The 288,358-nt window shown below is 44.8% G+C and overlaps 10 protein-coding genes, 1 long non-coding RNA gene, 4 other non-coding genes and 1 pseudogene across 18 annotated transcripts; 12 read left to right on the plus strand and 4 right to left on the minus strand.

Moving 5' to 3' along the window:
* Nucleotides 1-3,124: 3,124 nt before the first annotated feature.
* LOC144697720 (uncharacterized) lies at nt 3,125-18,510 on the plus strand. Its single transcript, XM_078569729.1, is given in 4 exon segments — nt 3,125-3,207; nt 3,293-3,459; nt 4,547-5,578; nt 14,523-18,510. Coding segments are annotated over 4 exon segments (2,511 nt in total). The 3' UTR covers nt 15,752-18,510.
* LOC144698139 (uncharacterized) lies at nt 7,676-220,365 on the plus strand. The gene is made up of 2 exons (XR_013580458.1): nt 7,676-8,122; nt 219,915-220,365. It is a non-coding gene; the product is annotated as an uncharacterized LOC144698139 (long non-coding RNA).
* On the minus strand, nt 27,813-33,974 carry LOC144697721 (uncharacterized; annotated as a pseudogene). Its single transcript, XR_013580426.1, has 2 exons — nt 33,919-33,974; nt 27,813-32,044 (listed from the first exon to the last, which is right to left on the minus strand). The product of XR_013580426.1 is annotated as an uncharacterized LOC144697721 (transcript).
* Nucleotides 40,630-68,907, plus strand: LOC144697722 (uncharacterized). The gene is given in 5 exon segments (XM_078569730.1): nt 40,630-41,464; nt 55,393-55,401; nt 55,484-55,945; nt 64,998-65,284; nt 67,673-68,907. Coding segments are annotated over 5 exon segments (1,869 nt in total). The 5' UTR covers nt 40,630-40,709; the 3' UTR covers nt 68,029-68,907.
* LOC144698607 (U1 spliceosomal RNA) lies at nt 60,285-60,449 on the plus strand. Its single transcript, XR_013580549.1, has one exon. It is a non-coding gene; the product is annotated as a U1 spliceosomal RNA (small nuclear RNA).
* Nucleotides 79,027-81,688, minus strand: LOC144698129 (uncharacterized). The gene is made up of 2 exons (XM_078570073.1): nt 81,634-81,688; nt 79,027-80,240 (listed from the first exon to the last, which is right to left on the minus strand). Exon 2 carries the CDS (start codon nt 79,870-79,872, stop codon nt 79,294-79,296), a length of 579 nt encoding a protein of 192 aa, XP_078426199.1. The 5' UTR covers nt 79,873-80,240; nt 81,634-81,688; the 3' UTR covers nt 79,027-79,293.
* Nucleotides 100,319-103,794, plus strand: LOC144697723 (uncharacterized). The gene is made up of 3 exons (XM_078569732.1): nt 100,319-100,510; nt 102,955-103,041; nt 103,162-103,794. Exons 1-3 carry the CDS (start codon nt 100,319-100,321, stop codon nt 103,639-103,641), a joined length of 759 nt encoding a protein of 252 aa, XP_078425858.1. The 3' UTR covers nt 103,642-103,794.
* On the plus strand, nt 109,326-112,493 carry LOC144698136 (uncharacterized). The gene is made up of 2 exons (XM_078570081.1): nt 109,326-109,413; nt 109,961-112,493. Exon 2 carries the CDS (start codon nt 110,416-110,418, stop codon nt 110,794-110,796), a length of 381 nt encoding a protein of 126 aa, XP_078426207.1. The 5' UTR covers nt 109,326-109,413; nt 109,961-110,415; the 3' UTR covers nt 110,797-112,493.
* Nucleotides 114,491-154,081, minus strand: LOC144698141 (uncharacterized). The gene is given in 3 exon segments (XM_078570084.1): nt 114,491-115,839; nt 129,901-130,164; nt 152,925-154,081. Coding segments are annotated over 3 exon segments (1,965 nt in total). The 5' UTR covers nt 154,023-154,081; the 3' UTR covers nt 114,491-115,236.
* On the plus strand, nt 131,418-137,570 carry LOC144698358 (uncharacterized). Its single transcript, XM_078570313.1, has 2 exons — nt 131,418-131,495; nt 135,663-137,570. The coding sequence occupies exons 1-2, from the start codon at nt 131,418-131,420 to the stop codon at nt 136,431-136,433; spliced, it is 849 nt and encodes a 282-aa protein (XP_078426439.1). The 3' UTR covers nt 136,434-137,570.
* LOC144698132 (uncharacterized) lies at nt 166,628-171,756 on the minus strand. 2 transcript variants are annotated; one of them, XM_078570075.1, is made up of 2 exons: nt 171,562-171,756; nt 166,628-167,587 (listed from the first exon to the last, which is right to left on the minus strand). In XM_078570075.1, the coding sequence occupies exon 2, from the start codon at nt 167,244-167,246 to the stop codon at nt 166,740-166,742; it is 507 nt and encodes a 168-aa protein (XP_078426201.1). In that variant the 5' UTR covers nt 167,247-167,587; nt 171,562-171,756; the 3' UTR covers nt 166,628-166,739. The 2 variants fall into 2 exon arrangements, with proteins under 2 accessions (XP_078426201.1, XP_078426202.1); XM_078570076.1 differs by lacking the exon at nt 171,562-171,756 and adding an exon at nt 168,811-168,910.
* Nucleotides 183,703-185,465, plus strand: LOC144698097 (uncharacterized). Its single transcript, XM_078570018.1, has one exon. It carries the CDS (start codon nt 184,264-184,266, stop codon nt 185,425-185,427), a length of 1,164 nt encoding a protein of 387 aa, XP_078426144.1. The 5' UTR covers nt 183,703-184,263; the 3' UTR covers nt 185,428-185,465.
* On the plus strand, nt 196,793-213,897 carry LOC144698119 (uncharacterized). Of its 2 annotated transcripts, XM_078570052.1 has the most exons (4): nt 196,793-197,152; nt 197,915-197,979; nt 205,803-205,902; nt 212,621-213,897. In XM_078570052.1, exon 4 carries the CDS (start codon nt 212,719-212,721, stop codon nt 213,445-213,447), a length of 729 nt encoding a protein of 242 aa, XP_078426178.1. In that variant the 5' UTR covers nt 196,793-197,152; nt 197,915-197,979; nt 205,803-205,902; nt 212,621-212,718; the 3' UTR covers nt 213,448-213,897. The 2 variants fall into 2 exon arrangements, with proteins under 2 accessions (XP_078426178.1, XP_078426179.1); XM_078570053.1 differs by lacking the exon at nt 196,793-197,152 and having other exon boundaries at nt 197,840-197,979; nt 212,621-213,891.
* A 14,945-nt stretch (nt 220,366-235,310) lies between the features above and the next one.
* Nucleotides 235,311-235,383, plus strand: trnav-aac (transfer RNA valine (anticodon AAC)). The gene has a single exon. It is a non-coding gene; the product is annotated as a tRNA-Val (tRNA).
* Nucleotides 235,384-238,520: 3,137 nt separating this feature from the next.
* Nucleotides 238,521-238,593, plus strand: trnav-cac (transfer RNA valine (anticodon CAC)). The gene has a single exon. It is a non-coding gene; the product is annotated as a tRNA-Val (tRNA).
* A 3,935-nt stretch (nt 238,594-242,528) lies between these two features.
* Nucleotides 242,529-242,601, plus strand: trnav-uac (transfer RNA valine (anticodon UAC)). The gene has a single exon. It is a non-coding gene; the product is annotated as a tRNA-Val (tRNA).
* The last annotated feature ends 45,757 nt before the right edge of the window (nt 242,602-288,358 follow it).

The raw sequence follows: 288,358 nt of genomic DNA on the forward strand, positions 1-288,358 counted from the left end.
ATGGATCTCATATCGAATTTACGAACGTGTTATTTTTTCTGATCATTATATCCGAGTTGTTTTATACAATCTTATTACTTTTGCTCCACAACTCTTCAATCGAGGGTATTATATGACAGAGGAAAATGTTTGTTAGAGTTTAACAGCCTGGATTCCAATGGTTTGGCTGAGAGGTTATGACTCTTGTTACAGGAAGACAACTGTTGGTTTCCACCTGGTGAAACAGTTTTGAGAATGATTTGTTCATTCTATTTCATCCCTCTTTGTTCCAGCTGAGAAGCTTTCTGGCACATAAATCGCGTCCATGTGGAAGACAGGAGGGAAACCAGCAGATCTGCACTGCGCCTCAGTTTCCACATCTTCCTGGGTTGTTTTTCCTGATACTCTATGCTGAAGACCAATTAGTTAAATGAGTGATTCTGTACCAGCTCTGTCATTTCCTCTGGTTCAATTACGGCATCGCTTGCGCCTGTCTCTATGAGCACCCTTTACTATGAGACATCTTAGAGGTGGTGGGTAACGATGTAAATCTGCATTAAAAACCCACTGAATTCTGTTGCTGCTCGGACAAACCGCTAAAATGTGTGCCGAGTCAATAAAAAAACATCTATTTCTACTCAAGAATAAAAATAGCTGGAAAAACTCAGCAGGCCTGACAGCATCTGCGGAGAGGAATTCAGTTAACGTTTCGAGTTCGTATGACTCTTCATCAGAGCTATTTTGACTGAGGTTGTCATGAAATTTCAGCGCTTCTGATTTTGCTGTATTAATTTTAAGGCCCAGGTAAGAGCAAAAGCACCATACCTGTAGCATGAGACATTCAGGTAACATTCAACACCAACCCTGACATACGCAAATTTTCTCCTCAAAATTCTCTCAAAATTAGCAAGCTTGGATAATGTTTCCACGCGATTTCGAACCGGGGACTTTTCGAATGTGTGGCGAACGTGACAACCACTAGACTTCAGAAACTGCCGTGCTTTTAATGAGCCTGGCGGGAATGTTAAACTGCACTCTAACACAGCAGCAGTCTGGGTGTTTGTTTCAGAGAAATGGAATTCAGCTGCTATTATCAGGAATGCTGCAGCGAGACTGATATAACAATGTATTCATAATATGGCCTATCACCATGTATCCATATAATGGCATAAGAGGCCCTTCCACCATCCGACCTCTGTCCCCTTTTTGAACGAGCAAACTAATTAATCACAATTTGCTTCTCTCTCTTAAAAATACAGTTTTTTTCTCCCTTTCATTAAATTGCTCAATTCCCTTTTGAAAAAGCAATTTCTGCAGAATCCATGCCTAGTTTGCCTTAATTCACAAGGTTCACATGACGATTTGGACTTGGGTTCCTAATGTACTTTACCATATGAATATGATGTAATTGTGCACTTGATCTCATATCGAATTTACGAAAGTGTTTTTTTTTCTGATCAAACATCTCATTATATCCGAGTTGGTTTATACAATCTTATTACTTTTGCTCCACAACCCTTCAATCTAGGGTGAAATATTATAGAGGAAAATGTTTGTTAAGGAGATCAACAGAGCCCTGCCAAGGTCACGTGCTTCAGTTGTTCGTTTACTTCATTGAGTTTGATATAATTTTGTTCCTGCACCGGAATCTTACAGAGGATAAATATTTGTTTAGGAAACAGGGCAGTGCTGAGCTACCAGAATGTTTGGAGGTTTCCAATGGTTAGACTGAGACGTCATGACTCTTGTTACAGGAAGGGAACTGTTGGTTTCCACCTGGTGCCTTAATTTGTTTGAATTTCAAAATGCAGAAGGCTCGGTCCAGCAAATGTCTCAGGCAGCAATCCTTTCTGCTCAATTATTAGGAACGCCCTTCTCCTCCTCAGAAGACGAAATTCAACAAACTTTTTTCAGCAATTTTTTACCTCATTCAACATTCAGTATTAATATATTTCTATTTGATATTAATGCCCTCGGTTGACTTGAGACTCTCTGAAATATACAACATCGAATTGCAAACGTGACTGGCAAACAAAAGAATGCCAGACACCAGGTAATGCACTTGATATGGGTCTGATTTGAAATTTAGCACAACAGTCAGCATTTCAACAAAATCAAAGAATTTTACAAGGAGCAGCTTTGAGAATGATGCGTTAATTATAATTGATCCCTCTTTGCCTGTCTTTGGGAGCACACATTGCTTTGAGACATCTTTGACACGGTGAGTCACTGTGTTTATCTGCATCGAAAGACCCATTCATTTCTGTTGTTAACTGAACGAACTGCTCACATGTGGGACGATGGAAATACGAACTTGTATTTCCACTCAAGTGTGTCATGAAATCTCAGCACGTCTGATTTTGCTGCATTCATTTTATGACCTCGGTGAGAACAAATGCAAGATGCCTGCAAATGGGAGACTCAAGTAAGCGTCAATGGTGCAAATCACCCTCACTATTGAATGAGTAAGTTTTAATAAAGTTTTTAATGCATTAAAGCTGTTGTATAAATGCAAGCTATTGTTGTCTACTTTGAGGAGCGATTTCATTACCAGTCTCAGTTGAAAAACCAGGGGCGCTGTGGCACCAGGGAGAGGATTTGTACTGGCTGAGAGTGAAAAGGGATTCACTCAGTCATCCCATTTACTGACACAGCAGCACAGTCACTCTAGAGAGAGACCATCCAGGTAATTCACGATTACGGGAGCGTTTACTCAGTTTTCCCGCCAACTTTGAAAGTTCAAAGCATTTGATGCATGTTCAGCACTTTCACACAGTAGTGAGGCTGTTTAAATGTTGTGTGCGTGGGCGGTGATTCACCTGTTCTTCCCACCCGCTGTGATGCTAATGAGTTCACATGCGACTGTAGTGGTTGGAATTCTGTTTTTGCTGCTGTTTTGGGGATTCTCGATTCGCCATTAATTCCAATTCTCTTTTTTTCTGGTGGGTAATGGAGGGTCCATGCAGTTGGCTTTCGGTATAATTTGTTTCTTAACTTTAGTATTGGACCCTCCGACCCAGCTTCCACTCCGCAACAGGAAAGCAAATCAGGATATCCTAATTTGGACTTTCAATGGGGGAAGGGGTTACCCAGCATTCCCCGCGGTAGAGAATGTCCCCTATACACACAACAGGAGTAAGCGCGCATGCGTAGTGTCGAACAGTGTTTGAGCATGCGCGGAGTGAGCACTGGCGAAGGAGAGAAGCTTCTTTCTCTGATCCGCAATCGGTGAGGGAGGGATGAAGGGTCTGAGGGAGCGAACGATCCGGTGGGTGGACGGGAGATCTTCGTAAACATGTTGTGTAAGCTGCAGGTTCCCGAATGAGAAGCTACTGGAGCAGAGCAGAGCGACAGCTGAGGGGCTCCTGCTGCTGCAGAGCGGGGTGAACGGAGGAGGAATTTCCAAAGCTTGTGGTCTTGGTAACGGAAAGATCGGCACCAATGGTGGGGTGATTAATATGGGGAATGTTCAAGAGGCCGGTGAGAGATGAACACATGTTTCAAAGGGTTATGTGGGTGGAGGAGATTACAGAGATAGAGATGATCGCAGCCAGAGAGGAAATCCATTGAGTGGAGGGTTGTGTGGGTGGAGGAGATTACAGAGATAGAGAAGATCGCAGCCAGAGAGGAAATCCACTGAGTGGAGGGTTGTGTGGGTGGAGGAGATTACAGAGATAGGAATGATCGCAGCCAGAGAGGAAAACAAGGATGAGAATTTTAAAATTTTGCTGCTTCTTAACCGGGAACCTTTGTAGGTCAGTGAACACAGGAGCAGCAGAGTTTTGGATGACCTCAAGATTACAGGGAGGCTGAATGTGGGAGATTGGCTGGGATTGTGTTAGGATAGTTAAGTCTAGAGGTAACAAAGGAATGGATGATGGTTACAGCAGGGGCTGAGCTGAGACGAGGGTGGATTGGCGATGTTACTGGGGTGGAAATTGGCGGTCTTGGTGATGATGTGGATATATGTTTGGAAGCTCATCTTCCGGTGAAATATTTTTCCATGGTTGTGAACAGCCTGGTTCAGCCTCAGACAGTTACCAGGGAGAGGGATGGAGTCGGTGGCTGGCAGTGGAGTTTGTAGTGGGGACTGAAGAGAACGGCTTCTGTTTTCCCAATATTTAAATAGAGGAAATTTCTGCTCATCCAGGACTGGATGTCAAACAAGTCAGGACGTTGTGTGACTTGGAGGGGAATTTGGAGGTGATGCTACCCTAGTCCTAGGTGGTGGAAGTTGAGGGTTTTGGGGATTCCTTCACAGTTCTGGTCAAGCTGTAGATATATAAAACATATAAAATCTCTCTCTACCCTCTGTTTTTTTTTCTCTCTCTCTCTTCATTCAGCTCAATTTCACAACCTGCCTTTGTGTTTTTCTGTGTTCTCTCCACCCCCTTTTTCTGTTTTAAATCAGCTTCACAGGATATTAGAAGGGGAGGATCTGCAGTCAGAAAACAGCATCTGAAGGAGTTGCCCAATACATCGTAACCTGAATAGCATAGCATCTTGAACATGGAAGGAAAAAGCACTGTTCAGTGTAGAGAAACCGTGGAAATGTGGGGACTGTGAGGAGAGATTCAGTTACCATGTGAGCTGGAAACTCATCGGTGCAGTCATACTGGGGAGCGACCGTTCGCCTGCTCCATGTGTGGGAAGGGATTCTCTCGATTATCCCAGCTGATTACACACCAATGAGTTCACACTGGGGAGAAACCATTCACCTGCTTCGAGTGTGGGAAGGGATTCACTCAGTCATCCAACCTGCTCAGACACCGGCGAGTTCACACTGGGGAGAGACCTTTTAAGTGCCCAGATTGTGGGAAGTGCTATAAAAGTTCATGGGAACTGCTGCTCCATCAACGTGTTCACACTGACGAGAGACCGTTCAGGTGCTCTCACTGTGGGACTGGGTTCAAGCGATCATCTCAACTCACAGTACACCAGCGAATTCACACTGGGGAGATGCCATTCACCTGCCCCATGTGTGGGAAGGGATTCTCTCGATCATCCCAGCTGATTGCACACCAACGAGTTCACACTGGGGTGAAACCATTCACCTGCTCCGAGTGTGGGGAGGGATTCACTCAGTCATCCCACCTGCTGAGACACCAGCGAATTCACACTGCTGAGAGACCTTTTAAATGTTCAGACTGCGGGAAGTGCGATAGAAGTTCTGGGGAACTGATGTCCCATCAACGTGTTCACACTGAGGAGAGGCCATTCAGGTGCTCTCAGTGTGGAACTGGGTTCAAGGCATCATTTCAACTCACTGCACACCAACGAGTTCACACTGGGGAGAAACTGTTCACCTGCTCCGAGTGCGGGAAGGGATTTAATTGGTTAGCCAACCTGCTGAGACACCAGCGAGTTCACACTAGGGAGAAACCTTTCAAATGCTCAGACTGTGGGAAGTGCTATAAAAGCTCCGGGGGACTGATATCCCATAAACGTTTTCACATTGATGAAATCCAGTTCAGGTGCTCTTACTGTGGCACTGGGTTCAAGCGATCATCTCAACTCACTGTACACCAGCGAGTTCACACCAGGAGATGCCATTCACCTGCTACTTGTGTGGGAAGGGATTCGCTCAGTTATCCCACATGTTGAGACACGAGAGAGTTCACACTGGGGCGAGGCCGTTCACCTGCTCCGAGTGTGGGAGGAGATTCACTCAGTCATTCACTCTGCTGAGTCACCAGCGAGTTTACAAGTCACGACAGTGATTGTATTTTTCTGCCAATCACATCCAGGACTGAACCATGTTCATTGGGGTCTGTTTCTGCTGATGTTAATAAACTCCAGCCCAGTTGTAGGTGCTAATATTCTGGATATAATTAAAATAAATCAGCTTTGTGTTTAACTCACAGTGTGCGGAGTCTTTTTAATATCTATAACACAAGTTAATTCCTTTGAAGTGCTTTCCCTCTCCCGTTTCCATACTCACCGAGGGTCCTTAGACAGCACCTTCCAAACCCACGACCACTACCATCTAGAAGGACAAGGGCAGCAGACACCATTGACCAATCCATCCTCCTCCAATGCCCCTCCACTGGTGTCCAGCTGGGTGAGATTGCACGCTCCTGATTTGTTTCTTACCGGCTTGTAGCCAGAGAATCACCTGCAGTAGCTGTGATCATTTGAGTTACATTGTTACAAACTCACTCACTCGATAGGTGATCAGGTATTATTGCCCTTTGATATACAAATGTTCCATTATCACGTTCACAGTGACTGTAATTTACAGACCAAGCCTTCTTACCACACCAGCCCTCCTGGATAGATCAACAGAGAAATGCGAGGACACTATAGTCCACCAGCCAAGATCATAGTGGTAAAAACATTTGACAATTCCCATTAAAATATAAAGCACAGCAGAACAACTGTGCATTGGCCTGTTACAAACTTATTGAAACAGATTCATTGCCACCTCCTCCCTTTCCACGTTCCAGGTCCCCAAGCACACTTTCCCGGTGACACAGTGATCTATTTGTACTTCTTACAATTTACAATGTGGTCTCCTCTATGCTGTGGAGATTAAATCCAGATTGGGTGACTGCTTCATGTAAAATCACCATTCTCTTTGCAAGTGTGATCCTGAGCTTCTTCTCATTTACTATTTTAATTCTCAGCCTCACTTCAAGTCTGACCTCTTAGCCCTCGGCCTCCTGTACTGCCGCATGAAGCCCAACCGAAGCTCAAGGAACAGCTACTCGTCTCGTCAGACTCAACGGTAATTTCAATAATTTCATATCATAATCATCACTCCCATTTTTAGGGCAGCAGATGCTGGTAATGGCTCTGCTGTTACCATTTATCCCTCCTCTGAACCTGTCTTATATGTTTACTTGTCCCATTAGTTTCTTTAATTGTCTCATTGTCACCCAATGTTGCCTTGCACCATTGTCCCCTTTATCATTTACTCTCTCCAGCCTTCCATCCTGTCACAAGACCGTTTGTTGTTTCCTTCTGTCTGCCCATTTTCTCTGACTCTGGACTTGTTTATAAACTGTTAAATCTGGGAAATTTTCCAATTTGGATAAAAGTTCAACGACCTGAAACATTCACTGTGAATGATGCTGTTTGACCTGCTGAGTGTTTCCAACATTTTCTGTTTTGAGGTCGGATTTGCAGCATCTGCAGTATCTTGTTTTTGGGGTCAGAGTGGATCAGTTTTCTCTCACTTATCGTTACCTGTATAAAGGTGAAGAAGGAGCTTTTAAAGAATGAGACAAGAGGAACTGTCACCCTGTTCGACATGAAACTAAACTCACTGCTAATTCCTCATCAGTAGCAATTTTAAACACAAAGTTTCCAGCCGGGATTGAAGAGGGGACTTTCTCATGTAAAGTAAACATGATAATTACTGCACTGGGGAAATGAGTGTGAATCCCCCCCGGACAGAGGGGAACTGACCATCCATCTCTAGCTCTAATTCCCAAACAGAAAATGCTGCCAAGAATCAGCAAGTCAGGCTGAGTCTGTGGCCGCTCTCAGCGTCTGAAACCGTCACAATGCCCGGGTGATTGACGGCAGCTCCGGACCAATAGGAAGAGGGAGCGGGACTGGAGGACCGAGCGGGTGCGGCTGGTGCTCCAACCAATCGGAGTGAATGAAGGGGCGGGGCCGGGCAGTGACTGGAGCATGCGCAGTGCGGGTAATGGCGATGAGGAGACGGGTCCACAATGGGTAAAGTGGGGGACGGCGGGGCGGAGGGAGCGATGGATCCGGCGGGTGGACGGAGAGGCTCCGGAAACATGTTGTGTAAACCGCAAACCCCGGAAATAAACTGACCGGTCACCCTCCCCCGTTTACACCGAGCGGGGCCGCAGCTCCCAGATCAATGAAGAGCCGGTTTGTATCAGGCTGGGCATTGGTTCCAGAGGTTGGTCCCTGGTCTCCAGTGTCGGTTCTTCATCATTGAATAGTTACAATGCGGACGGAGGCCATTCAGCCCGTCCTGTCTGTGCTGGCTCTCTGCAAGCGCAAATCAGCTAGTCCCACTCCTCTGCCCTTTCACTAACAAGACCAGCAGCAGATATTACCCATCCCCAGTTACCTGTGGAGAAGATGATGTTTGACCTTTTTGAACCGCTGCAGTCCATGTGGTGAAGGTGCTCCTACAATGATGTGAGGTAAGGAGTTACAGGTTATTCACCCAACAATGATGAAGGAACGGTGATATATGTTCAAATCAACAACAACAATGTGTATTTATATCATGCCTTTCATGTAATAGACCTTTCCAGGGTATTTCACAGGAATGTTATAGAGCAACACTAGACACAGTCATGTAAGGAGATATGAGAGCAGATGGCCAAAGGTTTGGTCAAAGAGGTAGGTTTTAAGGAGAATCTTAAAGGCAGAAGGAACAATAGAGAGGGGGAGAGGTTTAGGGAGGAAATTCAACAGTTTATGGCCTTGGCAGCTCAGAGCGTGGACACCAAGGATGGAGGAATTAAAATTGGGAATGCTCAGGAAGACGGAATGAGAGGAGTGCAGAGAGCTTGGAGGGTTGTGAGGCTGGAGGAGATTACAGAGATAGTGGGGGTGAGACCATGGAGAGATTTGAAAACAAGGATGAGAAATTTAAAATTTTGGTGGTGCTTACCTGGAGCCTTTGTTGGTCAGTGAGCACAGGGGTGATGGGTAATCAAGATTCAGTGTGAGTCAGCACATGGGCAGCAGACTTTTGGATCACCTCAAGATTAGAGGGAAGTTGAATGTGGGAGGCTGGCTGGGAGTGCATTAGGAGAGAATATAAGAAATAGGAGTGGAATAGGCCATTCAGCCCTTAAAGCCTGCTCCGTCATTCAATAAGATTTTCTATTTCAACAACATTTTCTAACAACATTTTCCTGCACTTATCCCCATGTACTTTGATGTTTTTAATATGAGAAATCCAGCAAACATACAAATTAGGAGTAGAAGTAGGCCACTCGGCCCCTTGAGCCTGCTCCGCTATTCAATATGATCATGGCTGATCTGATTGTAACCTCAACACCACATTCCTGCCTACTCCCAATAACTTTTCACCCTCTTGCTTATCAAGAATCTATCTACCTCTGCCTTAAAGATATTCAAAGACTCTGCTGCCACTACTTTTTGAATCAATCTCAAAAATATCGATTTCAGTCTTGAACATGTTCAATGACTGAGCCTCCGCAGCCCTCTGAGGCAGAGAAGTCCAAAGATTCGCCACCCTCTGAGAGAAGAAACTCCTCCTCATCTCAGTCCCAAATGGCCGGCCCCCTATTCTGAGACTGTGGCCCTTAGTTCTAGAACCTCCAGCCAGAGTTAAGTCCAGAGATAACAAAGGAATAGATGACGGTTTCAGCAGCAGATGAGCTGAGCCTTGGCTGGAGTCGGGCAATGAGGTCTTAGTGATGATGTGGATATGTGTTTGGAAGTTCATCTTGGGGTGAAATATTTCACTATGGTTGTGAACAGTCTGGTTCAGCGTCAGATAGTTGTTGGGGAGAGGGATGGAGTTGGTGGCCAGGGAATGGAGTTTGTATGAGGGACTGATGACAATGGCTTTCATCTTTCCAATATTTAAATGAAGGAAATTTCTGCTCATCCAGTACTGGATGTCAGATGTCAGAATATGTATGGCTTGGAGCGGAACCTGGAGGTGATGGTGTTCACATACACCTGCTACCCTGGTCCTTCGAGGTTGAGGACTTGGGAGATTTTGTCAAATTGTGGTTTAAGTTGTAGGTCTATAAAATGCCTTCCCATTGCCCTCTGTCTCTCGCACAGCCCTCTCTCTCTCTCCCACTTGTCTCATGCCCTCTCTCTGTCTCTCCCACTTCTCTCTCTTTTTCTCTCTCTCCATCTCTCTTGTCAAAATAGAATTCTCTACCCCAGAGGGTTGTGGATGCTCCATCCTTGAATATATTTAACGCTGAGATGCGGAGATTTTTGGTCTCTCAGGCAGTCGAGAGATATGGGGAGCAGGCAGGAAAGTGGAGCGAATACCAAGATCAGCCACGATCGTGTTGAATCGTGGAGCAGGCTCAACAGGCCGTATTTCTTGTGTTCTTATAGAAGCCAGAGTCTTGTGTAGTCCAGATTGGGTGTCAGGTTCCCTTCCCTGAAGGACATTAGTGAACCAGTTGGGTTTTTTTTGACAATCCAGCAGTTTTCATGGTCACTTTTTCCTAGTGTCAGCCCCACAAAATGCCAGGAAAAACTCAGCAGGTCTGACAGCATCTGTGGAGAGGAATACAGTTAACGTTTCAAGTCCGAATGACTCTTCATCAGAACTAAGGAAAAATACAAAAGAGGTGAAATATAAGCTGGTTTAAGGGGGGGGGGGGGGGTGGGACAGGTAGAGCTGGATAGAGGGCCCTTGATAGGTGGAGATTGCCAAAAGATGTCATAGACAAAAGGACAAAGAGGTGTTGACGGTGGTGATGTTAGCTAAGAAATGTGCTAATGGTGACATGAAGGGTAGAAAGCAGGACGAGCAAGGTACAGATAGCCCTAGTGGGGGTGGGATGGGGGGGCGGGGAAAGATCAAAATAGGCTAAAAGGTAGAGATAAAACAATGGATGGAAATACGTTTAAAAATAATGGAAATAGGTGGGAAAAGAAAAATATATATAAATTATTTGAAAAGGGGGGATCGGAAAGGGGGTGGGGATGGAGGAGAGAGTTCATGATCTAAAGTTGTTGAACTCAATATTCAGTCCGGAAGGCTGTAAAATCTCTAGTCGGAAGATGAGGCGCTGTTCCTCCAGTTTGTGTTGAGCTTCACTGGAACATTACAGCAGGCCAAGGACGGACATGTGGGCTTGACAGCAGCGTGGTGTGTTGAAATGGCAAGTGACAGGGAGGTCTGGGTAATGCTTGCGGACAGACTGAAGATGTTCCGCAAAGCGGTCACCCAGTCTGCATTTGGTCTCCCCAGTGTAGAGGAAACCACATTGGGAGCAGCAAATGCAGTAGACTAAATGGAGGGAAGTGCAAGTGAAATGCTGCTTCTCTTGAAAGGAGTGTTTAGGCTCTTGGACGGTGAGGAGGAGGGAAGTAAAGGGGCAGGTGTTGCACCTTCTGTGGTTACATGGGAAGGTGCCTTGGGAGGGGGTTGAGGTGTAGCGGGTGATGGAGGAGTGGACCAGGGTGTCCCAGGGGGACCGATCCCTGCGGAATGCTGCCAGGGGGGGTGAAAGGAAGATGTGTTTGGTGGTGGCATCATGCTGGAGTTGGCGGAAATGGCGGAGGATGATCCTTTGAATGTGGAGGCTGTTGGGGTGATAAATGAGGAGAAGAGGGACCCTATCATGGTTCTGGGAGGGAGAGGAAGGTGGGAGGGCGGATGCGCAGGAGATGGGCCGGACACGGTTGAGGACCCTGTCAACCACCGTGGGTGGAAATCCTCGGTTAAGGAAGAAGGACGACATGTCAGAGGAACTGTTTTTGAAAGTAGCATCATCAGAACAGATGCGACGGAGGTGAAGGAACTGCGAGAATGGGATGGAGTCCTTACAGGAAGCGGGGTGTGAGGAGCTGTCATCAAGGTAGCTGTGGGAGTCGGTAGGCTTGTAATGGATATTGGTGGACAGTCTATCACCAGAAATTGAGACAGAGAAGTCAAGGAAGGGAAGGGAAGTGTCAGAGATGAACCATGTGAAAATGATGGAGGGGTGGAAATTGGAAGCAAAATTAATAAATTTTTCCAGGTCCAGACGAGAGCATGAAGCAACACTGAAGCAGTCATCGATGTGCCGGAGAAAGAGTTGTGGGAGGGGGCCGGAGTAGGACTGGAACAAGGAATGTTCCACACACCCCATAAAGAGACAGGCATAACTGGGGCCCATGCGGGTACCCATAGCCACACCTTTTATTTGGAGGAAGCAAGAGGAGTTTAAGGAGAAATTGTTCAGTGAGAGAACAAGTTCAGCCAGACGGAGGAGAGTAGTGGTGGATGGGGATTGTTCAGGCCTCTGTTCGAGGAAGAAGCAGAGAGCCCTCAGACCATCCTGGTGGGGGATGGAGGTGTAGAGGGATTGGATGTCCATGGTGAAGAGGAGGCGGTTGTGGCCAGGGAACTGGAAATGGTTGATATGATGTAGGGTGTCAGAGGAATTGCGTAGGTGGGAAGAGACTGGACGGGGGAGAGAGAATGGGGTCAAGATAGCAAGAAATGAGTTCCGTGGGCTAGGAACAGGCTGACATGATCAGTCTGCCGGGACAGTCCTGTTTGTGGATTTTGGGTAGGAGGTAGAAGCGGGCCATCCGAGGTTGGGAGACTATGAGGTTGGAAGCTGTGGAGGGAAGATTTCCAGAGGAGATGAGGTCAGTGACAGTCCTAGAAACAATGGCTTGATGTTCAGTGGTGGGGTCATGGTCCAGGGGGAGGAAGGAGGAAGTGTCTACGAGTTGACGCTCAGCCTCTGCGAGGTAGAGCTCAGTGTGCCAGACAACAACAGCACCACCCTTGTCAGCAGGTTTGATGACAATGTCAGGGTTGGACATGAGAGAACGGAGTGCAGCAAGTTCAGAGAGAGACAGGTTAGAGTGGGTGAGAGGAGCAGAGAAATTGAGACGACTGATGTCACGCCAACAGTTCTCAATGAAAAGATCAAGAGAAGGTAAGAATCCAGAGGGAGGGGTCCAGGTGGAGGGAGAATATTGGTGGCGGGTAAAAAGATCTGTTGAATGGGGAGAGGACTCCTGCCCAAAGAAGTGAGCACAGAGACGAAGGCGGCGGAAGAAGAGTTCAGCATCGTGCCGAGCCCGAAATTCATTGAGATGAGGGCATAAGGGTATGAAACTGAGTCCTTTTCTGAGCACTGAACGTTCAGCATCAGAGAGGGGAAGGTCAGGGGGTATGGTGAATACACGGCCGGGGCTGGGATTGGAAGACAGGATGGGGACAGAGGGACGGGCAGGGGTGGAGGGTCCTGGATGGGCGTTGGAGCTTGCATTCCTTTGCACCTGAAAGAAAGAGACAAAGATTCTTGTTGAGGCGTCAGATGAAACAAGGAATAAAATGAAACTGGGGGCAAGGGCAGCTTAGAAATAGGGTGCGTCGGTGCTGCTGGAGGGAGAAGTCGAGTGTGTACATATGGCAATGCATGGCACTGAGTGTGGATCTCAGGATGCGACAAGAACAGCAGTCCAAGGTGCGTTGTATGTCCCAGAGATACCTGTAATCCTGGGTGGGTTCGAAAAATGAGGGATGGAACTTCAGTTGAAATCCACGTGGGGTAAGTCGGAGATGGAGACAGTCACTGAGGAAGGAAATATGGCTGTGAAAGCGAGTTTTAGTAAACTCCTTGTCAAACACCAGGAGAGAAATGGAAAGCGATGAAGATGAACAAGGCAAAAGAGAGAGGCAGAAATCCTGTTGGAGAGAAGAGCAATACTTCTTCAAGGTAGGCATTCCTTGAAGAGAAGTGGCAGTCAAATAAACACTAAGATTATAGCAAAAAACTACGGATGCTGGAGATCCAAAACAAAAACAAACATACCTGGAAAAACTCATCAGGTCTGACAGCATCTGCGGAGAGGAACACAGTTAACGTTTCGAGTCCGAATGACTCTTCATCAGAACTAAGGAAAAATACAAAAGAGGTGAAATATTAGCTGGTTTAAGGGGGGTGGGACAGGTAGAGCTGGATAGAGGGCCATTGATAGGTGGAGATTGCCAAGAGATGTCATAGACAAAAAGTCAAAGAGGTGTTGACGGTGGTGATATTAGCTAAGAAATGTGCTAATGGTGACATTAAGGGTAGAAAGCAGGGCGAGAAAGGTACAGATAGCCCTAGTGGGGGTGAGGTGGGAGGAAGGGATACAGCCTTCCGGACTCAATATTGAGTTCAACAACTTTAGATCATGAACTCTCTCCTCCATCCCCACCCCTTTTCCGATCCCCCTTTTTCCAATAATTATATATATTTTTCTTTTCCCATCTATTTCCATTATTTTTAAATGTATTTCCATCCATTGTTTTATCTCTACCTTTTAACCTATTTCAATCCTTTCCCCCCACCCCACCCCCACTAGGGCCATCTGTACCTTGCTCGTCCTGCTTTCTACCCTTAATGTCACCATTAGCACATTTCTTAGCTAATATCAGCACCGTCAACACCTCTTTATCCTTTTGTCTATGACATCTTTTGGCAATCTCCACCTATCGCTGGCCCTCCATCCAGCTCTACCTGTCCCACCTCCCCTTAAACCAGCTTATATTTCACCTCTTTTCTATTTTTCCTTTGTTCTGATGAAGAATCATTCGGACTCGAAATGTTAACTGTGTTCCTCTCCGCAGATGCTGTCAGACCTGCTGAGTTTTTCCAGGTATTTTTGCTTTTGTTTTGGATTTCCAGCATCCGCAGTTTTTTGCTTTTACCACAAAATAACAGATTCATTCAGCTCAATTTCACAACCTGCCTTCGTGTTTTTGTGGGTTCTCTTTCACTCCCTTTTCTCTGTTTTAAATCAATTTCACAGGGTGTTAGAAGGGGAGTATTTACAGTCGGAAAACTGAAACATAACATTAAATCTGGATCTGATGGAGTTGTCCGATTTATTGTAACCTGAATATCATCAGATTTTGAACATGGAAGGAAAAAGCACCGTTCACAGTGGGGAGAAACCGTGGAAAGGTGGAGACTGTGAGGAGGGATTCAAATCCTCGTCTGAACTGGAAACTCATCGGCCCAGTCACACTGGGGAGAAGCTATTCATCTGCTCTGAGTGTGGGAAGGGATTCATTCGGTCATCCAACCTGCTGCAACACCAGCGAGTTCACAGAGGAGAGAGGGCATTTACATGCTCCAAATGTGGGAAAGGATTCACTCAGTCATCAACCCTGCTGGCACACCAACGAGTTCACACTGGGGAGAGACCATTCACTTGCTGTGTGTGTGGGAAGGGATTCACCATCTCATCCACGCTAATGACACACCAGCGTTTTCACACTGGGGAGAGGCCGTTCACTTGCTCAGAGTGTGGGAAGGGATTCACTCAGTCATCTGACTTGCTGGCACACCAGCGAGTTCACACTGATGAGAGACCTTTTAAATGCCCAGACTGTGGGAAGTGCTATAAAAGTTCCCGGGACCTGATGCTCCATCAACGTGTTCACACTGATGACAGACCATTCAGGTGCTCTCACTGTGGCACTGGGTTCAAGCAATCATCTCAACTCACGGAACATCAGTGAGTTCACACTAGGGAGAGGCCGTTCATCTGCTGTGTGTGTGGGAGTGGGTTCACTCGGTCATCTAACCTGCTGACACACCAGCGAGTTCACACTGGGGAGAGACCTTTCACCTGCTCTGAGTGTGGGAAGGGTTTCACTCAATTATCCACCCTGCTGAATCACCAGCAAGTTCACACCAACAAGAGACCTTTTAAATGCCCAGACTGCAGTAAATGCTATAAAAGTTCCAGGGAACTGATGTCCCATCAACGTATTCACACTGATGAGAGACCATTTAAATGTCCAGCCTGCGGTAACTGCTTTAAAAGTTCCGGGGTTCTGATGCGCCATCAACGTGTTCACACTGATGAGAGACCGTTCAAGTGCTCTCACTGCGGAACTGGGTTCAAGATGTCATCTGACCTCAGTGTACACCAGCGTATTCACAGCAGGGAGCGGCCATTCACCTGTCCGGACTGTGGGAAGGGATTCACTCAGTCATCCACCCTGCTGACACATCAGCGAGTTCACACTGGGGAGAGGCCATTTACCTGCCCGAAGTGTGGGAAGGGATTTACACAGTCATCCAACCTGATGAGACACCAGCGAATTCACAGGTAAATACAGTGATTGGATTTTGTCATTAATCATATCCAGGACTGAATCATGTTCATTGAGGTCTGTTTCTGCTGATGTTAATTAACCCCAGGCCAGTTAAAAGGGCTAACATTCTGAATAGAAGTCAAATAAATCAGCTTTGTGTTAAATACAGTGTTTAATCCTTTTAATATCTCTAACACAAGTCAATTCCTTTTGAAGTGCTCTCCCTCTCCCCGTCTCCTCCATCCTCACCTCCAACAACAAGTGTGAGGAGCTCATGGAGCTTCTTTGTCTGTAAGATTGAGACAATCCGATCAGCTGCCTCTGCTGCATCCCTCCCTACCACTAGCCCACCGGGCCAAACCATCTCCAAAGTTCCCCCTTGGCTCAGCCCTGAACTCACATCTTTCTCCAGTTTCTCTCCTATCTCCCGTCATACCCTGTCAGAGTCCCTCAATCCTATTCCCACTAAACTGCTGACCATCTAACTCTCCCAGGTTAGCTGATATTGCTCATGGTTCTCTCTCTCTTCTGGTTTTGCCCCTCTCACCTTTAAATAAACCAATCTTACCCTTCCTGAAAAAAAAACCCTTGACACCACGGTTTTGGCAAACCACCATCCCATCTCCAACCCTCCTTTCCTCTCCAAAGTCCTTGAACTTGGTGTCCCCCAAGGATCTATCCTTGGCCTCTCCTATTTCTCATCCACATGCTGCCATTAGGTGACATCATCCAAAAGCAACATATTAGTTTTCACATGTACACTGACTACTCCCAGGTCTACCTCACCACCATCCCTCTCCATTCATCCACTGTTACTAAATTATCAAACTTCTTATCCGACATCCAGTACTGGATGAGCAGAAATTTCCTCCAATTAAAAATTGGGAAGACCAAAGCCATTGTCTTCAGTCACCACTACAAATTCTGTTCCCTAACTACCGAGTCCATCCCTCTCCCTGGGAACTGTCTGAGGTTGAACCACACTGTTCATAATCTTGGTGTCAGATTTGACCCCAAGATGAGCTTCTAATCACATATCCACACCATCACTATACCAGATATTTCAATCTCCATAACGTCGCCTGTCTCCATTCCACCCCAGCTCATCTGCTGCTGAAACCCTCATCCATGCCCGTGTTACCTTTAGACTTGACAATTCCAATACATTCCTGACCAGCCTCTCACATTCACCCCACCCCCACGTGGAAACGTGAGATCACCCTAAACTCTGCTGCCCGTGTGCTTTCTCACACCAAGTTACATTCACCCATCACCCCTGAGATCGCTGACCTATGTCGGCTCCAGGTCAAGTAATGCCTCAATTTGAAAATTCAGCTCCTTGTTTTCGAATTCCTCCATGGCCTCGTCTCTCCCTATCTCTCTAACCTGTAGTTTCACAACCCTCTGAAATATCTGCGCTTCTCATTCTGGTCTCTTTAGCATCCCTGATTTTAATTACTCCACCATTGATGGCAGGGCTGAGGCATGCAACTCTGAAATTCCCTCCCTAAACTCTCCATCTCTCTCCTGATTAAAAATCTTGTTAAAATCTGCCTCTCCAGTCAAGGTTTTCTCTATTTACCCTAATATCACTGTCAGGAAGAGATAATAATGTCCAAAATGTTATTGGAATTTATTGTAAAATAGAGTCCGTGTCTGTTGTGTGTGTGAGAGAGACTTAATTGAATTAGAGGCAGCTAGTCTGGGTGCTTTAATGTAAGAAGAGAAGTTAGGTTTGAAATGTTAATTAGGTAAACATGGGGAAGTTTTAGAATGTGAAGTGTAAAGGGGGAAATTTGCATTTTTAAATAAATCAGACTAGATTGATTTTAAAGGAGGAGAGAAATGTGTCACCTAGCCAGGTGAAGTTAAGGAACAGTGTGTTTATTTTTCCCAAAGATTACTGGTAAAACTTTATGCTATGAGAGACTTTTATTATCAGAAAAATAAAGTGCAAAGACATAGTGAAACAATGGGAATTTGCATTCAAAGGGGAAAATATGTACAAAGGAGCAAAGGCTGTGTCTAAGGGTAGACATTTTTAAGATCTAACAAGGGTGAAACACCTTCAGCCTGTATATACCAAATTGCTGCCTCTAGGGACTGAAGTTAAGAGAACTCACTTTGAATTCAACTGTTCAGGGTATTGTTTACTTTGCCTGAGCCTTTTAAAATCTGTGTGTCTTACGGAAGTGTAACTGGGAGTTAAATTAATTAGGGGGTTTAGAAGTTATAGTGATAATTTGTAGACATATGTGTGTGCTTAAAAATCATTTTTCTTGTTAATAAATGTTTAATTTAGTTTTATAAAAACCTCTTAAGACTCGGTGGTCCTGTTATCACTGAATTCAAAGCCTGCATCTCGAAACATACAAATTGTAAATTAGTTGTGACAGTTGTTTCAAGTTTCCCTCTGGGATTTGAACAGCTCAGCATTTACCACATGCTATGTCATATCATCACCCTATGTGACTCAATGTCCAATTTTTACTTTATGAAACTCCTCTGAAGTGCCTTGGGATGTTTTATTATAATAATCGTGTTATATAAATACAAGTTATTACTGTTTCATAACAGCCAGTTTGTACACAGCAAGGTTCCACAAACAGCAATCAGAAGAGTGACCGATTAATCCAGTTTTTTTTGGTGGTGTTAGTTAAAACACGAATGTTGGTCCCACTGCACCAGGAGAACTCCCCTGTGGACAGTATGTGGAGGATAAAGATCTTGTGTTCATTTCAAATCTTTCACACCCTCAGAACATCCCAAAGTGACTCACAGTCAATGATACATTTTGGAAGGAAGAATGAGAGGCAGTATAAACTAAATGGTACAATTTTAAACTGAGTGCAGGAACGGAATGACCTGGGAGTGGATGGACACAAATCTTTGAAGGTAACAGGAAAAGTTGATCAAATTGTTTAAGAAAAGCTAATGGGGGCCCTCCATGTATTAATGGAGACATGAAGTACAAAAGCAAGGAAGTCACAATGAAACTTTATAAATCACTTTTTAATCCTCAGCTCAAATATTGTGCTCAGTTCTGAGCACCACACTTCAGGAAAGATGTCAAGGCCTTGGACAGAGTACATGGAAAATTGACCAAAATAGTATCAGGGATGAGGGGTTTCCGTTATGTGGAGAGACTGGAGAAGCTGGGATTGTTCTCTTTAGAGCAGAGAAGATTAAGGAGTGATTTAACAGAGGTGTGGACATTTTTGAGGAGTTTTTATCTACATAGAGAGAAATTGTTTCCATTGATAGGATGGTTGGTAACCACAGAAAACAGATTTAAAATAATTGGCAAAAAATCCAGGGTGAAGATGAGGAGAGATTATTTTACTCAGTGAGTTCTGATGATTTGGAACACATTAATATAAAAGCAAAATACTGTGGGTGCTGGAAATCTGAAACAAAAACAAAAATTGCTGGAAAAACTCTGATGAAGATTCATACAGACTCAAAACGCTAACTCTGTCTTTCTCTCCACAGATGCTGTCAGACCTGCTGAGTTTTTCCAGCAATTTTTGTTTTTGATCTGGAACACATTGTCTGAATGACTGGTGGAAGCAGATCCAATAGTAACTTTCAAAAGTGATTTGGATTTTTACTTCATAAGGAAAGATTTTCAAGGCTCGGAAGAAAGATCAGGGGAGTGGGACAGAATGGCAACATTTTCAGAAAGACAGTACAGACACAATGGGCTGAATGGCCACCTTCTGAGCTCTATGGTTCAATCGTATGGTATTTATTATGAATCATTATCCTGTTATAGAATCATAGGATCTCATCAGAGTACAGCACAGAAGCTCACCGAATCTGCACTGGCTCTTTCAACGAGCAATCCAGTTTATCCCACCTCCCCCCCAATCTTTCCCAATATCAGTGAAGGAGGTTTCAGCCGAACATCTGGCCTGTTAAGACACAAGCACAGTCAACTAGGGAGAAACCGTGTTAATGTGGGGACAGTGGGAAGGGATTCAATTTGAGTTGGAAAGTCATCAGGGCATGCACACCAGGGAGAGGTCGTCGCCTGCTCCATGTGTGGGAAGGGATTCACTCGGTCATCCAGCCTCCAAACACATCAATGAGTTCATACTGGAGGGAGAGAGGGTTTAAATGCTTAAGACTGTGACAAGAACTTTCAAAGCCAGTTCCCATTTTATAGTCCCAGTGAAAGTCAGGGCTTCCCAAACTGTGGGTCGTAACCCCAGTGGGTTGTGAGACAGGATTTTGGGCTCGCTAGCTCCGAGGTAGCAATGGCTGCCGTGGAGCTCCAACTGTTTCCTGACAGCTGCGAGGCCCCTTTAAATCCTCACGGTTTTTTTGTTGGTGGGCGTGGCCTAATGGCCTCCTCTCTCAGGCGCAATTGCTGCTGCAAATAAAGTTTGTGAAAAGGTTGTGCACATTGTACAGGTGTTCGTTTTTTCTGGAAAGCCGACTTCTTCAATAACCAGGATCATAATGTATTAATAATCAGGATAATAGTAAATTAATAAACAGGATTGTAATGCATTACTGTTCAGGATCATATTGCATCAATAACCAGGACACTGTTACAATAATGATCAGAATCCTATTGCATTAATAATGAGGATCCTATTACATCAATGTTCAGGTTCCTATTACATTAATGATCAGAGTCCAATTACTTTAAGATTCAGGATCCCAACTCATTAATAATCAGGATATTATTACATTAATAGTCTGGTGCCTATTGCATCAACAATCAGGATCTTATTGTATAAATAATCAGCATCCTATTACATTAATCAGGGTCGAATTACATTAATAATGAGGATCAAATTACATAATTCCAGTTGTATTAATGTGACAGATAAAGTTCAATGCAGAGAAATGTGAGGTGATTGGTTTTGGCAGGAAAGATATGGAGAGGCAGTATAAAATAAAGGGAGAGCCACTAACGGTGGTGCAGGACAGAGGGACCTCAGTGTATACGTACATAGGTCATTGAAGATGGCAGGGCATGTTGAGAGAGCAGTTAATAAAGCATATAGTATATTAGGCTTTATTAATAGAGGCATTGAGTACAAGAGTGAAGAGGTCATGTTGAACTTGTCTAAGACACTAGTTAGGGCTCATCTGGAGCACTACGTCCAGTTCTGGGCACCGTACTTGAGGAAGGATGGGAAGGCATTGGAGAGAGTGATTCCTGGGATGAAGAACTGTAGCTGTGAGGATAGAGTGGAGAGATTGGGACTGTTTTTCTTGGAGAAAAGAAAGCTGAGAGGAGACTTGATAGAGGTATTCAAGATCCTGAGGGGTATGGACAGGATAAATAATGAAACTGTTCCCACTCAGGAGAACATCAAGAACTAGAGGGCACAGATTCAAAATAATTGGCAAAAGATGATATGAGGAAATTATTTTTCACCCAGAAGGTAGTTGGAGTCTGGAACAAACTTCCTGAAAGGGTGGAGGATGCAGGTCTGATCGAGGTATTCAAAAGGAAATTGGATTGCTGCCTGAAAAGAGAGAATGTGCAAGGTTAGGGGGATGAGTGGGACTGTGTGAAATGCTGTTTCAGAGAGCCAGTGCAGACTCAATGGGCCGAATAGCCTCCTTCTGCACTGTAAAGATACTGTGAAACCGTGTTTAATGATCAGCTGCCTATTGCTTCAATAATCAGCAAATTATTGCAATTATCAGGATACTAATACATTAATAATCAGAATTATTTTAATTGATAATCAGAGTCCAATGGCATCAACTATCAGAATCCTGTCACATTTAAGTTATTTGCCAATTGTGTCAATAATCAGCATCCTATAAATAAATGAATAATCAGGACGCTATTACATTAATAATGAGTTCAAATACATTAATAATCCCCCCCAAACTCGCGCAACAGCTGAAGCACCCACCTCCCCACTACCCCTGTCACAATTCTCATCCCCTCAAATTTTCACTCTGGAGTCACACGAAGTCTGAGGAATTAAAATGTGGTCACACTGGGAAAAAGTTTGGGATGCACTGATTTAAACAACCCCTTTCTGGACTTTAAATGTACTTATCTCATGACTCATCTCATCATTCAATGTCACATCTCCCTGTTCTATCTCCCTGATAGAAGTTATTATTATTCGTGGTGATCAGCTGTCGTTGTGGGCTGTTGTTTTCAGCGTAGGCGTCTGTTTCACTCCATTCTTCACCCTGAAACTGTTGGAAGTGGTGCCATCAAACTGTACAGTCACTGCATGTTGTCATGAAAGGAGCAGGTCAGACTGAGCAGCTTTGGGGGACAGTCAATTTTCTCCAAAATCTTGGAGAGTCCTGCCCTGCTGACGGTGTTGAATGCTTTACTAAGATCTATAATAGTCAGGTGAAGAGGTATATCCTGTTCACTACACTTCTCTTATAGCTGGCTTATGGAGAAGATCATGTTCACTGTAGATCTGCCAGCACAGGAACCGCACTGTGCTTCTGGATACACTCAGTCTGCAAGTAGATGGAGTCTTTAAGCATGACTCCAGCGAAGGCCTTCCCAGTGACGCTAAGGAATGAGATGTCCCTGTAGTTGTTGCAATCTCCTCTGTCACCTTTGTTTTTCTATAGTGTGATGATTTTTATATCACACGTATCCTGTGGATCCTGATTAATCCTTGCCAACAATCAGCACTTTCTAATTGGAGATGTTAATCAGTGGACCCTTTCAGACACTGAATTTTAGATTTTGCAAAGGCCGATTTAGGATTGAAGTAAAAGTTCATAATTTTATTGTAAATGAGTTCTTGTTGAGAATTCTTGAATTAAGGGGAAAGATCAGAGATGGTGTTATTAAAAAAGGATACTGCAGTCCCAAAAATCAGTGCCATCTCCAGGATATTAAACTCCAGCCAGTTATAGGGCTGTTAAATCAGCGGAAACAAACCTAATATTGTCAGACTATCAGTCCTGGATGTGATTAACAGCAGCAAAAACAGGAGAATCCAACTTCTGGAATCACTTATGAACTCACTGGTGTGGTAGCAGATACCATGACTGAATGAATCCCTTCCCAAATACAGAGCAGGTGAATGGCTTCTCCCCAGTGTGAGTGCGTTCATGTAAATGCAGGCTGCCAGACTGAGCGAATCCCTTCCCACACACGGAGCAGGTGAATGGCTTCTTCCCAGTGTGATTGCGTTGGTGAGCAGTGAGGGTGGATGATTGCCTGAAACCCTTTCCACATGAAGTGCAGCTGAATAGCTTCTTCTCAGTATGAATCTGATGGTGTGTCAGCAGGGTGGATGACTGAGTGAATCCCTTCCCACACTCAGAGCAGGTTAACGGCCTCTCCCCAGTGTTAATTCACTGATGTGCCTGAACCTCTTTCTACAGGAAATACAGTTGAAAGGCTTCTCCTCAGTGTGAATTCACCGGTGTGATCACAGAATGGATGAATGAGTGAATTCTTTTTCACATGCAGAGGTGATCGGCCTCTCCCCATTTTGAACTCGCTGGTGTGAGGTGAGGGTGGATGACTGCCTGAACCCTTTTCCACATTTGTGTAGGCGAACAATGTCTCTTAAGTGTGTATTCGCTGGTGTAACATGAGGCAGGATGACTTCATAAATCCCTTCCCAAACACAGAACAGGTGGACGGCTTCCCCCCAGTATGACTGCGCCGATGGTTTTCCAGCAGGCATGGATAATCGAATCCTTTACCGCAGCCCCCACGTTTCCATGGTTTCTCCATTGTGTCTGTGTCCATGTGTCTCTCCAGGTTGGATAACCTGTTGAAGCCTCGTCCACACAGGGAACACGTGTATGTTTTCTCCCTATTGTGAACAATGCAATGTATTTTCATGCTGTGTAACCGGTTAAAGCTCTTTCCGCAGTCAGTTCACTGGAACACTCTCACCCAGGTGTGTGTGTCTTGGTGCTTTTCCAGTCACCCTGATGCTTGAAATCTTTTCCCACAGACAGAACGGACAAACATTTCTCTTTCCACATTCAAAGTCCAATGGTATTCAGGTCCTGATGCATCAAGTGAGTCAACCAGAAAGTGATGTGACATTTGGCTTGAGTTTCACATCTCCAAATCCTTCCTTTTAATATTCTGCAAAAGGAGTTTACAAAATTCATCACTGTCAGTCCAGGATAGAAATTCAGAACAGATTATTCTAGTTTCTATGCAACATTTTTTCCTCTCTTTTCCACTCCCAAAGCTGTAAATCCCCGTAAATCCAGTATTCACTTGTGAACTTGTTGGTGTGTCAGCAGGTGGGATGTACGAGTGAATTTCTTCCCACACTCAGTGCAGGTGAACGGCCTCTCCCTGGTGTGAATTCGCTGGTGTTTCATGAGGTGGGATGTCTGAGTGAATCCCTTACCACACACAGTGCAGGTGAACGGCCTCTCCCCAGTGTGAATTCGCTGGTGTACAATGAGTTGGGACGATTGCCTGAACCCAGTCCCACAGTGAGAGCACCTGAACGGTCTCTCCTGAGTGTGAACACGTTGATGTCGCATCAATTCCCCAGAGCTTTTATAGCACTTCCTGCAGTCTGGGCATTTAAAAGGTCTCTCCTTCGTGTGAACACGTTGATGGGACATCAGTTCCCTGGAACTTTTAAAGCACTTTCCACAGTCTGGACATTTAAAAGGTCTCTCCTCACTGTGAACACTTTGATGGGAAATCAGTTCCCAGGAACTTTTAAAGCACTTCCTGCAGTCTGGGCATTTAAAAGGTCTTTCCTCACTGTGAACCCTCTGGTGTGTTACCAGGATGGATAACTGAGTGAATCCCTTTCCACATTCAGAGCAGGCGAATGGCCTCTCCCCAGTGTGAGCTCGATGGTGTCTCAGCAGAATTGATGACTGAGTGAATCCCTTCCCACACATCGAGCGGGTGAACGGTCTCTCCCCGGTGTGACTGTGTCGATGAGTTTTCAGCTTTGACAGGTTATAGAATTCCTTCCCACAGTCCCCACATTTCCAAGGTGTCTGTCCAGTGTGACTGCATTTATGGTTTGTGAGCCCAGATGATCTGCTGAAGCCTATTCCACACACAGAGCACGTGTACGGTTTGTCCCCACTGTGAACGGTGCTTTTTCCTTCCATGTTCAGAATCTGATGATATTCAGGTTACAATAAATTGGGCGACTCCGTCAGATCCTGATGTGGTGTTTGGGCTGAGTTTCCCAAATTCAGATCCTCCGCTTCTAATACCCTGTGAAATTGATTTCAAACAGAAAAAAAGGATTCTGAAAGTAAGGCAGGTTGTGAAACTGAACTGAATGAATCTGATAATTGGTGGGTCCTGAGACTAGGAAAAAATGAAAGCTGCCAGATGGTCGCTGATGTCCTTCATTGAAGGGAACTTGCTACCCAGCCTGGACCTACACAAGACACTGCCCTCTATGGGAGGAGAGAGATACATGGAAGAGGCAGGAGCAAAGGAGAGGGATGTTATATATCGACAACTCGGGCAGAACTTTGACAGAATTTCCCAAACCCTGAACCTCCATCAGCTAAAGGACCAGGGTGGCAGGTGTAAGCGAACACCATTGCCTCCAAATTTCTCTCCAAGTCTCACACGGTCCTGACTTGTTTGACATCTAGTTCTGGGTGAACAGAAATTTCCTCCAGTTAAATGTTGGGAAGATGAAAACCATTGTCTTCAATCCCTGCTACGAACTCCACTCTCTGACCACTGACTCCATCCCTCTCCTCAGCAACTATCTGAGGCTGAACCACACAGTTTACAATCTCCGTGTCGTGATTCACTCCAAACAGAGCTTCTGACCACATACCTGCATAAACACCAAGACCACTTTCATCTCAGTAACATCACCTGACTCTGTCCTTGTCTCAGCTCATCTACTTCTGAAACACTCATCCATTCCTTTATTGCTTCTGGGCTTAACTATTCTAAGGCACTCTTAGCCAGCCTCCCACATTTCGCTTCCTTGTAACCTTGAGGTCATGTAAATCACTGCTGCCTGTATCCTTTCTCGCACCAAGTATTGTTCACCCATCATCCCTGGGCTCACTAACCTACAAAGGTTTCTGTTTAAGCACAAAAATTTGAAAATTCACATCCTTGTTTTCAGATCCCTACACCAGAAGGACTGTGTTGGTTCAAAAAGGTAGCTCACCCCCACCTTCTAAGGGCAATTAGGGATGGGAAATAAATGCTGGCCTAGCCAGTGATGCCCACATCCCATGAATGAATTAAAAAAAAAACTGGGGGGTGGTGGGCAACAGTTGGAACCTGATTTGGCAGAAATAACAGTAAATTACCAAACATGGTTAAAATAAACCCACTATTAGAGACAGAGGAAGTTAGACAATGACAGAGAGGTGATCAGGGAGGGCAGAGGTGAAGCAGAGCAATAGATAGACATGGATTCAGATCCACAGTAAAGGACCCACACCAGTCCCAGAGCCATGGGACCACAGCACAGCACTAAAAGCTCTAAAGTGAATGTTTAATAATACTCACTTCTGAACCTGTTGAAGCCTGAAGCTGAAAAGATATCAGAAGCACTGGAGTCAAAGAAAAATCTCACAATCTTCATATCTTCTAACTCCCCATAAAAGGAGATTACAAAAGTCAAAAGTGTCAGTTGAGGTTAGAAATTCAGAAAGACAAACATTTCACTTGGTTTGAGTTTGCTGTGTGTAAACCCTCCCCTTTTAACCCCCTGTAAAAGGAGTTTCCAAAATCCATCCCTGTCAGTCCAGGATAAAAATTCACAATGTCTCTCCTTCTGCTCTTGGCCCAGGATTACTTAAGCAGGGACATATTTGCAATGAAAGCAGTTCAGAGAAGATTCATTTGGCTGATTCCTGGGGAAAGGTTGAGCAAGTTGGGTCTATACTTATAGGAGTTTAAAAGAATGAGAGGTGATCTCATTGAAACATGTAAGATTCTGAGGGTGCTTGTCATGGTAGAGGCTGAGAGGATGTTTCCCCTCATGGAGGGATCTAGAACTAGGGAACACAGTTGAAAAACAAGGCATCTCCCATGTAAAACTGAGATGAAGAGAAATTTATTCTCTTCACAAGGACGTGAATTTTCAAATTTTGGTGCTTAAACGGTAATCTTAAGAATTTTATGTCTTTGGAATTCTCTTCCCCAGTGAGCAGTGCAGACTGGGTCATTGGATATATTCAAGGCTGTGTCAAAGAGAGTTTTGAGCTACAAGGAAATCAAGTGTTATGGGGGTAGAGGGAGGGGGACGGTGGCAGGAATGTGGAGTTAAGGCCACAATCAGATCAGCCATGATCTTATTGAATGGAGAAGGCTTGATGGGCCAAATGCTTACTGCTTATTCTGCTGCTTTTGTTCTCTTGTTCTTCAGTCGATCGTGCAAGCTCCCTGCAACACCTTGCCGCTCTAAAGTTGACGGCCATTAACCCAAGCCTGTCACCAACTCCTGTGTGCAGAATGAGAATGAAATCAATGAGTCAATGATTTTCTGTCCTGGTCACCGGGACCCTGAAGACGACTCTGTTGCGTCACTAAGGTAATCGCGCATGCGCAATCCTACCCGCAGAACCAATATGGCAACGATTAACCTGGGCCTGTTCCCGGTAATAAGCCCCGGTGCTGCATACACGAGACTTGCAGCATCTTATTCGGGATTTGGAGCCGACATCAGCTATTTATGAAGCCTCCTCTCCCTCCTCATTGCCCCATCCAATTCCCGACTCCCTTCCTCTATCCCGCTGACTCTCACCCGTTGCAAGAAGCGTCTCCAGCACTGGCAGGGTTCTCATCAAACTGATACTGCGCATGTTCCAGATACTGCGGCTGCGCAATGGACCCCTCTAGTGGGAATGGGCCACGTTCGCGACCGCAGGGAATGTTGGGTAGGGGCAGCACCATTGCTTCCTCAAATAGGAACTAGAAAAAAATACGACCAAATTGGGATAGATTAAAAGAAAGCACACACAAATCTTAGCTCTTCCATGCTCAATTTTTCGAATTGATTTAATCTGCTGCTCTCCCCTGGAAATACACAGAAACTTTAAGGATTTTCCCACTGTTTTCCCTCTCCCATTTCCTGAAGGTGCTGCTGATTCTGCTGAGTTCAATCCCACAGTCACTGGTTCCCCTCTCTCTCTATCCCTGATGCTGAAAATTCACAATCATTGGCACTGGTACGACAAACTCCAGTTAAAACTGATTTTAAAAACTGTCAGGACTCTGATGTGACTGAGGTCAAAGAGGCTGTACACTACAGGGAAGAACTCCCCTCATCCCTCACAGCAAGTAAGGACTCACTCGTCCTACATGATGAGGTTTTTTATCACAAGGATAGCTTTAATTTGACTTGGGCCACACCTCGATGCCTGCAAAAAGAATTATTTTTGTTTCGGGATCAAATTGGGGGAGTGTTTTTACCTCACCCTTAAAGCCTATGTTTTGTATGTCTTGTATATGTGTGTGTGCGCTTGTGTATAGGGGTTAAGAAGGGGTTGAGTTTAAGTTATAGAGTTAAAAGTTAGCAGTTAATTTTTCTTCCTATTGCCACTGGTTACAGATAATTTGTTTAATAAACAGTTATTTTCTTGTTAACTTTACAAACTTGGTGCCTATTCTGTTAATCTAAATTAAATTACAGTTAGGTAAAATTGGGGCAATTTGGTGGTCTAATCAAACTTCTCACATTTGTCTCAGCTCAGGGACCAGTGGGGCTTGCTATTACAGTGCACTATCCCAGTGAGTCATGACAATACCAGGTTGATCTTTTCTATTGAACTTTACCCAGAGCGAGTCATTCCAATTCCCATTTGGTGTTGTTATTTTTCTCTTTTATTCTAAGTGCAGCCATCCCATTAATTACCATTCTATCTCATTCAGGAGTAGTTGAGGAATGTTACCGTCCAATTTGACATTCACATAATATGATGTTTTTACATCAGACACAGAAGCATTTGCAATCAGGTTGGTGATAACTCCCATATCTCCCGTTCTCAAGCACTTTGTCTTGAAAGATACAAATGGGAATTAGCCAAATCTTTAAAAGGCAAAGTCTTTAGTTCAAATTGTCACGATGCTGTCAGTGGAAAGGGGTAACTTCTCTGATTGTTTGCAAACGGGTGGAGAAAACAGTCACAAATGCACACAATTGTGTCAACTTTACGTAACTTCATTTTCAGATCAAAGATGAATCAAACACATTTTGAACTTTGCTTTCCCAATTCATTTGCTTTTTTATTCAGCTTTGTTTCTGTTTTTATTCTGCTCTTTCTTCAGGCACCTATTCAAATGACTGTAATGAAACTAAAGAAAAATAAAACTAAAAAAGTTAGCTTTCACAGAAAAGAAGATTCAACCTTCTTAGATCTGTTATGATCCTACACACCAGACACCGAAGTTGTTGGCAAGATCCAGTTAGGGTGAAATAATGTTTTGTTTAAAATGGACAAGGTTTGAGATTCAAGACAATTGTCAGAGAATAAATCCATAAGATTCCATGGGTTTTGAACAAACAAAAATAAACTTTCATGAACAACATATTTTGTACTCCAACATTCAGAGTTAATATGAGGTACATGTGAATTAACAGGCAAACTGTGGTCGAACACACCACCCTACACAATAAATGGCAAATATGACCAAAACAGAGTCCACCAATTTCTCAATATCCATCCAGACGTCAGTAAACACTCCAAGTCAACCAATCTCATTGAAATTCTGTCTTTCTCACAAGGGGCTGCTGTCTTTGCCTTCAAAGATCTCATCATGGAATTCTCTCCACAAGTCACTCCAACTTGGACAGCATCAATGACGACCTCTCACGGTTTCAATCTCGTCTCCCGAGATTCTGTTCCTTTGGATTCCAGAGTCCTCACTCAAGCACCAACTCACAAGCACTTCAGCTCTTTGGCTGTGACGAGAGAACACTACTGCTCCAAAATGGTAGCTTTGCCCCAAAGGCCAGCAGCAAAGAATCACCAAACTTCTACTGTCTTCTTGGATATTCAGCGCTTCTTCTGAGCACTCTTCATTAAAGTCTCCTAACTTCAGCCCTTTTCCTACTTGGGGCCTCTTTCTCTGCTCTTCTCTTTTTATCTTAACAGGGACTTCTCCCTCTCCCCTGCCAGGGACACTTGTCATCAATGGTGCTCCACTCCCAGTCACATGACATGGGTTTTCACACCTTTTTCCTTTATGCATAAGTACACTGGGCCAGTCCTTGGCCCAAAGAACTCAAAATGCCAAACTGTGCATGTGCAGCCCACTCCCAGCCTGCACATGTGTGGACACTCCGAGGTCTGTTGGGACTTGGAGTTCTTGGCCCCAGCTTCCAACTCCAAAGTAAGTCTGATTTTCATAATGGACCCAAAAGAGATAAAGAGGATGGAGCTTCCCACAGCTTCTGAGATAGGTTCATAAGCTCAAGACTGAAGCTTTTCTTCAGGGAATCAAACCTTCCAGTGCTGTTTACAATTGTACAAATACATTGTAATTCATAGTTAAAAGGTTTACTTTCACTCAGTAGTTAAAATGTTTCATTTTTCTCAGCACAGAAGCTGGCAGCATTTTAGATTAAATACCAATCATACACTTCTCTTGTAGCTGGCGTATGGAGAAGATCATGTCCCCTGTAGATCTGCCAGCACAGAAACTGCACTGTGGCTCTGGACACTCAGTTTGCGAGTATGTGAAGTCTTTTAAGCATGACCCTAATGAAGGCCTTTGCAGTAACACTGGGAAGTGAGATGTCCCTGTCGTTGTTACAATCTACTCTGTCACTTTTGTTTTTGATTATTTTGATGGTTTTTGCATCACGCATCTCCTGTGGAACAGATCCCACCTCCCAACAGAGAAGGGCATGAGGTTGTGGCAGTAGATGGGACTTTCCGTGCTTGAGCAGCACAGCTGGAATTCCATCCTTGCCGGGTGCCTTTCTGCTTGCTGAGCAATCAATGGACTTTGAGCTGAATTGATGAGGGTTCCTCATCAAACTCAACCATGACAGGAAGCTGCAGGAGAGCATGAAACAGAGACCAGGAGATGTCCGTCTCATGGGAGTACAGCAGTGGGACATCTGTTTACTTCTGTCGGAGAGTACTTCACCATCTGCAAACTTCAAGGAGGCAACATTGGTGATGTTTGGACCAAGCGCCCTCTTAATCCCATCATACATAGCATGGAGACTTCTGTTATCAGCGACAGTTTTGATTGCCTGAAGTTGGCTGATCTAGTGTTTATTTGAACATCATCTCTCTGTCTTCTCCAGAATGTTAAACTCCAACCAGTTGTAGGGATCGTTAACAATAGCAGAAATAAACCAAATATTGTCAGACTATCAGTCCTGGATGTGATTAACAGCAGCAATAACAGCAGAATCCAACCCTTGCAGTCACTTATAAATTTGCTGCTGTCTCAGCAGATATCATTACTGAGTGAATCCCTTCCCACACACTGAGTAGGTGATTGGTCTCTTTCAGTGTGAACTTGTTGGTGTGCACTGAACATGGATGACTTCCTGCACCTCTTTCCGCAGGAAATACAGCTGAATGGCTTCTCCTCAATGTGACCTCGCTGGTGTCTCAGCAGGTTGGATGACTGGTTGAATCCCTTCCCACAGTCAGAGCAGGTAAACGGTCTCTCCTCAGTGTGAACTCGCTGGTGTGCCCTGAGATTAGATGGAGACTTGAGCCTCTTTCCACAGGAATTGCAGCTGAATGGTCTCTCCTCAGAGTGGATTCTCTGGTGTAATTTGAGGCTGGCTGACTGAGTGAATCCCTTCCCACACACAGAGCAGGTGAATGGCCTCTCCCTTGTGTGAACTCTCTGGTGTGCAATGAGGGTGGAAGAATGCCTGAAACTCTTTCCACAGGAAGTGCAGCTGAATGGCCTCTCCTCGGTGTGAATTCGCTGGTGTGACATGAGGCAGGTTGTCTGAGTAAATCCCTTCCCACATACAGGGCAGATGAATGGTCTCCTCAGTGTGAATTTGCTGGTGTGTCAGCAGGTGGGACGAGCGAGTGAATCCCTTCCCGCACTCGGAGCAGGTGAATGGCCTCTCCCCAGTGTGAATTCGCTGATGTGTCAGCAGGTTGAATGCCTGAGTAAATCCCTTCCCACAAACAGAGCAGGTGAATGGTCTCTCCTCAGTGTGAATTCGCTGGTGTGTCAGCAGGTTGAATGACTGAGTGAATCCCTTCCCACACACGGAACAGGTGAAGGGTCTCTCTTCAGTGTGAACTCGCTGGTGTCTCAGCAGATTAGATGACTGGTTGAATCCCTTCCCACACACAGAGCAAGTGAATGGCTTCTCCCCAGTGTGAATGCGTTGTTGAGTTTCCACCTGGGATGGCGATCTGAATCCCTTCCCACAACCCCTGCATTTCCAAGGTTTCTCCAAGGTGCGGGTGTTCTTGTGTCCCTCCAGTTTCGATGATCAGTTGGAGCCTCATCCACAGACAGAACATGTGTACAGTTTCTCCCAGCTGTGAATGGTGTGATGTCTTTTCAGGCTGTGTAACTGGTGAAAGCTATTTCCAGTCAGTGCACTGCAACAATCTCACTCCAATATGTGTGTATCTTGGTGCTTTTCCAGTCACACTGATGTTTGAAGCGTTCTCCCACAGAGAGAACAAGTATTTCTCCTTCCACATTCAAAGGATGATGATTTTCAGACCCTGATGAATTGAGTGACTCTGTCAGATGTTGATGTTATGTTTGGTTTAAGTTTCTCACCTGTAAATCCTCCCCTTCTGATTACCCTGTAAAATGTATTTTCAGAAGTTATCACTGTAGGTACAGCATAGAAATTCAGAACAGACTATTCTAATTTCGATAGAACATTTCTTCCTATTTGTCTCAAAGGTGTATATCCCCGTCCCACACATGCTCCCCAACGTGTGGAGATCCAAACCCTTCACACCACTTCCACCCTCCACTCCCAGTTTTATCCCTTTCTACTCCTGCCCGAGTTTAGTTCTTCAGCTCCTGTGTGCAGAGTGAGACTAAAATGAATGAATCAATCATTTTCTCTCCTGATCACTGGGACCCTGAAGGCCCGCCCACTCTGTTACGACACTAATATGGCCGCGCTTGCGCTCTGCACCCCGCTGAAACAAGATGGCGGCCGTTGACTTCTGGGAAAAGCCCTGAAGCTGCAAACGCGGGACCTACAGGTTCTAATTCGGGGCTTGCGGCCTTCACCGGGTGTTAATGAACCCTCTCCGCCCTCCCGCCGGTTCCCCGCCGCCGCCTCTTCCCGGCTGCCGAGTGACAATACCCAGCGTTCGCTGCAATAAATGGAGAAATTGTTGGAAATACCCAGCAGTTCCAGCAACATCTATACAGAGAGAGAGAGTTAATGTTTCAGGTCTCTGACCTTCCGTCAGTCTGTAATAAACCCCTCCCTCCAGCCGCTTTCGTTCAGCCTCTGGGAGCCGCACTCGCTTCACTGAGGCTGCGCACGACCCCGCTCAGCCTGGAGCCGCACCGCGCATGCTCAGCGCAATCAGGCGGACTGTGGACGGGGGGGCTTCCCGCGCTTGCGCGCTGCGGCCCTTCTGGTGGAGATGGGCCATATCCACGCATGTGGTGTATTGTAGGTAGGACCATCAGCCATTAATTGAAACAACAGAAGAATATTAATGTGTCAGAATCATTGAAAAATAGCATCGGAGAAAACAGTGAACATTATCTACACCCATTCCCATCAGTCTCTCCAAATTAATATGTTAATACAAATAATTAATTTGATAATTATAAAAGGTGTTTGCCTTCAAGTTTATCTAATTGTGTTCCCGCTAATTCATGGCCACAGTTTATTTCTTCCTCCCAGCCCCTGAACTTCCCCTGAAAGTGAAATATTGGTGAGTGGTGAACGATTGTCCTGGGAACCAACAGGAAATGGAATTCAGAGGCTGGAGGATCAATGGAGAAGCAGCTTCTGCGTAAAATTACAGGGCTTGACAGCTGGAACCTGAGTTGACAAGTTAAATGGGTCTGTGTGAATACCGATAAACAAATTATCTTTTAAAAATTTATTCCAGATTTCTTTCATTAAAAAACAGCTTAACTGTTGTTGGTATTTTGTTTTTCTGGTATCAGACTCTTCATCACCAGTTGGATCAGGTGTTTAAAGGTAATTCCTTTAAAGGTGATTCACCTTTCCATATTGCTGTTAATTAAAGATTTGCGGATTCATTTGTCCCTCATTATGCATCCATATGTGATATTTAGAGGGATAATTTCTCACCTTTCTACATGTTTAATCGTTAAATAAGCATCCTTTCCATAATTAGTGATCCACATTCCGTATTGGGGAGATGCATGATGTTTTCAGCCTTTAAAATTCTTGTCCGTTTGTTTAATTCTCTCCATGACCACACCCCTCCCTATCTCTGTGACCTCCTGGAGACTCCAACTCTCTTAATAAGCAACAACTAGATCCAGTGTCGGAAGGATTGGTGAATAGTCAGCTCAGGTTTAAGTTAACATTGAAAAGAGCACGAGTGGATATGAGACATTATTCTAGACACGATCTGGAATACACTGCCTGAAATGATGGCGGAAATAAATTCAATAGTAACTTTCATAAAGTGATAAATTCTTGAACTGGAAAAAATTGCACATCAGCAGACAAAAGGCAGACAAGTGGAGCCAGAATGGGTATGATGAGCTGAATGACCTCTGCCTGAATCGTATCATTTTCTGATTTTCTGAACTCATTGTTCCTCTAGTTCTGGTTTCTTACTCATAAAAAACCTACTCACTGATTCTCAGTTTCAGTTCCACCAGGGCCACAGTGCTCCAGATCTTATTACAGCCCTTGGTACAAACATGGACAAAAGAGCTGAATTCCAGAGGTGAGGTGAGGGTGACTGCCTCTAACATTATAGCATCATTTGACTGAGTGAGGCATCAAGAACCACAGTAAAATTGAACTCAGTTGGAATCAGTGTGGAAAACTCTGCTTGGAAATATATATAGCACAAAGAAAGATGATTATGGTTGTTGGAGGCCAATCATCTCAGTCCCAGAACACTTCTGCAGGAGTTCCTCAGGGTGGTGTCCTAGGTCCAACCATCTTCAGCTGCTTCATCATAACCTTTCTCTTGTCAGAGTTCATTCCTTCACTGTCACTGCACTTACACCACATAGATTGCAGCAGTTCCAGAACTGGATCACGATCACCTTCCAAGGGCAATTAGAGATGGGCAGCAAATATTGTCCTTGCCAGTGATGCCCACATCCCATGCACAAATTATAAAAAAGAATTAAGCTATAATTGTCTGTTCTGAATTTCTATCCTGCACTGACTTTTGTAAACACCTTTTAGAGGATATTTGAAAAGTAGGATTTCCCCATCAAGGCTGGAAATTCAACACAGTCAAAGTAGGGTGAGGCCGTGCACTGGCTCCATGTGTGGGAAGGGATTCCCTAATTCATCATCCCTGCTGATGCACCAATGCATTCACACAAGGGAGAGTCCATTTGTCTGTTCCCCATATCGGGAGGGATTTAATTGACTATCCAGACTTTTGAAAGATTGAATTATTTTATTCTGACAGTTGGCTTTGTTTCTGCTGATGTTAATGAACCATATAAGTGGGCCGCTCTTTAATATTGCAGATTGTTGTACATTTTTGTCTTTCCCATCTGAGTGTTTAGCCTCATCTGGTTGGAACTCAGAAAGGACAATATGGGGGAGGATCATATGGCAGGAACAGAACTTCAGCCTGGTCTCAGTCCTTCAGGGTCACACCGAGAGGGACAAACAGCTCTTTGATCTTTCTCATCTCACTTCACTGACAGCAAAACCCAAAGGCGGGTGAATCCTGAGGTGTGTAAGAAATGTGTCCCAGACATTTCTGTACAGTCTAAAGATGGCGAAGGTCAGGCTGTGAGGAGTCCAAGGCCACATAGAAAAATGGATGGAAAAATACAAACTCCCTGTAAATCTAACCCTCTTTTTTCATATAACCATCGTGTTTCAAAGCTCCATGGCACTGAGTAGAAGGCTGTTTTACAACTGTGGTTGAACAACCTGAATCAGGCAGTCTGGAAACGTGCCGTTAAATCAGAGATTGATGTAAAACTGTGCCCTGTTCCTGACTGAAACTGAAATGACAGGATTAAGTCACCAGTTTAAAAATGACTGTGGTGATTATTCTGTGAAGTTTTTCAGGTGCTGTCCTGAGTCCACTACTTTAAGCCAATGTTACCAACAGCTTGTATTGCCATAGCAACTTTAAGTTAAATGTAGTTAAAAATAAATAGTTTAAAGTCTGTTTCAAAATAACACATGGAGGAGTTCACAGGTTCTGTTTAGCTGTTGGGACAATTACAAAATAGTCATTTACCTCTAATTGAAAGGGACTTGCAGCAGTTTCAAGAAATGTCTTATTTTAATGATGTTTACATGTTAGATACGAGGATTTTGTTGCAATTTTCTTCAGCATTAGCTGAATTTGATAATCAATTAACTAATAAATATATCACTTAATCACTTCCTCGTGGCATTGTTCAGTCTACTATTGAATTAAATATTTAATGAACTGTGCTACAAAGTTTTGTTTCTTGGGAATTCTTATCTGCGATTTACTGTAATTCTGCTCCCAAATTTTTAAATTGGAGTTCCAACCAGGTCCATCCTTTTATCAGTCTGAGTAGCTACTCTTAACATCTTCTGTCTGTTTTCTGTTTTGTAACCAACTTGCTCCACAACATTAAGTACAAAGTATTTTTCCTTAGTTCTGATGAAGAGTCATTCGGACTTGAAACATTGACTGTGTTCCTCTCCGCAGATGCTGTCAGACCTGCTGAGTTTTTCCAGGTATTTTTGTTTTTGGTTTGGATTTCCAGCATTTGCAGTTCTTTGCTTTTATTAAGTACAATATACAAGATGACCAAAATCAGGCCATGTGAAGTGAAGGGCCAGGGAGCAGAATGGATGGAAAGATGGCAACAAAACCGAAATCAGAGGGTTAGATTTACAGGGAGTTTGTAGCCATCTTTCCATCCATTCTACTCTATGGCCTGACCTTCAACCAGACCATCAATATAAGGGGAATTAGCACCATCTCTAATACCAGGAGGAAAGTAGAATCTGTAATTATCCAGGAATGTTAACTGTATTTTTCACTATCTCCCGGGGGAGGGAGGGGGTGGTTGGGGGTGGGGGGGGGTGTGCTAATCACCCAGGGTGACAGCTCATTGTTAACGCTTTGTCATTGATTCTGTCCCAAATGTTGTTCACCGTAGATTTAAAGTTCAGAGAAAGGGGTGGGACTGGATGGCCAAAACTGCTTGCAGTCCCTGCAGGGTAATGCTTAGTTAAATTTCTAGAACATTGTGGCCCATAACCCAATATCCATCAGGTTGATTGGTGTCAGGCAAAATGTTGTCCGCCTGATCAGATTGGTAGTGTCCCACTGTATGCCTGTGAGTGTGTGCATGTGAGTGCTGTGTAAAACCTGATATCGATACAACCAGTCCCCATTTATTTTGTAATAACATGAAGTGTCTGCTGCTTTCCAGACCCCTTCCTTTCTCCTCAATATTATCCTCATATAGTTCACAAATTCCTGTGTATATCATCCTCCAACATGTCTATGGTCTCCATCGAGAGTTCCATCTGTCTTATCAACAGATAACAATGGGATTGGTGCTCATATGATTAGTTCTGACATACTGTCAGTCTGATTTTAAGGCTTTCTGGATTAATACATTGATCCAGATCTTCCCATTTAACACTAATCCATATTCACATTTGAGTTCCAGGTTTTTTTTTACATGACTCTCTAATGTAGAAAATATTTAACCCCTTACAACCCGATTCAGCACACTCCCTCCACACATACTACATAAGATTTCCTTTGATATAATTGTTCCTTTATAGTCTGTGTTCAGAATGATGACAGTATTAACCTTCTCTCGAAGCTTTTTTTTTGCAAAAATATACTTTATTCACACAATATCTTCAACAACATTTCAAACCATTTCAAATTCTTCAAAATCACCATCACAAAAATACAATCTGGTTCAACTTTTACAACGTGTATCACGAAATGCAGCAATACAATAAATGAATATTACAATCATTTGCAGACATTCATTTTGAGCTGTACAGCCTGAGGGGATTTAAACAGTTCCCAGCCCCTTGGTGCACTGTGGCAGAAAGCGACCCTTCCCCATTGCGCCTTTGCGGCGGCTGCCCCAAGCTTTAGTGCGTCCCTCAGCACTTAGTCCTGGACTTTGGAATGTGCCAGTCTGCAACACTCGGTCGGGGACAACTCTTTGCGCTGGAAGACCAACAAGTTTCTGGCAGACTAAAGAGCGTCTTTCACCGAGTTGATGATCCTCCAGCTGCAGCTGATGCTTGTCTCGGTGTGTGTCCCTGGGATCAGCCCGTAGAGCACAGAGTCCTGTGTCACAGAACTGCTTGGGCTGAACCTCAACAGAAACCACTGCATCTCTCTCCAGACCTTCTTTGCAAAGGCACAATCCACCAGGAGGTGAACAATGGTCTCCTCCCCACCACAGCCACCTCGAGGGCAACGTGCCGAGGGGGTGAGACTCCTGGCGTGTAGGAAGGATCTGATGGGGAGGGCCTTTCTCACCACCAGCCAAGCTACGTCTTGGTGCTTGTTGGAAAGTTCTGGTGATGAGGCATTCTGTCAAATGACTTTGACAGTCTGCTCGGGGAACCATCCCACCGGATCCACCCTCTCCTTTTCCCACAGGGCCTCTAAGACATTACGTGCCGACCACTGTCTGATGGACTTGTGGTCAAAGGTGTTTCTCTGCATAAATTTTCCCACGAGGGACAGGTGGTACGGCACAGTCCAACTACTTGGAGCGTTCCGCGGCAGCGTGGCCAGACCCATCCTTCGCAACACCGGGGACAGGTAGAGCCTCAGCATGTAGTGACACTTGGTGTTTGCATACTGAGGGTCTACGCACCGCTTGATGCAGCCACACACAAAAGTGGCCATCAGTATGAGGGCGATGTTGGGCACGTTTTTTTCCCCCTTTATCTAGAGACTTGTACATCGTGTCCCTGCGGACACAATCCATTTTCGACCTCCAGATAAAGCGGAAAATGGCTCAGGTGATCGCCACCACGCAGGAGCGTGGAATGGGCCAGACCTGCGCCACGTACAGCAACAGCGAGAGTGCCTCACACCTGATGACCAGGTTCTTACCCGCAATGGAGAGGGAGCGTCGCTCCCACATGCCAAGTTTCCTTTTCACCATAGACACTCGCTCCTTCCAGTTTCTAACACATTCCCTGGTCCCTCCGAACCATATCCCCAGCACCTTCAGGCCGTCAGCCCTGACAGTGAAGGGGACAAAGGACCGGTCAGCCCAGTTCCCAAAGAACATGGTCTCGCTCTTCCCACGATTTACCTTGGCTCCCGAGGCCAGTTCGAACTGGTCACAGATGTGGATCAGTCTGCGCACCGACAGCGGATCCGAGCAGAAGACGGTGACATCGTCCATGTACAGGGAGGCTTTGATCTGAGTGCCTCCACTGCCTGGGATCATCACTCCTCTTATGTCCAGATCCTCCCTTCTCTCTAACCTGTCCTAATTCTTCTGCCGGTTCATTTATTGAAACCAGGGGCTCTCCTTGTTCCAATGGTGACATTCCCTGTCTGCCCAGTTATTCCTTGAAGTCAGACTTGAATTGCTTGTGCATTGCTTCATCATGTTCCCACATTTCACTAAGAACTGTTGAAATATTTGCTCCACACCCACAGGGTTTTATCTGTTTAAAGCCAAAAACAGAAAGGTCCAGTTTTCTCCTGGAGTTTGAGACAAATCAGTTTTCAAAATGATGCAGAGTTTCAGCCAATGAGGGAGATCCGGGCTCAGCCCCGCCTCTCGTTCATTCCGATTGATTGGAGGACCAGCCGATCACGCTCGGGCCTCCAGTTCCTATTGATGCAAAACAGCTGTGAATCAACCAGGCATCTTGAGCTGGAGCATGCGCAGTGCCAATGGACACCAGCACGCAAGCGCAGTGTCGGGAAGTCTGGAGCATGCGCAATGCGATTGATGGCCTTGCGGGGAGAGGCGCCTGATTGTCCCGGAGAAGCGGGGTCAGAGCGAGGCGGTGGGTGGGAGGATTTGGAAACACTTTGTGGATCCGCAAACCCTGAGGAATCATTGTCAGCTCCTGGTTTGCAGCTGCGGGGCTTCTCCCTCCCGGGAACAGGCCCAGGTTAACGGCCGCCATCCTGGCTCAGCGAGTGGAGGATGGTTCACATCAGAGGATGGGGGAGGGGGGACAAGAAATAAGAGGTTACACTTTGGGCTCAGATCAATCAGGATCTGATCTGTGGGAAGGAAGGAAACCCTGGGAGGTGGGCGGGGAGGATTCAGAAACACCCGCTGGAGGCCCCAAACCCCCAATAAGACTCATTGATTTTATTGTCAGTCTGCAGACAGGAGCTGGAGAACTGAACCCAGGCAGAGGAGAGGGAGGGAGAAAACTGGGAGTGGAGGAAAGAAATGGTGAGATGGGTTTGGATTTCAGCCCAGGGGGGAGGGAGAGGGTGTGGGACGGGGATTTACAGCTTTGGGGGAACAAGAGAGGAAAATATGTTCCATTGAAAGTAGAATTGTCTTTTCTGAATTTCTATCCTGGACTGACAGTGATGACTTTTGCAAACTCCTTTTACAGGTTAGATGAGGGTTTGCAGATGGGAAACTTGAACCAATCATCACGTCAAGATCTGACAGAGTCACTCAATTCATTTGAACCTGAGCATCATCGGCCTTCGAATGTGGAATGATAAATATTTGTCTCTTCAGTCGGGGAGGGGGAAGATTTCAAACATTTGTGTGACTAGAAAAGCAGCAAGACACACACACCCAAGTGAGAGCGTTCCAGTGCACTGACTGTGGAAAGATCTTTAACCGGTTACGCAGCCTGAGAAAGCATCACATTGTAGTGGGGAGAAACCATAAACGTGTTCTTTGTGTGGATGAGACTTCAACTGATCATCCAGCCTCGAGAAACACAAGGACACCGGCACAATGGGGAAACCGTGGAAATGTGGGGACTGTGGGAAGGGATTCAAATGCCCATCCACGCTAGAAACTCATCGACGCAGTCACACAGGGGAGAGACCATTCACCTGCTCTGTGTGTGGGAAGGGATTCACAGAATTATCCAGTCTCCAGTCACACCAACTCATTCACACTCAGGAGAAGCCATTCAGCTGCACTTTCTGTGGAAAGAGCTTCAGGCAGTCAGGCACTCTCATTACACACCGGCGAGTTCACACAAGGGAAAGGCCGTTCACCTGCTCTGTGTGTGGGAAGGGATTCACTAAGTCATCCAACCTGCTGACACACCAGCGAATTCACAGTGGGGAGAGGCCATTCACCTGCACTGTGTGTAGGGAGGGATTCACTCGGTCATCCCACCTGCTGATGCACCAGCGAGTTCACACTGGGGAGAGACCGTTCATCTGCTCCGTGTGTGGAAAAGGATTTACTGATTCATCCTGCCTCCTGTCACACCAACGAACTCACACTGAGGAGAGACCGTTCAGCTGCACTTACTGTGGAAAGAGGTTCAGGAGTTCATCACACCTCATTGCACACCGACGAGTTCACACTGGGGAGAGGCCGTACACCTGCTCCGAGTGTGGGAAGGGATTCACTAAGTCATCAAACCTACTGACACACCAGCGAATTCACACTGGGGAGAGGCCGTTCACCTGCTCCGAGTGTGGGAAGGGATTCATTAATTCATCCAACCTTTTGGCACACCAGCGAGTTCACAAGTGACTGCAGGGACTGGATTATTCAGTTAATCACATCCAGGACTGAACCATTCTGACAGTTCAGCTTTGGTTCTGCTGATGTTAATACTCCCGGTAACTGGGCTTGAGTTTAATATTTGTAACTGTAACTAATTGTGTTCTAGGGGCTGCAATTTTTAAGAACTGCTGTCTGTGACCTTCCCTGTAGTTCAGGAACTTGCATCAGTAGTTAGTTCAGAACAATATTATGAACTTTTTCTTCAATCCTAAATTGATCTTTGGTACGAACTCTACAAATCAGTGACTGAAAGGTTTCACTGATTAACATCTCCAATTAGAAAGTGCTGATTAATCCTTGCTGACAATTCTTACTGACATACATATTACACACAGTGACAACTCCATTATCCACCAGAAAGAAGGGGAATGGGAATTGGTGCAGAATCGAGAGTCCCCAAATATTACTCCTCCCATCTGGTAGAAATCCCTCGAGTGGGAATGCAGACAAGTCCAATCCATGTAACGGGCTGTAGGAAATCACCATCTATTAACCATAAGAAATCTTAAGTAAGTTGTTGAATATTGTAGAAATAACTCTCTTTCTTATGAAGAAAGACTCCATAGCAGCTTGGTGCTGACAAGCATGGATAGGGCTGTTGTCTGAGGACATGTCTCTAGCACAGGCCCTGAAGCAAGACATTTCTAACCCTGATACCACTGGATCCCATGACCCAGATGTAAAGCAGCTGTCTGTGGTTTTTTTAAATTCAATTCATTCATAGGATGGAGACGTCACTGGCTCAGCCAGCATTTATTGCCCTTGTTCAGAGGGCATTTTAAGAATCAACCACATCACTGTGGGTCTGGGGTCACATGTAGGCCAGACCAGATAAGGACAGCAGATTTCCTTCCCTAAAGAACATTAGTGAACTAGATGAGTTTTTTATGACAATGACTTCATGGGCATCAGTTTTTTTTTAATGAATTCAAATTTCACCATCTGCCATGGTGGGATTCAAACCCAGGTCCCCAGAGCATTAATCTGGCTCTCTGGAATACCAGTCCAGTGACAATACCACTACTCCACCGCCTCCCCAATGACTGTGTAAAGGTTAACACAGGCTCTTGAGAGGAAAAAAAAATCTCTTTGACTAGGAAGAAAATTCCATACTGATCCATATTGGCTCCAGTACAACACCCACACTTTGGCTCACACCAGCAAACTGTTGAGAAGAGTCCACTGCCATCAGCTACAGAGCCCAGCACTTACTCTGCATCATCCATCTGTTTGTTCTCCGGGACAGTAAACTGTTCTCACTCCTTCAGCTTCAAGGGTCTCTTTCTGAAAGGGCTCCAGCCATGAGTCTGTAGCATGTGGGGTGTTTATGACACTATGGCAATGACCTGGAACAAGTTGTTTCAACATTCCCATGGGTCCACGAACAGACCCGTGATAACTCCACAAGCACCGATGAAGAGGAAGACCCTTGCCTGGCCAGAAATCTGGACCATCCAGGAACTTCATGCCAGGAAGGGATGACCCAGTGCATCATCCTAATTGTAACCAACTGGTCCACTATGCCCGTCACTGTCACGATAGGTGCAGTGTGGAGACTGACAGTAACTGTGAGTCCTGCTTTCCCCCTCCCCCTGCACAGGAGAGTCCTGATCCTGTTGATCAGTGGCTGGAAAGAATGGAGGCAGTGATAGAGATTAGGTGAATTAGTAACAGAGTTTTGCTGGCTGTCATAGTGTATCAGGTACCCCAGGCACATATCTCCAGACTCCCAGTGACTTTAGCAGGGCTCCCACAGAGTTGTTTCCCCTCTCTGACATGATAGTGGGAGATCGGTATTCTGCATTATCCGTATTGATAATGAAGGCCATCAATAATCCACGATCTTCCCCCCGACCCCATGAAAGGTGTGCCCCAAGTTTTATCAGGCTTTGCAGAGGAGCACGAACCCGTCACCTCTGGTGATCCTGAGGTCCAGGCAGTTCTCGAATCTGTGCCAGGTGCATTCACATGGTTGTGGAGACATGACCAAACTGGAAGATATTAGCAGACTGAAACATCCTCCCATGAAGAAGTGTCCTTACCCTGCTGAGAGTATACCATACATTCGAAACACCGTCCAGTCATTGTTAATGCAGGGCATTGCTCGCAAATCTCAAAGATTCAAAAATTCTTTCAAGAAAGAACTAAAAAATTTGGAACCATTTGGCATTTAAGCAAAAATGCCACCAACTTAGGTGCTGAGAGAAGTGAAACGTTATAATTACTCAGTGAAAGTAAATCTTTAAGTACGAATTACAATGCACTTGTACAATTGTAACAGGCATTGAAAGGTTTGCTTCATGGAAGAAACACTTTAGGTTTCAAGTTATGTTTCAGAGTTGAAACATAACCAGTGGGAAGCTCCACCTCCTTTAACTCTTGTTGGTCTAAGAAGGTTGAATCTTTTGTTTAACAGTAAAAGCTAACTTTTTAAATTTTATTTTTCCTCAGTTCTAACACAGTCATTTGGAAAAATACTTGAAGAGAGAATCAAACAAAATAATAAAATTTGGGCAAAGATAAAAAAATTTAAACAAATGATTAGAAAAATAAGTTTAAAATGGTAGTTTCATTCATCGTTGATCTGAAGAAGTTATGTAACGTTTCCACAATTGTGCACATTTGAGAATGTTTGCTCTGTGCTTTTGCAAACATGCAGAAAAGTTAACCCTTTCCAATGACGTGATGTTTTGAACTAAAAATTTGGCTTTATCCCATGTGTTATCTTTAAAGACAAAGTACTTGAGAATGGGAGTTATCTCCAAACTGATTGCAAGTACCTAGACTTCTTTCTCTGATCCAATTACACCATATTATGAGAATATTAAATTGGATGGCAAAGTTCCTCCATGGCTCATGAATGAGATAGAATGGTAATTAATGCGATGCCCCACATAGAATAAAAGATAGAGTAAGTTATACCACCAAATGGGAATTGGAATAACCCCCTCTCCCTACCTTGGGTACACTTCAATAGAATAGATCAATCTGGTAGCCATGTACATTCTAGTGAAACTCAGAGAAGTTTCGATGGGATGAGTAAATTGATAGCTTTCTTTGTTTGTATCCTTGCCTCTGAACTCTTAAGAAAACTGCATTTGATAGTCTGGCCACTACCCAAGGCATCAGAACCATAAGCAAAGATCTTCAGTCAGATGCCCTGTTTGATCTTTCAATAAGATCACATGAAAGTTCAAGAGTGGTTTGTATCAGAAGGAGCATATGTGGCATGATACTAGCATACCGATGTGAGTGTGCAGGTGTGATTTGTAACGTTTGAAAAAATTCCGAGGAGACTGCGACCTCCAGCCTTGGAGATCAGCATCCCCCTGATCCAGGACCAGTAAACCATTCCGAGGAGACTGTCACCTCCAGCCCCGGAGATCAGCATCCCCCTGATCCAGGACCAGTAAACTGTTCCGAGGAGACTGCGACCTCCAGCCACGGAGATCAGCATCCCCCTGATCCGAGACCAGTAAACCATTCCGAGGAGACTGCCACCTCCAGCCACGGAGATCAGCATCCCCCTGATCCAGGACCAGTAAACCATTCCAAGGAGACTGTCACCTCCAGCCATGGAGATCAGCATCCCCCTGATCCAGGACCAGTAAACCATTCCGAGGAGACTGCGACCTCCAGCCACGGAGATCAGCATCCCCCTGATCCGAGACCAGTAAACCATTCCGAGGAGACTGTCACCTCCAGCCATGGAGATCAGGTTCCCCCCCTGCATATCCCCATCCATTTGTTCACACCGGGACCAGTAAACCATTCTCACCTGTTACGGGTTGTATGTTCTTTCTGCCTATTTAACTGATGTATCATATCTAAATTGTTGCTTCTTAATAAAATGCTTTAAGATCACCTAGTACTTCGACCCACTTTTTGGGTAATCTGTGACTCCCACAGTAAAATCTTACACTCGTCCATGAGAGTAACCGAAGGTATGAGGACTGAAATAACCTGGCTAATGATGAGGTGTTAGTTGTGGCTCAGTGATTGTATTCTTATATCTGAGTCAGGGGGTTGTGGGTTCAAATCCACATCCAGAAACATGAGCATAAAATCCAGGTTGATATTTTGATGCAGTACTGAGGGAGCACTGCACTGTCAGAGGTCCCATCTTCCAGATGAGACATTCATCTATGGCCCCATCTGCCCTCTCAGTTGGTGTAAAAATTCCAATAGTGTTATTCCAAAGAGCAGGGGAGTTCTCCCTGTTGTACTGCTTCATATTTATCCCTCAACAAACATCATTGAACAGATTACCTGGTCAAAGTCACATTTCTATTAGTGGAAAATGGCTGTGCATAAATTGGCGACTGCACTTTCTCCATTACAGCAGTGACTACGCTTCAAAAGAACTTAATTGGCTGTAAAGCACTTTGGGACATCCTGATGTTGTGAAAGGTGCTATTTCAATACAAGTTTCCATTAACAAAGGAGAAAAGGCCCAAAAATGAAACAGACGGTAACAGGATATCAGTCAGTCTCCTCTTAGAGAAATCAAGGACTCGAACACTGTGTTTGACACAAAGCTGATTTATTTAACCTATATCCAGAATATTAAACTCGAACCTAGTTACAGAGATTATTAACATCAACTGAAACAAACTCCAGCTGTCAGAATGAACATGGTAACAGCATAACACATAATAACAGCAGAATACAACTCCTGCAGTCACTTATGAACTTGCTGGTGTCTCAGCAGGTACGATGAACAAGTGAATCCCTTCCCACAGATGGAGCAGGTGAACGGTCTCCCCCTGGTGTGACTGTGTCGATGAATTTCCAGCACGGACGGGGATCTGAAGCCCTTCCCACAGTTGCCACATTTCCACGGTTTCTCAATGGTGCCAGTGTCCTCGTGTCTCTCCAGGCTGAATGATCAATGGAAGCCTCGTCCACACACAGAACACGTGCACGTTTTCTCCCCGCTGTGAATGGTGTGATTTTTTTTTCAGGCAGTGTAGCTGGTTAAAGCTCTTTCCACGGTCCGTGCACTTGGACACTCTCACTCGGATGTGTGTGTGTCTCGGTACTTTTCCATTCACGCTGATGGTTGAAATCTTTTCCGAAAGACAGAACAGACAAACATTTCTCCTTCCACATTCAATGGCCAATGATATTCAGGTCCTGTTGAACCGAGTGACTGTCAGATCTTGACATGATGTTTGATTTGATATTTTCCTCTGCAAATCCTCCCATTCTAATATCCTGTAAAAGGAGTTTACAAAAGTCATCACTGTCAGTGCAGGATAGAAATTCAGAACAGATTATTCTAGTTTATATGGAACATTTTTTCCTCTTCCTTGTTTCCTCCTAGCATGTTGCCCAATCAAACTAAAAGAAACCAAAATCAGCAACAAAGTCCCAACAAAAGCAAAGGGAACTTTCCCAGCTAAACCAGAATGTTGTTTCCAGTGTCTGAGACACTCTGTACCCTGAAGTGCCCACCAGTTGTGGAATGTACCAAGTATACCAGTGGACACTGTTCCCTCTCCAGGGCCACCTGGGCACAGACAAGACCATGGAAAATAGGTTGGTGGCCAGAGTGATTCCCCCCACCACCCTCCCCATGGGACTCACCCATCCTGGATCTACAAATGACTGTTTTAACCAGGTCCAGGACATCACGCTCAGTACAAGCATGAGATACTCGATATTAGAGAGTGTAAGGTCATACTTTGTGAAACTGGCCACAAAACTCTGTTAAGATGGCTGCAACTTAACATGTGACTACGGACATTAAACTGTGAACAGCGTTCGATTCCGTGGCCAATATTTAGTTAAACATGGAGCTGAATAAGGGAACTTCATAGGCACCTGTGAAGTTTAAACATCTCACTGTGCAAGGATGAACAAGCATGTGGGGAATATGAAGTCTCTATACTGTCGGTCTCAGGGTGCCATATCTAATAAAGGATGATATTTGAGCTCAAGGATGGGCAGAGATAAGAGTGAATGACCATTATCAACTTCTTTTGTTTCATGGTGGTCTGGACCCCAGAAGTGTTAACCCTGCAGTCTTGTGACTGGAATTGACTGTCAGTGACTGCAGTATAATACAACCTCAACAAAGCAAATCTGTGTCTGAAAGACATCTGAAGCACCAGGAAACATCTGAAACAACTGAACCATCATAGCTGAAAGTCTACCAATGCAGCCAAAGTACTGTACTTGTTCCAGCTTCCAAGCCTACCTGAGAACCAATCTCCTGGCTGTTCATTGACAAAAGGATGCACAGTTTGATGAGAATTATTTGCTTCTAAAAGACCTTCACTCCAACTAAAGGAACAGCTCAGCCAAGAAGACAACAGGCCCGTACTGATATAAAGACTGAGTTATAAATTCCATTTTTATAATTACGGCTTTAACTTCATCTGTATCTAACTTCTGTGTGTGAGATACTGTGGGTGAGAAGAGTGTTTGAGATGTTGCATTTAAACATCCAGGGCAAGAGTGTGACAATAAATAACCTGTTTTACTTTTAAAAATCACCAGAAAGCCTACTGCTGGAATTTATTTTAAATTAAGAAAAAATCACTCAGAAGGTAAGGAAATAACACACAAACATCCTGATTATGGACTGGAAGGGACCACCTAAATTCTGTCTGTAACAATGAGAAGATCCTCTGACTTACCCACCCGCACCCCTCCACACTGGGCAGTCAAAGATTAGGAGCCTGGGGCTGAAGTGTAACCAAAAGTTGTGTAACTCATTCCAGTAACAATACGGGGACTGCAGCCTCTCACACTATATACGTGCCCCTTTAAACACAACAGCACTAGGACCCGGTTGGGAACACAAATCCTGAAACCCCGCCCACTTTGTTACATCACCAATATGGCCGCACATTCACCCGCCCCCTTGAATCAAGATGGCAGCCGTTAACCTGGGCTTGTTCTCTGGAAATAGACTAAAAGCTGCAAACGCGGGAGCTGCAGGTCCGTATTCTAGATTTGAGGGCTTCACCAGGCGTTTAAAAACCTTCCCTGTCCACCCACCGACTCCACCGCTGCCTCTGCATTTCCCTTTTCTTACCGGCTGCAGATGAGACAAAGAAGCATCTCGCCCAATCGCCATCCCTCGTGTTGGGCATGCACCCGACACTGCGCCTGCGCACTACTCTCTTGAGGCGTGGATAGGGAACATTCACTACCGCTCGGAATGCTGGGTATAGAACCCGCCATCAAAAATCAAATAAGCGAATAGTCATTTTTCGCTGTGATGTCGAGATTGGGGCAGGGTATCGCAATGAATAACATTCGGATCAAATCCTACTGCATTTCTGTCTCTGGCCACCGCATCTTTCCATCTGGTCTTAGACCTTCCCCTTCTTCCTGACAGTCCCATGTCCATTACTCACCTCACCACATTTCCTCTCTCTCTCCACAAATGATGACCAGACCATTTCAATCTCTTCTCAGCTACTTCCTTTGATGTTTCCACAATCTTCACTGACCCCCTGATGTACTGGTTCCTGATTGTATCCTTTCTTGTCACTCCACACATCCATCTCAGTATCTCTATCACATTAGTATCCAGGCATTGTTCTTCTCTTCTTGAGATTGCCCAAGTTTCTGCTCTGTATAACAAGGCCGGTCTCACAACTGCCCTGTAGATTCTTCTTTTTCAATTTCAGTGACAATTTTCTATCAAATCACACTGCACTGCACTTCTTCCAATTACTCCAACCAGAGCTAATCCATTTCCTAGTTTCCATACTTCCATCTCCTGCCATCACTGACCCCAGGTACTTGAAGCTATTCACATTCTCCAAGCCTTTGCCTCTAATCTTACACCATCACTCTGATTCTCTTCCCTGGACTCGAACTGACAGTCCATAGATAAAAGCAAAATACTTCGGATGTTGGAAATCTGAAACAAAAACAGAAAATGCTGGAAAAACACAGCAAGTCTAGCAGCATCTGTGGAGAGAGAATCAGAGTTAATGTTTCAAATCCGAATGACCCTTCTTCAGAGCTTTTCTGACAGACCATAGATTGGGTCTTTGGTTCACTAATGTCCTTTAGGAAAGAAAATCTGCTGTCCTTACCCAGTTTGGCCTACATGTGACTCCAGTCCCACAGCAATGTGGTTGACTCTTAACTGCCCTCTGCAATGACCGAGCAAGTCAGTCAGTTCAAAGGCAATTAGAGATGGGCAACAAATGCTGGTCTTGTCAGCGACTCCCACATCCCATGAAAGAATAAAAACAAAACTAATCTTTATACCTGTGTCTTCCAGTGCATTTCTCCAGTTTCCCAGATATTGATACAAACATATGAATTAGGGGCAGGAGTAGGCCACTTAGCCCATCGAGCCTGCTCCGCCATTCAATAAGATTATGGCTGATCTGAATGTAACCTTACCTCCACATTCCCACCTACAACTCCCCGCCCCCCAAGATAACCTGTCACCCACTTGTTAATCAAGAATATATCTAACTCTACCTTAAACATATTCAAAGACTCTGCTTCCACTGCATTTAGAGGAAGAGAGTTCCAAAGATTCACTACCCTCTAAGAGAAAAAAATTCTCCTCATCTCTGACTTAAATGAGCGACCCCTTCTTTTTAGACAGTGGCCCCTAGTTTTGATTCTCTCATAGGAGAAAACATGCTTCCACATCCATCGTGTCAACACCCCTCAGGATCCTGTATGTTTCAATCAAGTCACCTCTTACTCTTTTAAACTCCAGCGGATACAAGGTCACTCTGTCCAATCTTTCCTTATAAGATGACCTGCCCATTCCTGGTATTAGTCCAGTAAACCTCCTCTGTCCTGCTTCCATTTACATCTTTCCTTAAAAAGGAGACCAATACTACACACAGTACTCAAGACGTAGTATCACCAGTGCCCTGTATAATTGGACAATAACCTCCCTACTTTTGTATTCAATTCCCCACGCAATAAACAATAACATTCTATTAGCTTTCTTAATTGCTTGCTGTACCTGCTTATTAACCTTTTGAGATTCATGCACTGGGACACCCAGATCTCTCTGCATCTCAGAGCTCTGCAATCTCTCATCATTTAGATAATATGCTGTTTTACTCTTCCTGCCAAAAGGGACAATTTCACATTTTCCCACATTATATTGCCAGATCGTTTCCCACTCACTTAACCTAACTAAATCCCTTTGTAACCTCCTTATGTCCTCTTCACAACTTATTTTCCTACGTACTCAGTCATGTTCTCATCATCCTCACCACATTGCTCAATGTCATCTGCAAATATAATTGACCATGGCATTTCCTGTTATTCTTGCTCAGTTAGAACATCCGCGGCCATCAGGAAGAGGAAGGGGTTCAGTGTCCATCCTTGATGCAATTCAACTTTGACATTGAAACTCTCTCTCCCTCCATACTGCTTCTTACTCTTGGCTTGGCACTCCTTGGACATGTCCTGTAATAGTCGTACATGCTCCTCAGGGACTCCATGAATTCTAACACATCTCAAGACTTCCTCCCTGGGCACCCGGTCATAAGTCTTCTGTAGATCAATGAATACAGTCCTCATGTTGCATTGACCTTCCAGATATTTTTCCATCCCTTGTCTTAAAACAAAAATAGCATTGGGATATGTTTCTACTGATGTTAAGAAGCTCTAGCCCAGTTATATATGTTAATATTCTGGATAAAAGTCAAATAAATCAACTTGATGTTAACAGAGTGATGAGTCATTTAAATATCCCTAATACAAGTTTGTTCCTTTTGAAATGTTCTCTCTCTCCCCTGTTTTCTCCATCCTCACCTCTGACAACAGAAGAGCTTATGGACTTCTTTGTCTCTAAGATTGGGACATTCTGATCAGCTGCCTCTGCTGCTTCCCTCCACTCCATTAGTTCACTGGGCTAAACTTCCTCCAAAGATCTGACCAGCCCCAGCCCTGAACTCACATCTTTCTTTAGTTTCTCTCTTATATCCTCTTATCTTCTCACAAGCTCATCTTGTTCATGAGACCCAGCTTCATCTCTATTTACCCTATCCCCACTGGACTGCTGTCCACCCAGGAGAGTTTTGGAGGAGCGTAAGCTTATGCAGGGTGGAAGTTGGGAGACCAGCCAGGAGGGCAGTGGAATAGTCGAGTCTGGAGGTAACAATGATGTGGATGAGTAGCAAATGGGTTGGCGTGGGATGGAGACAACAGATATAGAGTTGGAAGGAGGCCATCTTCATGATGGAGAGGATATGTCATCGGTAGCTCATCCCTCAGCTCAGAGTCAGATCGGAAACTAAGGTTGCAATGGATCTGGTCCAGCCTCAGAATGTGGCAGGGAGAGGGATGGAGTTGGTAGTGAGGGTAACTGAACTTAGGATGGTGGGTTTTTATAGGCCTGAGTATTAATCCACCTCATGGGCCGCAGCTGTACAGACCTGAGCATTAACCAACCTCTGCCACGTATGATTCCATTACAGTAACAGGCCTTTCAGCCCAACCTCGATCTATAAAAAAAATGCCTGTTCACCAATTGGGCTTTCAATGACACTGTTACAATCCATAATTCTCCACGTGGCCGAATATGTTCCATCAGTGACTGCAGAGCCCAGTGTGATTACTCAGCACTGGGTTGTACTCTGAGCATGTGCAGTACAAGTGATGGATGTGGAACATGATGATCAGGATTTGATAGGAGATGACATTGAATTACAGAGAACATCGAGTCTGGAAACAGACTATTTGAAGCAACTCATTTGTTTTCATGGTTATCTTCAAAGTATCTCACTCCATTCCATCTCCCTCACTTCAGCCTTTCAGCTTTTCTTTCTAATCTCCTTTCTCTCGTGTACTCATCTAGTTTCCTTTGAAAGCAACTAAGTTACTTCACCTCAACTGCTTCCTCTGGTAGTAAATTTCACATTCTAACTACTCTCTGACTAAAGACATTTCTCCTTATTTTCCTGTTGGTCTTATTAGGAACTATCTTGAAGATATGGTCCTGGTTTTTGATTCCCCCCCCACCCTCCCCCATGGAAACATTGGCTCCACTTCTACCCCGTACAACCCATTCATGTTTAAAGAATCCTCTGGCAGGTCACATCTAAGCCTTCACTTTTCTAAAGAACAAAGCCCTATCCTTTTAATTTTCCCAATAACTGTAACCGCTCAGTGAGGATATCATCCTTAAAAATCCTTTGTGCACAAGCTCCAATGCTTATTTGACTTTTTAATTGTATGGAGACCAGAAATACCTACATGGTCCTAACCAATTTGAACAATATTTAATTATTTCTTAATTTGGTACCCCTGGAAATAAATCCAGGCCTTTTGTGAACATTTTTATTTGATTTGCTGACTTGCAATAACGTTTTTCATTATTCATCTCTTTCTAGAGATTGCATTTCTCTTCTTCACCATTCAGTTTTTTATTCTCTAAGGTCTAGGCAATGTTTGTATTTTTGCTCCCACGGTATATCATTGCTTATTGCACGAATATATGGGCAATGAGCAGGAGTCGGCCATTCATCCCCTCGTTGTTGAAGTTCATTTGCCACTTAACGACCAGTCTGCAGGTGTTCTAATGTCTTCTTGTGTTATGTTACATTCTTCCTCAGTGTTAGAAATGCTGTTTGGCATCAGCTGCCAATATTTTCATTGTTCCCAAGTCCCGGTCCGTAGTGTAAATGATGAATAACGGTGTTGGATCATCACTTTGAACCTTCTTCCAATCTGAAATTGCGGGTGGATGTGGTGGTGATTGCATAGATTACATCAGGGAGGAGGGTCCAGACATTCGGGTTTCCACATAATAAAGTGTTTATTTTATGTATTGTGCCTCTCGAACTGACCTTAATTGGGATGCCGAAACATTACATTCTCTGCCCGCATTCAAGCTATCAATGGCGGCTTATTTACCCAGAACAGCCCGCGCTCCAGAAGGTCCCCTATCAATGACTATAGGAGTCCAGTGCGCAGGTGCATTGTGGGTGTGCGCTCTGAGCATGCTCAGTGTCAGTCATGGTGACAGAGTGAGGAGGAGCGGACGGTTTGGGAGGTGGGAGGAGATTGTGGGCACAGGGTAGGAATGGAAACTGCGGCTGGACTGGGAACTGGATCAACTTCTGGGGTAGGCCTGAGACCCCGAATAAGAGGCCCGAAACCCCGCGTTTACCCCGCGGTGACAGGCCCGAGGACAGCGGGCTCACTGGCCGCCATCTTGCGAGTCGGGGCGGGGCGGATCCGGGAGGCGGGGCTTCCTCCCCAGTGACAGACCCGGGTTATTAAAACAAAAATTGCAGGAAAAACTCGGCAGGTCTGACATCATCTGGGAAGAGAAAGACAGAGTTGACATTTCGAGTCCGTATGACTCTTCTTCAGAATTGAAGAGAAGTAGAAATGTGGTGAAATATATATGTTAAAGGGCGGGGCGGTGGGGGGGTGGGGGGTGCGGCGTGGGACTGGTGAAGCTGGATAGGAGGCCAGTGATAGGTGAAGGCAAAGGAGAATCCGATTACCCGGGCAACAGGCCGCCGCCATCTTGGGAGAGGAAGGCGGGGCTTGTTCAATGAGGGGGCTCTTGGGCGGCCATCTTGGTGAGGTAAGAGGCAGTGGGCGGGGACTCAGGGACCCATTGGCCTGTGCAGCATTGTAAGATGGAATTCACTTCCCCAGAACAAAAACAGAATTACCTGGAAAAACTCAGCAGGTCTGGCAGCATCGGCGGAGAAGAAAAGAGTTGACGTTTCGAGTCCTCATGACCCTTCAACAGAACTCGAAACGTCAACTCTTTTCTTCTCCGCCGAGGCTGCCAGATCTGCTGAGTTTTTCCAGGTAATTCTGTTTTTGTTTTGGATTTCCAGCATCCGCAGTAGTTTTTTGTTTTTATTTCACTTCCCCAGAGATCAGTGAAGGCTGGGTCATTGCACATTTTCAAGGCTGAGTTAGCTGCATTAATTTTTGATCCACAAGGCAGTCATGGGTTATGGGTGCGAGGAGAAATGTGGCGTGAAGGCCAGAATCAAATCAGCCATGATCTCACTGAGCAGGCTTGATGGGCCGAATGGCCTCTGCTGCTGTTATTTCTCACAATCTTATGAAGGTGGGCTGCTTCAGCGAGCGGAGTGCATGTTTGGCCATCTTGTTGGGGAACAGAGAATTGGTGGAACTTCAGCATCCCAGTCATCAGGAGATAAGAGGGGAACGTATGTGAAACAGGGTGTTAAACCTTCGGGGAACCAAGAGAGAAAAAAATGCTTCATAGAAACTAGAATTTTTCACTCTGAATTTCTGGTCTTTCCTGACAGCGCTAACTTTTGTAAACTCCTTTTACAGCATATCAGAAAGGGAGGATTTGAAAATGGAAAGCTCAAACCAAACATCACAGCAAGATCTGACAGAGCCACTTGTTTCATCAGGACCTGAATATTATCCGCCTTTGAGTGTAGCAGGAGAAATGTTTGTCTGTTTACCCGTGGGAAAAGATTTCAAGCATCAGTGTGACTGGAAAAGCACCAAGACACACACACCCATGTAAGCATGTTCCAGTGAATTGACTGTGGAAAGAGTCTTAACCAGTTAAACAACCTGTAAAACATTACCCCATTCACAGTGGAGAGAAACCACACACATATTCTGTATGTGGATGAGGCTTCAACTGATCATCCAATCTGGAGAGACACAAAGGCACCCACACTATGGAGAAACCATGGAAATGTGGGGACTGTGGGGAGGGTTTCAGTTACCCTTCTGAACTGGAAATTCATCGACGCGCTCACACTGGGGAGAGACCATTTACCTGCTCCAATTGTGGGAAGGGATTCACTCAGTCGTCCAGCCTGCTGACACACCAGTATGTTCACACTGATCAGAGACCTTTTGAATGTTCTGACTGTCAGAAGAAATTTAAAAGCAAAAAATATCTTCTCAGACACCAACACATTCACAGTGGGGAGAAGTCATTCACCTGCTCCATGTGGGAAGGGATTCACTGCTACATCTAACCTGCAGAAACACCAGCGAGTCCTCACGAATGAAAGACCTTTTAAATGCCCAGACTGTGGGAAGTGCTTTAAAAGTTCTGGGGAAGTGATATGCCATCAACGTGTTCACACAGACGAGAGACCGTTCAGATGCTCTCACTGTGGGACTGGGTTCAGGCGATCATCTGAACTCACTGTACACCAGCGAGTTCACACTGGGGAGAGGCCGTTCACCTGCTCTGCATGTGGGAAGGGATTTACTCAGTCATACAACCTGCTGAAACACCAGCGTATTCACTCTGCTATGAAACCCTTTAAATGTTCTGACTGTGAGGAGAGCTTCAAAAGCAGCAATGATCTGCTGAGACACCAGCAAATTCACACTGTGGAGAGACCGTTCACCTGCTCCGAGTGTGGAAATGGATTCACTGACTTAAAACGTCTACTGAGACACCGGAGAATTCACGAGTGTCTGCAGGAGTTGGATTCTGCTGTTTTTGCTACTGTTAGCCACATCCAGTATTAATCACTGTATTAACCTCTGTATTAATCCTGAGGTGTGTAAGAAATGTGTCCCAGCCACTCTCTTCCATAGTTCAGAGCTCCAGGCATGGAACAGAAGGCTCCTTTATAACTGTATTTGGAGTCAAGAAGAGCAAGTGTGAATGCTGGAAAGTGTAAGATTTTAGTCCAGAAGTCACAGATTACCCAAAAAGGGAGCTGTTGAAGTCATTGGTGATTTTTCAGCATTTTATTAAGAGGCAACATTTAGATACGATACATCAGTTAAATATTCAGAAAAGATACACAACCTGTAACAGCTGAGAATGGTTTACCAATCCTGATCTCTGTGGCTGGAGGTGACAGTCTCCTCGGAATGGTTTACTGGTCCCGGATCAGGGAGATGCTGATCTCCATGGCTGGAGGTGACAGTCTCCTCTGGATGGTTTACTGGTCCTGGATTGGATGATCGGACAGATGAAGCTGATCTCTGCAGCTTGATGTGGCAGCCTCTTCTGTTCTCATTCTTCTGGATCTAGTCCAAGTGTTTGGTGTTAATCTGAAGCCAGATCGTTATGGATCAGTTTGAAAAAACCTTTACTGTCCAAAATGATGTTCCCTCTCGAGCCTGTTTAAACTTCACTCAGACAGTTGGTTTACATGTGGGTCATCAGATCCAACCTGATCAGGGTTAGAGATCTCTTGTTTCAGGGACATTGATAGAGAGATGTCCTTGGTAGAGATAACAGGCCTGTCCTGTGTTTGTCACCCAGTCAGCTGCTGTGGAAGCTTTCTTCGTAACAGAGAGTACGAGAGCTGTTTCTGTTAATATTCAATGAATTTCTTAACATCTCATGAAGATTATTAGATGGTGATATTTTACCAAACAAACTGTTAAATCAGAGATTGGTGTGAAACTGCGACCTGTTCCTGACTGAAAGTGATGTTTCCAGTCTGAAAATTTCCAAGCGTTTGTGTAACATTCTGGAGTCTCCCAATGTAAGGCAGTGACAACAACAACTTGGATTTACCCTTGAACAGATTAAAATGTCCCGAGACCCTTCACAGAGAATCAAAAGCTGGGTCGAAAAGGTACGAAGGAGACAGGTTTAGTGAGGGAATTCAAGCCCCGAGGACCTCAGCAGGGTGAAAGCGCCTCTGCCGATAGTGGAGTGATGTAGGTGTGGGGAGCTGAAGGGGTCAGAATTTTATTTTTGTTCTTTCATGGGATGTGGGGGGTCACTGGAAAGGCCAGTATTTGTTGCCCATTCCTTGTTGCCCTCGAACTGATGGGTTGCTCAGCACAAGAGTCAACTACATTGTTGTGGGAGTTTGGAGTCACATGTAGGCCAGACCAGGTAAGGATGGTAGATTTCCTTCCCTAAAGGGCATCAGTGAACCAGATGGATTTTTACAACTATCGATTACTGAGACTAGCTTTCAATTCCAGATTCATTAATTGAATTTAAACTCCATCAACTGCTGTGATGGGATTTGAACCCATGCCCCCAGAGGATTAGCCTGAATCTCGGGATTACTGATGCAGTGATATTAGCACCACACCACACCACTGCCCTCAGCCCCTTGATTTCAGGAGCACACAAAATGAAGTTGAACACAGTTAAATGTGAGGTAGTAGATTTTGGTCAGAAGAATGAGGAGGTCATTTATTACTTGGAAGGTGTGAGCCTGGGTGGAAAAAAGGAACTAAGAGATCTCTGAGTATAATTGTATCATTCAGAGCAAGGCCATAAAATGAGCAAATCGAGCACTAGGTTTTATTTCTTGAGGAATGGAATTGGAATGTGGGGAAGTTCTGCTAAAGCTGCCTGGAACCCTGGTCAGACCACACTGAGAGTAATGAGTACAGCTCTGGTCACCATTTTATAAAACAAATAGAGAGACCCTGGAGAGGGAGCAGAGAATATTTACAAGGATGATACCAGAAATACATATGAGGAAAGGATTGACAGACTGAGTCCCTTCCCCCTGAAAAATAGCAGGCTGAAGGGTGACCTAATAGAGGTCTTTAAAATTGTGAAAGATTTCGATAGAGAGGAAACAGAGAGAACGTTTTCTCTCGTGGGAAAGAGAATAACCAGAGGTCTTCAATAGAAGATGGTGTAAAATTATTAACACTGAACTCTGTTAAAACCCCTTTTGTGTTATAGTGAGGAAGGAAAATGGAGAAATAGGGCATAATATAAATTAATTCCACGGGAGAAAGATTCTGGGAAATAATGACAATCTTTAAAACACTTACTGCAGCTAAAAACTAAAGTTCTTGAAGATTGGTTGTGTGAGCCAAAGGCAGGAATGTAGGGGCCTCTCTGAGATAAATGGCAACAGGATGTAGCAGCCTGCAGGTACGAGGAAATAGAACCATGGTGAATACACGGAACATTACATGATTAACCAAGGCTAACATTCCTGACATGAACTGTGAATACGAAAATTTAGGTGATTAACTAAGGCTAACATTGCTGACATGAACTATACCTGATTGGTTAAGAGAAACATTCTCAGGGCATGATCACCACAGGGATGAATATTGATTGGGATGGGGCAGAGGTTAATTGGATAAGAGGCAACAAGAAAGAGATCCTCCTGAGCAAGGCCATGTGGAGGAGAAGAAGCCGAGACCAGCAGCCAAGAGAAGGAGAAACAGAGAAGAAACAGATTTGACACAGGTAGAATAACCCACATTAAACTGTAAATCATTGCCAGAGCTTGTTGCTGTAGTTTACATGAAACTTGATAAACTTGTCCTGACTTTGTCTCCATAAAGTTGTTTCACAATTGAAACTTTGTTACTATGTCTGTTTCTGTTGATAAATGAGGAATTAAAACCTCCCAAAAGTACAGATTGAGTTACTGTTTATATTAAAATAGACTGTATCGGTATTTATGTTAAAGTAGAATGTATCTCTGATTACATTACTGAAAACACTGTCTCAGATTCCTGCACTAAGCCAATGCCTCTATTTATAACATACTAGGATCTACCTCAGTTATTACTGCATTGCACCATATCTCTCCTTATATTACAATCGGCTATATTCAAGATATTACTGCACTAGACCCTATCTGATTATTACCAAACTCGACCATGTCTCTCTTTATATTACACGTTACTCTGCCTCAGTTCACAGAATTGTTACGGTGCAGAAGGAGGCCATTTGGCCCATCGTGTCTGCACCGGCTCTCTGAGCATTGTAACTTGGTGCCACTCTCCTGCCTTTTCCCTGTAACCCTGCACATTGTTTCTATATAAATAATCATCTATTGCCCTCATGAATGCCTCAGTTGAACCTGCCTCCACCACACCTCCAGGCAGTGCATTCCCAACTCGAACCAGTCGCTGTGTGAGAAAGTTTTTTTTCACATCACATTTACTTAGACCATAAGACATAGGAGCAGAAATTAGACCATTCGGCCCATCGAGTCTGCTCCGCCATTCAATCATGGCTGATAAGTTTCTCAACCCCATTCTCCCGCCTTCTCCCCGTAACTTCTTTTGCAAATCACTTTAAATCTGTGCCCTCTCGTTCCCTCGATGAGTTTCTCCCTGTTTACTCTATCGAACCCCCACGTGATTTTGAACACCTCAGTCAAATCTCCTCTTCACCTTCTCCTCTCCAGAAGAACAGTCCCAACCTCTCCAAACTATCTTCATAACTCAAAACAAAAAACAGAATTACCTGGAAAAACTCAGCAGGTCTGGCAGCATCAGCGGAGAAGGACAAAGTTGACGTTTCGAGTCCTCATGACCCTTCAACAGAACTAAGTAAAAATAGGAGAGGGGTGAAATATAAGCTGGTTTAAGTTGTGGGGGGGAGGGGGAGAGAGAAGTGGTTGGGGGGGGGAGGTGGTTGTAGGGACAAGCAAGCAGCGATAGGAGCAGATAATCAAAAGATGTCACAGACAAAAGAACAAAGAGGTGTTGAAGGTGGTGATATTATCTGAAAGAATCTGCTAATTATGACTGGATGGCAGGACACGCAAGGTACAGCGTGGCGCCCAGAACTATATACAATATTCCAACTGAGGCCTAACGAGTGTCTTATATTGAGGGAACAGCGCCACTAATTGGCGAATACCTGTATTGCAGCCAGTGGCCCAGGAAGGCGGTTTGTCTCCTTTTAAGGCATTATGCAAATATAAATGGAGGACAGTATATCAGCTACCTTTTCTCCATCTAGAGGGATAGTTAAGCATGTTCTACAATACATGAGAAAAACTGAGCTGTTTAATGGAAAAATATGAACAGGGTGACGTTATGATTTTTAAAAATTAGTGTATGTGACTATGAGAGGTAGTGCTTGATGCCGGCTGGCAGCGTGTGAGAGTTTAGGGCATACTTACCTGGCAGGGGAGCAAACAATGATCATGCAGGTTGTTCTCCCAGGACGAGGCTATCCCATTGCACTTCGGGTGTGCTGATGCCTGCGATGTCCCCAAATGCGGGATACTCGACTGCAAAATTTGTGGTAGTGGGGGACTGCGTTCGCGCTCTCCCCTGGTTTTTAATTCAAAAAATAGACTTCAACTTATTTGTTTAATGAGGTTCTTTGTTATATCTTATCCAATGTAAACAATTTGGGCCACAAAATACTCTTTCGAAATCTAGACTCTTTTGTTTTCCCTCCCGCAACTATCCAACCCCCATTCTTTTCCCCCCTGCGATTATCAACAGGCGATTATTCCATCTCCGCATCATTTTATCGCTGCCATTTCTTTTGCGGCCGCCAAATTCCACGCGCCATTTTTAACCCCGTATTTGCCCACTCCAATATTCTCTCTCAAACCCCCATATAATACCCAACCCACCATCAAAACAGTCCCTGCACTCCTTCCAGCACCACCCTCCACCTCCCAACCCACCCCGTATCTCTCTGGACTTCGTTATAATATCATCATTCATATACATTCACCATTTAAAACATGCAACTGCGAACCCTCACTATTTCAAACATGTGCAAGTACCCTGTCCCCATGTACATTCTAATTACCCCCCTCCGAAATCAACAGCAGCCTCCCACCCCCTCTGTATAATCTCCCCCTTCAACAGTTCCCTCTGTGATTTCTACCTTCTCAAACTCCTGCCCCCTTCTCCCCATGTGTAAAGTCTTTCCCTGCCCCTTCTGCAGCTCACTTCCCCTGCTGTGTGTTTATCTCATAAACAGGCTTTCCATTCACTTGCCATTATTTCTTCAAGACTTCAGTAGCGCAAAGCGAAGAAATAAACGGAGAAAGAAAGCTGGAGAGAGACAGAAAGAAATCTAAACCCAAAACCTCCGTAAAATGAATAGAAAATGACCAACAGGATGATCACACAGCCTAAAACACATGCATCATCCCTGAATTATAACAAGACTTTAGACAGCTTCACATTAGGACTTCTCACTTTCTCTTGTGGGGCTCCAGTTCCTCACACACCGGAGGCTAACATGTATGTTTTAGATTGCAAGGCCGGGCTACTTTAACCCCAGGGCTATCTTTTTGAAACTCCAGGCCCACAGCCTAACAGGAACTGGTTAACCGGAGCCACCGAAAACCAGGCAATTAAATCTCAGGGTAAGAAACAGACACAAACTCACGTGGGCTCATGGGGCGCGGCCTTGGAGAAGGTCTCAGTCTGTCCCCTCTGGAGGAAGGTCCTGAAGAGGAAGAGTCCTTGTCCCAGTCTGGATCTTCACATTGCAGGTTTCAAAATAAAAATTCATTGAGAGTCATACAGTTACTAGGGTACTAGGCCCTGTCTCAGTTATTACTGTAATAGATCTTGTTTCGGTTTATATTTCATTAGACAGTGTCTCAATTATTACTGTAATAGATCATGTTTCTAATGATATCTACCTATATCACACTAGGCCCTGTTCTAGATCGGCATCAAATACTGGCCTTGTAAGTACATTTATAATACATGATACTCGGTCTACTGATTATTGCACGGGACCTTACCCCTGTTCATAACACATTAGACCCAGTTTACTGATTACGGCACTGGACCCTGTCCCTGTTTATAATACATTAGACCTGGTTTACTGATTACTGCGCTAGACCCTATCCCTGCTTATACTACATTAAACCATGACCCTGTTTATAATACACGAGACCCAGTCTACTGCTTACTGCCCTAGACCTTCTTCTTGATTATAATACACTAGATCGTGTCCTTTTTTATAAGACACTATACCCGGTCTACTGGTTACTGCACTGGACCATGTTCCTAATGGCAGCCACAGCTCCCATAATCCCCCGCGCCCCAGAAAACGCTCTATCCAACTCACGCCTTTCCCCAGGCGCTGAGAGTGCGCGTGCTCCCCCGGGTCAGCCGCGGGGCATTCTGGGCGGCTCCTTTGTTGTGAGTCGGACTCGGTGGAAACGGGAGAAGAAACCGGGAAGCGGCGGCGAGGATGGGGGAGGCGCTGCAGCATCGCTTTAATGGGCAGCCCTGACCCCCAGCCCGGGGAGATCACCGCACGGCCGCCGGGCCCGGCCGCTCTCATTCGGCCTCTGAGAGCCGCACTCGCTGCTCCTGAGGCTGCGCTCGCCCCCCGCTCAGTTTCTCCATTGAATCCTGTTTCTCTCCTTGTTTCTCCCAACTCAGATTCACCGCCTCATTTTCTTTTCTTCCTCTGAGCCCCTGAACTCCATCTGACAGGGTCATGTTGGAGAGCGGGCATTGACTGTCCTGGGAAACAACAGCAAGAGGAGCTCAGAGGCCGGAGGAGCAAAGGGAGCAGCGAGTTCAGTCATCAATCGGGGGGATTGAGGACTGGACCCTGAGTCAGTCAGTCAGAAGAGTCAGAGTGAACCCCTGGGGAATCATTCATCTCTGAAAAATTAAAGGAGTATCTCTTTTATCAACAACATTATTTAACATTTATCAGTATTTTTATTTATTTCATGGGGTGTGGGCATCACTGGCAAGGCCAGCGTTTGTTGCCCATCTTAATTGCCTTGAATTGAGTGACTTGCTCGGCCATTGCAGCAGCAGTTAGGAGTCAACCACGTTTCTGTGAACTTAGGGTCACATGTGGGCCACAACAGGTAAGGATGACAGGTTTACTTCTCTAAAGGACATTAGTGAACCAGATTGATTTTGCAATGATCTGGTCACTGTTACTGACATCAGCCTTATATTCCAGATTTTATTAAAGGGAGTTAAATTGCACCAGCTGTGCTGATGAGATTTGAACCAATCTCCCCAGAGCATTAGCTTTAGCATTATAAGTTCAGTGACATTATCAATACGCCACCATCTTCCTGGAGTTCCTGGCCTTTGTTTCAGATGCTTCTGTGCCAAGTTGAGCAGGTGTTTAAAGGTCATTCATTTCCCTCGTTCCATGTTGTTGTTAGTTAAAGATATAGATTAATTCCTCATTGATCATGCAACCATTTGTGATATTTAGAGAGACAGTCATTCAGATTTCTGCACATTTATGAGTTAAAGAAACATCCTTCATGCAATTAGTGATCCACATTCTGTACTGGGGGAGATGTCTGGCGACTTCAGCCTTTAAAATTCTAATCCTTTTGTTCAATTCCCTCCATGGAGTCACCCCTCCCTATCTCTGTGACCTCCTCAAGCCCTATACCCTCTAAATAAGGAGAAGCACTTTCCAGTGTGAGACGGGTCAGTGAGCAGATAACACAGATTGAAGGTAATTGGCAGCAGAACCAGAGGTGACATGAGGGAGATAATGCAGTGATTTGTTATGCTCCAGAATGCACTGCCTAATAGGGTGGTGGAAGCAAATTCAGTAATACCTTTCAAATGGGATAAATACTCAAATTGGAAAAAAAATTGCAGGGCTGTTGGGAAAGGGCAAGATTGTGGTGTTAAAGTGCACAGCTCTTTCAAAGATCCAGTGTGGCCATGATGGGCAGAATGGCCTCCTTCCATGCTGTGCCATTCCATGACATTAGGCACTCTGCATACCTCTGATTCTGGCCCCTTACTTGCTAATGACCTCAACAAAAGAGCTAAATTCCAGAGATGATTTGAAAGTGACTTACCTTGGCCCACTGTGGCATCAAGGAGCCCGAGTAAAATTGAAATCAATGGGAATTGGGAGGGGGGAATCTGGCTGGAATCATGGCCAATACTAAGGAAGGTGCTTGTGGTTGTTGGAGGCCAATCATCTCAGCCTAAGACATTGGTGTGTGACTTGCAGAGGAATTTGGAGGTGATAGCATTTTCATAATCCTGCTATCCTGGTCCTTCGAGGTGCTGGAGGTTGAGGGTTTGTGAGATTCTGTCAAAGTTCTTGTCGAGTTGTAAATATATAAAATTCCTCTCCATCACCCACTGCCTCTCCCACCTCTCCCTTTCCTTCTATAGATGCTGGAGCCTTGTGTAGACACAGACTGATTCTTTTCCCTGAAGGACATTAGTGAACCGATTGTGTTTTTATGACAATTTGATAACTTTCGTTGTCACTTTTCCCTAGTGCCAGCCCCACAAATTACCAGGTTAATTCAGCTCAGTATCACAACCTGCCTTTGCTTTTCTGGGATTCTCTCTCACTCCATTTTTTCTGTTTTAAATCAAATTCACAGGATATTTGAAGTCGAAGGATTTGCAGTCGAGAAACACAAACACATCATATCAAGATCTGCCTCAATCACAAAATTTATCATAACCTGAATATCATCAGATTTTGAACATGGAAGGAAAAAGCACTGTTCACAATGGGGGGAAACCGTGCATGTGCTCTGTGTGTGAACAAGACTTCAGCCATTCATCCAGCCTGTCAGAACATAAATGCAGTCAGAATGGGGAGAAACCGTGCAGATTTGGGGACTGTGGGAAGGGATACAATTATCCATTCAAGGTAGAAATTCATCAGGGTCGTCACAACGGGGAGAGGCCATTCACCTGCACTGACTGTGGGAAGAGATTCATTACCTCATCCCACCTTCTGACACACCAGCGCATTCACACCGGAGAAAAGCCGTTCACCTGCTCCAAGGGTGGGAAGGGATTTGCTCATTCATCCAACCTGCTGAGACACTAGCGAGTTCACACTGATGAGAGACCTTTTCAATGCCCAGACTGCAGGAAGCACTACAAAAGCTCTGGGGAACTGATGTCTCACCAACGTGTTCACACTGATGTGACACCGTTCAAGTGCTCTCACTGTGGGATTGGGTTCAGACGATCATCTGACCTCAGGGTACATCAGCGCATTCACACTGGGGAAAGGCCATTCACCTGTTCAGAGTGTGGGAAGGGATTTACTACCTCATCTTACCTTCTAACACACCAGCGAATTCACACTGGGGAGAGGCCATTCACCTGCTCTGAGTGTGGGAAGGGATTCACTCAGTCATCCCACCTGCTGACACATCAATGAGTTCACACTGGGAAGAGGCCGTTCACCTGCTCCAAGTGTGGGAAGGACTTTTCTTACTCATCAAACCAGCTGAGGCACCAGCGAGTTCACACTGGCAAGAGACCTTTTAAATGTCCAGATTGCGGGAAGTGCTGTATAAGTTCCAGGGAACTGTTGTCCCATCAACGTGTTCACACTGGCAAGAGACCATTCAGATACTCTCACTGTTGCATTGGATTCAGCCAATCATCTGACCTCACTGTACATGAGCGGGTTCACACTGGGGAGAGGCCATTCACCTGCTCCAAGTGTGGGAAGAGATTCACTCGGTCATCCTACGTGCTGACGCATCAAAGAATTCACACTGGGGAGAGGCTGTTCACCTGCTCTGACTGTGGGAAGAGATTCAATCAGATATGCACGCTTTTGGGACACCAGCGAGTTCACACTGGGGGGAGGCCGTTCACCTGCTCTGAGTGATTTCAGACCTTCCTCTGAACAGTTTTCAAACTGACTCCAGCTCATTGTCCATTCCTTCACTCAAGACCCGGATGGAAAACCCTCAGCTCAAGATGGCGGCGGCCGGTTGCCCGGGTAACCCGGACCTGTCACCGGGGAGGAAGCCCCGCCTCCCTGACTCCCACTCGCATGATGGCGGCCAGTGAGCCCGCTGCCCCCGGGCCTGTCACCGCGAAGAAAAAGTCCAGTTTCCCGCTGGAATTTGTGACAAATCAGCTTTCAAAATGATGCAGAGTTTCAGCCAATGAGGGAGATCCGGGCTCAGCCCCGCCCCTCATTCACTCCGATTGGTTGGGGGACCTGTCGCTGCTGCTCGGTCCTCCAGACCGCCCCCTCTTCCTATTGGTCCGGACCTGCCATCAATCACCGGGCTTTGTGAGTTGAAGCATGCGCAGTGCTGATGCTGTAGCTGGAGTGAGGCCTGTCGGCCCCAAATCTGAATAAGAAGCTTCTGGTCCCGCGTTTGTATCGAGCGGGGGAAACAGCTGCGGCTTCTCCCGGCGACAGGCCTGAGTTTACGGCCGGCATCTTTATAGAGGCCGCAAACCAGCAGGAGGCAAAAAATCAGAGAGAGAGTTTGTTGTGAAGTCAATGGGTTGTTGTAAATCAGGAGGTCAGGGTTACAGTCAACAACAACAACTTCTATTTATATAGAGCCTTTAGCATCAGAAACCATCCCAGTGCATTTCACAGGAAAATTATAAAACAAAGTGTGACACCGAGACACATGAGGAGATATGAGGGCAGGTGACCAAAAGCTTGGTCAAAGAGGGCAGTTTTAAAAAGTGCCTTAAAGGAGGAAAGTGAGGTCGAGACGGAGAGATGTAGGGAGGGAATTGCAGAGCTTGGGGCTGAGGGAACTGAAGATGCAGCCACAAGGGGTGGAGAAACCACCTTCACGATTGCTCATTAAATCTCGACACAGTAAGTTCTGGACACAAGGCTCATGTTTTATTCTGTATGGTTGGTCAGGCTGTTTCAGATTAATATTTTAACACGAGTAATGAATAAAGTGAATTATCAAACATATTGTTCTCTCTAGTTGTACAAACTTGTTAAAAGGATACAGAAAGAATTATCCAACACTTTGTCTGGATTTCAGCCCAGGGAGAATGTGTGGGATGGGGATCTGCAGCTTTGAGGAATAAGAGAGGGAAAAAATGTTCTATTGAAACTAGAATTGTCTGTTCTGAATTTCTATCCTGTACTGACAGAGATGACTTGTGTAAACCCCTTTTACATGATATTACATGGGGAGAATTTGTAGACACGTAACTTGAATCGAACATCACATCAAGATCTGACAGTCACTTGATTCATCAGGACCTGAATATCATCAGCCCTTGAATCTGTAAGGAGAAATGTTTGTCCGTGGGAAAAGGTTTCAAACATCAGTGTGACTGGAAAAACACCGAGACACGCACACACTAGTGAGAGTGTTCCAGCGCACTGACTGTGGAAAGAGCTTTAACCGGTTACACAGCCGAAAAAAAAATTGCATCATTTACAGTGGGGAGGAACTGTTCTGTCTGTGAAAAAGGCTTCATCTGATCATCGAATACCACGGAGAAACCATGGAAATGTGGGGACTGTGGGCAGGCATTCACTACCCCCTCCAAGCTGGAAACTCATCGACGCACTCACACTGGGGAGAGACCATTCACCTGCTCTGAGTGTGGGAAGGGATTCACTCAGTCATACAGCCTAGCATTACACCAGTGAGTTCATACCGGGGAGAGGCCTTTCACCTGCTCCGTGTGTGGGTCGAAATTTATTAATTCTTCCAACCTTCTGAGGCACCAGCATGTTCACAGTGAGGAAAAGCCATTCATTTGCTCTTATTGTGGAAAGACTTTCAGTCTTTCAACCATCCTCATCTCACACCAGCGAGTTCACACTGGGGAGAGGCCATTCATCTGCTCCGTGTGTGGGAAGGGATTCACTGAGTCAGCCAACCTAGCATTATACCAGCGAGTTCACACTGGGGAGAGGCCATTCATCTGCTCTGTGTGTGGGAAGGGATTTATTAATTCATCCAACCTGGTGTCACACTAGCGAATTCACACTGAGGAGAAACCATTCAGCTGCACTTCCTGTGGAAAGAGTTTCAGGCATTCAAGTAATCTCAGTCTGCACCTGCAAGTTCACACAGGAGAGAGGCCATTCACCTGCTCCCATTGTGGGAAGGGATTCACTTGTTCCTCTCACCTGGTGAGGCATCAGCGACTTCACAAGTGACAGCACGGACTGGATTCTAATGTTATTGCTGCTGTTAACCATATCCAGGATTGAACCATGTTCATTCTGACAGCTGGGGTTTGTCTCTGCTGCTGTTAATAATCCCTGTAACTGGGTTGAAGTTTAATATGCTGAATCTATAGCTGATTGTGTTCTTGGGACGGCAGTGTCCCTTTAAGAACCGCTGTCTGATCTTTCCCCACAACTCTGTGACATTCATCAGAAATTAGTTTACATCAAGATTATGAACTTTTCTTCAATCCTAAATTGATCTTTGGTACGAACTCTACAATTCAGTGTCTGAAAGGTTCCACTGATTAACATCTCCAGTTAGAAAGTGCTGATTAATCCCTGCTGACAATTCTTACTGATTTGCACATTAAGCACAGTGACACATCCATTATCCACCAGAAAGAAGGGGAATGGGGTTTGGAGAATCGAGAGTCCCCAAATGTTACCCCTCCTGTCTAGTACAGAAATCCCCTTGGCACAGGAATGGAGACAAGTCCAATCCAAGTGATGGACTAAGAAATCGCCGTCTAATAAACTTATGAAATCTTCAGAAATTTATGGAATATTATAGAAATTGCTCACTCTTATGAAGGAAGCTTCCATAGCAGCTTACTGGATGACAAACACAGGACAGGCCTGTTATCTCTGCCAAGGACGTCTCAAGCACATTTCCTGAAACAAGACATTTCTAACCCTGATGTGATTGAATCTCATGACCCATATTTAAACCAACTGTCTGTCTGAAGGTTAAAACAGGCTCACGAGAGCAAAACGATTTCAAAGTGACTCGTACTGGCTTCAGCCCAGCACCCACACTCTGGCTCACACCAGTAAACCGTTCAGAGGAGATTGCAGCCACCAGCTACAGAGACCAGCACTCACTCTGAGACATCATGCGTCCGTTTGTCCTCCGGGACTGGTCGACCATTCTGACCTGTCACCGGTCATCTGTTTTCCTGTCTATTTAGCTCTTTGATCATATCTAAACTGTTGCTTCTCAATAAACTACTTTCAAATCACTTCTGAGCTCGGCCCCCTTTTTCAGGTAATCTGTGATTCCCAGACCTAAATCTTACAAGGAGTGTTAGGAGCAGGATCACAGTGGTCGAGGTCATAGGCTTGAGAAGTAACAGTCTTAGTTAAATGTGAATGGGGAAATTCCTAAGTGAAGCCAGGAGTATATAATGACATTAACATATTACAGGGAACGATGGACAGATAGGCTGACAGAGAACATGGACACGCCAGGGGTGAGAGATATCCTGGTGATTGTAGAAGGGTATGATGAGAATTACGAATATATCTCTATAGACTTTCTAAAGAGTTTCAGAAAGGCCAAATTAAATTGAAGAAAGTCCAGAATCAGTTGGAAAATATCCACAAGGTGAATGCAGGTGAAGAATGAGCTGGAAAATCTTTAAATTCTGCGCCGGAACTTCTGTTTGAACCATATGTATTTACGACATGCCAATAATTTAGAATTGTGTGAGATTTTCTGCAGGTGGGGAGGATGAATCGAAATTGATAGCTATCACGTTTACTGGATATAGTTTTTACATTTATTCTTGGCAGCTCAAGGGTTTGTGTTGCTGATTCTGATAATTCTAGTAGCTTGAGTATGTTATTGATGGTATGTAATCATGAAATTATGAAAACAAGCTCTTAGCTTAGAAATAACTGGGTTAGCCAGAAATTGGTTTGTGAAAAGTCAGTAAGGATATTTCCTTCTCAAGGTGGGGAGATCTGGAAGAAATAATTGTCCAATAACCATGTAATTTTTAAAGAAATTTACTGATTGTAGGAATCTCTCTCTCTCTCTCTCACTTATGAAGAAAGCTTCCTGGGTTGACAAACACAGGACAGTGTAAGCCTGTTATCTCTGCCAAGGACATGTCTCCAGCACACATCCTGAAATAAGACACACTTGATCGGGTCAGTGGAGGGTGATGGGGGAGGAATCTCATGACCCAAATGTAAACCAACTGTCTAAGTAAAGGTTAACAGGATGCCCTAGAAAGTGATGAGCCACTAAATGACTTCAAGGATTTCCAATGGAAATAGGAGGGATTAACCTGAAAATCTATCCCTTGATAATTGAATAAGCGATTGACAAAAGACCCCCAGAAATAATGTATACAAACAGCCTTTCAAGAGGAAAATCAGTTTAGAGAAGAAAGAACTTCTCAGTGATCTATGCTGGCTTCAGCTGAACACTTTGGCTTAAAGAAACCGAGAAAGGGAGAGACTGTCACCTCCAGCCATGGAGATCAGCCTCCCCCTGATCCAGAACCAGTAAATCATTCCGAGGGGACTGCCAACTCCAGCCAAGGAGATCAGCATCCCGCTGATCCAGGACCAGTAAACCATTCCGAGGAGACTGTCACCTCCAGCCACAGAGATTAACATACTCTTGCTTCTCCCTATCCATTTGTCCAATCAGGGACCAGTAAACCGTTCTCACCTGTGATGGGTTGTATGTCCTTTCTGCCTTTTTAACTGATGTATCGTATCTAAACTGTTGCTTCTTAATAAAATGCTTCAAAACACCTACGACTTCAAACCCCTTTTTGGGTAATCTGTAACTCCTGGACTAAAATCTTACACTTGACCATGAGAGTAACTGAAGGTACGAGAACTGAAATAATCTGGAGTAATGATGAGGTGTTATTTGTGGTTCAGTGTTTGCATTCGTATCTCTCAGTCAGGAGGCTGTGGGTTGAAATCCACATCTAGAAACATGAGTTTAAAATCCAGGTTGATATTTTGATGCAGTACTGAGGGAGCACTGTCAGTCTATGGCCCCATCTGTCCTCTCATTTGGGTGTAAAAGTTCCCAGGATGTTCTTCCAAAGAGCAAGGGAGTTCTCCCTGCTGTACTGCTTCATTTTTATCCTCAACAAACATCACTGAACAGGTTATCTGATCACAATCACATTTCTATTAGTGAGATCTTGCTGTGCACAATTTGGTGACAACATTTCATACATTACAACAGTGACTACACTTCAAAAAACTTAATTGGTTGTAAAGCACTTATGGACGTCCTGAAGTTGTGAAAGGTGCTATATAAATACAAGTCTCCATTAACAAAGGAGAAAATGCCCAAAAATACAACAGTTGGTAACAGGACACCAATCAGTCTCCTCTTATCTTAGAGAAATGAAGGACTGGGACACTGTGTTTGACACAAAGCTGATTTATTTAACCTATACCCAGAATATTAAACTCCAGCCCAGTTACAAGGATTACTAACACCAACAGAAACAAACTCTAACTTTCAAAATGAAACGGTTCAGTCCTGGATGTGATTAACAGCAACAATAACAGCAGAATCCAAGCCCTGCAACTTGTGAACTCGCTGGTGTGTCTGCAGGGTGGATGAACGAGAGAATCCCTTCCCACAGATGGGGCAGGTGAATGATCTCTCCCTGGTGTGAATGCGCTGGTGTTTCAGTCAGAGGGAATGCTGAATGAATCCCTTCCCACACACAGAGCAGGTGAACGGCCTCTCTCCAATGTGACTGCGCTGGTGAGTCAGCAGGTCCATTTTGCCTTTAAAGCTCTTATCACAGTCGGAACATTTAAAAGGTCTCATGTCAGAGTGAACACGTTGGTGTGAAGTGAGATGAATTCCTTTCCACAATCAGTGCAGGTGAACGGTCTCACCCCAGTGTGAATGTGCTGGTGTCTCAACAAGGTGGGTAACTGAGTGAACCCCTTCCCACACACAGAGCAAGTGAACAGCCTCTCCCCACTGTTAACTCTCTGATGATCCAACAGTTTGCATAACTGAGTGAATTCCATCCCACACTTAGGGCATGTGAATGGTTTCTCCCCAGTGTGAACTCGCTGGTGTAACTGAAGGCTGGATAACTGAGTGAATCCCTTCCCACACATAGCACAAGTATACGGCCTCTCCGTGAACTCGCTGGTTAGTCAGCAGGTTTTGTTTTCTTTTAAAGCTCTTCTCACAGTCAGAACATTTAAAAGGTCTCGTGTCAGAGTGAACGAGTTGGTGTGCAGTGAGGTGGGTTAGTCGAGTGAATCCCTTCCCACAATCTGAACAGATGAACGGCCTTTACCCAGTGTGATTGTGTCAATGAATTTCCAACGCAGTTGGTGATGTGAATCCCTTCCCACAGTCTCCACATTTCCATGGTTTCTCCGTGGTGTCAATGTCCTTGTGTCTCTCCAGGTTGGATGATTAGTTGAAGTCTCGTTCACACAGAACACGTGTATGGTTTCTCCGCACTGTGAATGGTGCAATGTATTTTCAGGCTGTGTAACTGGTTAAAGCTCTTTCGACAGTCAGGGCACTGGAACACCCTCACTCCGGTATGTATGTGCTGGTGTTTTTCCAGCCACAGGCAGAACATACAAAAAATTCTCCTTCCACGTTCAACTGCCAATGATATTCAGGTCCTGATGAATCGAGTGACTTTGTCAGATCTGCAGAATTTTTTGCAAATTACCTCCTTCTAATCCCTGGAAAAGAAGTTGACAGTGTCAGTATCACTATCAGCCCAGGATTGAAATTCAGAATAGGCAATTCTAGTTCCTACAGAAAACTCTTTCTTCTCTTGTTTCTACAAAGATGGGTTCAATCAAGGTAAAAGAAGTGACAATCAGCAACAAACCCCTAACAAGAATTCAGAGAACATTTCTATCTAAACCAGAATCTTGTTCACCGTGTCTATACCCTGTCTATCACTCTGTACCCTGATGTCCCCACCAGCTGATGAAGGTGGAAACCACATGCTCCCTCTCCAGAGTTACTGGGGCACAGGCGAGACTGCGAAAGAGGCTGGCAGCTGGTGTGAAGCCATGCCACTGTCGCCACCCCGCACCCCCACCCCCCACCCCCCCCCCCCACCCCACGCCCACCATATCCCCCGTCCATCTTCAATCTACAAATTGTTGTTTTAACCAAGACCAGGTTCAGGAGAAGATCCTCTAACTTACCTAGCCCCTCCACATTGGACAGGCAAAGATTGTAATCAAACACTGAGGAGCAGCCCCTTCAGGTAACGATACAGGGGCTGCAAACTCTCACAACGAATGTATGCATGGCCCATGGACTCCTCGAGGTTGCAAACATCACCTGGGCACACATGAATGCAACGGACACTAGGACCCGGATGGGAACAGAGGCCCTGAAAGTCCGCCCATTCGGTTACGTCACCAAGACGCGAGCATTCTGCTCCCTGCTGAACCAACAGGCCGTTTCGTGGGAAGAGACCCGAAGCTGCAGGTTTGTTTTCGGGGCATGAGGCCTTCCGCAGGTGTTTAGAAACCGTCCCCTTCGATTCCGCATCCATTTTGGTGATACGACAGACAAGCGGCTCTCCAGAGCCATCATTGCGCATGCTCCAAACGATGGGTAGAAATGCGCGTGCGCACTGCTCTCCTGTAGTGGGGATAGGAGGCATTCACCTTTGCGAGGGATGCTGGGTAATGTCCCCGCCACGGAAAGTCCTAACCAGTGTATAGAGATTTATTTTGATATGACGTGGATTTTTGAGCGCGGTGGTGTGGAAATCAATGAAAATCGGATCCAAGTTATACAGAAACCCGAGTAAAACTCTCCTTCCATCTTATGTGCATAAGCCAGCAGTTTTTCCATCCACGGGTCTTTTAATGCTCCAGGGTCAGGGAATCCAGCTAGAACTAGTTCGTGTACAAGGTGATTGCGTGGATCCTGAGCTGTGGAGGGATTTACACAAAACAATGGTAATTTTAAAGGTTGAAGGCATCGAAATTTTTACTCCATTCTGAAGACCAAGAATGTTACCTTAACTACTGAAAGAGAGAAAAAGTGAAACATTGTCCATCTAAATATTGGAAATAGGTTAAAAATGAGGGGGAAATCAAACTCCATATCTTTAACAGATATTGACATGGAAAGAGGGAAATGATTGACCTTCAGAGATCCAGTCCACTTGTGAATCAATCACCACTCACCAACACTGTCAGAGTTCAGGGGCTCAGAGGGAAAAAAAATTGCTGCTGTGAATCTAATTTGGGAAGTACAGTTAAAGAAACAGGATTCAATTTATAAACTAAAGTATTGAAATTCAACTAACAATAATTGTTTCCAATTAACATATTCATTTTGCCCAGCACTCGTGGGAAATGTTCACTCTTTTATACTATTTTATTTTTCTATGATTATGATGCATGACCTTCCCCTCCATTCTGTAACATATAAATGGTGAAGCATTCTACCCAGAATGTTCCATGTGGGTGAATATGGCCAATCTTCATCAGAAGGGCCGTAACGTACAGGTGGGGGAAGGCCCCACCTCTCCCGGAAGGAAGGGATCTGCTGGACACAGCCTCTCCCACCTTACAAATATGTGGGGCTTCTTCATATTGCAACATCCCAGCCAATTCGTAGTTGTGAGATTGCAGGAGAGTAATGTTTTTACTTAGGCTGGGAGAGTTTGATGGGACAGTGTCGAGGGCGTTTAACTCTCTATCGAAACCGTGCTGTACCTGCTCTGTGGCACTGTTTGATGTGGCATGTTGTGGGAGTTCTCTGTATCTAAGCTGGGCTGTACTCGCCCTGGACATGTTTAACGAGACGATTTGGAAGAAGCTTTGTTCGGCCTCTAATTCTCACACGTGTTGTACCTACCTTGGGAATATTTGATGGGAAAGTGTAGCGGGACCTTTACTCTGTTTCTAATACATGTTGTACCTGCCCTGAGTGAATTCCACATTGGAATAGGCAGTGAGATAATGTTATTCCTATTCACACAATGTTTGCCTGAAAATCTCATATGAGAGACCTAATAATGTCTTTGTATTGAGTTCATCTCCTGACCCTGGCTCAGTGTCAAGAACATGCATTATCTGTCCTTTCAGATCATTGGTCTATTCATGTCCAATCTTATCTTCAACAGGACCTCCTAGAACCTGCTCTGATTGCAGATTCTTAGTTTTAATTTGTGTAAGTGCCTTTGCTATTGAGAAATGTTTAATAGAGTTATTAAAATTATTCAGATCTTCCTCACCTGGCTTCCCTCTGTCTACATTCCCCACCTTGAGGCTCAAGAATGTTCTTCCTTTTGTAGCTTCAAAGCTTTTCTCTTGGTCAGTGCAAACATTTCCATTATATCCTTTCTCCTTGTTACCTGTCTTTGAATTCTCTTCATCAACCAGACCATGAACGTTAGGGGACTTAGCATCATCGGTAATACCAAGAGGAAATTAGAGGCAGTTATTATCCAAGTATGTTGTTCTGTATTTCACACTATTTGCTACGGGGGCTGATCACCCAGTGTAACAATGGACCATACAATATTAACAGTAAGAGGTGGAATTTAATGTGTTTATTTCTATCCTGATTGTTTTAAAGTCTGTTTCTCCATGGAGTATGTGTAATGCATTGATAATATAAAATGTCTCATCCTACTAACCACATTAATCACTTTATGCTGTTGTGTTGTTGAGTTCCTGAGCATGTCTGGGATTCATTCCTCAGAGCAGGTTCACCATGCATTTCAACATGTTAGTTACTTCACATGTAACCAATCACATCTACACACTCACACCAGTATCCCAATATCATGCTACACATGCCGTCTGATACAAGCCATTCTTGACTTTCAGGTAATCTTACCAAAAGATCAGGAGGGTGTCTGACGATCTTGACTTATCTCCCCATTGCAGGGTGCAATGCCTCAGGTACTGACCAGACAATTAAATGCATTTACCTTGAAAAGTTCAGAGGCAAGAAAACTAAAATCTCCAAGAAAAGGCTTTCAACTTATTAGTCTCATTTACACTTTCCTTTCTTCCACTTAAATGTACATGGATACAAAATTGAGCTATTTTATTGACCTATACCCAGGATGAGTTCTTCCAATTTCCATTTGTTCATATGATTTTCTCTATCTTTTACTCAAAGTGGGCCATCCCATTAATTATCATTCTATCTCATTTATGAGCCCTGGAGGAACTTAACTGTCCAACTCAATATTCACGTAATATGGTGTTTTTACATCAGAGATAGAAATACTTACAATTCTCCCATATCTCCCGTTCTCAAGTACTTTGTCTTAAAAGGTAACAAATGGGATAAAGCCAAACCATTAAAAGGCAAAGTCTTTAGTTCAAATTGTCACAGTGGAAAGGGTTAACTATTCTGCTTGTTTGCGGAAAGGTTGGAGCAAACATTCTCAAATGTGCACAATTGTATCAACTTTACATAACTTTTCTTTTCAGATCAAAGATGAGCCAAACATGATTTTTGTTTCTCCAATTCTTTTGGTATTTCTCACAGCTCTTTTGTTCTCTCTTCAGATTACTGTTACGATCCCAGCTGACATTCATACTGGACAATAAGATCCCAGAGTGAATCCTGGTTTGACAGTTCCTAATTTTCTTTGAAGAAACCGTGGAGGAAAAGTCATCAACAGGAGTCTGTTGACGAATTTCTAACGCAAGGAATAAACTATTTATTAAACAAGAAATAATGAACTATATTATGCCAGATAAATAATGGGAAAGATCTCAATACCAACACAAGAAGACACTTCAGACACACACTATTCCTTTACCCCAACAATATCTTTACAGGGAAGAGTTACCACGAGATTGACACAAAAGCTTCTCGCTTCGGACTGCCACAGTTGCAAACAATTTTCTTCCGGTGAAATCCTGAGCATTCACTCGATGCTTATCACCCAACTTGTATCTCTCCCTGAAACACCCAAAAAACACATTCTGAACTCTTTGCTTCTTCAACTGCAAAGTGAACAAATGAGTTCCCTAAACTCTATCTTCCAGTAGCATCTCTGCTAAACTGATCAATTTACTGAGTTCTATTAGCTGATTATTCAGTTAACTACTGTCCCCAAGAGCCTCAGAATTTTTCTTATCAGAGAGCTTAAAATTCCTGTCCTCTCTCTCTGACACACTCTGAACACTCAATGACAGATGCGACCAAAGCAGATTCCATGGATTTCTCAACACCCCACCCAGACGTTTGTCACATTGTGAGCCAATCAATCCCACAGAAACTTTGTCTTTCTCATGAGGGTTTCTGATCTCCACATCTGAAGACCTTGCCTTGGAATTCTTTCCAAAAGTATTCCGACTCGGGCAGTTTCAACAATGGCCCACCTCACAGGGTTTTAATCTCTCCTTCTGAGATTCCTTTCCCCTGGATTCTCACGCACACTCAAGCATCACATTCCAAGCACAATTTCAGATCTTTGGCTGTGCCAAGCAGAACACCACTGCTTCAAAGAGGTACCCAACAGCCCACAGCATTGAGTCACCAACCTTCAGCTGCCTTCTCGGATCTTCAGGGCTTCTCTCAAGCCCAATTCACTATAAGTCTGCTCACTGCAGCTCCTTCTTTAACTCTGAACCTATTTCTCTGCTCCTTTCCTTTACCTCATTCAAGAGGATCTATTCCTGTCCCCTCTCTTCATTCCTTACCTGGAACTACCTTTTGGGACCTCTCCCTGGTTTGGGAGCTTCTCCCTGTCCCTGTCCCAAGTCCTGCTCCCTGGGACACCTCCAAGATAATGGTGTTCCGTTTCAGGTCATCTGACTTGCATTTCCAAACTGAACCAACAGAGGTGAGTTGAGGTTTCATCACACACCTTTTCAAATGTGTAATATAACTGAAGAAAAATGAAACTAAATAAGTTAGCATTGAAGTTTCAACCTTCTTAGACCAAAAAGAGTCAAAGAGGGTGGAGCTTCCCACAGCTTGTCAACTCCAGCTCATAATTTCAAGGCTGAAGCTTATCTTTAGGGAATCCAACTTTTCAGTGCCTTTGATAATTCTACAAGTAAATTGTGATTAATGCTACAAGGTTTAATTTAATCAGTAATTGTAATATTTCACTTTTCTCAGCACAGAAGCTGGCAGCATTTTAAATCCCAATTGTATGCTTCTCTTGTAGCTGGTGTATGGAGAAGATCATGTCCACTGTAGATCCGCCAGCACAGAAACTGCACTGTGCTTCTGGGTACACATGACCGCAGTGAAGGTCTTCCCTATGATACTAAGGAATGAGATACCCCTGTAGTTGTTGCAATCCCCTCTGTCACCATTGTTTTTGTATATTGTGATGAGTTTTGCATTATGCATATCTTGTGGAACAGATCCTACTTTTCAGAGAAGGAGGTGGTCACAATATCTGGGACTTCCTGTGCCTGAGCAGTTTGGTTAGAACACTATCCTTGCCGGGTGATTTACTGCTTGCTAAGCAATAATTGGCCTGTTCAAACTCAAATGATGCAGGTTCCTCATCCAACGCAACCATGATGGGAAGCTGCAGGAGAGTCAAATGGAGACTGAGAGATGTACGTCTCACAGGAGTACAGCTCACAGTAATGTTCAACCCAGTGGGATATCAGTTTACTTCTGTCAGTGAGTACGTCACCATCCGTGATTTCAGGGGTCAACTTTGGTGATGGTCGGACCAAGCACCCTCTTGATCCCATCATACATAGCACATACATTTCCACTGTCACAGGCAGTTTGGATTTCTTGATATAGGCTGATCCAGTGTTTATTTGCACAGTATCTCCCTGTCTTTTACATGACTGTCTTGACTACTTTCAAATTGTGCAGTGTTCTAGCTGTTGGGTTTATGTTGTGCATCAGGTAGGCTTTGCTTTTTGCTTCAATGACAGATGTCATCTCAGCTGAATAGGTCCTAAACCAGTCTTTGTTGAGGGTTCCACCTTTACCAAATGTTGCTGCTGCTGTGTCAGAAATGATTGAATCAGCGACTTCCAAACTTCATCAATATCAATGTTGATTGATGAAGCTTTTATTGATGTGCCTGTAAAATATTTACTGCTTTGTTTAATGTTCCTTATTAATTTAACCTCATTATGAAGGTGTCACTGAAGAATGTGCAAGTCAGTAAGAATTGTCAGCAAGGATTAATCAGCACTTTATAACAAGAGATGTAAAAAATGGAACCTTTCTGACACCAAATTATAGATTTATATAAATTAGGATTGAAGTAACAGTTCATAATTTTATTGTAAACTTGTTCTTGAGAAGAGTTCTTGTATTAAGGGGTAAGATCACAAATGGTGCTTTCAAAAGGGTCATTGCAGCCCCGAAAGTCAGTGACATCTCCAGAATATTAAACTCCAGCCAGTTATAAGGTTGTGAATATCAGCAAAAACAAACCTAATATTGTCGGACTATCAGTCCTGGGTGTGATTACCAGCAGCAATAACAGCAGAGTCAAACCCCTGTAATCACTTGTGAACTCACTCGTGTCTCAGCAGGTGTTGTGACTGAGTGAATCCCGCCCCACACAAGAAGCAGGTGAATGGTCTGTCCCCGGTGTGAACTCGCTGATGTGTCAGTAGTTGGGATGACCAAGGGAATCCCTTCCCACACACGGAGCAGGTGAACGGCTTCTCCCCGGTGTGAGTACGTTGGTGTTCATTGAGGTCGGTTGACTGCCTGAAACTCTTTCCACAGGAAGTACAGCTGAATGGATTCTCCTTTGTGTGCATTCGATGGTGTGACTGGAGGGTGAATACCTGAGTAAATCCCTTTCCACACACGAAGCAAGTGAATGGTCTCCCACCCATGTGAATCCGCTGGTGTTCAGTGAGGATGGATGAAGACTTGAACTTCTCTCCACAGGTTGTGCAGCTGAATGGCTTCTTCTCAGTGTGAACTCGCTGGTGTGACGGAAGGCCGGATGACCGAGTGAATCCCTTCCCACACACAGAACAGCTGAACAGCTTCTCCCGTGTGTGAATGCGCTGATGGATTTTCAGCCGGGATGAAGAATTGAATTCTTTTCCACAGTCCTCACATTTCCATGGTTTCTCCATAGTGCTGCTGTCTTTGTGTCTCTTAAGGTTTGAGGATCAGTTGAAGCCTTGTCCAGACACACTGAACACATGTACAGTTTATCCCCACTGTGAATGGTGTGAAGTTTTTTCAGGCTGTGTAACTGGTTAAAGCACTTTCCACAGTCAGTTTACTGGAACACTCTCACTCAGGTGAATGTGTGTCTTGGTGATTTTCCAGTCACACTGATGTTTGAAACATTTCCACACAGACTGAACAGGCAAACATTTCTCCATCCACATTGAAAGGCTGATGATCTTCAGGTCCTGATGAATTGAGTGACTCTATCAGTTTATGCTGTGATGTTCGGTTTGAGCCTCCTGTCTGTAAATCCACCCGTTCTAATATCCTAGAAAAGGATTTACAAAACTCATCACTGTAAATACAGGACAGAAATTCTGAACAGACAAGTCTTGTTTCTATGGAACATGTTTTCCCCTCATGTTCCTGCAAATCCTCATCCCACACACTCTCCCTCCTACCGTGCTGAAATCCAAATCCCAGAGTGACCAACCTTACTGTATTTTACAGAATTGTCCCCTATTTGAGAGTCAGTTATTCTGGTCTTCCTGGTGCCGGAACTCCGTTTTGTCCCTTAAATTGGACCGGTCAATGGGACTAGCGGAATAATATTTCGGCACAGACTAGAAGGGCCGAATGGCCTATTTTTCTGTGCTGTAGTGTTCTATGGTTCTGGTCGCTCTCCATACAGAACCCTGTCCCCCACTGTTTCTGTGCTCCAACAGCTCTGGCAGCCAATTCACCGCATCACCCCCCACCTCAGGCAACACCCCACCCAACAAACCCCCACTCACTCGTATGGACTCCCAAGGCAGGCTGTCCCTCAATTTTCTTCCTGTGATATGGTCATCCTGCCAAACCCTCCATACCATATCCACCATTCCTTTCCTCACTCCCAGTTTTATCTCTCTGTCTACTCTGGCTGGGTTCTGTTCTCAAATACCTGTGTGGAAAGTGAGAATATAATCGATGAATCAATCATTTTCTCTCCTGGTCACTGGGCCCCTGAAGCCCCGCCCACTTACTGTTGCTTCAGCAAGAAAGTAAAAGACCCGGAGCAACAAACGCGGGTCCTGCAGGTTCTTATTGGGAGTTTGGGGCCTCCAGCGGGTGTTTCTGAATCCTCCCCGCCCACCTCCCAGGGTTTCCTTCCTTCCCACAGATCAGATTCCTCATTGATTTGAGCCCAAAGTGTAACCTCTTATTTATTGTCCCCCCCTCCCCCATCCTCTGATGTGAACCATCCTCCACTCGCTGACCCAGGATGGCGGCCGTTAACCTGGGCCTGTTCCCGGGAGGGAGAAGCCCCGCAGCTGCAAACCAGGCGCTGATAATTATTCATAACGGTCACTCCAGCTCACAATGCCCGGGCAGTGATTGACGGCAGGTACGGACCAATAGGAATAGGGGATGGGGCTGTAGGACCGAACGAGAGCGGTTGGTCCTCCAATCGGACTGAATGGGGGGGGCGGGGCTGAGCCCATAACTCCATCATCCCTCATTGTCTCCGCAGGCGCCCCGGCTGCGCACTGTCCCCGATAAAGGTGGCGGCCGTTAACCCGGGCCTGTCTCGGAGAAAAGCCCGAGAAGCTGTCGCCCTTTCAAATACTGTGCCCAAGCTTCGTATTCTGGGCTGGAGGCTTCCACGAGGTGTTTATGAAGCCTTCCAACACACCCGCCGGCTCCTTTCCTCCCTCCTGACCCACCCGGCGGTAAGTCACCAGCTGAGAATTTCCACACAGCCGCTTCAGTCATCCGCCATCGTCGGCAATGCGCATGCTCCAGCTCACAATGCCCATCATCAATAGGTAGATGGGGCAGGGTTCGAGGACCGAGAGGGAGCGGCTGGTCCTCCAACCAATCGGAATGAATGAGGGGCGGGGCTGAGCCCGGATCTCCCTCATTGGCTGAAACTCTGCATCATTTTGAAAGATTTGTCTCAAACTCCAGGAGAAAACTGGACCTTTCTGTTTGTGGCTTAAAACAGATGAAACCCTGTGGGTGTGGAGCAAATATTTCAACATTTGTTACTGAAATGTGGGAACATGATGAAACAATGGACACACAATTCAAGGGCTGACTTTGAGGAATAACTGGGCAGACAGGGAATGTCACCATTGGAACAAGGAGAGTCTCTGGGACTTGATCGGCCCAGACCTGCTAGAAGTGTACGAGAGTATGCTCCTGGCCGGCAGCATGTCAGAATCCATGAGGAAAGGCATCATCACCCTCATCTACAAGCACAAGGGGGAAAGGGAGGAAATTAGAAATTGGCGACCCATTTCACTGTTGAATATGGACTATAAGATTCTGTCCAAGGTCATCGCCAACCGGGTCAAATCCGCTCTGGAATTGGTGATTCACCCTGACCAGACCTGCTCTGTGCCAGGCAGGAAGATCTCTGACAGCCTGGCGCTGCTCAGGGATACGATTGCCTATGTACAGGACAGGGGTGTGGATACCTGCCTCATCAGCTTGGACCAGGAGAAGGCCTTTGACAGAATATCGCACACCTACATGGGGGATGTGCTCTCCAAAATGGGCTTTGGGGAGGGAATTCGAAATTGGATCCAACTGCTCTACACTAACATCAGTAGCGCAGTCTCAATCAATGGGTGGGAAACAGATAGCTTTCCGATTAAATCTGGAGTCAGGCAGGGCTGCCCTCTCTCGCCTGTCCTTTTTGTGTGCTGCATAGAACCCTTTGCCGAGTCCATCAGGAAGGATCCGGGCATAAGAGGAGTGACGATCCCAGGCAGTGGAGGCACTCAGGTAAAAGCCTCCCTGTACATGGACGACGTCGCCGTCTTCTGCTCGGATCCGCTGTCGGTGCGCAGACTGATGCACGTCTGCGACCAGTTCGAACTGGCCTCGGGAGCCAAGGTAAATCGTGGGAAGAGCGAGGCCATGTTCTTTGGGAACTGGGCTGACCGATCCTTTGTCCCCTTCACTGTCAGGGCTGACGGCCTGAAGGTGCTGGGGATATGGTTCGGAGGGACCGGGGCATGCGTTAGAAACTGGAAGGAGCGAGTGGCTATGGTGAAAAGGAAACTGGGCATGTGGGAGCGACGCTCCCTCTCCATTGCGGGTAAGAACCTGGTCATCAGGTGTGAGGTACTCTCGCTGTTGCTGTACGTGGTGCAGGTCTGGCCCATTCCACACTCCTGCGCGATGGCGATCACTCGAGCCATCTTCCGCTTTATCTGGAGGTCGAAAATGGATCGTGTCTGCAGGGACGCGATGTACAAGCCTCTAGATAAAGGGGGAAAAAACGTGCCCAACATCGCCCTCATACTGATGGCCACCTTTGTGTGCGGCTGCATCAAGCGGTGCGTAGACCCTCAGTACGCAAACACCAAGTGTCACTACGTGCTGAGGTTCTACCTGTCCCCGGTGTTGCGAAGGATGGGTCTGGCCACGCTGCCGCGGAACGCTCCAAGTAGTTGGACCGTGCCGTACCACCTGTCCCTGGTGGAAAAATTTATGCAGAAAAACACCTTTGACCACAAGTCCATCAGGCAGTGGTCAGCACGTAACGTCCTAGAGGCCCTGAGGGATAAGGAGAGGGTGGACCCTGTGGGATGGTTCCCCGAGCAGACTGTCAAAGTCATTTGGCAGAATGCCTCATCGCCAGAACTTTCCAACAAGCACCAAGACGTAGCTTGGCTGGTGGTGAGAAAGGCCCTCCCCGTCAGATCCTTCCTACACGCCAGGAGTCTCACCCCCTCTGCACGATGCCCTCGAGGTGGCTGTGGTGGGGAAGAGACCGTTGTTCACCTCCTTGTGGATTGTGCCTTTGCAAAGAAAGTCTGGAGAGAGATGCAGTGGTTGCTGTCGAGGTTCATCCCGAGCAGTTCTGTGACACAGGACTCTGTGCTCTACGGGCTGTTCCCAGGGACACACACCGAGACAAACATCAACTGCAGCTGGAGGATCATCAACTCGGTGAAAGACGCGCTTTGGTCTGCCCGAAACTTGTTGGTCTTCCAGCACAAAGATTTGTCCCCGACCGATTGTTGCGGACTGGCACAATCCAAAGTCCAGGACTACGTGCTGAGGGACGCACTAAAGCTTGGGGCAGCTGCCGCAAAGGCGCAATGGGGAAGGGTCGCTGTCTAAGACCTTTCTACCACAGCGCACCGAGAGACTGGGAACTGTTTAGAGCCCCTCGGGCTGTACAGATCAAAATGAAAGGCTGTAAATGACTGTAATATTGTTTGTACTGATGCACCTGGTGATACATTTTGTAAAAGTTTAACCTGGATTGTACCCTTGTAATGTTGTTTTTGAAATGGTTTTGAATGTGATTGAAGATTTTTATGAATAAAGTATATTTTTACAAAAAAAAAAAAACAAGGAGAGTCTCTGGTTTCAATAAATGAACTGGAAGAAGGGTTAGGATAGGTTAGGGAGAAGGTGCTGCATAGAACCCTTTGCCGAGTCCATCAGGAAGGATCCGGGCATAAGAGGAGTGACGATCCCAGGCAGTGGAGGCACTCAGGTAAAAGCCTCCCTGTACATGGACGACGTCGCCGTCTTCTGCTCGGATCCGCTGTCGGTGCGCAGACTGATGCACGTCTGCGACCAGTTCGAACTGGCCTCGGGAGCCAAGGTAAATCGTGGGAAGAGCGAGGCCATGTTCTTTGGGAACTGGGCTGACAGATCCTTTGTCCCCTTCACTGTCAGGGCTGACGGCCTGAAGGTGCTGGGGATATGGTTCGGAGGGACCGGGGCATGCGTTAGAAACTGGAAGGAGCGAGTGGCTATGGTGAAAAGGAAACTGGGCATGTGGGAGCGACGCTCCCTCTCCATTGCGGGTAAGAACCTGGTCATCAGGTGTGAGGTACTCTCGCTGTTGCTGTACGTGGCGCAGGTCTGGCCCATTCCACACTCCTGCGCGATGGCGATCACTCGAGCCATCTTCCGCTTTATCTGGAGGTCGAAAATGGATCGTGTCTGCAGGGACGCGATGTACAAGCCTCTAGATAAAGGGGGAAAAAACGTGCCCAACATCGCCCTCATACTGATGGCCACCTTTGTGTGCGGCTGCATCAAGCGGTGCGTAGACCCTCAGTACGCAAACACCAAGTGTCACTACGTGCTGAGGTTCTACCTGTCCCCGGTGTTGCGAAGGATGGGTCTGGCCACGCTGCCGCGGAATGCTCCAAGTAGTTGGACCGTGCCGTACCACCTGTCCCTGGTGGAAAAATTTATGCAGAAAAACACCTTTGACCACAAGTCCATCAGGCAGTGGTCAGCACGTAACGTCCTAGAGGCCCTGAGGGATAAGGAGAGGGTGGACCCTGTGGGATGGTTCCCCGAGCAGACTGTCAAAGTCATTTGGCAGAATGCCTCATCGCCAGAACTTTCCAACAAGCACCAAGACGTAGCTTGGCTGGTGGTGAGAAAGGCCCTCCCCGTCAGATCCTTCCTACACGCCAGGAGTCTCACCCCCTCTGCACGATGCCCTCGAGGTGGCTGTGGTGGGGAAGAGACCGTTGTTCACCTCCTTGTGGATTGTGCCTTTGCAAAGAAAGTCTGGAGAGAGATGCAGTGGTTGCTGTCGAGGTTCATCCCGAGCAGTTCTGTGACACAGGACTCTGTGCTCTACGGGCTGTTCCCAGGGACACACACCGAGACAAACATCGACTGCAGCTGGAGGATCATCAACTCAGTGAAAGAGGCGCTTTGGTCTGCCCGAAACTTGTTGGTCTTCCAGCACAAAGAGTTGCCCCCGACCGATTGTTGCGGACTGGCACAATCCAAAGTCCAGGACTACGTGCTGAGGGATGCACTAAAGCTTGGGGCAGCTGCCGCAAAGGCGCAATGGGGAAGGGTCGCTGTCTAAGACCTTTCTACCACAGCGCACCGAGAGACTGGGAACTGTTTAGAGCCCCTCGGGCTGTACAGATCAAAATGAAAGGCTGTAAATGATTGTAATATTGTTTGTACTGATGCACCTGGTGATACATTTTGTAAAAGTTTAACCTGGATTGTACCCTTGAAATGTTGTTTTTGAAATGGTTTTGAATGTGATTGAAGATTTTTTATGAATAAAGTATATTTTTACAAAAAAAAAAAAAAGGTTAGGGAGAAGGTTAATACTGTCATCATTCAGAACAACAAAGAATATAAAGGAAGAACTGATTTCAAAGACAAACTCTTGTATTATGTATGGATGAGATATGCTGAATAAGTTTAAAAGGGGTTTTCTATATTAGACAAAATCTAGAACTCAGATGAGGATATGGATTGGTGTTCGGTGGGAAGATCTGGATCAGTGTTTTACTCCAGGAAGCCTTAAAGTCAGGGTGACAGTATTTCAGAACAGATTTCTGTGATAGCAGCAATCCCATTGCTAACTGTCAGTATGACCAATGGAAGTATTTAAAGTGGAGACCAGAGGGGTGCTTAAGGATGATGTACACAAGGAATTTGTGAACTATCTGAGGATAACAGTGTGCGGAAAGGAAGGGATGTGGAAAGGAGCAGACATTTCATGTTGTTCCAGGCGAAGTGGGTCCTAGTTGTGTCAGAGTCAGGTTTTACACAGCACAAGGTCAGCCTGTGGTTTCACCCTGGATGAAGAATCTCTGAATGGTACCATTCAAATCACTCGATGGGATTCTCTGAGAACCAACATCGTCTGCTCAAAGAGAGGAAGGTTTTGTGTTACAGCTAATGAGAAGCAGCATACACACTCAGAGACCTACATACAAAGACCCATATGCTCTCTCACACACAAGCACACACATCCACATGTACACAAACTAACACACACAGCCATCCTCCCCCCACCCACCCCCGCACATTCTCACATGGAACAGGTCCTGTGCCATTGGATGGACACTTGCCACCCTGAATAAAACTGGGGATAAAGTATTGATGTCTGTAAGGGCCATAATATTAGATAAATCCAAGTAAATATTACTCTTGACTCCCTTGTAGATCAAAAATCTGTCTAACTCAGCCTTGAATATATTCAATGACCTGGCCTCTACTGCTCTCTGGGGTAGAGAATTCCAAAGACTGACGACCCCCTGAGAGAAGAAATTCCTCCTCATCTCTGTCTTAAATGGGAGACTCCTTAGTTTTAAACTGTGTCCCCTAGCTCTAGATTTCTTCATGATGGGAAACATCTGCTCAGTATCTACACTGTCATCCCCCCCAGAATCTTCTTTGTTTCAGTAAGTTCACCTCTCATTCTTCTGAATCCCAACAAGTATGGGTGCAACCTGTTCAACCTTTCCTCATAAGACAACCCCTTCATCTTAGGAGTTGGCCTAATGAACCTTCTCTGAACTGATTCCAATGTTAGTATATCATTCCCTAAGTAAGAAGACCAAAACTGTACAAGTGCTCCAGCTGCTGTCTCACCAATGCCCTGTGTAGTTGTAGCAAGTTCCCTACTCCACCCCCTTCCAATAAAGGCCAACACTCCATTTGTCTTCCTCATTACTTGCTGAACCTTCATGCTAATTTTTCATGATTCATGTACAAGAACACATGAGGGAGTGGTAGAGGCAGGAACCCTCACAACATTTATGAAGTATTTAGATGACCACTTGAAATGCCATAGCATACAGGGCAATGGGTCAAGTCCTGGAAAATGGCCAGCACAATCACAATGGGCCCAAGGGCCTGTTTCTGTGCTGTATAAGTCTATGACTCTATGACTATGACTCTATGACACCCAGATCCTTCTGTACTGCAGCATTGTGCAGTCTCTCACCTTTTAAATAATTTTCTACTTTTATATTCTTCCCGCCAAAGTGGGAAAGCTCCCATTTTCCCACATGATGCTCCATCTGCCAAATTTTTGTCCATTCAGGTAACCTATCCATGTCCTTCTGCAGACTCTTGGTATCCTCCTCACAACTTGCTTTGTATCATCAGTGATTTTGGCTACAATACAGTCAGTTCCTTCATCCAAGTCATTATTAGAGCCGGCTGCTTTTGTCTTCTTCAATTGTGGGTGATATTGGTCCCCATTCTCCTGGACACTGAATCCATCTTGTTCTAAACTGGGTTCAATGTCAGACAGTTCAGGGAGTCAGGAATCATTCACCCCTAGACCTACACTGACAGACAAAACTGCAGACAGTTCTCAGTAAGGATTCCTCTGGTTCCTCACTTTAGTCAGTTGTCTGGACCATTAGTCAGGATACTGAAACCCACCTTTCTTACAGTCCACTCCTGGAGGCCCCATCCCTGAGCCTACAATCTTCAGCAGGGTCAGTGGTGGAGTTCCACAGCGGGAGTGATCTCAGAGTAACTATCAGGAATGCACCCTTGGGGATGTTCCAAGGCATATGGTTTTAGTTATCCTGGTGTCTTACACACACACACACATTAATAAAACAGGGAGTTTCTGAAAACACGCTGCAGGTCCTCCTTTATTTGGAGATCAAATGTCTGCTGTATGATTGTCCCAGAAGTTAACAGGCTTCTGTGAATCCTCCAGTTAGATGTTCCCAGTTTTAAATTGGTTTATTTTAAATGTTTTAACACCAGCTTTAAAGTGCTAGATTCAGGACTGCCACAAAAACACATTAAATCTCCATGGAATAATTACCACAGTCATTCTCTTAAACTTAAACCTGCTATTTCACTTTTAGTCAGAAACAGATCACAACTTTACACCAATCTCTGATTTGACAGCACATTTCCAGCATTCACCGTTGTTCTTCCTGACTCTAAACACAGTTGTGAAGGAGCCTTCTGTTCCGTGTCTAGGAGCTCTGAACCATTGAAGACAGCGGCTGGGACACATTTCTTACATACCCCAGGATTAACCCACATGGGGACTTTGTCGTCAGTGAAGAGAGATGAGAAAGACCCTGTCAGTGTGACCCTGAAGGACTGTGTCCAGGCTGAAGTTCTGTTCCTGCCGTATGATCTTACCCTAGCTTGTCCTTTCTGAGTTCCAGCCAGGTGATGTTAAACACTCAGGTGGGAAAGACAAAAATCTACAACATGTTGAAAACAAAGCTGTTTTATTTCACATTTATCCAGAATATTAAACTCCAGTCCAATTAGCGAGGTTATTAACATCATCAGAAACAAGCTCCAACTGTCAGAGTAAAAGCATCAGAAAGTTCTGGTACAGAAAAAGGCCATTTGGCCCATCGTGTCTGAACTGGCTGAAATAAAGCTATTCAGCCAATCCCACTTTGCAGATCTTAGTTTGTCACCCTGTATGTTCCAGTAATTCAACTGCATATCCAAGTCTTTCTGTTAAATGCAATGAGGGTTTCTGCCTGTACGACCCAATCAGATAGTGAGTTCCAGACTTGCACCACCCATTGGCTGAAATGATTTCTCCCTCCCCCTCTCATTCCTTCTGCCAATTATTTTAATTCTAAACTATACCCTCCCTCTGGTTATTGATCTCTCTGCTAAGAGAAAAAGGTCCTTCCTGTCCACTCATTCTGGGCCCCTCATAATTTCATACACATCAATTAAATCTCCCCTCAGCCACAGAAAATAACCCCAGCTTATCCAATCTTTCCTCATAGTTGAATTTCTTCAATCCTGTAAATCATAAATCTCCTCTGTACCCTCTCTGGTGTGAGAATATCCTTCCTGTAATGCAGTGTCAGAGCTGTACTCAGTACTCTAGCTGTGCTCTAACTAGTGTTTTGCACGATTCCAGCATAATCTCCCTGCTTGTATATTCTAGACTTCAGCCAAGAAAGGAAAATGTCCCAAATGCCTTCTTGACCACCTGGTCTACCTGTCCAACCACCTTCAGGGATCTGTGGATATGCACTCCAAGGTCCCTCTGTTCCTCTACACTTCTCAGCATTAACCCATTAATTGTTCATTCCCTTGTCTTGTTTGCCCTCCCAAATTCATTATCTCACACTGCTCCAGATTGAATTTCATTTGCCATTTTCCTGTCCATCTGACCAGTCCATTGATATCTTCCTGCAGTCTAAGGCTTTCTTCCTCATTGTTAAACACATAAACAACTTCAGGATCACCTGCAAACTTCTTACTCATGATCCCCACATTTAAGTCTAAATGATTGCTATAAACCACAAAACTGTGGAGCCCCACTGGAAACAGGCATCCAGACATGATTCAGCACTGGATGTGATTAACAGCAGCAATAACAGCAGAATCCAACCCCCACTGTCGCATGTGAACTTGCTGGCATCTCAGCAGGTTGTTTGACTGAGCGAATCCCTTCCCACACACGGAGCAGGTGAACGGCCTCTCCCCTGTGTGAACACGCTGGTGTGTCAGCAGATTCTGTTTACTTTTAAATCTCTTTTCACAGTCAGAACATTTAAAAGGTCTCTGATCAGTGTGAACAAGCTGGTGTGTAGTGAGATGGGATGACTGAGTGAATCTGTTCCTGCACAAGGGGCAAGTGTATGGTCTCTCCCCAGAATGAAATCGCTGATGCTTCAGAAGGTTGGATGAATCAATGAATTCCTGCCCATACTCAGAGCAGGTGAACGGCCTCTCCCCAGTGTGAACTCGATGGTGTCTCACCAGGTGGGCTAACCGAGTGAATCCCTTCCCACAGATAGAGCAGGTGAATGGCCTCTCCCCAGTGTGAATGTGTTGATGTTTCAGAAGATCCTTTTTGCTTTTAAATTTTTTCTCACAGTCAGAACAATGGAACGGTCTCTGATCAGTGTGAACAAATTGGTGTGTCAGAAGGTGGGATGAACAAGTGAATCCCTTCCCACACACGGAGCAGGTGAATGGTCTCTCCCCAGTCAGAGTGCGTTGGTGGTTCAGTAAATCCTTTTTACTTTTAAAGCTCTTCTCACAGTCAGAACATTTAAAAGGTCTCTTATCAGTGTGAACAAGTTGGTGTGTCAGGAGGTGGGATGACTGAGTGAATCTCTTCCCACACACTGCACAGGTGAATGGCCTCTCCCCAGTGTGAGAGCGTTGGTATATCAGTAGATCCTTTCTGCTTTTAAAGCTCTTCTCACAGTCAGAACATTTAAATGGTCTTTGATCAGAGTGAACCTGCTGGTGAGTCCGGAGGGTTGATAATGCATTAAATCCCTTCCCGCATTCAAGGCAGGTGAATGGCCTGCCACCAGTATGAACATGCTGGTGTGTGTGGAGGCTGGATGACTGAGTGAATCCTTTTCCACACACAGAGCAGGTGAACGGCCTCTCCCCAGTGTGAATACGTCGATGAGTTTCCAACTCAGATGGGTAATTGAATCCCTTCCCACAGTCCCCACATTTCCATGGTTTCTCCATGGTGTGGGTGTCCTTGTTTCTCTCCAGGTTTGACAATCAGTTGAAGCCTCATCCACACACAGAACACGTGTACAGTCTCTCCCTGCTGTGAATGGTGCACTTTTTTTTCAGGCTGGTTAAAACTCTTTCCAATCATTGCACTGGAACACTCTCACTCATGTGTGTATGTCTCAGTGCTATTCCAGTCACAACGTTGTTTAAAATCTTTCCTTACAGACAGACATTTCTTCTTCCAAATTCAAAGGCCGATGATATTCAGGTTCTGATGAATCGAGTGACTCTATCAGATCTTGACATGATGTTTGGTTTGAATTTCCCATCTGCAAATCCAACCCTCTGAATGCCCTGTAAAAGGAGTTTACATTAAAATACTCAGAATATTCAAAAAGCAAAGGCCATTCTGTCCAACGACTACGCTGGTTTTTATACACCACATGCTTCTCCTCCCATTCCATGCACCTCATCTCATCCTTTCAGCTTATCTTTCTATTCCCATTTCCCTCACGTACTCATCTAGTTTCCTTTCAAAATTATCTCAATGGTTTCCTATGAGTTTCACATTGTAATCACTCTCAAGAAATTTCAAGTGAAAACATTCTCTCCATATCTACCGCGTCCAACCCATTGATCATTGTGAAGACCTCTATCAACTCACTGCTAACTCTTCCATTTTCTAAAGGAAAAAGAAAGCTCCACCCTTTTCAATCTTTCATAACAGAAATATTTGTTCTGGTTTACAAAACTCATCACTGTCAATCCAGGATAGAAATTGAGAAGAGACAAACATCTCTCTTGGTTTTAGTTTGCTGGGTGTAAATCCTCCCCTTCTAACCCCCTGTAAAAGGAGTTTCCAAAATCCATCCCTGTCAGTCTAGGATAGAAATGAACACCATTCTCTCCTCCTGCTGTCAGGGACAGGGATTACTGCGCATGCGTACTGCTGCACATTGACCCTAGAAAGATGGCGGCCGTTCATTCGGGCCTGTGACCGGAGGAGGTCGGCAGCTTTGCTCGATTTGGTGCAAACGCGGATCCGGCAGCTTCTCATTCGGGTTTAGAGGCCGATACCTAGCGTTTATGAAGCATCCAGTCCATTCTCCGGCTCCATTCCTCTCCTCAGTTACGCTGTTTCTCACCTTGTCCCCCCATCCTTCCTCCTTCAACTCCCGCAAGCCCCAGTCTTCAGTCACAACGACATTGCGCCTGCGCGCAGGGCGCCAGCCTGATGGATGATCAGGTGGCACCCTTCCTTCATTTCGATTGGTTGGAGGACCACCAGATAGTCCCGCTCAGTCTTCCAGTCCCGCCCACTCTTCCTATTGGTCCGGAGCTGCCGTTAATCACCCGGGCATTGTGACGGTTTCAAACGCTGAGAGCGGCCACAGACTCAAGCCTGACTTGATGACTCTTGGCAGCATTTTCTGTTCGGGAATTAGAGCTAGAGATGGAGTGTCTACGGAGAGGGAAACAGAGTAAATGTTTCAGGTCGCTAAATTTTTATCCAAGCTGGAAGAATTTAGAGATTTAGTTGTTTTCCAGCATGTACGGAGTCAGGGAAATGAGAAGGGGAAAGGAGAAAAGAACAAACGGTCTTGTGATAGGATGGAAGGCTGGAGTGATTAAATGACAAAGCGGATGATGCAAGGCAACACTGGGTGATAAGGAGACAAGTAAATAAACTAATGGGACAAGTGAAGAGACAAAAGACAGGTCCAGATGAGATATGAATGATAACAGCAGAACAATTACAAGCACCTACTGTCTGAAAAAATGGGAGTGGTGGTTATGATCCAAAATTGTTGAAATTAATGTTGAGTCCAGAAGGTTGCAAAGTGTCTAATCAATGATGAGCACTGTTCCTCGAGTTTCCTTTGAGATTTATTGGAACAGTGCAGGAGGCTGAGGACAGAGAGGTCAGAACTGAAGTGAGGCAGAGAACTAAAATAGTAAATGATCAGAAGCTCAGTATCACGTTTGCAAACTGAATGGTGATGTTCCACAAAGCAGTCACTCAATTTAATTTAATCTCCTCAGTGTAGGAGAGATGGCATCATGAGTAATGAAAACACGATGCTAAATTGCAACAAGTACAAGGAAATCACTGTGCCACCGGAAAGCGTATTGAGAGCTGGGAATGTAGGAAGGGAGGAGATGAAAGGGTGGGTGCAGCATCTGCTGTGCTCACACGGAAATGATACAAAATGATGTTCATAAGAAGACCAGAAATAGGAGCAGCAGGAGAACGTATGGCCACTACACCATTAAATGCTCTTCCTCCTTAACTCCACTTCTCCTCCCTATCTCCAAACCATTGATTCCCCAGTATCTAAACGTTCATGGATTTGCATCTGGAATATATTCAAGACAGAGAATAATTTGCAAGTGCTCCTGATCACTGCTCGGCAATCATATTAACTGAACTTTAGTCTGGCCTAGTGTCACAGCACTGAAATCTTGTCTTTCTCTGACATGTTATTCTTAATGTCATAATTGACAGATTAAGAGTAAAACAGCCACCGTTTCACTGTAAGGAGAAGAGACAACTTTGTAATTACTCCAGTCTGGCTCATTAGATCTGGTTATTCCATCCCATTTTATATTCATCTCATGGGAAAATGAGTAAAATACTGAAACATACGCGCTTTTGGGGACAATGGTGAGTTTGCTGCTCAGATTAGCTTAGGTCTCCATATTATAAGATAGAACTAAAAGGACTGGAGAAGATGCAAGAAAAAAATACTAGAATGATGCCAGAACTGGCAGGTGACACCCATTAAGAAAGACGGGACAGGCTGTAAATGTTTTCTCTAGAAAAGAGAATGAAGGATGACCTGATCCTTTAAGACTATGAAAGGGTTTGACAGGGTAGACAAGTGGCAGATGTTTCCACTTGCAGACAGAATGAGAATAAATATCATTTAGTCGCTAATAAATTTAATATGCAATTCCAGAGCAACATTTTAAACCAGAGATTAAAAACAGAAAACATTGGAAATACTCAGCAGATCTGTGGATGGAAACAGAAGATTAATATTTAAATCTGTGCACAGATGCAGTCCAGTTCTGATGAAAGATCATGGGCCTGAAATGTAAACTGTTTCTCTCTTCACAAATGCTACCAGAATTGCTGAGTATTTCCAAAATTTTCTGTTTTTAATTAAGATTTGAAGCATCCACAGTATTTTGCTTTTCTTTAACTGGAAAATGCTGAAATGAACTCCATGTGACATCAAGAAAGAGCTAAAGACACTGGATACTGCAAAGGCTATGGGCCCAAACAATATTCCAGCAATAGTACTAAAGACTTGTGCTCCAGAACGTTCCACGTCCCTAGCCAAGCTGTTCCAGTACAGCTACAACACTGGCATCCATCTGGCAATGAGGAAAATTCCCCAGGTATTTCCTGTACACAAAATGCAGGACAAATCGAACCCATCCAATTACTGCCCCATCAGTCTCCGGCCCCAATAATCTGGTCATTGACGCCCAGTTTGGGTTCCGCCAGGGCCACTCAGCTCCTGACCACATTACAGCCCTGGTTCAATCAATGCCAAAAGAGCTGAACTCCTGAGGTGAGGTGAGAGTGACTGCCCTTGACAGCACGGCCGCATTTGACCGAGTGTGGTATTAGGTAGCCCTGGTGAAACTGGAGTCAATGGGAATCAGGGAAACCTCTCTGATGGTTGGAGGCATACCTAGCACAAAGGAAGATGGTTATGGTTGTTGGAGGTCAGTCATCTTAGCTCCAGGACATCACTGCCGATTGGGCCTCGGACACTACCTCAATTGCTACATCAATGACCTTCCTTCCATCACAAGGTCAGAAATGGGGAGGTTCACTGATGACTGCACAGTGTTCAGCATCATTTGCGACTCCTCAGATATTGAAGCAGTCAATGTTCAAATGGAGAAAGACCTGGACAATATCCAAGCTTGACTGACAAGTGGGAAGTAACATTTGCAACACAAGTGCTAGGCAATTACCATCTCCAACAAGAGAGAATCTAACCATCACCCCTTTACATTCAATGGCATTACCATTGCTGAATCCCCCACTATCAACATCCTGGGGGTTACCATTGACCAGGAACTGAACAAGATTAGCCATATAAATACTGTGGCTACAAGAGCAGGTCAGAGGCTAGGAATCCTGTGGCAATAACTCACCTCCTGACTTCATCATCTACAAGACACAAGTCAGGAGTGTGATGGAATACTCTCCACTTGCCTGGATTAGTGCAGCTCCCACAACACTCAAGAAGCTCAACGCCATCCAGGACAAAGCAGCCCACTTGACTGGCACCCCATCCACAAACATTCACTCCCTCCACCACTGACGCACAGTAGCAGAAGTGTGTACCATCTACAAGATGCACTGCAAGAACTCACCTTAGACAGCACCTTCTAAACCCAAGACCACTACCATCTAAAAGGGCAAGGACAGCAGATCCCTGGGAAACACCACCACCTGGAACTTCCCATCCAAGCCACTCACCATCCTGACTTGGAAATATACTGCCGTTCCTTTGCTGTCGCTGGGTCAAAATCCTGGAACTCCCTCCCTAACAGCACTGTGGGTGTACCTACACCACATGGACTGCAGTGGTTCAAGAAGCTAGATTACCACCACCTTCTCAAGGGCAATTAGGGATGGACAATAAATGCTGGCCTAGCCAGCGACGCCCACATCCCTTGAATGAATTTTAAAAAAGATTGTGAAACTAACCACCAGAAGGATTTGTGATTCCCGCCTGAGCTGGAAATTCTTAGATAAAACCTCACCGTGCAAAGATAATTTGAAAGCTGAATGTGGAAAAGGATTTACTCAGTCATCCCACTTACTGACGCAACAGCACGTTCACATTTGAGGGAGGAGAATCAGACTCATTGTGTGTGCAAAGGCATTCACTCAATTTGCCCCCTGGTTAACACTCCAACTTTAGAAACCCAACACTTTTGATCTACGACTAGTCCATTCTTATTCGGGAGGGATAGTTTAACCCTTATGTCTATGGAAAAAAGATCACTTGTTCACCCCACCTACTGAGACTCCAGTGAGTCCACATCTAACTGTAGGGGTTTGTTCTGCTGTTAATCACACCCAGGACAGAACTATGGTGGAAGACACGTGCTCTTTAGTTGCTGTATCAATTGATTTAGTAAATTTGTAACTTGGACAAATGGCTCCAATTGTAATCGGAATTCTGATCGCAAATCACAATGTTCTACTAAAAAAAATGTATGATCACAATGGCGTCGCTCTGACCCAGCATTCACTGCGGGTAAGAATGTGCCCTATCCACACGACCGGCGCGCCTTGCGCAGGCGCAGTTTCCCGCTGAGAGTAGAGCATGCGCAGTGCAGACTGTCAATGGCGCTGCAAGGAACGGGGAAGAAACAATCGAGTGCAGTTGAGTAATGGAGTCGGTGGGTGAGCGGGGAGGATTAGAGCCAGCGGAATGGGCGGGGGGGCTTCATAAATACTACGCGGAGGCTTCGAACCCCGAGTAAAAAGTTACCGGTCCCGCATTAGCACCGAAAGGTCTATGAGCTGCGGGGCGCCTTCCGTTCACAGGCCCGGTACAGCAGGGCGCATGCGCTGTGATCCTGGATTAGGAGACAGGCAAAGAGTGGGTTGCCACCTTCCAGGATTGGACTGGAGTTTCCAGGAGCTGAAGCTCAATCTCCAGGACATTGCTGTGTGCAGCACTGGAGAAATATCTTAAGGGCATTAAAAAGATTGTTTTAATTTGTAATTTTCTTTGAATGTTTCTCTTTATTAAAATATTGAAAGTGGGACAAATCATCATCCAATTGCGTCACGAGACATTTTGCTTTCCAATTGGCCTGAGAAGGCAGTGTGTCACAAGGAAGGATGTGTTGGCCGACTCATGGCTGGAGCATAGGGACAAGTCATGTGATGGAACCTCCATTTAATCAGAGTTGGCAACCCTAGAGGAGAGAATATTGTGAATTTCTGTCCTAGACTGACAGTGATGGTTTCTGTAAACTTTACAGGGCACTGGAATTGGAGGATTGATAGACGGGAAACTCAAACCAAACATCACAACAAGATCTGACAGATTCACTCGATTCATCAGAAACTGAATATCAGCAGCATCTGAATGTGGAAGGTTTGTCTGTTCTGTTTGTGGGAGAAAATTTCAGATATCAATGTGACTGGAAAAACACCAGGAGGGAGTGTAGCACAGTTTTACCTGAGTGATATCCAAACTCCAAGGGTTAAATTACAGAAGAAGATTACACAAAAGAGTCATTATGGCACAGAGGAAGCCATTTAGCCCATTGAGTCCATGCCAGTTTTCTGGAGCAATCCAGTCGTCCCATTCCCCTGCCCCTGCTCTATCCCCATATCCTTGCAGGTTTATTTCCCTCGCGTGTCTGTCCAATTTCCTTTTGAGATCATTCATCATATCCGTTTCCACCTCCTTTCGTAGGCAGTAAACTCCAGGTCATTACCACTCACTGTGTAACAACATTCTTCATCACATTTCCCGTACCTTTTACCCAAAGCCTTAAATCTGTGTCCCCGAGTCCTTGTACAATCAGCTGATGGGAACAGCTTTTCTTTGTCCACCTTATCTAAACCTGCCAGAACCTTGTGCACCTCAATCAAATCCCACCTCAACCTCCTTTGCAGGAACTATTCTGGTAAACCTCCTCTGCACCTTCTCAAGGACCTTCACATCCTTGCTAACGTCTGGTGACCAGAAGATACTCAAATTGGAGCCTAACCAGTGCTTTGTAAAGATTCAGCATAGCTTCCTGTTTTTGTTCTCAATGTCACTATTTATGTAGCTCAAGATCCAATCGGCTTTGCTAACTTCTCTCTTAATACATCCTGTCACCTTCAGAGATCAAAGCACATGAACCCCGGGTCCCTCTGTCCATGCACACTCTTTAGAACTGAGCCATGAATTATATCTTCCCTCTCCCTATTCCTTCTGCTAAAATCCAGCACCGCACCTCACTATGCGCATTGTAATCCCGGAAACCCGGGAATTTAGAAGATGAAGAGGTGATTTGATCAAAGTTTTTGGGATATTAATTGGAACTGACCGGGTTGATAGAGAGAAACTATATTCACTGGTTGGGCAATCTAGGACCAGTGGGCGGAGACTAAACATAGAATCAGGTTCCAGCACCTTTTCAGGTAGAGCGTTCCTGATCCTGACAACTCTCTGTTGGTGCAGAAACTACTGAACTCGATGCTGAGTCTGGAAGGTTGTAAAGTGACGAATCGAAAGATGAGCTGCTGTTCCTCAAACTCCCCTTGAGCTTCATTGGAACAGTTCAGGAGGCCAAGGACACAGAGGTCAGAGTGGGAGTGGGGTGGAGAAGTTAAATGATAAGTGACCAGAACTTCAGGGTCCAGCATGCACTTAACATGGTCAAATCCTTCATAAAATCCTGGCAGTATAACATCCAATTTCCTTTTGAAATGATTAATCGTCTCCACTTCCACCACCCTCGTGGGCTGAGTTCCAGGTTATTATTGTAGAAACATGCTCTCAGAGGCTTTTTAGTCAAACAAATTAAGCTTTATTTAGACAAGAGCTTGTGTGGCTGCTTGTATCCAGCCAGCCCCTCCTGCAACCACTTCCTAGGAAACTCCTCCCCTAGAATTTATACCCCCGCACTAGCTACACATTGGTTGAACAAATCACGTGACCCTACTTGCTGTGAAAAACGTTCTTCCTCATATCCCCTCTTGCATCTCTTGCCCAAAACCTGTATCCTTGTACCATCAGCTAATGGAAAAGGATTTCCTTTGTCTATCTTATTCTAAACCTTTCATAATCTTGTACACCGCTATCAAATCTCCCCTCAATCCCCCAGCTCCAAAGAGAACAACCCCAGCTTCTCCAGCCAAACCTTGTAGCTAAAATCCCTCATCCCTCGAACCATTCTGGTAAATCTCCTCTGCACCTTATCAAGGCCCCTCACATTCTTCCTAAAGACTGGGGACCAGAACTGGATGCAATATTCTAGTTGTGACCTAACCAAAACTCTATAACATAAGAACTAGGAGCAGGAATAGGCAATTCGGCCCCTCGAGCCTGCCCAGCCATTCAATACGATCACGGCTGATCTCATTTCGGCCTCAACTCCAATTTCTCGCCTTCTCCCCATAACCTTTCAACCCATTACTAATTAAAAATCTATCTCCTCAAAATTATTCAGTGTCCCGGTATCCCCTGCACTCTGGAATAGTGAATTCCATAGATTCACGACCCTTTGAGAAAAGTAATTCCTCCTCATCTCTGATTTAAATCTACCACACCTTAGCCTCAAACTATGGCCTCTTTTTCTAGAATGCCCCACAAGGGGAAACATCCGCTCCACGTCTACTTTGTCTATCCCCTTTAGCATCTTATATACCTCAATTAGATCTCCTCTCATCCTTCTAAACTCTAGCGAGTATAGGCCTAAACTGCTCAATCTCTCCTCATAAGACAAGCCCCGCATCTCTGGAATCAATCTAGTGAACCTCCTCCGAACCGCCTCCAGTGCAACTAAATCCTTCCTCAAGTAAGGGGACCAAAACTGTGCACAGTACTCCAGGTGCGGTCTCACCAAAGCCTTGTACAGTTGCAACAACACTTCCCTATTTTTATACTCTTCCTTTTGCAAAAAATGCCAAAATTCCATTTGCCTTCCTTATAAATGCCGAAATAATGCCTCTGTTTTTATACTCAGTACCTCTATTTATGAAGCCGAAGGCCCCATATGCTTCACTGACTACCCCTCAATCTGTCCTGCCATAAGAAATTGATCCTACAAATGGTTTAATCATCACCCATACTCAGAAAGCCGATATAATGATACAAGATTTAAAATAATTCCTGTAATATTTGCCCTGAACCCCAATACACCCGTCCCCAAGGTTATATCATCCCATCTTCAAGCACCTTGATGTTCAGATGATAAGGGAATTATCCGGGGATTTCAGAAGTCAGAACGCAGGGAGAGAGATGGGTGGACTATGACCACCAGTAGCCAAGACCCCGGCGTTAAGGCAGTTTTGCAAAACTCTGCAATCGTTCCTGTGATAGTGACACCAGTAAAAAGGGTGGAGGGAAGAGAGGGATCAGTGACTGGGCTGGAATAGGGGCCACGGCTGGCACGGCCGCTGGGAAGCACTTAGACATGGAGAATATGCGGGAACAGGACGAGGCTGTGAGGCAGCAATGGACAGGAATCTTCAGTAAAAGAAATAAAAGGCAGAGAGATGAAATCCTGGAACAACAAGAAGGAGTGAAATCCAGAAAAGAGATGGTGGACGGACTGATCGAGAGAAAGGGAACGGTCAGTAAGATCATTCAGCAGAATAAGATTGAGGTGAAAAGTCAGAACATGTCTAAAGCTGTTCCCTGTGTGATGTAAAGAGGGTTTTTATTGGATCAGATACAACAAGGCCAGGAGGACATTGAAAAACAATACATAGTCCAACATTAGACAGTCCAAAGGGCCTGGAGAGGGAGGGTTAATAAACCTCGGGAGTCACAGGGCCGGGAGGATATTGAGAAACAATAGAGAGCCCAAAGGGTCTGGAAGGGGAGGGTTAATAATCCCAGGGAGTCATAGGCTGCACAAACTTCGAGTGTGAGCCCAGGCCCATTTTAAAACAGTGAACAAATAAATCCCTGATTTTACTGAGACTCTTTTCCATGTCCCAGCTCCTGTAAATACTGACTGGAAAGGGAACAGAATCTCAGGAGGCTCCACTCAGCTGGCTGCTCATGAGGAAGTGATCTCCGATCAGATTAATGTGCTTCTGCTGTGAGTATTTAATAAAGTGTCTGAACCTCTCATTGTGCTTCCTGTCCAATATCCCCCTCATTCATGGATCTTCTGTTTTACCAACTGGGGGAAAAAAAATTGCCTAAGGCAAAAGCAAAAAACTGCGCATGCTGGAAATCTGAAACAAAAACAGAAATTGCTGGAAAAGCTGAACAGGTCTAACAGCATCTGTGGAGAGACAAACAGAGTTAACGTTTCGAGTCCATATGACCCTTCTTCAGAGCTGGTGTTGAAAAAAATTGTCTGTTCGCTGATTGGCCTCAATGGTGGCAGGATTACTCAGAATGCCTCATGGGTCAGAAAGCCCCCTATCGATGAGAACAGGAACCCAGAGCGACTGCGTGGGGGCCGGGCTGTGCTCAGAGCATGCTCAGTGCGGCTGGTGGAGACGGACTGGGGTGGAACAGGCAGCTGAGGAGGCTGGAGGAGATTGTGGATGCACGGGAGGAATTGGAGCCAGGGGTGGGTCAGAATTAGATGATCTCAGATAATCCTGGAAGGCTGAAGGGCTGGAGACGACCACGACCGTCAGGGAACACAGGGGATGATGGTGAACAAGACTTGGTACAAGTAAGGACATGAGCTGCTGAGTTTTGGGTGACCTCCAGTTTCTATGGAGTTGAATCTGGGAGGCCGACAAGAAGCACAGTCAAATCGTTCAGTTTAGAGGGAACAAAGGAATGGATGAGTTTCAGCAGCAGATGAACTGAGGCAGGAACACAGTTGGGCGATTTTACTGAGGTGGAAATGGCTGGTTTTAGTGATTTGTAGTCAGAAGCTCAGCTTGGGCTAAAATATGACAACAAGATTGTGAACAGTCTGGTTCAGCCTCAGAGAGCTGCAAGAGGGATGGAGTCAGTGGTTAGGGAGTGGAGTTTGTAGCAGGGACTGAAAACAATGGCTTTCATCTTCCCAACATTTAAATGGAGGAAATTTCTGCTCATCCAGTACTGCATGTCAGACAAGTCAGGACAGTGTGTGAGCTGGAGGTGATGGTGTTCATTGACACCTGTTACCTTCGTCCTTCTAGGTCGTGGGACGTTGAGGGCTTGGGATATTCTGCCAAAGTTCTGGTTGAGCTGAAGATGTATTAAACACATCTTCACCCCCTGCATCTCCCACCTCTCTCTTTCCTCCCATGGAGGCAGAGTCTTGTGTAGACCCAGACCAGGTGACAGGTTCCATTCCCTGAAGGACATTAGTGAACCAGTTGGGTTTTTATGACAATCCAGCATTATGGTCACTTTTGCCTCGTGCCAGCCCCACAAATTACCAGATTCATTCAGCTCAACCTGCCTTTGTGATTTTGTGGGTTCTCTCTCACTCCCTTTTTTCTGTTTTAAATCAGTTTCACAGGGGATTAGAAGGAGAGGATTTGCAGTCAGGAAACAGAAACAAAACATCACAGCAGAATCTGACAGTCGCCCGATTTATCGTAACCTGAATATCATTTGATTTTGAACGTGGAAGGAAAAAGCACCATTCACAGTGGAGAGAAATCGTACACGTGTCCTGTGTGTGGACGAGGTTTCAACCGATCATCTGGCCTGTCAAGACACAAGCACAGCCACATCCGGGAGAAACCATGGAAATGTGGGGACTGTGGGAAGGGATTCAGATTCCCATCTGAGCTGGAAGGGCATCGGCGCAGTCACACTGGGGAGAGGTCGTTCACCTGCTCAAATTGTGGGAAGGGATTTACTCTTTCAGCCCACCTGCTGAGCCACCAGCGAGTTCACAGTGAAGAGAGACCTTTTAAATGCCCAGACTGCAGGAAGTGCTATAAAAGTTCCTGAGAGCTGATGTCCCATCAATGTGTTCACACTGACAAGAGACCATTTAAGTGCTCTAAATGCGGGACTGGGTTCACGGGATCATCCCAACTCACTGTACACCAGCGAATTCACACTGGGGAGAGGCCATTCATCTGTCTCCAGTGTGGGAATGGATTCACTCAGTCATCCCACCTGCTGAGACACCAGCAAGTTCACACGGGGGAAAGACTGTTCACCTGCTCTGAGTGTGGGAAGGGATTCACTGAGTCACACAGCCTGCTAACACACCAGCAAGTTCACACTGGGGAGAGGCCATTCACCTGCCCCCAGTGTGGGAAGGGATTCACTCAGTTATCTAGCCTCCTGAGACACCAGCAAATTCACACTGGGGAGAGGCCATTCATCTGCCCTCAGTGTGGGAAGAGATTCACTACCTCATCCCACCTGCTGAGACACCAGCGAGTTCACACTGGGGAGAAGCCATTCACCTGCCCCCAGTGTGGGAAGGGATTCACTCAGTTATCCACCCTGCTGAGACACCAGCAAATTCACACTGGGGAGAGGCCATTCATCTGCCCTCAGTGTGGGAAGAGATTCACTACCTCATCCCACCTGCTGGCACACCAACGAATTCACACTGGGGAGAAGCCATTCACCTGCCCCCAGTGTGGGAAGGCATTTAGTCATTCACCCCACCTGCTGACACACCAACGAGTTCACACTGGGGAGAAGCCATTCACCTGCCCCCATTGTGGGAAGGGATTCACTACCTCATCCAACCTGCTGGCACACCAGCGAGTTCACACTGGGGAGAGACCATTCACTTGCCTCCAGTGTGGGAAGGGATTCACTACCTCATCCAACCTGCTGAGACACCAGCAAGTTCACAAGTAACTAAAGTGCTGGGAATTTGCTATTAATCACATCCAGGACTGAACCATGTTCCCTGGGATCTGTTTCTGCTGATGTTAATAAACTACAGACCACTTAGAGGGGCTAATATTCTGGATAAATGTCACATAAATTAGTTTTGTGCTAAAGACACAATGTGTTGAATCTTTTTAATATCTCTAACACAAGTTACTTCATTTTGAAGTGCTCTCCCTCTCCCCTAGCCTCCATCCTCACCCCCAGCAACCGGTGTGAGGATCTCATGGAGCTCCTTTGTCACTAAGATTGAGATAATCCGATCAGCTGCCTCTGCTGCTTCCCTCCCTTCCACTCGCCCTCCCTAAAGTTCCCCATTACCCGAGCCTTGAACTCTCATCTTTCTGTAGTTTCTCTCCCATCTCCCCTCAGGCCCTCTCAGAGCTCATCTTGTCCATGAAACCCACCTCCTTCATCAACCCTGTTGCAACTAAACTACTGATCACTCAACTTCCCCATGTTCACTGACTATGATAACAGTTTTCTCTCTCAGGTACTGTCCCTCTCTCCTTCAAATCTGCCATCATTATACCCTTCTCAAAAAACAAATCTTTGTCCCCACTGTCTTTCCAAACTACTGCCCCATCTCCAGTCTCTCTTTCCTCTCCAAAGTCCTTGTTGTCACCTCCCAAATCCCTGCCCATCTTTCCCAGAACTCCATCTCTGAATCCCTCCAATCATGTTTTTGCCCCTGTCACAGTACTGAAACAGCTCTTATCCAAGTCACAAATGACATCCTATGTGACTGTGACTAAGATAAACTCTCCCTTCTCGTCCTCGACCTGTCTGCAGCCTTTGACAAGGTTGACCACATCATTCTGCACCTTCGCCTCTCCCCTGTCGTCCAGCTGGGTGGGGCTGCTCTCTCCTAGTTCCATTCTTCTCTATCTAATCATCGCCAGAGAATCACTTGCAATGTCTTCCCTTTCCACTCACAGAGTCACCTCTGGTGTCCCCAAAGGATCCAGACTTGGTCTCCTCTTATTTTTCATTAACCTGTTCCAAACAGTGACATCATCTGAAAACACTGTCACTTATCACATTTACACTGACAGCTCCCAGCTCTGCTTCACCACCACCTCTCTCGACTTCTCCACTCTTGGTAAATTATCAGACTGTTTGGCGGATGTGCAGAAAATTTCTTCCAATTAAATATTGGGAAGACTGAAGTCATTGTTTGAATGGTTGTTAGAAGCAAATTCAGTCGTAACTTTCAAAAGTGATTTGGATTTTAAATTAATACGGAAAGATTTGGAAGGCAATCGGAAAAGAGCAGGGGAGTGGGACAGATTGGTAACGTTTTCAGGCACAGTGGGCTGAATGGCCACCATCCATGCTCTATGATTCTATCATATGTTTATTATGAATCATTATATTATTATAGATGATAGAATCTCCTAATAGTACAGCAGAGAAGGAGGCCGGTTGGCCTATCAAATCTGTGCTGACAAATTCGACGAGCTATCCAGTTAGTCCCACTCCCCCATTCTTTACTCATCCCTGCATCATTTCTCCTTCAAATATTTATCCAGTTCCTTTTTGAAGTTTACTCTTGAACCTGTATCCATCAGATAGTGAATTCCAAATTCTCACCAGTTGTTGCTGAAAAGGTTTCATCGTGATGCTAGCGTAAAAGCAAAATATTGCGGATGCTGGATATCTGAAATAAGAACAGAAAATACTGGGAAAACTCAGCAGGTCTGACACCACCTGTGGAGAGAGAAACAGAGTTAACATTTCAATTCCGTATGACTCTCCTTCATTGCACAATGCCAAATCTAGGATAGCCTGTTCCCTAATCAGTTCCTCGACATTCTGGCCTAAAAACTATCTTGTACATTCCAGGAATTCATCTGCCAGAGTATTTTTGCTAATTTGGCTTGCCCAGTCTACATGCAGCTTAAAGTCACCCATGATTACCGTAGCACCCTTGTTACATACATCTCTAATTTCCTGTTTAACACTGTCACCTACCTTATCGCTACTGTTTGGAGGCTGATAGACAACCCCCACGAATGTTTTCTGCCCTTTGTTTCTTCTTAGCTCCACCCAGACAGATTCTAGGTCTAGATTTTCTAAGCCAATATCCTCTCTCACTACTGCACCAATTTCATCCTTAACTAACAATGTCACACCACCTCCTTTTCCTTTTTGCCTGTCTGTCCTAAATATCGAGTACCCTTGGATATTCAGTTCCCAGCCTTGGTCACCCTGCAGCCATGTCTCCATAATCACAATCATATTGTACCCGTTCACATCTATTTGCACTGTTAATTCATCTACCTTATTGCAAATGCTCCATGCATCCATATACAGTGCCTTTCGACTTGTCTTTTTAACATTTTTTATACATCTCTTTTTGTACTATGGTCCTATTTGCTGCTAGCCCTTGTTTCCTCTGCCTTCCACTTTTGCTTTCTACTTTTCTATCTTTCATTCCTATCTTTGTTTCCCTCTCTTGTGTCTCCTCACTCAGTTTCCCTTTCCCTTGCCAGTCTAGTTTAAACCCTCCCCCACATTACTAGCAAATACCACTGCGAGGATACTGGTCCTGCAACCCATCCAGCTTTTACATGTCCCATCATCCCCAGAGTCAGTCCCCATGCCTCAGGAATCTAAATCCCTCCCTCCTACACCATCTCTCCAGCCATGTATTCATCTGGTCTATTCTCCAACTCCTGATCTCACTAGCACATGGTACTGGGAGTAATCCTGTGATTACTACCTTTGAGGTCCTGTTTTTTAATTTATTTCCTAGCTCCCTATATTCTGCTTTCAGGCCCTCATCCCTCTTTTTACTTATGTTGTTGGTACCGATATGGACCATGACCTCTGCCTAATCTATGATATAGTAATATATCATATATTAACTATATATATATAATATTTTTTAAAGTTCATTCACGGGATGTGGGCTTCACTGGCTGGGCCAGCATTTATTCCCCATAGCTAGTTGCCCTTGAGAAGGTGGTGGTGAGCTGCCTTCTTGAACCACTGCAGGTACACCCACAGTGCTGTTAAGAAGGGAGCTCCAGGATTTTGATCCAGCAACTGAAGGAATGGCGATATATTTCCAAGTCAGGATGGTGAGTGGTTTGGAGGGGAACTTCCAGGGGGTGGTGTTCCCATCTATCTGCTGCCCTTGTCCTTCGAGATGGCTGCGGTCGTGGGTTTGGAAGGTGCTGTCAAAGGAGCCTTGGTGAGTTCCTGCAGTGCATCTTGTAGATGGTACACACAGCTGCTACTGTTTGTCGGTGGTGGAGGGAGTGAATGTTTGTGGATGGGTGCCAATCAAGCGGATGCCCTGGATGGTGTCAAGCTTCTTGAGTGTTGTTGGAGCTGCACTCATCCAGGCAAGTGGAGAATATTCCATCACACTCCTGTCTTGTGCTTTGCAGATGGTGGACAGGTTTTGGAGAGTCAGGAGGTGAGTTACTTGCGGCAGGATCTCCAGCCTCTGACCTGCTCTTGGAGCCATAGTATTTACATGGCTGGTCCAGTTCTGTTTCTGCTCAATGGTAACACCCAGGATATTGATAGTGGGGGACTCAGTGAAGGTAATGCCACTGAATGTCAAGGGGTGATGGGTAGATTCTTACTTGTTGGAGATGGTCATTGCCTGGCACTTGTGTCTTGCGAACGTTACTTGCCACCTGTCAGTACAAGCCTGGATATTGTCCAGATCTTGCTGCATTTAGACATGCACTGCTTCAGTAGCTGAGGAGTCGCGAATGGTGCTGAACATTGTGCAATCACCAGTGAACATCCCCATTTCTGACCATATGATGGGAGGAAGGTCATTGATGAAACAGCCTGAAGATGGTTGGGTCTAGGACACTACCCTGAGGAATTCCTGCCATGATGTCGTAGAAATGAGATGATTGACCCCCAACAGCCACAACCATCTTCCTTTGTGCTAGGTATGAATGCAACCAGTGTAGAGTTTCCCCCCTTATTCCCATTGACTCCAGTGTTGCCAGGGCTCCTTGATGCCACACTTGGTCAAATGCTGCCTGGATGTCAAGGGCAGTCACTCTCAACGCACCTCAGGAGTGCAGCTCTTTTGTCCATGTTTGAACCACGGCTGTAATGAGGTCAGGGGCTGAGTGACCCTGGCGGAACCCACGCTTAGCATTAGTGAGCAGGTTATTTCTTAGCAAGTGCTACTTGATACAGAAACAGGCCCAATCTCAATGTGGTGATGAACATTTTCATTCACCAATTAAGCTTTGAGCGACACTGTTACAATCGATAATTTTCCATGTGCCAGAATGTGCCCCATCAATGACTACAGGAGCGTGGTGTGATTACTCAGCACTCGGTTGCACTCTGAGCATGTGCAGTACAAGTGATGGACGTGGAACATGCTGATCAGGAGCTGGTTGGAGATGACACTGAATTACAGAAAATATCAAGTCCAGAAACAGTGAATTCTGTTCAACTGACCTGTGCTGGTGTTTATGTTTCGCACAAGATACATTCCATTTCGTCTATCTCATGTCTGCTTTTCAGCATATCTTTCCTTACAGAGATACCAGCACTGAATTAAAAGCAAAATACTATGGGAACTGGAAATCTGAAATAAAAACGGAAAGTGATGGAAAAACTCAGCAGGTTGTTTCCACCAGTTTGTACCAGTCTTGATCTTTGTAAATTTCAACATCAACCTTTTTCCAATCTGCAATTGGAGGTGGAGGTGGGGGTGAATTGCACAGATTGCATCATGGAGGAAGGCCCAGACATTCTGGTATGTACATACTTTAAGTACCTATTGTGTGTATTGCGCTGTCATGAAAATATAATGCATTTCATCATATTGATGTGATACATTGTAAAGGTAGGTTAATTTTGGGGTTTGGACTAGTTTCTCTGTGTGGATTTGTTTGGGGGAGGGGATTTAATGGAATTGGAGACAGCTGGTCTGGAGCTTTTGAATGATCAAAAGGGAAGCTAGGTTTGAAATGCTAAATACATAAACCTGGCTGAAGTTTTAGAATGCGAGGTGCAAGGACCAATTGCATTTTTAGATATATTAGATTAGTTTGAACTTCAAAGAGACGATAAGATGTTACATCTAGCCATAGGAAGCTAAGTAAAACAGTGTTTATTTTTCCCAAAGGTTACTGTTAATATAAGTACTATGAAAGATTTATGATATAAGAAAAGTAAATTTGCAGACATATTGGGACATTGGAATTTACATTAAGAGAGAAACATGTATGAAGGAGAGGGAAGGCATTCTGAGATCTAACACAAGTATGAAAAGCCTCCAGCCTCTATGCATTAAGTTGCTGTCTGCAGGAACTGAAGCTAAGAAAACTCACTTTGAATATCATTCACGCATCTCAAGATAAAATACAAATTGCAAAACAGTACTGGCAGCTGTTTCAGGTTTTGTTCTGTGACTTGAGCAGCTCAGCATTTACCATCCACTGTGCCAACAGCGCCCCGGGTCCCGATCTCGATTGGGAAGCCGATGCATTGAATTTTGTGTTCCCAAGTCAAGCTATCAATGGCGGATTATTTACCCAGAACAAACCGCGTTGCAGAAAGTCCCCTATCAATGACTACAGGAGTCCAGTGCGCAGGTGCAGTGTGGGTGTGCGCTCTGAGCATGCTCAGTGTCCGTCATGGTGACAGAGTGAGGAGGAGCGGACGGTTCGGGAGGCGGGAGGAGATTGTGAGCACAGGGTAGGAATGGAAACCGCGGCTGGACTGGGAACTGGAGCAACTTCTGGGGTAGGCCCCAGGCCCCGTGTTTACCCCGCGGTGACAGGCCCGGGGGGAGGGAGCGATGGAGCCGGCGGCTGGACGGGGAGGATTTGGAAACACTTTGTGGATCCGCAAACCCTGAGGAATAATTATCAGCTCCTGGTTTGCAGCTGCGGGGCTTCTCCCTCCCGGAAACAGGCCCAGGTTAACGGCCGCCATCCTGGCTCAGCGAGTGGAGGATGGTTCACATCAGAGGATGGGGGAGGGGGGACAAGAAATAAGAGGTTACACTTTGGGCTCAAATCAATGAGGATCTGATCTGTGTTTGGGAAACTGTTAACAAATGGCCCCTTGTAAAACATGATCTCCAGTTGTAGAATTTATTAAAAGGATACAGAGAATTATCCAACACTTTATTTAGATTTCAGCCCAGGGAGGGGGGAGAGTGTGTGGGACGGGGATTTGCAGCTTTGGGGGAACAAGAGAGAAAAAATGTTCCATAGGAACTAAAATTAACTGTTCTTCATTTCTATGCCGTGCTTACAATGAGGACTTTTGAAATCTCTGCTTACAGGGGCATCAGAAGGGAGAATTTATACACTGGTAACTCAAACAAAACATCACATCAAGATCTAACAGAGTCACTTGATTCATCAGGAGCAGAATATCACCTTTACCTAGTTATACAACTTGAAAAAAAAAATTACAGCATTTACCGTGGGATGTTGTGAATTCCACATACACGTGTTTTCTGTGTGTGTGTGTGGACAAGCATTCAACTGATCATCCAATCTGGAGAGACACAAGGGCACCGGCACCACGGAGAAACCGTGGAAATGTGGGGACTGTGAAACTGGATTCATTTCCCCATCCCAGCTGGAAATTCATCGGCGTATACACACTGGGGAGAGACCGTTCACCTGCACCGATTGTGGGAAGGGTTTCACGCAGTTATCAAATCTTCTGACACACCAGCGTGTTCACAGTGGCGTGAGGCCGTTCAGCTGTTCTGTGTGCGGGAAGGGATTCATGAGCTCATCTAACCTGGGGACCCACCAGCGAGTTCACACTGGGGAGAGGCCGTTCACCTGCTCTGTGTGTGGGAAAGGCTTCACTCAGTCATCTGCTCTGCTGACACATCAACTTGTTCACAGTGATCAGAGATTGTTTAAATGCTCTGACTGTGAGAAGAGTTTCAAAGGACCGATAAATCTGCTGAAACACCAGCGAGTTCACACTGGGGAGAGGCCGTTCACCTGCTGTGTGTGTGGGAAGAGATTCACTCGGTCGCACAACCTGCACAGACACCAGCGAGTTCACACTGGGGAGAGGCCTTTCAACTGCCCCGTCTGTGGGAAGGGACTCACTTTTTCATCTAACTTGAAGAGACACCAGAAGTTTCACATATGACAACAGGGGTTGGATTCTGCTGTTATTGCTGCTGTGAATCACATCCAGGCTTGAACTAGGTTCATTCTGATAACTGGGGTTGGATTTTCACTTTCTGATGGGGGTGGGAACCGGGACTTATGCGATTTGAAAATTACTTTCCCGGTCGGAGGCACTGGATCCGCTGCCTCTGAAACAGTTTGTAATTTTCAAAGTGCCGGTGGAGGGGAGGAAACAGGAAACCCACTCACCATCAATTAACGGCACCTTAATCTCATTAAAGAACTTGTTAAGGAGCCTGTCTGGAACAGAATGGGATTTTCAATCTTTTTTCTGGATTTAAATTGATTTTTGGGGTACAGGTTGTTTGTAATAAATCCCCAATTGTGAATGAAATCATCAGGTTCTACAGAACTTAACCATCTGGCAGGATGAAGACTTTAAATGGTCATTTCAAAAAGATTTATTAACCATTAAAATGTGAAAAGGTAACAAGTTAGAAAAATAAAAATCAAAGTTTCAATGAACAGTAAGAGGAGAATATTTAACTTTAACAATTAAACAGACTTCTCACAACTTCCCTCGGTTGATCAGGCTGAAGACATGAAGTGAGGATAACCCTCCATCATTCGATACACAGATAATATGCTAACAAAGTGGCTTCTCGAAATCTTAATTTTTACACTTAAAAGATGCTGGAAGCCCACCTTAGCCAAGTTATTGGAAATGGCTAATTAGTCTATGATTTGTCAATAATGTGACAAGAGTTAACTCCATTGGTTTTAGCTAATTTGCCACATTGTCTTAAATTTAGGACACTGCTTTCCTTTAAGCTATGTCTCTCATCTTGATATCTTTACAGGAGCCCATTCATTAAGACAGACTCAACAATCAAGGATAGTGTGTGTTCCTGATAGGGAGCAAGACCAAGGCTTATCCCATTTCTTTCCCAGCTGTTACAGCACTTTAATTCTCTAATAAGAAATGCGAATGGAGATATATTGAGATAAGATAAAGCGACTTCTAAGCAACTACCAATCATCTGTTGCTTGTCAGTCACTGCTTCGTAATACTATTTTGGGTTAGTTTGTTGTAAAAGGTTAAAATCGTCAAAATGGCTTCTCATCTCAGTGTTAGCAGAAAATTGTGTTTTGACATTGTTAGCTTATTACAATGAATATGGCATGAAATGAACCTGAAAATGGTTAGGCTACACTAAAATCTAGTACCCAGGCTTACTTACGGGATGAAGTCAGATAGCCTGGTGCATGTTAGTGCACAACTGTTGGAGTTACCATAGATTGAAAGGAAGTTAATTTTCATCTGTGTTTTGTTTGTAAAATTTGAGGGGTAGACTTGTTCTGGTTTGAGCACTGTACCTCGGCAAAGCAGCAGCAAACCCCAAAATGGCTGTCGTCTGTCTTTGCTGCTGGCATCAGACAGGAAGCTCCCTCCCCCCAGAGGCACTTGGTGCCTCGGTTTGGATGCTGAGCTCACCTCCTGCCAAAACAGCTCAATTACATTTTAAAATAGTGCTGCAAGAGTGATGCAGTTCAGGTGCAGTGTGCGGACCCGGAATTCATCCAGTGTCAGGTTCCCAACCCTCTTTGAAAATCCAGCTCTTGGGGGTTTTATTCCTCCTGATGTTAATAATCCCTGTAACAGGGCTGGAGTTTAATATTCTGGTTAAATGTCAAATAAATCAGCTTGGCGTCAAACACACAGTGTGTGGAGTATTTGTTTACTCCAGGATAAGAGGAGACTAATTGAAATCCTGTTCTGTACTGTTCCATTTCTGGGCCTTTTCTCCTCTGTTAAAGAAAGATTTGTATTTCTGCAGAGCCTTTCATGACATCTGGATGTCCCAAAGCATTCTACAGCCAATGAAATTCCTTTGAAGTGCAGTCAATGTTGGAATGTAGGAAACACAGCAGCTAATTTATACACAGCAAGATCCCATAGACAACAAATTGATAATACCCAGATAATCTGTTTCAGTGATGTTGATTGAGGGATAAATATTGACCAAGATTCCTGGGATAAATCCCCTGCTCTTTGAAATAATGTCAATGGATCTCTTACACCCATCCATTCTGTCTCAGTGCCATCTCTGACAGTCTCTCCCTCAGTACTGCGGTGGAATGTTAGCCTGGATTTTATGCTCATCTTTCTGGATGCGGATTTAAATCCACAACCTCCTGACTAAGACATGAAAATGCAACCACTGAGCCACGACTAACACATCATCATCATCACTCTGGATTATTTCAGATCCTAGACCTTTCGTTACTCTCATGGACAAGTCCCAGCTCCCCATACCTTCCAGAGTGTCTCTCCCAGCCTTGGTAGCAAACATCATCTCGCTTTTCGAAAAAGGAGGAAGAGAGAAAATGGGGAACTAGAGGCCAGTTCGTCTAACATCAGTAATTGGTAAAATGTAGGAATCTATCATGAGGGATGTGGTAACAGGGCACTTAGAAAATCATGAACTGATTGAGCAGAGCCAATATGGATTTATGAAAGGGAGATCATGTTTGACAAATCTGTTCAGAGCTTCTTAAAAATGTAATAAGTAAGGAGGATAATGAGGGTATCAGTAGATGTTGTGTATTTGGATTTTCAAAAAGCATTTGATGAGGGGCCACACAAGAGGTCATCACACAAAATTCGGTCTGGTGTTTGGGGGTATCTGAGCATGGACTGAGGATTGGTTAATGGTCAGAAAACAGAGAGTAGGAATAAACGGGACATTTTCAGGTTGGCAGGCTGTGACTAGCAGGTACCACAAGGATCAGCAGTTGTGCCTCAGCTATTTACAATCGATATCAATGACTTAGATGAGGGGACTGAGTGTAATGTATCCAGGTTTTCTGACAATACAATGTTGGGTGGGAAAGTAGGTGCTGAGGAGGACACAAAGAGGCTGCAGAGGGACATAGACAGGTTGGGTAAGAACATGGCAGCTGGAATACAACATGGTGAAGTGTGAAGTTATCCACTTTGGTAGGAAAAAAAAAGAATATCTTTTGAATGGTGCAAGACTGGGAAATATTTGCATTCAGAGGGACCTGGCTGTTCTTGTACATGAATCACAGAAAGTTAACATGCAGGTACAGCAAGCAAATGGTCTGTTAGCTTTTGTTACAAAGGGATTGGAGTATAAGAGTAAAGATGTCTTACTACAATTATATAGAGCATTGGTGAGGCATCACCTGGAGTACTGTGTGCAGTTTTAGTCTCCTTACCTAAGGAAGGACATACTTGACCTAGAGGGAGTGAAACAAATGTTCACCAGACTGGTTCCTGGGATGAGGAGATTGTCCCATGAGGAGAGATCGAGCAGACTCGGCCTAGATTGAATGGAGTTTGGAAGATTGAGTGATCCAACTGAAACATTCTTAAATGGCCTTAAATGCTGGGAAAATGTTTCCTGTCTGGAGAATCTAGAACACGGGGAATCAGTCTCAGAAGAAGGGGTCGACCATTTAGGACTGAGATGAGGAGGAATTTCTTCACTCAGTTGTGAATCTTTGGAACTTTCTAACCCAGGGATCCGTGGCTCTCAGTTATATTTAAGACAGAGGTCGACAGAGTTTTGGGTACAAGGGGAATTAAGGTTTCTGGGGAGTGTGGATCTGAGGTAGATGATCAGCCATGATCATATCATATAGCAGAACAGGACTGATGAGCCGAATGGCCTCTTCCTGCTCCTATTTCTTATTTTCATTCAGTCTCAGTCTGGTTCCCCTCAAGCTGCTGAGTGAGTGAATTAAATCTTTCTTCACAAATCACCCGGATACCAGACTACAAGTCAGGCCATGAACATTGTTTATTGTTTACAAATCACAGTGAAATGTGGGCACACAGACCTTTCTAGACATGTCGAAATGTAATCAGAGTTATCCAGCAGTTCAGCACTAATGGGGAGAGCTATTTCATAAAACAAGGAACAAAGACTCCACAGGATATTCAGTGATTCACTGTAAATCAGCACGAATGGATGCTGAGTATTAATTACAGCAGGGAGCAGAGGCTGAGGTTATCAATTGGTTGAGTTTATTTTCAGAGTAATTCCTTCAATATTTGACAAGTTAACAGCTTTGAACAGCCCGTCTCTCAAATAGCTCGAGCCTACTTGTAATTAAAAACATTCAGAACTTACCAAGCTTCATCCTCGAGTTACAGAACAGACTTTCTCCCATCAATATAGAGCTGCAGGATTGCACTGTGATCTCTTTATTGTTCATCTTTAGTTCAAGGCAGTTTCTGAGTGATTTACATTGAAAACGAGGTTTGCAGACATGATGGTCTATTCACACATAATTGAGAGATGGTGCGGGTGCACGCTAAGTCTAAACTGGGCAACTAACATTAGAGATCAACCCCAACTGTCAGAATGAACATGATTCAGTCCAGGATGTGATTAACAGCAGCAATAACAGCAGAATCCAACCCCTGTAATCACTTGTGAACTCTCTGGTGTGTCACCAGGTAGGATAAGCGAGTGAATCCCTTCCCACACTTGGAGCAGGTGAATGACTTCTCCCCAGTGTGAACTTGCTGGTGTGTCAGCAGGTTGGATGATTGAGCGAACCCCTTCCCACACTCGGAGCAGGTGAACGGCCTTTCCCCAGTGTGGGTGCGCTGGTGTGCAGTGAGGTGAAATGATTGCCTGAACCCAGTCCCACAGTGAGAGCATCTGAATGGTTTCTCATCAGTGTGAATACGTTGGTGGTATTGCAGATCCCCAGAACTTTTAAAGCACTTCCCACAGTCTGGACATTTAAACGGCCTCTCGTCAGTGTGAACTCGCTGGTGTCTCAGCAGGTGGGGTTTCTGAGTGAATTTCTTCCCACACTCAGAGCAGGTGAACGGTCTCTCCCTAGTGTGAATGCGCTGGTGTGCAGTGAGATGAGATGGTTGCCTGAACCCAGTCCCGCAGTGAGAACACCTGAACGGTCTCTCATCAGTGTGAATACGTTGATGACATTGTTGATGCCCAGAACTTTTGAAGCACTTCCCACAGTCTGGACATTTAAACGGTCTCTCGTCAGTGTGAACTCGCTGGTGTTTCAGAAGGCGGGATGATGTCCTGAGCCTCTTCCCACACTGTGAGCAGCTGAATGGTGCATGCGCAGTGTGAATGCGCTGGTGCTCCCTCAGTCCATGTGGGTTTTTAAAGCTCTTTTCACAGTTGGGGCATTTAAAATCTCTCTTGTCAGTGTGAACTTGCTGGTGTTCCAGCAGGTGGGATGAGCGAGTAAATCCTTTTCCACACACGGAGCAGGTGAATGGCCTCTCCCCAGTGTGAAGTCGCTGGTGTCTCTGAAGGCAGATTAACTGAGTGAATCCCTTCCCACACACGGAGCAGATGAACGGCCTCTCCCCGGTGTGACTGCGTCGATGGGTTTCCAGATTGGATGGGGATCTGAATCCCTTCCCACAGTCCCCACATTTCCACGGTTTCTCTCTGGTGTGAACGGTGCTTTTTGCTTCCATGTTCAAAGGATAATCATATTCAGGTCCTGATGAATCAAGCCACTCTGGCAGATTTGGATGTGATTTTGGTTTGACTTTCCCGACTGCAAATCCTTCTAGTAGCTTGTAAAGTGAATTCAAAACAGAAACAAAAAATATGAAAGAGAATTCACAAAAACACAAAGATAGGTTGTGAAATTGAGCTGAACGAATCCCGTAATTTGTGGGGTCGGCACTAGGAAAAAGTGACCACGAAAACTGTTGGATTGTCATAAAAACCCAACTGGTTCACTAATGTCCTTCAGGGAAAGGAACCTGCCTCCCAGTCTGGGCTACAAAAGACTCTGGCCTCAAAGGGAGAAGAGAGAGTGAGAGGTGGAGGAGGGGAAAAGGAGAAGGATTTCATAGCCCTGCAACTCAACCCAGAATTTTGATACAATTTCCCAAACTCATGAGCCCCACCACCTGGAAAGACAAGAGCAGCTGGTGCATGGGGAAAAACCATCAGCTCTAAGACACACAGCAGTGAGTTCACACTGGGGAGAGACCAGACACCTGCTCCATGTGTGAGAAGGGGTTTAATCCATCATCCAACCGGCTGACACACCAGCAAGTTCAGCAGAGACTCCAGGGGTTGGATTCTGCTGTTAATCACATCCAGGACTGAACCATGTTCATTCTGATAGTTTGGGTTTGTTTCTACTGATGTTAATAAGCTCTGTAACTGGACTAGATATTCAATATTCTGGAAATCGGCTTGTTTTACTTTGTCAAATAAAGTATGTTTCTTCAGCCTACAACAAACAGTGATTTACTTGTAATTATTTTCAGTTTAGTTACTGTATTCAGTACTCATCATGTGGTCTGCTCTACATTGGGAAGATCAAACACAGATTGGGTGATCACTTTGTGGAACAGTCTGTCAGCTTGACCCTGAGCTTCCAGTCACTTGTCATTTTAATTCTCCACCCCACTCCCACTCTGACCTCTCTGTCCTCAGCCTCCTGAACTGTTCCAATGAAACTTAATGGGAGCTCGAGGAACAGCAGCTCATCTTTCGATCTGGCACTTTACAACCTTCCAAACTCAACATCAAGAGAGTTGTCAGGATTGAAACTCTCTACCTGAAAAGGTTGTGGAACCTGACTCTATAAGGAGTTTTAAAAGGAAGTTGACAGGTTTTTGAGAATGAGGAACTTAAAGGGTTACAAACAGAAAGTGTGTGTATGTGGGTCTAAACATGACTGCTCTTTCAAAGAGCCAGCACAAGCACAAAGGGTTGAATGGCCTTTTTCTATGCTGTAAGTTTCTATGATTCTAGGAATTTAGCCCTTGTGTCTGTTCCACTGTGAAATGAGATCATGGCTTATCTGTGGTCTAATTCTATACACCTGCTTTGCCCCACATCCATTAATACCTTTGGTTAACAAAGATCGTTCAATGTCAGATTTAACATTAGTCTCACATCAACTGCTGTTTGTGGAACAGAGTTCATCACTTCTACCTCCCTTTGTGTGTAGAAGTGTTTGCTGACTTCAGTCCTAAAAGGTCTGGCTCTCATGTTTACAATATGCCCCCAGAGTCTAGGACTATGACTCTTCTTTGGAACTGACTGAATCTTTGTCTGAATCTGGGGAAGTGAGGACGAGCATGGCCTAAAAATTGTAGCCATGTCTTTCACAGTGAAATGAGGAAACAATTGTTGACACAAAGCTTGACAAGTTTGGAGTTTTCTGCCACAAATGACAATTCCCTCACCAATATCACTACCCATTCACTCCACCTTCCCCTCTCAAGATGACAATAGGCAGTTGCCTGCATAAGCCAAACCTCTTACCAGGGTTTCCAGTCCCGCACACACCATGTGTTTTTTTATTCTATGATGGGATGTGTGCATTGTCCATCCCTAATGGCCCTGGAGCTGTGTGGCTTGCTGGGCCGTTTCAGAGTGAACCACATCACTGTGGGGCTGGAGTCACATGTAGGCCGGACTTGGTAAGGACGGCAGATTTCCTTCCCTAAAGGGACATTAGTGAACCAGATGGGTTTTACGATAATTGATAGTTTTATAAATTATTAACCGACTCTTGGAGTCCAGGTATCATTCAGGTAAAACTGTGCTGCACTCACAGGGACAATAACCCATAGTCCGATGTTGGGACTTGAACCCATGTCCCCAGCCCAGTGGCATTACCACTGGGGCACCGTCTCCCCGCCCTCCAAGCTCGCGCGCGGTGTCCAGGCTCCCCCCGGTTCACAATCTGCACCCGCCCTCCAAGCTCGCGCGCGGTGTCCAGGCTCCCCACGGTTCACAATCTCCACCCGCCCTCCGAGCTCGCGCGTGGTTTCCAGGCTCCCCCTCCCCGGTTCACAATCTCCAGCCGCTGGATTCATTTCTCACCCTTTGTGATCTCAAGTCGACCGCTCCTTCTTCCAGCTCCGGTTCTAGTACTGCGCATGCTTCAGTCGCGGCCTAACCCCGCCCCTCCATCAGTCCAATTGGTTGGAGGGCATACCGCACCCGCTCCGTCCTCTAGTCCCGCCTCTCTCTTCCTATTGGCTCTGAACCGCTGTCAATCAGCTGGGCATTGTGAGCTGTCAGGTGAGAGGTCACTGTTGGGAGCGGGTTAATAAACCCCGGGCAGGGGGGCGGGGTTTACAAATCCCGAGTGCGGCCCCAGATCCGAATATTAAACAATGAACATTCTCCACTCTCACTATCCGCCGGACAGGTAGATAAGGTGGTTAAGAAGGCATATGGGATACTTGCCTTTATTAACATTTAAGTTATGGTGAGAGGTTGGATAGACTTGGGTTGTTTTCCTTGGAGCAGAGAAGACTGAGGGGTGACCTGATCGAGGTTTACAAGGTTGTGAGGGGCACGGACAGGGTGGATAGGGAGCAGCTGTTCCCCTTAGTTGAAGGGTCAGTCACAAGGGAACACAAATTCAAGGTGAGGGGCAGGAGGTTTAGGGCGGATGTGAAGAAAAAACTTTTTTACCCAGAGGGTGGAGAATGCGCTGCCTGGGAGAGGGTGTTGAAGGAGGGTTGCCTCACATCCTTTAAAAAGTACCTGGATGAGCACTTGGCACATCATAACATTCAAGGCTATGGGCCAAGTGCTGGTAAATAGGATTAGGTAGGTAGGTCAGGTGTTTCTCACGTGTTGGTGCAGACTTGAAGAGCCGAAGGGCCTCTTCTGCACTGTGTGATTCTGTGAACAACCTCAAACAAAGAGACCAGGACCCTCCGAGCATGCACAATTCACCCGGCCAACCTGCGGCAGATAGAGCGGTTTCTGAGATGTTTGGGACTGTGGGTAATACGGATGCCATTAGAGACCCAGAGTCCGTTGATCATTAAAATAAAAGCAAAATACTGCAGATGTTGGAAATCTGAAATAAAAACAGAAAATACTGGAAAAACTCAGCAACTCTGGCAGCATCTGTGGAGAGAGAAACAAGAGATAATGTTTCAAACCCACTATGACTCTTCATTGGAACTGACTTAATTTTTGTCTGAATCTGAGGAAACGAAGACAAGGTTATGCTGATATAGAGATTGCAACTAAGAAAGACCAAGGCCCATCTCCTACCATCCAAACCCTACGACAATGGATCTGTTGGCCAATCTTTGCAATGAATCCATTTCATAAATCTGTAACAGACCAATACATAATTCTTCTGCTATGTTTTGCATTTGATGGGAATTATCAAATGTTTTTACGACTATCAGCTTGGGCTGTGGATGGTGATGCCTTCACTCTTCTCTGCTGATCGAATCCAGAAGGGCTACTGTAGTTAAAAGGACTTGGCTTGCAAGATACAATCGCATTTAGAGGGATAAAGGAACATTTTAATATCATAGTTCAGTGACACCTGATCACTTACCAACAGAGTCAGTTTGTAAAAACGTAAAGAAAATAATCACAGCTGCTACAGATTATTCTCTAGCTACAATGAGATAGATAAGAAAAGAATCAAGAGAAAGGAATCAACAGTGCAGAGGCATTCAAAGAGAATGGTTTGGTTAACAGTGTCAAAGACTGCAGACAGGATGAGAAGGAAATTGCAGCAGAATTTACCTCTGCCATATTCACATAGGCTGTAATTTGTGACTTAAATAAGAGCTGTTTCAATGTTGTGGCAGTTACAGAAATCTCATTGAAGGGATACAAACATGGAGTTCTGGGAAAATGTGCTTGGATTTGGGAGGTGACAAGGACTTTGGCGAGGAAAGGGTGATTAGAGATTGGGTGGTAGTTGGCAAGAACATTGCGGTCAAGTGCTTGTTTTCTTGAGGATAAGTAGTTATGGCAGATTTAAAGGAAAGGACAGTACCTGAAGAGAGAGAGCTGTTAACAATATCAGCGAACATGGGAAGGTTGGGTGATCAATTGGAATAGGAATGGAGGAGGTGGGTTTTATGGAAAAGATAAGTTCTGAGAAGCATGAGGGAAGATTGGAGAGAAGCTAAAGAAAAAAGCAGACTCAGGGCTGCAGCAAGGGAGCTCTTTAGAAGCGGTTTGGCCCAGCGAGTCAATGGAAGGGAGGGACACAGCAGAGGCAGCTGATCGGATTGTCTCAATCTTAGTGACAAAAAAGCTCCATGGAAAGTTTGGCCCAGGTCTCTCTCCCTCTTAAAAACATTGACATCTTTTGCTTTCCCAGCTTGACACATTTATTTGTCTGACAAAGGATGGCCTCTTTCTTAATATTCACAATTAAATGGGCGGTTACCCAGGGGCCAATAAATTAATATAGGGCAGAGGTATATCTAGTGTTGTTAAATGGTACATATTATTTATGGTTCTCTAATTAAGTACATTTATTGCATTCCTTGTGAATAAATCCATTTCAGTAACAATTGCTGAAATGTTTGCTCCACACCCAAAGGGTTTCATCAAGTTTTCTTGTGGAGTTTGAGACAAAATCAACTTTCAAAATGATGCAGAGTTTCAGTGGCCAGTAAGTTCACAGATGACATAAAAATTGGTGGTGTTGTAAACAGTGAGGAGGAAAGCCTTAGATTACAGGATGATATAGACGGGCTGGAATTTAACCCTGAGAAATGTGAGGTGATGCATGTTGAGAGGACTAACACGGTTAGGGAATACATAATGAATGGTAGGACCCTAGGAAGTACAGAGGATCAGAGTGACCTTGGTGTACATGTCCATAGACCCCTGAAAGCAGCAGCACAGGGAGATAAAGTGGTTAAGAAGGCATATGGGATATTTGCCTTTATTAGCTGAGGCGTAGAATATAAGAGCAGAGAGGTTATGTTGGATGTGTATAAAACGCTAGTTAGGCCACAGCTGGAGTACTGTGTGCAGTTCTGGTCGCCACACTATAGGAAGGATGTGATTGGACTGGAGAGCGTGCAGGGCAGATTCACCAGGATGTTGCCTGGGCTGGACCGTTTCAACTATAAAGAGAGATTGGATAGGCGAGGGTTGTTTCCCTTAGAGCAGAAAAGGCAGAGAGGGAACATATTAGTGGCTTACAAAATTATGATGGGCATTATTAGCGGAGGTGTCAATAATAGGGGGCATGGAATTAAGGTAAGGGGCAGGAGGTTTAGAGGGGATTTGAGGAAACAAAATTTCACCCAGAGGGTGGTAGGAATCTGGAACACGCTGCCTGAGGGGTTCGTAGAGGCAGGAACCCTCACAACATTTTAAAAGTATTTAGATGAGCACTTGAAAAGCCATAGCGTACAGGGCTACGGGCCAGGTGGTGGAATATGGGTTTAGAATAGACAGGTGCTTGATGGCCGGCACAGTCCCAATAGGCCAAAGGGCCTGTTTCTGTACTGTATAACTCTATGTGACTATGTTCAACAAATGAGGGAGATCTGTGCTCAGCCACGGCCCTCACTCACTCCGATTGGATGGGGGACCTGCTGCTCCCATTCGGTCCTCCATCCCACTCCTTCCTTCTACTGGCCTACAGCTGCCATCAATTACATGGGCATTGTGAGCTGGAGCATGTTCAATACGGCTGCTCCATCTATATCGGTGCGCATGCGCATTGCGAGTGGTGTCCAGAGACAGACAATTGAAGGTGTGGTTACCCAGGAACAAAAGCAAAAATTGCTGGAAAAACTCAGCAGGTCTGAAAGCATCTGTGGAGAGAAAGACTAGTTAACATTTCGAGTCCATATGACTCTTCATCAGAACTAAAGAGAAATAGAAATGTAATGAAATATAAGCGGTTAAAGGGGGTGGGACAGGTGAAGCTGGATAGAGGGCCAGTGATCGGTGGAGGCAAAGGAGAGACTGCAAAAGATGTCATAAATAAAAGGTCAAAGGGGTGTTGACGATGGTGATATGAGCTAAAGGATGTGCTAATGGTGACATTAAGGGTGGAAAGCAGGATGAGCAGTGACAGATGGCCCTAGTGGGGACGAGGTGTGGGGGAGGGGATCGAAATAGGCTTAAAGGTGGGGAATAAACAATGAATATAAATAAATTTCAAAAATAACAATAGAAATCAGTGGGAAAAGAAATATATATATATAAATAAAATTAAATTTAAAAAGGGGGATAAAAGAGGGGGTGAGGATGGAGGAGAGAGTTCATGACTTGAAGTTGTTGAACTCATTGTTAAGTCCAGAAGGCTGAAAAGTGCCTAATTGGAAGATGAGGTGCTGTTCCTCCAGTTTCCGTTGAGCTTCACTGGAACATTGCAGCAGGCCAAGAACGGTCATGTGAGCATGAGAGTAGGATGGGGTGTTGAAATGGCAAGCAACAGGCAGATCTGGGTCATGCTTGCGGACAGACCAAAGGTGTTCCAAAAAGCGGTTACCCAGTCTGCGTTTGGTCTCTCCAATGTAGAGGAGACCACATTGGGAGCAGCAAATGCAGTAGACTAAATTGATGGAAGTGCAAGTGAAATGCTGCTTCACTTGAAAGGAGTGTTTGGGCCCTTGGACGGTGAGGAGGGGGGAAGTATAGGGGCAGGTGCTGTACCATCTGCGGTTGCATGGGGTGGGGGGGGTTGAGGTGTAGGGGGTGATGGAGGAGTGGACCAGGGTGTCCCGGAGGGAATGGTCCCTACAGAATGCCGACGGGGGGGTGAAGGGAAGATGTGTTTGGTTGTGGCATCATGCTAGAGCTGGCGGAAATGGCGGAGGATGGTCCTTTGAATACGGAGGCTGGTGGGATGATAAGTGAGGACAAGGGGTACCCTATCATGGTTCTGGGAGGGAGAGGAAGGTGTGTGGGCAGATGCGCAGGAGATGGGTTGGACACGGTTGAGGGCCCTGTCAACCACCGTGGGTGGAAAACCTCAGTTAAGGAAGAAGGAAGACATGTCAGAAGAACTGTTTTGGAAAGTGGCATCATCGGAACTATGCGACGGAGGCGAAGGAACTGAGAGAATGGGATGGAGTCCTAACAGGAAGCAGAGTGTGAGAAGCTGTAGTCGAGGTAGCTGTGGGAGTCGGTGGGCTTGTCATGAATATTGGTGGACAGTCTATCACCAGAAATTGAGACAGAGAGTTCAAAGAAGGAAAGGGAAGTGTCAGTGATAGACCATGTGAAAGTGTTGGAGGGGTGGAAATTGGAAGCAAAATTAATACATTTTTCCAGGTCAAGGTGACAGCATGAAGCAGCACCGAAGCAGTCATCGATGTACCGGAGAAAGAGTTATGGGAGGTTGGGAGACTATGAGGTTGGAAACTGTGGAGGGAAGATCTCCTTTTGACACACAAAATAAACCCAACAGCCAAGTACTGTGTGCAGTTCTGGTCACCAAATTATAGAAAGGATATAGAGACACTGGAGAGGGTGCAGAGAAAATTGATAAGAATGATATCAGAAATGCATGGGTTTACATATCAGGAGAGGATGAACAGACTGGATCTCTTTTCTCTTGAAAAAAGATGTCTGAAGCTGAACTAATTTAGGACTTTAAAATTATGAAAGTTTTAATGGAGAGGAAACAGAGAGAATGTTTCCTCTTGTGGGGAAGAGCAAAACTAGAGACCATCAATATAAGATAGTCACCGAGAAATCCAGTAGGGAATTCAGAAGAAACTTCTTCGCCCAGAGAGTGGTGAGAATGTGGAACTCAAGACCACAGGAAGTGGGTGAAGTGAATAGTATAGATGTATTCATGGGGAGGCTAGACAAACATATGTGGCTGAAGGAAATATTAGCTCATGATGGTAGATTTAGAAGTGGAAAGATGAGAGGTGGCTTGAGTGGAACATAAACACCAACATGCACTGGTTGGGCTGAATGGCTTCTTTCTGTGCTGTATATCCTATATAATCCTGTGTAAGGCTTAACTGATCGTCCAACCTGGAGAGACACATGGACACTAGCAACAGGGTACTGCACACAGTACTTAGCTGTTGGGTTTATGTTATGCATCAGGTCGGCTTTGCTTTTTGCTTCAATGATAGATGTCATCTCTGCTGAGTAGGTCTCAAACCAGCCTTTATTGTGGATTCCCCTTTACCAAATGTTACTGCTGCTGTGTGAGAAATGGTTGAACTCAGCGACTTCCAAACTTCATCAGTATCAATGTTGATTGATTAAGCTTTTATTGATGTGCCTGTAAAATATTTCACTGCTTTGATTCCTGTTGTTTGATAATTTAATTTCATAATGGAGGCTTCACTTTGAAGAGTGTGTAAATCAGTAAGAATTGTCAGCAAGGATTAAGCAACAGGGAGAAACCGTGGAAATGTGGGGACTGTGGGAAGGGATTCAGTTCTCTATCCCGGCTGGGAACTCATTGGCACAGTCACACTAGGGAGAGGCCATTCACCTGCACTGTGTGTGGGAAGGGATTCACTGAATCATCCAGCTTCCAGAAACACCAGCACATTCACAGTGAGGAGAAACCGTAAAACTTACTCCGTGTGTGGGAAGAGATTCACTCAGTCATCCATTCTCCGGATACAGTCTGTGAGAATTCTGTTCTTTCTTTGACTGTGTATTAATATAGTCTGCAGGAGTTGTGTTCTTTCTTTGCCTGTGTGTTGATCTGTAGGGTAGAATCTCTGGAGGTGATGTCATGCTTTGAACCGGCTTGTCTGAGTTTAGAACTGTGAAATGGTGGAAGTGCAGGAGTTCTATGTAATCATAGAGGAATATGTGTGCTTTCATCAACAGGCGAATGCTGTTCACATGAACACACCTGTGATTGGACAAGAGCCACATGATTGAATAGTGAAATGTCCATGGACAGTTCTGATTGGTGGTCTCAGGGGAGCCAGTTGGCGGGGGGGTTTCCAACTAAGAACAGTCCACCTGAGGGATTTGGTACAGTGGAGAAAAGAACAAAGGAAAGAGAAAGAAACACAAAAGCTGGAAACTCCACAAGAAAACTGGAAGCTCCAAGGAAAGAAGTGTGCTCTGCTGTCTAGATATGACAAGAGAAGTATAGAGCTCATGTTGTTCTGTAAATCACTGCCTGAACTTTACATTTCGTCTTTAAGTTTGTCCTGCCTTTCTCTTAATAGAGCTGCTCCATAACTGAAATTTATTGACACATCCGATCCTGATTCACTTGTGTGTCCAATCTCACTGCCCATCAAGTTGTTCACTCTGATAAGAGACCTTTTAATTGTTCTCACTGTCTGAAGAGTTTTCAAAGCTCTAAAGATCAGATGAAATACCAATGGAGAGAAACCATTCACCTGCACTGAATCTGGGAAGGGATTCACTCGATCATTCAACCTTCTGACACACCAATAAGTTCACATCTGACTGTATTGGTTGGATTCTATTGTTCTGTTGTTATTCTGGCCACTGTCTGAGTCTGAGCCACATTGTTCATCATCTCAACGTTGATTTCACCCTGAGCTGATTTTGTGACCAACATCCGCTCCTTTACCAAGGCATAGACACTTAGAAACATAGAAAATAGGAGCAGGAGTAGGCCATTTGGCCCCTCGAGCCTGCTCTTCCATTCAAGTGATCATGGCTGACCCTCTACCTCAACATCATACTCCCCCTCTTTTCCCAAACACCTTGATGCCTTTCATGTCTAGAAATCTATTCAGCGATTTGGCCTCCACAGCCTTTTGTGGTAGACAATTCCACAGGTTCACCATGCACTGAGCAAATAAATTTCACCGCAACTCAGTCCGAAATGGCCTGCACCATATCCTGAGACTGACCCCTTGTTCCAGACGCCCCCCACCACCCACCCCTCCAAACCCAGCCTGGGGAAACATCATCCCTGCATCCAGTCTGTACACTTCTGTCCGAATTTTAAACGTTTCAATGACGGCCCCTCTCATTCTTCTGAACTCCAGTGAATACAGCCCTAGTCGACCCAAAACTCTCCTCATACAACAATCCTGCCATCCCAGGAATCAGGATGGTGAAGCTTTGCAGGCACTTCCTCTGTGACAAGTATATCCTTTCTTCGGTAAGGAGACGAAAACTGCACACAATACTCCAGGCTGCCTGCTTCCAGCTCTGTGACATCTCCAATTGCCCATTTCAAAATGATGCAGAGTTTCAGCCAATGAGGCTGATCTGGACTCAGCCCCGCCCCTCATTCACTCTAATTGGTTGGAGGATCAGCCGTCAGTGCTCATGCCTCCAACCCCGCCCCCTCTTCCTATTGGTCTAGCTCCGCCGTCAATCAGCCGCGCATCCTGAACTGTCAGGTGGATAAACCCCGGGCAGGGGGGGCGGGGTTTACAAATCCCGAGTGCGGCCCCAGAGCCGAATATTAAACAATGAACATTCTCCACTCTCACTATCCGCCGCTTCCGGCTTCTTCCCGGGAAACAACCTCAAACAAAGAGACCAGGACCCTCCGAGCATGCGCGACCCACCCGGCCAACCCGCGGCAGATAGAGCGGTTTCTGAGCCGTGTGGTATTGTGGGTACTGCGGCCGCCATTAGAGATCGAACTCACTTAATCTTCGTTTGATTCTCGGGAAGTGGGGGTGAGATTCCGCTAATGTCGGTGTTGAAAAATAAGAAAGATCAAGCTCCATATTCTACCATCCGCATCCTGCAATAATGGAGCTTTTGGCCAATCTGTGTAATGACTCTGTTTCAATAAGTCACAGAAGACACAGTTGCTCTGCAATGCCTTGCATTTTAATGGGAATTTTCAGATATTTTTACTGCTATTAGATTGGGTTGTGGACTATACAGTCTTCACTTTTCCCTGTTGATCTAATCCAGGAGCGGTGATATATTTAGAAGGACTTGGTCTGTAAGAGACAGTCAATGTGAGACTGAGAATGGAACATTTTTATGTTAATGTCTAGTGACACATGATCATTTTCCCAGTGAGTCAGTTTGTAAAAAAAAACTCAAATAATGACAGCTACTGCAGCTGATCCTCTTGCTACAATTTGATAAGAAAGGAATCAGGGATCAGTCCCACCCAACTCGACAACAGTGAAGAGGCATTGAAGGAATTTTTGTTTTAATTCATTCATGGGATGTGGCTAGGCCAGCATTTATTCACCATCCCTATGGATGGTTTGGTCAATTGTGTCAAAGACTGTAGATGGGCCAAGAAGGACAAAGGACGATGAGGGAGAGTTTACCTTGGTTACATTGGATGCAGTTAGGGACTGAGAAGAGCTACTTCGATAATGTGGCAGAGGCAGAAATCTTATTTGTCGAGGGGCCAAATTGCCTACTTCTGCTCCTATTTCATATGTTCAGATTCAAAAATGGAATTCCAAAAAGATGGGCAGGATTTGGGAGGTGTCAACACATTTCAGGACTTTGAAGGGGAAAGGGAGCTTGGAGTGGTTTGCAAGGATCGTGGGATCAATGGTTGATTTTATTGAGGAGGGGGTGATAATGTCAGATTTGAAGGAGAGAGGAGCAGTAACTGAAGAGAGAACTGTTAACAATGTCAACAAGCATGGGAAGCTTGGAGATCAACATATGAGTGAAAATAGGGCTGGGGTAGCAGGAGATGGGTCTCATGGCAAAGCTAAGTGCTGAGAAGGAACGAGGGGGCATGGGAGAGAAACTACAGAAAGATACACGTTCAGGGCGAGGGGGGAACATTCAAGGTCAATTGGACTGGTGATCTAGTGGAAGGGAGGGAGGGAGCAGATCAAATTGTTTCAATCTTAGTGACAAAGAAACTCCATGAGCTTCTCACAGTTGTTGGAGATGAGGATTGAGGAGACAGGGGAGAGGGAGAGCCCTTCAAAAGGAACTAACTTGTCTCAGAGATACTAAAAAGACTCAACACACTGTATTTAACACAAAGCTGATTTGAATTTTATCCACAATACTATGCCCTATAACTGGGCTGGAGTTTATTAACATCAGTAGAAACAGACCCCAGTGAACATAGTTCAGTTCTGTTTGTGATTAACAGCAAAATACAATCACGATAGTTACTTGTGAACTCCCTTGTGTGCCAGTAGGTGGGATGATGAGTGAATCCCTTCCCACACTCAGAGCAGGTGAATGAACTGGTGTTTCAGTGGGCTGGAAGTGTATTCAAAATCATGAGGGGTCTGGACAGGGTTGATGGGGAGAATGTGATGAGTTCCCCCTTCTGAAAGGATCAAAAACGAGAGGGCACAGATTTAAAGTAGTTGGTAAAAGAAGCAAAAGTGACACGAGGAAAACCTTCTTCATGCAGCGAGTGGTTAAGGTCTGGAATGCACTGCCTGGGAGTGTGGTGGAGGCAGGTTCAATTGAAGCATTCAAGAGGGAATTAGACTGTTACCGGAAAAGGAAGAATGTGAAGGGTTATAGGTAGAAGGCGGGAGAACGGCTCTAAGTGAAATGACCAAAGAGCCGGTGCAGTCACGATGGGCTGAATGGCCTCCTTTTGCGCTGAAACAAATCTGTGCCTCCTGGCCACTTCGGAGGCTGAGGATGTTTCTCCTTATGGGAGAGACGACAACTAGGGGCCACTGTTTAAAAATAAGGGGTCACCCATTTAAGACAGAGATGAGGAGAAATTTGTCTTCTCACAGGGTCGTCAATTGTGGAATTCTCTTCACCAGAAAGCAGTGGAGGCTACTGAATAATTTTAAGGTTGAGTTAATTCTTGATTGACAGGGAGTCAAAGATTATGGGGGTAGACAGGAAAGTAGAGTTGGGGCCTCAATTAGATCAGCTATGATCTTATCACATGGCCGAGCAGGCTCACAGGCCTGAATGGCCTACACCTGCTCCTAATTCATATGATTAACTGCTTTCTACCACAAGGCCTTTCACTGGGAGGGCCACTCTAGATTTCATCCTCTAGCTCCAAGCCAGGCAAATCTTCCAGCTTCTTTTCCCTCACCAACTCCAAGTGAGCTGCAAACGACACAAGCCCAGATGTGCAACTGCCTTCTGTGGGAAACACCCAGATAAATTAAACAAAAGAACCTTCTAACTCCAACAGCCCATCGCCATGTCAACGTGGCATGCTTTGGAAGACTCCAAAGAGAAATGCATGAATATCTTCTTCCATCCATACAGCATTTTATTTTATGATCCCTATGAAATGTGCAATGGATATTCGCAACAAGCCTCAACGAGCATCAGCCCACTGGAAACAAAGTTGAGAGACCGGCCAGTCCACCAGAAAGGTTTCCTCCCACTTCACCAACTGTCAGGGTGAACATGGTTCAGTTCTGGAAGTGATTAACAGCAGCAATAAGAGCAGAATCCAATCGCTGTGATCACTTGTGAACACACTGGTGTGTCTGCAGGTGGGATGACTGAGTGAATCCCTTCCCACACACAGAGCAGATGAATGGCCTCTCCCCGGTGTGAACTCGCTGGTGCCTCTGCAGGCTGGATAATCGAGTGAATCCCTTCCCACACTGAGAGCAGGGGAATGACCTCTCCCCAGTGTGAAGTTGCTGGTGTAGCAGCAGGTTGGATGACTGGGTGAAACCCTTCCCACACACAGAGCAGGTGAACGGCCTCTCCCCGGTGTGGACTCGCTGATGTGTCTGCAAGTTGAATAACCGAGTGAATCCTTTCCCACAATGAGAGCAGGTGAATGGCCTCTCCCCGGTGTGAACTTCCTGGTGTGTTAGCAGGTTGGATAACTGGGTGAATCCCTTCCCACACTCAGAGCAGGTGAACGGCCTCTCTCCAGTGTGAACTCGCTGGTGTCTCAGCAGGGTTGATGAATCACTGAATCCCTTGCTACACTGAGAGCAGGTGAACGGCCTCTCCACTGCATGAACTCGCTGGTGTGCGTGCAGCTGCCATGAACCACTGAATGCCTTCCCACACTCAGAGCAGGTGAATGGCTTCTCCCCAGTGTGACTGCGTTGATGAATTTCCAATGCAGACGGGCATCGGAATCCCTTCCCACAATCCCTACATTTCCATGGTTTCTCCATGGTGTGAGTGCCCTTGTGTCTCTCCAGGTTTGACAATCAGTTGAAGCCTCATTCGCACACAGAACCTGTGTATGGTCTCCCTGGCTGTGAATGCGGCAATGTTTCTTCAGACTGTCTAACAGTTCATAGCTCTTTCCAAAGCCAGGGCATTGGAACACACTCACTCGGGTGTGTGAGAATCGGTGCTCTTCCAGTCACACTGATGTTTCAAATATTTTGAAGCAGACATAACAGACAAATATTTCTTCTAGGTTCAAAGGCTGCTGATATTCAGATCCCGATTAATCGAGTGGCTCTGCCAGATCTTGACGTGACCTTTGGTTTGAGCTTTCTGACTGCAAATCATCCCCTTCTAATGTCCTGTAAAAGGAGTTTACAAAAGTCATCACAGAAAGTCTGCGATAGAAATTCAGAACAGACAATTCTAGTTTCTATGGAACATTCTTTCCCCTCTCATTCCCCAAAAGCTGTAAATCTCCAACCCCAACATGCTCCCTGCATTTTGAGCTCTCAGGAATGTTCAGACAGATTCAAAATGTTAGCTCTGTTTCTCGCTCCACATATGCTGCCAGACCTGCTGAGTTTTTTGCACCATTTTCTGTTTTTACTCCCTTCATTCTCACTCTGTTATATCTCATGTATACACTCCCAATTCTCCTGAAGGAGCCAAAAAGATTGTAATACTTGATTAGCGATACAGAGGGGATATGAGGAAGAACTTTATTTAGACAGCGAGTAGTCATGGCCTGGAATTCGATGCCTATGAGGATGGCAGAACCGGAGATGATCAATGGTTTCAAAATGAAATTGGATAGGGAGTTGAAAGAAAAACTTTCAGGGGAACGAGGATACAGATGGAGAATGGGATCGACTGGATTACTCTACAGAATGTCAGCATGGATCTGAGTTTCCAATTGGACACCATCTGTGCTGTAATGAGTTTATGACTGGAAATATAGAATGCAGCTACAGTATTATTACAGGACTAGAAATAATAATAAATGAACTTTAATACAGAATAATAAATAACTAGACATTTCTCTGTTGTTACGATCCCTGTGGAAACCAATAACCTTAAAATAAACAAATTCCCAGACAACCCCAACGGAATAAACAGAAGGACAAGGTTTTATTTTTTAAAAACGATTCCTGTAACAATCAAACTAAATTCAACATAAATGAAGCCTGCATTAACAGACAAATGGCATTTCAATAGACCGGATAAATATGACTTTAAACAGCTGGAGCATCAGCCTGGTCCATAAAATCACCAGCATTTCCCCCCTCAGCATATTTGGCACTAATTCCAGTTACAGAGTCCCACATCTCTCTGTACTTCCCAGGGGAAGGAAAGAAAGTGATTTACTCACAGATTTTGGACCGAGGAAGAAGTTTTAATGTTTATGAAGCTAAAAACAAACGCTGTGCCGTTTAAAATCAAATTGCATTGGAAGAAAATGAGGAGAAGACATTTTACACAGTCCCCTCCTCCACTCCCATAGCTGGCAGCCCAGCACGCAGGCGCAGAAAGCGCTTTCTGTCCGGAGCAGGCGCAGTGCGGCTGCCGTCAGCGGTCGCACTCGATCTCTTTTTGGACCAGCCAGTCGCCGTAGACAGAGGGGGGGAGGGGGAATTCGCCGAGCGGCTTCTCGCTCTGGCCGGAGCCGTCAGCCGGTTGCCTGGAAACTTTGGCTCGAGGAGGTTAGGGGGAGGGGGAACAATGGGTGGGGGAGGGGGAACAATGGGTGGGGGAGGGGGAACAATGGGTGGGGGAGGGGGAACAATGGGTGGGGGAGGGGGAACAATGGGTGGGGGAGGGGGAGGGGGAACAATGGGTGGGGGAGGGGGAACAATGGGTGGGGGTGGGGGTGGGGGAGGGGGAACAATGGGTGGGGGTGGGGGAGGGGGAACAATGGGTGGGGGTGGGGGAGGGGGAACAATGGGTGGGGAAGGGGGAACAATGGGTGGGGAAGGGGGAACAATGGGTGGGGAAGGGGGAACAATGGGTGGGGGAGGGGGAGGGGGGAGCAATGGGTGGGGGAGGGGGGAGCAATGGGTGGGGGAGGGGGAGGGGGGAACAATGGGTGCGGGAGGGGGAGGGGGGAACAATGGGTGGGGGAGGGGGAGGGGGGAACAATGGGTGGGGGAGGGGGAGGGGGGAACAATGGGTGGGGGAGGGGGGAACAATGGGTGGGGGAGGGGGAAACAATGGGTGGGGGAGGGGGAAACAATGGGTGGGGGAGGGGGAAACAATGGGTGGGGGAGGGGGAAACAATGGGTGGGGGAGGGGGAAACAATGGGTGGGGGAGGGGGAAACAATGGGTGGGGGAGGGGGAAACAATGGGTGGGGGAGGGGGAAACAATGGGAGGGGGAAACAATGGGTGGGGGAGGGGGAAACAATGGGTGGGGGAGGGGGAACAATGGGTGGGGGAGGGGAAACAATGGGTGGGGGAGGGGAAACAATGGGTGGGGGAGGGGAAACAATGGGTGGGGGAGGGGGAACAATGGGTGGGGGAGGGGGAACAATGGGTGGGGGAGGGGGAACAATGGGTGGGGGAGGGGGAACAATGGGTGGGGGAGGGGGAACAATGGGTGGGGGAGGGGGAACAATGGGAGGGGGAGGGGGAACAATGGGTGGGGGAGGGGGAACAATGGGTGGGGGTGGGGGAACAATGGGTGGAGGTGGAACAATGGGTGGGGGAGGGGGAACAATGGGTGGGGGAGGGGGAGGGGAACAATGGGTGGGGGAGGGGGAGGGGAACAATGGATGGGGGAGGGGGAGGGGGAACAATGGGTGGGGGAGGGGGATGGGGAACAATGGGTGGGGGAGGGGGAGGGGGAACAATGGGTGGGGGAGGGGGAGGGGGAACAATGGGTGGGGGAGGGGGAGGGGGAACAATGGGTGGGGGTGGGGAACAATGGGTGGGGGAGGGGGAGGGGGAACAATGGGTGGGGGAGGGGGAGGGGGAACAATGGGTGGGGGAGGGGGAAACAATGGGTGGGGGAGGGGGAAACAATGGGTGGGGGAGGGGGAACAATGGGTGGGGGAGGGGGAACAATGGGTGGGGGAGGGGGAGGGGGTACAATGGGTGGGGGAACAATGGGTGGGGGAGGGGGAACAATGGGTGGGGGAGGGGGAACAATGGGTGGGGGAACAATGGGTGGAGGTGGGGGAGGGGGAACAATGGGTGGGGGTGGGGGTGGGGGAGGGGGAACAATGGGTGGGGGTGGGGCTCCGTGTCCGCGCGCCTGGTCCGCAAACTGGAACCCGAGGACGTCACCGCGGAGCACAGTCAGTCCTATTGGCTGACTCAGGCGTCACAGTGATTCAGAGGAACGTACCCAGTTCACATTGAGAGCAATGGACTTGATGGTCAAAGTCTCTCCCCCGAACACGCGCTCGGGTTACTCTCCATCATTGTGGTCGGACCGAGGTTAACCATTGGGAGGAGCTGGACGACCGGAAGGTGGATGGTCCTCCAACCAATCAGAGCGCGGGCACTGTCGCAATGACGACACGGAACTTCCCCCATTGTTTGAATGCGGATGTTGGACAATGAGCTTTTAAACCTGTCCATTACTGCCCATCAAAGCTGCTGATGCTGCTTCTCTCTCTGAATGAGGATTTAGCTTCTCACACACGTAAACTTTCTCCCCAGTCCCGTGTCAAATACCTGTGAGTAAAACATTTTCTTTTTCTCCCCCTTTCCATTTCTTTTCTAATTCTGGGTTTAAATTGTTGACCTGCAGGAACTGAAGGGAAAGGAAGAGGGTGCAGACTCTGGAAAGGTTGACCCAGGTCTCTCTTTCTCTCTCGCTCTCTCTTAAAGACATTGACATCCTTTACTCCCTCAGCTTGACACATTTATTTGTCTGGCTAAAAGGATAGCCTCTTTCCTCGTATTTCCAATAAAATAGGCGGATTCCCCAGGAGATGCCTGACATTTAAGGTGGCAGTAAACTAATATAGGGCAGAGATATGTCGAATGTTTTTATATGGTAAATATTTGATATATTTTTTGTTGACCGATAATAACTTTCATTTATAAATATGTCTAGTCTTGTAATATAGTACTCTAGCTACCGTTATATATTTCCAGTCATCGAGTCATTACAGCGCAGGAATGCATTCAGCAACTCAAGTCCATGCCGACTCTCTAGAGCTATCCATCCCATTCTCCCTCTATACCCTGTTCTCCTACAAGTTTATTTCCTTCAAGTGTCCACCAATTTCATTTTGAAATCACTGATCATCGCAAGTTCCCCCACCCTTGTAGGCAGAGAGTTCCAGGTCATGCTCACTCGCTCCTAAATAAAGCTCTTCCTTGCATCCTCTCTGTATCTTTAATCAAGTAATGCAGTGCATATTATGCACATTTTAAATCCAGTAATGTATACATATATATATATATAACCTGCATAATGATTTCCAAGGCCCCTGTGCCCTGGACAGGAAGCAGTGCACATGGATTTGCTGATCAGCATGAAATGGCACCTTCAGGAGATTTGGGAGGTACTGCAGAGTGAGAACGGAGGGACAGAGAGTCACTGCTTCTGGGGAATACGAGAGAAAGAATGTTCCGTAGAAACTAGAATTATGTGTTGTGAATTTTTATGCTGCACTGACAATGATGACTTTTGTAAACTCGTTTTACAGGATATTAGGAGAGGACTTGGATCTGGGAAACTCAAACCAAATATTGTGTCAATATCTGACAGAGTTACTGGAATCATCAGAACCTGAATATCATCAGCCCTTTGAATGTGGAATGTGGAAGGAGAAATGTTCCCCTGTTCTGTCTGTGGGAAAACATTTCAAGCATCAGTGTGACTGGAAAAGCAATGAGACACAGACAACTGAGTGAGAGTGCTCCAGTGAACTGACTGTGAAAAGAGCTTTAACCAGTTATACAGTCTGAAACAACATTACGCCATTCGCAGTGGGGAGAGATTGTACACATGTTGTGTGACAAGATGAGGTTTCAACTGAGCGGTTAACCTGGAGGAACACAAGGACACCTGCACCATGGAGAAACCGCACAATTGTGGGGACTGTGGGAAGGGATTCTGCACCCCATCTGCGCTGGAAACTCATCAGCGCATTCACACTGGGGAGAGGCCTTTCACCTGCTCTGAGTGTGGGAAAGCATTCACTCAGTCATCCACCCTGCTGAAACACCAGCGAGTTCACTCCGGGGAGAGGCCTTTCGTCTGCTCTGAATGTGGGAAGGGATTCAGTAATTCATCTCACCTGCTGACACACAAGCGAGTTCACACTGGCGAGAGGCCATTTATCTGCTCTGAGTGTGGGAAGGGATTCACTCAGTCATGCAACCTGCTGATGCACCAGCGAGTTCACACCAGGGAGAGGCCATTCACCTGCTCTGAATGTGGGAAGGGATTCAGCGATTCATCTGCCCTCCTGACACACCAGCGGGTTCACACCGGGGAGAAGCCCTTCATCTGCTCTACATGTGGGAAGGGATTCCCTCAGTCATCCAACCTGCTGACACACCAGCGAGTTCACACTGGGGAGAGGCCTTTCATCTGCTCCGAGTGTGGGAAAGGATTCACTCAATTATCCCACCTGCAGACACACCAACGTGTTCACAATGGGAAGAGGCCATTCACCTGCTCTGGCTGTGGGAAAGGATTCATTCAGTTATGCAACCTGGTGATGCATCAGCGAGTTCACACCGGGGAGAGACCGTCCATCTGCTCTGAATGTGGGAAGGGATTCAGAGATTCATCCACCCTGCTGAGACACCAGCGAATTCACACTGGTGAGAGGCCATTCACCTGCTCTATGTGTGGGAAGGGTTTCAGTCAGTTATCCAGTCTGCTGAGACACCGGCGAGTTCACAAGTAATTACAGGGGTTGGATTTTGCCGTTATTGCTGCTGTTAATCACATCCAGGACTGAACCATGTTCATTCTGACAGTTGGTGAAGTGGGAGGATTGGAGATGTACTAGAATGGTGCCAGGGATGAAGGGGCTTGGAGGAAGATTCAGTCATGGTTTTCAACAGAAAATTGGATCATTATCTGAAGGGGAAAAATTGACAGGGTTATGTGGAAAAGGTAGCGGAATGACACTATGTTTGCTGCTCTTGCAGAGGGCTGGCACAGACACAATGGGCTGAATGGCCTCCCTTCAGTGTTGTAACAATTCCATCATTCTAGAACACCAGCAAGATGATTTTATTCAACACAGCATGACAGTGGGTAGTACTCTTACCTCTGAGTCAGGAGGTGCTGCGTTCGAATCCCCAAGCCAGAGACTCAAGCCCCCAGAATCCACGACTGACACCTCCGGTGCCAGTTATGAGGGAGAGCAGTCCTGACGGAGGGACCTTCTTTCCAGTGAGACATGAACCCGAGAGCCCTGTCTGCCCTCTCAGGTGTATGTAAAAGATTCAATGGCCACAACTGGAAGGAGAGCAGGAGGGGGAGGAGATCTCCCCTGATGTCCTGGTGCCTGATATTTATCCCTCAATCAACATCAGTGAAAACAGACACTCTGGCCATTGCCGTCTGTGGGAGCTTGCTGTGCACAAATTGGTTGCCACGTTTCCTACAGTGTGACCACATTTCAGAAAGCGTTTCATTGGCAGTGGAACACTTTGAGACTCCCTGAGGTGGTGGAAGGTGCTATATAAACGCAAGTTTGTTTTTAAATCAACACGCTCCTATTCTTACAGGCAGATTGTCCAGCAGGAGCAGGAGCCAGCTGACCTGAGGGTGGGGGGAGGGGCAGTGCAAGAACTCCCAGTGTGGACCAATCTGCTTCCATCCAAAGGCCACTGAATACATTGTGGGAACTGGCTATTTAAAGGGGGTGCCTTATCTTGCTCGTCTGAGAATCCACCCCTTTCCCCCTTTGAAATGCTGACTGAGAATAGAGTTTGGGGCTGGTCAATGTACTGAAAGTACCTCTGCCATTGAAGATGTCTGTTTGTAAACAATTGATCTCACAAATTAATGGATAAAATTACCGAAACTTGGTACACCGACCATGCAAGAACTGTCCTATCTTTGGTGCAGTTCCAGATCCTGGAATATTTTTGAATGATCCGTTCACATTGGGAGATCAGGAGAATTGACTTTTTCTTTTCAATTGTTGTGGTTTGTTTTATTTCGAATGGCGATTGCTTTGGAATGTTGTGGATTGTCTCCGCTGCTGGGGTGGAATTTATCACAGCTGTCAAAATATCAGCAGAGTTTTCAGAGCAGGTTGTTGGCTGTGGATTAGCCTAAGGCTTCCTTGGTCTTAGTAAAAACGTTTATTTTTTTCAGCTTTGTCCTTACAGAGAATGTTTTCATCCCTGTTTGTCTGTCTGTAACAATATATCTTAAAAACTAATGGATGGATTTGAACAAAACGTGGTACACAAATAGGGTATGGCCATAGGAAGAAATGATTAGATGCAGTGAACATGCAAACTGGATCCAGGCACTGGATTTTCATATTCAAATACTGCGCCCTGTTTTCTGCACACAAAAGGAATTTGTCCAAGCATTTTGCCTTTTTAATTAAACAGGAGTTTGGGGGACAATTGTTCCCTGATGCATTCCCCATGGCAACATCTCAACCAATCAGAATTGACTTGCCATTTCTGAATTTGAACAAAAGCTTGGGGTAACTGTTCCTTGGTGCATTCTCCATGGCAATGCCTCAACCAGTCAGAGTCCACTTGACAACAAATTAGCACCCTGTTTCTCAGACAGTTTAAACTGTTGTTCCCTTTGATATTTGGTATTCTTGCATCTATCCTGATGAGTGCAAGACGAAAAGCTTTGACAGCATGTCTCTTTTTTCAGCAATATTCAAATGTTTAAAAGGATTTGATAACATTGGGAGATTAGTTGAAATAACATTTTTTTCTCCCCAACAATTTATTGTAAACAAGAACAACAAATTGGCTGAAAAGTCACATACGCTTGCGCTAGCAAATTGGTTAATTTTAGTGGTAAATGTTCACGATCCGGACCATTTCCGGATTCAAAAATAAGTTATGTACATGTAGTTAAAAATTCTATTTATGAAATCACACAAACGATCGTTTCTGCTTACTGCGCAAAGGTAAAGGATTGTACAGGCATCAGCTAATCCCACACTCCCAATAAAGTATATAGTCTGGTGTCAGCTGATTATATAATCAGAAAAATGCTGAATGTAATCTTATGACATCATCACAATAGAATGTGATGACATCAGCGGATTACGCAATCCCAGTGGAAAGTTTGATGTCAGCTCAATCTTAGATATAAGTAGTGTAATGGGAAATGTACAGAACTGGACCAGTTTTCTTCAGTCGACAAACTCTGCTGCCCGTCTCCCAACTCACACTGAGTCCCGTTCACCTATCACCCGCTGTGCTCACTGACCAACACTGGATCCCTCTCAAGCAATGCCTCGATTTTAAAATTCTCTTTTTTTTTCAAATCCCTCCCCAGCATCCTTTTTTTCAAATCACCACATGGTCTCACATCCCCCTCTCCCCATCTCTGTAATCTTCTCCATCCCTAAAACCCTCTGAGACATCTGTGCTCCACTAATTCTGGCCTCTTCAATATCCCCAATTTCAATTGCACAACAACTGGGGGCTTTGCCTTCAGCTGCCTGGGTCCCACGCTCTGGAATTCCCTCCTTAAACCTCTCTGCCCCTTGATCTCTTGTGCTTCTTTAGGAAACCCCTTAAAACCAAGCTACTGGTCATCTCTTTATGTGGCTCGGTGTAAAATTTTGTTTAGTAATGGCACCTGTGAAGCACATGATTAAAGGTGCTATACAAATGCAGGTTGTTTTGTTGTTGTGGTTTAATCATGTTCAGTGGAGGTTGCTATTGTTAAGCAGTCAAAATGCTTTCTTGCTGCCTCCTGAGAGAGCTACAGGAAGGCTGTTGACTACAATTGGCCATGCAATCTTCAATGTTTAAATATACAGAGGATTGGAGACATTGTTCTGTCGGTCCCTCAGAACTAAAGAGAAACTTGTCTCTTTAAATATATATACCAGGAAGAGGCTGAAATGAAATCTGACCCTTTTAACCTGCACAAAGACAGGAAGCTCAGATTCACAGGCTGCAGAAGGAGTCCATTTGGCCCATCATGCCCGTGCCATCTCTTTGAAAGGAATTTCTGATTCATCCAACTGCTCTTCTCTTTCCCTACAACCCTGCAAATTCTTCCCTTTCAAATATTTACACCTTGGAAATAAATAATCGAATCTGCTTTCAGGCAGATCAGAACTACTCGCTATGTGAAAAAAATAAAATTTACATAGAAACTAGGAGCAGGAGTAGGCCATTCGGCCCTTCGAGCCTGCTCCGCCATTCATTATGATCATGGCTGATCATCCAACTTAATAGCCTGCTCCCGCTTTCTCCCCATACCCTTTGATCTCTTTCGCCCCAAGAGCTATATCTAACTCCTTGAAAACATACAATGTTTTGGTCTCAACTACTTTCTGTGGTAACGAATTCCACAGGCTCACCACTCTTTGGGTGAAGAAATTTCTCCTCATCTAAGTCCTAAATGGTCTAACCCATATCCTCAGACTGTGACCCCTGGTTCTGGACTCCCCCACCATCATCTCACCCTCTGGATCCTTTGCCAATTACCTTAGAGGGACTCACTTTCTGTTAAACAGCCTGCCAATTCCTTTCACCCACTTTCCCTAAAGTGCATAAATCTAATCAAAAGTCCAGCAAAATCAAATATTTTTACTGATAAAATTTATTAATGTAACAGAACATGGTTTAAAAAAAACAGAAAATTACTTGAGGATCAAAGACAACCAGAGTAAAAGGATGTGCATAATGTTCTGGATCCAAATGGTTTCTTTTTGGCTCCTCTGTACCCTGTCCTCATGACTCCCCACTTTGGACACAGGAGCACTGAACCCCGGGGGGGTCACATCACCATCTCTCCCTCCCTGATTGGCTGGAGACCCATTTCCCAGTCACTCCTCCAGCACCTTCCTGCCTCCCTCTATTAGTGCGACGTACATGGCAGTTTCCCAACTGGGCCACAAGCCCTGTTATTCTCAGCGATATTGAGCCTTCAGCTCCATCGCCTGGCTGTCATTCACATGTGCAATAGAGAGACAGAAAGGCATAGGAACTCAAATGGGGACTCGAAACTTTGGCTCTAAACCAACACTAACATTTGTCAGTCCTGTATGTGTTTTTTATACTAGTGTTTTTATTATTAGATTTCGGTGCTGGAGGCAAAGGGTGGGGGCTTTTAAAGGGTAACTTTCCCTTTCTAAATTTGTATTGTCTATCGTGTCAGCAGTGGCTCAGTGGATCTCACTCTTACTTCTGAGTCAGAAGGTTGTTGGTTCCAGTCCCAATCCAGGGGCCCAAGAACAAAAATCAAAATCGACATTCCTGGTGCCAGCACTGAGAGAGTGCTGCACTGTCAAAGCTGCTGTCCTTCAGACGAGCAATACACCAAGGCCCTGTCTGCCCTCTCAGGTGGGCGTAGAAGAACCCACAGCCACTATTTCGAAGAAGAGCAGGAGAGTTATCTCCAGCAGGGACTGGGAGAGAAATCCTGGGCCCCGGTGCTTTTCCTGTTTCCAGGCTTCTCCGTGCAACAGAACTTTTAAGGGGCCAGAGAGCGAAGACTGAATGGCTCACAGTTGTATCTGTTTGGTCATCAGCAAGTCTGAAGACTCTGCTGATTGCTGCTTCTCACCACAATATATTTTCAATATCTGCAACGCAACATAACTATATCACGATATTTCTAACCTCAAAAAACTCAGAAAAAACAGCAAGATGGAGCGGGATAACAGGTAACTGGACAAAAGGACAGTATTGAAGTATATGGAAAAGACTCTTGTGAATCATGTGCAGTAAAACAGGTTACTGATTCACACTGAGCTCAATCTGCACTCCTGTCCTGGTGATCTCATCCCACAAATCCTGCTCACAGTAAACTTTCACCAGCAACAAAATAAACAGAACTCCAGCCAGGATTCCACCCTCTGTTCGCACGATAATTATAGATGACAAAGGCCATCGAGTCCTGTTCATCTCACCTGTCTCCATACACACATATGTATTAGGAGCAGGAATAGGTCATTCACCCCCATGAGCCTGCTCCACCATTAGATAACATTCTCTACATTTCACCAATGACTACAACTCAAAAGTGCTGAATTGGCTGGAAAGCGATTTGGGGCATTGTGAAAGGTGCTGTATAAATGTAGGTTTTGTCTTTCTTTCATTATACCTGCATGCAGTGGGCAGAGTGACAGTAGCAATGGTGAAAGTGGAGGCCCAATGCTGATTATTTAAAGATAATTAATCATCGAGCAATCAACTGATGTTAGCAAAGTGGCTACAAAGTAATCACTACATTTACAAAAACAATTCAAATCTGTACCTAAACCACCCCCAAAACCCCTCTAGCTCTCCTGAACGTCCCTCCAACCATCCCCCCACTCCACCAAACTTCACCGACCTCCCTCCAAATTTCCCCCAACCCCTTCCAAACTTCCCCAAATCCCTCTAACTTCCTTCCAAACCTTGACCTGCCCCTCAACCCCCCTCCAAATTTTCCCCAACCCCCTCCAAATTCCCCCAACCTCCCGCTAAATTCTCCCCAACCTCCCCTCCAAACTTACCCCCAACAGCCCACTCAAAGTTCCCCCAACCCTCCGAACTTTCCCCAACCCCCAAACTTCCCCACAACCCCTCTCAAAACCTACCCCCAACCACCCCTCCAACCTACCCCCACATCCCCCAAACCCACTCCCACATCCCCCAAACCCACTCCCACATCCCACAAACCCCCTCCAAACTTCCCCCAACCCCCTCTAAACATGCCCCCAACCTGCACCCCCCCCCCACCACCCACTTCACCCCACCCCCTACCCACAACAGCATCCAATTGGTTGTAAAATTACAGGGATTTGACTAACTACTTCTCAAGCAGGAAAACTCTCAGTTTCTGCTGCTGCTGCTTCTCACCTTCGGGCAGCTTTGTGGTTTCTTGACGGGTTTTTCAAAAAAATTGGAATTGCAAAGCTGCCTGAAGGTCGGAGGCAGCAGCAGCGACTCGTGAAATTGACCAGACACTGACAGACTGGTTTCGAAAACATCAGAACTCTCAGCCTGACAGATCTGTTTTTTAAGCTGGTCTGTCAGGTATGTAGCTCTGGCTGCTCAGTGAGGACGATGCAAAACTGTTTGAAACAATGAGCCCGGCCCCCACCTACTCACCTCCCCCACCCACAACATCCCAGGGCCTGCTGTTTGGTACTGTCTGAACCCCACTCTCCCGGGCCTTGATCCCTGGTGTCTTGGGCCAATATTTATCCTTCAATCAACATAACCACAAACATATAATTTGGGTCATTATCACATTTCTGTTTGTGGGATCTTGCTGTGTGCAAATTGGCTGCTGAGTTTCCTACATTACAACAGTGACTACATTTCAAAAGTGGCTGTAAAACGCTTTGAAACATCCTGTGGTTGTGAAAGGCGCTGTAGAAATGCAAATCCTTGTTTAATTATCAGCAAATTTGGATACATTACACTCAGTCCCTCATCTCGATCATTCATAAGGATTGAGACCTCATTTTGTGCATGAACCTCCTGGTTGACACCTTTCCGAATGCTTTTTGAAAATCCAAATACACCACACACAAGATGAGGAATTATTTGTTTTAAAAACACAGCGAGTTGTTACGATTTGGAATCCACTGCCTCAAAACCGACTGGAAGTAAATTCAACTGTATCATTCAAAAGGGAACTGGACAGATTCTTGAAAGAAAAAGAAAATTGCAGGGCAATGGGATTAATTGGAAAACACTTTCAAAGAGCCTCCAATTGCCTCCTACTGTGCTCTATGAGCCTCATGTGCATTTAAAGGATCTTCAATTGTGGGTGACATATTAAAGCAATCAGTGCCTCCTCTTCTCTGTATGTTTAGTTTAACACTTAAATCTCCCCTTCACATTCTCTGAAGTGGCAGATGGAGTTTAATACAGGGAAAGTTGAGGTGATGTAGGGACAGGTAGAGGCAACACAGATGTAATGGCACAGTTCCAAAGAGTGAGCAGGGACAGAGGGACCTGGGGGTTCATGTGCAGAGATCTTTGAAGGTGGCAGGAAAAAGTGAGAGAGGAATTAGCAAAGCATGTGGGATCTTGAGCTTCAGAAATAGAGAGCTTGGGTTGGATCTTCTGTACCGAGGTGGATAGCTTGGATCTGGAAATTTTCCAATTGTCGGACCGGCCTCGGTTTAAAAGTTCCAAATGTTGTGATCTTCACTCGGGGGAGGGGGGGGTGGTGCTTTGAGGTGGGCGGTTATGGATGGAGTTCGTTGCTGTGCCACCGGAATCGGAGCTTAGGCGGCTAACAGGATGCCCGAGCACTGAGGTGGGCTGGTTAAAAGGCCTGCCTCCATCTCTGGGACTTTATTCCAGTTGCATTGTAACCTTTTGGAATCTCTGGTCCTCACCAGTGGCACCCACATGCCAAGAGAATGTTTTAAAAATAAATTAATAGACATGATTATTTGGAATAATTGCCCACCCACCAGGGGCAGCAGCCCAACACAATTCCTCCTCACTAATTGCAAGTGAGCCAATTGCAAGCCCCCATCCCGCCCCAAGGCCCTTATACACTCCATGCCAGCTCATGCCAACTCTTGCCCTGGCACGGACCCCCCATAGCCCCTTTTACCCTACATCCCAACTCACATTATTCACCAAGGGCAGACCCCAGGAGCCAGGTTGAGATTAAATAAAATAAAGTTCTAAAAATCTAAAACAGCCTTCACTATTTTTAAACAAAACTCCCATTCTTGAAACCTTATTCAAAACTATTGGTTAATCTCATATAAAAACCAACATACTTCTGTCCATACCACTTCAAAGGCAGCTAAACCCTTAATGGTCTCTTTAAGTTGTCAAAGTGTGGACTCAGAACAGCTGTTGAGATGACTGTAGGTTTTGGAAGTCAGCCAAGCATTCATAAATAGCCCTTAGGGAAATGCCAACAATTACTGAAACTGCTGGGACTGATGCTACATTGTATAGCCAACTATTTTTTTCACTTACACTGACAGCTGCAGACGAAGTCAAGAGAGCAGGGGATTTAAAAAAGACTTTCAATCATGACAGTTAAACAGACCCTATCCACCCAACAAGAGTCTTTACGTCTACTCCATAAAGTCGTGACTTTCACACTATGAGTTAACTCCCTTGCAGAAGGCAAATTGGTGCCTGTTTGAACTCAGTGCTGAGTTCAGATGGCTCTGCTGAGTTCAGGTTCAACTTGGGTGTGAATCAAGCCCTGCCCCTGTCCCCTACTGGCAAAAATTGGATCTGTGAAAAATGGGAGTGGGGCTTCCGCATCCAGGTCCCACCCACGATTTTTGAAGGTAGGTGAGCCTTTCTGACTCTGAAAATCCAGGTTATTGAGTAAAGAAGCAGGGAAGTGACATTGGACCATCATAAAGCTCTGATACTCTGAAGCCAAAATGGACATGTCCAGGCATTGTAACATTTTTGAATTCAACTAAATGCTGAGTTCACGAGCTTTCTGGTGAATTCTCCATGGCAACGACTTGACCAATCACAGCTGACTTGCCAACTAATCAGCACCCTTTTCTCACGCAGTATAAATAGTTGCTCTCTTTGAAATTTGGTGTTCTTGTGTCTGTCCCGATCAGCGCAATATGAAAACTTCGAGAGCATGTCTCTTTTTGAAGCAATAAATGACCTTCATCAGCTTCTGTGGAACATTTCAGTGGAAATGTGCACTCCCAGACCACTGGAAACAAAGTTGTAAGACTGGCCAGTACAGCAGAAAGAAACCCTCTGACCCTCCCACTTCACCAACTGTCAGAATGAACATGGTTCAGTCTTGAATGTGATTGACAGTAGCAATCACAGCAGAATCCAACCCCTGTAATCACTGGTGAACTCGCTGGTGTCTCAGCAGGTGAGATGACCGAGTGAATCCTTTCCCACACATGGAGCAGGTGAACGGCCTCTCCCCAGTGTGAACACCCTGGTGTCGCAGTAGGGTGGATGAATCACTGAATCCCTTCCCACACTCACAGCAGATGAAAGGCCTCTCCCCAGTGTGAACTCGCTGGTGTGTCAGCAGGTTGGTTAACTGAGTGAAACCCTTCCCACACATGGAGCAGCTGAATGGCCTCTCCCCAGTGTGAACTCGCCGGTGCTTCTGCAAGATGGATGGATCAGTAAATCCCTTCCCACACTCAGAGCAGGTGAACGGCCTCTCCCCAGTGTGAGCTCGCTGGTGTCGCAGAAGGTTGCAAAATCGACTGAATTGCTTCCCACATACAGAGCAGTTGAACAATTTGTCCCCAGTATGAACTCGCTGGTGTATCAGCAGGCTGGATGAATCACTGAAACCCTTCCCACGTATGGAGCAGGTGAACGGTCTCTCCCCCGTGTGAACTTGCTGATGTGTCCGCAGATTGGAAGAGTTAGTGAATCCCTTCCCACAATCAGAGCAGGTGAACGGCCTGTCCCCGGTGTGAAGTCGCTGGTGTATGTGCAGGTGGGATAACTGAGTGAATCCCTTTCCACAATCAGAGCAGGTGAACGGCCTCTCCCCAGTGTGAATGTGTCGATGAGATTCCAGCGCAGATGGGGACCGGAATCCCTTCCCACATTCCCCACATTTGCATGGTTTCTCCATGGTTCGCGTGTCCTTGCATTCCTTGAGGTAAGGTGTTTAACTGAAGCCTCATCCACAAACAGCACACGTGTTCGGTCTCTCCCAGCTGTGAATGGTGCAATGTTTCTTCAGTCTGTGTATCTGGTTAAAGTTTTCTCCACAGTCAGTGCATTGGAACTCTCTCACGTGTGTGTGTACACGAGCTTCTTGGTGATTTTCCAGACACAGTGACGTTTAAAATCTGTTGAAGCAGACAGAACAAACATTTCTCTTTCTAGTTCAAAGGCTGATGATATTGAGCTCCCATAAATCAAGTCAGGTCTGGATGTAATGTTTGGTTTGCGATTTCTGTCTGTAAATCCTCCATTTCTAATATCCTGTAAATGGAGTTAGTTTATAAAAGTCATCACTGTCAGTGCAGGATAGAAATTCAGAACACACAAGTCTACCTTCTATGGAACATTCTTTCCTCTTTCATTCTCCAAAGACTGTCAATCTCGATCCCACATATTCTCCATCCAATCTCAATCTGCTGACCTAACAGATCCATACTCATCGCTTCCTGTCCAGGACACAGAGACCTGAAAATGTTCAGGCAGGCTGCTAGACATGGAACTCACTGTGTGGTGGAAGTGGAGATGGTCAATGATATGAAAATGAAACTCGGTGTGCACTTGAAGAAAATAAACTTGCAGAAGAGGAATAGGACTGACTGGGTTACTCTACAGAGAATCAGCATGGATTTGAATGACTGAATGGACTCCTTCTGTGCCATAATGACTGACTCGAAATATATAACATAGCACAGTGCTATGTTACAAGACTAGAAATAATAATAAATTAACTTTATTACAGAATCATAAATAATATATCTAATATATACCATATAATAACACCAGGCATATCTCTGTCCTATATTACTTTAGTGTCCCCTTAAATGTCAGCCATCTCCTGGGGAATCCACCACTTTAATTGTGAACATTAGGGAAGAGGGTATCCTTTTAGCCAGACAAATAAATGTGTCAAGCCGAGGGAGCGAAGGATGCCTGGATGAGTGCAGCTCCAACAAAACTCAAGAAGCTTGACACCATCCAGGACAGAGCAGCCCTCTTGATTGGCACCCCATCCACAAACCTTCACTCCCTCCACCACCAACGAACAGTAGCAGCTGTGCGTACCATCTATAAGATGCACTGCAGGAATCCACCGAGGCTCCTTCGATAGCATTTTCCAAACCCACGACTACTACCATCTAGAAGGACAAGGGCAGCAGTTGGATGGGAACACCGCCACCTGGAAGTTCCCCTCCAAATCACTCACCTTCCTGACTTGGAAATATATCCCGTTCCTTCACTGTCACTGGGTCAACATCCCTTCCTAACAGCACTGTGGGTGTACCTACACCACATGGACTGCAGCGGTTCAAGAAGGCAGCTCACCACCACCTTCTCAAGGGCAACTAGGGATGGGCAGTAAATGCTGCCCCAGCCAGTGAAGCCCACATCCCGTGAATGAATAAAAGAACCAATGTCCAGCCTGATACAAACCGGCTCTTCATTGATCTGGGAGCTGCGGCCCCGCTCGGTGTAAACTGGGGAGGGGGGCCGGTCAGTTTATTTCCGGGGTTTGCGGTTTACACGTTTCTGGAGCCTCTCCGTCCACCCGCCGGATCCATCGCTCGATCCGCCCCGCCATCCCCCCCTTTACCCATTGTGGACCCGTCTGCCCATCGCCACTACCTGCACTGCGTATGCTCCAGTCATAGCCCGGCCCCGCCCCTTCATTCACTCCGATTGGTTGGAGGACCAGCCACTCCTGCGGGTTCCTCCAGTAACTCCCCTCCCTTTCCCTATTGGTCTGGAGCTGCCGTCAATTACCCGGGCATTGTGACGGTTTCAAACGCTGAGAACGGCCACAGACTCAGCCTGACTTGCTGATTCTTGGCAGCATTTTCTGTTTGGGAATTAGAGCTAGAGATGGATGGTCAGTTCCCCTCTGTCCGGGGGGGATTCGCACTCATTTCCCCAGTGCAGTGATTCTCACGTTTACTTTACATGAGAAAGTCCGGGTTCAATCCTGGCTGAAAACTTTGTGTTTAACATTGTTACTGATGAGGAATTAACAGTGAGTTTAGTTTCATGTGGAACAGGGTGACAGTTCCTGTTGTCTCATTCCAGAGAAAACTGATCCACTCTGACCCAAAAACAAAATACTGTAATACTCCAGGTGGAAATCCGACCTAGAACTAAGGGGGTCACTGTTTAAAAATAAGGGGTGGCCCATTTAAGACAGAGATGAGGAGATTTTTTTTCTCACAGAGGGTCATGCGTCTTTGCAACTCTTCCTCAAAAGGCGGTGGGGAGTCTTTGAATCTTTTTAAGGCAGAGCTGGATAGGTTCTTGATAAGCAAGGGGGGGGGGCGAAAGGTTATCGGGGGTAGACGGGAATGAGGTTACAATCAGATGAGCCATGATCTCATTGAATGGCACAGCAGGCTCGAGGGGCCGAGTGGCCTATTCCTGCTCCTAATTCGTATGTTCGCACGACCTCAAAACAAACTATTGGAAAACCTCAGCAGGTCAAACATCATCTACGGAGAAGGAAACAGAGTGAATGCTTCAGGTCAGTAACCTTTTATCCAAACTTGAAAAAAATTAAAGATCTAACAGTTTACCAGCAAGTGCAAAGTCAGCAAAAAGAGAGGGGGAGGACGGTGGGGTCGAAGGTTTTTTTAATGATGGGAGACAACAGTGGATTTAAACGTGAGAGGGACAGTACCAAAAGAGAGAGAGAACCGTTAAGGATATCGTCTAAAATGTGGAAGTTGGATGGTCAGCAGTTTAGTGAGAATAGTGTCAAGGAAGCAGAAGGCAAGATGAGCTCTGAGTGAGATAGAAGATAGGAGAGAAACTGGAGAAAGATGCAAGTTAGGGGAACAGGCAGGTGTTTGTGTGGCCGTAGAAGTGACTCCAGGATGGTATGTTGCCTCCCTGGTGCCAGGGTCAAGGATGTCACAGAGCGGCTGAAGGACATTCTTCTGGGGGAGGGTGATCAGCCAGAGGTCGTGGTCCACATTGGTACCAATGACTTAGGGAGGAAGGATTTAGTCCTGCAATCAGAATTTAGGGAGCTAAGTAGAAAATTAACAAGCAGGACCTCAGCAGTAGTAACCTCCAGATTACTCCTAGTGCCATGTGCTAGTGATTACAGAAGTAGGAGGATAAGGCAGATGAATGCATGGCTGGAAAAGTGGTGCCGGAGGGAGGGCTTTAGATTCCTGGGACAGGCTCTGGGAGAGATGGCACCTGTAGAAGCCAGATGGATTGCACCTGAACAGAGCCGGGACTGAGCTCCTTGCAGGGCGTTTTGCTAGTGCTGTTGGGAGGGCTTTAAACTAGCTCAGCAGGAGTGCAGGAACCAAGAGAAAATATTAGAGAGGAATACCAGGGTGCACAAAATACTGGGAGGGACAGAGAGTACTAGTTTAGAGAAGAGTAAGTTAATAGGTAAAGTCGGGGCAAGGGAGAAAGTAACAAAAGCCAAATCAGGGTTATTGTGCATGCATGTAAATGCACAGAGTATAGTAAATAAGTTTGGGGAGTTACAGGTGCAGACTGCCATGTGGAAATGTGATGTTGTGGCAATAACAGACCTGGCTCAAGGAAGGGCAGAACTGGGTGTTCAATATTCCCGAGTACAAGGTGTTCAGAAGAGACAGGAAAGGAAGGAAAGGATGAGGGGTGGCGGTATTGGTTAAGGAGAGCATTGCAGTGCTGGAGAAAGAGGATGTCCCAGAGGGTTCAAGGACAGAATCAATTTGGCTAGGGTTAAGGAGCAAAAAGGGTGCAATTACATTGCTTGGTGTAGCCTATAGACCGCCAACTAGCGGGAAGGGTGTAGAGGAACAAATCTGCACGGAAAATACAGAGAAATGCAGGCATTATAGAGTAGTTATAATGGGAGACTTTAATTACCCGAATATAGGTAGGGACAGTGGTAGTGTAAAGGGCGGAGAGGGACAAAAGTTCCTAAATTGTGTTCAGGAGAATATTCTCCAGAAGTATGTGTCTAATCCACTGTTGGACCTGGTTCTTGGAACTTAGGTTGGCCAAGTAGATCAAGTGTCAGTGGGGGAACATTTAGGAGATAGTGATTATTGTATTGCATGTTTTAGGATGATGATGAGAAAAGCACGATAGGCAATCCAGAGTAAGAATAATTAATGGGACAAGAGCCGACTTCAATGGAACAAAAATGGAGCTGGGCCAGATAGACTGGAACAAAAGATTGGCAGGAAAAACTGTAGCTGAACAATGGGCTACCTTCAAAAAATGAATTGGTTCGGGCACAGTCAAGTATTTAGACATTCACTTGAGTTGCCATAGCCTCCAGGGCTATGGGTCAAGTGCTGGAAAATGGGATTAGTGTAGTTAGATCTTTGTTGACCAGCTCAGACACGATGGGCTGAATGGCCTCCTTCTGTGCTGTAAACGTCCATGAGTCTATATTCCATCTAAAGGGAAAGGTGGGGCTAACAAATCCAGAGCTCTCTGGATGAAAAAGGAGATTGAAATTCAGATAAAAAGAAAAAGTGCACTTATGACAGGTGTCAGGTAGAAAATACAATTGAGAACCAAGTGGAATACAAAAGGTTCAGAGGGGAGGTGAAAAAGCACATGAGAGAAGCGAAGAGGGATTATGAGAAGAGACTGGCAGCCAACATAAAGGGGAATCCCAAAGTTTTCTACAGGCATATAAATAGTAAAAAGTTGATAAAAAGAGGAGTATGGCTGATTGGGGACCGAAAAGGGAATTTACACATGGACGAAGGGGCCATGGCTGAGGTATTAAATGAACACTTTGCATCCGTCTTTACTAAGGAGGTAGATGCTACCCAAGCCATGGTGACAGACTCTGAAGGGTTCAAAATTGATAGGGAGGAAGTGTTGAATAGACTATCGGTACTAAAACTTGACAAGGTACTGGGACCAAATGAGATGCATCCAAGGATATTGAAAGAAGTGAGAGTAGAAATTCCAGGGGCACTGGCCATAGTCTTTCAGTCTTCCCTAAACTCAGGGGTGGTGCTAGAGGACTGCAAAATTGTAAACATTATGCCCTTGTTCAAAAAGGTTGCAAGGATAAGCCCAGCAATTACAGACCAGTCAGTTTAACTTCAGTAGTGGGCAAGATTCTAGAAACAATTATTCGGGATAGAATTAGTAGTCACATGGAAAAATATGTGTTGATAAGGGAGAGCCAGCATGGATTACTAAAGTTTAACTAACTTGCTGGAGTTTTTTGAAGAGGTAACAAAAAAGGTGAATGAGGGTAATGCAGTTGATGTAGTGTATATGGACCTTCAAAACGCATTTGACACAGTGTCACACAACAGACTTCTGAGAAAAGTTATTGCTCATGGAATAAAAGGGACAGCAGCAATGTGGATACAAAATTGGCTGAAAACTGGGAAGCAGAGAGTAATGGTCAATGGATATTTTTCAGGCTGTAGGAAGGTTTGTAGTGGAGTTCCCCAGGTGCTGGTATTGGGACCCTTGCTTTTCCTGATATATATTAACGATCTAGATCTTGGTGTGCAGGGGACAATTTCAAAGTTTGCAGACGATATGCAAGTTGGGAGTGTTGTGGACTGCAAGGAGGACGGTGTGGAACTTCAAGAGGACAGACAAGTTGGTAGAGTGGGCAGATAGATGGCAGATGAAGTTCAATGCAGAGAAGTTTGAGGTGATGCATTTTGGTAGGAAGAACATGGGGATATAGAAGCAGAAAGACCTGGGTGTATATGTGCATAGATCATTGAAAGTGGCAGGACAGGTGGAGAGAGCAATTAGTAAAGCTTATAGTGCCCTGGGCTTTATTAATAGGGACATAGAGTACAAGGGCAGGGAAGTTATGCTGGATTTATATAAGACATTCACTAGACCTCAGCTGGAATATTGTGCACAGTTCTGGGCACCATGTTATAGGGAGGATGCGAACACATTGGAGAGAGTGCAGAAGGAGTTTACAAGAATAGTCCCAGGGATGAGAAACTTCAGCAATGGGGATAAATTGGAGAGATTAAGGCTGTTCTCCTTGGAGAGAAGAAGGCTAAGAGAAGATTTGATAGAGATGTTCAAAATCATGAAGGGTCTGGACAGAGTAGACGGGGAGAAGCTGTTCCCACTCGTAAAAGGATCAAGAACGAGAGGGCACAGATTTAAAGTGATTTACAAAAGAAGCGAGTGGGACAGGAGAAAAATCTTTTTCACACAACGAGTGGTTCGGGTCTGGAATGCACTGTCTGGAAGTGCGGTGGAGCCAGGTTCAACTGAGGCATTCAAGAAGGCATTAGATGGTTATTTGGATCAAAACAATGTGCAAGGGTACAGGGAAAAGGCAGGGCAATGGCACTAGGCCATGATGCTCATTTGCAGAGCTGGTGCAGACACGATAGGCCGAATGGCCTCCTTTTGTGCCGTTAAAATTCTGTGATTCTGTGAACATCAGCAAAAACAGACCCCAAAGAACATGGCCCAGTCCTGGTGTGACCAGCTGTAAAATCCAATCACGGTAATTACTTGTGAACTCGCTGGTGTCTCAGAAGAGCGGAAGACTGAGTGAATCCCTTCCCACAGTCTGTGCAGCTGAACGGTCTCTCCCCAGTGTGAATTCGCTGGTGTACAGTGAGTTGAGATGATCGCTTAAATCCAATCCCGCATTGAGAGCACCTGAATGGTCTCTCGTCAGCGTGAACACGTTGATGGGACATCAGTTCCTGGGAACCTTTATAACGCTTCCCACAGTCTGAGCATTTAAACGGTCGCTCCACAGTGTGAACTCGCTAGTGTCTGAGCAGATTGGATGACTGAGTGAATCCCTTCCCACACTCCGTGCAGGTGAATGGCCTCTCCCCAGTGTGAATTCGCTGGTGTACAGTGAGGTCAGATGATTGATTGAATCCAGTCCCGCAGAGAGAGCACCTGAATGGTCTTTCATCCGTGTGAACACGTTGATGAGACAACAGTTCCTTGGAGCTTTTATAACACTTCCCACAGACTGGGCATTTAAAAGGTCTCGCGTCAGTGTGAATTCGCTGGTGCCTCAGTAATGTGGATGAGCGAGCAAATCCTGTCCCACACTTGGAGCATATGAATGGTCTCTCCCCAGTGTGAACTCGCTGGTGTGTCAGCAGGTCTGATGAACAAGTAAACCCCTTCCCACATTCAGAGCAGGTGAATGGCCTCTCTCCAGTGTGAACGCACTGGTGTTGCAGCAGGTCAGATGAATGATTGAATCCCTTCCCACACTCAGAGCAGGTGAATGGTCTCTCCCCAGTGTGAATTTGCTGGTGTATCAGCAAGTTGGATGATCGAGTGAATCCCTTCCCGCACTTGGAGCAGATGAACGGCCTCTCTCCAGTGTGAACTCGTTGGTGTACAGTGAGGTCAGATGATCGCCTGAAACGCATCCCACGGTGAGAGCATCTGAATGGCCTCTCATCAGTGTGAACACGTTGATGTATCAGCAGGTGGGAGGACTGAGTGAATCCCTTCCCACACTCGGAGCAGGTGAATGGCCTCTCCCCAGTGTGACTGCGCCGATGAGTTTTCAGGTCAGACGGGTAATTAAATCCTTTCCCACAGTCCCCACATTTCCACGGCTTCTCCCTGTTGTGACTGCATTTATGTTCTGATAGGTCAGATAATTGGCTGAAGCCTCGACCACACACAGAACACGTGTGCGGTTTCTCTCCACTGTGAACAGTGCTTTCTCCTTCCATGTTCAAAATCCGGTGACATTCACATTATGATAAATTGGGCTGCAAATCCTCCCCTTCTAATATCCTGTGAAATCGATGTAAAACAGAAAAAAGGGAGTGAGAGAGAACCCGCAAAAACACAAAGGCAGGTTGTGAAATGGAGCTGAATGAATCTGGTAATTTGTGGGGCCGGCACCAGGGAAAAGTGACCATGAAAACTGCTGGATTGTCGTAAAAACCCAACTTGCTCACTAATGTCCTTCAGGGAATTATTATTATTTATTATTATTATTTAAATGGAGAGAAACTTCAGAACGCTTCAGTGCAGAGGGATCTGGGTGTCCTCGTGCATGAATCGCTGAAAGCTTGTATGCAGGTACAGCAGGTAATAAGGAAGGCAAATGGAATTTTGGCATTTATTGCTAAGGGAATAGACTATAAAAATAGGGAAGTATTGTTGCAACTGTACAAGGCATTGGTGAGACTGCACCTGGAGCACTGTGCACAGTTTTGGTCCCCTTACTTGAGGAAGGATGTAGTTGCATTGGAGGTGGTTTAGAGGAGGTTCACTAGATTGATTCCAGAGATGCGGCGCTTGTCTTATGAGGAGAGATTGAGCAGTTTAGGCCTATACTCGCTAGAGTTTAGAAGGATGAGAGGAGATCTAATTGAGGTATATAAGATGCTAAAGGGGAGAGACAAAGTAGACGTGGAGCGGATGTTTCCTCTTCTGGGGCATTCTAGAACAAGAGGCCATAGTTTTAAGCTAAGGGGTGGTAGATTTAAATCAGAGATGAGGAGGAATTATTTTTCTCAAAGTCGTGAATCTGTGGAATTCACTATCTCAGAGTGCAGTGGATGCCGGGGCGCTGAATAAATTTAAGGAGGACATAGACAGATTTTTAATTAGTAACGGGTTGAATGGTTATGGGGAGTGGGCGGGAAATTGGAGTTGAGGCCGAAATGAGATCAGCCATGATCGTATTGAATGGCGGGGCAGGCTCGAGTGGCTGAATAACCTACTCCTGCTCCTAGTTCTTATTAATGGAACCTTCCACCCAGACCGGGTCAATGCAAGACTCTGGTCTCTATGGAAGGAGAGAGAGAGAGAGAGAGAAGTAAGAGAGGCAGCAGTTGAAGAAGAGGGATTTTATATACCTACTACTCGACCATAACTTTGACAAATCTCCTGAACCACTAGCCTCCAGCACCTAGAAGGACCAGGGTAGCCGGTGTGTGTGAACACCAACTCTCCAAGTTCCCCTTGAAGTCACACACTCTCCTGACTGGTCTGACATCCAGTACTGAATGAACAGAAAATTCTTTCATATAAATACTGGGAAGACTGAAAGTGTTGTCTTCAGTCCCTACTACAAACTCCATTCTCTAACAACTGACTTCATCTCTCTCCCTGGCAACTGTCTGAGGCTGAACCAGACTGTTCAAAACTTTACTGTAATACTTCACCCCAAGATGAGCTCTTTTTTAAAATTATTCGTTCATGGGATGTGAGCATCGCTAGCTAGACCAGCATTTATTGCCCATCCCTAAGTTAAGAGTCAACCACATTGCTGTGGGTCTGGAGTCACATGTAGGCCAGACCAGTACAAGGACGGCAGATTTCCATCCCTAGAGGACATTAGTGAACCAGATGGGTTTTTACTACAAAAAAAACCCATCTGGTTCACTAATGTCCTTTAGGGAAGGAAATCTGCTGTCCTTACCTGGTCTGGCCTACGTGTGACTCCAGACCCACAGCAATGTGACTGGCTCTTAATTGCCCTCTAAACAAGGGCAATCAGGGATGGGCAATAAATGCTGGCCTAGCCAGCAACCCCACATTCCATGAATAAGTAATGAAAAAAGCTTACAACCACACATCCTCATCATCACTCAGACGGCCTGTTTCCACCTCAGTAACTTCGCCCAACTCTGCCCTAGTCTCAGCTCACCTGTTGCTGAAACTCTCATCCATTCCTTTGTTACCTCTAGACTTAACTATCCTAAGGCACTCCGTGCCAGCCTCCCACATTCAACCTCTCTGTAATCTTGAGGCTATCCAAAACTCTGCTGCCCTTGTGTTTACTCACACCAAGTTTTCCTCGCCCATCACTCCTGTGCCCGCTGACCGACAAAGGTTCTTGCTTAAGAAGAATCTACATTTTTAATTTCTCATCCTTATTTTCAAATTCCTCCTTGGCCCCTCCCTGTCTCTGTAACCTCCATCAGTCTCATGAACTTCTGAGATATCTGTGCTCATCTAATTCCAACCTCCTGAGCATTCCTATTTTAACTGTTCCACCTTTGGTGGCTGTGCCTTCAGTTGCCTAGGCCGTAAGCTCTGGAATTTCCTCCCTAAACCTCTATGCCTCTCTACCTCAATTTCCCCCTTTAAGATACTCCTTAAAGCCTACCTCTTTGACAAAGCTTCTGGTCACCTGCCCTAATATCTCCTTATGTGGCTCAGTGTCAAATGTTGCTTTGTAATATTTCTGGGAAATGCCTTGGAACATTTTGTTACATTAAAGTTGCAATATAAATACAGATTGTTGTTATTGATTTGGATATATATCATTGTTTCTTCTTCATCACTGGTGAATAACCTGTAACTCCTTCTCTAACATCATTGTGGGAGCACCTTCACCACACGGACTGCAGTGGTTCAAGAAGGTCAAATATCATCTTCTCCACAGGTAACTGGGGATGGGAAATATCTGCTGTTGGTCTTGTTAGTGACGCCCAAATCCCCAGAATAAATTTTTTAAGTATGCATTTGTAGAATAGATTAAAAGCATCTACAGAAATATTTGTTCCTAAAACAATGATTTTTTACATTTCATGGCCAGTGTCTGCTCAACAACCTCATCTTCCCCAGAACCTACCTCCCTTTGACAATTTCACGTTGGAAATTGCTGGGTCCTTGTGTTTAAACCTAGCAGCTTCTCCTCCATCTCCACTCCAACTCAAACTGTTACAGCAAAGGCTTTGAAAATAAAATTGGATAAGTACCTGAAGTGAAAAAGCTGGGCTATGAGGAAAGGGCAGGGAGTGGGACTAGCTGATCTGCGGTTGCACAGAGCCAGCACAGGAATGACAGGATAAATGGCCTCCTGTATTGTAATCATTCTATGGCTGCATGAAAAAGACTAACACTGGAGGCCAGGGACCAACCTCTCCAATCAACACCCACCCAAATACAAATCCATTCTTAATTGGTTCATCTCTGTTCCCAGACTCAGTTCTGTGAGAAATGCCTGCAATAAAACCAAAGCAAAATACTGCAGCTGCTGGAAATCTGAAAGAAAAAAAGCAAGTGCTGGAAATACTCAGCAGGTCAGGCAGTAACTGTGGAAAGAGAAACAGTTAACATTTCAGGATGTACAGAATGAATTATGGGGAATACAAATGAAGCAGAATTTTACAGTCAATATAAGCTCAGAAGTGGGAGAGAAATGATCTCTAGTGCAGGAAAAACAATTCCTGGCCATGGGAAGATAAAGCTGGTAAATCAGCAGTGAATAGCTGGGGGGATGGGCAGCAGTGGAACCTCATTTAGACACAGTTGGTGAAAATAACAGTAAAATACCAAACATGGTTAAAATACACCCATCATTAGAGGCAGAGGGATCCATACAACGGTAGAGAGGTGATTGTGAAGGGTAAGGGTGAAACAGAGCAATGGATGGACATGGATTCAGATCCACAGTAAAGGAGCCACACCAGCCCCAGAGCCATGGGACCACAGCGCAGCACTAAGAGTTCTAAATTGTCGATGAATGTTCAATAATATTCACCCCTAAAACAATTTCACTGTTTTCAAATTTAAAATCTCCTGCTGGAGCCTGTAGCTGGAAAGATATCAGAAGCACTGGAGTCAGAGAAAAATCTTACAGGCTTCAAATCTTCTAGGTTTCTGTAAAAGATTACAAAAGCCATAATTGTCAGATGCAGGTAGAAATTCAGAAGAGGCAAACATTTCTCTTTATTTGAGTTTGCTGTGTGTAAATCCTCCCCTTCTAACCCCTGTAAAAAGGGTTTCCAGAATCCGTCACTGTCAGTCCAGGATAGAAATACACAACATTCTCTCCCTCTGCTACCTGGTCCAAGATAACTTAAGCAAGGACATATCTGCATTGGAAGCAGTTCAGAGAAGGTTCACTAGGCTGATTCCTGGCATGAGAGGTTTTATCTCATGAGGAAAGGTTGAGCAAGGTGGGTCTGTATTCATTGGAGTTTCGAAGAATGAGAGGTGATCTTATTGAAACCTGTAAGATTCTGAGGGCACTGAACGGGGTGGATCCTGAGAGGGTTTTTCCCCTCATGGGAGAAGATAGAACAAGGAGGCACAAATTTTTAAAATGTTTTCAATAAACTTGACTGAGATGAGGAGAAATTTCTTCTCTCAGGCATCTATTAGCCTGTGGAACTCTCTTCCCCAGCAAGGAGTGGAGGTTTGGTTATTGAATAGATGCAACGTTGAGTATCGCTAAAAAAAAAGGGTATGTTGAAGCTTTTCATCTTGCACTGATCAGGAAGATGAATACAAGAATACTAATATAAGGGGAAAACAACTATATACACTGTATGCAAAGAGTGCTGATTGGTTGGCAAGTGGACTCTGATTGGTAGAGGCGTTGCAATGGAGAATGCACCAGTGATAGTGACTGACAGTTAACTGCCAAGCATTGCAAACATACCCAACCAGCCTGTGTTTGCAAAGCCCAAAAACAGTGTCCAATATTAGATGTGATTCCGCGATTGGACAACATTTGCTAAATAATCATCAGTGTGCTAAGAATTACATTGACAGCCAATTTAAGATTCTCAGTTGGGCTTGCAGTGTGGTGCATTTGCATATACCGGAAGCTACATATATTAATAAGGCTCTGTTCTTTGCAGACAGAAAAAACATATACACACATTGCGCCTGTTTCAGCTAAACAAAATAAGTGACAGCCATTTGCTGACTCATTCCTCAGGACAATGCCTTGACCAATCAGGGTCAAACTGGTTCAAATTTCAAACAATGCTTTGCAGTTAACTGTCAGTCACCATCACTAGTGCATTTTGCATAGCAACGCCTCTACCAATCAGAGTCCACTTGCCAACCAATCAGCATTCTCTTTATATACAGTATATATGGTTGTTTTTCCTTACATTGGTATTCTTGCGAAGTGCCCCGATGAGTACAAGACGAAAAGCTTCCACGTCTCTTTTTTCAGCAACACTCAAGTTCTTTACTACCAAAAGACTAATTGAGACCGAGTTAGACAAATTTTTCATTTAAGCATCAAAATGAGGGGCGGGCAGTGCAGTTAAGACCACAATCAGATCAGCCATGGTCTCATTGCATGGTGCATCATGCTCAATGGGCCGACAGGCCAACTCCTGCTCCGAGTTCTGATGTTCTTATTCTGATGTTGTTAGGATGGCAGCGCGTGCGCCCAGCAGCACATTGCCCTTCAAACGATGGCGGTAATTAACCCGGGACATTCGCCATCTCCTGTGTGCAGCGCGAGAATAAAATCAATGAGCCAATGATTTTCTCTCCTGGTCACAGGTGCCCTGAAGCCCCGCCCATGCTCTGTTCCGTCACCAAGATGGCCACTGAACCAATATGGCGACCATCAAACTGGGCCTATTTCCGGGAAAAAGCCCCAGAGCTGAAAACGCGGGATTTGCAGAGTCCTATTCCCGATTTGCGGCCTACGTCAAGTGTTTATGATGCCGCCGCTCCCTCCCGACGCCGACTCCCGGCTACATTCCTCACTCCGCCCCATCGAATCTCACCCGCTGAAAAAATCCAGGACACTGATCAAAGTGACACTGCGCATGCTCCAGATACAGTCCAGCACTGCGCCTGCGTACTGGGCTACTGGAGTGTAAATAGGGCACATTCACAACCGCAGGGAATGTTGGGTAACAGTAGCGCCATTGAATCCCCAGAGGGGAAAGAAAATAATTGAGATCAATAAATAAAAAGACACCCATGGATCCTCGTGAATAGATACTCTTCCATATTCAAATTGCTCAAAGTGATTTACACTGCTTCTCTCTTGTAGGAATGCACTGAGTTTTTAAAGCTTTTGCCACTTGTTCCCATGTCTCTCTTCTGCCCTGAAGGTGCTGATTCTCGCTACGTTCAATCCCATAGTCTCTGGTTCCTCTTTCCATCACGGGATGAGGAATATTCACTGTTCTAAAAGAACAGATGAAAATCACTTAGCCCATCATGCTTGTGCTGGCTCTTTGGAAGATCTATCCAATTAATTCCACAGCCCAGCTGGCACTGTCAGAACAATGTATATCCGCTGCAGTGATGCAGGAGGTGAATGGAAAAGCTTTTTCAGTTGGGTGCTTCTCAGGCACATTCACCTGCGTGGAAAGATCACTGGCCCAGTGTCCTGAGCCAATATCAAGCGTTCACTGGTTAGTTAAGCCCATAGAGTACCTGGTAGAGTTTATTACAATAATTCTGCACACCCCACATATCACAGTGACATTATTAATAAAGCCCAAGTTAAGGGAGTATCCCGAGTGGGATGGAGTAGATGAATTATTGAGTTACAAAGCAAAGGCATTAAAAGATTGCAGCCTCACAACTACCAGTTGCCTGTGATGTTGCAGTATGAGGTGAGAGTGACTGCCCTTGACATCAAGGCCGCATTTGACTGAGTGCGGCATCAAGGAGCACTCGGAATATTGGAGTCAATGGGAATCGGGGGAAAACTCTCCACTGTATTCACAAAGGGAGGAGACAAAAAAAAGGCCAGTTAGCTTAACCTCCCTCACTGGGATAATGTTAGAGTATATTATAAAGGATGTAATAGTAGAGCATTTAAAAATGCATAATATAATCAAGCAGAGTCAGAAAGGCGTCATGAAGGGGAAATCATGCCTGACAAATTTATTACAATTCTTTGAGGAGGTAACAAGCACGATAGATAAAGGGGAACCAGTGGATGTAATATATTTGGATTTCCAAAAGGTGTTTGATAAGGCACCAGACATAAGGCCACTTATTAAGATAAGAGGCCATCGTGTTGGAGGTAGTATTTTAGCATGGATAGAGGATTGGCTAACTAATAGAAGACAGAGAGTTGGGATAAGGGCCGCATTTTCAGGATGGCGACCTGTAACTAGTAGAGTGACACATGGATCATAAGAACATAAGAAATAGGAGCAGGAATAGGCCATTCAATAAGATCATGGCTGATCTGCTCCAGGCCCCAACTCCTCTTTCACGCCAGCTCCACATAGCCCTCAACTCCCCGGTATTTCAAAAATCTATCTCCCTCCTCTTTAAATACTTTCAGTGATCTACCCTCTACAACTTTCTGGGGTAGAGAATTCCAGACATTCATTACCCTCTGAAAGAAGACATTCCTACGCATCTCGGTTTTAAAGACCCCTTATTCTGTAACTATTTCCCCTAGTTCGAGATTCCCTCTCTAGTGGAAACATCTTCTCAACATCTACCCTGTCAAGCCCCCTCAGAATTTTTTATGTTTCAAAAAGATCACCCCTCATTCTTCTAAACTCTAATAAATAAAGGTCTAACCTGTTTGGCTGTTCTTGATAAGTCAACCCCTTCATGTCAGGCATCAGCCGAGTGAATCTTTCTGAACTGCCTCCAATGCCAGTATATCCTTTCTTAAATACGGGGACCAAAACTGTACACAGTACTCCAGGTGCAGCCTCACCAACACCCTGTACAGTTGAAACAAGACTTCCCTATTCTTAAACTCCAACCCCCTAGCAATACAGGCCAAAATTCAATTTGCCTTCATAATCGCTTGCTGAACCTGCATGCTAACTTTTTATGTTTCATGCACAAGAACACCCAAATCTTGCTGTGCTGCACGTTTTTGGAGTCTGTCTCCATTTAAATAATAGTTTGCCTTTTGATTCTCGCTACCAAAGTGCATAACCTCACATTTTCCTACATTAAACTCTATCTGCCAAGCTTTTGCCTACTCACTCAGCCTATCTATATCCCCTTGAAGATTCCTCATGTTCTCATCATAACGTGCCCTCCCAGCTAATTTTGTATCTTCAGCAAGTTTGGATACATTACACTCTGCCCCCTCCACCGAGTCATTAATATAGATCATAAATAATTGAGGCCCTCGGACTGATCCTTGTGGCACTCCACTAGTTACATCTTTCCAACCTGAAAAAAGACCCATTAATCATGACTCCCTGTCTTTTGTGTGATAACCAATCCTCAATCAATTCCCCCAAATATCGTGAGCTCCCATCATGAGCAATAATCTTTTACGTGACACCTTGCTGAATGCCTTCCGGAAATCTAAATACACTAAAGTTACCCTTTATCAACTCCGCTTATTACATCGTCAAAGAACTCTAGAAAATTTGTCAAACATGATTTTCCTGTCACAAAACCATGTTGACTCTGTTTGATTGCGTTCAGCTTTTCTAAATGTCCTGCTATTTCTTCTTTAATAATGGAATCTACCTTTTTCCCAGCTACAGATGTTAGGTTGACTGGCGTATAGCCTATAGTCCCTCCCTTCTTGAACAGGGGCATCCGGTTAGAGGTTTTCCAATCCGCTGGGACCCTCCCAGAATCCAGTGAGTTCTGGAATATTTCGACCAATGCCTCCACTATCTCTGCAGCCACTTCCGTTCAGTGCTGGGGTCACAATTTTTTACAATATATATTAATGACGTAGATGTGGGAAGTGAATGTACTATCGCCAACTTTGCAAATGACAGAAAAATAGGTGGGAAGGCAAGTGGTGAGGATGACACAAAGGATCCACAGAGGGATATAGACAGGTTAAGTGAGTGGGAAAAAAAAACTTGGTACGTGAAATCTAATGTGGAAAGTGTGAGATTATGCATTTTGGCAGGAAGAATAGAGGAGCTGAATGTTATTTAGATGGAGAAAGACTGCAGAAAGCTACAGCACACAGGGATTTGGGAGTGCTCATGCATGAGTCCCACAAAGCTAACATATCAGTTCATCAGGTAATAGGGAAGGCAAATTGAACGTTGTCCTTTATTTCAAAAGGAATGGAGAGTAAAAATAGGGAAGGCTTGCTAAAACTATACAAGGCATGAGTTAGACCACACCTAGAATATTGTGAACAGTTTGTCCCCTTATCTCAGGAAAAATATACTGGCATTGGAGGCAGTCCAGAGAAGGTTCACGAGGTTGATCCCGGGTATGGAGGGATTTTCTCATGAGGAGAGGTTGAGTAGGTTGGGCCTGTACTCATTGGGGTTTAGAAGAATGAGAGATGACCTTATTGGAACGTATAAGATTTTTAGAGGGCTTAACAGAGTAGATACTGAGAGGTTGTTTCCCCTTGTAGGGGAGGCTAGGACCAGAGGGCATAATCTCAGAGCAAGGAGTCACCCATTTAAGACAGAGATGAGGAGGAATTATCTTCTATACGAGGACAGTGAATCTGTGGAATTCTTTACCGCAGAGAGCTGTAGAGGCTGGATAATTAAGTATATTCAAGGCTGTGATAGACACATTTTTATCTGTAAGGGAATCAAGGGTAACGGGGAAAAGGCAGGAAAGTAGAGTTGAGGATTGTCAGATCAGCCATGATCTCACTGAATGGCGGAGCAGACTCGGTGGGCTGAACAGCCTAGTTTTTCTCCTACGTCTTATGGTCTTATGGTTGGAGTCATACCTTGCACAAAGGAAGATGGTTTTGGTGGTTGGAGGTCAATCAACTCAGCTCCAGGACTTCACTGCGGGAATTCCTAAGGGTAGTGTCCTCGGCCCAACTATTTTCAGCTGCTTCGTCAATGACCTTCCTTCCATCATAAGGTCAGAATTGGGGATATTTCTGATGATTGCACAATGTTCAGCACCATTTGCAACTCCTCAGACACTGAAGCAATACATGCCCAAATGCAGCAAGACCTGGACAATATCCAGGCTTGGGCTGACAAGTGGCAAGTAAAATTCGCACCATAAAAGTGCCAGGCAATGACCATCTCCAACAAGAGTGAACCCAACCATCGCTCCTTGATGTTCAATGGAATTACCATCACTGAATTTCCCTCTATCAACATACTGTGGGTTACCATTGGCCAGTAACTGAACTGGACTAGCCATATAACTACTGTGGCTACAAGAGCAGGTCAGCAGCTAGGAACTCTGTGATAAATAACTCACTTCCTGACTCCCCAAAACCTGTCCAGCATCTACAAGGCACAAATCAGGAGTGTGATGGAATATTCCCCACTTGGCTGGATGAGTGCAGCTCCCACAACACTCAAGAAGATTGACACCATCCAGGACAAGGCAGCCTGCTTGATTGGCATCCCATCCACAAACATTCACTCCCTCCACCATCGACTCACAGTGGCAGCAGTGTGTACCATCTACAAGATGCACTGCAGGAATTCACCAAGGCTCCTTCGACAGCACCTTCCAAACCCACGACAACTACCATCTAGAAGGACAAGGGCAGCAGATAGATGGGAACACCTCCCCCTAGAAGTTCCCCTCCACGTCACAGACTTGGAAATATATCACCGTTCCTTCACTATCACTGCGTCAAAATCCTGGAACACCCTAAGAACACTGTGAGTGTACCTACACCACATGGACTGCAGTGGTTTAAGAAGGCAGCTCACCACCACCTTCTCAAGGGCCACTAGGGATTGGCAAAAATGCTGACCCAGCCAGCGAAGCCCACATCCCATGAATGAATAAAAAAAATACAAGGACCGTATCAGACTCCTGCTGTGTCTTCACTTCCCCATGACAGCCATTGTATCCTATTAAACACCCACCACAATATTTAGCCCAGAAAGCTGAGGTTATTATGGTCACAGCCCTTCAAGGCGTTACTGAGAGAACCACCAACTATTCTGAAAGCTCCTTTATTTGTAACTCCCTCAGTGTAAACCTACTTCTCCGGCAACAAAAACACAGCCGCTCCACAGCAGAAAGGAAAACTCTCACCCACCATTTCAAACTCTGAATGATTTGAGATATTGCTGGTAAGTGACCAGGACAAGTTGCTATTTGTAAGGTGAAGGTGCATCAGCGGCAGGGGTTAGTGAAGAAGGTGATGGTAATAACCAGGCAGACTGACTCATTAGGAAAGCTGCTCCAGAGGGGATTCCTTGCGATCCACCCAAAATACAATCATTGTGATTATGGCCAAAGAGGCCAGGCACCATTGGAAAGACTTTTCCTCATCACTCACAGCAAGTAAGGTCTCCCCCATTATACATGATACGAACATATGAATTAGGGGTAGGCCACTCGGGCCTGCTCGGCCATTCAATAAGATGATTGGTGATCTGATCATGGCCTCAACATTCCTATCACAAGGATGGCTCTAATTTGAATTGGGTCACACCTTAATGTCTTAGAAAATAATTAATTTTGTTTATGGATCAAATTGGGGCACGTTTCTCTTTCCTTGAGTTCTCAATGCACCAGGACGTCCATCACCACCTGAACCTGTGTCTCATCTGTGTCCAAATTAATCCAGACCTGTGAAATGAAAGGTCCCAATGGACATGTCCCATCTGAATGATGTTCCCTGGAAAACATTGCAGTTTGATTATACAGGCCTATTACACACAGTAAAAGGAGGGGACCGGTAATATCCTGGTAGTTATAGATATGTTTACATGGTGGATTGAAGCTTTCCCTGTCTGTATAAATGATGCAGTCACCTACAGCTAAAACTTTGTGGGAACAGATCTTTACCAGATGGGACTTTCTGAAAAGGATAGAGAGTGATAATGGTTCTCATTTCACAGCAGAGGCAATACAGCAGCTGTGTCATCTTGTGGGTGTGGAACAACATTTCCGCATCCCCTGCCATCCAGACTCTAGTGGGATGGTCAAGATGTTTAATCACTCTGGAGAAACGACACTGAAAAAGCTGTCATGAATGGAGCAGACGATCTGATCAAGCCCAATGACTGGGTCACTGCCTCGCCTGATGTCTTAATGACCATTCACTCCACTCCTGTTCACTCCCTGGTCACAGCTCATTTCAGCCAATCCAGATCGTGCATCCCACCGGGTCCCACACCCCATGGCTACTCAACAGACTCAGGACCAGTTTCTCCAGAACCTCCAACAAACCTCAGCATTCTCCCTGCTACAGTTAGTGGAGAAGATGGTGCTGCCCATCTCAACACCTCCAGGGAGAAACACCCCACCTGTTACATTAACTATTCGATGGGAGATGAAGTCACGTTAAAAACATTGTTAAACGTGGGGAGGGGCGGCTACTTGGGAAGGTCCATATGACGTTCTACATAAATTGGGAGAAACAAGTCTTAGACTGAGTATTCAGTAACGAGAGAAGGAACCACAATATCTGTGTTACCATGGAGATCAGTGTAAACAGTAAAAAATGGAAAGGTCAGATAACTAGACGGAGAATAAACGCTGTGTTTGATTTTATTCAACAGGAACAACATGTGGATGGTCATCGTGCTCCTGGACTGCGTCCAGGCTGAAGTTCTGTTCCGGCCGTATGATCCTCCCCCAGATTGTCCTTTCTGAGCTCCAGCCAGGTGATGTTAAACACTCTGGTGGGAAAAACAAAAATCTACAACAATGAGTTTAACCTAGCTGATTTATTTGATATATAACCAGAATATTAAACTTCAGTGCAATTATTATCGGCAGAAAGGAACACCAACTCTCAGAATGAACATGGTCCAGTCCCGAATGTGATTAACAGCTGCAATCACAGCAGAATCCAACCCCTGCAGTCACTTGTGTACTCGCTGGTGCCTCACCAGGTGGGATGACTGAGTGAACCCTTTCCCACACTCAGAGCAGATAAACAACCTCTCCCCAGTGTGAACTCGCTGGTGTCTCAGCAAATGGGATGAATGGATGAATGCTTTCCCACAGTCGGAGCAGGAGAATGGTCTCTCCCCAGTGTGAACTCTCTGGTGGGCCAGCAGGTGGGCTGACTGACTGAATCCCTTCCCACAGGCAGAGCAGGTGAACGGCCTCTCCCCAGTGTGAACTCGCTGGTGTATCCGAAGGTCGGATGAATTAATGAATCCCTTCCCACACATGTAGCAGGTGAACGGCCTCTCCTCAGTGTGAGTGATTTGGTGCCTTAGAAGATCGGATGACCGAGCGAATCCCTTTGGGCACATGGAACAGGGGAACGGTCTCCCCGCAGTGTGAGTGTGTCGATGAGTTTCCAGCCGGGATGAGTATTTGAATCCCTTCCCACAGTCCCCACATTTCCATGGTTTCCCCATGGTGTGGGCGTCCTTGTTTCTCTCCAGGTTAGGTGATCTATTAAAGCCTTGTCTACAAACAGTACACGTATACAATTTCTCCTCACTGTGAACGGTATGATGCTTTTTCAGGCTGTGTAACTGGTCAAAGCTCTTTCCACAGTCAGTGCACTGGAACACTTTCACTCGAGTGTGTGGGTATCTTTTCCAGTCACGCTGATGCTTGAAATTTTTTCCTCAGACAGAACTGACAAACATTTCTCCTTCTACATTCAAGGGCCGATGATATTCAGGTCCTGATGAATTGAGTGGCTCTGACAGATCTTGATAATTGGTTTTAGTTTCCCTTTGACACCCCAAGCCTGTAAAAAGAGTTTACATAGAATTACACAGAAAATATAGAATAGAAAGAGGCCATTGGACCAACTAGTGTGTGCTGGTGTTTACACTCCACACGCTTCCCCTTCCATTCCATCTAACTCAGCTCAGTCTTTCAGTTCATCTTTCTATTCCTTTTTCTCTCATGTACTCATCTAGTTTTCTTTTGAAATTATCTCAGCTTTTTGCCATAACCACTTCCTGTGGTCGTGAGTACCACTTTCTAACCACTCTGAGTAAACATATTTCTCCTTATTTCCCTCTTGGATTTATCAGTAACTATCTTGTATTTCTGGCTCCTAGTTATGGATTCTCCGACAAATGGAAACATTCTCTCCACATCTACAAGGTCCCAAATGGCAGACTGGGCAGAAAAATAAAAACTCATGGGATCCCTGAGAAAGTTACAAGTTGAATCCAAAATTAGCTCAACAGCAGGAAGTGATTGTGATGGTCGATGGGTGGAATTTTGTGACTGGACGGCTGTTTCCAGTGGGGTTTCACAGGGCTCAGTATTGGCTCCTTCATTCCTGGTTTGTATGACTGAGTCAGACCTAAATATGAACAAACAAATTAGGAGCAGGAGTAAGCCACTCGGCCCCTCAAGCCTGCTCTGCCATTCAATAAGATCATGGCTGATCTGATTGTAACCTCAACCCAATATTCCTGCCTACCCCCGATAACCTTTCACACCCTTGTTAATCAAGAATCTATCGAGCTGTGCCTTAAAAATATTCAAAGACTCTGCTTCCACTGCCTTTTGAGGAAGAGAGCTCCAAAGACTCACAACCCTCTGAGAGAAACAATTTCTCCTCATCTCTGTCTTAAATGAGCGACCCCTTATTTTTAAATGGTGACTAGATTCTCCCACAAGAGGAAACATCCTCTCCACATTCACCCTGTCAAAACCCCTCAGGATCATAAACGTTTCAAGTAAGTCACCTCTTACTCTTCTAAATTCCAGTGGATACAAGCCTAACCTGTCCAGCCTTTCCTCATAAGACATTCCTGGTATTAGTCTAGTAAACCTTCGCTGAACTGCTTCCAATGCATTTACATCTTTCTTTAAGTAAGGAGATCAGTACTGTACACAATGCTCCAAGTGTGGTCTCACCAATGCCCTGTACAACTGAAGCATAACCTCCCTACTTTTGTAATCAATTCCCCTCAAAATAAATTCTAACATTCTATTAGCTTTCCTAATTACCTGTTGTACCTGCACACCAGCCTTTTCTGGTTCATGCACTTGGACACCCAGATCCCTCTGAATCTCAGAGCTCTGCAATCTCTCACCATTTAGATAATAAGCTTCTTTGTTATTCTTCCTGGCAAAATGAACGATTTCACATTTGCCCACATTATACTCCATTTATCTTTTTATACTCCAGATCTTTGCCCACTCACTTAACCTATCTATTTCACTTTGTAGCCTACTTACATCCACTTCACAATTTACTTTCCTACCTATCTTTGTGTTGATTGCAAATTTAGAAATCATTGCTTTGGTTCCTTCATCCATGTCATTTATATAAATTGTAAATAGGCGTGGCCCCAGCACTGATCCCTATGGCACACAACTCATTACATTCTGCCAACCAGAAAAAGACCCATTTATGCCAACTCTCTGTTCCTTGTTAGCTAGCCAATCTTCTATCCATGCCAATATATTACCCCGTACACCAAGATCTTTTATTTTCTGTAATAACCTTTGATGTGGCACTTTACCAAATGCCGTCTGGAAATCTAAGTACAGTACATCCACTGCGTCCCCTATATCCGCAGCACATGTGAGTCCTTCAAAGGACTCCAATAAATTGGTTAAACATGATTTCCATGTTGACTCTTCCTGATTGCCTTGAATTATTCTAAGTGCCCTGCTATAACATCATTAATAATGGCGTCTAACATCTTCCCTATGACAGATGTTAGGCTAACTGATCTCTAGTCTCTTGCTTTCTGTCTCCCTCCCTTTTTGAATAAAGGAGTTATATTTGCTATTTTCCAATCTAATGGACATGAACAGGAAGTTTGCTGATGATACAAAAATGGTTGTGTGTTTGATAATGAGGAAGAAAGCTGTAGGGAAAACAAGGCAAAGGATTACATGGTAAATGGAAGGATACTGAGAATTGTAGAGGAACAGAGAGATCTTGGAGCCTGAAGGTAGCAGGACAGGTAGATATGGTGATTAAGAAAGCCTACAGGATATTTACCCCTATTAGCCAAGGCATAGAATATAAGAGCAGTAAGGTTCTGCTTGAACTGCATAAAACACTAGTTAGGCCAGAGCTAGAGTACTGTGTATAGTACAGGAAGGATGTGATCGCACCAGAGAGAGTACAGGGGGGAATATAAGAAGATGTGCCAGGAATGGAGAATTTTAGCTCTGAGGTAAGATTGGATAGGCTGGGTTGTTTTCTTTGGAACAGAGGAGGTTGAGGGGAGACTTAAAGGAAATGTATAAAATTATGAGGGGTTTAGATAGATTGGATAGGATGGCACTATTCCCTTTGGTTGAGGGGTCCATAATGAGGGGAAAGAAGGAGGAGGTATAGAGGGGATATGAGGGAATTCTTTTTCACCCAGAGGGTGGTGGGGAGCTGTAAACCGCTGACTGAAAGTATGGTAGATGCAGAAACCCTCATAACATTTAAAAAGTGTACATTATTGATCTAGACATGAATCTAAGAGCTATGATCAGTAAGTTCGCAGATGAAATGAAAATCGGTGGTGTGGGAAATAGCGAGGAGGAAAGCTTTAGACCACAGGACAATATAGATGGGCTGTCAGATGGGCAGAACAGTGGAATTTAATCCTGAAAATGTGAGGTGATGCATTTTGGGAGGACTAACAAGGCAAGGGAGTACATGAGAATGATAGGACTTTAGGAAGTAGAAAGGATCAGAGGGACCTTTGTGTGCATGTCCATAGATTTTTGAAGGCAGCAGGACAGGTGTATAACGTGGTTAAGAAGGCATATTGGATATTTGTCTTTATTAGTCAAGGCATTGAATACAAGAGCAGGGACATTATGATGGAGCTGTATAAAGCATTAGTTAGGCCACATCTGGAGTAGTGTATGCAGTTCTGGTCGCCACACTGTAGGAAGGATATGATTGCACTGGAGAGGGTGCAGAGGAAATTCACCAGGATGTTGCGTAGGTTGGATGTTTCAGCTATGAAGAGAGACTGGATAGGCTGGGGTTATTTTTCATAGAACAGAGAAGGCGGAGGAGGGACCTGATTGGGGTGTACAAAATTATGTGGGGCATAGATAGGGTAGATAGGAAGAAACTTTTCCCCTTAGTGGAGGGTCAATAACCAGGGGGCATAGATTTAAGGTAAGGGGCAGGAGCTTTAGAGGGATTTGAGGAAAAATCTTTTCATCCAGAGGGTGGGGGGTATATGGAGCTCACTGCCTGAAAGGGTGGGAACCCTCAAAACATTTAAGAAGTATTTAGATGAACATTTGAAACGTCATAGCATACAGGGCTACGGGTCAAGTGTTGGAAAATTAGATTAGAGCAGATAATGACCGGGGCAGACATGATAGGCCAAAGGGCCTGTTTCTGTGCTGTATAGCTCTATGGCTCTAGGTATTTTGATGTACACTTGAAGTGATGTAACCTGCAAGGCTACTGACCAAGAACTGGAAATTGGGATCTGGCTGGATGACTACTAGTTGGTCATCACGGACACGGCGGACTGAATGAATTGCGACATGGACAAAAAACTTTACCCAAAACTGGGACTGTAACTCTCACTAATAACACAGCTCAACAGTTTGCCCACTTTAGCTGCCAAGTATGTTTATTTAAGCACACGAGGTAATTTGCCTGCATAGAACAAATTCTTCAACATTCCCAATGAGATCGATGTAATCATTAAAAGATGGAAAGATCATTAAAAGTTTCCCAGTCTCTCTAATATCTGAAATCTTTGCCCACAGACATTTCACCTTCCACATTCAGAGGGCGATGACATTCAGGTCCTGATGAATCGAGTAACTCAGATCATGACATGATATTTGGTTTGAGGTTCCCGCTTGGGAATCCTCCTGTTCTAACTCCTGTAAAAGGAGTTTCCAGGGAAGTTTCACTGCGAGTCTTGGATAGAAATTCACATCTTTTCTTCCTGCATGCGGTCCCAGGATGGCCGCGCCTGCGCCCCGCCGCTATAAAGATGGCGGCTGCGCATGCGCCAGGCTGCACATTATCCCTATAAAGATGGCGGCTGCTACCCCGGACCTGTCACTGCCAGAAACATCAGCAGTGTCGGGATTCTCGGTATAAACAGCGGATTGTATCAAAAGTACTGGAACAGACTTCTCACCCTCCGGACGCTTTTTGAATGATGGCGGATGACCGACCCAGAATGCTCCGCGCGAGTGAATCCGCCCTATCTCCATCAGAAGGGCCGTAACGCGCAGGCGCAGGAAGGCCCCGCCCCCGGAAGCCGCCTGCCTGCGCGGAGCATGCGCAGTGCGGCTCCAGGCTGAGCGCAGCCTCAGAGAGAGTGACGCGGCTGCTGGAGTCTGAATAGGAGCGGCCGGGAGCGGGAGGAACAAGGATTGCTGTCGGAGCTGTTAATCCATTTCACACAGGCAGATACTTTTAATTTATGATGGGCTTATAGGAGTCAGTAGCAAGGCAGCTCATATTGCCAATCCCCTGTTGCCTGTTGAGAAACTGATGGTGGGTTTTGTTCTTGAACCGCTGCAGCCCGTGTGGTGAAGGGGTTTCCACAAACCTGTTAGGTAAGGATGGGATGAAGCATTTAAGTTATGAAGAGAGGTTGGATAGACTTGGCTTGTTTTTGTTGGAGCAGAGAAGACTGAGGGGCGACCTGATCGAGGTGTACAAGATTATGAGGGGCATGGACAGGGTGGATAGGGAGCAGCTGTTCCCCTTAGTTGAAGGGTCAGTCACAAGGGGACACAAGTTCAAGGTGAGGGGCAGGAGGTTTAGGGGGGATGTGAGGAAAAACTTTTTTACCCAGAGGGTGATGACGGTCTGGAATGCGCTGCCTGGGAGGGTGGTGGAGGCGGGTTGCCTCACATCCTTTAAAAAGTACCTGGATGAGCACTTGGCATGACATAACATTCAAGGCTATGGGCCAAGTGTTGGTAAATGAGATTAGGTAGGTAGGTCAGGTGTTTCTCACGTGTCAGTGCAGACTCGATGTGCCGAAGGGTCTCTTCTGCACCATGTGGTTCTGTGATTCTGTGACTGAGAGGATCTTCATCCAGTGATGAAGCAACAGTGATGTGTGTCCAGATCTGTAACATTGACTTACATTTATAACAGTGATGTGTGTCCAAGTCTGTAACATTGACTTACATTTATAACGGTGATATGTGTCCAAGTTTGTAACATTGACTTACATTTATAACGGTGATGTGTGTCCCAGTCTGTAACATTGACTTACATTTATAACAGTGATATGTGTCCCAGTCTGTAGCATTGACTTACATTTATAACGGTGATAAAAACAAAAAGCTAAAAGCTACTGCGGATGCTGGAAATCCAAAACAAAAACAGAATTACCTGGAAAAACTCAGCAGGTCTGGCAGCATCGGTGGAGAAGAAAAGAGTTGACGTTTCGAGTCCTCATGACCGTCCGGCAAAACTGAAGTATAGTTAGGAGAGAGGTGAAATATAAGCTGGTCTAAGGTGGGGGGCGGGGGGAGAGAGAAGTTGAAGGTGGGGTGGTTGTGGGGACAAGCAAGCAGTGATAGGAGCAGATAATCAAAAGATGTCACAGACAAAAGGATCAAAGAGGTGTTGAAGGTGGTGATATTATCTAAGAAAAGTGCTAATTAAGAATGGATGGCAGGATACTCAAGGTACAGCTCTAGTGGGGGTGGGGTGGAAAGACTAACAAGGTATTAGTTGTAGATTTAAAAATAATGGAAATAGGTGGGAAAAGAAGAATCTATATAAATTATTGAAAAAAAATGGGGAGGGGGAAGAAACGGGGTGGGGATGGGGGGAGGGGGAGTTTAAGATCTAAAGTTGTTGAATTCAATATTCAGCCCGGAAGGCTGTAAAGTGCCTAGTCGGAAGATGAGGTGCTGTTCCTCCAGTTTGCGTTGGGCTTCACTGGAATAATGCAGCAAGCCAAGGACAGACATGTGGGCAAGAGAGCAGGGTGGAGTGTTAAAATGGCAAGCGACAGGGAGGTTTGGGTCTTTCTTGCGGACAGACTGCAGGTGTTCTGCAAAGCGGTCGCCCAGTTTGCGTTTGGTCTCTCCAATGTAGAGGAGACAGCATTGGGAGCAATGAATGCAGTAGACTAAGTTAGGGGAAATGCAAGTGAAATGCTGCTTCACTTGAAAGGAGTGTTTGGGCCCTTGGACGGTGAGGAGAGAGGAAGTGAAGGGGCAGGTGTTGCATCTTCTGCGTGGGCATGGGGAGGTGCCATAGGTGGGGCTTGAGGAGTAGGGGGTGATGGAGGAGTGGACCAGGGTGTCCCAGAGGGAACGATCCCTACGGAATGCCGCCGGGGGGGTGAAGGGAAGATGTGTTTGGTGGTGGCATCATGCTGGAGTTGGCGGAAATGGCGGAGGATGATCCTTTGAATGCGGAGGCTGGTGGGGTGATAAGTGAGGACAAGGGGGACCCTATCATGTTTCTGGGAGGGAGGAGAAGGCGTGAGGGCGGATGCGCGGGATATGGGCCGGACACGGTTGAGGGCCCTGTCAACGACCGTGGGTGGAAAACCTCGGTTAAAGAAAAATGAGGACATGTCAAAGGAGCTGTTTTTGAAGGTAGCATCATCAGAACAGATGCGACGGAGGCTCCGTCCCATTCTCTCAGTTCCTTCGCCTCCGTCGCATCTGATGAAACAGATGAAAGTTTTAAGATTTGAAGCACTGCTCAACCTGAAGCCTAAGTAGCTCAGTGAGCAGAGTAGTGAAGGGTAGCAGAGTTTTGGATGATCTCAGCTTTACAGAGAGGTTGAATGTGGGATGAATTAGAATAGTCAAATTTAGGGAGTGGAGTGGATGAGAGTTTCAGAAGCAGATTAGCTGACTCAGGGGCAGAGCAGGTGAGGTTACTGAGGTGGAAATAGGCGGTGTTCTGTGGTCAGGAGATCAGCTGGGGGGGAGCATGACACTGAGATTGTGCCCAGTCTTGTCCAGCCTGGGACAGTTGCCAGGGAGAGGAATGAAGTCAGTGGCTATGGAATAGTTTAGAGCGGGGACTGAAGACAATGTCTTTGGTCTTCACGATATTTAACTGGAGGAAATTTCTGTTCATCCAGTACCAGGAGTCAGACAAGTCAGGACGGTTTCAACTTGGAGGGGAACTTGGAAGTGTTGGTGTTCACATACACCTGCTTCTCTGGTCCTTCCAGATGGTAGAAGTTGAGGGTTTAGAAGTTTCTGTCAAAGTTTAGGTTGAGTTGTGGATATATAAAATCCCTCTCCTTTGCCCCCTAATGCTCCCACATCTCAAAGTCTGCCTGTTCTCCCTTAGAAGCCAGAGTCCAGATCCAGATGAGATGGTGGATCCCTTTCCCTGAAGGACATTAGTGAACCAGTTGGGTTTTTATGACAATCCAGCAGTTTTCATGGTCACTTTTCCCTAGTGCCGGCCCCACAAATTACCAGATTCATTCAGCTCAATTTCACAATCTGTCTTTGTGGGTTCTCTTGCTCACTCCCTTTTCTCTGTTTTAAGTCAATTTCACAGGGTATTGGAGGGGAAGAATTTACAGTCAGGAAATTCAAACCCAAAATCACTTCAGGATCTAACAGAGTTGCAGAATTTATCGTAACCTGAATATTGTCGGATTTTGAACATGGAAGGAAAAAACACCATTCACAGTTGGGAGAAACCATACACATGTTCTGTGTGTGGACGAGGCTTCAACCGATCATCTGACCTGTCGAGACACAAGCGCAGTCACACTGAGGAGAAACCGTGTAAATGTGAGGACTGTGGGAAAGGATTCAATTTTCCAGTTCAGCTGGAATCTCATTGGCGCAGTCACACCGGGGAGAAGCTGTTCGCCTGCTCCGAGTGTGGGAAGGGATTCACTCTGTCATGCAACCTATTGGCTCACCAGCGAGTTCACTCTGACGAGAAACCTTTTAAATGCCCAGACTGTGGGAAGTGCTATAAAAGTTCTGGTGAACTGATGCGCCATCAACGTATTCACACTGATGAGAGGCCATTCAGGTGCTCTCGGTGCCATACTGGGTTCAGGCAATTATCTGACCTCACTGTACACCAGCGAGTTCACACTGGAGAGAGGCCATTCACCTGCTCCGAGTGTGGGAAGGGATTCACTCAGTTAGCCAACCTGCTGACACACCAGCGCATTCACACCGGGGAGAGGCCGTTCACCTGCTCCTTGTGTGGAAAGGGATTCACTACATTATCCAACCAGCTGGAGCACCAGCGAGTTCACACTGGGGAGAGGCCATTCACCTGCACTGTATGTCAGAAGGGATTTGCTCACTCATCCACCCTGCTGAGACACCAGCGAGTTCACAAAGATGCATGAGAACGCCACCATCTTCATGTTTTCCACCAAGCCCCACGCCACCCTGACTTGGAAATTTATCACCGTTCCTTCACTGTCACTAGAAGAAAATCCTGGAACCCCTTTCCTAACAGCACTGTGGGTGTACCTATCCCACATGGACTGTAGTGATTCAAGAAGGCAGCTCACCAGTACCTTCTCAAGGGAAATTAGGGATAGGCAATAAATGCTGGCCGAGCCAGTGACACCAGCGACACCCACATCCCATGAACGAATAAGTAAAAAAACTTAAATAGTGCTTGAATTTTGCTGTTAATCACACTTAGAACTGAACTACATTCCTAGTTTATTTCTACTGATGTAAATGAACTCCAGCCCAGTTATAGGGATTAATATTCTGGATAAAAGTTAAATAAATCAGCTTTGTTTTAAATACACAATTTGTTGAGTCATTTTAATATCTCTAACACGTTAGTTCCTTTTGAATTGCTCTCCTTCTCCTCTGTCTCTTCCATCCTCACCCCCAACAAGTGCTCATGGAGGAGCAGCTCATGGTCTTCTTTGTCACTAAAATTGAGACAATCCAACCAGCTGCCTCTGTTGTTTCCCTCCCTTCCCCTAACCTACTGGGCCAAACCTCCCCTAAAGTTCCCCTTATACCGAGCTCTGAACTCACGTCTTCCTCTAGTTTCTCTCCCACCTCCCCTCATGCCCTCTCAGAGCTCATCTTATCCATGAGACACACCTCCTGCTCCATTGACACTATTCCCATTAAACTACAGACTGCACAACCTCTCCATGGGAAGATAATGCAGTGGATTCGGAGCTCTCTTCTCCCCAGCTCTGATCTAAGAAGCTGCAGCTACACTGGAGATATTTATATTTAACTTGTTCACCACATTCATCATCTGGCCCTGTTCAAACCATAACCACAAGGATATCTGTGTATTGTTATGAGTGTGAACACAAGGCTGTGTCACTATTACACACAGGTACCATTTCCTTGGTTCACATCTCCATACAATGACCAGCTCTTTACACGTCCCCTTCCACACTCAAATCAACATCACAAATACAGATTATCTGTTCATTATCAGATTGCTTGTGGGATCTTGCTGGTTCCTCAAATCCCCACTAAACCCCCTGCCCTTTATTTTCAATCTATGCCCCCTGGTTATTGACACCACCACTAAGGGGAAATGTTTCTCCCGATCTATGCCCCTCATAATTTTGTACACCTCTATCAGGTCCCCCCTCAGCCCTCTCTGCTCGAAGGAAAACAACCCTCGCCTATCCAGTCTCTCTTCATAGCTGAAACGCTCCAGCCCAGGCAACATCCTGGTGAATCCCCTCTGCACCCTCTCCAGTGCAATCACATCCTTCCTATAGTTTGGTGACCAGAATTGCACACAGCACTCCAGCTGTGGCCTAACTCACATTGTATACACTCCAACATAACCTCCCTGCTTTTATATTCTGTGTCTCGGTTAATAAAGGCAAGTGTCCCATATGAGCTGGGGTGGGCTGGAGACAGGCGACATTATGGAGATTAAAATATCTGGTGTTAGTGATGGTGTGGATATGTGGTCAGAAACTTATCTTGGGGTTAAATCTGACACCAGGATTGTGAACAGTGTGGTTGAGCCTCAGACAGTTCCCAGGGAGAGGGATGCACACGGCCGTTATGGAACAGAATTTTCCAGGCTGATCAAATCCACAAGGGAGACTTGGCCAAACTATCACAATGATTTTTTTATTTGCATTTATTACAAGGAGGCTTGTGCACTGAAGTCAGAAGTAATGAGTTCACGGCCACCTTCAGAGATTTTAAAGATTAATTTAAAGTATTTATTAACAAAAGAAGAAAAAACTTAAACACACACACACAAAATCACGGTTACACAGTTACTTAATCTAATAGCATTTCGCAAAATTCATACTTAACCAGACTACCAACTACACACTTCCTTTAAGGCAACAGCCCAAATAGATTCCTAATTTATAAAGACATTCAGACTATTGCCACAAGCACCCACTCGACAGTGAAATTCCAACGGCTTTTAACACAACCTTGGTTACTGGAACAGCAAACTTCTGGAGGGTAGCTTGAGGCTTTTCCCCCCCCCCAAGTCTGTTTCACACGTTGCACCTTTCAAGTTCTCACATGGCCATACCCCACACAACCTTCCATCCTTCTTTAAATATATTTTATACCTTTTGATTTGTAAATCCCATTGTTTCTCTTTCAAAGTTACTTTTCCCAGAATATAAAAATCTTTCACGTTGTTATTATGGCCAGCACTTCTGGGAAAAACGAATGCAATCACTTTGCCTGACTTATCTTGTCAGTTGTAAACATTACACCATCCCTTTGAAAATCAAACAACTCCTTCTTTATCTAAACATATAAATTACCTTCACACCTTATCCACTGAGACCTCATTCCAGCTCACTCATCCCCATTTCAAATGCTTCTTTTACACCTCACTCCTTTGATAATTTAAACCTTGCAGTCTAATTGTCTTTAGTTAATTAAATTAGCCACACACACACAGAACCATAAGCTTGTTTCACAATATCCCACAATAATATCAGAAAAAAATCTGATAGTTCCTTGACAATTCAAAGTGGTGACTGAAGACAATAGCTTTGGTCTTCCCAAATTTTGATTGGAGATAATTCCTGCTCATTCAGTATTTGGTGTCAGATAAACAGTTTGATAATTTAGTAACAGTGGAGGAATGGAGAGGGATGGTGGTGAGGTAGAGCTGGGCATTGTCAGTGTACATGTGAAAACTAACACGGTGCTTTTGGGTGATGTCACCTAGTGGCAGCGGGTAGATGAGAAATAGGAGGGGCCAAGGATAGATCCTTGGGGGACACCAAGTTCAAGGACTTTGTGGAGAAAAGGGAGTTTGGAGATGGGGTGGTAGTTTGTAAAGATGGTGGGATAAAGGTTTGTTTCTTCTCAGGAGGGTGATGGTGGTGGATTTTAAGGCAAGAGGGACAGATAAGAGAAAGAACCGTTAACAATATCAGCTAACATAGAGAAAATGGATGGTCAGCAGTTTCGTGAGAATAGGGTCAAGGCAGCAGAAGGCAGGTCTCATTGACAAGATGAGCTCTGAGAGGGCAAGAAGTGGGAGAGGGGCGAAACGGGAGAAAAACAGGTTCAGGGCAAGGGGCAGGGGGGAAGCTTTAGAAAGAGTTTGGCCCGGTGGGCCAGTGGAAGGAGGGAAGCAGCTGATCGGATTGTCTCAATCTTAGTGACAAAGAAGTTCCATGAGCTCCTCACACTTGTTGTTGGAGGTGTGGATGAAGGAGACAGAGGAGAGGGAGAGCACTTCAAAAGGAACTAATTTGTGTTAGAGATATTAAAAAGACTCAACACAGTGCAAGTTTAACACAAAGCTGATTTATTTGACTTTATCCAGAATATTAATTGGACTGGAGTTTATTAACATCAGCAGAAACAGACCAAATGGACACAGTTCAGTCATGGATGTGATTAACAGAAAAACCCAATCACTTGTGAACTCGCTGATGTTTCAGCAGTTTGGATGAGGTTATGAATCCCCTCCCACACTCGGGGCAGGTGAATGGCCTCTCCCCAGTGTGAACTCGCCGGTGTCTCAGCAGGGAGGATGTGGTTGTGAATCCCCTCCCACACTCGGGGCAGCTGAATGGCCTCTCCCCAGTGTGAACTCGCCGGTGTCTCAGCAGGGAGGATGTGGTTGTGAATCCCCTCCCACACTCAGAGCAGGTTAATGGCCTCTCCCCAGTGTGCGTGCGCTGGTGTGTCAACAGGATGGATAAGCGAGTGAATCCCATCCCACACTCTGAGCAGGTGAATGGTCTCTCCCCATTGTGAATTCGCTGGTGTACAATGAGTTGAGATGATTGTCTGAACCCAGTCCCGCAGTGAGAGCACCTGAACGGTCTCTCATCGGTGTGAACACGTTGATGGATCATCAGGTCCCCGGAACTTTTAAAGCACTTCCCACAGTCTGGACATTTGAAAGGTCTCTCGTCAGTGTGAACACTCTGGTGATTCAGCAGGGTGGATGCGTTAGCAAATCCCTTCCCACACTTGGAGCAGGTGAATGGGCTCTCCCCAGTGTGAATTCGCTGGTGAACAGTGAGGTGAAATAATGTCTTGAACCCAGTCCCACAGTGCGAGCACCTGAATGGCCTCTCATCAGTGTGAACACGTTGATGGGCAGTCAGTTCCCGGGGACTTTTAAAGCACTTCCCGCAGTCTGGGCATTTGAAAGGTCTCTCGTCAGTGTGAACTCGCTGGTGTGTCAGCAGGGTGGATGACCGAGCAAATCCCTTCCCACACTCGGAGCAGGTGAACGGCCTCTCCCCAGTGTGAACTCGCCGATGTTTCAGCAGGCTGGACGAACAAGTAAATCTCTTCCTACACTCAGGGCAGGTGAATGGCCTCTCCCCAGTGTGAATTCGTTGATGATTTTCCAGCTCTGATGGGTAATTAAATCCCTTCCCACAGTCCCCACATTTCCACAGTTTCTCCCTGTTGTGACTGCATTTATGTTTCAACAGATTAGATGATCGGTTGAAGCCTCGTCCACAGACAGAACACGTGTACGGTTTCTCCCCACTGTGAACGGTGCTTTTTCCTTCCATGTTCAACTTCCGATGATATCTGGGTGACGACAAGCTGGGCAACTCTGTCAGATCCTGATGTGATGTTTGGTTTCAGTTTCCCAGTTGCAAATCCTCCCCTTCTAATACCCTGTGAAATTGATTTAAAACAAAGAAAAAGGAGTGAGAGAGAACCCACAAAAACAGGTTGTGAAATTGAGCTGAATGAATCTGGTAAGTTGTGGGGCCGGCACCAGGGAAAAGTGACCATGAAAACTGCTGGATTGTCATAAAAACCCAACTGGTTCACTGATGTCCTTCAGGGAAGAGAATCTGCCACCCAGTCTGGGCCTACACAAGGCACCTCGATGGGAGAAGACAGGAAGAGAGAGAAGGGTTGGGGTGGGAGAGGGAAGGGTTGAAAAAGAGGGATTACAACTCAACCAGAAGTTTGACAGAAACTCAAAACCCTGAACCTCCACCACCTAGAAGGGCCAGCTCACCACCACCTTCTCAAAGGCAACTAGGAATGGGCAATAAATGCTGGCCCATCCAGCAAAGCCCACATCCTATGAATGAATGAAAAAAACATAAGGTATTAGCTAATCATAAAAGTATCACAGACACAGATTTAAGATTTAGGGTAAGATCTACAGGGGGAATGTGAGGAAGAAATTTCACACATTGAGTGTTAATGACCTGGAACTCAATGCTTAAACTCAAAGACTGATAATATCCAGGTCCTGATGAATCGAGTGACTCGAGTCAGATCTTAATGTGATCTTTGCTTGGAGTTTGCTGTGTGTAAATCCTCCCCTTCCAATGCCCTGTAAAAGGAGTTTCCAAAACCCATCCCCGTCAGTCCAGGATAGAAATGCACAACATTCTCTCCTCCTGCTGACAGGGATTACTGCGCATGCGCCATGCTACACATTAACCCCGCTCAAGATGGCGGTCGTTAACCCGGGCCTATTGCTGGAGACGCGATCCCGCAGCCTTCGCCCCACAGATAGTTTCTTACTTTGGGTTCAGAGCCGCATCGAGTGCTTACGAACCCTCCCCATCCACCCACCGGCTCTATTTTTCCCTCCACTCCGCTCTTTATCTTACCTCCTGTGGATCCGACAAACAAGCTTCTGTTCACCGCCATTACACACACTGCGCCTGCTCCAGATCACTGTGCCGGGTGGATTGACGGAAACTCCGGACCAATAGGAAGAGGGGGCGGAGCTGTAGGTCCGATCGTGAGCGTGTGATCCTACAACCAATCGGAGTGAATGAGGGGCGGGGCTGAATCCGGATGTCCCTCATTGGCTGAAACCCTGCATCATTTTGAAAGCTGATTTGTCTCAACCTCCAGGAGAAAACTGGACCTTTCTGTTTGTGGCTTTAAAGAGATGAAACCCTGTGGGTGTGAAGCATACGTTTCAACATTTGTTAATGAAATGTGGGAACATGATGAAACAATGCTCAAACAATTCATGGGCTGACTTAAATGAATAACTGGGGAGACATGGAGTGTTAACATTAAAACAAGGAGAGTCCCTGTTTCCAATAAGTGAACTGGCAGAAGGGTTAGGACAGGTTCAGGAGAATGTCATAATTCAGAATAACACAGACTCTGAAGAAGAGTCATACGGACTCAAAACGTTAACTCTGTCTTTCTTTCCACAGATGCTATCAGACCTGCTGAATTTTTCCAGAATTTTTTGTATTTCTTACAGACTATAAAGGAACAGCTGATCTCAAAGATAATCTTTTGCAGTATGTGTGGAGGGGATCAGCTGAATCAGGTTTAAAGGGGTGAAATTATATTTTTTCTAGATTGGATAATCACATTAAAATCTGCAACTCAGATGGGACCATGGATTATTGCAGATTTCCATCGGTGCATTATTCCAGGAAGCCTTAAAATCATACGGGCAGTATTTCAGAACCAGGGTTCCAACTACACGGGGGCAACGGGCAATTTCACCCCAGAAAAGCCCGCAAAAAATCAATCACAGGGACAGCCACTATAAGAACAACATTTGTTGGAAGCAGAATCTATGAGCAGGAGCTCCTCCAGTCGCAATGCAGAATCCCAGCTGCTGGGGTGCTGGGTAATTGTGAGTGAAAAATATTTTTTTTGTGATTACTTTGTGGTTATGGGATTGAAACTTTGGCCATAGACCAATCAATAAAGATCAGAACCAAATGATAAAGAAACATCAATGCACGGAACTTCCATTATACAGCAGAAGGAAGGGGAATGGGCATTTGTGAAGAATTCACAGCAAGTTAGTTGAACATGACTTGCCCTTAACACGTTTGAGCTGGCTTGAGATATGTTTAAATCACTTCAAGAAATGGAACATGGCAGACCACCCATTTACTAGGATTTACGTGTGATTTTTCTTTTTATTTGTTCACAATTGGGTATCAGAAAATTGTTTTCGTTCTCTATTTTGTGTTTCAATGGCACTGCCGATACCCACAATCTCCTGCGTGTGTGAAAGTGCCCTAATCACTGTACAGGAGCCCAACGCGCAGGCGCAATGCTGATGATACTTGGAGCATGCGCAGTGTCAGTTTGCTCAGAGCCCTGGGAGTGCGGGAGACGCGAGTGAGAGTCGCTGAGGCGGAGGGAGGAGCGGAGCCGGGAGCCGGGAGCCGGGAGCCGGGGTGGGGAGGATCCAGAAACACCCGGTGTAGGCCGCAATCCCGGATCACAGCCTCCATGACCCGTGTTTGCAGCTCCGGGGCTTCTTCCCGGTGACAGAGCCGGGTTCAGGGGAAGAGGCTCCGGAGCTGGAGATTCAGAAACTGCGGGGAGACCGCGGGCCGCCCGGGGGCTCAGAAACTGCGGGGGGACGGACTCAGGGTCCGGGTAAGACCCACCCGGGAGGGTCCCCCCTCCTGTGTCCCGCCCGGCGGCAGCTGGGATCCCGCCTGAGACCCTGAATCAGAGACACAGGAGCTGGAGGACTGAACCCAGGCAGAGGAGAGGGAGGGAGAAAACTGGGAGTGGAGGAAAGAAATGGTGGAGATGGTGAGATGGGTTTGGATTTCAGCCCAGGGAGGAGGGAGAGTGTGTGGGACGGGGATTTACAGCTTTGGGGGAACAAGAGAGGAATAAATGTTCCATAGAAACTACAATTGTCTGTTCTGAATTTCAGTCCTGGATTTAAAGTGATGACTTTTGTAAACTCGTTTTACAGGGTATTAAACGGAGGTGACTGGCAGACAGAAAACGCAAAGCAAACATCACATCAAGATCTGTCAGAGGCACTGAATTCATCAGGACCTGAATATCATCAACTTTTGAATGTGGAAGGAGAAATGTTTGTCTAATCTGTCTTTGGGAAAGGATTTCAAACATCTGTATGACTGGAAAAGCCTCAACACACACACACCCGAGTGAGAGTGTTCCAGTGAATTGACTTTGAAAAAAACTTTAAGCAGTTACACAGTCTGCAAAAATATCGCACCATTCACAGTGGGGAGAAACTGTACGTGTGTTGTGTGTGGACAAGGCTTCAACTAATCGTCCAACCTGGAAAGAGACAAGGACCCCCACACCATGGAGAAACCATGGAAATGTATGGACTGTGGGAAGGGATTCAATTTCCCATCCCAACTGGAAGTTCATCGGCGCAGTCATACTGGGGAGAGACCGTTCACCTGCTCTATCTGTGGGAAGGGATTCACCCATTTGTACAACCTTCGGACACACCAGCGAGTTCACACTGAGGAGAGGCCATTCACCTGCCCTGTGTGTGGGAAGGACTTCACTCGGTCATCCCACATTGTGACACACCAACTTGTGCACACTGATAAGAGACCGTTTACATGTTCTAACTGTGAGAAGAGTTTTAAATGCAGAAAAGATCTGCTGATACATCAACGTATTCACACTGGGGAGAGGCCGTTCACCTGCTCCGAGTGCGGGAAGGGATTCATTCAGTCATCCCACCTTCTGACACATCAACTTGTTCACTCTGATAACAAATTTTTTAATTGTTCTGACTGTGACAAGAGCTTTAAAAGCAAAAAGGATCTGCTAACACATCAATATACTCACACTGGAGAGAGGCCATTCACCTGTACCAACTGTGGGAAAGGATTCAGCCGTCCGTCTGCCCTACTGAATCACCAGCGAATTCACACTGGGGAGAGGCCGTTCACCTGCTCTGACTGTAGGAAGGGATTCATTAATTCATCCAACCTTCTGATACACCAGCAACTTCACACAGGGGATAGACCATTCACCTGCTCTGACTGTGGGAAGGGATTCACCCGTTCATCTAACCTTCTGACACATCAACAGGTTCACACTGAGGAGAGACCGTTCATTTGCTCCGTGTGTGGGAAGGGATTCACTCGGTCATCTAACCTATTGAATCACCAGCGAGTACACACTGGAGAGAGGCCGTTCACCTGCTCTGTGTGTGGGAAGGGATTCACTCAGTTATCCAACCTGCTGACACACCAGAGCATTCACAGTGGGGAGAGGCCATTTACCTGCTCTGTGTGTGGGAAGAGATTTTCTCATTCATCCTATCTGCTGAAACACCAGCGAGTTCACAGTGGGGAGAGGCCGTTCACCTGTAATGCCTGCGGAAAGGCATTCACTCAGTCATCACACCTACGAACACACCAGTGGATTCACAAGCGATTGCAAGGTTTGGATTCTACTCCTGTTGATGCTGTTAATCATACCAGGACTGAACCATGTTCATTCTGACTGTCCTGACCTGTTGATGAGGTTCAATATTCTGAATAAATGTGAAATAAATCAGCTTTGTTTATATATTTTTGTTTTTCCTCACCTGAGTGTTTAACATCACCTGGCTGGAGTCAGAAAGGACAATCTGGAGGAGGATCTTACGGTAGGAACAGAACTTCAGCCTGGACACAGTCCATTAGGGTCACACTGAGGGACCCCCAAACAACACTTTGGTCTTTCTCATCTTTCTTCAGTGACGGCACAATCCCCATGTGGGTGAATCCTGAGGTGTGTAAGAAATGTGTCTCAGTTGCTCTCTTCCATGGTTCAGAGCTCCTAGACACAGAACAGAAGGCTCTTTTACAACTGGGTTTAGAGTCAGGAAGAACAACGGTGAATGCTGGAAACGTGCTGCCAAATGAAAGGTTGGTGTAAAATTGTGATCTGTTCCTGACTGAAAGTGAAACGGCAGGTTTAAGTTTCCAGACGGAAAATGGTTCTTAATAAGTCTAAAATGGTTCAACGTGTTTGTGTGTCAGTCCCGAGTCACTGAATCGAAACATGCTGAAATTTATTGGGTTAAAATTTGCATTAAACTAGAAGCTGGAGGAGTTCACAGGAGACTGTTAACTGCTGGGACAATAATACAACAGTTTGATTCCCAGATAAAGAACGACCTGCAGCGTATGTCCAAGAATTCCCAGTTTTATTGATGTGTGCTTCCCACACACTGTCCTTTTAAATATATCTCACTCCTACCAGCCTTTAACTATCAGAAAGGTAACAGAGAGAAGGCTGAAGCTGTGTCTGCCCCTTTAACTTCACAGTGTCAGGACCCCTTTTGTCCCTTTAAGAATGAGTGATGTGTTCAGCTGAAGATTCCTATTGGTCATTTTCTGGATGGTTTCCTTATTCTGATCATTCCCGGTGAGCCTTGGATGTATGAACCCGCCCCACCCCTGGGCGTGCCAACCCACCCTGTTCGCGGGTGTGTGAACCTACTCTATGTGGTACTCGCCTGTGGGTTCTCGTGTTTATCTCCATCTCGTTTATTCTGCTCCTACTGCTTGAAGTTGCTGTTTGTGATTTTATTATCTGGAAGTTTAACAGTAATGGTATTAACCAATGTTATGGTCAAACTATAGATGTAAAATGTCACCTTAGCTCCTTAAACGTTTTAGTAGCAGCTTGCTTATAGTGACGACACTGATTTCAGGATCTCTAAATTGTGGATTTCACCTTCAGAACCTGAGCATATTGACCAGGCTTCTAACCTCATATTCAAAATCTGCAATTGAAAGCTGGTCTCAGTGATAGTGTCCATGAAATTATCATTGCTTGTTGTAAAAACCCATCTGCTTCACTAATGTCCTTTATGGAAGGAAATTTGCCGTCCTCACCTGGTCCGGCCCACATGTGAGGCCAGACCCACAGCAATGTGGTTAACTCTTAATTGCCCTCTGAAATAACCGAGGAAGCCACTCTGTTCAAGGGCAGTTAAGGTTGGGCAACAAATGTTGGCCTTGCCAGTGACACCCACATCCCATCAAAGAATAAAACAAAATATATTTTGCATGTGAAGATTTAATCATTTCAAGCATAAATTTAATCTCATTGACAGCTATCAGCAGCTATTAACTCTGTTATGTTTTTAATAGTTAAAGGCTGGTAGGAGTGAAGTGTATTTAAAAGGACAGTGTGTGGGAAGCACACATCAATTTCTAATGACTCTAGTGTTATGTGGGTAATATTTGTGTCGAAAGGATGGGGTGAATCTTGTAACAATCTTCCAGAGATTAACTGGGACTGAGGGGCAAGACTAAAGGTGAGCATTAGTGCACTGTACTTTACACTACTTAGTGACAAACCCTGTTGTGTTAAAGTTTACTAATTCACACTGGTGTAGCACTGAGTCAATTGCTCAGATAGATTTTTAATGTTAAGGATTATTTTTCCTGCAGGATTTTCTATTAAGCTTCCACCTGACCCACTGATGGTGTCAGACAGAATCTAGAACTGTCTCCTCAGTCGAATGGACTGCTGCAGAATCCTAATGGTATCCAATTAAAAATCTATCAACTGGTTAACAGGCACAACTGAAACCAGCTCAACACAAAATGGTGTGTGTGAGTGTGTGCGCGCACACACTCGAGGGTAGCAGTGGAAGGATGCTTTTCTGAATGGAGAGCTGTGACTAGTGGTGTTCCGCAGGGATCAGTGTTGGGACCTTTGCTGTTTGTAGTATACGTAAATGATTTGGAGGAAAATGTAACTGGGCTAATTAGTAAGTTTACAGACGACACGAAGGTTGGAGGAGTTGCGGATAGTGAAGAGGATTGTCAAAGGATACAACGGGATATAGATCGGTTGGAGACTTGGGCGGAGAAATGGCAGATGGAGTTTAATCCGGACAAATGCGAGGTAATGTATTTTGGAAGGTCTAATACAGGCAGGAATTATACAGTAAATGGCAGAACCCTTAAGTGCATCGACGGGCAGAGGGATCTGGGTGTACAGGTCCACAGGTCACTGAAAGTGGCAACGCAGGTGGATAAGGTAGTCAGGAAGGCATATGGCATGCTTGCCTTCACTGGCAGGGGTATTGAGTATAAAAGCTGGGAAGTCATGCTGCAGATGTATAGAACCTTGGTTAGGCCACACTGGAATATTGCGTGTAATTCTGGTCGCCACATTACCAGAAGGATATGGAGACATTGGAGAGGGTGCAGAGGAGGTTTACCAGGATGCTGCCTGGTCTGGAGGTTATTAGCTATGAGGAGAGGTTGGAGAAACTCGGATTGTTTTCACTAGAGCGACGGAGATTGAGGGGCGACTTGATAGAAGTTTACAAAATTATGAGTGGCATGGACAGAGTAGATAGTCAGAAGCTTTTTCCTAGGGTGGAAGAGTCAATTATTAGGGGACATAGATTTAAGGTGAGAGGAGAAAACTTTAGAGGAGATGTGCAGGGCAAGTTTTTTACGCAGAGGGTAGTGAGTGTCTGGAATTCGCTGCCAGAGGAGGTGGTGGAAGCAGGTATGATAGTGGTTTTTAAGAGGCAACTTGACAAATACATGAATAGGATGGGAATAGAGGGATACGGACCCCGGAAGTGCAAAATGTTTTAGTTGACAGACAATATGATTGGCGCAGGCTTGGAGGGCCGAAGGGCCTGTTCCTGTGCTGTCCTTTTCTTCTTTGTTCTTGTGTCTACGTGTCTGATTGTGAACGCATCATTCTTCACGTTTGCAATGTATTTCCTGAAGTAATTATCCCCAACAAGTATTTTAGTCCTTTATTTCCATTTATTCCCAATGTAATATCTTTGCAAATCTTTTCATAGCACTGACAATTATCTGGAACCCATTCTCTGGGGTGCTGCTGTTTAGAAAACAATCTCACACTGAGCATTCAATTACCAATATGAGCACATCTGTCCCCAAACTCACTTCACTTCTCGAGTCCGTATGATTCTTCTTCAGAGTGTATGGTCGTGTACAGTCATACGGACTCGAAACGTTAATTCTGTTTCTCTCTCCACAGATGCTGTCAGACCTGCTGAGTTTTTCCAACATTTTCTGTTTTTATTTCAGATTTTCAGCATCCACAATATTTTGCTTTTATTTCACTTAACCTCTCTCCTCTCTCTCTCAGACACTAAGTCACTTAATCTCTCTGTTTCAGAGAGCGCCTAAACTCACTTAATTTTTTTTCTCTCTCTCTGAGAAAGAACCTAACACACTTAACCTCATTTAGCCTCTCTTCTCTGTCTGAGGCAACGCTCAATGTACAGAGAGTCATTCCCCTCTCTGTTTCTCTCTCTCACTCTCAGACAGGCTTCGATTCACTTTAACTCTCCTATTTTCTGATAACTGTTTTCGGGCAAAATTATTTATTTTATATAATTTCCCCTTAGTTCTCCCAAGGATAACCATCAGCTCATTTCCCCCTTCAGTGAATATGTTTAAACCCCAAATAAGCTCATATGTTTAAATCTTTAAATTGGGAATGGAGGTGAATGTAATGCTGAGACTGGCAGCAATCTGTGTGGTTCTTTTTGATGCTGTCAGAGTGAGTTCACCCTCACAGGCAGGAAGACTGTTCTCGGAGATAACATGAAACTGACACCTGCTGTTTCATTCTCAGGAAACACAACTTCCTGTTTCTCTGCTGCTGGTTCCTAACCACACATCTCACTTCTGAGCAGAAAATAAATCCAGGGGCTACAGTCGGGTGAGAACATCTGTCAAGGCGGCCTATATCTGGCCACAGAGTCAGGGCAGAGTCACACAGATCACATTGCGGTGACACTTACAAATAAGCCTGTTGTTTCTGTTCAGAGTCTCCATTCCCGGACATATGTGGCCGTGTCTGTGGGTCAGTCACTGAGTTCCCTCTGCTCTCCATAGCCAGGAATTGATAGCTTGCTCCTTTCCATTTTATATCATTCTCTCACATCATTCTATATTACTTGCTTCCTCTATTTCCCAGCTTTATCTTTCACCACCTCATCTTTCTGTTTTTTTAAGTGTCTCAGTTTTTCTCTCAGTTTTTGTCTCTCCTTTCCTCTATATCTCTCTTGATGTCATTGTGTTCCTGTTTAGTTGAGATGTTCAATATCATGAAGGGTTTTTGACAGATTAAAGAAGAAAAAACGGCTAAAGGCAGAAAATGCTGCAAAAACTCAGCAGGTCTGGCAGCATCTGTGGACAGAGAAACAGATTTAAGGTTTCGAGTCCAATCTGACGCTTCTTTTGAGCGGGAAAAACAGGGGCTGTCCTTCTTAGATCAGAAAAGTTTAGGGGGAAATTTAATGGAGGTGTTCAAAATGAGGAAGGATTTGTAATAGTGTCGAAAGGGAGAAACTGTTTCCAGGAGCAGGAGGGTTTGTAACCAGAGGACTCAGAGATTTAAGATATTTGACAACAGAACCGGAAGGAGTGATGAGGAGAACATTTTTACGCAGTGATTTGATGTGACCTGGAATGCACATACTGACAGGGGGTTGGAAGCAGATATAAGAGCAACTTTCAAAGAGAATTGGATCAGTACTTGAAGAGGGAATAATTTGCAGAGTTATAGTGAATGGGACTAATTGGACGGTTCACTCATCTTTGTGACATTCTGAATTTTCCTCTCCTGAGGTTTTAACATTTGATCTTTTCAATCATAATGTGTCTCAAACAGAAGATTTAAAACATTAGTTTCTACGAGCTGTCAGATCTGTTTCCTGTGTGTCTGTGTAACTCGGGAACTACAGGCAAGGGTGAGAAGGAACCGATTCTTTTCAGTTCCTCTAACAGATGCACCATTGTCACCTCAGATACCAGAAATGTCTGGAGTTCCCCATGTCGTCATTGCCCTCCCCTTGGGTATAACAGCTCTCAGTCAGGTGGAGTCAGTCACACGTGTCTCTGTCATGACATTTCCACTCCTATTTTATCACACACCTCCCTGTGACACTCACCATAACACAGAAACCCAAATATCATTGCTTTCTTACACCTTGTCCTCCTATTACAATCGAATCTTTATTCGGCCTCTTGTCTCCCTTAATGTAAGATTACCTGTAGTTAAAGCCACCTCTGTTATTAAGAACTGGAATTGGCCTTTGTGATTATTTTTACACCAGACTCTAGTCGGCCTCGCGTGCTGCAGTCATAACTCCCTTCACAAACCCAAAGAGGAAGAGGTTGTTTTTTAATAAGTGGGCGGACACCTCAAACCTGCAATCATGTCCCAGAAATCCCTGCCTTGCTGGATGGAGCAACTGCCCAGAATTGTCCCGTCTGTCATTCCCTTCACTCCTTCTGAGTCCAAGAAAATAGCCAGCAAAAGAACAGAGACTCCCATTTATAATGACACCAGGTGCATCAGCTTAGATGATGTGGTTGGGTCTCTGGAGAGGGCTTGAACCCACATCCTTCTGATTCGGGGTGAGTGTGCCACCAATTAGTCAATGTTGACGTCAGTTCATATTCCAATAGACCGTGTCTGTGTTATTACACTCAACCCCATCCCATTCACATTGCATTGATCCTTGGCTCTGTTATTAGGGATTAGGCAACACAGTGATATCATATGATATCAATAGACCATGACTCGCTCGCACTGCTATATGAGACCCAATCTTTGGTTTTGGTGCACTAGGTACTGACTGTATTATCATCACATTGGATCCAATGATGAATTCACTAACACACTGCAACCTGACTCTTATTATGGGAACAAACACTGTATTTGTTACACTCAAAGTGAGCCAAACCTTTGCTGTTCTTCCTTTGGGCCCCATCTGCACTCTTACTGTATCAGACCGTGTGTGTCATTGTTACACTTATACTCTGCCACTGTTATTATTAGAAAATAACCTGCCTTTTATTTCAGTTCTGGTGTCCGACTTTATTATTATCATTGGAATCATTTTTCCTGCCAGTTTTCAACTGGAACCTGTTTCTGGTATTTGATTGTCACATTTCCATGTTTTTAACTTTATTATTTAGTCTCTATGTGAATTTCTTCATGTAAGTCACACTGCAATTCAGCCTTTGGTCTGAAAACTTGTTTCTTGAATAAAATACCATTATTATAGCTCACAGTATAGGATCATAAGCTCAGAATTACCACTTGGCAGGGTACAGGAGGGTAAACAGTGACTGGGATTGAACCCCACCATCACACAGCACCTTCACAAAAGAAAGGGAGAAAAATCTGAGTGTTGCATCCCTGTTGATGGGCCATATTCTACCACCTGAAGCATTCTGGGTAGCATCATCTGCCATTTTCTTCAGATGGTACAGGGGCTAAAGGAAGGTGTTCAGCTCATCATGTTTGTATCAGCTCATTAGTGTAGTTATCGAATTAGCCCCACTCCCCTGCTCTTTACTCCTAGACTTGGATATTTCTTCTCTTCAAGTATTTATTCAATTCTCCCAAGAATGTTGCTATTGAATCTGCTTGCAGCACCATTTCAGACAGTGCATTCCAGATCACAAAAACACACTGCTTAAAAAAGATGTTCTGAAATCTGTGTCCTCTGATTAGCTATTTTTCTGCTACTGGAGACCCTTCCTGTTTCTTTAGTTTGTCAAAGCCGTTCATGATTTTGAAAACTGCTATTGCATCTTTTTTCTTTCAGACTGCTGCAGTCCATGTGGTGTCAGTTCTGGGCATTTTAAGAGTCAACCATATTGCTGTGGGTCTGGAGTCATATGCAGGCCAGACCAGGTGAGGATGGCAGATTTTCTTCTCTAAAGGACATTAGTGAACCAGATGGGTTTCTATGACATTTGATAAGGACTTCATGGTCATCATGAGATTTGGTGGGTTTCGAACCCAGTCTCCACAGCATTTCCCTGGGTCTTTGGATTACTAGTCCAGTGATAATACCACGATGCCACCACCTCCATTTTTGACCCTTTGCTCCAAGGAAAACAATCCCAGTTTCTCCAGTCTCTCCATATAACTGAAGCCTCTTATCCTTGGTACCATTCTAGTAAATCACCTTCTCTAAGGCTTTGAAATCCTGTTTAAAGTGTGATGCCCAGAAATGAATATAGCACTCTAACTGAGGCCTAACAATTGGTTTATAAAATCAGTATTAACTCATTTAACATAAGCACACTCAAAATAAATTGTTGAAAATCTGCACTAAGATATCGCATGGAGGAGTTCACAGGAGGCTGTTAACTGCTGCTGCAATTGTGTAACCAACATTCGATCCGCAGATAAAGAAGATAACATTGTGGTTATCCATTGACAATCCCTCATGTCAGGGATGATTCTTTCTTGTCGATGACTGGGTGGAAGTGAGATGTCAGTGTTAGCTGTGGGTTCAGAAATGACTAATGAGCCCTATTTTAGCCTTGCAGGCTCTGCCAACAATGAGGACACGGGGGTTGTCAGCCAGTGGAGTTGGTGGTGGATTGTTGACACGAGCAGCTACCCTCTCTGTTTGTCTCTCTCAGTGGCTGCTCTTGTTGATTGAAACGTTTTTGGATGATGAATCACCATTTTGGAGGTGATTGGGAATCTGCTTCCCAAGTGTTTATGTTGATAGAGCAGAATGTCACGGAGGCCTTGAGACTGTCTTTGAAAAGTTTCCTTTGGCCCCATGTGAAGGGTCTCCCTGGTGTAGCTCTGAGTACAGCGCCTGTTTGTCAATCTGAATTCAAGCATTCTGATGACATGCCCAGACATAGTGGTTACATTACTGGATTAGTAATTGAGAGGGAATAATGATCTGGAGATGTGAGTTCAAATTCCATCACAACAGTTAGAGATTTTAAATTCAGTTAATTCAATAAATCTGGAATAAAAATCCACTATAAAAGCTGTTATCAGTGATTATGAAATGAATGCATTGTTACAAAAGTCAAAGTGGTCCCCTGACATCCTCGAGGAGCGGAAATCTGCCATCCCAGCCTCATCTGGTCTTCAGGTGACTCCAGACCAACAGCAATGTGCTTGACCCTTTGAAATGGTGCATTAGCCACTTGGTCATATCAAAACCGCTCAGAGAAAGTAAAATTCAATTGGATTGCAGTGGTTTGGGAAGGCAGGTCACCATCACATTCTCAAGGGCAATTAGGGATGGTAATAAATGCCCGCATTGCCAGTGACACCCACATCCTGTGATGAATGAAAAAAAAGGAGCTGCAGCCTGTTTCCAGGTTTCTCCGTGTTATTGGTGTGTGACAGCGGAACTAAAAATACACAACCAGGAATATCCATGAGACAACAATCTTGACAGTTTCTCACTGAAAGGATTCACTCAGTCACCCCATCTGCTGACTTCACATTTGACTGGAGGGATTGGATTCCGCGTCATTGTTGCTGTTTCCATAAAAGTTTGGGGGATTTGCAATTCACCATCAATTCTCTTTTTGGTGGATAATGGAGGTTCTGTGCACTTGGGCTTCTGTATAATTTGGTTGCTAATTTTATTGACTGCCCAATACTCGCCGCAATCTCCACATCGTTGCAAAAAAAGGAGTCACGATTTACCAATTAGGCCACTCAATGGCGGGGACTTTACCCAGCATCCCCCGCGGTGGGGAATGTCCCCTATCCCCACCACAGAAGAGCAGCGCGCAGGCGCAGTACCGCCCAGGGTTTGGAGCATGCGCTATAATTGCGATGCGGAGTCTTTTGTCTGTCTTGTCTTCAAACTGGTAAGGAAATGAAAACACGGAGGGAGCGATGGAAGCGGTGGGAGGACGGGGAGGGTTTCTAAACACCTCGTAAAGGCACCAAACCTCGAATAAGACCCTGAGATACTCCTGTTTGCAGCCCTGTTCTTTTTTCCAAACAAGTTCAAGTTAACGGCCGCCATTTTGGTTAAGCGGTGAGCAGAGCGCATGCGCGGACGTGCTGGTGACACAACAGGGAGTGGGCGGGGCTGCTGGGGGGAACTGTTCCCAACTGCGTCCCAGTTCCCGGCATTTGCTGTTAACTGGGCAACACATTTTTAAACAGCTTCACCCACTCCCAGGCTGCAGGTGATGTTTGCAGACTACAGGAGTCCATGGGCCATGTATATATTCATTGTGATAGGTTGCAGCCCCTGTATAATTACCTGAAGGTCTGCTCTTCAATGTCTGGTCACACTTCAGACACAGGCTCCAAATCGTTGTCTGCCCAGTGTGGAGGGGACTGGGTACATCTGAGAATCTTGTCCTGGAGCTGCTCTTCAGCGTGGTTACAACTTGTAGATCTAGGGTGGATGGGACTCGCTGGCTGCCGGTCACCTGTGGTCTTGCCTACACCCTGGTGGCCAGGGCCAGCGAGGATGCAGTATCCATCTGTATGGTTGATGCCTTCCACAAATAGTGGACACCTCAGATTGCAGAGTGTCTCATAGTCACTGCAATTAACATTGTGGTTTAATTGTGAAAATTCCATTTGCTTTTTTTGCCTTTTGGGGTTTCTTTTAGTTTGATTTAGATCACATGTTTGGAAGAAGAGAGAGAGAAAAAAATAGAAACTAGAATTGTCTGTTTTGAAGTTCTAACATGGACTGATTGCGATACTGACACTGTCAACTCTTTCTGCAGGATATTAGAAGGAGATGATTTGCACAGGAAACTAACCAAACATCACATCAAGACCTCTCAGTCAGTCGATTCATCAGGACCTGAATATCATCAGCCTTTGAATGTGGAAGGAGAAATGTTTCTCTGATCTGTCTGTGGGAAAAGATAACAAACATCAGTGTGACCAGAAAAGCACCGAGACACACACACACACCCGAGTGAGAGTGTTCCAGTGCACTTACTGTGGAAAGAGCTTTAACCAGTTACACAGCCTGAAAAAACATCACACCATTCACAGTGGGGAGAAACTGTCCATGTGTTCTGTGTGTGGACAAATTTGCAACAGATCTTCCAACCTGGAGAGACACAAGGACACCCACACCATTGAGAAACCGTGGAAATGTGGGGATTGTGGGAAGGGATTCAGTTTCCCATCCCAGCTGGAAACTCACCGACGCAGTCACACTGGGGAGAGACCGTTCACCTGCTCTGTGTGTGGAAAGGAATTCACTAAGTCATCCAGCCTGGGGTCACACCAGAGAGTTCACAGTGACGAGAGGCCTTTTAAATGCTTTTACTGTGGAGGTTGCTTTAAAACCTCTCCTGATCTAATTAAACACCAGCTTGTTCACACTGACAAGAGACCATTCAGTTGCTCTCACTGTGAGAAGAGATTCAGACAATCATCTCACCTTATTCAACATCAGCGAGTTCACACTGGGGAAAGGATATTCACCTGCTCCGTGTGTGGGAAGCGATTCACTCAGTCATCCAATCTCCAGACACACCAACGCACTCACAGTGGGGAGAAGCCGTTCACCTGCTCCGAATGTGGGAAGGGATTCAATCGACCATCCAACTTGTTGAGACACCAGCGAGTTCATGTGTGACTGCAGGGATTGGATGCTGCTGTTAATCACATGCTTTATTTATTTCTGCTGAAGGTAATAACTCCTATCACTGGGCCAGAGTTTAAAGTTCTTTGCTGGGCAGGTACTGTGTCGGGACTGCAGCAAGTAGGAGTTTCTGGAGAATATTGCGATCCTGGACCATCATATCTGCGGTGAGTGTCTGTAGCTCAGGAAACCTGGGCTCAGGATTATTGAGCTGCAGTCTGAGCTGCAGACATCAGGGCCGTCAGGGAGGGGGAGAGTCAGCTGGACACTTTCTTTCAGGAAGCAGTCACAACCTCAAGGTTCAGGAGAAATGTACAGTTAGTCAATGGTCAGGATATATCAGAATATGTCAAGAAAATCAGTTTTAGCATCTGTGGTCTTAATTTCTCTGGGTTAAGAGGAGAAAAACTGACATCTGGACTTCGTGTGTGTCAGTCAAGGCTCCTTTCCCTTCTTTAAGATGCTGGAACATTGATTCTGATGTTATCAGTGAAATTAACTGATCTGAGACATTGAAAGGATTCTCATTACAGCACATCAGGGATTTCAACCTAATTTCGACTTTGGGACAATCAGAACACTTGGTAACAGACAAGACACTGAAAGGCTTGAAGGGATGACTCTGAAGAAGAATCATATGGACTCGAAATGTTAACTTTTTTTTTACTCTCCACGGATGCTGTTAGACCTGCTGAGTTTTTCCAACATTTTATGGTTTTGTTGCCCTTGAACTGAGTCGTTTGTCACACCATTTCATAAGAAGTTAAGAGTCAACCACATTGCTGTGGGTCTGGAATCACATGTAGGCCAGATCAGGTAAGGACAGCAGGTTTCCTTCCCTAAAGGGCACTGGTGAACCAGATGGGTTTTTACAACAATGGTATCATGGTCATCTTTATTGAGATGAGCTTTTCAATTCCAGATTATTACTTGAATTCAAATTCCACGTGGGATTTGAACCTTGTTCCCCAGATCATTAGCTTGGATTCTGGATTACTAGTTTGGTGATATTTCCACTATGCCACCATATCCCCCTCCCTGCCCCATGCCACACACAAATGGATTATTGATTAATTTATTTCAAGTTTAATGAGAAAATGATTAGACCTACCCTGTACCTATATCTAACCCATTGGAAATCTGTGAAGTTATTGGATTCAAACAAACCCATTCGCTCCTCCTCAGCTCCACAGTGAGTGAGACAGGGAAAAGCAGAAAAGCAGCAATATTCCGCCCCACACTCTCCAATCGCCTGCTGCCAGCAGAAAGCGGCGACTGCAGCTTCAATCAGTGGGTTAGTGCCCATCCCTGGGACGAAAGATACTCCAACCCAGGTCAAACCTCCCAATACACCGAGCACCGGCTCAGGGAAATACGGGTAGATTATATCCCGGTCACTGAACCTCCAAGCAGCATTTACAGAATACCCGAGTGAGTGTGTCACAAATAAAAACAACTTTCTAAATATTTTCACTGCAAAACTCCTTCCTTTTTAAAAGTTGACTGTTGTGAATCTGAATATGAGCACCATGGGATTTGTGTTACCGACTGACTTGTTTTCCATTGTTTGTCCGACAGGTTTGCAACTCAATTTGTGTTGGAGATTGAAGAGAATCTGATCTCAAAATGAGGTCACAAAGCAGGTAAATATTAAATCCAGGAACAAATCCTGAAGAAAATGGATCACAGTGTTTGGAAGGAGATGCAACTAAGAAAGAGAAGCTGTGAATGATTGAATGGAAAGCATCAGCCCCTTGAACTTCTGGCTAGCACAGTCAGTAGTGCATGAGGCCTGTAACCTCAGGTTTGTGGGTTCAAGCCCCACTTTGGGTGCTGTTGCTTTTTCTTTAAACTTTGGTGCTTTCATGGGTGAACCTCAGCTCTCCATTCATCCACTGTGTCACTGTGCTCCAACTGAGTCTTTCTCCATCCTGCTTTGTCTTTATCACAGTTGCTGGTTTATGAAAGCAAACTTCCTCCACTTCACTGGAAATGCTAGAGACCAGTTTGTAGGTGCGGCCTAATTTACAATGAATGATGACACTTTAAAAGTGGCAAGTTTCACTCAAGCCCCGGGACCAACAAAACTGCTCAGAGTCACTGAGTTAGAATGGTCACTCCCTGGGTGCCCAATAGCAGTGGACCCATGTCAAGAATGATCTGATTCATAAGATTAAGGGAGAGAAATTAGCGAACTCCCACTGAAACCTTATTCACATCAAAAACAGTTGGGAAGAGGAAGCATTTCATAGGCTGGGTTTTATTTTCTTTGGAAAGCTGCTGGAATGGTTTGGCTGGGGGTGTCACTAGTTCTGGAACACAAGTCTTTGGAGATTTGATCTGATACGTTGGTTGTGAGATCGCTTACCTCTGGCTATCATAGGCTCCTTCCACTGTTTGGCAAGCAGTCCTGTGTTGTAGGTTCACCAAGCTGACATTCCGATATGGCTTGTGCTGCTCCTGACCTGCTGTCCTGCACTCTTCATTGAACCAGGCTTGATCGCCTGGTTTGATGTAATTGTGGAGTGAGGGATATGCTGGGCCATGAGTTTACAGACTGTGGTTGAATACAATTCTGCTGCTGCTGATGGCTCGCACTGCCTCATGGGTTCCCAGTCTTGAGTTGCTAGATCTCTTCTGAATCTATCCCATTTAGCACAGTGGCAGTGCCACACAACATGATGGAGAGAATTGTCAATGTGAAGGTGGGACTCTGACTCCACAAGGGCCTTGTGGGGTCATTCCTATCAATACTATCGTGGACAGATGCATCTGTGACAGGTAGAATGGTGAGAATAAGTTCAAGGATTTTCCCTCTTGTTGGTTCCCTCACCAGTTGTCACAGCCCCAGTCTGATAGAGCTGGAGGCAGCAGGTTATTAAACCCTGGAGGAACTGCCAGACCCAGGTATAAATTAGTGTTCTTCTACTGCATGGCGTGTTGCTGTTTCGAAACACCTTCAAATCACAGTTGTATTCTGAGGACAAGGAAAGGCTATGATAGAGGAATCCACACAGACATTCCTCTTTTCCCCCCACCCTCCAATTTCACACTGACACATCTTACTCCTCCTTCCCTCTAACTTCATGCTATCACTTTCCTGCTCTCACCACGGTTCCAGCTCCTGCCATTTCAGTGCCTCCACCATTACTTATTGCCTTGTTGATATGTTTGAAGTGACTGAGTGTTTTTGCACATTATGGGAAGCAATTCCTGGACACAGTGCGGAGCTGTGTTTAATCACTTGATACAACAACAACAGGATGCAGATGTGAGGAGCTTCAAATGGCAGGGAGAGGCCAGGAGCTGCGCTGAGGGGGCTGGGGGATGATGGGGAGTGGGAGTTCTTGTTGCTGGTGAGGACCAACTGGCAATTGTGCTTCATCTATGTGGACTCGACACCCATGCTCATGGCCATGAACTTTGGGACAATTTTTGCGCTTCCTTGGTTTCGATTAAAAAAAAACATTTTCCCATATAAACCTAATGTGATGGTTAATGTTTCAAATGGGACTCACTAAGAAGGAATACATCTTGCATGAATTGTACTCAATAATCAATCCCCACCCCCCAAAATAGTGTTAAATATCAGGCTGCATGACATATTTCACATCGTTACCAGCTTTTGTAACAAAATCTGAATAGTTGGGTGGACACAGATGGGAAGTGGATTATGAAAAAAGATATTGAAGACAACAGTGATTAAAAACAGAAGTGAGAAAAAACAATGGGGTCAGATGAATGCTGGAGCTGTAGAAAAAAAATTGAGAAACGAACACTGGTTATTAAGGTTTTTGAATAAATTAGTCTGGGAGACAACCAGCTTCAAGACATTTGATTAAAGTAAATGTATGTGATGGAACAAATATGAAATGCGCAGCTATTCCCTATGTGTTATATTCACAGCAGATCTACCAAAGCACAGATCATACTGAGCCAGATTATCTGCTGTTTTACAACCATAGGAATGTTATACAATGTGATGAACCATTTAACAGAGACACGGATTTATGTTGCTAAAATGTGTGCGTTTCCATTTTTATTGTATGGAAATTGTGTTTTTGTAAAGGTGTTATATAAATGCAGATTTTTGTTGTTGTTGACTGTTTGGAGTGATTCCATTGCCATTTGAGATGGAAACTCTTGTGTAGTTGCACCAGGGGGAGGATTTTCAGAGCTGACAGGACATGGCAGCAAAGCCACATTGTGACAGACCATTCAGATAATTTACATGTGTGAAAGGATTGACTGAATTTTCCCACCTGGTGGAGAGAGGCTTTTTAAACGTTGTGTTTGTGGGCAGCGATTCAGTTGTTCTTCCCGCCTGCTGGGGCACCAGTAAGTTCATATGTGACTGTAGGGGTTGGATTCTGCTGTTATTGCTGCTCTTTGGAGATTCTCTATTTTCCACTAAATCCCATTCTCCTTTCTGCTAGATAATGGAAGGTCCGCGCAGTTGGGTTTCAGAATCACAGAATCTCTCAGTGCAGAAGAGACCCTTCGGCCCATCGAGTCTGCACCGACATGTGAGAAACACCTGACCTACCTACCTAATCCCATTTACCAGCACTTGGCCCATAGCCTTGAATGTTATGATGTGCCAAGTGTTCATCCAGGTACTTTTTAAAGGATGTGAGGCAACCTCCACCACCCTCCCAGGCAGCGCATTCCAGACCGTCACCACCCTCTGGGTAAAAAAATTTTTCTTCACATCCCCCCTAAACCTCCTGCCCCTCACCTTGAACTTATGCCCCCTTGTGACTAACCCTTCAACTAAGGGGAACAGCTGCTCCCTATCCACCCTGTCCATGTCCCTCATAATCTTGTACACCTTGATCAGGTCACCCCTCAGGCTTCTCTGCTCCAACGAAAACAACACAAGTCTATCCAACCTCTCTTCATAACTTAAAATACCAGGGCAACATCCTGGTGAATCTCCTCTGCACCCCCTCTAGTGCAATCATATCCTTCCTCTAATGTGGCGACCAAAACTGCACACAGTACTCCAGCTGTGGCCTCACCAAGGTTCTATACAACTCCAACATGATCTCCCTACTTTTGTAACCTATGCCTCGATTGATAAAGGCAAGTGTCCCAAATGCCTTTTTCACCACCACGCTAACATGCCCCTCCGCCCTCAGAGATCCATGGACACACACGCCAAGGTCCCTTTGTTCTTCAGAACTTCCAATGTCATGCTATTCATTGAATACTTTCTTGTCAAATTACTCCTTCCAAAGTGTATCACCTCACACTTTTCAGGGTTAAATTTCATCTGCCACTTATCTGCCCATTTGACCATCCCGTCTATTTCTTCCTGTAGCCCAAGACATTCAACCTCACTGTTGACCACCCGGCCAATCTTTGTGTCATCCGCAAACTTACTAATCCTACCCCCTACATAGTCATCTATGTCGTTTATATAAATGACGAATAATAGGGGACCAAGCACAGATCCCTGTGGTACGCCACTGGACACTGGCTTCCAGTCACTAAAGCATCCTTCTGTCATCACCCTCTGCTTCCTACAAGCCAAAACCTTGTCAAAGGCTTTGCTGAAATCCATATAAACTACATCAACTGCACTACCCTCATCTGCACACTTGGTCACCTCTTCAAAAAATTCAATCAAATTTGTTAGGCATGACCTCCCTCTGACAAAGCTATGCTGACTAACCCTGATCAAACCTTGCCTATCCAAGTGGCGAAAGATTCTCTCCTTCAGAATTTTCTGCAATAGTTTCAATATAATATAACGATATAATTTGTTTCCTACGTTTATTATTTGATCTTCCTGCCCCAGTCTCCGTACCACACCAGGAAAACAAATCGCGATACAATAATTTGTACTTTCAATGGCGACGCCTTCACCCATCATCCCCCGCGGTGGGCAATATCCCCTAGCCACATCACAGGACAGCAGTACGCAGGCGCAGTGGGGAAAACTTTGGAGCATGCGCATAGCGAGAAATGGCGATGGAGAGACGGTTATTTGTAGGATCCGGATCGGTAAGGGGAAAAGTAGGGGGACAGAGGAAGCGATGGATCCGGTGGGTAGGCCGAAAGGGTTCGTAAACATGTTGCGTAATCCGCAAAACCCCGAAAAAGACCTTAGCGTTCCCACTTTTGCACGGAGCCAGGACGGCAGTTTTGTTCCGATTCTAGCCCCGAGGTAACGGCCGCCATCTTTATTGTGGGCGGGGCGCATGCGCGGCCGCCATCTTTATTGTGGGCATTTTTTGAAAGGTTCCCAATGACAGACTGAGGACAATTGTCCATCAAGCTGCTTCACACTTTGAGTTACAATGTGTAATTGATGAGGCAAATCAACGATATATGTCCAAGGCAGTGACAATAATTATGCTTTTAGCATAACAAAATTTTCCAAGGCATTTCACATAAATATTACAAAGTAACGTTTGACACTGAGCCACATGAGCCATATTAGGGCAGGTGACCAAAAGCTTTGTCAAAGAGGTAGGTTTTAAGGAGTATTTTAAAGAAGAAGAGTGAGGCGTAAAGCTGTGGCCTAGGTAACTGAAGGAACAGTCACTGATGGTGGAGCGATTAAAATCGGGAATGCTCAAGTGGCTGGAATTAGATCAGTGTAGAGATCCTGGCGAGGGGGCGGCGAGGGCTGTGGCTGGAGGAGAATACAGAGATCGGGATCATCACAACCATGGAGGAAAATATGAGAATTTTAAAGTTTTGGTGCTTTTAAAATGAGAGCCTTTGTCGATCAGTGAGCACAGGGGTGATGTGTAAACAAGACTGACTGTGAGTAAGCACATGGATAGCAGAGTTTTGGATGACCTCAAGATTCTGGGGGTGGGAGGATGGAGTTGAATGTTGGAGGCCGGTTGGGTATGCATTAGGATAATTTAGACTACAGGTAACAAATGAATGGATGACGCTTTCAACAGCAGATAAACTGAGACTAGGGCGGAGTCGGGTGATGTTACTGAGACGCAAATAGGCGGTCTTGGTGTTGATGCGGATATGTGGCTGTAAGCTCATCTCGCGATTCTGAACAGTGTGATTCAGCCTCAGGCAGTTGCCAAGGAGAGGGAGAGAGTCAGTGGTTAGGGAGTGGAATTTGTAGTAGGCACTGAAGGCAATAATGTGAGCATTGGTAGCTCAGCCAGCATTTATTGCCTATCCCTAATTGCCCTTGAGAAGGTGGTGGTGAGCTGCCTTCTTGAACTGCTGCAGTCCATGTGGTGTAGGTACACCCACAGTGCTGTTAGGAAGGGAGTTCCAGGATTTTGACCCAGTGGCAGGGAAGGAATATTTAAATGGAGGAGATTTCTGCTCATCCAGTGCTGGATGTCAGACAAATCTGCACGGTGTGAGACTCGGACTTTTTAAAATTCATTTATGGGCGTTGCAGGCTGGGCCACATTTATTGCCCATCCCTAATTGCCCTTGAGAAAGTGGGAGTGAGCCATCTTCTTGAACCGCTGCAGTACCTGGAGGGAAGCTTGGAGGTGATGGTGTTCACATACACCTGCTCCCCTCATCCTTTTAGTTAGTGGAGGTTGAGGATTTGGGAGATTCTGTCGAAGTTCTAGTCGAGCTGTAGATATATAAAATCCCTCTCTTTCACTCTCTGCCTCCTCTTTGTCTTGGTGGCAGGTTTCCTTCCCTGAAGGACATTAGTGAACCAGTTGAGTTGTTATGACAATCCAGCAGCTTTCATGGTCACTTTTGCTAGTGTCAGCTCCACAAATTACCAGATTCATTTATCTCAATTTCACAACTTGCCTTTGTGTTTTTGTGGGTTCTCTCTCACTCCCATTTTTTCTGTTTTAAATCAACTTCACAGAGTATTAGAGGGGGAGGATTTGCAGTTGGGAAACTCAAAGCAAGTATCACATCAGGATCTGATGGAGTCGCTCAATTTATCGTAACCTGAATGTCATCAGATTTTGAACGTGGAAGGAAAAAGCACCGTTTACAGTGGGGACAAACAGTGGAAATGTGGGAAATGTGAGGAGAGGTTCAGTTACCCGTCTGAGCTGGAAGCTCATCGACGCATTCACACTGGGGAGAGGCCGTTCACCTGCTCCGAATTTGGAAAGGGATTCACTCGGCTATCCGACCTGCTGACACATCAGTGAATTCACACTGGGGAGAGACCTTTCAAATGTCCAGACTGTGGGAAATACTACAGAAGTTCTGGGGACCTGATGTACCATCAATGTCTTCAAACTGTTGAGAGACCGTTCAGGTGCTCTCACTGTGGTACTGGGTTCAGGGGATCGTTTCAACTCATTGTACACCAGCGAATTAAGTAGTGAGAGGCCATTCACCTGCTATGTGTGTGTGGGAAGAGATTCACTCCATTGTCTCATGTGCTGAGACATGAGAGAGTTCATACTGGGGAGAGACCTTTTAAATGTCCAGACTGTGAGAAGTGCTATAAAAGCTCTGGGGAACTGATGTCCCATCAACGTGTTCACACTGATGAGAGACCATTCAGGTGCTCTCACTGCGGGACTGGGTTCATTCGATTGTCTGAACTAACCGCACACCAGCGAATTCACACTGGTGAGAGGCCGTTCAGGTGCTCCCACTGTGGGACTGGATTGAAGCACTCATCTCAACTCACTTTATCTACCTCATGTAAACCTGTCATAAACTTGTACCTCTCTATAAATCTCCCCTCAATCTCGTTTGCTCCAAGGAGAACAACCCCAGTTTCTCCAACCTAACCTTGCAACTAAAATTCCTCATCCCTGGAACCATCCTAGTAAACCTCCTCTGCACTCTCTCAAGGACCCTCACATCCTTCATAATGTGTGGTGACCACTGGTTTGTACAGACCCAGATGTTCTGTGTTCGTGTCTGTGATGTCATCACACACTGACAATTGCTCAGTGACATCACCCCGCTCCCCGGGTATTTCCTCAACTGGGAGATTTTTTTCTGACTCCAGTGCTTCTGATATCTTTTCAGCTGCAGGCTCCAGCAGAAGATTTTAAAATTGAAAACCGAAATTGTTCACTTGTCGGCTTAGTTAACCATTCATCTAGAATTTAGAGCTTTTAGTGCTGTGCTGTGTTGTCTGTAAGGGGTTCCATGGCTCTTGGACTGGTGGATCTAATCCATGTCCTTCCACTGCCCTGTTTCACCTCTGCCCTCCCTGATCACCTCTTTGCTGTTGTCTAACTTCCTCTGTCTCTGGGTGTGTTTGAGCTGTGTTTAGTATTTTACTGTTACTTCTGCAACCGTGTCTAAATGAGGTTTCCACCATTGTTCATCCCTCGACCTTGTGCTGCCGACTTACCAGTTTTATCTTCCTGCAGCATCTTACAGTCAGGAATTGTTTTTCCGGTGCGATTGTACATTTCTCTCATGTTTCAGAACTTATATTAACCATCAAATTCTGCATCATTGTAATTCCGTGTAATTTATTTTGCACAACCTGAAATGTTAACCTTGTTTCTCTCTTCATACATTCCAGCAGATATTACCAATCCCCAGTTACCTGTGGAGATGATGATGTTTGACCTTCTTGAACCGCTGCAGTCCGTGTGGTGAAGGTGCTCCCACAGTGCTCTTAGGTAAGGAGTTACAGGTTATTCACCAGTGATGATGAAGGAACGGTGATATATGTCCAAATCAATGACAAAAGTGTGATATAAATACAAATTAATGTAATAAAATATTCCAAGACATTTCACAGAAATGTTACACAGCAAAATTTGACAATGAGCCTCATGAGCAGACATGAATTCAGGTGACCAAACGTTTGTTCAGAGGTAGGTTTTAAGGAGCACCTTAAAGGAGGAAACTGAGATAGGGAGTTGGAGAGGTTTAAGGAGGAATTTAAAACCCTTGTGGTCTTGGCAACTGAAACAGCGGCCACCAGTGGTGGGGTGATTAATATCAGGAATATTAAAGAGGCCAACGGTAGATAAACAAATGTTTCAGGGGGTTCTGTGGGTGGAGGAGATTACAGAGATAGGGATGATCGATCGCAGCCAGGGAGGAAATCCATTGAGTGGAGGGTTGTGTGGGTATTATGACACAGCCAATGGTAAATGCTGAGATGTTCAAATCCCGGAAGGAAACTTGAAACAACTGTCATAGCCCATTTTTGCAATTTGTGTGTTTCGAGATGCAGGCTTTGAATTCAGTAGAAGACCACTGAGTCTCAGGTTTTTTATAAAACTAAATTAGACATTTATTAACACAAGAAAGATTGTAAGCACATACATATGTCTACAAAATTACTGCTATAAAAACTACAAAAATCCCCTAATTAACCTGACTCTCAGTTACACCTCACTTAAGGCAACAGTAAAACACAGATTTAAACAAGCAATGGGCCTAGTGCTGGAAAATGGGATTAGAATAATTAGGTACTTGTTTGACTGGCGCAGACTCAATGGGCCGAAGGGCCTTTTTCTCTGCTGTAGACCTCTATGACCCCTGGCAAAGCACTCCCTGGACAGTCACATTCAAAATGAGTTTTTTCAGCACTGGGCTCTTGCATACGGACTTGATGGAGGCTTTAGATCTTAGAATCCCTCTCCTTTTACCAACAGCCTTCTCTTCCTTTATACATATTTTCCTCTTTAAATGCAAATTTTCATTGTCACTAGCTTTTTTAAAATGTTTAATCTTCTGTCAATAAGACTCTTTCATAATACCCACTTTGCTAGTAAGCTTTGAAAAAATAAGCATATTGTTTCTGAGTTACACCTGGTTAGGTGTAATATTTCACTCACTCTTTTGAATGGTCTATTTAAAAATGCAAATTGGCCCTTTTACATCTCACTTTCTATTTCTCTATGTTTATCTAATTACCATTTCAAATCTACTTCTCTCCTATACATCAAAGCCTCTAGACCAGCTGGTTTTAATCCAATTAAGACACACATACATAGATACAGACACCACTAAACTCTATTTTTAAAAATTTTCAATAACATTATGGGCATTATTATATCTTCTTGACATCCCCCTCCTTATCAAAAATGAACTCCCATAATTCTAAAAGACAGCTTTTTTATTAACCCAACTTACACTATCTCCTATACTTAACTATATACTTACACTATTACATTACCAGTTGCATTCATTAACATAATATATATGCAAATCCTTGGTATCAGCAGAAATCATTCCAGTTCAGTGTCCAGGTGTTAAAATGTCCAATATTCCCTTTATGTTTCAAACACTTGATAATGCATCTGCAATCAGATTCTCTCACCTAGTGACATGTATTATCTGTAGATTAAATGGTTGCGTTAATAAACTCCACCTGAATAGCCTGGCACTTTTGTCTTGAAATTTGTCCCGAAACTTGACTTTCACATTCTTTGGAGCCACCTTACCATGTCCAATAGTATGGTCTAGATATGTACCTTGCACTTTTTCAAATTCACTTCTAGTCAAGCTCATCACCAAATTAGCTTCTTGTAATCGAGTAAATAACTCTTCCAGATGCTGTAACTGCTCCTCCCGTGTCTGACTGAAAACTATTAAGTCATCAATATAAACCGCACAATTGCTTAGACCTGCAAATACATTTTTTTGTCAGTATTTGAAATGTCACAGGTGCATTCTTCATGCCACTGGCATGACTTTAAACTGATATAGTCCATTTGGCGTCACAAAAGCCGATATCTCCTTTGCTCTCTCCGAAAGCGGTACTTGCCAATATCCTTTTAGCAAGTCAATCTTTGTGATAAATTTTGATTGTCCCACTTTCTCAATACAACCCTCTAACCTTAGGATATGAATCTGCTTTTGTCACCGTATTCTCCTTTCGATAGTCCACACACAGTCTCTGTGTTCCATCCAGTTTCGGTACCAGTACTATAGGCGAGCTCCAGTTACTGCAACTAGACTCAATGATATCATTTTGAAGCATGAAGTCAATTTCTTTCTGTACTTGTAATAACTTTGCCAGATTTAATCTATAAGGATGTTGCCTCCTCGAAGATGAAACTTCTACAGAGACATCATATATGGCTAAATCTATCCTCCCCAACTTATTTCCACAAATAGCTTTTTATGACTGCAATAGCTTTTCCAAATCATTTTGACACTTGTCTGGAAGGGAACTCAATATTACGTTTAAGCTTTCAAGTTCCCCATAGTATCCAATTTGACTAGAGGAAAATCAATGTCAGTGTTCTGCATTCCTACCTCTTTCTCATCATTTACCACCACGAATACCTCTTTTTGTTTCTCTTCCCTGTCAAAGTACTTTTTAAGCATATTTACATGACTCACCATCTGCTTTCTTCTATCTGGAGCATTTGTTGAATAATTAATTCACTCAATTTCTTTTCAATCCTGTAAGGCCCACTAAACCTTGCCTTTAACAAGTCACTCAGTACTTGTAACAGAACTAACACTTTGTCTCCGGCAATAAAATTCTGAGCTGTAGTCTTCCTGTGTGAATAACATTCTGGGATACATTTTGCCTCTGTTTCTGAGAAAGCTGTCTGATATAACTATTTTAATTGCAAATCTTTTGCTGCAACTCAATTAATTGCCTTGAGTTAAACACTTCAGTTGAACTGTCCTCTGCTGTGTCTTTACGAACAATGTTATCAAACACAGTGCCTGCTCATTGTATTTCAATACCTTCTTCATGCCTTTGAACTGCTTATCCTTTTTGTTTCTCTTGCTTCAACCTGTGTGCCTGTGAATTCGTTATCACACAACCTGGAAACAATCCAGGATGCTCCCCTTGTAACACCTCTATTGAAAACACTTCTGCAGGCTGCTGACCTACCATTGGCATCACCCACATTTGTGATCCAGCTATATCATTACCCAGAATAAATTGAACCCCTGCAATGGGCAATTTTTCCACCACCCCAACAGTCACTTCGTCAGTTTTCCACTTACTCTTCAAATTTATCTTCCACAATGGAATAGGTTTAGCATCTCCATGAACCCCAATTATTATCACCTGTTCCTGCAATACTTCGTCTGCACAACAACTATCACTATCCCACAACATTAAGGATTGACTAGCCCCGTGTCTCTTAAAATTTAACATCTTTACCTACTCCACCCTTTACACATGGAAAGACTTTCCCTTCAGACACAAAGTCTTTAAACATTTCTGCAACCTGCTCCTCAGAATTCTCTTAGGTAAGCTCAACACATTCCCACTTCTTTACCTATCACTGATTCTCCCTGTTTTACTTGTACACAAACCACTGGTTTATCCTGTGCCTGAGCCTCAGAACACACAGTACTTTTACTTCCAAAACTTTCCTGCACCTGAATGATTCCAACAAATTCTGCAATTTCCAACATACTGACTTTGTGTGTCCTTCTTTATTACAATGAAAACACCTCAACTTTCAAATGTCACTTCTACCCTCAACACCTTCCTTTTTATTCTGAGAAAAAACTTCCTGGGAATTTCCAGCTACTCCTCTTCCCTGACTACCCATCTTCTTTTCACCTTCCCACTTTTTATCCGTTTCCAATTTGAAAGGGTGACAAAAAAAGGTTTAGCTCTGTGAACTAACTCACAATCATCAGCTGTCTCTGCTGCTTGTCTTACCGTTTGAACCCTCTGTTCCTCCACATTTGTTCTCACTACCAAAGGGATTGAATCTTTAAATTCTTCCAAAATAATTACTTCTCTAAGCACTGCATATGTTGTCTCTATTTTTAATGCCCGTATCCACTGTTCAAAATTACTTTGTTTTACTCTTTCAAATTCGATATGTTTGCCCACGCTGTTTTCTCATATTCCTAAATTTCTGCCTGTATGCCTCAGGAACCAACTCATATGCACTCAAAATAGCCTTTTTTACCACATCATAATTCACCGACATTTTTGATAACGAAGCATATACCTCATGTGTTCTACACACCAACCTGGATTGTAACAGCAATGTCCACTTCTCCTTGACCATTTCACCAGTTTAGCTATCTTCTCAAATGAAATAAAGAATGCTTCAATATCTTTTTCCTCAAACTTTGGAAGAACTTGTACAATTTAAACATCTCCCCACCGGGTTTTAGGTTACAGGTTTTTTCCTCATCAGAATCTGAGGTCTCTTTTTTTAACTTCCAGCCTTTTAAGCCGATATTCTCTGTCTCTTTCCTTAGTTCACTCTTTCATTGCTAACTTTTCCCTCTGGAGATCAAGTTTTTGCATTTCTATTTCTTTTTGAAATAATCTGTCTTTTTCCCTTTCTTTTTCTGCTGCCTCTAGTTCCAGTTTTTTATTCATGTCCTTTGCTTGTTCAAGTTCAAGGTTCTTCAGTTCAAACTGAAGTTGCACCACCTCTATCTGTGACTCACTGATGCCAGGTGTCACTTCCAACTTCAAATGCTGTGCTATCACTTCAACTATATCTGCTTTCCTAGCCCCCACCGGTAACCCCAATTGCAAGTTATCCACCAACTCTGTTAACTTATTCTTGGATACTTTCTGTAACCCTGTCAGAGTTATATCTTCTACTTCCATAAAGATTTAGCCATGGATACAGGCATTTTTGCAGTCTCATCACTTCAAAAATACCTCACACCCATTCCTGAATTCAAAGTGCTTCTCGTACTCGTAATCTAAAAATCACCAATCAAAAAAATCAAGGAATTACAAATATATCCCTCAAAGAGCCCCCAATTATTATGACACAGCCAATGGTAAATGCTGAGTTGTTCAAATCCCAGAGGGAAACTTGAAACAACTGCCATAACCCATTTATGCAATTTGTATGTTTCGAGATGCAGTCTTTGAATTCAGTAGTGATAAGACCACAGAGTCTCAAGAGGTTTTTTATAAAACTAAATTAAACATTTAATAATACAAGAAAGATTGTAAGCACATACATATGTCTACAAAATTACTACTATAATAACTACAAAAATCCCCTAATTAATCTGATTGTCAGTTACACCCCAGTTTAGGCAACAGTAAAACAGATTTAAACAGATCCCTGGCAAAGCACTCCCTGGACAGTCACATTCAATATGAGTTTCTTTCAGCACTGGGTCCTTGCAGACAGGCTTAGAGGCTGGAGGCTTTAGATCTTAGAATCCCTCCTCCTTTTACCAACAGCCTTCTCTTCCTTTATATATATTTTCCTCTTTGAGTGCAAATTTGCATTGTCACTCGGTTTTTTTTAACTTTAAACCTACTAACAATAAAACCCTTTCATAATACTCACTTTACTCGTAAGCTTTGAAAAAAATAAAGACATTGTTTCTGAGCTTCACCTAGTTAGGTGTAATATTTCACCTCTTTTGAAAGGTCTACTTAAGAACGCAAATTGGCCCCTTTACGTCTCACCTTCTATGTTTATCTAATTACCATTTCAAACCAATTTATCTTCTCTACATCAAAGCCTCTAGACCAGCTGGCTTTAGTCCAATTAAGACACACACACTTAGACACAGACACCACTAAACTCTATTTTTTAAAGAATTTCCAATAACATTATAGGCATTATTATACCATCTTGACAGCGGGTGGAGTTGACTACAGAGATAGGGATGATCGCAGCCAGGGAGGAAAACAAGGATGAGAATTTTTAAGTTTTGCTGCTTCTTAACCGGGAACCTTTGAAGATCAATGAGCAAAGGGGTGAACGGTGAACAAGACTTGATGCGAGTAAACACACGGGCAGCAGAGTTTTGGATGACCTCAAGATCACAGGGAGGTTGAATGTTGGAAGCCGGCCAGGACTGTGTTAGGATTGTTAAGTCTAGAGGTAACAAAGGAATGGATGATGGTTTCAGCAGAGGATGAGCTGAGACGAGGGTGGAGTTGGACGATGTTACTGAGGTGGAAATTGGCGGTCTTGGTGATGATGTGGATGTGCTTGGAAGCTCATCTTTGGGTGAAATATTTTTCCATGGTTGTGAACAGCCTGGTTCAGCCTCAGGCAGTTACCAGGAAGAGGGATGGAGCCGGTGGCTGGGAATGGAGTTTGTAGTGGGGACTGAAGAAAACGGCTTCAGTCTTCCCAATACTTAAATGGAGAAAATTTCAGCTTATCCAGCACTGGATGTCGTACAAGTCAGGACGGTGTGTGACTTGGAGGGGAACTTGGAGGTGATGGTTTTCACATACACCAGCTACCCTGGTCCTTCTCGGTGGTGGAGGTTGAGGGTTTTGGACATTCCCACACAGTTCTGATCAAGCTGTATATGTATATAAAATCTCTCTCCTTTACCCCCTGTTTTCTTTCTTTATTTCTCTCTTGCTCTCTTTTCATTCAGTTCTATTTCCCAACCTGCCTTTGTGTTTTTGTGGGTTCCCTCTCACTCCATTTTTCGGTTTTAAATCAGTTTCACAGGATATTAGAAGGGGAGGATTTGCAGTCAGAAAACAGCATCTGAAGAAGTCGCCCAATACATTGTAACCTGAACAGCATAGCATTTTGAACATGGAAGGAAAAAGCACTGTTCAAATTGGAGAGAAACCATGGAAATGTGGGGACTGTGAGGAGAGATTCAGTTACCCGTGTCAGCTGGAAACTCATCGACGCACTCACACTGGGGAAAGACCGTTCACCTGCTCCGTGTGTGGGAAGGGATTCTCTCGATCATCCCAGCTGATTACACACCAGCGAATTCACACCGGGGGGAAACCATTCACCTGCTCTGAGTGTGGGAAGGGATTCACTCAGTTATCCAACCTGCTGAGGCACCAGCGAGTTCACACTGGGGAGAGACCTTTTAAATGCCCAGATTGTGGGAAATGCTATAAAAGTTCATGGGAACTAATGCTCCATCAATGTGTTCACACTGACGAGAGACCATTTAGGTGCTCTCACTGTGGGACTGGGTTCAAGCGATCATCTCACCTCACTGTACACCAGCGAATTCACACTGGCGAGAAACTGTTCACCTGCTACATGTGTGGGAAAGGATTTACTTGTTCAGCCAGCCTGCTGAGACACCAGCGAGTTCACACGGGAGAGAGACCTTTCACCTGCTACATGTGTGGGAAGGGATTCACACAGTTATCCCATGTGCTGACACACCAGCGAGTTCACACGGGAGAGAGACCTTTCACCTGCTACATGTGTGGGAAAGGATTCACTCAGTTATCCCACGTGCTGACACACCAGCGAGTTCATGCTGGGGAGAGACCTTTTAAATGCCCAGACTGAGGGAAGTGCTTTAAATGTTCCAGGGACCTGATGTCCCATCAATGTGTTCACACAGTCGAGAGACTGTTCAGGTGTCCTCACTGCAGGACTGGGTTCAAGCGATCATCTCAACTCAATGTGCACCAGCGAGTACACACTGAGAGAGGCCATTCACCTGCTACTTGTGAGGGAAGGGATTCGGTCAGTTATCCCACGTGCTGAGATACAAGAGAGCTCACACTGAGAGAGGCCATATACCTGCTCCGAGTCTAAGAAGACATTCACTTGGTCATGGACTCTGCTGAGTCACCATCAAGTTTACAAGTGACGACAGTAATTGGATTTTTCTGGTAATCACATCCAGGACTGAACCATGTTCATTGGGGTCTGTTTCTACTGATATTAATAAACTCCAGGCCAGTTAGAGGTGTTAATGTTCTGGATATAATAAAAATAAAGCAGCTTTGTGTGAAACACACAGTGTGCCGAGTCTTCTTAATATCTGTAACACAAGTTAAGTGCATCCCTCTCCCGTCTCCTCTGTACTCACCTCCAACCCACCAAGGCTCCTTAGACAGCATCTTCCAAACCCACGACCACTGCCACCTAGAAGGACAAGGGCAGCAGACACCAATGACCACTCCATCCTCCTCCAATGCCTCTCCACTGGTATCCAGCTGGGTGGGACTGCACAGTCCTGATTCCTTCCTTATTGACTTGTAGCCAGAGAATCTCCTGCGGTAGCTGTAATTATTTGAGTTACACTGTTACAAACTCACTCACTCGATAGGTGATCAGGTATCACTGCCCTTTGATATACAAATGTTCCATTATCATGCTCACAGTGACTGTGTTTTACAGACAAGTCCTTCTTACCACACCAGTCCTCCTGGATAGATCAACAGAGAAATGCGAAGACATTATAGACAACTAGCCAAGATCATAGTGGTTAAAAACATTTGATAATTCCCATTAAAATATAAAGCACAGCAGAACAACTGTGCATTGGTCTGTTGCAAACTTATTGAAACAGATTCATTGCCACCTCCTCCTTTTCCACGTTCCAGGTCCCCAAACACACTTTCCCGGTGACACAGTAATTTACTTGTACTATTTACAATTTAGTATTCTGTATTCACTGTTCACGATGTGGTCTCCGCTACACTGTGGAGACTAAATCCAGATTGGGTGACTGCTTCATGTAAAATCACCATTCACTTTGCAAGTGCGATCCTGAGCTGCTTCTCATTTACTGTTTTAATTCTCAGCCTCACTTCAAGTCTGACCTCTTAGCCCTCGGCCTCCTGTACTGCCGCATGAAGCCCAGCAGAAGCTCGAGGAACAGCAGCTCGTCTTTGATTAGTCACTTTACAACCTTTCAGACTCAACATTAATTTTAATAATTTCATATCATAAACATCACTCCAATTTTTAGGGCAGGAGATGCTGGTAATGGCTCTGCTGTTACCATTTATCCCTCCGCTGAACCTGTCTTATTTGTTTACTTGTCCCATTAGTTTCTTTAATTGTCTGGTCACCCAATGTTGCCTTGCACCATTGTCCCCTTTATCATTTACTCTCTCCAGCCTTCCATCCTGTCACAAGACCGTTTGTTGTTTCCTTCTGTCTGCCCCTGTTTTCTCTGACTCTGGACTTGTTCATAAACTGTTAAATCTGGGAAATTTTCCAGTTTGGATAAAAGTTCAGCGACGTGAAACATTCACTGAGAATGATGCTGTTTGACCTGCTGAGTGTTTCCAACATTTTCTGTTTTGAGATCGGATTTGCAGCATCTGCGGTATCTTGTTTTTGGGGTCACTGTGGATCAGTTTTCCCTCACTTATCGTTACCTGTTTAAAGGTGAAGATGGAGCTTTTAAAGAATGAGACAACAGTAACTGTCACCCTGTTGAACATGAAACTAAACTCACTGTTAATTCCTCATCAGTAACAATGTTAAACACAAAGTTTCCAGCCGGGATTGAACCAGGGACTTTTTCATATAAAGTAAACGTGATAATCACTGCACTGAGGAAATGAGTGTGAATCCCTCCCGGACAGAGGGGAACTGACCATCCATCTCTAGCTCTAATTCCCAAACAGAAAATGCTGCCAAGAATCAGCAAGTCAGGCTGAGTCTGTGGCCGCTCTCAGCGTTTGAAACCGTCACAATGCCCGGGTGATTGACGGCAGCTCCGGACCAATAGGAAGAGGGGGCGGGACTGGAGGACCGAGCGTCGGGGCTGGTACTCCAACCAATCGGAGTGAATGAGGGGGCGGGGCCGGGCTGTGACTGGAGCATGCGCAGTACAGGTAATGGAGATGGGGAGACGGGTTCACAATGGGTAAAGGGGGCAGATGGCGGGGCGGAGGGAGCGATGGATCCGGCGGGTGGACGGAGAGGCTCCGGAAACATGTTGTGTAAACCGCAAACCCCGGAAATAAACTGACCAGTCCCCCTCCCCCGTTTGCACCGAGCGGGGCCTCAGCTCCCAGATCAATGAAGAGCCGGTTTGTATCAGGCTGGACATTGGTTCCAGAGGCTGGTCCCTGGTCTCCAGTGTCGTTTCTTTATCATTGAATCATTGAATGTTTACAATACAGACAGAGGCCATTCAGCCCCTCCTGCCTGTGCTGGCTCTCTGGAAGCGCAAATCAGCTGGTCCCACTCCCCTGCCCTGGACCACAAGACCAGCAGCAGATATTACCCATCCCCAGTTACCTGTGGAGAAGATGATGTTTGACCTTCTTGAACCGCTGCTGTCCGTGTGGTGAAGGTGCTCCCACAATGCTGTTAGATAAAGAGTTACAGTGATGATGAAGGAACAGCGATATATGTCCAAATCAACAACAACAATGTGTGTTTATATAGCACATTTCATGTAATAGACCTTCCCAGGTTTAACAGATGTGCTAAAAAGCAACATTTGACACAGAATCATGTAAAGAGGTAAGAGGGCAGATGGCCAAAAGTTTGGTCAAAGATGTAGGTTTAAAGGAGAATCTTGAACGAGGAAAGAAAGAAAGAGAGCGGAGAGGTTTATGGAGGAAATTCCAGTGCTTATGGCCTTTGAGCTCAGATGTGGATACTAAGGATGAAGCGATTAAAATCGGGAATGCTCAGGAAGCTGGAATGAGCAGAGTGCAGAGACCTGGGTTGGTTGTGATGCTGGAGGAGATTACAGAGACAGGGAGGGATGAGAACATGGAGGGACTAGAAAACAAGGATGAGAAATTTAAAATGTTGGTTCTTCTTAAACAGGAACTTTCATAGGTCAGTGAGCACAGGGGTGATGGGTGAATAAGACTGGGTGCGAGTAAATATATGGGCAGCAGAGTTTTGGATGACCTAAAGATTATGGGGAGGTTGAATGTGGGAGACCAGCCAGAAGTGCGTTAGGAAGGAACATAAGAAATACAAGCAGCGATAGGCCATTCAGCCCTTCGAGCCCTTCTGCCATTCAGTGAGATCACGGCTGATCTTCTACTTCAACACCATTTTCTGGCACTATACCCTTATCCCCAATGTTTTTTATATGTAGAAATCTATCAATCTCAGTATTGAACATTCTCAACGACTGAGCCTCCACAGCCCTGTGGGGCAGAGAATTCCAAAGATTCACCATCCTCTGAGTGAAGAAATTCCTCCTCACCTCAGTTCCAAATAGCCTGCCCCTTATTTTGAGACTGTGTCCCCTGAATCTAGAACCTCCAGCCAGAGTTAAGCCTAGAAATAACAAAGGAATGGATGACAGTTTCAGACAAGCTGAGACTAGGGTGGAGTCGGGTGATGTTACTGAGGTGGAAACAGGTGGTCTTGGTGATGATGTGGATATGTGGTTGGAAGCTCATCTTGGGGTGAAATATTTCACCACGGCTTTGAACAGTCTGTTTCATCCTCAGAGAGTTGTCAGGGAGAAGGATGGAGCCGTTGGCTAGGGAGCGGAGCCTGTATTGGGGACTGAAGACAATGACTTTCATCTTCCCAATATTTGAATGAAGGAACTTTCTGCTCATCCAGTCCTGGATATCAGACAAGTCAGAACAGTGTGTGAGTTGGAGGTGATGGTGTTCACATACACCCGCTACTGGTCCTTCTAGATGGTGCAGATTGAGGGTTTGGGAGATTCTATCAAATTGTGGTTCAGTTGTCAGTCTCTAAAATGCCTTTCCATTGCCCCCGTCTCTCCCACCCTCTTCTGTCTTTCCTGTGCCCTTCTATTTCTCTCATTCTCTATCCCATTTCTCTCATTCTTTCTCTCTGTGTCTCCCCCACTTCCCTCTCTCTTTTTCTCTTGTCACATAGAATTCTCCATCCCGGAGGGCTCTGGATGCTCCATCTTTAAATACATTTAAGGCTGAGATGGAGAGATTTTTAATCTCTCAGGCATTCGAGGGAAATGGGGAGCATGCGGGAAAGTGGTGTTAACGACCAAGATGAACTAATATTGTTTCAGGCACACTATCGAGACCTTCATTTCTCCAACGTAAGAGAAGATTAATTGATGTCCAGTTGCTAACTGCTCCATATTTGGAGCCTTCTTCTTTCTAACTCTAGATTATTTCAGTTCTCATTCCTTCAATTATTCTCACAGACAAGTCCCAGCTCCCTATACCTTCCAGATTGTCTGTCCTTGCCTCGGGATCCAGGGAAGGTATCGGTAACACTCCCGGGATCACTAAACACATAACCCAGTCTTTTGTACTGATATGCTGGGATCATTGAGAATGGTGATGTTTGTGGAGCCTACTCTTCCTGTTAGTTGTTTAATTATCCATACCTTTCCTGGCTGGATGTGGCAGGACTGCAGAGCTTTGATCTGATCCATTGTTTTTGGGATTGCTTCACCCTGTCTCAAGCATGCTGCTTCCACTGTTTAGAATGCATGTAGTCTCATGGTATAGGGTCACCAGATTGGAATCTCAGTTTTAGGAATGCCTGGTGCTGCTTCTGACATGTTCTCCTGCAGTTTGTGTTGAACCAGGGTTGGTCCCTTGGCTTGATGGTAATGGTAGAGTAAGGGATATGTGGGCCATGTGGTTACAGATTGTGGCTGAATACAATTCTGCTGCTGCTGATGATCCACAGCACCTCATGGATGCCCATTGAAATCTAGATCCATCCTGAATCTATTTCATTTAACATAGTGATAGTGCCTCACAACATGATGGACGGTATCCTCAGTGTGAAGACGGATCTTTGTCTCATAAGGTCACAAGAATTAGGAGCAGGAATTTGGCCACTTGAGCCTGTTCCATCATTAATAAGATCATGGCTGATCTCATTGTGGCATCAACTCTACTTTCCTGTCTGCCCTCCCCACCCCGTCGATTAACTCTTGATTGCCGGGATGAAGAACTGTAGCTACGAGGGTAGATTGGAGAGGTTGGGTCTGTTTTCCTTGGAGAAAAGAAGGCTGAGGAAACTTAATAGAGGTATTCAAGATTCTGAGGGGTATGGACAGAGTAAATAGTGAGAAACTGTTGCCACACTCATGAGTGCATCAAGAGCCAGAGGGCACACATTCAAAATAATGGGCAAAAGGAGTAAAAGTGATGTGAGGAATTTTGTTTTTTACCCAGAGGATGGTTGGAGTCTGGAACAAACTTCCTGAGAGGGTGGTGGAGACAGGTTCAATTGAGGTATTCAAAAGGGAATTGGATTGCTACCTGAAGAGAGAGAATGTGTGAGGTTACGGGGATAAGGCAGGGTAGTGGGATGAGGTAGAATGCTCTTTCAGCAAGCCAGTGCAGACTCGATGGGCCAAATGGCCTCCTTCTGCGCTGTAAAGATTCTGTGATCAACCACAATCATGTTGAATGGCGGAGCAGGCTCATTGGGGCTTATGGTCTACTCCTGCTCCTATTTCTTTTTCTTTATTCATTGGATGTGGGTGTCATTGGCTAGCGCAGCATTTATTGCCCATCCCTTGTTCAGAGGGCATTTAGGAGTCAACCGCATTGTGAGTGTGGAGTCACATGTAGGCCAGACCAGGCAAGGACAGCAGATTTCCTTCCCTAAAGGGCATTAGTGAACCAGATGGGTTTTGACGACAAACAACAATGGTTTCATGGTCATTATTAGACTTTTAATTCCAGATTTTTATTGAATTCAAATTTCACCATCTGCCGTGGTAGCATTGAAACCCGGGTCCCCAGAGCATTACCCTGGATCGCTGGATTACCAGTCCAGTGACAAAACCACTATGCCACCGCCTTCCCTAGTGTTCTCATAGAGGCCAGAGTCTTGTGTAGCCCAGACTGGAGGCAGGTTCCCTTCCCTGAAGGACATTAATGAACCAGTTGGGTTTTTACAAAAAATCCGACAGCTTTCATGGTAATTTTTTCCTAGTTCTGGCCCCAAAAATTACCAGAATCATTAAATTCAATTTCACAACCTGCCTTTGTGTTTCTGTGGGTTCTCTCTCACTCCCTTTTTTTCTGTTTTAAATCAATTTCACAGGATATTAGAAGGGAAGACTTTTTCAGTCAGGAAACTCAAACCAAACATCACATCAGAATCTGAGAGAGTCGCCCAATTTGTTGTAACCAGAATATCATCGGATTTTGAACATGGAAGGAAAAAGCACCGTTCACAGTGGAGAGAAACTCTGGAAATGTGGAGACTGTGAGGAGGGATTCAGATTTCCATCTGACCTGGAAACTCATCGACGCAGTCACACTGGAGAGAGGCCATTCACCTGCTCCGTATGTGGGAAGGGATTCACTCAGTCATCCAGTCTGCTGAGACACCAGCGAGTTCACAGAGGTGAGAGACCATTCACCTGCTCTGACTGTGGGAAGGGATTCGCTCAGTCATCCAACCTGTTGAGACACCAGTGAGTTCACACTGGGGAGAGACCATTTACTTGCTCCAAGTGTGGGAAAGGATTCGCTCGGTCATCTGACTTGCTGACACACCAGCGAGTTCACACTGACGAGAGACCGTTTAAATGTTCAGACTGTGGGAAGTGCTTTAAAAGTTCCCGGGACCTGATGCTCCATCAACGTGTTCACACGGACGAGAGACCATTCAGGTGCTTGCACTGTGGGTCTGGGTTCAGACAGTCATCTCAACTCACTGAACACCAGCGAGTTCACACCGGCGAGAGGCCATTCACCTGCTCTGACTGTGGGAAGGGATTCGCTCAGTCATCCAAACTGCTGACACACCAGCGAGTTCACACTGGAGAGAGACCTTTCACCTGCTCTGACTGTGGGAAGGAATTCACTCAGTTATCCACCCTGCTGAATCACCAGAGTGTTCACACTGATAAGAGACCTTTGAAATGCCCAGACTGCGGAAAGTGCTATAAAAATTCCAGGGAGCTGATGTCCCATCAACGTGTTCACACTGATAAGAGACCTTTTAAATGCCTGGACTGCGGAAACTGTTTTAAGAGTTCTGGCGAACTGATGCGCCATCAACGTATTCACACTGACGAGAGACCATTCAGGTGCTCTCAGTGTGGGACTGGGTTCAAGACATCATCTGATCTCACTGTACACCAGCGAGTTCACACTGGGGAGAGACCGTTCATCTGTCCCAAGTGTGGAAAGAGATTCACACAGTCATTCAACCTGATGAGACACCGGCGAATTCATAAGTAACTAGAGTGATTGGATTTTGCTGGAAATCACAGAGGACTGAACCGTGTTCATTGGGTCTGTTTCTACTGATGTTAATAATTTCCAACGCAGTTACATGGGCTAATATTTTAGATAAAAGTCAAATAAATCAGCTTTGTGTTGAATACATTGTGTTGAATCTTTCTAATATTTCTAGCACATTACTTTTGAAGGTTTCTCCCACTCCCCGTCTCCTCCATCCTCACCTTCCAACAAGTATGAGGAGATCATGGAATTTCCTTGTCACTAAGACTGAAACAATCCAATCAGCTGCCTCTGCTGCTTCCCTCCCTTATACTAGTGCACCGGGCCAAACTGTCTCCAAAGTTCCTCCTTACCTGAGCCGTCAACTCACATCTTTCTCCAGTTTCTCTCCCTTCTCCCATCATGCCCTGCAGTCTATTCTAGGGCTTCTTGGCACGACCACCAGTGGTGCAGTGATTGAAATGGGGGATGCACAGGGGGCCAGAATTAGAGGAGGGGGTTGTGGAGAAGGAGGGTCTGTCTGTGAGTTAAGACATGGGGTGGCAGAATTTTGGATGACCCAAGGTTACAGCGGGCAGAATGTGGGAGACCAGCCAGAGTGTGTCGGAATAGTCGAGTTTGGAGGTGACAAAGGCATGGATGAGATATTCGGCAGCAGATGAGCTGAGAGGGGGGAGGAGACGAGTGATGTTACGGAGGTATAAATGAAGGGTTAAGCTTGATGGAAGTTGGATATGTAATAGCAGGAGGTTGTTTAAGTGGAGGATAAAGGTCAATTACTCCCCAGGACAGGTACAGCACCGGTTAGATACAGAATAGCCTTCTCCAGTGTTGGGAATTTTTCTATTTTCTTTATCACCATCTCATTTTGCCTTGCACCATCATCCCTTTCGCTGAATAATCTCTCCTGCCTTCCACAGACCTGCCCGCTTTTGTTTTTTACCCCACCTCTCGAACTTCTAGAGCTGAAAGGTTGACTTTGTTTCTCTCCCTGGAGAAGCTGCCAGACCTGCTGAGCATTTCTCACATTCTCGATTTTTATTTCAGCTTTTGCAGCATCCGCAGGATTTTGCTTCCGGGCTGAGGCCGCGCCCTCTGCTGACGTCACAATGCACGCCCAGCGGCGGACCTGCCGCCCACTCGGTCCCTCAACCTTTGCCCGCGCTCTTGCTATTGGTCCAGACGCTGGTCACTCACCAGCCCAGGCCCCGCCCCCAAAGCATCATTATGTCGTCACTTCCGAGTGCCGCTGTCTTATCCGCTCCGCTCCTGCGAGCCCCAGTTGCACTCTCCGGTTTTGTATTTAATTTGATTCTTTCTCCATCCGCCTCTTCCCCCCCATCATCCAGCTCACTCACTTGGTTTGGGAAAACTCACTTTCTGTCAACGGCCGCCTTCCCCAGCCCAAGGGAGGTTATGTTGCAGCTGGATAAAACACTATTTTGGCCACAGCTGGAGGACTGTGTGCAGCTTTGGTCACCCACACTATAGGAAGGATGTGATTGCACTGGAGAGGGTGCAGAGGAGATTCACCAGGGTGTTACCTGGGCTGGAGCGTTTCAGAGACTGGATAGGCTGGGGTTGTTTTCCTTAGAATAGAGAAGGCCGAGAGGGGACCTGATAGAGGCGTACAAATTATGAGGGGCATCGATAGGGTCGATAGGAAGAAACTTTTCCCCTTTGCGGAGGTATCAATAACCAGAGGGCATAGATTTAAGGTAAGGGGAAGGAGGTTTAGAGGGTATTTGAGGAATATTTTTTTCACCCAGATGGTGGTTGGAGCCTGAGGGGGTGGTAGAGGCAGGAACCTTCACAACGTTTAAGAAGTATTTAGATGAACACTTGAAACGCCATAACATACAGGGATACAGGCCAAATACCGAAAAATGGGATTAGAATAGATAGGTGCTTAATGGCCAGAATGGACACGATGGGCCGAAGGGCCTGTTTCTGTGCTGTATAATTCTATGACTCCAATGCGCAGGCACAGTGCCGGCCCGGTTAGTTTGAGTTGACTGAGTATGCATGGCGCCGGCAGATGATCGGCATATTTAAAGGGACACTGTCCCTCTGTGTTGTTGTCATTAAAAGGGGCAAAGACATTGTGAGAGAGACTGATTGCAACACCAAGAGCATGGAGAGCAGGTTTTGAAGGAACAAAAATAATGCAAAGCGAGAAAACTGTCCATCCTCAGTTTCTCAATTTTTTCCAGTAATTTCTGATGCAAACTTGTTTTACAGGGAGAGGATTCGTAGATGCGAAACTGAGAATGGACATTACTACAATCTAACCGAGCCATTCGATTCATCAGGACTGAATGTCATCAGCAAACTGGAAGGAGAGAGCAGCATTCACAGCACAGAGAAACCTTAACATGTGTTCCGCGTGTGGATGTGGATTCAACCGATTGACCAAACTGGGGATGTTCAACTGTAACCGAAACAGGGAGAGTCCATGTGGACAATGTGGGGACAGTGAGAAGGGATTCAGTTATCCCTCTGATCTGGAAATTCATCGATACAGTCACACCGGGGAGAAGCTGTACACCTGCCCCGTGAAAAGGGATTCAATCGATTTTCAAACATGTTGAGACACCAGCAGGTTCACACCGGGGAGAAACCCTTCACCTGCTCCAAGTGCGAAAAGGGATTTAATCAGTCATCCCACCTGTTAACACACCAGCGAGTTCACACTGGAGAGAGACCGTTCACCTGCTCTCTATGTGAAAAGAGATTCACTGAGTCATCGACCTTACTAAGACACCAGAGAGTTCACTCTGGGGAGAGGCCATTCACCTGCTCTAAGTGTGGGAAGGGATTCATTCAGTCATCTAACCTGCGGACAAACCAGCGAGTTCACACTGAGGAGAGACATTTTAAATGTCCGGACTGCAGGAAGTGCTATAAAGGTTCCATGGAACTGACGCGCCATCAACGTGTTCACACTGACGAGAGACCATTCAGGTGCTCTCACTGCGGGACTGGGTTCAGGTGGTTGTCTCAACTCACTACGCACAAGTACAGTCACACTGGGGAGAGGCCGTTCACCTGCTCTGTGTGTGGGAAGGGATTCACTCAGTCATCCAAACTGCTGAGACACCAGCATGGGCACAGTGATGAGAGGCCATTCTCCTGCTCCATGTGTGGGAAGGGATTCAGTCAGCAATCCCATCTGCTGACACACCAGCGAGTTCAAACAGACGAGAGACCTTTTAAATGCCCAGACTGTGGGAAGTGTTGTAAAAGCCCCCAGGACCTGATGCCTCATCAAAGTGTTCACAATGGGAAGAGGCCGTTCAGGTGCTCTCACTGCGGGACTGGGTTCAAGCGATCATCTCAACTCATTGTACACCAGCGAATTCACACTGTGGGGGTGACCATTCATCTGCCTTGAATGTAGGAAGGGGTTCACCCACCCATCCAACCTTGAGACACCAGTGAGTTCATACTGGGGAGAGTCCGTTCACCTGCTCTGAATGTGGGAAGGGTTTTACCCAGTTATCCAACCTGCTGACACATCAGCGAGTTCACACTGGGGAGAGACTATTTCCATGCTCTGAATGTGGGAAGGGATTTGCTTATTTATCTACACTGCAGAGACACCAGCAAGTTCACAAGTAATGACAATGGTTGGATTTTGCTGTTAATCACATCCAGAACTGAATTATGTGTGTTGGGGTCTATTTCTGATGATATTAATAAACTCCAGCCCAGTTATTCGGGCTAATATTGTAGATAAAGTTCAATTAGATTAGCTTTGTGTTAAACACACAGTGTCTTGAGTCTTTTCAATATTTCTAACCCAAGTTACTTCCTTCTGAAGTGCTCTCTCTCACCCCTGTCCCCTCCATCCTCACCTCCAACAACAAGTGTGAGGAGATCATGGAGCTTCTTTGTCACTAAGATTGAGACAATCTGATCAGCTGCCTCTGCTGCTTCCTTCCCTCCCTCATTGGCAGTGGCTGTGATTTTTTGAATTAGATTTTTACATAATCACTCGGTAAGTGATCGGGTGTCACTGAACATTTGACAGAAAATTGTTCCATTATCATTCTCACAGTGACTGTATCTGGCAGACCAAGTGATTCTATCTACACCAGCCTTTCTGGAGAAGATCACCAGAGAAGAGTGAAGACATTACAGTCCACAACCCAGCTCATAGTGGTGCACGCATCTGATAAATCCAATTAAAATGCAGAGTATATAGGTCTGCTACAGGTTTATCGATATACATTGATTATCAATCATAAGAAATAGGAACAAGAGTTCCTGGGTCCCCAGTTTGAAACCAGGCAGAAGCATTATCAAAACATATTTTAAGTGTGAGCAATAATTGATCTTTATTGTTAAATATTAACTGTATGTAATACCTTACAGCCATGTGACATTAGCTCTTCCCCTCTACAGTCTGTACACACTGAAACTAGACAGAATCTATCACTTGTTTCCATTTCCAGTCCTGATGGTTCAGAAAGCTTCCCTCAAAGCTGCATTTGCCAGCTGATTTGTGTAAGATTATTGAAGGCTCCTGCAGCATGATCTCCATCACCAACAGTCGGTCAAAGCTACATTTCAGACAGGGCAACAAATCCATCAACGATTCTGTCTTCCCTGCTCCATCGTGAGTGAGACAAGGAAAAGCAGTAGGATTTTGCCCCACCCTCACCAATCACCCACTGCGAACAGAAAGCAGTGACAGCAACTTCAATCAGCGGATTACTGCCCATCCCTGGGATGCAAGATACTCCAATATGGGCTAAACCTCCTAATACATCAAGCACAGATTCAGATTATTAACTTTAAACATTGCTGCTGTTTTCCGGAGTGAACCCCAGCTCTCCATTCCTCCAGTAGTGTCACCGCATTTAAATGGAGTCTGTCTCCATCCCGCTTTGTTAACATCACAGTTGTTGGGTTAGGAGTGAAAACTGCTCTTTTCTTCACTGGAAGAGTGGGAGAGCAGTTTGTAGGTGCGGGTCTGATATGCAATGAATGATGATTGAATATTTTTAAGTCAGAGGTAGATAGATTCTTGTTAGGCAAGGGAATCAAAGGCTATCGGAGTTAGATGGGAATATGGAAATCGAAACACAAGATCAGCCATGACCTTATTGAATGGCGGAGCGGGCTTGAGGGGCCGAATGGTCTACTCCTGTTCTTATTTCTTATGTTCTTATGACAGTTTAAAAGTGACAAGTTCCACTCAAGCCCCTGCACCAACAGAACTGCTCAGAGTCACAGAATTAGAATAGTCACTTCCTGGAGGGCTGATGGCATCGGGTCCACATCCGATCAGTTGAGAATGGTCTAATTCATAAGATTACAGGAAGGAAATTAAGGAACTGCACCTGAAATAATCCAAGTCACAGTGAAGAACGAAATGTTTGTCCCGGGTAACGGAGGGGAAGGATTAAGAGTTTTCAGTGTGGGACAGAACTGAGAGCAGAGAGAACTGATTGATACAGAATGGCATCATCATCCCTTTTGTGCTTTTTTCATTCATTCATGGGATGTAGGCAGTACTGCTGGGCCAACATTATATTGGCCATTCCTAATTGCTCTTGAGAACCGAGTGGTTTGCTTAGCCATTTCAGAGTCAACCACATTATTGTGCATCTAGATTCACATGTAGGCCAGACCAGGTAAGGACAGCAGATTTCCTAAAGGACATTTGTGAATTGGATGAGTTTTTAATGACAATTGATGGTTTCATAATTTAGATTTAATTCAAATTTCACCGCCTTCCATGGTGGGATTCAAACACTACCCTGGGCCTTTGGAATACTAGCCCAGTGACAATACCAGTCCGCTGCCCCCTCCATCTCCCCTGCCCCTCCCAACCTATCACAGACCTTCCCTTTTATTCTTTCCTCCTCTCCTCTGTATCTGTTTCAAACCTGTTACATCTCTAGCATTTACCAGTTTTGATGTAGCATAGTGGTATTTTCACTGGACTGGTATTCCAGAGATCTAGGGTAATGCTCTGGTGGTCCAACCATAGCAGGTGGTGAAATTTGAATTCAACAAAAATCTGGAATTAAAAGTCTGCAAAACCCCATCTGGTTCACTAATGTCCCTTAGGGAAGGAAATCCGCTGTCCTTACCTGGACTAGCCTACATGTGGCTGACTCTTAACTGCCCCCTGAAAAAATAGGCAATTTAAGGATGGGCAATAAATGCTGGCTTAGCCAGTGATGCCCACATCCCATGAACGAATGAGGGAAAAAAAACATTAACTCTGTTTCTCTCTCTGCCTGCTATTTCCAGCTGATTGAAAAGTCAGGAGTCACTCCGTAAAAAGAACAAAAGGGAAGATCTGTAATAGAGAGCGAGGCAGGATGGATTAACTGACACAAGAATGATGGACAGGACAACACGGAGCTGGTGATGGTGGACCCAGGTGGTTCGGAGTCAATGCTTTCTCCATCATGGCCTGAGCTCGATGGCCGGTGACCAAACGTTAAACAAACAAACCATTTTGTGTGAGAAACCTGTCGGCAGTGTCAGTGAACTGAAGGGCAGTAACAGGTAAAGAAATGATCATCAGTGATTTTGAAGGCTTGCTTGTCAGCTTCCCTGGTCAGTCCAACCATTGGAAACCTCCAAACATTCTGGTGACTCAGCACTGCCCTGTTTTCTACACAAATATTTATCCTCTGTAATATTCCAGTCCAGGAAGAAAATTATTTCAAACCAAATGAAGGAAACAAACTATTGAAGCATGCGATCTTGACAGGGCTCTGTTAAACTCCTTAACAAACATTTTCCTCTGTAATATAGCACCCTTGATTGAAGGGTTGTGGCGCAAAAGTAATAAGATTGTATAAATCAACTCGGATATAATGAGATGTTTGATCAGAGAAAAGAACACTTTCGTAAATTAGATATGAGATCAATTGCATAATTACATCATGTTCATATGGTAAAGTATATTAGTCCAAATCGTCATGTGAACCTTGTGAATTAAGGGAAACTAGGTATGGATTCTGCAGAATTGACTTTTTCAAAAGGGAATTCAGCAATTTAATGAAAGGGAGGAATAAAAAACTTGTTTAAGAGAGAGAAACAAATTGTGATTAATTAGTTTCCTCGTTTAAAAAGGGGCCTGAGATCGGATGATGGAAGGGCCTCTGTTGCCATTGTATGGATACATGGTGCTAGGCCATTTTATGATTACATTGTTATATCAGCCTCGCTGCAGCATTCCCATAAGAGCAGCTGAATTCCATTTCTCCGAAACAGAGACCCAGAGTGCTGCTGCGTTCGAGCACAGTTTCCAGACAGGCTCACTGCAGCCATGGCAGTTTCTGTAGTGTAGTGGTTATCACATTCGCCTAACACGCGAAAAGTCCCCGGTCCGAAACCGGGCAACAGCATTGTTAAAACTTTCTCATTAAATAATTAGGATAATTTGCATCATTGAAACTTACCTGAGTTCCTATGTTATCGGCATATTGCATTTGCTCTCACCGAGGTCATAACATGAATGCAGCAAAATGAGTGGAAATAGATGTTCATATTTCACTGCGCTCACATATTAGCAGTTTGTTCAGTCAACAGAAATTAATGGGTGTTTCGATGCAGATTAACAGTTACTCAACATGTCAATGATGTTTCATAGTAATGTGTGCTCACGGAGGGAACAAATATAATTAATGTGTCATTCTCAAACCTGTTCCCTGTAAAATTCTTTGATGATTTTGTTGAAATGCTGACTGTTGTGCTAAATCTCAAATCAGACCCATATCAAGTGCATTACCTGGTGTCTGGCATTCTTTTGCTTGCCAGTCACGTTTGCAATTCGATGTTGTTGTATATTTCAGAGAGTCTCAAGTCAACCGAGGGCTTCAATATCAAATAGAAATATATTAATACTGAATGTTGAATAACGTAAAATAAATGCAGAGTAAAGTTTGTTGAATTTCGTCTTCTGAGGAGGAGAAGGGTGTTAATAATGATTGAGCAGAAAGCATTGCTGCCTGAGACATTTGCTGGACCGAGCATTCTGCATTATGAAATTTTAAAAAAACTGTTTCACCAGGTGAAAACCAAGAGTTGCCTTCCTGTAATAAGTGACCTGACCTCTCAGTCTAACCAGTGGAATCCTCCAAACATTCTGGTAGATCAGCATTGCCCTGTTTCCTAAAGGAAAATATAATCTGTAAAATTACATTCCCAGAACAAAATTAAATGAAACCAACTGAATGAAACTATCTATTTCAGCATGTGATCCTGGCAGGGCTCTGTTTAACTGTAGCAATCATTTTCCTCTTAACACCCTGGAATAATGAGTCGTGGGGCAAAGGTAATTAGATTGTGTAAATACCTCAGAAATAATGCGATGTTTGATCAGAAAAATGAGCACTTTCGTCAATTCGACATGAAATCAAGAGGAAAAGTAAATAATGTTCATATGCATAGCTATGTAAGGAACACAAATCTAAATCTTCACGGCATTGGGTGAGGGAAACAATGTCATTTAAGGCAAACGAGGCACGGAATCTGCAGAAACTCCATTTTGAAAGGGAATTGTGCAATTAATTGATATTCAGAAAAATAACAGGTTTACTAAAAGAGAGAAGGAAACTGAAGTTAATTTGCTTGCTCTTTAAAAAATCTGGCAGAGACAGGATGATGGAAGGGCCCTTGTATGAATACATGGTGTTGTGAGCGCTCTGTGATCAGCAGCCTGAAGGAAGAAGACGGCTCAGTAAAGTCATCACGGTCCGACATTCTGAGGATCAGCAAATCCTTTTATGCCGGACTGTATGACGTGAAGCCCACGGACAGCACGGCCTCCCAGGCCTTCCTGTCCTCTATCACGGAGGTCTTAGACCACAGTACGCGGGAGAGCCTGGACAAACCGCTAACTCCTGACGAACTGATTAAGGCCCTCGAGTCCTTCGAGAAGAGTAAAACCCCCGGAAGCGACGGCTTGCCGGCGGAGTTGTATTCGGCTCTGTGGGACTTGATCGGCCCAGACCTGCTAGAAGTGTACGAGACTATGCTCCTGGCCGGCAGCATGTCAGAATCCATGAGGAAAGGCATCATCACCCTCATCTACAAGCACAAGGGGGAAAGGGAGGAAATTAGAAATTGGCGACCCATTTCACTGTTGAATATGGACTATAAGATTCTGTCCAAGGTCATCGCCAATCGGGTCAAATCCGCTCTGGAATTGGTGATTCACCCTGACCAGACCTGCTCTGTGCCAGGCAGGAAGATCTCTGACAGCCTGGCGCTGCTCAGGGATACGATTGCCTATGTACAGGACAGGGGTGTGGATACCTGCCTCATCAGCTTGGATCAGGAGAAGGCCTTTGACAGAATATCGCACACCTACATGGGGGATGTGCTCTCCAAAATGGGGTTTGGGGAGGGAATTCGAAATTGGATCCAACTGCTCTACACTAACATCAGTAGCGCAGTCTCAATCAATGGGTGGGAAACAGATAGCTTTCCGATTAAATCTGGAGTCAGGCAGGGCTGTCCTCTCTCGCCTGTCCTTTTCGTGTGCTGCATAGAACCCTTTGCCGAGTCCATCAGGAAGGATCCGGGCATAAGAGGAGTGACGATCCCAGGCAGTGGAGGCACTCAGGTAAAAGCCTCCCTGTACATGGACGACGTCGCCGTTTTCTGCTCGGATCCGCTGTCGGTGCGCAGACTGATGCACGTCTGCGACCAGTTCGAACTGGCCTCGGGAGCCAAGGTAAATCGTGGGAAGAGCGAGGCCATGTTCTTTGGGATCTGGGCTGACCGATCCTTTGTCCCCTTCACTGTCAGGGCTGACGGCCTGAAGGTGCTGGGGATATGGTTCGGAGGGACCGGGGCATGCGTTAGAAACTGGAAGGAGCGAGTGGCTATGGTGAAAAGGAAACTGGGCATGTGGGAGCGACGCTCCCTCTCCATTGCGGGTAAGAACCTGGTCATCAGGTGTAAGGTACTCTCGCTGTTGCTGTACGTGGCGCAGGTCTGGCCCATTCCACACTCCTGCGCGATGGCGATCACTCGAGCCATCTTCCGCTTTATCTGGAGGTCGAAAATGGATCGTGTCCGCAGGGACGCGATGTACAAGCCTCTAGATAAAGGGGGAAAAAACGTGCCCAACATCGCCCTCATACTGATGGCCACCTTTGTGTGTGGCTGCATCAAGCGGTGCGTAGACCCTCAGTACGCAAACACCAAGTGTCACTACGTGCTGAGGTTCTACCTGTCCCCGGTGTTGCGAAGGATGGGTCTGGCCACGCTGCCGCGGAACGCTCCAAGTAGTTGGACCGTGCCGTACCACCTGTCCCTGGTGGAAAAATTTATGCAGAAAAACACCTTCGACCACAAGTCCATCAGGCAGTGGTCAGCACGTAACGTCCTAGAGGCCCTGAGGGAAAAGGAGAGGGTGGACCCTGTGGGATGGTTCCCCGAGCAGACTGTCAAAGTCATTTGGCAGAATGCCTCATCGCCAGAACTTTCCAACAAGCACCAAGACGTAGCTTGGCTGGTGGTGAGAAAGGCCCTCCCCGTCAGATCCTTCCTACACGCCAGGAGTCTCACCCCCTCTGCACGGTGCCCTCGAGGTGGCTGTGGTGGGGAAGAGACCGTTGTTCACCTCCTTGTGGATTGTGCCTTTGCAAAGAAAGTCTGGAGAGAGATGCAGTGGTTGCTGTCGAGGTTCATCCCGAGCAGTTCTGTGACACAGGACTCTGTGCTCTACGGGCTGTTCCCAGGGACACACACCGAGACAAACATCGACTGCAGCTGGAGGATCATCAACTCGGTGAAAGACGCGCTTTGGTCTGCCCGAAACTTGTTGGTCTTCCAGCACAAAGAGTTGTCCCCGACCGATTGTTGCGGACTGGCACAATCCAAAGTCCAGGACTACGTGCTGAGGGACGCACTAAAGCTTGGGGCAGCTGCCGCAAAGGCGCAATGGGGAAGGGTCGCTGTCTAAGACCTTTCTACCACAGCGCACCGAGAGACTGGGAACTGTTTAGAACCCCTCGGGCTGTACAGATCAAAATGAAAGGCTGTAAATGATTGTAATATTGTTTGTACTGATGCACCTGGTGATACATTTTGTAAAAGTTTAACCTGGATTGTACCCTTGTAATGTTGTTTTTGAAATGGTTTTGAATGTGATTGAAGATTTTTTATGAATAAAGTATATTTTTACAAAAAAAAACATGGTGTTATGCCATTTTATGATGACATTGTCATATGAGTCTGTCTGCAGCATTCCAAATTCTAGCAGCTGAATTCCATTTCTCCCAACCAAATAGCCAGGCAGCTGCTGAGTGACAGCTCAGTTTAACATTCCAGATAAGATCTCTGTCGTGGTGGTTGCCCAGTGTTTCTGTCGTGTAGTGGTTTTCACGTTCGCCTCACACGTTAAAAGCCCATGATTCGAAACCCTAGCAGAAGCATTATCCTATCTCGCTAATCTCGAGAGGGAAATTTGCGTCATTCAGGTTTGTTGTTATATTTTACCTGAATCTCGCATGCTACAGAAATGGTGCTTTTGCTCTTACCTGAGCTTTAAAATGAGTGCAGCATAATCAGAAGCGCTGAAATTTCATGACACACTGAATAGAAATAGATGTTCATTTTTTGACTCGGCACATTTTAGCAGTTTGTCCGAACAGCAACAGAATTTAATGGGTTTTCTGTGCAGATTTACATCGTTACCCACGATCTCAAAGACGTCTCATAGTAAAGTCTGCTCATTCGGACAGGCGCAAGCTATCGTGTAATTGAAACAGAAGAAATGATCACATCTTTAAATAATCGGTCTTCAGAATAAAGTAGCAGGAAAAATGGCCCAGGGACTCTTGGAAACCGAGGCGCAGTGCAGACCTGCTGGCTTCCCTGCTGTCTTCTACATGGAGGCGATTTAGGCCCCAGAAGGCTTCTCACCTGGAGCAAAGAGGGATCAAATATAATGAACGTATCATTCTCAAAACTGCTCCCAGTAAAATTTTTGGATTTTGTTTAAAAGCTCACTGTGCTCAATTTTAAAAGAGCACCACATGGTTTGCATTACCTGTTGACTGGCATTCTTTCGGATATCAGTCATGTTTGAATTTCGAGGTTGGTATATATTTCAGAGAGTCTCAATTCCAATGAAGGCATCAATAATAGATCAACTATTAATATTAAATATAGAATAACGGAACAAATACTGAGTAAAGTTTGTTCAATTTCATCTCGCAAGGATAAGACAGATGTTCCTCATGATTGAGCAGAAAGCATTGCACCCGGAGACATTTGCTGGACGGACACGTGTACATGTTGAAACTCAGAGCAAGCTGAGGCACCAGGGTGAAACCAACAGTTGTCTTCCTGCAACAAGTGACTTGGACCCTCAGTCCAGCCGTTGCAATCCTCCAAACATTCTGGTAGCTCAGCACTGCCCTGTTTGTTACACAACTGTTTATCCTCTGTAAGATTCTGGTCAGCCATTTTATGATGACATTGTTACATCAGCTTGCTGCAGCGTTCCTGAGAATAGCAGCTGTATTTCATTTCTCCACAACAGAGACCCAGATTAGTGGTTATCACGTTCGCCTCACGCGTGAAAAATCACCGGTTTGAAACCGGGCAGAAACATTATCCAAGCTGGCCAATTTTGAGAGAGGAAAATTTGTGTATGTCAGGTTTGTTGTTGAATGTTACCTGAATCTCACATGCTTCAGGCATGGAGCTTTTGCTCTTACCTGGGCCTTAAAATGAATGCAGCAAAATCAGAAACGCTGAAATTTCTTGAAACACTGAGTAGAAATAGATGTTCCTTTTTTGACTCGGCACGCATTTTAGCAGTTCGTCCGGTCAGCAACAGAATTTAGTGGGTTTTCGATGCAGATTTACATCATTACTCACCGTCTCAAAGATGTCTCATGCTAAAGTGCGCGCATAAGGACAGGCGCAAGCGATGCTGCAATTGAACCAGAGTAAATGACGGAACTGGTACAGAATCACTCCTTTAAATAATCGGTGTTCAGAATAGAATATCAGAAAAAACGACCGAGGGAGTCGTGGAAACCGAGGTGCAGTGCAGATCTGCTTGCTTCCCTCCTGTCTGCTACATGGTCATGGTTAAGGTGCCAGAAGGCTTGTCACCTGGAGGAAAGAGGGATCAAATATAATGAACGCATCATTCTCAAAACTGCTCCCATTAAATTTCTTTCATTTTGTTTAAAAGCTAATTGTGCTCAATTTCAAATGAGCACCACATGGTTTGCATTACCTGTTGACTGGCATTCTTTTGTCTATCAGTCATGTTTGCAATTCGAGTTTGGTGCATCTTTCAGAGAGTCTCAATTCAAATGAAGGCATCAATAACAGATACAATGTTAATATTAAATATAGAATAGCGGAACAAATACGGAATGAGATTTGTTTAATTTCGGCTGCCAAGGATAAGACGGATGTTCCTCATGATTGAGCAGAAAGCATTGCACCCAGAGTCATTTGCTGGACGGATACGTGTACATTTGAAATTCAGAGCAAGCAGAGGCACCAGGGTGAAACCTACAGTTAGTTCCTGCAACAATTGAGTTGGACCCTCAGTCCAACCGTTGGAATCCTCCAAACATTCTGGTAGCTCAGCACTGCCCTGTTTGTTACACCAATATTTATCCTCTGTAAGATTCCGGTCCAGGAACAAAATTATTTCAAATCAAATGAAATAAACGAACAATTGAAGCATGCAATCTTGGCAGGGCCCTGTTAAACTCCGAAACAAACATTTTCCTCTGTAATATCGCACCTTCGATTGAAGGGCTGTGGAGCAAAAGTAATGAGATTGTAAAAATAGTAAGGTTGAAAAAAATAACACTTTCGCAAATTCGATGAGATCAATTGCAAAATTACATCATGTTCATCTGGCGAAGTATATTAGGAACCCAAGTCCAAATCGTCAAGTGAACCTTGTGAATCAAGGGAAACCAGGCGTGGATTCTGCAGAAACGACTTTTTCAAAAGGGAATTCAGCAATTTAATGAAAGAGAGGAAAAAACTGGTTCACTAAGAGAGAGAAGCAAATTGTAATTAATTAGTGCGCTCGTTTAGTGTGCCTCGGATCGGATGATGGAAGGGCCCCTTATGCCTTTGCATGGATACATGGTGCTAGGCCATTTTATGATGACGTTGTAACATCAGTCTCGCTGCAGCGTTCCTGAGAATCGCAGCTGTATTTAATTTCTCTGCAGCACGAACCCAGATTGCTGCAGTGTTACAGCGCAGTTTAGCATTGCGGACAAGCTCCATAAATGTACGGCAGTTTCTGTAGTGTAGTGGTTATCACGTTCGCCTAACACGCGAAAGGTCCCCGGTTCGAAACCGGGCAGAAACATTATGAAAACTTACTCATTCAATAGTGAGAATAATTTGCACCGTTGAAGCTTACCTGAATCTCATATATTACAGGCATAATGCATTTGCTCTCACCGAGGTCATAAAATGCATGCAGCAAAATCAGCACGTCTTTCGATGCAGCTTAACACAGTTACTCACCATGTCAAAGGTGTCTCATTGTAACGTGTGCTCACAAAGACAGACAAAGAGTGTTCAGGTCTATTCACCGCATCATTCTCAAGCCTGTTCCCTGTAAAGTTCTTTTATTTTGTTGCAATGCTGACTGTTGGACTGCCTCTCAAATCAGACCCAAATCAGGTGCATTACCTGGTGTCTGGCATTCTTTTATTTGCCAGTCAAGTTTGCATTTCGATGTTGTTGTATATTTCAGAGAGTCTCAAGTCAACCGGGGGCATCAATGTCAAATATATTAATACTGAATGTTGAATAACATAAAAAATTGCTGAGAAATGTTTGTTGAATTTCGTCTTCTGATGAGAAGGCTGCTCCGAATGATTGAGCAGAAAACATTGTTGCCTGAGATATTTGCAGGACCGAGCCTTCTGCATTATGAAACTCAAAACAAACTGAAGCACTAGGTGGACACCAAGAGTTGTCTTCCTGTAACAAGCGACATGACCTCTCAGTCTAACGCTTGGACTCCTCCAAACATTCTGGTAGATCAGCACTATCCTGTTTCCTAAAAAAAACATATATTCTGTAAAATTACATTCCCAGAACAAAATTATATTAAACCAACTGAAAGAAACGGCCTATTTCAGCATGTGATCCTGGCAGGGCTCTGTTTAATGGTAGCAATCATTTTTCTCCGTGAAATAACACCCTCGATTAACGAGTCGTGGAGCAAATGTATTTAGATTGTGTAAATAACTCAGAAATAATCAGGCATTTGATCAGAAATAGAAGCACTTTCGTCAATTCGATATGAAATCAAGAGATAAGTAAATAATTTTCATATGCATAGCTATGTAAGGAACACAAGCCTAAACGCTCATGGCATTGGTTGAGCGAAACGTTGTTAATTCAGGCAAACTAGGCATGGAATCTGCAGAAACTCCATTTTCAAAAGGGAATGATGCAATTAATTGATATGCAAAAAAATAAGAAGTTCACTAATAGAGAGAAGGAAACTGGGGTTAATTCGTTGGCACTTTTAAAAAGCTGACTGAGACAGGATGATGGAAGGGCCATGGTATGGGTACATGGTGCTATGCCATTTTATGATGACATTGTGATATGAATCTGCCTGCAGCATTCCAAATTCTGGCAGCTGAATTGCATTTCTCCCATCCAAAGAGCCAGAGAGCTGCTGCGTGATAGCACAGTTTAACATTCCAGATAGGCTCACTGCAGTTATGTCTGGCCAATGTTTCTGTGGTGTACTGGTTTTCACGTTCGCGTCACACGCGAAAAATCACCGGTTTGAAACCGGGCTGAAACATTATCCAAGCTTGCCAATTTTGAGAGAGGAAAATTTGTGTATGTCAGGTTTGTTGTTGAATGTTACCTGAATCTCGCATGCTACAGGCATGGTGCTTTTGCTCTTACCTGGGCCTTAAAATGAATGCAGCAAAATCAGAAACGCTGAAATTTCATGACACACTGAGTAGAAATAGATGTTCGTTTTCTTGACTCGGCACGCATTTTAGCAGTTCGTCCGGTCAGCAACAGAATTTAGTGGGTTTTCGATGCAGATTTACGTAATTACTCACCGTCTCAAAGATGTCTCATGCTAAAGTGCGTGCACAAGGACAGGCGTTAGTGACGCTGCAATTGAACCAGAGGAAATGACAGAACTGGTACAGAATCACTCCTTTAAATAATCGGTCTTCAGAATAGGGTATCAGGAAAAACGACCGTGGGAGTCGTGGAAAACGAGGCGCAGTGCAGATCTGCTGGCTTCCCCCCTGTCTTCTACATGGTCGTGATTAAGGCGCCAGAAGGCATCTCACCTGGAGCAAAGAGGGATCGAATATAATGAACGCATCATTCTCAAAACTGCTCCCATTACATTTCTTTCATTTTGTTTAAAAGCTAATTGTGCTCAATTTCAAATGAGCACCACATGGTTTGCATTACCCGTTGACTGGCATTCTTTTGTCTATCAGGCATGTTTACAATTCGAGTTTGGTGCATCTTTCAGAGAGTCTCAATTCAAATGAAGGCATCAATAACAGATACAATAATAATATTAAATATAGAATAACGGAACAAATACGGAATGAGATTTGTTTAATTTCGGCTGCCAAGGATAAGACGGATGTTCCTCATGATTGAGCAGAAAGCATTGCGCCCAGAGTCATTTGCTGGACGGACACGTGTACATTTTGAAAGTCAGAGCAAGCAGAGGCACCAGGGAGAAACCAACAGTTGGTTCCTGCAACAAGTGAGTTGGACCCTCAGTCCAACCGTTGGAATCTACCAAACATTCTGGTAGCTCAGCAATGCCCTGTTTGTTACACAAATATTTACCCCCTGTAAGATTCCGGTCCAGGAACAAAATTATTTCAAACCAAATGAAGTAAACGAACAATTGAAGCACACGATCTTGGCAGGGCTCTGTTAAACTCTAGAACAAACATTTTCCTCTGTAACTTCGCACCCTCGACTGAAGGGCTGTGGAGCAAAATAATAAGATTGTAAAACTAGCAAGGTTGAAAAAATAACACTTTCGCAAATTTGATATGAGATCAATTGCATAACTGCATCATGTTCATCTGGCGAAGTATATTCGGAAACCACGTCCAAATCGTCATGTAAACCTTGTGAATTAAGGCAAACCAGGCATGGATTCTGCAGAAACGACTTTTTCAAAAGGGAATTCAGCAATTTAATGAAAGAGAGGAAAAAACTGGTTCATTAAGAGAGAGAAGCAAATTGTAATTAATTAGTGTGCTCGTTTAGTGTGCCTTGGATCGGATGATGGAAGGGCCTCTGATACCTTTGCATGGATACATGGTACTAGGCCATTTTATGATGACATTGTTACATCAGTCTCGCTGCAGCGTTCCTGAGAATAGCAGCTGTTTTTAATTTGTCTGCAGCAGAGACCCAGATTGCTGCAGTGTTACAGCGCAGTGTAGCATTGCGGACAGGCTCCGTAATACCACGGCAGTTTCTGTAGTGTAGTGGTTGTCACGTTCGCCTCACACGCGAAAGGTCCCCGGTTCGAAACCGAGCAGAAACATTATGAAAACTTACTCACTAAATAGTGAGGAGAGTTTGCACCTTTTAAGCGTACCTGAATCTCCTATATTGCAGGCACAATGCATTTGCTCTCACCGAGATCATAAAATGCATGCAGTAAAATCAGCACGTCTTTCGATGCAGCTTAACACAGTTACTCACCATGTCAAAGGTGTCTCATTGTAACGTGTGCTCACAAAGACAGACAAAGAGTGATCAGATCTCATTAACGCATCATTCTCAAGCCTGTTCCCTGTAAAGTTCTTTGATTTTGTTGCAATGCTGACTGTTGGACTGCTTCTCAAATCAGACCCATATCAGGTGCATTACCTGGTGTCTGGCATTCTTTTGCCAGTCAAGTTTGCAATTCGATGTTGTTGTATATTTCAGAGAGTCTCAAGTCAACCGAGGGCATCAATGTCAAATATATTAATACTGAACGTTGAATAACATAAAAAATTGCTGAGAAATGTTTGTTGAATTTCGTCTTCTGATGAGAAGGCTGTTCCGAATGAGTGAGCAGAAAGCATTGCTGCCTGAGATATTTGCAGGACCGAGCCTTCTGCATTATGAAACTCAACACAAACTGAGACACCAGGTGGAAACCAAGAGTTGTCTTCCTGTAACAAGCGACATGACCTCTCAGTCTAACCCTTGGACTCCTCCAAACATTCTGGTAGATCAGCACTATCCTGTTTCCTAAAGAAAGATATATTCTGTAAAATTACATTCCCAGAACAAAATGATATTAAACCAACTGAACGAAAAAGCCTATTTCAGCATGTGATCCTGGCAGGGCTCTGTTTAACGGTAGCAATCATTTTCCTCCATGATATAACACCCTCGATTAACGAGTCATGGAGCAAATGTAATTAGATTTTGTAAATAACTCAGAAATAATGAGATGTTTGATCAGAAAAATAAGCACTTTCGTCAATTCGATATGATATCAAGAGATAAGTAAATAATGTTCATATGCATAGCTATGTAAGGAACACAAGTCTAAACCCTCATGGCATTGGTTGAGGGAAACGTTGTTAATTCAGGCAAACTAGGCATGGAATCTGCAGAAACTCCTTGTTGAAATGCTGACTGTTGTGCTACATCTCAAATCAGACCCATATCAAATGCATTACCCGGTGACTTACATTCTTTTGTTTACCAGTCAAGTTTGCAGTTCGATGTTGTCTATTTCAGAGAGCCTCAAGTCAAACAAGGGCATCAATATCAAATACATTAATACTGAATGTTGAATAAGGTAAAAAATTGCTGAGAAAAGTTTGTTGAATTTCTTCTGCTGAGGAGGAGAAGTGTGTTCATAATGATTGAGCAGAAACCATTGCTGCCTAAGATATTTGCTGAACCGAGCCTTCTACATTTTGAAATTCAAACAAACAGACACCAGGTGGAAACCAAGAGTTGTCTTCCTGTAACAAGTGACATGTCCTCTCAGTCTAACCATTGGAATTCTCCAAACTTTGTGGTAGATCAGCACTATCCTGTTTCCTAAAGAAATATATATTCTGTAAAATTACATTCCCAGAACAAAATTATATTTAGACAACTGAACGAAACGACCTATTGCAGCATGTGATCCTGGCAGGGCTCTGTTTAACTGTAGCAATCATTTTCCTATGTGATATAACACCCTCGATTAACGAGTCATGGAGCAAATGTAATCAGATTGTGTAAATAACTCAGAAAAAATGAGATGTTTGATCAGAAAAATAAGCACTTTCATCAATTCGATATGAAAACAAGAGATAACTAAATAATGTTCATATGCATAGCCATGTAAGGAACACAAGTCTAAACCTTAATGCATTGGGTGAGGGAAACGTTGTTAATTCAGGCAAACTAGGCATGTAATCTGCAGAAACTCCTTTTTCAACAGGGAATGGTGCAATTCATTGATATGCAGAAAAATAACAAATTCACTAATAGAGAGAAGGAAACTGGGCTTAATTCGTTGGTTCTTTTAAAAAACTGACAGAGACAAGATGATGGAAGGGCCATTGTATGGATACATGGTGTTATGCCATTTTATGATGACATTGTTATCTGAGTCTGCCTGCAGCATTCCTAATTATAGCAGATAAATTCCATTTCTCCCATCCAAAGAGCCAAAGCGCTGCTGCATGACAGCACGGTTTATCATTCCAGATAGGCTCACTGCATTCATGTCTGGCCAATGTTTCTGTAGTGTAGTGGTTGTCACGTTTGCCTCACGTGTGAAAAATCACCGGTTTGAAACCGGGCTGAAACATTATCCAAGCTGGCCAATTTTGAGAGAGGAAAATTTGTGTATGTCAGGTTTGTTGTTGAATGTTACCTGAATCTCGCATGCTACAGGCATGGAGCTTTTGCTCTTTCCTGGGCCTTAAAATGAATGCAGCAAAATCAGAAACGCTGAAATTTCATGACACACTGAGTAGAAATAGATGTTCATTTTTTGACTGAGCACGCATTTTAGCAGTTCGTCTGGCAAGCAACAGAATTTAGTGGGTTTTCGATGCAGATTTACAATGTTACTCACCATCTCAAAGATGTCTCATGCGAAAGTGTGCGCATAAGGACAGGTGCAAGCGATGCTGCAATTGAACCAGAGGCAATGACAGAGCTGGGACAGAATCACTCCTTTAAATAATTGGTCTTCAGAATAGATTATCAGGAAAAATGACCGAGGGAGTCGTGGAAACCGAGGCGCAGTGCAGGTTTGCTCACTTCCCCACTGTCTTCTACATGGTCACGATTAAGGCGCCAGAAGGCTTCTCCACTGGAGCAAAGAGGGATCAAATATAATGAACACATCATTCTCAAAACTGCTCCCATTAAAATTCTTGCATTTTGTTTAAAAGCTAATTGTGCTCAATTTCAAATGAGCACCACATGGTTTGCATTACCTGTTGACTGGCATTCTTTTGTCTATCAGTCTTGTTTGCAATTCGAGTTTGGTGTATGTTTCAGAGAGTCTTAATTCAAATAAAGGCAGCAATAACAGATACAATATTAATATTAAATATAGAATAATGGAACAAATACGGGGAGTGAAGTTTGTTTAATTTTGTCTGCCAAGGATAAGACACATGTTTCTAATAATTGAGCAGAAAACATTCCACCTGGAGATATTTGCTGGATGGACACGTCTACATTTTGAAATTCAAAACAAGCTGAGGCACCAGGCTGAAACCAACAGTTGCTTCCCTGCAACAAGTGACATGGACCCTCACTCCAACCATTGGAAACCTCTAAGCACCCTGGTAGCTCAGCACTGCCCTGTTTGTTACACAAATATTTATCCTCTGTTAGATTCCGGTCCAGGAACAACATTATTTCAAACCAAATGAAGTAAACGAACAACTGAAGCACGCGATCTTGGCAGGGCCCTGTTAAACTCTGGAACAAACATTTTCCTCTGTAGTATCGCACCCTCGATTGAAGTGCTGTGGAGAAAAAGTAATAAGATTGTAAAAATAGTCAGGTTGAAAAAATAACACTTTTGCAAATTCGATATGAGATCAATTGCATAATTACATCATGTTCATCTCGCAAAGTAAATTAGGAACCCAAGTCCAAATCGTCATGTGAACCTTGTGAATTTAGGCAAACTAGGCATGGATTCTGCAGAAACGACTTTTTCAAAAGAGAATTGAGTAATTTAATGAAAGGGAGAAGAAATGGATTATTAAGAGAGAGAAGCAAATTGTGATGAATTAGTTTTCTCGTTTAAAAAGGGGCCTGAGATCGGATATTGGAAGGGCCTCTTTTGCCATTGTTTGGAAAAATGGTGCTAGGCCATTTTATGATTACATTGTTACATCAGTCTCAATTCCTGAGAACATCAGCTGTATTCCATTTCTCCGCAATAGAGACCCAGATTGCTGCTGAGTTACAGCGCAGTTTAGCATTCCGGACAGGATCAGTGCAACCGCAGCAGTTTCTGTAGTGTAGTGGTTATCACGTTCGCCTTACACGCGAAAGGTCCCCGGTTCGAAACCAGGCAGAAACATTATGAAAACTTACTCATGAAATAGTGAGGATGATTTGCGTCTTGGAAGCTTACCTGAACTTCTTATGTTGCAGGCAATATTGCGTTTGCTCTCACCGAGGTCACAAAGTGAATGCAGCAAAATCAGCACCTGCTGAGATTCCATGACACACTTGAGCGGATAGATGTTCGTATTTTACTGCGCTCACATATTAGCAGCTCATTTAGTCAACAAGATAAATCAATGGGTCTTTCGATGCAGCTTAAGAAAGTTACCCACCATGTCAAAGGTTTCTCAGTGTCATGTGTGCTCATAAACACAGACAAAGAGGGATCAGATCTAATTAACGCATCATTCTCAAGCCTGTTCCCTGTAAAATTCTTTGTTTTTGTTGAAATGCTGACTGTTGTGCTACATCTCAAATCAGACTCATATCAAATGCATTACGTGGTGACTTACATTCTTTTGGTTGCCAGTCAAGTTTGCAATTCGATGTTGTCTATTTCAGAGAGCCTCAAGTCAACCAAGGGCATCAATATCAAATACATTAATACTGAATGGTGAATAAGGTAAAAAAATTGCTGAGAAAAGTTTGTTGAATTTCTTCTGCTGAGGAGAAGTGTGTTCATAATGATTGAGCAGAAAGCATTGCTACCTAAGACATTTGCTGGACCGAGCCTTCTGCATTTTGAAATTCAAACAAACTGAGGCACCAGGTGGAAACCAAGAGTTGTCTTCCTGTAACAAATGACATGACCTCTCAGTCTAACCATTGGAATCCTCCAAACATTCTGGTAGACCATCACTTTTTCCTAAACAAATATGTATTCTGTAAGATTACCTTCCCAGAACAAATGCATTTTAAACCAAATAAACGAAACAAACTATGCCAGCCTTTGATCTTGGCAGGGCTCTGTTGAACTGTAACAATGATTTCCCACTGTGATATAACACCCTCGATTAGCGGTTTGTGGAGAAAATGTAATTAGATTGTATAAATCAACACAGAAATAATGAGATGTTTGATCAGAAAAATAAGCACTTTTGTCAATTCGATATGAAATCAACAGAAAAAGTAAATGGTGTTCATATGCATAGCTATGTAAGAAGCACTAGTCTAAATCTTCACGGCATTGGGTGAGGGAAACAGTGTTAATTAAGGTAAACTAGGCATGGAATCTGCAGAATCTCCTTTTTCAAAAGGGAATTGTGCAATTAATTGATATTCAGAATAATAACAGGTTTACTAAAAGAGGGAAGGAAACTGAGATTAATTCGTTTGCTCTTAAAAAAGCTGATCGAGAGAGGATTATGGAAAGGCCCCGTATGCCATTGAATAGATACATGGTGCTTTGCGGTTTTATGATTACATTGTTATATGAATCTTTCTGCAGCATCCCTGATAATACCAGCTGAATTCCATTTCACCGAAACAGAGACCCAGAGTGCTGCTGCATGACAGCATGGCTTAACATTCCGGATAGGCCCTGGTCAGTCGGACAGCTCACCCTTCATTCTCCCCTGATTCCGTTTCCTAAAGAGTTTGTAAATATTCACAGAACTGGAGACTGGGTTTCCTGCTTTGGTTCCTCCTCCATTTTTCCACCTGCCAACGAACAACATTTTCCAAAATCTCGTCACAATGTTCCGCCTTGCACCATGTTCAGGGGTGAACACATTCAGTTTTGTAGAGAGACTATAAAGGACGGGATCGTTTTCTTTAGAGCAAAGCAGGTTAAACTGAGTTTTCATGGTGTTGTTTAAAATTATTGGGCTGAGGAAGGGATCGGCGGCGGGCGGTTTGATAGAGCAGTTAGGGAGAAACTGTTTCCACTCTCGAGGGTCAGTCACCAGAGGACTGGAGTTTCTGATAATTAAAGACAGGCTTGCATTTATATAGCACCTTTCCCGACCAGCGGATGTCTCAAATCGCTTTCCAGTCAATGAAGGACATTGTGAAGTGTCGTCATTGTGGCAATATCGGAAACACGGCTGCCAATCACCGCTCAGCAAACTCCCACAAACATTAACGTCATAATGAGCGGAGAATGTGTCTTTGTGACGTTGATTGAGGGATAAACATTGACCAGGAAGCGGGGAGAAATCCCCTGCACTTCTTTCAAATAGGCTCATGGCATCTTTTACATTCTGGCGCCTACATCCCGTTCATGTCTCTTTTTTCCGTACTGAATATGAAAGGAGGGATGTCACCAGACCTGCACCGAGTCGTGGCTTCCTCGGTTCCCTGGTAGTTTTTCCTCTTCCTCCATTCTGAAGCCCGATACAAAGTGATCCTGTGGCATATCTGCCATTTCCTCGGTTTCAATTACAGTATCGCTTGTCTTGCTAGTCTTTAGGAGCACTCATTGCTATTAGCCATCTTTGAGACGGGGAGTAAGTATGTAAACAAACTGCTAATAGGTCTACCGAATGACAGTTGAAAATGGTTCATAAACTTTACTGTTTCGTGTGTGATGAAATGTGCTTCTTTTTCGTTTGTGGGATGTTTTTCAGCGCATCTGGAAGAGCAATTGCCACGTGGCCGTACGATACTGTATTTAATATTTAACAACACAAGTGAATTATCGAACTTCTCTTCACATTTACATGTACAGGTTTTGATAATGTTTCTGTCCAATTTCAAACCGGGGTCTTTTTGTGTGTTTGGCGAACGTGATAAGCACCACGGTACAGAATCACTGCGCTGCCGAAACCCAATGGACCTGTCCGCAATATTAACCTGCGCGGTCATGCAGCAGCACTTTGGGTCTTTGTTTTGAAGAAATGGAATTCAGCTGCTACAATCAGTAATTCTGGAATCAGACTGATTTAGCAATGTCATCTTCAAATGACACAGCGCATTAGGAGACAATTCGGCCCATCGTGTCTATGTCAGTTTTTTACAAAGAGCTTTCCAATTCGCCCTAATTTCCTTCTCTTCTTCCATAACCCTGATTTTTCTCCCTTTTCAGTTCCCTTTTGAAAACTCTGAGTGAAGAGAAACAATATTGAAAGAGGTGCAGGAGTTTCTGCAGTGCCCATGCGCACTGTGTGATCATTAACAAAGTTTCCCAGACCCAAAGACATTAAGAGTTGGACTTTAGATTCCGATATAATTTTTGAACCAAAAATGCAGCTGATTTCATACCGAACTTTCCAAAGAGATTGATTCAGATCAAGCATGTCCTCGTTTTTCTCAGTCGCTCTAGACAATCTAATTCCCCTTGCTGTACAAACTGTTACAGAGACTGTTTTAGAAAAGAGGGAAAGGTTTGCTGCAGCGATACAAAGCTCTGGTTAGATCACACCTGGAGGACTGTGGATAGTTCTGGGAACGGCACCTTATAAAGGGTCAGTATTTGCCTTGAAAGTTTCAGAGGAGCCGCATTGATTCTGTTGGTGGGTTTGGAAATTGAAAGTTGTACATCCGCAGCTTGTGGCACAATTTCCCCTCACTGTTCACTTCATGTTCATGTCGAACACACTCGATGCTGTTATTGGCTGAACAAGTCTTCTGTGTTATAACTAAACAGGCTGTTATTCAGCGCACCCTCTCCTGCCGCCCGAGTTTGGCCCTCATCAGGGAATGTTGTTTTCTTGTTGCTGTGTGAACTGTCACAATGAACTGATCCCGGAGTCCCTTTCCCCCGGGATCTATAAAACCCGTCACTTCTCTTCCTTCATTCTCACTCGTTCATTCCAAGTTTGAGTCGGTTCTCCTTTCGGGTTCTTCAACAAATCCATTTGGACGGACAAGTGGCAGCTGAAATTTAATGTCCGGAAGTGTGAAGTGATTCATTTTCGTCAGAGAGGAGAGGAAACAGAAAATTAAGGTTACAATTTTAAAGGGGTTCTATGTTGCACAGCGAGTGGTTCGGATCTGGAATATATCAATTCGGTTCAGTTCCACGAGGGGGTGGACGCATTTTACCATCGCAAACTTCATTCACATTAGTTGTGTAGCTTCATATTAAAAAGGTTCAAGGAGGAAAAGCACGTTGGGAAGATGCAAGAGGAGATTGTTTCTTTCTGTATGTTTTTACATTGGATGCCGTTCAGTTACTGAGCGTTACAAAGTGGACGGCGATTGAAATTTCCAGTCAAGGCAATGACAATTTTAGACGTCGCAGTGGCCGAGCGGTCTAAGGCGCTGGATTTAAGTTTCAGTCTGTATGGAGGCGTGGCTTGAAATCCTATCGCTGCCAGAGTTTCAGACTGTCCGTATTTTCAATCAATTTTGCCATACCCTTCAGTCATTGAGTTCGAGAGGGCTGCAGCACAGAAAAAGGCCCTTCGGCCCATCGAGTCTGCGCAGGTCAAACAAATACCTAATTATTCCAATCCAAATACTTCTTAAATGTTATGAGAGTTTCTGCCTTGACCACCCTTTCAGGCAGTGAGTTCCAGATTCCCACCACCCTCTGGGTGAGAAAATTCATCCTCGCATCCCCTCTAAACTTCCTACCCTTTACCTTAAAATCCGTCCACCAAGGGGAAAAGTTCGTTCCTGTGTGCCCTATTATGCCCCTCATAATTTTATGCACCTCAATCATGTCCCCCCTGTGTGCGCTCGGTGTGCAGTGCTCCATTCTGGCGGAAAGATCGAGGAGAGGCAGCAGAAATTGCAGGACAGCCAGGAATAGATGGGGCTGCATTTCTTCATTCCCTTCTGTAAACCCTCTGTCGTTTTATGTACAAAACATTAAAAGGTACATGGCGACGATGTACGGAACTGACTTGCTTATGTAATGGGTTTGAAACCCTTTAGAGTTTCCTGATACAGGTGAAGATCCGACATTTTGAACCTGCAATCTACATTTAGTAGTTTACATTTCTCACTGTTCCTGTTTTAAGAATGAATTACAGAATTGATTAACTATTAAATGGACTAAAAAACCTTTCAAACGCTTCCCAGTATTTTTCATTTACGTTCATCCGTTGGCATTCATCAAATTTGCAGATGGAAATGGAACAAAAACGGAGCCAATTTGGTGACATCCTTGATTTCTGGATGTTTGTCTCTCGTTAGGCCGCTGCCTCTATCGGTGTCTATGTCTGTGTGTGTTCCTCTGCGTGTGTCAATGTGATTCAGTTCCCTGAGGGGGATGAATGCATTTTTACCATCATAAACTTTACTCACTTTCATTGTGCATCTTCATGGTAAATCGCACAGAGAATAACAGAAGGTTTAAAAGTTGGAAGAGGGACTTAACCTTTCTGGCGCTGTTGGCGTAACCCATGGTTAAAATAGTGGACTTATCAAACCAGATGCTGTGAGTTCGATCCCTGCTGGTGCCAGTGGATAAAGTTTAGCTGATGGAAGCAGTGGAAATGTAAACTGTGGGGAGGAGTACCTCGGCTGTGAAGAGATTTAGACACGTCAGGGTAACAAGGATAGAACATGGGAGAATACTTTCCAGATGTGCAAAGCTATTAAGAAGGTCTGACAGAAATTGAAAAGTGCTGAACTATTTAGGCACAACAAGTAATTAGGAAAGCTAATAGAATGTTATCATTTGCTGTGAGGGGAATTGAAGTAAGAAGGTTATATTTCAGTTGTACAGGACAGTGATATCAGGAGTACAGTGTAGAGTATTAGCCTCCTTATTTAAGGAAAATGTAAATGCGTTAGAAGCAGTTCAGAGAAGGGTTACTGAACTAATACCAAGAATGGGCGGCTTGTCTTATGAGGAAAGGTGGCAGGCTAGGCCTGCATCCGCTGGAGTTTAGAAGGCTAAGAGGCGACTTGATCGAAATCTTTCAGATCATGAGGGGTCTTGACAGGGTGGATGTGGAGAGGATCTTTCGTCTTGTGGGAGAAGTTAGAACTAGGGGTCACTGTTTAAAAATAAGGGGTCGCTCATTTAAGATAGAGATGAGAGAAGTTTTTTCTCAGAGGGTCGTGAGTACCTGTAACTCTCTCCTTCAAAAGGCAGTGGAAGCAGAGTCTTTGAATATTTTTAAGGCAGAGCTAGATTGATTCTTGATCAACAAGGGGGTGAAAGGTGATCGGTGTAAGCAGCAGGTTTCAATCAGATCATCCGTGATCTTACTGAATGGCGGAGAAGGCTTGAAGGGCCAAGTGTCCTACCCTGCTCCGAGTTCATATGTTCACATGTTCTTTGAGTCCAGACTGCTTCCCGGCTCAGTGCGCAAATGCCAAAAAGTCAAGGATGATTGAAATTTTCACTGAGCAAGATGTAAACTGACAGTGGATTCACTCGGTGCAATGGTGTGTTCCAGTTCTATATGTGCAATCATAGAATCAATTTATATTTGTTGTTTTGAACCCAATATTTCTAATGGGCTGGATGTTATGCACATGTTTGTTCTAATTTATCCCATTTACAAAAATAAATATTCGAAAACTATTTGTGTGGGAGGTTACTGGATAACAGCAGGCCTGGAAATGGAGCAGAGAGAGAGGATCCCTGGGATGATCTTCAGTGAGTTCAGGAGGATGGTATCAGGGTGAATGGAGAAGGGAGAGACTATCCTTGGGGTGATGTTCAGTGAGTTCAGAAGAAAGGTATGAGAGGGAATGGAGCAGGGAGAGAGGATCCCTGGGGTGATGTTCCGTGAATTCAGCTGTTTGTTGCGCTTGGCAGCCTGGGAATTTCCACTATTTTTGCTCCCTGGTGTTCTTAATAAGCCCAAAACTGTGGTAATAATTTGCAGGATTACTGCTCGATAATGTGTCTGTGTCAGATCGGCCCTAGTCTCTAGGAATCTTCCCATGGTTTGTGTCAACGGTTCAGTCTGCGGTATTTGCGAATTTTTTGTTATTCATTTATGCGATGTGGGCGTGGCCCTCTGGGCCAGCATTTATTGCCCATCCCTAATTTCATTGAGAAGGTGGATTGTGACGTCTCTGCCTTGTGAGTGTTTAATTGGACAAGGTGGAGAGAGTCCAGGCGAATGCTCTGGGCGCATGGGTTCAAATCCCAACATGGCAGCTGCTGGAATGTGAAATCAATTATTAAAACCTGGGATTGAAAACTAGCCTCAGTAATGGTGACCATGACAACTGTCACCGATTGTCGTAAAAACCCATCTGCTGCACTAATGTCCTTTAGTGAAGGAAATCTGCCATCCTTACCCAGCCTGGCCGACATGTGATTCCAGGTCGACAGCAACCTGACTGACACTTAACTGCCCTCTGAATTGGCCTCGGAAGCCGGGCTGTTCTGGGCGGCCTTGCCAGCGACACCCACACCTCATGAAAGGGTAAAGAGATAAAAAAAGTTTACTCTCTCTCTCTAACCCCTGCTGCACCGACCCTGGGAGTGTTTGATGGGTCAGTGTAAAGGAAACTTTCGTCCTCCATACACTGTCCTGTATGGGCCTTTGATGAAGCAGATCCCTGCTGTTTACAATTACCTGACATGTGACTGTGACAGACCTGAGTATGAGTGAAATCACCGAGGCTCCCCTCGCTGTGCAATCATCCTGGCTCTGGGGTTTGCCATAAAAAGGTAGAGGTAAAGGTGTATTAACACCAATGCGTCGCTGGATGGCGCAGTGACTCTTTCACTGAAGGACCTTGGGCTCCGAAGAAGCGTCATGAGGACTCGAAACGTTAACTCTTTTTTTTCTCCACAGATGCTGTTGGGCCTGCTGAGATTTTCCAGCATTTTCTGTTTTTGATTCACATCCCAAACAGGAATGGTTAAAAAAAATCTGGGAAAGGGGAGGAAACAGTGTAATAGGGGAAATGGAGCCGTGTCGATGGGCCTGGGGGAAAGGAGTTCAGCAAAGTCAGTTCGTTTCACATTCATGATTTATTAACAATTTCGGAGAACATTTTACAGAAAAGTTTATTTTAAAGTCAACTGGACTGAATATGATGACTGAGTCACACTGAGAACAGAACACATTCGCTCTGAGCTGCCAACTGTATGTACAGCTGTGACAGACACCAGAAAGAGAAAACCGGAGCTCAACATAAAGGGAAGGGAATAATTGTGAATGAGGAATGAGGAAAGCTACTTATTTACACATGAAATTCAAACTACTGGGGAATTATAAGCTACAATTACAACACAGCCATAATTATCTCGCACATTTCAAACAGAGAAGCGGAAATACCGTCCATGACTGTCTTAGTTACAAATTCGGAAACATGAACTGAAGGTATTTCATTTTTAGATTCACCGAGAGGACATATTTCAAATTCTTAATACAGAGATCTCAGTAAACGGCTGAGGAAAATCTACGATGTCCAAAATTCAACTGATCACTTGATCTGCAAAAGAGGATAAAACAATGAAGCAGATGTTTAGAATGTGGGACATTTATGTGAGTGTTTTAATCAATGAAACATTGAGAGATTTTTCAAACCGCTTCTGTCAGTTTGAAGTGTGAGTGGATTGAATCTTCTCACCTTCACCAGAGTGACGGCAGTGCTGTAGAAAATGCTCAGGAAGAACAGGATGATGAATGTGGAAGCGGTTGTCCAGATGTTGCCGTTATCATCCTCAGAGTCTTCAATCCAGGTGCGATCTGTGGAATCTGCGAGGATATAACCGAGGAAATATAATTAGGTTGTTTATTAATCTAGGATATCTTTTAAAAATATACTCTTTACTCTTTCCTAAATTATTAATGCATTTTCTAATTTAATGTTCAATATATATCTACTGTTAAGCTCGTGAATTTCAGCAACCTATCTCTGTAACTATCTCCACAGCTGTTCTTCCTTTACATTCCTCGTATAGTCCGAGTCGGAAAATATAGAAAATTATCTTCAATATCATTTTATTTTCGAACAATTTCGTACGATCTATTATCGGAGAATATTATGATGGATATCAAGAGAGATTCACTGAGCAACTTATTTGGAAACTGTGAACGTTGCTTTTTTAAATCTCGGATGTGAGTTCCCATCTTGTTTGTCTATTTGTGATGGGAATGTTTGGTGCGTCATTAACTTAAATCAGTTTCTCAGTAAGAACATTGTTTCAGTGTGCTTTTCGGATCATTATGTAATAGGGACAATTGCCGGAGAATACATCGGTTAAAAAAGTGCATTTGACTTAAACCTTCTTCAATAGCCTGGCGTTTGTGTCATGCTTTAGCTTTTATGTATGTGTGCATGAGTATATCGAACCTTGCATCACTCTTTGTTTGTGTGTCCATATGTGTGTATGAGTATTGAGGTGTGTTCATTTGCCAATGAGTACTGACTTGTGCATTTTTGCGTCTGCGTCTGCATGTATATTTTGTTTTTTTGCCAATGTGTATGTATGAGTGTGTCGTTGTGTGTGTTTATGTATTGATATCTATGTTTATTTATTACTATCTGTGTTAATGTGTGTTTATGCGTTCTTGTCTGCTAATATGAGTGTTAATGTTCCTTTTTGTGTTCCACGTATGTGTCAGGATATTAATGTCTGTCACAGCGTGTGTGTGTGTGTGAGAGAGAGAGTTTTTAATGTGTGCATTTGTGTGTGGATGGATATTTAGAACTATGTATCAATGTGTGTTTATGTTTTCATACGTACTAACGTGTGTTTTTTGTGTTCTCGTGTGTATAAGCGTGTTTCATGTTTGTGTCTACATGTGTGCCTGTGAATGTGTTAGTCTGTTCTTCTATGTGTTTGTCTGCCTGGGTGTTGTCTGCTCATGTGTGTGCATGTGTTCATGTGTATCCATGCACTTGTTTTACATATCCATGCACTTGTTTTAATGTGTATGATAGTGTGTGTCTTTTTGTCTGTATTTCTGTCATTGTGAATGTGTGATGATGCATATTTCTGTCCCTGTATGAGTCTGCTTGTCTGGTTTTATCTGTTTGTGTGTGTATGATTGTGTATATGTGTGTGTGTGTGTGTGTATGTGTGTGTGCGCGTGTGTATTTGTGTGTGTGTGATTGTGTATGTGTGTGTTCCTGTGCCTGCATTTGTGTGTGTATTTGTGTTTGTGTGTGATTGTGTGTGTGATTGTGTGTGCGTGTGTGTGTGTCTGCCTGTGCGTCTGTGCCTATGTGTTTGTGTGTGCGCATATGTGTATTTGTCTATGTGTGTGTTTGTGTGTCTGCCAGTGTTTGTGTGTGTGTGTGCCTATGTATGTGTGTGTGTGTGCGTGTCTGCCTGTACTGTGTGACTGTGTCTGCATGTCTGTGCCTATGTGTGTATGTATGCATGTTTGTGCGCGTCCATTTGTGTCCCTTGTGTGCATTTTTACTATTTTTCCGAGTTTCACCAGGTCCCAACGATCGAGTTTGACCCTGATAGTGAAAATTTTGGTGAATATTTTCAATGTTCTGTATAAACGTGTTTTCTGTGAGGTGCAAGGTGATATCAGGTGAACGAATGCAAACAATCAACCATCTGCCTCATAAAATTCAGGGGCAGAACCGTGAACAACCCAGGGAGGATTTAATAACCAGTTTAGATTCGGATGATGGGAAATCAATCTTAGCATAAGATTAACTGGAACAAGAGTGTGAAAACTTCTTAAAGTTATGTTGCATAAATATATATTTTACAACATTTTAAGCATGATGGGACTTTAAAACCTGTGGCCAGTAAGCTAGAAGCCGACTTCTGCTGTTGGTAACTGGGTCCTTACAGTAGAGGCCCGATCCCTTCCAGATTCTCTGCTCGGGGACTGAGAGTTCAGTGAGTTAATAGTTTTGCTCCGTCTGGTTGGGTAAGCAATTTCTCTTTTGGTTCTCTCTGCTAAGAAGGTGGAGACACATCGGGTTAACCAATGACCTTCCTCGTCTTTCTGTTTAGGAAGTGGAGGTAAAATTGGCTAAAAATTTTCCTTTCAGTTTTCTCTGTTGGGGAAGTGGATATACAGTGGGTTAACAATTTCCCTTCCCCCTCTCTCTGTTGAGGAAGTGGGGGTACAGTGGGTTAACAATTTCCCTTCCCCCTCTCTCTGTTGGGGAAGTGGAGGTACAGTGGGTTAACAATTTTCCTTCCACCCCTCTCTGTTGGGGAAGTGGAGGTACAGTGGGTTAACAATTTCCCTTCCCCCTCTCTCTGTTGGGGAAGTGGAGGTACAGTGGGTTAACAATTTCCCTTCCCACCCTCTCTGTTGAGGAAGTGGGGGTACAGTGGGTTAATAATTTCCCTTCCCCCTCTCTCTGTTGGGGAAGTGGGGGTACAGTGGGTTAACAATTCCCCCCTCTCTCTGTTGGGGAAGTGGGGGTACAGTGGGTTAACAATTCCCCCCCCCTCCCTGTTGGCGAAGTGGGGGCACAGTGGGTTAACAATTTCCCTTCCTCCTCTCTCTGTCGGGGAAATGGGGGTACAGTGGGTTAACAATTTCCCTTCCCTTCTCTCTGTTGGGGAAGTGGAGGTACAGTGGGTTAACAATTTCCCTTCCCCCTCTCTCTGTTGGGGAAGTGGGGGTACAGTGGGTTAACAATTTCCCCTCCCCCTCTCTCTGTTGGGGAAGTGGAGGTACAGTGGGTTAACAATGTTCCTTCCACCCCTCTCTGTTGGGGAAGTGGAGGTACAGTGGGTTAACAATTTCCCTTCCCCCTCTCTCTGTTGGGGAAGTGGGGGTACAGTGGGTTAACAATTTCCCCTCCCATCTCTCTGTTGGGGAAGTGGGGGGTACAGTGGGTTAACAATTTTCCTTTCCCCTCTCTCTGCTGGGGAATTGTTGAGATATGTTTCTGTGTGACCCTCACTTCAATTCCCAGTGGGTGCGATGCAGCAACTTAAAGCTGGCATCCATTTTAAAGGAATGGACAATAAGAGAAGCAGCAACACCGAGATCTAAATGTGCTGAGTTTGTTTGCCGGAAATAGGAAATTGTTAGATTTCCCCTCAGTGGGAGGAGAGATGGTGATGTTATTTTGCAGAATCCCGTGATGAATGAGCTTTACTCTGTCTCTAACCCAGGGTGTATCTGAGCTGGGAGCACTGGGTGTACAAGACTTGGTTCTGAGCCCTGGAAATATCCGATTTTAACTAAACAGCTCTAACATTAGCAAAAGTGGAAAACAACATTAATTAAGCGATTGTGCATTTAAATCACAATTGGAGAAAAGGACTTTATTATTTTTTTTATTGAAGTTTGAAACGTAACCGAGAGATTCTCATTGACATGAATTAACGGTGTCCATCAGTGCAAGGGAAATATTCACAAAACTCGGTTTACCACTGGATTTATCAACCGTTCTGTTGATGATCTTCAAGGGGATCGCTTCATGTCCCACCACACAGGAGTAAGAAGCGCCGCTGGCCCACTCCTCCGCTGCAATGGATAACAGGCTGTACATGAAGAAGGAGCTATTGCCGTTCTCCGCCACCACCCCGGTGTTCTTGTAGTTCCCGGGATTCACCGGCTTGTCATTGACGGTCCACTTGACGAAGATCTCTCGGGGGGAGAAACCTCTCACCAAGCAGCTGAGGGAGACGAATCTCTGAGCGGAGACATCTTCTGCCGAGGGCAGGAGGACAGACACGGACGGTTCCCGCAGTTTTGTACCTGCAGAAAATGTACAATAAATGTCAATAAACTGGATAATTTCGTAGACAATGAAACCGCTGGTTAGATGTGAGAGAAACGTGTTTTGTGATGAATATTAAGGGGTTTCATTATCCACTTCTTGGAAATATATCACCGATCCTTCACTATAGCTGAATCAAAATCCTGGAACTCCCTCCCTAACAGCAGTGTGGGTGTATCTACATCACATGGGCTGCAGCGGTTCAAGAAGCCAGCTCAACACCACCTTGTCAAGGGCAATTAGGGGTGGGCATTAAACGCTGGCCCAGCCAGCGACGCCCACATGCCATGAATTAATAAATAAAAATCTTTGGGATCTGTCCGGTTTTCCAGCTCGGGGCAGATGTGGATACAATCCTTTTCCCTGAGAACTTATGGGGTTGGACGAGAAAGGTTCTCAAAGTTTACAGCAAAGAAACAGGCCATTCGGCCCAACTGGTCTGTGTTGGTGTTTCAGCTTCGCACCAGGCTCCTCCCATCTTGCTTCATCTAAACCCAATGGCACAGCTTTCAGTTCATTGTTCATTCATCTACTTATCAATTTCCCCCTGAAAGTCCACAAACCCAGAGCGTTTAGTTGGCGAAATTGCTAATCAGAGTAGACCATAAATACACTGAATAGTAAATATTGATTCTTACACTTACACTGGAAATAGACACATTGAACTACTTATTGCTTCAATCTCACCGCTCACCTGTTTCCTTGTGGATGGAACTTCTTAAAGGAGTCGGCAGATCCTGATTGCTCACCACGCAATAGAACTCAGCCCCACTCAGCCAGGCTTGTGTCGAGATGTTTACGTTGCTGACCACGCTGTCGGGATCCTCTCCCGGTTGGACGGCGATCTCTGATTTCAAAGGCTTCTTCTCTTGTGTCCAGGACACGAGGACTCCATAAGGAGCATTAGAAACGATGCAGGTTAAGGTCACGGTGGCCTCCAGTAAGACCTGTTCTACTGGCGGTGGCAGTAGAGTAATTGTGGGATCGTTGGGGCAGTGGTCTGGGCCTGTGAGACAGAAATGAAGATCAACCAAAGTTTCACCTTCAGGAGCAGGACAGCAGTATTCAGCCTTCACTCCCTGAAGGAGAATAAATCACCTTGGACATATCAACCTCTAAATATCGTCTTTAATTTTCTTTACACAATGGAAAACCAGCTTGGTCTGTGTAAATCGTTCTCATAATTTAAGTCCTTCAGCCCCGGTGACATTCTCATGAATCTATGTTGCCCCAGTCCCAATACAAATATACCATTCCTGGGCCCTGGAATGCAGTACTGAAAGCCGTTTTATAAATAGGGTGGATGCACTTTCCAACACTCTATCCCGAAGCTGTTACCAGTGAAGGGTTCCAGACACCTTCTGCCTCTCCAAATATGATCAGCTGACTCAGGGTAAAGCTAATGTCAAGTCCACCTCACTCATTCTGTGACGTCAATGCATAGACGTGACGTGATAAAATCCTTAATGGTGAACAATCCGAATGCAGCCCTTACATCGGAATTAAACAATAACTACATGATAGTAAATTAGAAGTTGTTCCGTCTACTAACTCCAATAAATTCCTGATTTGATTAACATCGGAGAGCCGAATGATCTATTGCTCCCTCGGTTTGTATTTCTTACCCTCACACTTGCTGGCGTTTCGACTTTGGGTGACCCCTTGGTGAGTGACCTGACAGGTATAGACCGCGTCGGTGAACCATGCCCCAGCGGAAACTTTCAGCCGACTGGTCGCCGAGAAGTTCCCGTTCACTTCAAAGGCGGGAGAGGTGACAATTCCTGAATCCATGGGTTGTCCATTCTTCAGCCACTTCACGGTGATTGGATTTGGTCGGAAATCGACGATTGAACAGACGGCGGTTGCAAATTTGTTGGTTGTGATTTCTTCCCGGGAACTCACGGTGAGGAGAACAGTTGGAGGGAAGATGTCAGGAGGACCTTCAAGAAACACAGGTTAAACATTTCTGGGAGAAGAAATTGATAACAGACACAATTAATTCCTATATTTTAATAGGTTCTTTTCCGTTAATAGACAGTAACCCTAGAATTTGCAGGGATCAGATCTATGCAGAGCACTATAAATGTGTTATAACCAAGGCCCTGTACAGGTTTATCACAGCCTTTCTGTTTCTCACAGGTTCCCCAACACTTACATTGCATTTTAATGCTCTTGGCTGAGCCGCTGTATTGAACCTCACACTTGATTTTGCTGCATTCTCCCTCTGACTCGGTGATGGTTAACTGGCTGCTCAGGGTGAAGGTTCCCTTCTGGTTTCTCACTGACGGGTAAGTCTTAAATCCAGTCATCGGCTGCCCATCTTTCTTCCAGGTCAGGCTAGTGATTTCTGGAGAGTAGTCCATCGCCAAACAGCCGTAGGTGACGGAGCCGTCGGTGTTGTGTTGCTGGCAGGAGGAGACCAGGCTGTAGAGAGTGGGCGGAGACGGTGTCGCTGGGAAAGAAAGGCCGATTGAACAAGTTAGACACTGTGATTTGTGAACATTAAGTCACCAAACAACTCAAAATTTGACTATAACTATAAACATATCCTAATATATTCCAACTAAAACCCACATCCACATTTGATCATTTATTATTTCCATCATTTGGTGACCCTCACCTGTCGGTTCCCTCTTTAGAAACCCACACCTCTTTTCCCGCCTCTATCCCATGACTAAAATAGAACATTTTGATGTCATCTGAATGATAACCTTTCAGTGGATTAAAATGGAAGAGCAGAGGATTTCCCCCATTATTTCGCCACCATTTATTTCTCAATCAACAGCACTTGGTGATAGAGAAATTGTCTCGTCATTCATATCATTGCAGTTTGGAAATTGGATCTGTTCAAATTGGCTGATGTTCCCTCCCCTCTCCACGTCCCCCCAAAACAAAGAATAGCAACGACCCTTCGAAAGTACCTTTGCAATGGTACCTATATAATGACCATAGAACTCTAAACTGAATAGCAGTTACAGTAAGTACAACATTTTCCAATCGTATGTACATATGAACATGCGGATTAGTAGCGGGAGTAGGCCATTCTGCCTCTCGAGCCTCCTCCACCAATCACTCCGATCATAGCTGATCTGATTGTGGCGTTAACTCCACATTCCCGCCTACTCTCCGCTAACCTTTGACTCCCTTGTCAATGAAGAATCTCTCTACCTCTGCCTGGAAATATTAATGACTCCTCCTCCATCGCTCTCTGGGGAAGAGAGTTCCAAAGTTTCACGACCTTTGAGAGAAAAATAAAATGTCTTCATTTCCGTCTGAAATGAGAGACCTCTTATTTTTAAACCGTGTTCCCTATCGTTAGTTTCTCTCACAAGGGGAAACATCCTTTCAGCATCCACCCTGTCAATTTCCCTCAGGATCTTATATGTTTCAATAAAATCAGCTCTCATTATTCTAAAATCCAATGGACACAGGCCCAGCCTATCCAAACTTTCCTCATGAGATAACCGACAACACCTCTCAGTATCATTTATATGAACATTCTCTGAAGAGCTTCTAATGCTTTTATAACCTTTCTTAAATGAGACCAAATCTGGACACAGTAATTCACAGGGTCTCATCAACGCCCTGTTAAAATGTAGCAAAACATTCTTATTTTTATATTCTATTCCCTTTGTAGTAAATGACAAGATTCCCTTTGCCTTCCTCATCACTTGCTGTTCCTGTGTTATAACTTTTTGTGATTCATGCACGAAGGGATCCACATTCCTCTGTACCTCAGGGTTCTGCAATCTCTCTCCCTTTCAATAATATGCTGATTTTGTATTCTTCAATCCAAAGTGGACAAGTTTATATTTTTCCACATTATACGGCATCTTCATTTTTTTGCCCACTCACTTAACCTATCTATGTCCCTTTGCTGACCTTTATCCCCTCTTCACCATTTACGTTCCTATCTATCTTTGTGTTATCAGCAAATTTAGCAAATTCATTCAGTCCTTTCGTTCATAGTAATTTGTAAATAGTTGAGGCCGCAGCATTGATCCCTGTGGCACTTCACTTGTCACATCTTGCCAACCTAAAATAAACAATTTATCCCAACTCTCTGTTTCCTGATAGCTAACCAAACTTCTACCCGTGCTGAACTGTGACAGCCGACACCATTATTTTGTGTAGTAACCTTTGATGTGCCACTTTGTCAAATGCCTTCTGGGAGCACAAGTACAGCAGATCCACAGATTCCCCTTTATTCATGTTCCTTTTTGCTTCCCCGAAAGGCCTCAAATAAATAAGCCAAACATGATTTCCCTTTCACAAAACCATGATGGATCCACATAATTGCATTTGGATTTTCTGAGTGACCCATGATAGACTCCATAATAATAGATTCCAGCATTTTTGTTCTGACAGATGTTAAGCTCATTGGCCTGTAGTTTCTTGCTTTCCCTTTCCCTCCTTTAATTAATATAAAAGCCTCATTCTCTATTTTCCAATCTGATGAGACCTTTCCAGAATCTAGGGAATTTTGGAAAATTAAAACCAATGCCTGTGCTATTTTAGCAACCACCTCGTTAAGGCCAAAATATTTGTGCAACTTCTCTGCCCATTTCCTTATTTTCCTTTATTACGGACTTGCCCCATCCGTGTCCCGTGGCTGGATTGTGGCTCCCGAAGCCCCTCTTTTTGGACCCTGGAGCCGTTGTTCAAAATGCTGGTAAAACGGGTAAATGGAGTTGAAGATATCCGTATCTTCAATTGCTCCTCCAATCACAGGCGGGTCTTCTATCCCGTTAGCGGCTGATAGGCTGGCTTGTGGGCCTATCAGCAGTAAAAGTGGGAGACAAACAGGTTGTGATTGGAGGGGCAGCGAACACCCGCTGGAGAAAGGCGCAGGGAGCCGGGGGGAAGCGCACAGACACATTGTCTCCCTTCTATCCCAGGCACTTAGCGCCTTTCCCCGGGAATAGGCAGGATTTCAGGAGGAGGAGAGACAATGAGGGAGAGAGAGAGGGAGAGATAGGGAGAGTGGGGCCCAGGGCCTCGGCTCGCAACTACTTTAGACGGGCTCTCCCCGCTATAGCCCGGCCTCCCTGCCCTTCCCCCTCTCTGCCCTGTCCCCCCGCCTTTCTGCCCTTTCCCCCTCCGCCTCTCTGCCCTTCCCCCCCATGCATCTCTGCCCTTTCGCCCTCCCGCCTCTCTGCCCTTTCCCCCTTCCGCCTCTCTGCCCTTTCCACCCTCCCTCCACTCCGCCCTTTCCCCCTCCCGCCTCTCTGCCCTTTCCCCCTCCCGCCTCTCTGCCCTTTCCCCTTCTCGCCTCTCTGCCCTTTCCCCCTCCCGCCTCTCTGCCCTTTCCCTCTCCCGCCTCTCTGCCCTTTCCCCCTCCCGCCTCTCTGCTCTTTCCCCCTCCCGCCTCTCTGCTCTTTCCCCCTCCCGCCTCTGCCCTTTCCCCCTCCCGCCTCTCTGCCTTTTCCCCCTCCCTCCTCTCTGTCCTTTCCCCCTCCCGCCTCTCTGCCCTTTCCCCCTCCCGCCTCGCTGCCCTTTCCCCCTCCCGCCTCGCTGCCCTTTCCCCCTCCCGCCTCGCTGCCCTTTCCCCCTCCCGCCTCGCTGCCCTTTCCCCCCCGCCTCTCTGCCCTTTTCCCCTCCCGCCTCTCTGCCCTTTCCCCCTCCCGCCTCTCTGCCCTTTCCCCCTCCCGCCTCTCTGCCCTTTCCCCCTCCCGCCTCTCTGCCCTTTCCCCCTCCCGCCTCTCTGCCCTCCCCCTCCCGCCTCTCTGTCCTTTCCCCCTCCCGCCTCGCTGCCCTTTCCCCCTCCCGCCTCTCTGCCCTTTCCCCCTCCCGCCTCTCTGCCCTTTCCCCCTCCCGCCTCTCTGCACTTACTCCATGGCTCTCTGATCTTTTGCACTGGCTCTCTGAACATTACCCCAGCTCTCTGCCCTTTTCCCCCTTCCGCATCTCTGCCCTTTCCCCCTCCCGCCTCTCTGCCCTTTACCCCCTCCGCCTCTCTGACCTTTCCCCCTCCCTCGTCTCTAACCTTTCCCCCTCCCTCCTCTCTGACCTTTCCCCCTCCCTCCTCTCTGCCCTTTCGCCCTCCCTCCTCTCTGCCCTTTTCCCCTGCTGCCTCTCTGCCCTTTACCCCTCCCACCTCTCTGCCCTTTACCCCTCCCGCCTCTCTGCCCTTTCCCCCACCCGCCTCTCTGCCCTTTCCCATTCCCACCTCTCTGCCCATTCCCCCTCCGCCTCTCTGCCCTTTCCCCCTCCCTCCTCTCTGCCCTTTCCCCCACCCGCCTCTCTGCCCTTTCCCCCACCCGCCTCTCTGCCCTTTACCCCTCCCTCCTCTCTGCCCTTTACCCCACCCGCCTCTCTGCCCTTTACCCCCTCCCGCCTCTCTGTCCTTTCCCCCTCCCGCCTCTCTGCCCTTTCCCCCTCCCTCCTCTCTGCCCTTTCCCCCTCCCGCCTCTCTACCCTTTCTCTCCCCCCGCCTCTCTGCCCTTTCCCCCTCCCGCCTCTCTGCCCTTTCCCTCTCCCGCCTCTCTGCCCTTTCCCTCTCCCGCCCCTCTGCCCTTTCCCCCCTTCCTCCTCTCTGCCCTTTCCCCCTCCCGCCTCTCTGCCCTTTCCCCCTCCCGCCTCTCTGCCCTTTCCCCCTCCCGACTCTCTGCCCTTTCCCCCTCCCGACTCTCTGCCCTTTCCTCCCCGCCTTTCTGCCCTTTCTCCTCCAGCTCTCTGCTCTTACTCCACGAGTGTCTGCGATTTCGCCCGGCCCTCTGACCTTTTCCCCTGTTCGCTGACCTTTGCCCCGTTTCTATGCCATTCCCCCCCAACCCCTCGGCTGCCTGCCCTTTCCCCCGCCTCTCTGCCCTTTCCCCTGCCTCCCTGCCTTTTCCCCAGGCTTTCTGCGCTTCCACCAATGCTCATCGCTCCATTCGGCCTTGCTCCACTTTCCGGCACTGCTCGGCCTCAGGCATCGCTTCCAGGTCTCTCTTCCCCACAGTTCCTGCCCTCCCACACCCTGAAAAGTGATCGAGTGAGTGAGCGTGTGCATGATTGACAAAGTGAGCGTGGCTGAGTGAGAGTGAGAGTGGGTGGCTGAGTGAATGAGGGTGCGTGGGTGAGTGAAGGAGTGAATGAGGGTGGGTGGTGAGTGAGCGTGGACAGGTGTCTGAATGTGGTGAGTGAGGATGGATGAGTGAGTGAGGATGGGTGATTGAATGAGGGTAGATGAGAGTATGAGTGAGGGTTGGTGGGTATGTGAGGGTGGGTATGTGAGTGAGGGTGGGTGTGTGAGGGTGGATGGATGAGTTATTTAGTGTGAGTGAAGATAGGTGAGTGAGGATGGGTGGGTGAGTGAATTTGAGTGAGGATGAGTGAGGGTGGATGAGGAAAGATGGGTGCTTGAGTGTGAGTGAATGAGTATGAGTGAGTGAGGGTTAGTGAGTGAGGATGAATGAGTGTGTAATTGATGGTGAGTGAATGAGGGTGAGTGAGTGGGGGTGAGTGAGGGTGGGTGAGGGTAGGTGAGTGAGGGTGGGTGAGTGAGTTTGAATGAGGCTGGGTGGGTAAGGGTGAGTGAGGGTGAGTGAGTGAGTGAGTGTGAGTGAGCGAGTGAGCAATTGATGGTGAGTGAATGAGGGTGAGTGAATGGGGGTGAGTGGGTGAGGGCGAGTGAGGGTGCGTGAGTGAGTGAAGGCTGAGTGAGTGAGGGTGAGTGAGTGAAGGTTAGTGAGTTATTGATGGTGAGTGAATGAGGGTGAGTGAAGGTGGGTGAGGCTGGGTAAGTGAGTGAGGGTGGGTGAGCGAGGGTGGGTGAGTGAGGGTGGGTGAGCGAGGGAGTGAGGGTGAGTGAGTGAGGATGAGGGAGTGAACATGGGTGAGTGAGGGTGGGTGAGCAAGGGTGGGTGAGGGAGGGAGTGAGGGCGAGTGATTGAGGGTGAGTGACTGAGGGCGATTGAGTGAGGGCGAGGGTCTGAGGGTGAGTGAGTGAGTGATGGTGAGTGAGGGTGAGTGATTGTGGGTAGTGAGGGTGCCCAGGTGCAGGAGGCTCATCAAGGCGATGTTTCTCCGGATGATTTTCTGCTCTGGCTCAGCTTTCCATTGCCTGTTGTCCACAGCCGAGCTGGGGGCTCCTCCATTCGGATCCACCACCTCCACCTCCTCCTCTTCCTCTCCATCGATCCTGTCCCGATTCTCCATATTGATCAGCTTTCAGTAACACCGGCTGTGTAAACTCAGGCAGCAGTGTAGATCGCTGACCAGCTGTTTTAATGCTGATGCCTTTCTTTAAGAAACCCGTGTCAGTGCGAGAATAGGCAGACTGAGGGGGCTGGAGTAGACGGTTACAGCAAAACCAGGATGGGCCATGCAGGCATCTTGCACCAAGTGTGCACCAGTGTTGTGGATCCAGGCAGCCGTGGTCTCCGCCACATCCCTCCCCTTTCCGTGTTCCTTTGTGTTTGGTTCAACACTTGGAAATTCTCCACAAATATAGTGATGTCACCTGTGTAATTTCATTTTACACAACAGGTCCTCAGAAATGGGACAATGAACATGCATGCAGCTTCACGGCTTTTCATTCTGCAATTAGTATTTTCAGCCCACTTCTCATGTGAGAATGTTTGTGTGCGTGAGAAAGAGAAAGAGAGAGAGAGTGCAAGTGTATGTATTTTTGAGAGAGAGACAGAGAAAGAGACAGACAGAGAGAGAGAGAGAGAGAGTGTGTGTGTGTGTGTGAGTGAGATAGGGAGTATAAGTGTGAGAATATGTGAGATAGAGAATGTGTGTGTGAGAGAGAGAGAGAATGAGAGAGACAGTGTGTGAGAGAGAGGGAGAGTGTGTTTTTATGTGTGTGCCATAGGGAGTATAAGTGTGAGAGTGTCTCAGACAGAGAAATGTGTGTGAGGGAGAGCTACTGTGTTTGTGATAGAGAGAGCAACTGTGTGTGTGTGTGTGTGTGTGAGAGAGAGAGTGTAGGGGTGTGAGTGATATGTAGAAAAATGTGTGAGAGTGTGTGAGAGAGAGAGCCAGTGTGTGTGTCAGAGAGAGTGTGTGTGTGAGAGCGAGTGTGAGAGACAGTGCATGTGTGAGAGAAACAGTGTGTGTGAGAGGGAATGTGTTTGTGTTTCTGTGTGTGCGTGAGAGAGAATGAGGATGTGTGTGTGTGTCAGAGAGTGTTATGTGTCTGTGTGTGAGTGAGAGAGGGAGAATGGAGAGTGTGTGCATGTGTGAGAGTGTGAATGTGTATGGGAGATAGTGTGCACGTGTGTGAGAGTGTGTGTAGTTGAGAGAGTGTATGTGTCTGAGAGAATGTGAGTGTCTGTGTGAGAGTGTGTGTGAAAAAGAGAGGCAATATGTGTGAGGCAGGGTGTGTGCGTGTTAAAGAGAGTTTGTGTGTGAGAGGGAGAATGTGAGAAAGAGAGTGTGTGTGTGTGTATGCATGTGTGTGTGACAGAGAGAGAAAGAGAGAGTGTGTGTCTATCAGAGAGAGTGCGTGTTAGTGAGTGTGTGCAGGCGTCTGAGAAAGAGTCTGCGTGACAGAGAGAGTGAGCGAGTGATGGTGTGTTGTAAAGAGACTGAGTTTGTCGAGGTAGATCAGCCATGATCTTACTGAATGGAGGGCAGGATCGAAGGGCCGAATGGCCTCCTCATGCTTTCATTTCTGTCATTCATTCCTCCCCCTGCAGGCGGCAATCCAATGACACAGTTTTTGATGGCGGCTCCTTTTCCCCAAATCCCCCGCGGCTGGTTGTTGGGAGCGGGAGCCTGGTCATTGTCCATTTCAATCATTTAAATAACTCGCAGCCTCTGATCAGATCAGAACAGGCGCCGCTCTCTGGAGCCTCACTGTCACTCCCTGATTCTGTTTGTTCTGAAATTGTGCTCAAGTTCAGCTCACTCACATTCAATGATTTTCTGATACTCAAAATGCTTAAACATAATTGATTCATTAAAATTTATACATGTTCTCTCCAGAAATATTGTTAAAAACAATTAATGTGCGTCATTTCACCCGAGCAACGGAACAACTAATTTTCACAGATCTGGCTAGAGAACCCACAGTTCGATGCTGATTCAGTTTGTTTGCCCTCTGCGGGGAAAAGACTCTCAGGTCAGGAACAGGACAAGTTAAGATATGGATTAAAGCCCCCACTCCTTCCCCAGTACACTCCTGTCATCAGCTGCAAGGGTGGGATTCAACAGAAAGCCAACTCTCCACTGAATTGTCAAATACTCCGGGTCAGGTACAGCATCGTTTTGACATAAAATAAAACTCTCTCTACATTGTTCCATCAAATATGCCCAGGAGAGGGTTCAATCCGGTTTTGATATAAATGCTGTGCTGCAGGTGCCGGTCAGAGGCTGGGAATTCTGTGGCGAGTAATTCAACACCTATCGCCCAAAGAAAACTGACCATCTACAAGGCACAAGTCAGGACTGGGATTGAATAGATTTCACTTACCTCAATGTGTGAAACTTCAAAAAGCCCCAAGGAACTCGATACTATCCAGGACAAAGCAGCCCACAGAATTGGTACCCCATCCACTACCTTAAACTTTCACTCCCTCCCCCACCGACGCACAGTGACAGCAGTGTGTACCATATACAAGATGCAATGCAGCAACTCGCCAAGGCTCCTTCAAAACCTGCAACCTCTCCTAACTAGAAGGACAAGGGCAGCAGGTGCTTGGAAACACCTGTATGTTCCCCTCCAAGACACTGAACATCCTGACTTGGAACTATATTGCCGTTCCTTCAATGTCAATGGGTCAAAATCCTGGAACTCCCGACCTAACAGCACTGTGAGTATACCTGCAGCTATTCAAGGAGGTGGCATTTCAACACTTCCTCAAGGATGGGAAATTAGGATGGGCAACAATGCTGGCCTTGCCAGTGACCCCAACATCCTATGATAGGATTAAAAATAAGATACAGGCTAATTTCTTCCTCCGCATTGTCCAATCAAATAGGTAAAGGACTGCTACAGCACGGATTAAAATAAGATAAAACTCTCTCTGCATTTCCTAACCTAACACTCCCAAGACAGATACATCACTGGCTTAAAATCGACCAAACCTCCTTCGACAGTCTGTCTGCCGTTTCTGAATTGTCCTTTCTGACTGTCACAATGGGTTGGGTATCTCATTTCTGAGGCGCCTGGTCAAAAAGTCAAACCTTCACATTTCTCACAAATACAAATTTTTTGAAGAAATAAATCAAATTGCACTTCCTGAAATACAGGAGGGGGAACCAGAAGGTTTACAACCAGTCAGGAAGATTCCTGGTCCCAGCACAGTGACCACACGCACAGAAACAGAACAGACACAAATGGTGCAACAATCGAGTTCCCAGCAGATAGATCTGTTCAATCTGTCCATTTCATTCAAGCTGTTTGATTCTAATTGATCAATGGTCAATTTACTACAATTATTCTATAACTTCTTTCAAATTAATCTGATTTCCATTTCAAAACTCCCTTTGAAGTCTATCTAATTCTCTCTGTCTGTCTCAAAACTCCAAACAGTGTGAGATTTAATTTACCCTGAAAATGAGCGCACTAAATATGACAGATTCAGGATAATTTATTGTCCATAACAGAGACTCAATGACAGGGCAAGAATTAAACAAATCAGGAAACATTCACATTGAAAACCGATTACCCATTGATTTGATTTGATTGTAGATATAAATAGAACCAATAAAATCATCGAGGCGAAACACCTTATCGAGCTGAGCACAGCTGATTAAGAAAAGTATTCTTTTCTAAATTCATTTTGGATACAATTAAAAATTCTCTCCACCCTTTGAGATTTTGAATTCACTATAATGACCAGTAAACTACTCAATTGTTGGAGTTCATTTATGTTGAATCAATTATCACTGATATTATATTGTAAGTGAATTATCTTGTTATTGTCAATTCATTTTCTTGTTAGCTGATTTCTACTCTATAATATTAAAAAATGGTTTTCAATAATTGAAAACTTGTTTCTCCCTGGTACTTTATGAAATAATTGGGGTTTATTTAAATCAACCTGACACTGAAATAATGTTAAACAATAAACTTAAAATTACTAGGTGGTAACATTCAGGCAAGTATATCAATTTTGCTTAAATCTAATCACTATTTACTATTTTACTTTTATTTCTACTGCTCTGTTTTAATGTACAAAATTGTAAACTGTACGTGTTTCTGAACGCATTGAAAAATCATAAATTCCATCTATTCTCATCGAGCAATTCACACGACGAATTTATGAGTGGAATATTTTAAATACTTCAAATCTGGCCGGGGTCACATCGCATTAACTGTCGATGAGGTGTAACATCATCTGTTTGCTAAAGCAAATTGTCTTAACTCCAAGCTAAATGTACAAAAATGTTCCCAGCAGTTACTTATCAATAAAAGTGCTTCCTAGATAACAATCCCTATTCTTTAATTGTTAAATATATTGTTCATTGAAAGAAGATCCAAATTGATCAATATAAAACTTGATGAGAACAATTCATTCAGATCATCTGCGATACTGAAATATAATCAGCAAATTGATTCGAGATTTTGTTCTTCAATTTAATATTTAATAAGAATTAAGCATTTAATAAGAATTATCTCGGTGTCCAAATCCCAATGACATTGAAGGAATAATATGGTTACGGCTGCACAGAAAGAATGTAATAACCGGATAGACATATTGCCAAACTGCAATATCAAACTCCTCTGTAAGTAAATGCAAATGTTATCAGGGATAAAATAAATAATTCAAAATCTCTTGTGAAACCGAACAATCCTGTAGAATCACTATATTCTTATTGAAATGTTTTCATGCATAATCACAAAATGTTTCCAGCCTAAACACTTTTCCGATCATGTTAATTGTGCGCAGTGCACAGCAGAATTGTGAAAGGTGATTAATGATCAATTATGTTAATATAAAAGCTGTTCAGTCAATTTGGAGAAATATTACCACATTATAATTGTTTGAATTATATAAATTTTACTCTACAGTTTGAAAACTTTGTAATTATATACCTTAAACCAGTTTATATTTCTCCCTTCTCCTAACTATGCTTCAGTTCTGCCGAAGGGCCATGAAGGCTCGAAACGTTAACTGATTTCTTCTCCGCCCATGCAGCCAGACCTGCTGAGTTTTTCCAGGTAATTCTGTTTTTGTTAATTATATAGTTACTGATTGCAGTAAGAAATTATGTTCTGAATGAGCGTCATAATCCATGGTTTAGTTTAATCTGCTAATATCACTTAAAATAAAAACAAAATGTTCTAACACATCTTTAAATGCTTTCCCCCCATTTCTGAACCCTGACTGTTTTCTGCCTACAATCGCGCTTCAAGCAGATACAAACGCGTAGACTGTTCCATTCGATCACAAAACGTGTAACTGCTCAATGTCACCGAGTTAAAACAATGCAGAAACAATGCAAAACCGCCAAAACATTCCAGAAATTCTACTTATTCAAAGTCACTCAGACACACACTCTCCTCAGGAGAAACACACCAATCTGCGGGGCTGAAACCCGGTTCATGGAGAAGCAGCTCAATCCTACAAACACTTCCAACAGAGTCAAATGTAATATTGCAAGAAAATCTCAATATCGAATCCAAATAACCCGCTCGTCACTAAATGAATAATTAAGCTAAACAGAAATGTGGAATAATATCAACATGCATTGTGGGTAGGCGGAGCATGTTCAATAAATTAATATTGAAACTTAAGCATAATTTGTTAATATTGGGTTTGATTTCAAAGATACTTAAACCCTTGTGCAGCAGATGGTAAAACACGCAGCCATTAGATGTTACCGAGATTAAACATTGCAGAAACGTCAAACTGTTTCAACAAACGTTAGATATTTCAAGTTGCCCGGCCACAGAGTATCCTCAGCAGATGAACACCAAATCACAACAACCAGGGACTGAATCCCTCAGCAGCACTTTTTTGTTGAGGCACAGCGCAATTATATAACTCAATTTCAGCAGAATCACATGAAACATTGTAAAATATCTCCATACAGAATCCACCAAACCCAAGTTTCATTGAACGAATGAATTATTAAAATAGAGAAAAATATAAAGCAAAGACTCAAATAAAACAGTTACTAAATAAGTGCATGGTTCTTACCTGCAGTCACCGTCACCATGGTCCCTTGTCCCCAGTAGTCCATAGCGTCACAGTGTTACACTCCCTGGGCTGTGCCATACAATAACTGTCCCTGCACGAAAAAGACAGAAATCCACCATTATTTTAAATATTCAGAAGTCAGAGGCAAAGTCAGGTCACGATGAATCTTCACGAAATTATATTTGCGTTTGTAGATATCGTTAGTTATTCATCAATGGCTCTCATGTTTTATAATTCAGAGTAACACATGAACATGTTATTGAAATCACCAACTGATGAATGAATAATTATCACAGCTTTTGCATCTTAAACCATGTTTTTTGGCAGTGTTGGACACAAACAATACTTCATTGTAAATATAGTTGGATTGTAAAAGCCAGCACTGACCCAGGCAGACTCAATTAGTGCTGAGGGGTTTTTGTATTGACAGTAACTGTTGTGCCACCCCAGTTATCACAGTGAGACACATCATGTCAAATACTGCAACAGACTGTTCACTGTAAAATACAGAAATTTAATCTCACTGCGCTTTCCAAAGACCTGATTCCGACTCGTTTAAGAGCGAATCAGTGAGATATTTCAGCCTGTGCTGGTCATTATATTTATAAATGTGGTTGGAGTTCTTTAAAAGCCTCTGTGCAGATTTAGCGTGTCCGTCAACACTAACAAAGTGGAAGACTTCAATTTCTTTTTACAAACCAATATTATCTCTATCCATTGTTTTATTTAAATATCATTTTCTTTGACGTTCCTGCTGTGATAGTGATCACTAATTTGAACAAACTCCTTCTCTGAGGTTTTTGTATGAGGATGTCGCTGTGCACAGCACTGTGACCCACTGTATCTTGCACAGTAATAGGTGGCGGTGTCTTCAGTCTTCAGGCTCGTCATGTCCAAGGAGAAGATGTTCCTTGAAGTGTCTTTGGACGCAGTAAATCGATTCTTAATTCCTGGGGCGTAGTTGTTGCTTGATGAACTTTTGTACTCAAGGAGCCATTCCAGCCCCTGTCCGGGAACCTGTCGGACCCAGTACATCCAGGTACTACCAAGGTCGAAGCCGCTGGTTTTACAGGTCAGTTTCAGGGAGCCTCCGGGACGCCCGGTCTCTGCCTCTGGCTGAGTCAACACAACATCCGACTGGACACCTGTAAAAATATATCAAAAACCCCGAGGATTAATCCTGGTGAAATGATTCCTGACTCTGTAACATTCCAGAGAGAGATTAGCACTGAGACGGTAACAGTGAGAGACTTGGACAATAAAAACTACTCACGGGATAAGAAAGTCAGCAACAAACTGAGAGAAATCGCCGACCTCATTCTTCTGGTCACTTGGGGAAAATGGTTCTGTCCAGAACTCAGTGAACAAACCAGCTCCCGGACTGTTGGATTCCAGTCCCAGTGAGCGGCATTTAAATACCCGGCAGAAGGGGGCGGGTTTCCAGGCGCCGCCTGTTGATTCCCTGGTGGAGGCGGCGACTGGATCCACGCCCCACCTTCCACACCCCCAACAGAATGGACTCAGATATTTACAATAGGTTATTGTTAAAAGTGGACATTTTATCTGTATCGGGATATTTGGCTGAATGGATTCATTGTACTGACTCCAGTGGTTCTAATGGTGAAATTACAGTTGAGCATCTGTTAATAAAAATCTAATTCCATTGTAAATTAAATCCATCTATTTCTACATTACTTCCCAAGGGGTTGAACCTAAAAAAATAAATTACATTATCAGGGAATAAAGGTCAGTCTGTTTTGCAGCAACCCCGGGTCTCATTACAATAATTAAGCATCATCAGTCATAGGAATTATTATTGATTTATGTAACTAAATGCAGGGGATGAACAAAGTGATTCTATTTACAGCCAGGGTGGCTATCGCTGTATAATTTGGGACCGAAGATAAGAAGAATCTCCTCACATTATACAATGCCTCTCCTTGCATTTCTCGATCTGCCCCTGACCCGAAGACAGCCCTGTGAAAATTAGCGATCAAAGAAGCCCGCCTGCCTGATAATTCAACAGTAAGTTTACAGAGAAACGTAAAATTTACATCACCTGTTGACAAAGAAGTTAATGAATCAGAACAGACACAGAGATCAGAAAAGTTATCCTTCAGCATCCAAATCATTGCAGCTAATTTTATTGGCCTCCCGCTGTCTACCATTCACTGGTATTGGGAACACAGGATATCAGAGCTTTGCGGCATATTACACAATATCACAAGAATAAATGTTTTATCTTCCAGCGGGTCATGAACTGGTCATTTCTCCACTCATTGGCAGCTATGAGAGGGACTGTTAAATAATCGAAATCAGCACAAATTAAACTGTACAGTACACGATGCTAATGAGGTGTAAGAGACCCCTCAGGCTAAATGAGGTGCACAACTGGGAGAATATTCAAGGAATTCCTGCAGGTTCAAGACAATTCTACGATTTTCTTTTAATTTAATTTCTTTTAATTTTTTGCCATTCAACTCAGCTTATTAGACTGGGGGATTGGGACCATCAACATCGCTCTCTCGCACTCCATGAAGTTCTTAACAAATCGGCTTTAATAACTGGAATGCCCTTTACTTAGAAATAATATAAATTAAGTAACATGTGGTGAATTTAATATTTTCTGATCGAGTTTAATCTCACAGTGAACACGGCATTCATTCAAATATTTCCTTAGATGAAATACCATTCAAAAATGTGTCTTTCGTGTGCGACAGAAACATTTATTGTTTGAATGGCTAAAACCATTTTGTTCATTCATATCCAGGCTAATCTGCCCCACACAGTATTTGGCAGCAAGCCAGCCGGCTGCAGTCAGGGAGGCTCGAATGTCCGATGCTGTTTACAGGAAGCATCAGGGAGTTTGTGCAGCTAATCAAAGATCTGTTTCCTCAGTACTGGCAAGCCAACTTCAAACTCTTAACATTGTCAACAAGGCCTATTTATAACAAATCTACCCAGCAACAACACTGGAGTCAGTTTTCTTTTTTAAGTTGTGAACCTATGTGAACTGTTCCCATCTCTCAGAGAAGAAAAGTTATCCAGCTTCTCTGACACCCTGTTAGCAACAATAGCTCATTGGAGGATCTCTCCAACACATCATAAAATTCTGATGGTTGGATGGATGGGAAGAATTACAGACAGACTATTAGAGAGGACTCAGAGAGAGGATACATTTTATAACAGTCAAACATATACATTTGTGTGATTTTTTTGCCTCTTTACTCCTTCACGGGATGTGGGAGTCATTGGCAAGGCCAGCATTTTTTGCCTGTCCCTAATTGCCTTTGAGCTGAGTGCCTTGCTCGGCCATTTCAGAGGGCAGTTAGAGTCCATCATGTTGCTGCGGATCTGGAGTCACATGTCGGCCAGACTAGGTACAGTGGCAGATTTCCTTTCCTGAAGGGCATTAGTGAATCAGATGATTTTTTTTTGCACAATCGATGGTAGTTTCACGGTTTCCTCCTCAGGACCAGCTTTCAATCCCAGATTTATTATTGAATTTACATTCCACTAGCTGCCATGGTGGGATTTGAATTCGTGTCTTTGTTACTTATCCAGTGACATTAATACAACACAACCATCTGCCAAATAATGGAGGGATGACTGCAGTGATGCAGGAATGAATGGTAATTGGATGTCTGGCTATCTTGATTAAGGAATCAATGAATGGGTTGACCGATATATCGATCGGCGGGCCTGAAAAACGCTGTTCCACCTTCCCATCTTGGTGCATGGCTACTTTATGTCTTGAAGCAGGTTCAGTATTTCATTTGTGTCAGTCTAATACCTTCAGTCCCTCCAGATTTTCTGGATGTTTTCCATCCCCAGTCTAACGAGCTGAACGTCACAAGCGAAGGCTGGTGATGTCCCTGCGGTACTGATGATTCTTCCCTGCTGATGGTGAATCATCATCTTTCAGACAGAAAGCGGGTACATAATTCTGTTTCGGATGGAGGATTGTAATATTTGAAATATGTGGTCCTTGCATGTACAACAAAACATTCAACACATCCTCACCCAAATTAGTGAAGGTAACAGACATTACTCACTGGAGAGCCGCATTAACTTACAGTCAGGTCCAGGTAGTTTTATTTATACCATCGTTTTACAAATCCTCACACACTCCAGTTACATATCAGGAGTTTCTGTGTGATGATGAGGTGATTACTTGTCAATAAAGCGCAGAGGCTGCTGGGTAGCTGCTCATTATCCTCGGTCTGATTTAATTCCATTTCCCACTGAATTCTGGGACAGATGTGATTCCTTGCTGACAGAATGGTCAGTGTGGTCTCAATCAATGTTAATGATATTAAATGAATCGCAATTTCATTTTGTATGGAATCAAATGCTGAAAATGCTTGATTCAAACAATTATTAATCTTTGTGAATGGATGATATTTGCTGATTATAATTATTTGTCTTGTGAATTGATGGTAATTGGTGAATATAATTATTTATCTTTGTGGATTGATGATAATTGGTGAATATAATTATTTATCTTTGTGTTTTGATGATAATTCTTGAATATAATTATTTACCTTCGTGAATTGATAATGGTTGGTGTTCATAATTATTTATCTTTCTTCGCCTTTACGACCTTCTTCTTCTCTGCTGAAAGATAAGATCCGTTCCACAGGAGGTGAATGATGCAAAAATCACCACACTATCTGAAAACAAAGCCGACAGGTGAGACTGCAACAACTACAGGGATATCTCACTCATAGAGTCACGGAGAAGGCCGTTGCTCGGGTCATGCTTTAAAGATTTCATCTGGTTGCAGGCTGAAGCACAGTGTGATGTTTGTGTCAGAAGATATACTCTGGACATGATTTGTTCCATACGCTCAACACCGTCAACAGGGCACGACTCTAGAAGATTTTTGGGAGAATTGGCTGTTCACCAAAGCTCCCCAGTCTCATCCACTCCTTCCATGACAACATACCCTGCGCTGTACAGATTGATGATTCCACTTCCAACAGATTCGGAGTGAAGAATGGAGTGAAACAGGCCTGTGTCCAACCCCCACTCTGTTGGGCACCTTCTCCATGCAGCTGATCTTTGTCTTCCCTGTCGATATGGAAGGAGTCGACTTACACACTCGATCAGACCGCAAGATCCACAATCTATAAGACAGAAAGCGGAGACATAAACAAATTGAATCCTGATCAAAGAATTGCTCCACGCTGATAACTCTGTCATCAAACCGGAAACTCATCCACAAAGGCTGATGAACTGACTCTCCCATGCCTGTAACTTGTTCTCCCTGACTATAAGCATGGAGAAAACAGTGGTCATGGGAAAAGGTGTTGCATTTCCGTCATTGATCACACTAAATAACAAACAGATGGAAGAAAATTCCGCTCCCTGGGTTCCAAGGTGACAGGCAGCCTGTTCCTTGATGAACAACTTGATACCCGCATGGGGAAAGCAGCTTCCACCTTTGCCTGATTCATGAAATGCCCCTGGAATAACATCAAACTGACCCTTAGGACCAAGCTGATGATTTATAAGGCCTGTGTTCTCAGCACCTTGTTGAATGGCTGTGAAACATGGGCGACTTACAGTTATCAAGTAAAGAAGCTCCACAATTTCCATCTTCAATACCTGCTGCGCATTATGGGTATGTACTGGCAGGATAAAGTCACGAATGCAGTATTACTCTCAAAGGCAGAGCTCCCAAGGCTAAAGAACTCATCAAACAGAAGCGGTTTTGGTGGCTTGGGAACGTTCGCAGGATGGAAGATGGTCACATACACAAGGACTTTCTGTTTGGTGAGGGAGCTGGAGGCAGGCAACCAGTGGGACACCCAAAACTCCGCTTCAAGGATGCTTGAAGTGAAGGCTCTAAATATCGATTATCACAACTGAGTGTAACTAACTGACAACTGAGGAAAATGGCGACACCTCCTGTGGGTTGGCGTGAATCACCACGATGACCAGCGGCTAAAGCGGCTTGGAAATCGAGGCCAACACCGGGAAAAACAACCAAGCCACAACGACACTTTGTAGCTTCATGTGCAGCACTTGTGGCAGAGCCTGCCTCACAACAATTGGCCTCCTTAGCAATCAGCACATCTGAAATGGGTTTGTTTCCATTGTGTGTCTGTGACCTTTCATAGATGGAAGGTTGTCCTGGATCATCGTGAAATTCACTTGCAAACAATGCGATATGCTTCTCGCTCTTTCTCTCCCTCCCAATCTCCCTCACACACACACAGACCAAAATGGCATCTTGTGCTTCAACTTAAGATGCCACCTTGACTTCCTGGGAGGCTCCTTAGGCCTTAACTATTGAAGAAAATGACCCTAACTATCTAAGAGGTGGTATCATGAACCAATAAACTCTTCCCAACACTATGTTTGTTGAGGTGGACCTTAAAGCTCCCGCCGTCTCTATACAGCTCCCTGGTCAACATCCCTCCCTTTAATCAAGATGAACAAAGTTATATCACCAGGAATTGGGCCGCTTTACTCTGGTGCTGACTTTAATGTGCGCTAATCAACCAGGTTCTTCTGAAATTAGTTGAATTTTGTTAAATTTTGACACGTCCCGCAGAAGGCGATGTGGACGACTACATCTGGGGAAGTGGATTTTTGATGCAACAATATCAAAGATCGAACCTGACAGCGACATTTTCACTGTAGCTGCAATTGCAAAGTTTGGCCAGCAGATGGATGTGAAATCTTGATGACCACATTCTATGAAGCAGGCATTGTCTCAATTAATACTGCACTGGACCCTGTCTCTGTCTTTTTAAATTGGACTCCATCTATTTTTATGTTAGGCCAAACACTGTCTCTCTTTATATTTCAATGTACCCTGTTTCAATTAATACTGCATCAGTCAACACCAATATTTATATCACACAGCCTGGAAGTTCCCAATTCAAACCGATCGGATTTACCTCTGCAGTCCTGTCACATCCAGTCGTAAATGGTGGTGGACAAATAAACAAATAACTGGAGAATGGGGCTCCACAAAGCTGTGGGTCTGGAGTTATATGTATGGGAGGTGGTGATGTGCTGGTATTCTCACTGGGCTAGTAAATCGCTGGGGGTCTGGGTTTGAATCCCACCACGGCAGATGGTGAAATTTGAATCGAAAAATCTAATGATGACCATGAAACCATTGTCATAAAAACCCAGCCAAACAAGGCACGCTGTTCTCAAGGGGGCAATTAGGGACGGGCAATAAATGCTGGCCTAGCCAGCGCCGCCCCCATTCTCATGAACGAACATAGAAAAATTAGGCCAGACTGGGTAAGGGCGGCAGGTTTCCTTCCCTAAAGGACATCGGTGAACCAGGTGGATGTTGTTTGTCCTGCTGTCTACTCTTAATTAGCACATTCCTTTAGATAATATCACCACATTCAACACCTCTTTGACCTTTTGTCTGTGACATCTTTTGGTTATCTCCACCTATTACTAGCTTCTTGTCCCAACAAACCACCCCGCACTCCCCCCCCCCCACCCTCCCCCCCCCTCCGCCTTAACCAGCTTATATTTCACCCCTTTCCTATTTTTACTTAGTTCTGTTGAAGGGTCATGAGGACTCGAAACGTCAACTGTGCTCTTCTCCGCCGATGCTGCCAGACCTGCTGAGTTTTTCCAGGTGTTTCTGTTTCTGTTTTTGTTTTGGATGTTTAATATAATCGAATATGGTTTCATGGTCACCATTATTGAGATGAGCTTTCAATTCCAGATTTATTAATTGAATTTGGATTCCACATGCTGCCATAACGGGATTCAAACCCCTATCCCCAGGGAACAGGCCTGGATCTCTGGGTTACTGATCCAGTGACGTTCCCACTGCACGATCGTCCCTCCCATGTTATACAGGATCCTTGTTCGATTATTAATTCCTGGGAACTACATTATTTCTATTGTGCTGGATCAGGCCTCTGTTTGTATTGAAATAGACCCTGTCTCGTTAGTGTTCCACTGGAAGCCATCTCAGTTTGTATTGCACTGGATTCTTTCTCTGTTTATATTACACTAGGCCCTGTCTCTGTTTATGTTATATTAAATCTTGACTATGTCTACATTATAGTGGTCATTGTAACTACGGCACTCGGCTATGTTTCTGAAGAAGAGTCATATGGACTCGAAACATTAACTCTGTTTCTCTCTCCACAGATGCTGTCCAACATGCTGAGTTTGTCCAGCATTTTCTGTCTTTATTTCAGATTTCCAGCATTTGCAGTATTTTGCTTTTATCTATGCCTCTGTTTAAATTATGGCTGCATTACTCCATGTTTCTGTGAGATGGAGAGATAATATTATAAATAAAGACGTTAGGCTAGAAATCGGTATCTGGCAGTAGCCTGAAAGGACGGTATCGGATCGGCCGTATATGCTACGCAGCACTTGATATTCACTTTCAGTGCAGACAGCAGAATTCGATTTCAGATATCGCTTCTTTCCTGGCGCCAAAGGCCAACTTCCCAGCTATGGAGTGGTATGCGTAGGAAGATGCAGGGCATTGTGTTCCCATGTGCTTGTTGCCCTTGTTATGCTGGGAGGTGGAGGTCACAGGTATGGAAGGTGTTGTTGAAGAGGCTTTGGCGAGTTGCTGTAGTGCATCTTGTGGATGACACACACTGCAGCTACTGTGTATCAGTGGCGAAGGGAGTGAATGTTTAACTCCTGGATGAGGAGCCTATCAAGGGATTGATTTCCCCTGGTTGGTGTGGAGGTTCTTGAGTGTTGCTGCAGTTACATTCGTCAAGGAAAGTAAACAATTTCCAACAGGCATCTGACTTGCAGATTTGCAGATGGTGGAAAAGCTTGGGGGAATCCGGCGCTGAGTTATTCACCACAGGATTCCCAGCCTCTGACCTACTCTTGTAGCCACAGTATTAATATGGCTGGTCCAGTTCAGTTTCTGTTCAATGGCACCTGCACAACGTTGATGGTGGGTTTCAGCGATGGTAATGTTTTTTGAACGTCAAGGGGAGATGTTTGGTTTCTTTATTGTTGGAGTTGGTCATTGCCTGGCATTTGAGTGCCGCTTATATCACTTGCAACTTATCAGTGCAAACTTGTCCAGTTTGAGATGCAATAAGTAAGGACGGTTTCATTATCTGACAGGTTATAAATGGAACTGAACACTGTGCAAGTATGAGTGAACATCCCCACTCCTGACCAGGTGATGAAGGGAAGGTCATTGATTAAGCTGCTGAAGATGGTTGGACCAAGGACACTTCTCTGAGAGACTCCTGGAATGATGTCCTGGTGCTGAGGTGATTGGTCTCCAACAACACAACATCTTCATATTTGCTAGGTGTGACTCCAGCCAGTGGAGAGACTTGCCCCTGATTCCCGTTGACCTGACACTTTCCAAGGCTTCCTGATGCCACACTCAGTTAATAGCTACTTTGAAATCAAGTACTGAAGCACTCATACACCATGACTGGAAGTTCGCTCTCTAGTCCATGTTCAGACCAAGTTTACAATGAGCTTTGATGCTGGCTGATCCTGGTGGATCCAGTCTGAGCTTTGGTGAGCAGGTCGGCGACACCTTCAGTCACTTTACTGATGATTGAGAGTGGACTGATTGAGCTGCAAAGGGACAGACCTGATATGTTGTCCATTACGTACAGTGTTCTAGCTTCAAGCTAAGGTTCATCATTTTCAGGTATGCCTGGTCTTGCTTCTGACCTGCTGGCCTACATTCCTCATTGTTCCTAGGCTGGATGTTAGACTCATAGACTCAGAGACGTTTACAGCACAGGTGGAGGCCATTCGGCCCATCGTTTCCGCCCTGGTAAACAAAGATCTGACTACACTAATCCCATTTTCCCGTGCTTGGCCCATAGCCCTGGAGGCTATGGCAGCTTAAGCGAACATTTAAATCCTTCTTAAATGTTACTAGAGTTTCTAACTCAACCACCCTTTCGGGCAGTGAGTTCCAAATTCCTACCAACCTCTGGGTGAAAAAGATTCTCCTCAACTCCCCTCTTCGCCTTCTGCCTCTTATCTAAAATCTCTGCTCTCTAGTTTTTGACCCGTCTACTAATGGAAAAGGTGCCTTCCTATCCACCCTACCTATGCCCCTCAGCACCCCCTCAACCATCGTTGCTCCAAGGAAAACAGCCCCAGCCTATCCATTTTTCCTCATAGCTCAGACCCTCCAGCCCAGACAGCATCCTGGTAGATCTCCTCTGCACTCTCTCCAGTGCAGTCACATACTTCCTAGAAATGTGGTGACCAGAACTGCACGCAGTGCTCCAGTTGTGGCCTAACCAACGTTTTATACAGTTCCAGCATAACCTCCCTGCTCTTGTGTTTTATGCCTCAGCTAATAAAGGCAAGTAACCCATATGCCTTCTTAACCACCTCATCTACCTGCTCTGCTACCTTCAGGAATCTGTGGATAGGCACACTAAGGTTTGAGTGAGGGATATTTTAGTCCATGAGATTACAGGGTGTGATTGAATGCAACTATCGTGCTGTTAATGATCAACAGTATCTCATTGATGCTAAGTTTTGAGCTGCTAGATCTGTTCTGAATGTATCCCGTTTAGCACAGCGGCAGTGCCGCACAACACAATGGAGAATGTGCTCAGTGTGAATACCGGCCTTGGTTTCCGCAAGGACAGTGCAGGGGTCAATCACATCTATATCAATAGTGTGGTGGGCTGGAGATCAGGTAAGGGTTTCCCTCGTGTTGGCTCTCTAATCATCTGTGGCAGTTCCATTCTGTCAGACAGGTCATTCAGGACTCATCCAGCTCCGGCATTCTTGGTCTTGTCAAATGGTAATTGATTTTGCAAATTCACAGCACATCCGTTGCCCTTGCTACCCTCAGTGTTTCTTCCACGCAGTGCTAAAGTTGGAAGAGTACAGATTCATTAGCTGAGGGAGGGCAATAGGTGGTAATCACCAGGAGGTATCTCCACCCATATCTTATCTGGTTCTGTGGGACTTCAATCTGGTGTCAATATTGCTGCTCTCCACCATGTCTCTGTTCATACTACACTGGGCCTGTCTCATTGTTACTGCTCTAGTCCATGTTTCTGTAACACAGGACCCTGTCTCAGTAATTGCTGCTCTGTTCATATTACACTGGGCCTGCCTCATTGTCACTGTTCTAGTCCATGTTTCTGTTTCTGTAACATTAGGTCCTGTCTCAGTTATTTATGTAATTGTCCTCTGTTTATATTACATTTGTATTTTACCTTAATTTATTGCAGTAGACCCTGGAAATAGGAGTTAAATGGTTTAATTTAAACAGCTGCAAGATATGAGAGGTCTGTGGATCATGAACACAAATCTGGGATGCAGGAAGGACAAGTCATAACATCTAAATAGGCACCCATGATAATTGTTCCCACCATCTTGCTGCCTTATCTTCACTATATCCACCCCAGCCAATTTCAACATTATTGTACTTGTGCAGTGCAGTAATAACCGAGGCAGGGTCTAATGTAATTTAAATACAGATATGATCTTGCACAGAACTGAGATAGCGTCTACTAAAATACAGAGACAGTTCTAGATTAATATATACAGAGACAGGTCAATTATAATATAAACAGAGACAGGGCCTTGTTTAATAGGAGCAAAGACAGGGTCTAGAGTAATATAAACAGAAACAGGGTCCAGTGTAATATAAATAGAGGGTCTAGTGCAATATTTACAGAGACCGAATCTAATGTAATATAAACAGAGACAGCGTCAAGTGCAAAATAAACAGAGACACGTCGAGTATAATATTAATAGAGACATGCCGAGTGTAATCTAAACAGCGACATATCAAGTGTAATACAAACAGGGGCAGAGCCTAGTATAATATAAACAGAGACATGGTCTAATGTAATGTAAACTGAGACAGGGATCAGTGTAACATAAACAGAAACAGGTTCTAGTGTAATATAAACCGGGGCAGGGCCTAGTGCAATATAAACAGAGACAGCGTCTCATGCAATATAAACAGAGGTATGTCGAATATAATATAAAGGGACATGTTGAGTGTCATATAAACAGGGGCAGGGCCTAGTGCAATATAAACAGAGACACCGTCTAGTGTAATATAAACAGAGACATGTCGAGTATAATATAAATAGAGAACAGGGACAGGGCCTTGTGTAATACAAACAGAGGCAGGGTCGACTGTAATATAAACAGAGGCAGGGTCTGGTCTGTGTAATATAAACAGTGACAGGGTCACGGTCGAACGCAATATCGAGACAGGGTCTACTGTCCCATCAAACACTCCCAGGAAAGGTGCAGCATGGGGTTAGGCACAGAATTTAAAGCTACCTCTACATTGTCACATTGAACACTCCCAGGGAAGATGCAGCACGGGTTAGAGAGTGGGAAACTCCCTCGACACTGTCACCATGAAACACTCCCAGGGCAGGAGCAGCACGGGTTAGATAGGGTTGGACACGGTCGAGTGTAATGCATAGACAAGGCCCACGGCTCCATCAAACAGCCCCAGGACAGGTGTAGCATGGGGCTACGTTAATAATGTAAAGATCCCTCTACATTGCCACATGAAAAACTCCCAAGGCAGGCAAAGCACAGGTTAGATTCAGAGTGAATCTCCCTCGACACTGTCGCCATCAAATATTTCCAGGACAGGTGCAGCACCATTCAGATACAGGGTAAAACTTCCTCTACATTGTCTGCTCAAACACAGTTGAGGCATGTAGGGTTCTATGCAGTGTAAAGTTTCCTCTGCACACTTCATCAGGCATTTCCCAGGCAGCTCGACACTGGGGGCAGGTAAAGAGGAAAGCTGCCTCTGCACCGTCACATCAGGGCTTAGATATGGGGCAAATCTCCCTCTACAGTGTCTACAGCCATGTCAAATATAGCGTGGTTTAGATGCAGAGTAAAGCTCCCTCTAAACTGCCCTATCAATTACTCCCAGGTCAGGTATAGCACAGTTTTGATACAGAGTAAATCTGCCTCTACACAGTCGTATCAAACACTCCCAGGGCAGTCACAGTGCAGGTTAGGTGCAAGGTAAATCTCCCTCTACACTGTCCCATCAGACACTACAAAGGCAGGGACAGCACGGGTTAGATACAGGGAAAGATCCTTCGGCACGGCTACATCACATCTTCGCCACTGGCTGCAACACAGGTTAGATAGAGAGTAAAGTTTCATCTGCAGTATCCCATCAAGCACTCTCAGGTCAGTGAATGCTCAAAACAGATTTAGAGTAAAGTTCCCTCTACAGATTATAATCCACTTCATTAGATCAATTTAGTCTGAAGTGTATGAATCGGGTTGAGAGAATACATTGGCTAGACATTGACTTCATGTTGTGGAGTAAAGACAGTGACCCATGGTGGAGAGACAAGACACAGAACCAGAGAGGAGAAAGAGACAGAGAGAGAGAGGGTACAGGACATCCCTACAAACACATTTGCCGTGACATTATATTTCATGGTAAGTGGGAATCTTACTTAATTCTGAACATAGATATCATCGTGACATAATTCTCATATAACTGATCTTAAAAATGCCCAAAAAACAATTGCTACTGAAATCGGTTGATGTATTTGCATGTTTGACTCTATTTCTGTGCTGTGTTGATGGGGAAATATTTGTTGTGTTTTTGTGTCTCCAGAATCTAATCTGGGACTTCTATTTCTGTGTTTATTTACATAAACGCCTGACTGGTTTCAATGAAGTGTTCATGGCAGCAAAACCAGATAAACACAGGCACTTATTGATTGGTTTCAACTCAAAACAAGAGTTTATTTTAAGAATATTGACAGTTGGTACAAAATTAATAGAAACTTTTTCAACGTCCATTAGAACAGATGTTATTTATTTCAAATAATTAAAAATACATTTAAATTAATAATTCAATTCTGAAAGTTCTACTGTCACAATCAATGATGAATATTTGAACAGGCTGGGATTACACTGAATGTCAATTTGTTGGAAGATTTAACCGATTAAAAATGGACAATTTAAAACAGCAGCCAGAGGAGCGACCTATAATCATATTAATCTCAGCGTTTTCAACCTATCACAACTAGCATTTTAAAATGTTAACATTTAGGAACAATTTGCATTTATAGAATGCTGCTTATGACCCCAGGACGTCCTAAAGCCCTTGAAATTCATTGATGTACATTTGTTGAAGTTTAGTTACTGCTGAAATGTTGGAAATCCATCCGGTGATTTGTGCACAGCAAGCTCCCATGAATAGAGCTGCGAAAAATGACGAGATAAGATGTGATTTTAGTTGAAGAATGAATACTGGTCTAGGATAGTGGGGAGAACAGTCCTGCACTATAGATTAGTACCAAGGGAGATTTTGCACCTGTCATCGGCCTGAACGTTTGACCTGTTTCTCTCTCTATTGATGCCCACTGACCTGCTGAGTGGCTATTTTTTGCCCTGCTTTAGATTTCCCAAATCCGCAGTATTTTGCAGCGTTTTAATTTGTTCTTGGGATATGGGCGTCAATGATGAAGTAATTCTTGTACTTGGCCCTGTCTCAGTTTATTCTAGTCCAGACCATATATCAGGAATCACTGCACTACACACTGTCTCAGTTTATATTAATTTAGACCCTGTATCATTAATCACTGCAGTAGACTCTGTCTCAGTTTACATTAATCTAGACCCTGTGTCAGTCATCTCTGCACTAGGCCTGTCTCAGTTTTTATTAATCCTGACCCTGTATCAGTAATCACTGCACTAGGCCCTGTCTCAGTTTCTATTAATCTAGACCCTGTATTAGTAAAGACTGCACTGGACATTGTCTGAGCTTATATTGATCAGGACCATGTATCAGTAAACACTGCACTGGACCCTGTCTCAGTTTCTATTAATCTTGACCCTGTATTAGTAATGACTGCTCTAGGCCCTGATTCAGTTTATATTAGTCCAGACCCTCTATCAGTAATGATTGGAAAGGACGCTGTCTCAGTTTATGTTGATCCTGATCCTGTACCATTAATTACTGCATTAGCCCCTGTCTTAGTTTATAATAATCTCGTCCCTGTGTCAGTAATCACTGCACTAGGCCCTGTCACAGTTTATATTAATCTAAATTCTGTGCCAGTAATCACTGCACTAGACGCTGTCTCACTTGACATTGATCTAGACCTGTATCAGTAATCAGTTTATATTATCACAGAATCACACAGTGCAGAAGAGGCGCTTCGGCCCATCGAGCCTGCACCGACACGTGAGAATCACCTGACCTCCCTACCTGATCCCATTTACCAGCACTAGGCCCATAGCCTTGAATGTTATGACGTTCCAAGTGCTCATCCAGGTACTTTTTAAAAGATGTAAGGCAACCCACCTCCACCACCCTCCCAGGCAGCGCATTCCAGACCGTCACCATCCTCTGGGTAAAAAAGTTTTTCCTCAAAAGCCCCCTAAACCTCCTGCCCCTCATCTTGAACTTATGTCCCTTCGTGACTGACCCTTCAACTAAGGGGAACAGCTGCTCCCTATCCACCCTGTCCACGCCCCTCATAATCTTGTACACCTCGATCAGGTCTCCCCTCAGTCTTCTCTGCTCCAATGAAAACAACCCAAGTCTATCCAACCTCTCTTCATAACTTAAATGTTTCATACCAGACAACATCCCGGTGAATCTCCTCTGCACCCTCTCCAGTGCATCACATCCTTCCTATAATGTGTTGACCAAAACTGCATACAGTGCTCCAGCTGTGACCTCACCAAGGTTCTATACAACTCCAACATGGCCTCCCTACTTTTGTAACCTATGCCTCGATTGATAAAGGCAAGTGTCCCATATGCCTTTTTCACCACCCCACTATCATGCCACTCCACCTTCAGAGATCAATGGACACACACGCCAAGGTCCCTTTGTTCCTCAGAACTTCCTAGTGTCATCCCATTCATTGAATACTTCCAATCAAATTACTCCTTCCAAAGTGTATCACCTCGCACTTTTCAGTGCTAAATTCCATCTGCCACTTATCTGCCCATTTGACCATTCCATCTATATCTTCCTGTAGCCCAAAACACTCAACATCACTGTTAACCAACTGGCCAATCTTTGTGTCATCCGCAAACTTACTAATCCTGCCCCACATGTAGTCATCTATATCGTTTATATAAATAACAAATAATGGGGGACACAGCACAGATCCCTTTGGTACGCCACTGGACACTGGCTTCCAGTAACTAAAGCGTCCTTCTGTCATCACCCTCTGTCTCCTACAACTAAGCCAATTTTAGAGTTATATTCTGCCCTGTCTCAGTTTTTATCAATCTAGACCCTGTATAAGTAATCACCGTACTAGACCTTGTCTTGCTTACATTACTTTAGAGCCTGCATCAGTAATCACTGCACTGTGCCCTGCCGCAGTTTATATTGAGCTAGACCATGTATCAGTAGTCTCCGCACTAGATCTGTCTCAGGATATAATAATCTAGACCCTGTATCTGTAATCTCTGTACTTGAGGCTCTCTCAGTTTATATTAATCTAGACCCTGTAACATTAATTACTGCACTAGGCCCTGTCTCAGTTTTTATCAATCAAGACCCTGGATCAGTAATCACTGCAATGGACATTGTCTCAGTTGACTTTGATCTACACCCTGTATCAGTGATCATTGCAACAGACCCTGTCTCAGTTTATATTGATCTTGACCCCACATCAGTTATCTCTGCACTAAACTCTGTCTCACTTTATATTAGCCTAGTCCCTTTATCAGTAATCACTGCACTAGATCTAGTCTCATTTTATATTAATTTAGTCCCTGCAGCAGTCATCACTGCAAGACTCCTGTCCCAGTTGTATTTATCTAGGCCCTGTACCAGTGAACATTTCACCAGGCCCTGTCTCAGTTTATGTTGGTTCAGACCCTGTATCAGATATTACCACACAAGAGCCTGTCTCAGTTTATATTAATCAAGACCCCATTTCAGTAATCACTCCACTTGACCCTGTTCTGGTAATAATAATTTGCACCCTGAACCTAAAAGCACTGCACTGGAGTACCTGTAATCACTGCACTAGACCCTGTCTCATTTTATATGCATCCAAGCTTGCAACACAAATCACGGTACTAGATCTTGTCTCAGTTTATATCAATCTAGACCCTGTATCAGTAATCACTGCACTAGACCCTATGTCATTTTATATCAATTTGGACCCTATTTCAGTAATCACTGCACTTGAGCCTCTCTCCGTTTATATTAATCTCGACCCGGTATCAGTAATCCCTGCACTATGTCCTGCCTCAGGTTTTTTTTTGTCAATCTAGACCCTGTAGCAGTAATCACTGCCCGAGCCTCGTCCCAGTTATATTTATCTAGGCCCTATATCAATGAACACTTCACCAGGCCCTGTCTCAGTTTATGTTAGTTCAGACCGTGTGTCAGTAATTATTGTACAAGAGCCTGTCTCAGTTTATATTAATAAAGCCCCTTTTTCAGTAATCACTGCACTCGTCCCTGTTCTGGTTATAATAATCTGCACCCTGAATCTATAATCACTGCACTTGGCCCTCTCTCAGTTTCTATTAACCTAGACCCTGTATCAGTAATCACTGCAGTAGGCCCTGCCTCAGTTCATATTTATCTCGGCCCTGTATCAGTAATCACAGCATTGGACATTGTCTGAGTTTATATTCATTGAGACCCTGTATCAGTAATTACTGCACATGAACCTGTCTCAGTTTATATTAAGCTAGATCCTGTGCCTGGAATCACTGCACTAGAGCATGCCTCACTTTACATTAACCTAGATCCTGTATTAATAATCACTGCACTCAACATTGTCTGAGTTTATGTTGATTGAGACATTGTATTAATAAACACTGTGCTAGACTCTGTCTCAGTTTATATTAATCTAGATCCTGTATCAGTCATCACTGCACTATGGCCTGCCTCAGTTTATATTAGTCCAGACCATCTATCAGTAATAATTGCATTAAGCCCCGTCTCAGGTTATATTAATCTAGATCCTGTACCAGTAATGACTGCACGAGGCCCTGTCTCACTTTATATTAATCCAGACCCTGTATCAGTAAATGCTGCACTTGGACCTATCTCAGTTTATATTGATTGGGACAGTGTATCAGTAACTACTGCAATATGCCCTGCCTCAGTTTATATCAATTTAGACCCTCTATCAGTAATCACTGGACTTGGCCCTCTCTCTGTTTCTATTAATCTAGACCCTGTATCAATTATCACTGCATGAGGCCCTGCCTCAGTTTATATTAATCTAGGCTCTGCATCAGTAATCGCTGCACTGGACATTGTCTAAGTTCATATTGATTGAGACCATGTGTCAGTAATCACTGCACTCGGCCCTGCCACAGTTTATATTAAGCTAGAATCTGTGCAATATGCCAGGCATCATTTTGTTTATCAATCTAGGCCCTGTATCAGTAATCACTGCACTAGGTCCTATCTCAGTTTACATTAATTTAGTCCCAGCAGCAGTAATCACTGCCCGAGTCCCTGTCCCAGTTATATTTATCTGGGCCCTGTGTCATTGAACAGTGCACCAGGCCCTGTCTCAGGTTATGTTAGTTTAGACCGTGTATCAGTAATTACTGTACAAGAGTCTGTCTCAGTTTCTATTAATCAAGGCCCTGTTTCAGTAATCACTGCATTCGTCCCTGTTCTGGTTATAATAATCTACACCCTGAATCTATAATCACTGTACTTGGCCCTCTCTCAGTTCTATTAACCTAGACCCTGTATCAGTAATCACTGCAATATGTACTGCCTCAGGTTATTTCAATCTAGACCCTGCATCAGCAATTACTGCAATTTTCCCTACTTTAGTTTGTATCAGTCTAGACCCTAAATCAGTAATCGCTGCACTAGGCCATGCCTCAGTTCATATTAATCAAGACCACGTATCAGTAATCACTGCACTAAACACTATCTCAGTTTTATTTTTACCAAGACCTAGGATCAGTAATCACTGCTCTAGACACTGTCTCATTTTATATTGATGTACACCCTGTAACTGTAATAACTTCAATGGACACTGTCTCAGTTTATATTGATCCTGGTCCTGTATCATTAATCACTGCACTACCCACTGTCCTAGTTTATGTTAATCTAGTCCTTGTGTCAGTAATCACTGCCATATGGCCTGCCTCAGTTCATATTAATCCAGACCCTAAATCAGCAACCGCTGCACTGGGCCCTGACTCAGTTCATATTAATTTAGGCCATGCATCAGTAATCAGTGCAATGGACACTGTCTCAGTTTATATTGATATTGATCCTGTATCATT

The sequence above is a fragment of the Cetorhinus maximus genome, chromosome 23 (genome assembly GCF_964194155.1).
Source record: "Cetorhinus maximus chromosome 23, sCetMax3.hap1.1, whole genome shotgun sequence".
NCBI lineage: Eukaryota > Metazoa > Chordata > Chondrichthyes > Lamniformes > Cetorhinidae > Cetorhinus > Cetorhinus maximus.

Coding starts and splice junctions, on each gene's coding strand:
- LOC144698129 (XM_078570073.1), bottom strand. CDS start 79,872: ATGGAGAAACCATGGAAATGTGAGGACTGTGGAAAAGAATTCAATTCT.
- LOC144697723 (XM_078569732.1), top strand. CDS start 100,319: ATGGAGAATATGCGGGAACAGGACGAGGCTGTGAGGCAGCAATGGACA. Junction 100,511..102,954: donor TTCAGCAGAATAAGATTGAG/GTGAAAAGTCAG, acceptor CTGAGACACCAG/CAAGTTCACACGGGGGAAAG. Junction 103,042..103,161: donor GCCTGCTAACACACCAGCAA/GTTCACACTGGG, acceptor ATCTGCCCTCAG/TGTGGGAAGAGATTCACTAC.
- LOC144698136 (XM_078570081.1), top strand. CDS start 110,416: ATGAGCTCATCTAACCTGGGGACCCACCAGCGAGTTCACACTGGGGAG.
- LOC144698358 (XM_078570313.1), top strand. CDS start 131,418: ATGGAGAATGGGATCGACTGGATTACTCTACAGAATGTCAGCATGGAT. Junction 131,496..135,662: donor AATTGGACACCATCTGTGCT/GTAATGAGTTTA, acceptor GAAACTCATCAG/CGCATTCACACTGGGGAGAG.
- LOC144698132 (XM_078570075.1), bottom strand. CDS start 167,246: ATGGGGAAACCATGGAAATGTGGGGACTGTGGGAAGGGATTCAAATAC.
- LOC144698097 (XM_078570018.1), top strand. CDS start 184,264: ATGGAGAAACCATGGAAATGTATGGACTGTGGGAAGGGATTCAATTTC.
- LOC144698119 (XM_078570052.1), top strand. CDS start 212,719: ATGGAAGGAAAAAGCACTGTTCAAATTGGAGAGAAACCATGGAAATGT.